At 44.0% G+C, this 288358-nt stretch overlaps 1 protein-coding gene and 1 long non-coding RNA gene across 3 annotated transcripts; one reads left to right on the forward strand and one right to left on the reverse strand.

Annotated features, from left to right (window-relative positions):
* Nucleotides 1-7025: 7025 nt before the first annotated feature.
* LOC137414536 (arylamine N-acetyltransferase, pineal gland isozyme NAT-3-like) lies at nucleotides 7026-234128 on the reverse strand. Of its 2 annotated transcripts, none has more exons than XM_078772445.1 (4): nucleotides 233935-234128; nucleotides 21113-21307; nucleotides 8510-8634; nucleotides 7026-7524 (listed from the first exon to the last, which is right to left on the reverse strand). In XM_078772445.1, the coding sequence occupies exons 2-4, from the start codon at nucleotides 21305-21307 to the stop codon at nucleotides 7269-7271; spliced, it is 576 nt and encodes a 191-aa protein (XP_078628571.1). In that variant the 5' UTR covers nucleotides 233935-234128; the 3' UTR covers nucleotides 7026-7268. The 2 variants fall into 2 exon arrangements, with proteins under 2 accessions (XP_078628571.1, XP_078628572.1); XM_078772446.1 differs by lacking the exon at nucleotides 233935-234128 and adding an exon at nucleotides 26415-26698.
* Nucleotides 234129-237559: 3431 nt separating this feature from the next.
* LOC144890959 (uncharacterized) lies at nucleotides 237560-239453 on the forward strand. Its single transcript, XR_013622612.1, has 2 exons — nucleotides 237560-238589; nucleotides 239407-239453. It is a non-coding gene; the product is annotated as an uncharacterized LOC144890959 (long non-coding RNA).
* The last annotated feature ends 48905 nt before the right edge of the window (nucleotides 239454-288358 follow it).

A 288358-nucleotide genomic window follows, 5' to 3' on the forward strand; every position in this document is an offset into this window, starting at 1 on the left:
CATTAAACACGAAAAAATGCACGGACACATGAAACATATAATGATCCTAATCAACTAGATGGTATTCATAGAATACTTACCCTGTGCAGTCAACTTGGTGTGAGCCAACTCTTCTATTTTTGAAAGTTTCTTTTTTTTTGATCCAATATGGCTGCCAGTCCACGTGAGCGATGACATCATAAATTTATATTCTCTAAATAATTGTTGCATAGATCATGCTCAATAAATTTCAAACTGATCAGACTAAGTGTTGTCCCTGTCAAATTATGACGTCATAATTATGGCACCAATGACGTCATCGATAACAGCACCTATTCCCCAATTGGAGTTCTTTACAAAGAGCCATGATTCAATTTTTTCCAAGCAGCGGTTTTGGAGATACAGAGGTGTAACGTTTTTCCAAGATGGCGTCCATACCACGTGACCCATGACGTCATAATTATGAATAAAAAATTATACAGGCAGCGGCGCTTCTATGGTAAAATTTAGTGTCAATCGGACCAACGGTTGCCGAGAAAATGAATTTTTATAATGCAGACACGTACAGCACACGGCACACGTACGGCACACGGCACACATAAGCAACTGAATGCTTAACCCTGTTTTTCGCTTTGCGAGTGCAGGGTAATTATGTGGCAGTCGTGGAGCCACTTTGTGCCCTACTGCACAAGAATGCTGACTTATCCTGGACTGATGCTGCACATACTCAATTTAAAAGGGTAAAACAATTATTTGCTAACAGCCCTGCACTTGCTTTGTTTGACCCTACTCTGACCACCATTGTGACCACAGACTCGTCTGATTATGGACTTGGAGCAGTGCTCACTCAACTTCATGAGGACTCTCCAGAGGAAACAGTTGCATTCACCTCACGAACGCTCACAGAATGTGAACACAAGTACTCTACAGTAGAGAAGGAAGCACTTGCCTGCATCTGGGCAAATGAGAAATGACGTACTTACCTGTGGGGTCGGAAATTTATCCTACATACAGATCACAGTCCACTGACCACACTACTGTCTTCAAAAGGTCTTGGTTGAGCTGGAATGACAATTGCACGTTGGTCTGCATGCTTACTGTCGTTAAACTATGAAATTGTATACAAACCTAGCCATCAAAATGTGACTGCAGATTGTTTATCTTGGTTACCACTCCCCATGACAGAGCCTTACCATGAACCGGATGTGGAAATGGTGGCTTTAGTGTCCGGTGATTTCTCTGCTGTACCTGTGGAACAATTCAAGGAAGCTTGTAATAGATGTCCTATTCTAAAGAAGGTGCTATGATATGTCTCCAGAGGATGGCCTTGCAATACAAAGGGCATTGACCCAAATGTACTTCCCTACTTTCGCATTCGGAATGAACTGGGTGTACATGAGGATTGCTTAATTCGTGGCACTCACCGTGTGATAGTGCCGACAGAACTTCAACCCAAGTTGATCCAGCTTGCCCATGATACGCATCAAGGAATTGTAAGAACTAAACAAAGGCTGTGTGACCTCTACTGGTGGCCAGGGATGGACTCCCTAGTAGAAGTTGCCATGAAGTCGTGTATTACTTGTCAAATGCATGATAAAACAGCTGTCATTCGGGTTCCACCTTTGCAACCAGTTCCTCTCGCTAATGCTGCATGGGAAAAGCTTGCCATCGATATTGTGGAACCACTTGATAACGGCCAAATGGACTGTCGCTATGCCATTACCTTAATTGATTACTTCAGCAAATGGCCAGAAGTAGCCTTTACGTCCCAAGTAACATCTGCTACAGTTATCAAGTTCCTGACTACCGTATTCAGTAATGAAGGAAAACCCGCAGGAACCTATCTCTGACAATGGATCTCAGTTTGTTTCAATTGAGTTTGAAACATTCCTGCAGGAAAGAAACATCAAGCACTGCCATAGTTCTATCTATTACCCACAAGCCAATGGAGAGATAGAACGCTTCAACTGAGCGCTTAAGGACTGTTTCCACACTGCAATCCTCGAAGGGAAGCCCCGGAAATAATTCATAACTGACTTCTTGCAAACGTATCGAGCTACAAGACATGCAACAACTCATCAGACTCCTGCTGAAATTCTACATTGACGTACACTGCACACCAAGTTGCACATTGGGGACCATCAAATCAGCGTACCTGCTGCAAGACTCGAGGAGGTGAGACGCTGCGTTCAACAGAAACAAGAGAGGTCTAAACAATACACAGACAAGCGCCGGGGAGCAACACCTTCCACCTTTCAGTGTGGTTCTTTCGTGCGAGTTCGGAAACCTGAACTTCACAAGAAAGGACAAACCAAGTTTACCCAAACTCTCAAGGTCATTTAACAGAGAGGTCCTGCTACCTACAGACTCGCTGATGGGAAAGTGTGGAATGCAATTCATCTCGTACATGCAATTCAGACCCCAAATTGACTTTCTGCTGAAAGTATGACAGGTTTTGAGGATTATGGTGCAAAATGTCTCCACAAGTCAAACCTGTCAAACAAATGTCTCCACAAGTTATTACCCCAGGTGTTCGTCGTGGGACCAGACATCGTCGAGCCCCTGAATGGACCAAGGACGTTGTCATGTGACCTGTTTACCTTCAATTACATGCTTACTATGTTTTTTGTTTTTCATTAGCAGTAGTTGTTATCTTCACGAAAAAAGGAATAATGGGATGGATATGTGGTATGGTGATTCAGTTTTCATTATATTTACCACAATTACATGCTTACTATGTTCTTTGTTTTTTTTTCATTATTAGTTGTTATCTGCACGAAAAAAGGAATATGTGGTATTGGGAGTTACATAAATATTAATGAATGCATGATGCACCGGAAAGGATGAGGCGTGACCAGTAGTGACGTGTACGAGGTGGGCGAGGGGTTGAAAAGGATACGTGTGGAAGTCTTTGTCAAGACTCCCAGGTGATAGTCAGAGTTTTGTATTATTTGTCAGAGTTTGGTATCTGGTATTATTTGTCAAGAGTAGGTGAATTATCACCAACCTTCTTCCTGAGATTTGTAAAGTAGTGTTTGAAGTCCTATAGAGGAAAGGCAACCCATTTAATGTAATCATTCAGTAACTGTTAATAACACTGTTCCTTTTACATGGAGTGATTCATAATGACTACTGTGTGGCTTGTGTGGTGATAGTGTTTGTAGTACTTGGTAATGGGAATAAGCTTAACATTGAAATCTGTACAATGGTGAAATACAATATTGTTGCGTTCCTGGCGATTAAAACCGTCCAAGGAAACTTATTGCCAAACAAGCTGTTACTCCGAGGCGTTCAGTTCAAAATATAGCGGAGAATATGCGAAAACAGACGAAGGATAAAAGAACTGAAAATAAATGTGTGATTATTTAGTGGGCACTTAGCTCAACTTGGCCAGGGTGTCTCGTCAAGAATCGTTTGTCCAGGCCCACCCCCTTCCCCTCGCCCCCCCTTCCCCTTTTTTTTTGTATACTGAATCGAGGCTCGTGAAAGAGCTAACATTTATTTCACAAACAAATCAACCAGACAAACAAAATATACAAAAAGAGGGAGCGGAAGACAAGATGGGGAGAGAAGGGGAAGCACACAACCACAACATTTGAGAGCAGGGAGAAGTGTGGGATGGAGACGGCTTGGGGGCAGGAGGCGTGGGAAGGGGAGGGGGGGGGAGGAGAGGTATAAAAAACAAGGGGGACCGAAATTAGCGGGGGTAGAAAAGATCAAGGTTTGGGATGGGGAAAGACAAGAGATGGTGGTGAACAGCTGTTCTAAAGACCTGGAGGGAGGAGTGGGATTGAATACAGTGAGGGAGTTTCTTCCAGAGGCAGGAGAAAAGAGGAATGAAAGAGTGAAGGTGAATAGAGGCTTGATTTTGGCAGTTTAACAATAAGAGGGTTGCAGGCAGATCTTGTGCGACCTGTAGGAATATTTGGGGGACAGAGCACAGACAGAGCTGGGGGAGCTAGGCTGGAGAGGAGTCGGTAGAAGACAGAAAGACCACCAACCTGCCTGCGGTGAGTGAGTGAAAGGCCCTCGGAGTTAGCTTCATTGCGGAAGATTCCAGTGATTCTGAAAGCTTTGGTTTCAACAGCGTTAAGCCGAGCTAGGTATGAGGAAGGAGCACCAGCCCAGAGGGGAGAACAGTATTCCATTGAGCTGCGGATAAAAGCCTTGTATGTGGTGAGGAGCTCAGGTGTGCCAAGGAAGGACTTCGCATGACGGATGATGCCAAGTCGGTGACTGGCTTTGGAGGCCAGCTTGGAAATGTGGTTTTCCCAGGAACGATCATGGCAGATAGTGAGACCCAAAAGCTTGAGTGACAGAACTTCTTGGAGAGGTTTGTTCAGAAAGTAGATGGGAGGGTTTTCCAGACTATCGTTTTGGAGAGACACAGTGAGAGTGTGAGATTTGTCAGGATTGTAAGACATGTTCCACTTGTTTGACCAGTCTGTGATTTTGTCCAGGTCTGTATAGAGTGAGGAGGCTGCAGACTGCCGATCTGAGGGATGAGGTATGGAGCGGCAGAGAGTGGAGTCATCAGCAAAGGGTCATCAACAGAGAGTCGGAGAGATCATTGATGAAGACCAGAAAAACCACAGGGTACAGAACACTGCCTTGGGGAACTCCAGCCTGAACAGGAAGGGCAGATGAGAGAAATCCATTCAGGGCCACATGTTGACTACGACCAGAGAGGAAGTCCGCAAGCCATGCGTGCATATTTCCATGGATACCCTAGGAGGATAGTTTGGCGAGCAGAGCGGGGTGCCAGACCGTATCGAAGGCACGTGATATGTCTAGGGAGACAGCTTTGATTTCCTGTTTGGCATTGCGGACCTCCACCCATTGTTGAGACAGCAGAAGCAGCATGTCCAGAGTAGAATGACATGGTCTGAATCCAAATTGATGATCCGAGATCAAGCCATTGGAGAAAAGGAAGGATTTGATGTCAGAAGCGATGATTGATTCCATGAAGTTGCTGATTATTGGGAGCAAGCTGATTGGTCTGTAGTTGCAAGGATCTGTTTTTGCACATTTTTTGTGTAAAGCGGTAATGTTGGCTGATTTCCAAGGCAGATGACCTTGAGCAAAAGAGAGGGTGAAGAGAACAGAGAGAGGGTGAGATCGAGCGGCAGAGCAGGTTTTGAGGTCCCGTGGGCCAATGACGTCTGGTCCAGTTGCAGAATCAGAGTCGAAGTTTGACAAAAACTTCTCTGCCTTGTCAGGAGAGAAGGACACAGAGTCCTGTATGCAGCTGCGCTCGATTGGGAAAGGTGGGTACAAAGAGAGATGGGTTCAGGACACAAGATTTTGAGGCAAACACAGACTTGAGCCATTCAGCTTTTTCATGTGCGGTGTCAGCTGTGTAGCCGTTTGAGGTAAGGAAGGGGATGGAAGGGGAAAAAACACCAGAAACAGATTTGACCTAATGCCACCAAGATTTGGAGGAGGGGGACAGGTTTGAGAGTTTAGTCTTGAGTGTGGAGAGGTATTGTTTCCTGGCTCTCCTGATGGTAGATACACATTTGCTCCGAGCTTTGTGAAAGGAACTGAGATTTCCTTCAGTTGGATTAGCCTTCCATGAGGTGAAGGCAAGTTGCTTCATGGCAACTGCCTCACCACAACCGTCAGTGTACCATGGACGGGAGGAAGGGTATGACAACTGAAGGTGAGATGGGATAAATCTGTGCATGAGAGAGTGCAGTTTACTTTGGAAGAATTCCCAGGAAGAATTGATGTCAGAGGCAGTAGAGATGGGAGACCAGTCCAGATGATTGATGGCTGCTTGAAGACCGTGCCAGTTGGCCTGAGTGAAATGCCAGACTCGTCGACGCTCTGAGAATGGCCAGAGAGATATCCACTTTAACAAGCTCATGCTCAGAAGAACCGATTGGAGCAGAAGAAGAGCAGCAGACATTTACAGGGAAGTTTGTCATAACCAAGTCTAGAAGAGAATATCCTCCATTGACTGAGATCTGGGTCAGGGAAATTGACAGATTGTGTCAGTCCCAGTGAGTTGCAAAAGTCCTTTACTGAGGTGCAATGGCTGGTGAGAGAGGTACCCACACCCAGCCAACTGGCATCATGATAGTTGAAGTCGCCACATATGAGGAAGAGAGGGTTGGGATGAGTGGATAGAAGTTGGTCCATGTTGTCAGACAGGGAGATGCAAATGGAGTCATCACTGAGAAATCCTCAGCCTTAAGGAAATCCTCAGCAAGGATTTATTTGAGGTTAAGGAAATCCTTAGGAGCTGTTGCTATGCCAGGCAACCAATCAGATTAGAGATAGAAAAATGTGCCCGAAAGCAAGAACACGAAATGAACACAAAATGTAATTTTAAATGGCACTTGTAATAGGTTACACCAGGAAGACGTGCTTGTGGATTGAGGAATAAAATGATTTTTGTGTAAAATTCATTCCATTCTCATTGAACATTTTATTACTTCCGCCACTGAAGATGGGTGGAGGTTACGGCCCGGTTGCATAAAGCATCCTAAAGGAAAAATTTGAGGATTTCCTTAACTTTTCCTTGAAAGACATCCTCAATTTGAGGATGGTTGCATATACGAATATTCCTCAACTTTTTCCTTAAATCCTTCCTTACAGTTAAGTGAGCACCTCACATCCTTGCGATTGACAGGACTCATTGAACAGCACGTCCCTTCGACTGTCCGACAACATTTTTCAACTGGACAAAGACAACCATCTATATGTAGGAATGTACAAATAATTGCTGCTGTTCCCTGTGCTTCAGCAATTGGATCTCATCTTTTGAGTAATCCAAAGGCAATATTATGTAAGCCCGTTCCGAATCCTGAGCAAGGGACTCAGCGTCTCACACCTCCGCATAATGGAGGCAACAGTTATCACGTAAAACGATCCTATACTTTGTCGACAAATGTGTGCGTACATTGTATTGAATCTGCTTTGACCATGTTAACTCTGTGGATGAATATTGATAATTCGTCCACAGATGATGCAACCTCCGATCCTTTTGGGTGCCTCCTGTATATGACAAGAGTGGACCGAAAAGCTTTGTTATGTCTCTCTTTTTATTGAAATGTTTGTTTAAGTTTTATACTATATAACATTTATATAATAACACAAAATAGAGTTGCCCTGTGGAAATAAAGTTGTCAATCCACATCCTATGGAAGCATTGTGATAACATACACAGCCCATTGCACATGCCTTTCTGGCTTCTACCTGAAAATAAATGTTTTTTCACATTAGGTATAACTATAAGGCATTGTGTCGGTACTTCCTTGCATATTTGGAATATTCTGATAGCTTTAACCTGTGGAAGCATTGTGATAACGTACACAGCCAGGTGTGGTAGTATCCAGGCCGGTGAAGTTGAGCTGCTCCATGAACCACGTTCCAGAATCCAAACGAAGTCGAAATGTCCCATTGACCTGAGCATCTATTATTCCATCCTCCAGGAATAGTGGTAGCCGGAAACTGCAGCCAATGCCAACATCAGCCAAGACCCGACGCCCAGATGATAAGGTCACCAAAGTCAACATATGATGTCCAGTTGGGCCATACCTGACAGGAGCACATTATCAGGGATCTCATTACCCAGCTCACAATTTAAAAAGCGAAACATTATTGGTTCACGAGTTATCAAACAGAGTGACCACTATATTCGTCATGGGTGTGCGTCTGTCTGTCTGTCTGTCCGCAGCATAACTACCCGATGATATCATCTGATCTTGATGAAACGTGGGTGGGAGGTTGATATCATGATCTAGTTGTGTCCTGCCTAGAGTGGGCGTATTGCGCCCATTGTGGGCGGAGCCACGCCCGAAAAAGATGTCTTTTTAGGGGGTAATCGATTTCAAGCCACATCTTCTCCGAGGGAGTTGGTGGAATCTCACAGGGGTCTCCATATTTGGTTAGGCCAATGGCATGTGTCTAGCCCCACGGAGCTCGATTTTTCATTTTCACCCCAAGGTCAAGGTCACAAGGTCACAAAATTTAGAAAAGTCGATTTTTGATGGTTTTATTACATTGTTCGCTTCCTGATAGGGTCAAATGTTGTACATGATCTTATATTATCACATACATCATGAAATACAAGTTTTCCAACAAATTTCAGAATCTTCGACATTTGACCTTTGAATGTCACAAAGGTCAAATTTTCAAAGTTGTCGGAATCGAACCGAATTTTCGTTATTGTGTAGCTAACTATCCTCATAACTGATTATACATTATTTTCTATCTCATTTCAAGGTCAGTAACCTTCGTTTTGACATTTCCAGGCCAGCACCACACACGATTACGTACAGCTGGCTCTTAAAGGCCTGCTCACGCAGCGCATTGGGGCCCTTTGTAAATAGGCATGTGCACCGCATGTCGGGGGCCGATACCTGCCACGTGGGCCCCCGACCCCCCAGTCCGGGCCTGTTTCGGTTATACTCCGTCCTTTGTCATTGAATACTGCTTGCTCGTGAACCATCGTCGTCTCCTGACTTGTATTTAGTTAATGATTATGTCACCGAGGATGTGAGGAATAGAGATGTTTGCTTACCGCTTTGTGGCCAGGTGATACACACTAGCTGATATGAGAGTAACACTAAACCCCATCTGTTCAAGAAGCCAAGCAAACAGGCCATTCAGTTCATAGCAGAATCCACCTCGGTGTCGCCGCACAACCTGTTGGCACAGCAGCACAGCGGCCAGGTTGTTGCTGGTTATCATGCACTCACAGACAATTTGGACAGTCACCCAAAACTTTTGGAGTAGGGGAGACAGCATATCAATTGTCCCTCTCCCCCACCCCTCCACCTAAACCACACACTTTTTGATCAAAAAACAAAAATTGTGTATACTCAAAAAGGATTATAAAACAGATTTGCATGCAATTGATTTAATACACGTCTTCGGGCGATGCACTTTGGTCGTTAGTTATCCAATCCCAACCAAACTATGGAGCTTAAACCAATTTTGAGTTAGTTTGTCAGAAAATAATAATAATAATAATAATAATAATAATAATAACATACTAAGAAGAATGACAAATGGGCACTTTGGGGTTTCATTTATTCTAGTTCAGAGATGATGTCCCAAAGTTTAATTTGTGTTATTGGATGGGGAATTCTTCGCAGATGACTGCTAGGTAGGTTATATGTTCATAAGTTTTAACTTGGTAGATTTATTTTGAGGATTTATGTTATATTGAGCCAATGGAGTGTCTGGGCCATCCATATATAAGAAGTCCACTGACATCTTAAGAAGTCTACCGACTTCTTGATACTGTATATAAAACTGAAAAACACGGGTGGACGGTAAACTCTCCTCGAGTTGAAGTCTTAGTTGACCCCTGTGAGAATGTCTATTAATTACATCCTGCTTGGACGTGAGGTACACTGTGATTACGTCTATTAATTAGGTGGAGGTGGAGCTCTTTAGCCTTGGTAGGCAGTTCACCTCGGAGAAGGAAACTCTGTTGCAAATCCCCCTGCTGCCTTGCAGAGTTTGTCTCTGTAGTGTAGACTCCAAAAACCACCTAAAACCCAAACACCCTTTAAGACCCCTGAAGAACTCCAAGACGCTAAGACCTTCTAAGACCCATTAGACCCTTTATAACCCCTAAGACACTCCAAGACCTTGAAGACCATTTCGACCCTTTTGACCATGAAGACCCATTAACCCTAAGTCCCATAAGACCCGACAGACCCGTTAGACATTTTGTCTAAGGGCCTTCTGCAATAACACTTCAGGATCACCAGTCATAATCAAAAGGCCCCCATTGATAAACCAACTCAGTACCAAGGTAAGAGGGTGCAAAATAGAATTAATTAATTAGATGTATCTCATTTTTTTTCATGTTCTGCTCAACTTGGTTAGTGGCAAAAGGAAAAGTCCCATGTGGAATAGAAAAAGTCTCACGTGGAATAGGAAAAGTCTCATGTGGAATAGGAAAAGTCACATGTGGCATAGAAAAAGCACCAGTGGAGTAGAAAAAGTCCCACATGGAATAGAAAAAGTCCCACGTGGCATAGAAAAAGTCCCACGTGGCATAGAAAAAGTCCCACGTGGCATAGAAAAAGTCCCACGTGGCATAGAAAAAGTCCCACGTGGCATAGGAAAGGTCGCACATGGCATAGAAAAAGTCCCACGTGGCAAAGGAAAAGTCCCACATTGCATAGAAAAAGCACCAGTGGAGTAGAAAAAGTCCCACATGGAATATAAAAAGTCCCACATGGCATAGAAAAAGTCCCACGTGGCATAGAAAAAGTCCCACGTGGCATAGAAAAAGTCCCACGTGGCATAGAAAAAGTCCCACGTGGCATAGATAAAGTCCCACGTGGCATAGATAAAGTCCCACGTGGCATAGGAAAAGTCCCACGTGGCATAGGAAAAGTCCCACATGGAATATAAAAAGTCCCACGTGGCATAGAAAAAGTCCCACGTGGCATAGAAAAGTCCCACGTGGCATAGGAAAAGTCCCACGTGGCATAGAAAAAGTCCCACATTGCATAGAAAAAGCACCAGTGGAGTAGAAAAAGTCCCACATGGAATATAAAATGTCCCACGTGGCATAGAAAAAGTCCCACGTGGCATAGAAAAAGTCCCACATGGAATAGAAAAAGTCCTACGTGGAATAGAAAAAGTCCCACGTGGCATAGAAAAAGTCCCAGGTGGCATAGTAAAAGTCCCATGTGGCATAGAAAAATTCCCACGTGTCAAACAAAAAGTCCCACGTGGCATAGAAAAAGCACCAGTGGAGTAGAAAAAGCCCCACATGGAATAGGAAAAGTCCCATGTGGAATAGAAAAAGTCCCACGTGGAATAGAAAAAGTCCCACGTGGAATAGAAAAAGTCCCACGTGGAATAGAAAAAGTCCCACTTGGAATAGAAAAAGTCCCACGTGGAATAGAAAAAGTCTCTCGAGGCAAAGACAAAACATATTCCATGACAACAATTTTACCCCCATTATTATCAAATGGGATTTTTTGTGATTTTATTATTTCCAAACCTCAGGAATTTTTCAACATATCATATTTAAACTTACACAGCTTATTTTTACTTATGTGTTGTGTTAATGGATAAAATCTGGTCGAAATTAGTCAAAGGTCAAGGTCAATGTCATCCAAAACATGTAAACACCGATTAGGCGGCAATTAGAAAATGTATCAACCACATTTGTGATGTACATTTCATCACGTAAAACACTTGATCGGTTCAAATTTTTCAAAATTACCAAATTGATGTTTCCATGTCAACTATTTTACTGTTTATTACCTCCGCCACCAAAGGTGGATGGAGGTTATGTTTTCACACCTGTCTGTATGTCTGTTGTCTGTTTGTTTGTTTGTTTGTAAACAAAATATCTCAAAAAGTTGTGGACGGTTTCGGACGAAATTTGGGAAATATGTAGCGAATGTCACAAGGGCGAAATGATTAGATTTTGATGAAGATCTGGATTCGGATCCGGCTACTAAAAAATTTAAGTGATTCTTCACCATTGGGAGACAGGGCCATAAACGATACGTAGCGGGATATCTCAAAACGTTGTGGACGGATTTTGACGAAACTTGGTGGACAGGTTTGGTGTCTGACAAGGACGATTCAATTAGATTTTGGTGAATATCTGAATATGGATTCGGATATGAGAATTATTTAATATTTTAAGTGATTCTTCACCATTGGGAGATCGGGCCAAAAACGATATGTAGCGGGATATCTCAAAACTTTATGTATGGATATGGACGAAACTTGTTGGACAGGTTGTGTGTCTGACAAGGAAGAATCGATTCAATTTTGGTGAAGATCCAGATCCGGATCCGGCTAGTAGAATTTTAAAGTGATTCTTCACCATTGAGTGATATGGCCAACAAGGTGCAGGTATGCTCTCACTATTGAGTGCCGTTCTAGTTTGTATTTTGCAAGTATCATGTCAGCAACGCCATCTTTCATTTTTATCTTTTTGTTTGTTTGTGAGCAGAATATCTCAAAAAGCTAAATTTGGTGGACAGGTCGGCTGTGTTACAAGGACGAATTGATTAACTTTTGGTGAAGATCTGGATCCGGATCCAGATACAACAACAACAACATGCATTTTAAGGCCATGTTCCCTGCTAGAGCGGGGGTTAGCCTTGCGGTCCCCATGACAATCTTCTCCATTTTGCCCTATTTTCTGCATCTCTCCTTGTTAACCCCCTTGCCCGCATTTCTTCTTCCACCATCTTTAGCCAAGTCTTTCTCGGTCTTCCCCGTCCTCTACTTCCTTCTACATTAACTTCCATCACTCTTCTCAACCAGTCACTTTCATCCTTCCTCAATACATGACCAAACCATCTCAACCTGTTCCTCTTCACAGCATCAATCACAGGCAATATTCCCATCATCTTTCACAATTCATCATTTGTCTTCCTCTCTCTCAACGATACTCCGCACATCCATCGAACCATTCGCATTTCCACCCTTTCCAGCCTTCGTTGATGCTCTACGTTCATTACCCATGTCTCGCTCCCATAAATCATAACACTTCTCACACATGCAGCATACACCTTTCCCTTCAGCTTCAGCGACACTCTCCTCCTCATCAGCACGCCACTCGGATCCAGATAGATGAATTTATAAAAGCGATTCTTCACCAGAGAGAAATTGGGTCAAATAAAGGATATATAGCACGATATCTCAAACGAGTGTGGACGCATTCGGATGAAACTTGGTGGACAGGTTGGATGTATGACAAGGAAGAATTCATTCATATTTGACGAAGATCAGGATTCAGATACAGACCCGATACTTTTTAAAGAAATAGGGATAAAAACGGTATATATTGTTGCGGATATGGCATTTGGCCTCCATATCCGCTTGTAAATATTCCCCTATTTCCCCAATACTCCCCAACTATCCCCAATCCCCCATTCCCTAGTCCCATTGTCTGTAAACAACACTCTGTAGAACCGACCTTCCCCTTTTTCCCCCATTAAATGTCGTGCCCAGGTCCACCGCATCTCACGTAGACAACTTTCGGACATCTTGCTAGTTATTCTTAGTCTATGTCAGTTAAGGACTCGTTTCCATTAATTCTGACTCTTCGTTGCACCAGAATGTGATCGTATGGCACCAGTAGTGAGTTTAGGACCTTCCCATACCTCCTCCCATCTTCTTCCCCAAACAACAACTACAACAACAACTACAACAACTACAACTACAACAACAGAGGAGAATGGGGGCGGCGCGGCGCGGGGGAGTGTGCGTCCTCACACCGGCTCGGTTAGCCGCCATTGACCATGCGCTCCGACGGGGTTACCACGAAGGGGCTGGCTGTCAGCTCCTCGTCAAGGGCGGAGCCTGGTAACCCCCCCGCACCCAATAAGAAGGGCGGACCGATTCCATCTGGGGCGGAGCTAACGAGCCGAGGGCGTGTCACTCCCCGCCGGATATACGCAGCGACTCACCGGACGTGACGTCAGATGCGCCCCCAGCTTGAGAAGACAAGTCACCACCTCCGAGCACTGAGTGAGACCTCCCGCATCTTTGGACTGGACCGGGTCGATTTTGCCCCTGAGCCAAGGTGCACCTTGAGCCATCGAAGACCTGCCCCTCCTTGCCATCAATCCCCGTGTGAGTCAGTTTTGTCCCGTTTGTCTGTCGTCTGTCGGGGCTAATATAAGAGTGTGTCTAAGTGCCTGCCTTTCTATGCTGTCCCTCTTGTCGTTGTAATCTGACCTTCCGCCCTAATATAACCTCCTCCGGAGGTCTTGAGAACCGTATCCCTGGTGTCGTGTCATTTTAATCCCAGCCGTTGTGTCCTTCTCCTTCATTGATTTAGCGTAGCGCGACTCGGCAACGTTCGAGTATAATCGGGTAACTTGTGCGGACACGGCGGCCATTCCGCTCGGCCCACCATAACATCAAAGTCGTGTCTGTAACAATTGGTGTCAGGAGTGGGATTCGGACCTGGGACTAAATTCATTTAGCCCAAATTTTGGAACACCAAGTGTACCATTAGGGTAACATTTTGGTGTTGGGAAGAAAAATTTGATCCGGAGCGCGTTTTACGCGCTCAAAAGTATAACGGCGAAATTTGATTTGTTTTACGGAAATAAAAACCCGAATTTTGAAAGTCGCGCTATGGCGGATCAAGACAGCTGGGTTCCGGTAGAGGAGAGTGAGGCAGGGTCGGTCCAGGACCAAATTGAGGGACGCGAGGAGAGCGAAGCAGCGAGGGTAGCAGACGCACAAAATAGCGTCGTTGCGCCCGACATTGCGGGGGCGCAAAATGGCGCCTCGCTGGTCGCGGCGCCCGCGACCGTGGCAGCGCCCCTGGTGGATTCGAACCTTTTCCTCCTGCAAATGAGGGCCCTTATGGAACAAATGGGTGAGCAATTGGGAGACCAAATTAGAGGTTTGAAAAGCAGTATGGGACAAATGGGGAACCGGATGGAGGCTCAGAATGAGCAAATGGGGGTAATGGGAAGCCAAATGGGGGTAATGAGGGACGAAGCGAGGGGTACCGGTGAGGGATTAGACAAGAAATTAGAGGGGTTAGACAATGGGATAGAAGGGGTGAAACATGGGTTAGGAAGTAGAATAGAGGGATTAGACAATAGATTAGGGGAAATACAGGAGGGGTTAATGGGGGTAGAAAACAGAATGGCCATTCAGGAGAATCAAATGGAAGGGATGAAAAAGGGGTTAGAGGGGTTAGAAAACAGTATGGAAGGCAAATTGAGGGACATGAGGGACCAAGCGGAAAGGGAAGTTAAACAAATGGGGCAGCAGATAGAGGGGGTCAGAATGGGGGTAGAAACCAAACTGGATGCTCACAGGGAGGAAATGGAGCAGATGAGGGTGGCATCTGGGCAGGAGATGCAAGTGATGGGAGAGGAGATCAGAAGAGGAGTGAGTGAGGAGGTCGGAGGAGTGCGCGAGGAGGTGAGGCACTGTAAGGAGCACATGGAGAAGGAGGTGAGAAAGGGGACTGTAAAGTTACAAGGGGGCATAGAGGACCTGACGCAGGAGGTGGAGCAGCTGACGGTGGGACAGACGGAGTTAGTGGAGCAGGTTCAAAGGAACACTGCGGTATTAGGAGGTTTAAAAGCGACACAGAAAGAACTAAAAGATGACTTGGTAGCGACGAAGAGGGAATGTCAGATGGTACGTGAGGGACTGACAACGAGGCTGGACGAGGTGATAGAGGTAATGGAGACGAAGGACCGGCAGGTGAGGACGCACATGGAAACGGTCAAGGTAGCCTTGGAGGACGAGCTTGAGGAGACGTACCGGGGAATAAAAGAGGTGAAGCAGAAATTAGAAGAAGTGGAAGAAGGGGTGAGCGAAATTAAGAAGCGACGGAGAGGGGATAAGAAAGAGATAAAAGAGGAGATAAAAGAATTGGTCCAAAGTCTGTGTTTGGATCGTGATGATGTGCTCATTAACCGGATGAGGGATTCGCAGGTGATGGAGGAGAAGCGAAGAGGAAGAGGACCCGGTGTAAGTGGTGACCAATATGGTCGTGCGTATGATGCGCCAGGGGATTTAAGAAGCTTGGGGGTCGAGATGGACCCGGGTGTTCGTGAGAGGCCGTTGGTGAAGTGTGCGACAGGTCTGGTGTGCGAAAAAGGAGGTGTGCGAGAAAGTCAGACTCTGGGGTGTGTGAGGAAAAAGTGCGTGCCAAGGAGTGAGGGTGCTGGCGAGAGTGAGTCGGTCGTAGCGCGTGTGCGAGGGAGCACATGGAAGCGCGGTGTGGTAAGTGTTACAGAGGGTGTGACGGGAGAGTGTGCGCGAGAAAGGTGTGTGACGGACAGGTGCATGGGGAAAGAGTGCGCTGTCAAAGGCAAGGAAGAATGCACACCTGTGGTGAGTGTTACAGAGGGTGTAACGGGAGAGTGTGCGCGGGGAAGGTGTGTGACGGACAGGTGCATGAGGAAAGAGTGCGCTGTCAAGAGTAAGGGTGAGTGCGCTGTCAAGAATGGAGGTGAGAGTAGTGAGAGTGACAAGGAGAGTGAGTTGGTTGTGACAGGTGAGCAAGGATGTACACCTGGGATGGAAGGATGCACACCTGGAATGGTAGAGCGTGAGTGGGAATGCACGCTGGAGTTGGTGGTGAGGCACGTGGTTGGGTGTGCGAATGAGAGCACACCTGTGATTGTCACAGAGGAGGTGACAGAGGAGGGGGCGCGAAGAGGTGTGTTGGTGAGGTGTGCGACCAACGAATGTGTGCCAAAGTGTTCGGTGGTCAGGTGTGTGACCAAGGCTGTGAGTGGAATGAGGGTACCTGGGTGTGTAAGGAAAGGTACGAGGAGCATGGGAACGGCTGGATGTGTGAGCAAGGAACGGGCTGCGGGGTGTAAGAATCCAGGTGAAGCATCGACGGTAACCAGGTTAGAGGTTAGGTCGACTTTTAGCCGAAGCGGGCCCTCGGTGCGTGCCGGGCCTCGCTTTGAACGGCCGCGTCCGGGCTCCACTAGGCGGAGCGGGCAGCTGGATAGGGAGGGTCGTCATGGCGACCACTTTTTGTTGAGGCAGTCCGGCAGGTCGAGATCGGGACATTGGATGGCTCCACGCCGAGATGGTGCGTGGGATCTCGGCCCGGGGAAGCCCCCGTCCCTGCACCGAGTGCCGGACGCATCCAGCCGCTGGCACAGAACAACCCGCATTCATGGCTTGGCTTTACGAAGCCGGGCTTTGGACAGGAATTGGCGCACCGAGAGGTATTAGTGAGTAGACGGGTGATGAGGATAGTGTTTTGGCCCCGAAATTAGGAAAAAGCAAAATTTGACGATTGGCAAAGGATTGGCAGTAATGATTGGCAGATGATGGGCAGTGATTGGCAAATTTTTGAATTGGCTGAAATTTGGTGTGCCAAATTGATAGTAGGGAACGCCCCATGTGGTGGGATGGCAACTCTGTCACCCTTCCCATAGTGGGGCAAATGCGCAATAGCTTATGGGGTGTATGGCAGTGCAAACTAGCCCGGGTGGGTTAGGTTATATTGTTAGGGATCTAGAAGAGATTGACATTAGGTGACGTTAAGTTTAGTTAGTGACTGATACCTGTAGTGGGGACGCAGGTAGATTAGTGTGGATGATAATGACGTGGGAGCGCAATAGTTTAAAGGGACGACTGGGAAGCGCGAGTTTCAGAAGGGAGTAGTTAGCTGAGATGATGCCGTGTGTGTGAGGATTGAACAGGTGTGATTGCACAGGTGTGCAACTGGACAGGTGTGTGGAGCAGTGTGTGAGTAATGAGTGTTGTGGATCAGCGCGAATGCGCTTGGGGAGAGAAGGGTGCAGGTGGCACCAGGAGTGAGAGCACAGGTGTGCAAGTACAGGTGTGTGGAGAGAGTTGGAGTGAGTGGTACAGAGTGGTGTGCATGGTGCGAAGGTGTGGATGGGGGAAGAGTGGACCCCTTTCACGAGTACCCGGGGCGGGTAGTGTAAGTGTTAGGTAGAGGGTATAGGTAAATTGTGGTTGGATATTGGCATTTGTGGTGCGGTTGCAGAATGGTATTGTGGATGGGTGCATTAGTGTTGTGGAAATGGCTGGGCGTGTAGCCTGTTAGTGTGTGTAGTTGGTTGGGCACTCCACCACTGTGAGGATGTCGGCCAGGTGAGGCCGCAGGTGGGCTCTGGGAGCCGTTAGTGTCAGTGGGGCCCGAGGATCCGGAGGACGGACCCGGGTAGCCCAGTGCCAGAGAGGGCACCGAGTGGGGAGAGCGCCAGAGGGCCTTCCCCAGGTAGTTAGGTTAGGGTAAGGAGCAGGTAAGCTCGGAGGCAACTGCAGTGGTGGAGGTGTGCAGGTGGGTAGACCCGCTGGGAGAGGTACACGCCACAGCCCAGAAATTGTGCGAGGGCACCGGGAGATGAATCGGGGGAGTGAGACCCCAAATTGAAAAGCACCACAGTTTGGCCAATGGGAATTGGTTTTTAGAACCCATAGTGTAAGAGGGCCAATGGTTTGGCCGGAGAAAGACCCCGGGTAGTGTAAAGTTGTTAAAGTCATTTAGGAAATAGTTAGGATTGATGAACCTGTCGCACCATACGCAGCCACTTACCTGTGGTGATGATGATGACTCCACACCTGTGTTTTCTTTGTTCTGTGCAGGAAATGAGAATTGCGGTGAGGATTTGTGAGACGCATCACGACGTGGATGAGACATTGGGGTGATTCCATCTCTCCCTCCCTAGGAGGGACTGATGATGAATTGGTGATGGCAAATTATGATGTTGAGTTGGAGATGGCAAATTTTGATGAGAGTTGAAAATGGCAAATTTGATTGGTTAGGAGGGAGAGAAGACGAATTTGGTATATGGGAGGAACGGGGAAGACAGTAGGGACGTTTGTTGATTGGTAAAGTAGATGTTTATGGGTAGTGTTGTGTTTTGTGGATACAGTAAGGGGTAAGGGAGGGGCCATGTAGGTTACCTGGTGGGGGGGGGGGGGGGAGCGTACGGTAGGAACGTACCTGTCTCACCTGGTTCCCATGTGCCCCGAGTGTGCATTACCTTGTGTTGCGTGCACTTTTGCGCCCTTACCACCTTACTCACTTGTCTGCTTCTTTTTTCTCCCACCTCCGAGGATCTGGCTTTGGGGCAGAGAGAGAGAGGAGAGAGAGGTGCTGGCTTCGCAGTTGTGGGCCTGCACTTTCGCTGCTTGCTGCCTGGATCGATACACCATATGGACCGCAATGTTTGTGGCCACCCACCATGGACCGCAGTTCTTATGCGGCCAAGCACCACCCGTGGATGGACCTATGGGTCAACGTGGCACCTATGCCATACAGGTGAACCACTTTTAGTTGACACCACTGAAGGCCACAATACAGAAATGGACGCGGTTGGCGCCTTTCTTTATTTTTGAAAGAAGCCAGAAGGCCAAGTGCACCACACGAAGAGCAAGAGACACCTGCAGGGTTAGGGGTTGTTGAATTTATTTTTATTCATTGAACAATGGTGACTGCACCGATTGGTGCTGGGGTGGTGCTTTTGGTGCTTGGATGGGGTGCTCTGCACATTATTAAAGGCCGTAAGGCCACAGAGCACTCGTGGGTTGGTGTATCGATGCTGGCATGCGTGCTCTCTCTATGCATAACATCTGCATGTGTTCCTCCAAAAACAGGTCCTGGATCGTAGTGTAAATATCAGCGTAGTCTTGTGTAAATAATGCTCCCTACCGGCTGTATATTTAGTTTGCGAATTCTTTCCGGATTCGGTTATCCTGTGGGTGTGTTTCTGTGAGGAGAAGGGTGCAACGTCGCAGGGGGACATATTTACTCATTTGTGAATATCTGTAAAACTGTCGCACTCAGGGTAGAGTTAATAGTAGAGGGAACTACATCTGAGTGCCACACTAAAATAGGTAAAAATTTATCGGGTCGGGCCGCCCCGAGGGTAGAGAAGGGTGCAATGTTGCGGATATGGCATTTGGCCTCCATATCCGCTTGTAAATATTCCCCTATTTCCCCAATACTCCCCAACTATCCCCAATCCCCCATTCCCTAGTCCCATTGTCTGTAAACAACACTCTGTAGAACCGACCTTCCCCTTTTTCCCCCATTAAATGTCGTGCCCAGGTCCACCACATCTCACGTAGACAACTTTCGGACATCTTGCTAGTTATTCTTAGTCTATGTCAGTTAAGGACTCGTTTCCATTAATTCTGACTCTTCGTTGCACCAGAATGTGATCGTATGGCACCAGTAGTGAGTTTAGGACCTTCCCATACCTCCTCCCATCTTCTTCCCCAAACAACAACTACAACAACAACTACAACAACTACAACTACAACAACAGAGGAGAATGGGGGCGGCGCGGCGCGGGGGAGTGTGCGTCCTCACACCGGCTCGGTTAGCCGCCATTGACCATGCGCTCCGACGGGGTTACCACGAAGGGGCTGGCTGTCAGCTCCTCGTCAAGGGCGGAGCCTGGTAACCCCCCCGCACCCAATAAGAAGGGCGGACCGATTCCATCTGGGGCGGAGCTAACGAGCCGAGGGCGTGTCACTCCCCGCCGGATATACGCAGCGACTCACCGGACATGACGTCAGATGCGCCCCCAGCTTGAGAAGACAAGTCACCACCTCCGAGCGCTGAGTGAGACCTCCCGCATCTTTGGACTGGACCGGGTCGATTTTGCCCCTGAGCCAAGGTGCACCTTGAGCCATCGAAGACCTGCCCCTCCTTGCCATCAATCCCCGTGTGAGTCAGTTTTGTCCCGTTTGTCTGTCGTCTGTCAGGGCTAATATAAGAGTGTGTCTAAGTGCCTGCCTTTCTATGCTGTCCCTCTTGTCGTTGTAATCTGACCTTCTGCCCTAATATAACCTCCTCCGGAGGTCTTGAGAACCGTATCCCTGGTGTCGTGTCATTTTAATCCCAGCCGTTGTGTCCTTCTCCTTCATTGATTTAGCGTAGCGCGACTCGGCAACGTTCGAGTATAATCGGGTAACTTGTGCGGACACGGCGGCCATTCCGCTCGGCCCACCATAACATCAAAGTCGTGTCTGTAACAATATTATAGCACGATATCTCAAAAGGTTGGCGGATGTGTTGGGTAGGTGACAAGAACAAGTCGATTAGGTTTTAGTTCAGGTTTAAATCCAGATCCGGTCCATCAGTGGGATACAAAACGTAAACCGTCCAGCCTGGTGGAGGTGTGCACTCTACCGAGTGGCTTTCTAGCTTGCTTTGTTTTTAATCCCTGTATGACTCTCTTATTTGAAATGTTGCTCAATATTTGGAATAGGATGTTTGTAAAGAAAGGCGAAATCATGAGTATTGTTTATTTTATTACAAATAGGAACAAGAGCGAGAATTGCTTTGCAAAACATGTCCCCTACCGTCTACCGATGTGATAGTTTCCGAGTGCAAAAAGGGCATAACTCTGAAAAATTGATGAAATGCCCTGAAACTCGAACTTGTTCTGTAAATTATCATAATAATGCCATGTACCACGTTTCAGTTGAATATGTTAAGGGGTATGGGGAAACATCTGAAAAACCACAGGTGGGACGGACGGGGGCAAACCTAGAGTCCCCTCCAGTGGAACCGGTAGGGGACTAATAAAGCAGCATTATACGTACATAACTCAGTATAAGAACTGATAACGCAGGTTGTCAGTCATGAACATGAACCTTGAGAAGCTTTCAAAGTCATTGACATTCCATAGCTTTTTACCTTGTCATAAACCAGGGGTAGGTCCAGCACAATCTCCTCTCCACAGTGAATGCTCAGGTTCTCAAAAGGCACCGAGGTCAGGTGAGCGACATGGAGCTGACGCAGACAATCAATGGTTGGCTCCTCACAAGGACCCTTGTAGTTTATGCGTTCCAGATAGGCCTTCACATCCAAATTGCCTGTATTCTTGGACATCTAAAACAAAAGCATAAAATGCAAAACAAATTGAGCTAAATGCTGCACAGTTTGTTATATGGTGTGTGGCAATGACCTTATCTCTAAATTCATGTGTTTCACAAAGTTCCCCTATTTCCGAAGACATAGGAATAAGCAGGTCATGCTCGCGGATTGTATAACATGTTTTTTGCGTACTTTCAGCTGCTTTATGCATGGCTGGTGAAAGATGGGTGTTATAAATGTGTCAAGCTAGCTGCTTGTGAATATTTTTTTGCGCCCCTGAAAAACCGCCAATTCGCCTGATTGCATGATGACGTGATGACAAACATTCAAACATGATGTCTGTCTGTCTATTTGCATGACAAGTCACAATTTTCAACCGATCTTCACGAAACTTCACCAAATAGTAGAGTTGGTAATAAGCAAGAAGCCTATTGTTTTTGGGGTCAAAAGGTCAATAGGTCAACATAGGCCAACGGTCACCAACTTTGTCGAATTTCTAAAATCCTCAATTTTCACCCAATTAACTTGGAATTTGAAGAGGATTTGCATATCTGGTCATTGAATTCATCCCCCAACTATTTTTAGGTCAACATAGGCCAAAAGTTCAACATAGGCCAGATTTTTAAAATCCTCAATTTTTATCAGATTAATTTGAAATTTGAAGAGAACTGGCATATCTGGTCACTGAATTCAACCACCAGGTATTTTTGAGGTTAACATATGCCAAAAGGTCAACATAGGCTAGATTTCTAAAATCCTCATTTTTTCTGACTAACTTGAAATTTTAAGAGGATTTGCATACCAGGTTACTGAATTCAACCACCAAGTATTTTTGAGGTCGTCATACGCCAACAACTTATTTTAGGGATTTTGCAAGTATCATGCAGTGCACAAGATATTTATTGTTTTCTTGTTTGTTTTACTTTCTAGTTCGTTTGTTTTTGTCCGGACGATACCTCAGCCATTCTTTGAGCCAGGGAGCTGAAAGTTGGGCACAATAGTGAGCACGTGCTTTGGCAAAACAGTATTTTTTGGTTTTTGGATTAATCAATTAATTGATTTTTTTTAATTTTTTTTTTTTTTTGGTATACTGCATCGAGGCTCGTGAAAGAGCTAACATTTACTTCACAAACAAATCAACCAGACAAACAAAATATATAAAAAGAGCGAGCGGAAGACAAGATGAGGAGAGAAGGGGAAGCACACAAACACAACATTTGAGAGCAGGGAGATGTGTGGGAGGGAGAGGGCTTGGGGGGAGGAGGCGTGGGAAGGGGGGGGGGGGGTGGGAGAAGTATAAAACACAAGGACACCAAGGACTTCCACGACAGAAGTTGGTATTTCAAAAAAGTGGAATTGGGGTGAAATTAGCGGGGGTAGAAAAGATCAAGGTTTTGGATGGGGGAAGATAAGAGATGGTGGTGAACAGCTGTTTTAAAGACCTGGAGGGTGGAGTGGGATTGAAGGGAGTGGGGGAGTTTGTTCCAGAGGCGGGAGAAAAGAGGAATGAAGGAGTGAAGGTGAGCAGAGAGTCTTGATTTTGGCAGTTTAACCATAAGAGGGTTGCAGGCAGATCTTGTGCGACCTGTAGGAATATTTGCGGGACAGAGCCCAGAGAGAGCTGGGGCGGCAAGGCCAGAGAAGAGTTGGTAGAAGACGGAAAGACCACCAACCTGCCTGCGGTGAGTGAGTGAGAGGCCTTGGAGTTAGCTTCATCGCGGGAGATTCCAATGATTCTGAATGCTTTGGTTTACACCAGCGTGAAGACGAGCTAGGTGTGAGGCAGGAGCACCAGCCCATAGGGGAGAGCAGTATTCCAGTGAGCTGCGGATGAAAGCTCCGCAGCTTCGATTAATTAATTAATTCGAATGAATCGATTAATCGACAAGATGGCGCTCATCCAATGTTAAGTGGTCCCCCTGTACTGTCTTTCCCTCGTGGTCCCGCTGTGCTGTCTTTCCCTCGTGGTCCCCCTGTGCTGTGTTTCCCTCGCGGTCCCCCTGTGCTGTCTTTCCCTCATGGTGCCCCTGTGCTGTCTTTCCCTCGCGGTCCCCCTGTGCTGTCTTTCCCTCGTGGTCCCCCTGTGCTGTCTTTCCCTCGCGGCCCCCCTGTGCTGTCTTTCCCTCGCAGTCCCCCTGTGCTGTCTTTCCCTCGCGGTCCCCCTGTGCTGTCTTTCCCTCATGGTCCCCCTGTGCTGTCTTTCCCTCGCGGTCCCCCTGTGCTGTCTTTCCCTCGTGGTACCCCTGTGCTGTCTTTCCCTCGCGGTCCCCCTGTCCTGTCTTTTCCTCGTGGTCCCCCTGTGCTGTCTTTCCCTCGTGGTCCCCCTGTGCTGTCTTTCCCTCATGGTCCCCCTGTGCTGTCTTTCCCTCGTGGTCCCCCTGTGCTGTCTTTCCCTCGTGGTCCCCTGTGCTGTCTTTCCCTCGCGGTCCCCCTGTGCTGTCTTTCCCTCACGGTCCCCCTGTGCTGTCTTTCCCTCACGGTCCCCCTGTGCTGTCTTTCCCTCACGGTCCCCCTGTGCTGTCTTTCCCTCGTGGTCCTCCTGTGCTGTCTTTCCCTCGTGGTCCCCCTGTACTGTCTTTCCCTCGTCGTCCCCCTGTGCTGTCTTTCCCTCGTGGTCCCTCTGTGCCGTCTTTCCCTCGCGGTCCCCCTGTATTGTCTTTCCCTCATGGTCCCCCTGTGCTGTCTTTCCCTCGCGGTCCCCCTGTACTGTCTTTCCCTCGTGGCCCCCCTGTACTGTCTTTCCCTCATGGTCCCCCTGTGCTGTCTTTCCCTCGCGGTCCCCCTGTACTGTCTTTCCCTCGTGGTCCCCCTGTACTGTCTTTCCCTCGTGGCCCCCCTGTGCTGTCTTTCCCTCGTGGTCCCCCTGTGCTGTCTTTCCTCGTGGTCCCCCTGTGCTGTCTTTCCCTCGCGGTCCCCCTGTGCTGTCTTTCCCTCGCGGTCCCCCTGTGCTGTCTTTCCCTCCTGGTCCCCCTGTGCTGTCTTTCCCTCGTGGTCCCCCTGTACTGTCTTTCCCTCGTGGTTCCCCTGTGCTGTCTTTCCCTCGTGGTCCCCCTGTACTGTCTTTCCCTCGTGGTTCCCCTGTGCTGTCTTTCCCTCGTGGTCCCCCTGTGCTGTCTTTCCCTCGTGGTCCCCCTGTGCTGTCTTTCCCTCATGGTCCCCCTGTGCTGTCTTTCCCTCGTGGTCCCCTTGTCCTGTCTTTCCCTCGTGGTCCCCTGTATTGTCTTTCCCTCGTGGTCCCCCTGTACTATCTTTCCATTGCGGTCCCCCTGTGCTGTCTTTCCCTCGCGGTCCCCCTGTGCTGTATTTCCGTCGTGGTTCCCCTGTGCTGTCTTTCCCTCGCGGTCCCCCTGTACTGTCTTTCCCTCGTGGTCCCCCTGTGCTGTCTTTCCCTCATGGTCCCCCTGTGCTGTCTTTCCCTTGCGGCCCCCTGTACTGTCTTTCCCTCATCGTCCCCCTGTACTGTCTTTCCCTCGTGGTCCCCCTGTGCTGTCTTTCCCTCGTGGTCCCCCTGTGCTGTCTTTCCCTCGCGGTCCCCCTGTACTGTCTTTCCCTCGTGGTCCCCCTGTACTGTCTTTCCCTCGTGATCCCCCTGTACTGTCTTTCCTTCACGGTCCCCCTGTGCTGTCTTTCCCTCGCGGTCCCCCTGTGCTGTCTTTCCCTCATGGTCCCCCTGTACTGTCTTTCCCTCGCAGTCCCCCTGTGCTGTCTTTCCCTCGTGGTCCCCCTGTACTGTCTTTCCCTCGTGGTCCCCCCGTGCTGTCTTTCCCTTGTGGTCCCCCTGTGCTGTCTTTCCCTCGCGGTCCCCCTGTACTGTCTTTCCCTCGCGGTCCCCCTGTGCTGTCTTTCCCTCGCGGTCCCCCTGTACTGTCTTTCCGTCGTGGTCCCACTGTGCTGTCTTTCCCTCGTGGTCCCCCTGTGCTGTCTTTCCCTCGTGGTCCCCCTGTGCTGTCTTTCCCTCGCGGTTGTCAGCTCTTTCACGAGCCTCGATTCAGTATACAAAAAAAAAAAAAATTACTTAATTGGCTAACCCCTGCTATAGCAGGGAAAATGGCCTTAACATGCCTGTTGTTGTGTTGTTGTAATTACTTAATTTTTATTGATTAATTAAGTACTTATTTATTTTGTTTCTCATCTGGGCAATATTACGTGCACCTTTTGAGGTCGGAAGGTGATATTTGGCCACAACAGTGACCAAGTGATTTGGCTATGAAAGTTTTTTTAATTCACTGATTAATCAATTAATCGATTAATTATTTATTGATTCATCAATTATTGATTAAATTTTTTTCAATTAATTAATTATTTAATTATTTTTAGAAAAATTTACAGCTTCGGATGAAACATTGGTTGCTTCTGTATGCTATGAGCCAATTGATTAACAAATTAATTATTTTACGATTATTATTTGTTTCTTTTAATTACGCAATTAATCAATCAATTATTGTGCACCTTTCCCTCCCAATACCGTCGCTATGTGCTGCACGGCGGCATGGTCCTGGCAATGCCTATTGAATGACTGAAGGATATGTTCTTCATTTATTTCGCATGGGGGTGGTGTACTTTGAATGTATCACTCCACTTGTTCCTTCTTCTTTCTAAATTTCTTCTTTCCTGTTGTATTCTTTTGCAAAAAGGTACAAACACTCATCTCTTAGTTGTCTCTCCTGGGTTCAAATACAGATCCAGCTATGAACTGTCATCCTGGTGTTTCACAAGCAGCGTGATTCATCAGTGTGTGTATGCCATCCCACGGATGGATGTTAATCCGGGTGTCCCATCTACCATCATTAGTTGGTGAATGTTAAAGATCCTACGGTGGCGTTCTCCAAGAAAGACGACTTATCACCGGCATCCTGAGCAAATTACAAATTCCTGCCATAACTGGTGGGATGGCAATGGCAAACAACCCAGCAGCAACGTTGCCAAGCTTGCCGGTTGCACAAAGCATCATCAAGGAAAGATTTGCGGATTTACTTCAATATTTCCTCCAGTTTCCCTTCAAGGACACCCTTCGTTTGAGGATGGTTGCATGTACGAATATTCGATAAAAATTTTTTCCTTAAGTTCAAGGGAGCACCTTTGAGCCCTGCATATACGAATAAGACCTAAACTAAACATCAACCTTTGTTTCCAAATGGCGCTGTACATGGGAATTGTGAAACACGCCCTGAATGGCGGCACCAGTGGCGGATGAATGCACTGGCCCGGGCCCAGAACTCGATGAGGTCCCTGGGAAAAGGCGGCAAGAGAGCCATGCAAATGCCAAATGTAGTCGTCACATGGCAAACCCATGCAGTTACATGGCAACAGTAATCCCTTATATAACCAGAAATTAGAGAAAACCTTCCCATCCTGTCGTGTTTCATAATACTTCGATCTGAGGCAAAGGGTGTGTCTCACCTTGCCAACAAAACATATCAACTTGTGAATGGTGATAAACACAGCGCGAAGGGAATGCTCCATCCCAAGGAAAAAGTCCCGTTTTCCCTGATATTTAACTGGACGAGACGATTGCAGAGTTAGGGGGGTTAGTATTAGTAGAGAAAGCAAATGGAACAAGAAAAAGAGCAATCGGAGATTGCAAACCCTCGCCAAGATGTATTTTCAGCGGTCTTTAAGGCTTTTTTTTTTCTTTTTTTCTTTTTTTTTTTGTATACTCAATCGAGGCTCGTGAAAGAGCTAACATTTATTTCACAAACAAATCAACCAGACAAACAAAATATACAAAATATACAAAATAAACACAAAACAAAAAAAACAAAATATACAAAAATATACAAAATATACAAAATATATACAAAAATATACAAATATACAAAAATATACAAAATATACAACATTTGAGAGCAGGGAGAAGTGTGGGAGGGAGAGGGCTTGGGGGCAGGAGGCGTGGGAGGGGGGGGGGGGGGGGGAGAGGAATCAAACACATGGGGACCAAAATTAGCGGGGGTAGAAAAGATCAAGGTTTTGGATGGGGGAGGATAAGAGATGGTGGTGAACAGCTGTTTTAAAGACCTGGAGGGTGGAGTGGGATTGAAGAGAGTGAGGGAGTTTGTTCCAGAGGCGGGAGAAAAGAGGAATGAAGGAGTGAAGGTGAGCAGAAAGTCTTGATTTTGGCAGTTTAACCATAAGAGGGTTGCAGGCAGATCTTGTGCGACCTGTAGGAATATTTGGGGGACAGAGCCCAGAGAGGGCTGGGGGGGCAAGGCCAGAGAGGAGTCGGTAGAAGTCGGAAAGACCACCAACTTGCCTGCGGTGAGTGAGTGAAAGGCCCTTGGAGTTAGCTTCATCGCGGGAGATTCCAATGATTCTGAACGCTTTGGTTTCAACAGCGTGAAGACGGGCTAGGTGTGAGGCAGGAGCACCAGACCAGAGGGGAGAGCAGTATTCCATAGAGCTGCGGATGAAAGCCTTGTATGTGGTGAGGAGCTCAGGTGTGCCAAGGAAGGACTTCACAAGACGGAGGATGCCCAGTCGGCGACTGACTTTGGAAGCCAGCTTTGAAATGTGGTTTTCCCAGGAAAGATCATGGCAAATAGTGAGACCCAAAAGCTTGAGTGACAGAACTTCTTGGAGAGGATTATTCAGAAAGTGGATGGGAGGGTTTTCCAGTCGGTCTTTTCGGAGAGACATCGTAAGAGTGTGAGATTTATCAGGATTGAAAGACATGTTCCATTTGTTTGCCCAGTCTGTGATTTTGTCCAGGTCTGCAGAGAGTGAGGAGGCTGCAGACTGCCGATCTGAGGGATGAGGAATGGAGCGACAGAGAGTAGAGTCGTCAGCAAAGAGATAGAGAGGATTTTCAAGAGAGTCAGAGAGATCATTGATGAAGACCAGAAAAAGCACAGGGCCCAGAACACTACCTTGGGGATCTCCAGCCTGAACAGGAAGAGGAGATGAGAGAAACCCATTCAGGGCCACACGTTGACGACGACCAGAGAGGAAGTCCGCCAGCCATGTGTGGAGATTTCCATGGATACCAAAGGAGGAGAGTTTCGTGAGCAGAGCAGGGTGCCAGACCGTATCGAAGGCACGTGAAATGTCAAGGGAGACAGCTCTAATTTCCTGTTTGGCGTTGAGGACCTCCATCCATTGTTGAGAAAGCAGAAGCAGCATGTCCAGAATAGAGTGACCAGGTCTGAAACCAAATTGATGATCAGAGATCAAGTCATTGGAGAAGAGGAAAGATTTCATATCTGAAGCAATGATGGATTCCATGACTTTGCTGATAATTGGGAGAAGGCTGATTGGTCTGTAGTTGCTGGGATCTGTTTTTGCACCTTTTTTGTGCAAAGCGGTGATGTTGGCTGATTTCCAAGCAGATGGCAGATGACCTTGAGCAAAAGAGAGGGTGAAGAGAACAGAAAGAGGGAGTGAAAGAGTGGAAGAACATGATTTTAGGACCCATGGGCTGATGCCGTCAGGACCAGTTGCAGAATCAGAGTCGAGGGTTGACAGAAACTTTTCCACCTTGTCAGGAGGAAAGGACACAGATTCCAGGAGCAGCTGGGTACGACTGGGTACGGTGGGTACAGAGAGGGATGGGTTTGGGACACAAGATTTAGAGGCAAACACAGAGTTGAGGCATTCAGCTTTTTCACGTGCGGAGTCAGCCGTTAAGCCGTTTGAGGTGAGGGAGGGGATGGAGGGGGAACAAACACCAGAAACAGATTTGACCAGACGCCACCAGGATTTGGAAGAGGGAGACAGACAAGAGAGTTCGGTCTTGAGAACGGTGAGATATTGTTTCCTGGCTCTCCTGAGGGTGGACACACACTTGTTTCGGGCTTTGTGAAAGGAAATGAGATTTCCTTCCGTTGGATTTGCTTTCCAGGAGACGAAAGCAAGTTGTTTCAGGGCAGCAGCCTCACCACAAGATTCCGTGTACCATGGACGGGAGGAAGGGTATGACAACTGAAGACGAGATGGGATAAATCTGTGCATGAGAGAGAGCAATTTACTTTGAAAGAATTCCCAGGATGAGTTGATGTCAGAGGCGGTAGAGATGGGAGATCAGTCCAGATGATTTATGGCTGCTTGAAGACCGTGCCAGTTGGCCTGAGTGAAATGCCAGACTCGTCGACGCTGAGGAGGCTCTCTGAGAATGGTCAGAGAGATGTCCACTTTGACAAGCACATGATCAGATGAGCCGATTGGAGCAGAAGAAGAGCAGCAGACATTTTCAGGGAAGTTTGTCATAACCAAATCCAGAAGAGAAGATGCTCCGTTGACTGAGATCCGGGTCGGGAAATTGACAGATTGTGTCAGTCCCAGTGAGTCGCAGAAGTCCTTTGCTGAAGAGCCATGGCTGGTGAGAGAGGTACCCACACCCAGCCAACTGGCATGGTGACAATTGAAATCACCACATATGAGGAAGAGAGAGTTGGGATGGGTAGATAGAAGTTGGTCCATATTATCAGACAGCGAGATGTAGATGGAGTCATCGCTGTTTGGTGGACGGTACAACACACATATGAACAAAAGGTGGGAGCGAAGGGGAAGCCGTAGCCAAAGGTATTCCTGGGGGTGAGGTGGAGAGAGGGCAGTGGAGGGCGAGTGAGGAAGAGAGTTTTTTATAAAGATAGCAACCCCACCTCCAGGACGAGGTTCAGTTCTATCATACCGGAGGAGGGAGTAACCTGGGAGAGATACCAAGGCATCAGAGCCATCATGAAGGAGGAAAGTTTCTGTTAAGCAGATCACATCTGGTTTGTCAGAAGCAACCTGTATGGAGAGATCAGTCAAGTTTGAGTGGAGGCCCCGGATGTTTGAGGTCCATACCGTTAATGAAGAGGAAGGGGGAGCATCGGGTCCAGAACAGGGGGGGGAGGGGTAGATGTGGAAGATGTGGAAGATGTGGAAGATGTGGAAGAGGAGGATGTGGAAGATGTGGAAGAGGAAGATGTGGAAGAGGAAGATGTGGAAGATGGGGTAGGGTAAGATGTGGAAGATGGGGTAGGGTAAGATGTGGAAGAGGAGGAAGAGGTAGGGAGAGCTGTTGAAGGTGTGTCAGAGATTTCAGAGATTTCAGAATAGCTTGGAGAAAGGGAAGAATGGGGCGGACAAAAGGTTTGATGGAGATTGGGTGAGGCACAGTGAGGGGTTGTTTGAGGAGGGGGAAGAGCGAGGCAGAAGGTTGGGGGAGATGAAGGTGAAAGTTGGAAGGGGGAAGAAGCAGGGAGGATGCTGTGAGGAGGGGTGAGAGGGGAGTCTAGGAGGGGAGGAGCGAGGGAGAGTCTCGGAGGGGAGGGGTGTGGGGGGAGTTTAGGAGGGAGGGGAGAAGGGGCAAGGGGGAAGATTTGAAAGGGATGGGTGATGGGGAAGATATGGAGGGGAGGGGCAAGGGGGAATATTTGAAAGAGATGGGTGATGGGGAAGATTTGGAGGGGAGGGGCAAGGGGGTGGATTTGGAGGGGAGGGGTGATGGGCAAGTTTTGAAGGGGAGGGATGATTGGGAAGTTTTGGAGGGAAGGGGTGATGGGGAAGATTTGGAGGGGAGGGGTGAGATTGGATTTTAGAAAGTTTACGATTCATGGGAAACGAACATTTTTTGCAAAATGAGTTTGAGACCTTCGAGTCAAAAATACGTGTGAGGACACTGAAGGAGGGGTGGAGTTCTGGATAGTTTAGGGAATGTAGAACGGAGGAACTGTAAGAGATGGTATTATATATATTTTTTGGAATGAATAGATTTGGTGAGCAAGACGAAAGCATCCTTTTGTAGGAAAAGAAGAAAAGGGTGTTATAATATATGAGAGAAAATAGTTGTTCAGGGGAGAGATTATACATTTCTAAGCGCGTGATCGCGTACGAAGAACGAACGAACACATAAGAACAACAAATAAACGAATAAGACCTCGGAAGGAAATATTTATTTTGGTTTTTTTTTTTTTTTTTTGAGTAGAGATATTAAACAAGGACGTACGGGGTGAACGACTGGGACGAAACAGAGAACGAAAATAATTGCAGCGGATTCGACGAATCGCTGAGAGAAAAACCAAACCACAAGGTCGGAGGCGGTACGTTAGCCGAAGCCTATGAGTACTACTACTAGGCCGCAGAATACTCGATACGCATTAACCGACGATTGTGTATACATGTACGAAAAATTAGCACCGTAAATTTTCCAAAAGATACGCTATAGGTACATACACCAAAAGATAGATACAGTCTCGACAAAAACACAATTGAGAAAAATCACTTAGCTTCGAAAGCGTGAGCGCATGGGACAGCTTCGAAAAGACGTGACCTTGCCATGATCTCCCACGGCGAGGACAAGCACGGAGGCTTTTGTGTTAAAACAAATATGGCAGACGAACCACGTGACCGATGACGTCATCATTATTTTTTTCTAAACTCATTTATTCCTTGATGATGCTCAAGAAATTTCATCTTGATCGGATGAAATTTTGTACTTGTCGAATTATGACATCATAATGGAGGCACCTATGACATCATCATTAACATGCATCATTAACATATTTTATTCCCCATGGAGAGTTCTTTTCAATGAGCCATTGTTCATTGTTCAGCCACTGTTCAGCACTTTTGGAGATATAGTGGTGCAAAGTTTTGCCGTTTTTCCAAGATGGCGGCCGACCACGTGACATATGACGGCATCATCAACATACTTTATTCCCCATGGAGAGTTCTTTACAATGAGCCATGTCTCATTTTTTTCTGTTCAGCACTTTTGGAGATATAGTGGCGCAACGTTTTGCAGTTTTTCCAAGATGGCGACCGAACCACGTGACTGATGATGTCATCATTTACATATTTTATTCCCCATGGAGAGTTCTTTACAATGAGCCATGTCTCAATTTTTTCTGTTCAGTACTTTCGGAGATATAGAGGTGCAAAGTGTTTCGGTTTTTCCAAGATGGCGACCGAACCACGTCACCGATGACGTCATCAATTGGGCACAGTCTATTCCAGGGCAAGACCAATAAGTGTGCAAAGTTTGGCGATTCTACGTGCAACGGTGTAGATGCAGTGCTGCAAACAGACAGACAGACAGACAGACAGATGAAAAATCGGTCAGAGACCGAGGACTTGCCGGAAAGTACTTTTTTATCGGCCATTTAGGACAAATATGACGGCTGAACCACGTGACCGATGACGTCATCATGAACATATTTTATTCCCCATGGAGAGTTCGTTGCAATGAGCCATGTCTCAATTTTTTCTGTTCAGTACTTTCGGAGATATGGAGGTGCAAAGTTTTTCCAAGATGGCGGCCGAACCACGTGACCTATGACGTCATCATTAATATGTTTTATTCCCAAAGGAGAGTTCTTTACAATGAGCCATGTCTCAACTTTTTCTGTTCAGCACTTTTGGAGATTTCGTGGTGCAAAGTTTTGCCGTTTTTCCAAGATGGCGGCCGACCACGTGACTGATGATGTCATCATTAACATATTTTATTCCCCATGGAGAGTTCTTTACAATGAGCCATGTCTCAATTTTTTCTGTTCAGTACTTTCGGAGATATAGAAGTGCAAAGTTTTTCGGTTTTTCCAAGATGGCGGCCGAACCACGTCACCGATGACGTCATCAATTGGGCACAGTCTATTCCAGGGCAAGACCAATATGTGTGCAAAGTTTGGTGATTCTCCGTGCAACGGTGTAGACGCAGTGCTGCAAACAGACAGACAAACAGACAGATGAAAAATCGGTCAGAGACCGAGGACTTGCCGGAATGTACTTTTTTATCGGCCATTTAGGACAAATATGGCGACCGAACCACGTGATAGATGACGTCATCATTAACATATATTATTCCCCATGGAGAGTTCTTTACAAAGAGCCATGTCTCAACTTTTTCTATTCAGCACTTTTGGAGATATGGAGGTGCTACGTTTTTCGGTTTTTCCAAGATGGCGGCCGAACCACGTGACCTCTGATGTCATCATTAACATATTTTATTCCCCATGGAGAGTTCTTTACAATGAGCCATGTCTCAATTTTTTATATTCAGCACTTTCAGAGATATGGAGGTGCAAAATTTTTCGGTTTTTCCAAGATGGCGGCCGAACCACGTGACATATGACGTCATCATTAACATATTTTATTCCCCATGGAGGGTTCTTTACAATGAGCCATGTTTCAATTTTTTCTGTTCAGCACTTTTGGAGATATAGTGGTGCAAAGTTTTGCCGTTTTTCCAAGATGGCGGCCGACCACATGACATATGACGTCATCATTAACATATTTTATTCCCCATGGAGAGTTCTTTACAATGAGCCATGTCTCAATTTTTTCTGTTCAGCACTTTTGGAGATATCATGGTGCAAAGTTTTGCCGTTTTTCCAAGATGGCGGCCGACCACGTGACTGATGACGTCATCATTCACATATTTTATTCCCCATGGAGAGTTCTTTACAATGAGCCATGTCTCAATTTTTTCTATTCAGTACTTTCAGAGATATGGAGGTGCAACGTTTTGCCGTTTTTCCAAGATGGCGGCCGACCACGTGACTGATGACGTCATCATTAACATCTTCTATTCCCCATGGAGAGTTCTTTACAATGAGCCATGTCTCAATTTTTTCTGTTCAGCACTTTTGGAGATTTCGTGGTGCAAAGTTTTGCCGTTTTTCCAAGATGGCGGCCGACCACGTGACTGATGATGTCATCATTAACATATTTTATTCCCCATGGAGAGTTCTTTACAATGAGCCATGTCTCAATTTTTCCTGTTCAGTACTTTCGGAGATATAGAAGTGCAAAGTTTTTCGGTTTTTCCAAGATGGCGGCCGAACCACGTCACCGATGACGTCATCAATTGGGCACAGTCTATTCCAGGGCAAGACCAATATGTGTGCAAAGTTTGGCGATTCTCCGTGCAACGGTGTAGACGCAGTGTTGCAAACAGACAGACAAACAGACAGACAGACAGACAAACAAACGAACAGATCAACATACTTGCCGGAATCTTTTCCGGCAAGTAATCAGAGACCGAGGACTTGCCGGAATTTACTTTTTTATCGGCCATTTCGGACAAATATGGTGGTCGAACCACGTGACCGATGACGTCATCATTAACATATTTTATTCCCCATGGAGAGTTCTTTACAATGAGCCATCTCTCAATTTTTTCCATTCTGCACTTTTGGAGATATAGTGGTGCAAAGTTTTCCCGTTTTTGCAAGATGGCGGCCGACCACGTGACATATGACGTCATCATTAACCTATTTTATTCCCCATGGAGAGTTCTTTACAATGAGCCATGTCTCAATTTTTTCTGTTCAGCACTTTTGGAGATATAGTGGTGCAAAGTTTTGCCGTTTTTCCAAGATGGCGGCCGACCACGTGACATATGACGTCATCATTAACCTATTTTGTTCCCCATGGAGAGTTCTTTACAATGAGCCATGTCTCAATTTTTTCTGTTCAGCACTTTTGGAGATATAGTGGCGCAACGTTTTGCCGTTTTTCCAAGATGGCGACCGAACCACGTGTCTGATGACGTCATCATTTACATATTTTATTCCCCATGGAGAGTTCTTTACAATGAGCCATGTCTCCATTTTTTCCATTCTGCACTTTTGGAGATATAGTGGTGAAAAGATTTCCCGTTTTTCCAAGATGGCGGCCGAACCACGTCACCGATGACGTCATCAATTGGGCACAGTCTATTCCAGGGCAAGACCAATATGTGTGCAAAGTTTGGCGATTCTACGTGCAACGGTGTAGACGCAGTGCTGCAAACAGACAGACAGACAGACAAACAGACAAACAGATGAAAAATCGGTCAGAGACCGAGGACTTGCCGGAATGTACTTTATCGGCCATTTCGGACAAATATGGCGGCCGAACCACGTGACCGATGACGTCATCATTAACATATATTATTCCCCATGGAGAGTTCTTTACAATGAGCCATGTCTCAATTTTTTCTGTTCAGCACTTTTGGAGATATAGTGGTGCAAAGTTTTGCCGTTTTTCCAAGATGGCGGCCGACCACGTGACCGATGATGTCATAATTAACATATTTTATTCCCCATGGAGAGTTCTTTGCAATGAGCCATACCTCAATTTTTTCTATTCAGGACTTTTGGAGATGTGGAGGTGCAGAGTTTTTCGGTTTTTCCAAGATGGCGGCCGAACCACGTGACCGATGACATCATCATTAACATATTTTATTCCCCATGGAGAGTTCTTTACAATGAGCCATGTCTCAATTTTTTCTATTCAGCACTTTCGGAGATATGGAGGTGCTAAGTTTTTCGGTTTTTCCAAGATGGCGGCCGACCACGTGACTGATGACATCATTAACATATTTTATTCCCCATGGAGAGTTCTTTACAATGAGCCATGCCTCAATTTTTCTATTCAGGACTTTTGGAGATGTGGAGGTGCAGAGTTTTTCGGTTTTTCCAAGATGGCGGCCGAACCACGTGACCAATGACATCATCATTAACATATTGTATTCCCCATGGAGAGTTCTGTACAATGAGCCATGCCTCAATTTTTCTATTCAGGACTTTTGGAGATGTGGAGGTGCAGAGTTTTTCGGTTTTTCCAAGATGGCGGCCGAACCACCTGACATATGACGTCATCATTAACAAATTTTATTCCCCATGGAGAGTTCTTTACAATGAGCCATGTCTCAATTTTTTCTGTTCAGCACTTTTGGAGATTTCGTGGTGCAAAGTTTTGCCGTTTTTCCAAGATGGCGGCCGACCACGTGACTGATGATGTCATCATTAACATATTTTATTCCCCATCGAGAGTTCTTCACAATGAGCCATGTCTCAATTTTTTCTGTTCAGCACTTTTGGAGATTTCGTGGTGCAAAGTTTTGCCGTTTTTCCAAGATGGCGGCCGACCACGTGACTGATGATGTCATCATTAACATATTTTATTCCCCATGGAGAGTTCTTTACAATGAGCCATGTCTCAATTTTTTCTGTTCAGTACTTTCGGAGATATAGAAGTGCAACGTTTTTCGGTTTTTCCAAGATGGCGGCCGAACCACGTCACCGATGACGTCATCTATTGGGCACAGTCTATTCCAGGGCAAGACCAATATGTGTGCAAAGTTTGGCGATTCTACGTGCAACGGTGTAGACGCAGTGCTGCAAAAAGCCAGACAGACAGATGAAAAATCGGTCAGAGACCGAGGACTTGCCGGAATATACTTTTTTATTGGCCATTTAGGACAAATATGGCGGCCGAACCACATGGCCGATGACGTCATCATTAACATATTTTATTCCCCATGGAGAGTTCTTTACAATGAGCCATGTCTCAATTTTTTCTGTTAAGCACTTTTGGAGATATAGTGGTGTAAAGTTTTGCCGTTTTTCCAAGATGGCGGCCGAACCACGTGACTGATGAGGTCATCATTAACATATTTTATTGCCCATGGAGAGTTCTTTACAATGAGCCATGTCTCAATTTTTTCTATTCAGCACTTTCGGAGATATGGAGGTGCAAAGTTTTTCGGATTTTCCAAGATGGCGGCCGAATCACGTGACCGATGACGTCATCATTAACATATTGTATTCTCCATGGAGAGTTCTTTGCAATGAGCCATGTCTCAATTTTTTCTATTCAGTACATTCAGAGATATGGATGTGCAAAGTTTTTCGGTTTTTCCAAGATGGCGGCCGAACCACGTGACTGATGACGTCATCATTAACATCTTTTATTCCACATGGAGAGTTCTTCACAATGAGCCATGTCTCCATTTTTTCTGTTCAGCACTTTTGGAGATATAGTGGTGCAACGTTTTTCGGTTTTCCCAAGATGGCGGCCGAACCACGTGACTGATGACGTCATCATTAACATATTTTATTCCCCATGGAGAGTTCTTTACAATGAGCCATGTCTCAATTTTTTCTGTTCAGGACTTTCGGAGATATGGAGGTGCAAAAATTTTCGGTTTTTCCAAGATGGCGGCCGAACCACGTGACTGATGACGTCATCATTAACATATTTTATTCCCCATGGAGAGTTCTTTACAATGAGCCATGTCTCAATTTTTTCTGTTCAGCACTTTGAGATATCGAGGTGCAAAATTTTTCGGTTTTTCCAAGATGGCGGCCGAACCACGTGAACGATGACGTCATCATTTGGGCACAGTATATTAGAGGGCAAGACAAATACGTGTGCAAAGTTTGGTGATTCTACGTGCAACGGTGTAGACGTAGTGCTGCAAACAGACAAACAGACAGACAGACAAACAGATGAAAAATCGGTCAGAGACCGAGGACTTGCCGGAATGTACTTTTTATCGGCCATTTAGAACAAATATGGCGGCCGAACCACGTGACCAATGATATCATCATTAACATATTTTATTCCCCATGGAGAGTTCTTTACAATGAGCCATGTCTCAATTTTTTCTGTTCAGCACTTTTGGAGATATAGTGGTGCAAAGTTTTGCCGTTTTTCCAAGATGGCGGCCGACCACGTGACATATGACATCATCATTAACATATTTTATTCCCCATGGAGAGTTCTTTACAATGAGCCATGTCTCAATTTTTTCTGTTCAGCACTTTTGGAGATATAGTGGTGCAAAGTTTTGCCGTTTTTCCAAAATGGCGGCCGACCACGTGACATATGACGTCATCATTAACATATTTTATTCCCCATGGAGAGTTCTTTACAATGAGCCATGTCTCAATTTTTTCTGTTCAGCACTTTTGGAGATATAGTGGTGCAAAGTTTTGCTGTTTTTCCAAGATGGCGGCCGACCACGTGACTGATGACGTCATCATTAACATATTTTATTCCCCATGGAGAGTTCTTTACAATGAGCCATGTCTCAATTTTTTCTGTTCAGTACTTTCGGAGATATAGAGGTGCAAAGTTTTTCGGTTTTTCCAAGATGGCGGCCGAACCACGTCACCGATGACGTCATCAATTGGGCACAGTCTATTCCAGGGCAAGACCAATATGTGTGCAAAGTTTGGCGATTCTACGTGCAACGGTGTAGACGCAGTGCTGCAAACAGACAGACAGACAGACAGACAGACAGACAGACAGACAAACAGACAGACAAACGAACAGATCAACATACTTGCCGGAAAATTTTTTCCGGCAAGTAACAAACAGATGAAAAATCGGTCAGAGACCGAGGACTTGCCGGAATGTACTTTATCGGCCATTTCGGACAAATATGGCGGCCGAACCACGTGACCGATGACGTCATCATTAACATATATTATTCCCCATGGAGAGTTCTTTACAATGAGCCATGTCTCAATTTTTTCTGTTCAGCACTTTTGGAGATATAGTGGTGCAAAGTTTTGCCGTTTTTCCAAGATGGCGGCCGACCACGTGACCGATGATGTCATAATTAACATATTTTATTCCCCATGGAGAGTTCTTTGCAATGAGCCATACCTCAATTTTTTCTATTCAGGACTTTTGGAGATGTGGAGGTGCAGAGTTTTTCGGTTTTTCCAAGATGGCGGCCGAACCACGTGACCGATGACATCATCATTAACATATTTTATTCCCCATGGAGAGTTCTTTACAATGAGCCATGTCTCAATTTTTTCTATTCAGCACTTTCGGAGATATGGAGGTGCTAAGTTTTTCGGTTTTTCCAAGATGGCGGCCGACCACGTGACTGATGACATCATTAACATATTTTATTCCCCATGGAGAGTTCTTTACAATGAGCCATGCCTCAATTTTTCTATTCAGGACTTTTGGAGATGTGGAGGTGCAGAGTTTTTCGGTTTTTCCAAGATGGCGGCCGAACCACGTGACCAATGACATCATCATTAACATATTGTATTCCCCATGGAGAGTTCTGTACAATGAGCCATGCCTCAATTTTTCTATTCAGGACTTTTGGAGATGTGGAGGTGCAGAGTTTTTCGGTTTTTCCAAGATGGCGGCCGAACCACCTGACATATGACGTCATCATTAACAAATTTTATTCCCCATGGAGAGTTCTTTACAATGAGCCATGTCTCAATTTTTTCTGTTCAGCACTTTTGGAGATTTCGTGGTGCAAAGTTTTGCCGTTTTTCCAAGATGGCGGCCGACCACGTGACTGATGATGTCATCATTAACATATTTTATTCCCCATCGAGAGTTCTTCACAATGAGCCATGTCTCAATTTTTTCTGTTCAGCACTTTTGGAGATTTCGTGGTGCAAAGTTTTGCCGTTTTTCCAAGATGGCGGCCGACCACGTGACTGATGATGTCATCATTAACATATTTTATTCCCCATGGAGAGTTCTTTACAATGAGCCATGTCTCAATTTTTTCTGTTCAGTACTTTCGGAGATATAGAAGTGCAACGTTTTTCGGTTTTTCCAAGATGGCGGCCGAACCACGTCACCGATGACGTCATCTATTGGGCACAGTCTATTCCAGGGCAAGACCAATATGTGTGCAAAGTTTGGCGATTCTACGTGCAACGGTGTAGACGCAGTGCTGCAAAAAGCCAGACAGACAGATGAAAAATCGGTCAGAGACCGAGGACTTGCCGGAATATACTTTTTTATTGGCCATTTAGGACAAATATGGCGGCCGAACCACATGGCCGATGACGTCATCATTAACATATTTTATTCCCCATGGAGAGTTCTTTACAATGAGCCATGTCTCAATTTTTTCTGTTAAGCACTTTTGGAGATATAGTGGTGTAAAGTTTTGCCGTTTTTCCAAGATGGCGGCCGAACCACGTGACTGATGAGGTCATCATTAACATATTTTATTGCCCATGGAGAGTTCTTTACAATGAGCCATGTCTCAATTTTTTCTATTCAGCACTTTCGGAGATATGGAGGTGCAAAGTTTTTCGGATTTTCCAAGATGGCGGCCGAATCACGTGACCGATGACGTCATCATTAACATATTGTATTCTCCATGGAGAGTTCTTTGCAATGAGCCATGTCTCAATTTTTTCTATTCAGTACATTCAGAGATATGGATGTGCAAAGTTTTTCGGTTTTTCCAAGATGGCGGCCGAACCACGTGACTGATGACGTCATCATTAACATCTTTTATTCCACATGGAGAGTTCTTCACAATGAGCCATGTCTCCATTTTTTCTGTTCAGCACTTTTGGAGATATAGTGGTGCAACGTTTTTCGGTTTTCCCAAGATGGCGGCCGAACCACGTGACTGATGACGTCATCATTAACATATTTTATTCCCCATGGAGAGTTCTTTACAATGAGCCATGTCTCAATTTTTTCTGTTCAGGACTTTCGGAGATATGGAGGTGCAAAAATTTTCGGTTTTTCCAAGATGGCGGCCGAACCACGTGACTGATGACGTCATCATTAACATATTTTATTCCCCATGGAGAGTTCTTTACAATGAGCCATGTCTCAATTTTTTCTGTTCAGCACTTTGAGATATCGAGGTGCAAAATTTTTCGGTTTTTCCAAGATGGCGGCCGAACCACGTGAACGATGACGTCATCATTTGGGCACAGTATATTAGAGGGCAAGACAAATACGTGTGCAAAGTTTGGTGATTCTACGTGCAACGGTGTAGACGTAGTGCTGCAAACAGACAAACAGACAGACAGACAAACAGATGAAAAATCGGTCAGAGACCGAGGACTTGCCGGAATGTACTTTTTATCGGCCATTTAGAACAAATATGGCGGCCGAACCACGTGACCAATGATATCATCATTAACATATTTTATTCCCCATGGAGAGTTCTTTACAATGAGCCATGTCTCAATTTTTTCTGTTCAGCACTTTTGGAGATATAGTGGTGCAAAGTTTTGCCGTTTTTCCAAGATGGCGGCCGACCACGTGACATATGACATCATCATTAACATATTTTATTCCCCATGGAGAGTTCTTTACAATGAGCCATGTCTCAATTTTTTCTGTTCAGCACTTTTGGAGATATAGTGGTGCAAAGTTTTGCCGTTTTTCCAAAATGGCGGCCGACCACGTGACATATGACGTCATCATTAACATATTTTATTCCCCATGGAGAGTTCTTTACAATGAGCCATGTCTCAATTTTTTCTGTTCAGCACTTTTGGAGATATAGTGGTGCAAAGTTTTGCTGTTTTTCCAAGATGGCGGCCGACCACGTGACTGATGACGTCATCATTAACATATTTTATTCCCCATGGAGAGTTCTTTACAATGAGCCATGTCTCAATTTTTTCTGTTCAGTACTTTCGGAGATATAGAGGTGCAAAGTTTTTCGGTTTTTCCAAGATGGCGGCCGAACCACGTCACCGATGACGTCATCAATTGGGCACAGTCTATTCCAGGGCAAGACCAATATGTGTGCAAAGTTTGGCGATTCTACGTGCAACGGTGTAGACGCAGTGCTGCAAACAGACAGACAGACAGACAGACAGACAGACAGACAGACAAACAGACAGACAAACGAACAGATCAACATACTTGCCGGAAAATTTTTTCCGGCAAGTAACAAACAGATGAAAAATCGGTCAGAGACCGAGGACTTGCCGGAATTTACTTTTTTATCGGCCATTTAGGACAAATATGGCGGCCGAACCACGTGACCGATGATGTCATCATGAACATATTTTATTCCCCATGGAGAGTTCTTTACAATGAGCCATGTCTCAATTTTTTATATTGAGCATTTTTGGAGATATGGAGGTGCAACGTTTTTCGGTTTTTCCAAGATGGCGGCCGAACCACGTTACCTATGACGTCATCATTAACATATTTTATTCCCCATGGAGAGTTCTTTACAATGAGTCACATCTCAATTTTTTCTATTCAGCACTTTGGGAGATATGGAGGTGGTAGGTTTTTCGGTTTTTCCAAGATGGCGGCCGAACTACGTAACTGATGACGTCATCATTAACATATTTTATTCCCCATCAAGAGTTCTTTACAATGAGCCATGTCTCAATTTTTTCTATTCAGTACTTTCAGAGATATGGAGGTGCAAAGTTTTTAGGTTTTTCCAAGATGGCGGCCGAACCACGTGACTGATGACGTCATCATTAACATATTTTATTCCCCATGGAGAGTTCTTTACAATGAGCCATGTCTCAATTTTTTCTGTTCAGCACTTTCGGAGATATAGAGTTGCAAACTTTTTCCAAGATGGCGGCCGAACCACGTGACCAATGACGTCATCACTAACATTTTATTCCCCATGGAGAGTTCTTTACAATGAGCTCAATTTTTTCTGTTCAGCACTTTTGGAGATATAGTGGTGCAAAATTTTGCCATTTTCCAAGATGGCGGCCGAACCACGTGACTGATGACGTCATCATTAACATATTTTATTACCCATGGAGAGTTCTTTACAATGAGCCATGTCTCAATTTTTTCTGTTCAGCACTTTTGGAGATATAGCGGTGCAAAGTTTTGCCGTTTTTCCAAGATGGCGGCCGACCACGTGACATATGACGTCATCATAAACATATTTTATTCCCCATGGAGAGTTCTTTACAATGAGCCATGTCTCAATTTTTTCTGTACAGTACTTTCGGAGATATAGAGGTGCAAAGTTTTTCGGTTTTTCCAAGATGGCGGCCGAACCACGTCACCGATGACGTCATCAATTGGGCACAGTCTATTCCAGGGCAAGACCAATATGTGTGCAAAGTTTGGCGATTCTCCGTGCAACGGTGTAGACGCAGTGCTGCAAACAGACAAACAGACAAACAGACAAACAGACAAACGAACAGATCAACATACTTGCCGGAAAATTTTTCCGGCAAGTAATGAAAAATCGGTCAGAGACCGAGGACTTGCCGGAATATACTTTTTTATTGGCCATTTAGGACAAATATGGCGGCCGAACCACATGGCCGATGACGTCATCATTAACATATTTTATTCCCCATGGAGAGTTCTTTACAATGAGCCATGTCTCAATTTTTTCTGTTAAGCACTTTTGGAGATATAGTGGTGTAAAGTTTTGCCGTTTTTCCAAGATGGCGGCCGAACCACGTGACTGATGAGGTCATCATTAACATATTTTATTGCCCATGGAGAGTTCTTTACAATGAGCCATGTCTCAATTTTTTCTATTCAGCACTTTCGGAGATATGGAGGTGCAAAGTTTTTCGGATTTTCCAAGATGGCGGCCGAATCACGTGACCGATGACGTCATCATTAACATATTGTATTCTCCATGGAGAGTTCTTTGCAATGAGCCATGTCTCAATTTTTTCTATTCAGTACATTCAGAGATATGGATGTGCAAAGTTTTTCGGTTTTTCCAAGATGGCGGCCGAACCACGTGACTGATGACGTCATCATTAACATCTTTTATTCCACATGGAGAGTTCTTCACAATGAGCCATGTCTCCATTTTTTCTGTTCAGCACTTTTGGAGATATAGTGGTGCAACGTTTTTCGGTTTTCCCAAGATGGCGGCCGAACCACGTGACTGATGACGTCATCATTAACATATTTTATTCCCCATGGAGAGTTCTTTACAATGAGCCATGTCTCAATTTTTTCTGTTCAGGACTTTCGGAGATATGGAGGTGCAAAAATTTTCGGTTTTTCAAAGATGGCGGCCGAACCACGTGACTGATGACGTCATCATTAACATATTTTATTCCCCATGGAGAGTTCTTTACAATGAGCCATGTCTCAATTTTTTCTGTTCAGCACTTTGAGATATCGAGGTGCAAAATTTTTCGGTTTTTCCAAGATGGCGGCCGAACCACGTGAACGATGACGTCATCATTTGGGCACAGTATATTAGAGGGCAAGACAAATACGTGTGCAAAGTTTGGTGATTCTACGTGCAACGGTGTAGACGTAGTGCTGCAAACAGACAAACAGACAGACAGACAAACAGATGAAAAATCGGTCAGAGACCGAGGACTTGCCGGAATGTACTTTTTATCGGCCATTTAGAACAAATATGGCGGCCGAACCACGTGACCAATGATATCATCATTAACATATTTTATTCCCCATGGAGAGTTCTTTACAATGAGCCATGTCTCAATTTTTTCTGTTCAGCACTTTTGGAGATATAGTGGTGCAAAGTTTTGCCGTTTTTCCAAGATGGCGGCCGACCACGTGACATATGACATCATCATTAACATATTTTATTCCCCATGGAGAGTTCTTTACAATGAGCCATGTCTCAATTTTTTCTGTTCAGCACTTTTGGAGATATAGTGGTGCAAAGTTTTGCCGTTTTTCCAAAATGGCGGCCGACCACGTGACATATGACGTCATCATTAACATATTTTATTCCCCATGGAGAGTTCTTTACAATGAGCCATGTCTCAATTTTTTCTGTTCAGCACTTTTGGAGATATGGTGGTGCAAAGTTTTGCTGTTTTTCCAAGATGGCGGCCGACCACGTGACTGATGACGTCATCATTAACATATTTTATTCCCCATGGAGAGTTCTTTACAATGAGCCATGTCTCAATTTTTTCTGTTCAGTACTTTCGGAGATATAGAGGTGCAAAGTTTTTCGGTTTTTCCAAGATGGCGGCCGAACCACGTCACCGATGACGTCATCAATTGGGCACAGTCTATTCCAGGGCAAGACCAATATGTGTGCAAAGTTTGGCGATTCTACGTGCAACGGTGTAGACGCAGTGCTGCAAACAGACAGACAAACAGACAAACAGACAAACAGACAAACAGACAAACAGACAGATGAAAAATCGGTCAGAGACCGAGGACTTGCCGGAATGTACTTTTTTATCGGCCATTTAGAACAAATATGGCGGCTGAACCACGTGATAGATGACGTCATTATTAACATATTTTATTCCCCATGGAGAGTTCTTTCCAATGGGCCATGTCTCAATTCTTTCTGTTCAGCACTTTTGGAGATATAGTGGTGCAAATTTTTGCCGTTTTTCCAAGATGGCGGCCGACCACGTGACATATGACGTCATCATTAACATATTTTATTCCCCACGGAGAGTTCTTTACAATGAGCCATGTCTCAATTTTTTCTGTTCAGCACTTTTGGAGATAGAGGTGCAACGTTTTTCGGATTTTCCAAGATGGCGGCCGAACCACGTGACCGATGACGTCATCATTAACATATTTTATTCCCCACGGAGAGTTCTTTCCAATGAGCCATGTCTCAATTTTTTCTATTCAGCACCTTCGGAGATATGGAAGTGCAAAGTTTTTCGGATTTTCCAAAATGGCGGCAGAACCACGTGACCGATGACGTCATCATTAACATATTTTATTCCCCCTGGAGAGTTCTTTCCAATGAGCCATGTCTCAATTTTTTCTGTTCAGCACTTTTGGAGCTATAGTGGTGCAAATTTGTGCCGTTTTTCCAAGATGGCGGCCGACCACGTGACATATGACGTCATCAGTAACATATTTTATTCCCCATGGAGAGTTCTTTACAATGAGCCATGTCTCAATTTTTTCTGTACAGTACTTTCGGAGATATAGAGGTGCCAAGTTTTTCGGTTTTTCCAAGATGGCGGCCGAACCACGTCACCGATGACGTCATCAATTGGGCACAGTCTATTCCAGGGCAAGACCAATATGTGTGCAAAGTTTGGCGATTCTCTGTGCAACGGTGTAGACGCAGTGCTGCAAACAGACAGACAAACAGATGAAAAATCGGTCAGAGACCGAGGACTTGCCGGAATGTACTTTTTTATCCGCCATTTAGGACAAATATGGCGGCCGAACCACGTGACCGATGACGTCATCATTAACATATTTTATTCCCCATGGAGAGTTCTTTACAATGAGGCATGTCTCAATTTTTTCTATTCAGCACTTTTGGACACATAGAGGTGCTAAGTTTTTCGGTTTTTCCAAGATGGCGGCCGAACCACGTTACATATGACGTCATCATTAACAAATTTTATTCCCCATGGAGAGTTCTTTACAATGAGCCATGTCTCAATTTTTTCTGTTCAGCACTTTTGGAGATATAGTGGTGCAAAGTTTTGCCGTTTTTCCAAGATGGCGGCCGACCACGTGACATATGACATCATCATTAACATATTTTATTCCCCATGGAGAGTTCTTTACAATGAGCCATGTCTCAATTTTTTCTGTTCAGTACTTTCGGAGATATAGAGGTGCAAAATTTTTTCGGTTTTTCCAAGATGGCCGCCGAACCACGTGACTGATGACGTCATCATTAACATATTTTATTCCCCATGGACAGTTCTTTACAATGAGCCATGTCTCAATTTTCTCTATTCAGCACTTTCGGAGATATGGAGGTGCAAATTTTTTCCAAGATGGCGGCCGAACCACGTGACCGATGACGTCATCATTTGGGCACAGTATATTAGAGGGCAAGACAAATAAGTGTGCAAAGTTTGGCTATTCTACGTATAGAAAGATTCTACATATAGAAAGTTTTCGGGTTTTTCCAAGATGGCGGCCGAACCACGTGACCAATGACGTCATCATTAACATATTTTATTCCCCATCTAGAGTTCTTTACAATGAGCCATGTCTCAATTTTTTCTGTTCAGTACTTTCGGAGATATAGAAGTACAAAGTTTTTCGGTTTTTCCAAGATGGCGGCCGAACCACGTCACGGATGACATCATCAATTGGGCACAGTCTATTCCAGGGCAAGACCAATATGTGTGCAAAGTTTGGCGATTCTACGTGCAACGGTGTAGACGCAGTGCTGCAAACAGACAGACAGACAAACAGACAGACAAACAGATGAAAAATCGGTCAGAGACCGAGGACTTGCCGGAATTTACTTTTTTATCGGCCATTTAGGACAAATATGGCGGCTGAACCACCTGACCGATGACATCATCATTAACATATTTTATTCCCCACGGAGAGTTCTTTACAATGAGCCATGTCTCAATTTTTTCTGTTCAGCACTTTTGGAGATAGAGGTGCAACGTTTTTCGGATTTTCCAAGATGGCGGCCGAACCACGTGACCGATGACGACATCATTAACATATTTTATTCCCCCTGGAGAGTTCTTTCCAATGAGCCATGTCTCAATTTTTTCTGTTCAGCACTTTTGGAGATAGAGGTGCAACGTTTTTCGGATTTTCCAAGATGGCGGCCGAACCACGTGACCGATGACGTCATCATTAACTTATTTTATTCCCCCTGGAGAGTTCTTTCCAATGAGCCATGTCTCAATTTTTTCTATTCAGCACTTTCGGAGATATGGAGGTGTATTTTTTTCCCGTTTTTCCAAGATGGCGGCCGCACCACGTGACCGATGACGTCATCATTAACATATTTTATTCCACATGGAGAGTTCTTGACAATGAGCCATGTCTCAATTTTTTCTATTCAGCACTTTCGGAGATATGGAGGTGCTAGGTTTTTCGGTTTTTCCAAGATGGCGGCCGACCACGCGACTGATGACGTCATCATTAACATATTTTATTCCCCATGGAGAGTTCTTTACAATGAGCCATGTCTCAATTTTTTCTGTTCAGCACTTTTGGAGATATAGTGGTGCAAAGTTTTGCCGTTTTTCCAAGATGGCGGCCGACCACGTGACATATGACGTCATCATTAACATATTTTATTCCCCATGGAGAGTTCTTTACAATGAGCCATGTCTCAATTTTTTCTGTTCAGCACTTTTGGAGATATAGTGGCGCAACGTTTTGCCGTTTTTCCAAGATGGCGACCGAACCACGTGACTGATGACGTCATCATTTACATATTTTATTCCCCATGGAGAGTTCTTTACAATGAGCCATGTCTCAATTTTTTCTGTTCAGTACTTTCGGAGATATAGAGGTGCAAGGTTTTTCAGTTTTTCCAAGATGGCGGCCGAACCACGTCACCGATGACGTCATGAATTGGGCACAGTCTATTCCAGGGCAAGACCAATATGTGTGCAAAGTTTGGCGATTCGCCGTGCAACGGTGTAGACGCAGTGCTGCAAACAGACAGACAGACAGACAGACAGACAGACAGACAGACAAACAGACAGACAAACGAACAGATCAACATACTTGCTGGAAAAATTTTTCCGGCAAGTAACAAACAGACAAACAGACAAACAGACAAACGAACAGATCAACATACTTGCCGGAAAATTTTTTCCGGCAAGTAACAAACAGATGAAAAATCGGTCAGAGACCGAGGACTTGCCGGAATTTACTTTTTTATCGGCCATTTAGGACAAATATGGCGGCCGAACCACGTGACCGATGATGTCATCATGAACATATTTTATTCCCCATGGAGAGTTCTTTACAATGAGCCATGTCTCAATTTTTTATATTGAGCATTTTTGGAGATATGGAGGTGCAACGTTTTTCGGTTTTTCCAAGATGGCGGCCGAACCACGTTACCTATGACGTCATCATTAACATATTTTATTCCCCATGGAGAGTTCTTTACAATGAGTCACATCTCAATTTTTTCTATTCAGCACTTTGGGAGATATGGAGGTGGTAGGTTTTTCGGTTTTTCCAAGATGGCGGCCGAACTACGTAACTGATGACGTCATCATTAACATATTTTATTCCCCATCAAGAGTTCTTTACAATGAGCCATGTCTCAATTTTTTCTATTCAGTACTTTCAGAGATATGGAGGTGCAAAGTTTTTAGGTTTTTCCAAGATGGCGGCCGAACCACGTGACTGATGACGTCATCATTAACATATTTTATTCCCCATGGAGAGTTCTTTACAATGAGCCATGTCTCAATTTTTTCTGTTCAGCACTTTCGGAGATATAGAGTTGCAAACTTTTTCCAAGATGGCGGCCGAACCACGTGACCAATGACGTCATCACTAACATTTTATTCCCCATGGAGAGTTCTTTACAATGAGCTCAATTTTTTCTGTTCAGCACTTTTGGAGATATAGTGGTGCAAAATTTTGCCATTTTCCAAGATGGCGGCCGAACCACGTGACTGATGACGTCATCATTAACATATTTTATTACCCATGGAGAGTTCTTTACAATGAGCCATGTCTCAATTTTTTCTGTTCAGCACTTTTGGAGATATAGCGGTGCAAAGTTTTGCCGTTTTTCCAAGATGGCGGCCGACCACGTGACATATGACGTCATCATAAACATATTTTATTCCCCATGGAGAGTTCTTTACAATGAGCCATGTCTCAATTTTTTCTGTACAGTACTTTCGGAGATATAGAGGTGCAAAGTTTTTCGGTTTTTCCAAGATGGCGGCCGAACCACGTCACCGATGACGTCATCAATTGGGCACAGTCTATTCCAGGGCAAGACCAATATGTGTGCAAAGTTTGGCGATTCTCCGTGCAACGGTGTAGACGCAGTGCTGCAAACAGACAAACAGACAAACAGACAAACAGACAAACGAACAGATCAACATACTTGCCGGAAAATTTTTCCGGCAAGTAACAAACGAACAGATCAACATACTTGCCGGAATCTTTTCCGGCAAGTAACAAACAGATGAAAAATCGGTCAGAGACCGAGGACTTGCCGGAATGTACTTTTTTATTGGCCATTGAGGACAAATATGGCGGCCGAACCACGTGACCGATGACGTCATCATTAACATATTTTATTCCCCATGGAGAGTTCTTTACAATGAGGCATGTCTCAATTTTTTCTATTCAGCACTTTTGGACACATAGAGGTGCTAAGTTTTTCGGTTTTTCCAAGATGGCGGCCGAACCACGTGACATATGACGTCATCATTAACAAATTTTATTCCCCATGGAGAGTTCTTTACAATGAGCCATGTCTCAATTTTTTCTGTTCAGCACTTTTGGAGATATAGTGGCGCAACGTTTTGCCGTTTTTCCAAGATGGCGACCGAACCACGTGACTGATGACGTCATCATTTACATATTTTATTCCCCATGGAGAGTTCTTTACAATGAGCCATGTCTCAATTTTTTCTGTTCAGCACTTTTGGAGATATAGTGGCGCAACGTTTTGCCGTTTTTCCAAGATGGCGACCGAACCACGTGACTGATGACGTCATCATTTACATATTTTATTCCCCATGGAGAGTTCTTTACAATGAGCCATGTCTCAATTTTTTCTGTTCAGCACTTTTGGAGATATAGTGGCGCAACGTTTTGCCGTTTTTCCAAGATGGCGACCGAACCACGTGACTGATGACGTCATCATTTACATATTTTATTCCCCATGGAGAGTTCTTTACAATGAGCCATTTCTCAATTTTTTCTGTTCAGTACTTTCGGAGATAAAGAGGTGCAAAGTTTTTCGGTTTTTCCAAGATGGCGGCCGAACCACGTCACCGATGACGTCATCAATTGGGCACAGTCTATTCCAAGGCAAGACCAATAAGTGTGCAAAGTTTGGCGATTCTACGTGCAACGGTGTAGACGCAGTGCTGCAAACAGACAGACAAACAGACAGACAGACAGACAGACAGACAAACAGACAAACGAACAGATCAACATACTTGCCGGAAAAAAATTTCCGGCAAGTAACGAACAGATCAACATACTTGCCGGAAAATTTTTTCCGGCAAGTAATGAAAAATCGGTCAGAGACCGAGGACTTGCCGGAATGTACTTTTTTATTGGCCATTGAGGACAAATATGGCGGCCGAACCACGTGACCGATGACGTCATCATTAACATATTTTATTCCCCATGGAGAGTTCTTTACAATGAGGCATGTCTCAATTTTTTCTATTCAGCACTTTTGGACACATAGAGGTGCTAAGTTTTTCGGTTTTTCCAAGATGGCGGCCGAACCACGTGACATATGACGTCATCATTAACAAATTTTATTCCCCATGGAGAGTTCTTTACAATGAGCCATGTCTCAATTTTTTCTGTTCAGCACTTTTGGAGATATAGTGGCGCAACGTTTTGCCGTTTTTCCAAGATGGCGACCGAACCACGTGACTGATGACGTCATCATTTACATATTTTATTCCCCATGGATAGTTCTTTACAATGAGCCATGTCTCAATTTTTTCTGTTCAGTACTTTCGGAGATATAGAGGTGCAAAGTTTTTCGGTTTTTCCAAGATGGCGGCCGACCACGTGACTGATGATGTCATCATTAACATATTTTATTCCCCATGGAGAGTTCTTTACAATGAGCCATGTCTCAATTTTTTCTGTTCAGTACTTTCGGAGATATAGAAGTGCAAAGTTTTTCCAAGATGGCGGCCGAACCACGTCACCGATGACGTCATCAATTGGGCACAGTCTATTCCAGGGCAAGACCAATATGTGTGCAAAGTTTGGCGATTCTCCGTGCAACGGTGTAGACGCAGTGCTGCAAACAGACAGACAGACAGATGAAAAATCGGTCAGAGACCGAGGACTTGCCGGAATGTACTTTTTATCGGCCATTTAGAACAAATATGGCGGCCAAACCACGTGACCGATGATATCATCATTAACATATTTTATTCCCCATGGAGAGTTCTTTACAATGAGCCATGTCTCAATTTTTTCTGTTCAGCACTTTTGGAGATATAGTGGTGCAAAGTTTTGCCGTTTTTCCAAGATGGCGGCCGACCACGTGACATATGACATCATCATTAACATATTTTATTCCCCATGGAGAGTTCTTTACAATGAGCCATGTCTCAATTTTTTCTGTTCAGCACTTTTGGAGATTTCGTGGTGCAAAGTTTTGCCGTTTTTCCAAGATGGCGGCCGACCACGTGACTGATGACGTCATCATTAACATATTTTATTCCCCATGGAGAGTTCTTTACAATGAGCTATGTCTCAATTTTTTCTGTTCAGCACTTTTGGAGATATAGTGGTGCAAAGTTTTGCCGTTTTTCCAAAATGCCGGCCGACCACGTGACATATGACGTCATCATTAACATATTTTATACCCCATGGAGAGTTCTTTACAATGAGCCATGTCTCAATTTTTTCTGTTCAGCACTTTTGGAGATATAGTGGTGCAAAGTTTTGCCGTTTTTCCAAGATGGCGGCCGACCACGTGACATATGACATCATCATTAACATATTTTATTCCCCATGGAGAGTTCTTTACAATGAGCTATGTCTCAATTTTTTCTGTTCAGCACTTTTGGAGATATAGTGGTGCAAAGTTTTGCCGTTTTTCCAAAATGCCGGCCGACCACGTGACATATGACGTCATCATTAACATATTTTATACCCCATGGAGAGTTCTTTACAATGAGCCATGTCTCAATTTTTTCTGTTCAGCACTTTTGGAGATATAGTGGTGCAAAGTTTTGCCGTTTTTCCAAGATGGCGGCCGACCACGTGACATATGACATCATCATTAACATATTTTATACCCCATGGAGAGTTCTTTACAATGAGCCATGTCTCAATTTTTTCTGTTCAGCACTTTTGGAGATATAGAAGTGCAAAGTTTTTCGGTTTTTCCAAGATGGCGGCCGAACCACGTCACCGATGACGTCATCAATTGGGCACAGTCTATTCCAGGGCAAGACCAATATGTGTGCAAAGTTTGGCGATTCTCCGTGCAACGGTGTAGACGCAGTGTTGCAAACAGACAGACAAACAGACAGACAGACAGATGAAAAATCGGTCAGAGACCGAGGACTTGCCGGAATGTACTTTTTTATTGGCCATTTAGGACAAATATGGCGGCCGAACCACGTGACCGATGATGTCATCATTAACATATTTTATTCCCCGTGGAGAGTTGTTTACAATGAGCCATGTCTCAATTTTTTCTATTCAGGACTTTTGGAGATGTGGAATTGCAACGTTTTTCGGTTTTTCCAAGATGGCGGCCGAACCACGTGACTGATGACATCATCATTAACATATTTCATTCCCCATGGAGAGTTCTTTACAATGGGCCATGTCTCAATTTTTTCTATTGAGCACTTTCGGAGATATGGAGGTGCAACGTTTTTCGGTTTTTCCAAGATGGCGGCCGACCACGTGACATATGACATCATCATTAACATATTTTATTCCCCATGGAGAGTTCTTCACAATGAGCCATGTCTCAATTTTTTCTGTTCAGCACTTTTGGAGCTTTCGTGGTACAAAGTTTTGCCGTTTTTCCAAGAAGGCGGCCGACCACGTGACTGATGACGTCATCATTAACATATTTTATTCCCCATGGAGAGTTCTTTACAATGAGCCATGTCTCAATTTTTTCTGTTCAGCACTTTTGGAGATATAGTGGTGCAAAGTTTTGCCGTTTTTCCAAGATGGCGGCCGACCACGTGACATATGACGTCATCATTAACATATTTTATTCCCCATGGAGAGTTCTTTACAATGAGCCATGTCTCAATTTTTTCTGTTCAGTACTTTCGGAGATATAGAGGTGCAAAGTTTTTCGGTTTTTCCAAGATGGCGGCCGAAGCACGTCACCGATGACGTCATCAATTGGGCACAGTCTATTCCAGGGCAAGACCAATATGTGTGTAAAGTTTGGCGATTCTACGTGCAACGGTGTAGACGCAGTACTGCAAACAGACAGACAGACAGACAAACAGACAAACAGACAAACAGACAAACAAACGAACAGATCAACATACTTGCCGGAAAATTTTTCCGGCAAGTAACAAACAGACAAACGAACAGCTCAACATACTTGCCGGAAAATTTTTTCCGGCAAGTAACAAACGAACAGATCAACATACTTGCCGGAATCTTTTCCGGCAAGTAATGAAAAATCGGTCAGAGACCGAGGACTTGCCGGAATGTACTTTTTAATCGGCCATTTAGGACAAATATGGCGGCCGAACCACGTGACCGATGATGTCATCATTAACATATTTTATTCCCCATGCAGAGTTCTTTACAATGAGCCATGTCTCAATTTTTTCTCTTCAGCACTTTCGGAGATATGGAGGTGCTAATTTTTTCGGTTTTTCCAAGATGGCGGCCGAACCACGTGACTAATGACGTCATCATTTGGGCACAATATATTAGAGGGCAAGACAAATACGTGTGCAAAGTTTGGCGATTCTACGTGCAACGGTGTAGACATAGTGCTGCAAACAGACAAACAGACAAATGAAAAATCGGTCAGAGACCGAGGACTTGCCGGGATGTACTTTTTTTCGGCCATTTAGGACAAATATGGCGGCCGAACCACGTGACTGATGACGTCATCATCAACATATTTTATTCCCTATGGAGAGTTCTTTACAATGAGCCATGTCTCAATTTTTTCTGTTCAGCACTTTTGGAGATATAGTGGTGCAAAGTTTTGCCGTTTTTCCAAGATGGCGGCCGACCACGTGACATATGACGTCATCATTAACAAATTTTATTCCCCATGGAGAGTTCTTTACAATGAGCCATGTCTCAATTTTTTTCTGTTCAGCACTTTTGGAGATATAGTGGTGCAAAGTTTTGCCGTTTTTCCAAGATGGCGGCCGACCACGTGACCGATGATGTCATCATTAACATATTTTATTCCCCATGGGGAGTTCTTTACAATGAGCCATGTCTCAATTTTTTCTGTTCAGCACTTTTGGAGATTTTGTGGCGCAACGTTTTGCCGTTTTTCCAAGATGGCGCCCGAACCACGTGACTGATGACGTCATCATTTACATATTTTATTCCCCATGGAGAGTTCTTTACAATGAGCCATGTCTCAATTTTTTCTGTACAGTACTTTTGGAGATATAGAGGTGCAAAGTTTTTCGGTTTTTCCAAGATGGCGGCCGAACCACGTGACCAATGACATCATCATTAACATATTGTATTCCCCATGGAGAGTTCTGTACAATGAGCCATGCCTCAATTTTTCTATTCAGGACTTTTGGAGATGTGGAGGTGCAGAGTTTTTCGGTTTTTCCAAGATGGCGGCCGAACCACCTGACATATGACGTCATCATTAACAAATTTTATTCCCCATGGAGAGTTCTTTACAATGAGCCATGTCTCAATTTTTTCTGTTCAGCACTTTTGGAGATTTCGTTGTGCAAAGTTTTGCCGTTTTTCCAAGATGGCGGCCGACCACGTGACTGATGATGTCATCATTAACATATTTTATTCCCCATCGAGAGTTCTTCACAATGAGCCATGTCTCAATTTTTTCTGTTCAGCACTTTTGGAGATTTCGTGGTGCAAAGTTTTGCCGTTTTTCCAAGATGGCGGCCGACCACGTGACTGATGATGTCATCATTAACATATTTTATTCCCCATGGAGAGTTCTTTACAATGAGCCATGTCTCAATTTTTTCTGTTCAGTACTTTCGGAGATATAGAAGTGCAACGTTTTTCGGTTTTTCCAAGATGGCGGCCGAACCACGTCACAGATGACGTCATCTATTGGGCACAGTCTATTCCAGGGCAAGACCAATATGTGTGCAAAGTTTGGCGATTCTACGTGCAACGGTGTAGACGCAGTGCTGCAAACAGACAGACAGACAGACAGACAGACAGACAGACAGACAAACAGACAGACAAACGAACAGATCAACATACTTGCCGGAAAATTTTTTCCGGCAAGTAACAAACAGATGAAAAATCGGTCAGAGACCGAGGACTTGCCGGAATTTACTTTTTTATCGGCCATTTAGGACAAATATGGCGGCCGAACCACGTGACCGATGATGTCATCATGAACATATTTTATTCCCCATGGAGAGTTCTTTACAATGAGCCATGTCTCAATTTTTTATATTGAGCATTTTTGGAGATATGGAGGTGCAACGTTTTTCGGTTTTTCCAAGATGGCGGCCGAACCACGTTACCTATGACGTCATCATTAACATATTTTATTCCCCATGGAGAGTTCTTTACAATGAGTCACATCTCAATTTTTTCTATTCAGCACTTTGGGAGATATGGAGGTGGTAGGTTTTTCGGTTTTTCCAAGATGGCGGCCGAACTACGTAACTGATGACGTCATCATTAACATATTTTATTCCCCATCAAGAGTTCTTTACAATGAGCCATGTCTCAATTTTTTCTATTCAGTACTTTCAGAGATATGGAGGTGCAAAGTTTTTAGGTTTTTCCAAGATGGCGGCCGAACCACGTGACTGATGACGTCATCATTAACATATTTTATTCCCCATGGAGAGTTCTTTACAATGAGCCATGTCTCAATTTTTTCTGTTCAGCACTTTCGGAGATATAGAGTTGCAAACTTTTTCCAAGATGGCGGCCGAACCACGTGACCAATGACGTCATCACTAACATTTTATTCCCCATGGAGAGTTCTTTACAATGAGCTCAATTTTTTCTGTTCAGCACTTTTGGAGATATAGTGGTGCAAAATTTTGCCATTTTCCAAGATGGCGGCCGAACCACGTGACTGATGACGTCATCATTAACATATTTTATTACCCATGGAGAGTTCTTTACAATGAGCCATGTCTCAATTTTTTCTGTTCAGCACTTTTGGAGATATAGCGGTGCAAAGTTTTGCCGTTTTTCCAAGATGGCGGCCGACCACGTGACATATGACGTCATCATAAACATATTTTATTCCCCATGGAGAGTTCTTTACAATGAGCCATGTCTCAATTTTTTCTGTACAGTACTTTCGGAGATATAGAGGTGCAAAGTTTTTCGGTTTTTCCAAGATGGCGGCCGAACCACGTCACCGATGACGTCATCAATTGGGCACAGTCGATTCCAGGGCAAGACCAATATGTGTGCAAAGTTTGGCGATTCTCCGTGCAACGGTGTAGACGCAGTGCTGCAAACAGACAAACAGACAAACAGACAAACAGACAAACGAACAGATCAACATACTTGCCGGAAAATTTTTCCGGCAAGTAATGAAAAATCGGTCAGAGACCGAGGACTTGCCGGAATATACTTTTTTATTGGCCATTTAGGACAAATATGGCGGCCGAACCACATGGCCGATGACGTCATCATTAACATATTTTATTCCCCATGGAGAGTTCTTTACAATGAGCCATGTCTCAATTTTTTCTGTTAAGCACTTTTGGAGATATAGTGGTGTAAAGTTTTGCCGTTTTTCCAAGATGGCGGCCGAACCACGTGACTGATGAGGTCATCATTAACATATTTTATTGCCCATGGAGAGTTCTTTACAATGAGCCATGTCTCAATTTTTTCTATTCAGCACTTTCGGAGATATGGAGGTGCAAAGTTTTTCGGATTTTCCAAGATGGCGGCCGAATCACGTGACCGATGACGTCATCATTAACATATTGTATTCTCCATGGAGAGTTCTTTGCAATGAGCCATGTCTCAATTTTTTCTATTCAGTACATTCAGAGATATGGATGTGCAAAGTTTTTCGGTTTTTCCAAGATGGCGGCCGAACCACGTGACTGATGACGTCATCATTAACATCTTTTATTCCACATGGAGAGTTCTTCACAATGAGCCATGTCTCCATTTTTTCTGTTCAGCACTTTTGGAGATATAGTGGTGCAACGTTTTTCGGTTTTCCCAAGATGGCGGCCGAACCACGTGACTGATGACGTCATCATTAACATATTTTATTCCCCATGGAGAGTTCTTTACAATGAGCCATGTCTCAATTTTTTCTGTTCAGGACTTTCGGAGATATGGAGGTGCAAAAATTTTCGGTTTTTCAAAGATGGCGGCCGAACCACGTGACTGATGACGTCATCATTAACATATTTTATTCCCCATGGAGAGTTCTTTACAATGAGCCATGTCTCAATTTTTTCTGTTCAGCACTTTGAGATATCGAGGTGCAAAATTTTTCGGTTTTTCCAAGATGGCGGCCGAACCACGTGAACGATGACGTCATCATTTGGGCACAGTATATTAGAGGGCAAGACAAATACGTGTGCAAAGTTTGGTGATTCTACGTGCAACGGTGTAGACGTAGTGCTGCAAACAGACAAACAGACAGACAGACAAACAGATGAAAAATCGGTCAGAGACCGAGGACTTGCCGGAATGTACTTTTTATCGGCCATTTAGAACAAATATGGCGGCCGAACCACGTGACCAATGATATCATCATTAACATATTTTATTCCCCATGGAGAGTTCTTTACAATGAGCCATGTCTCAATTTTTTCTGTTCAGCACTTTTGGAGATATAGTGGTGCAAAGTTTTGCCGTTTTTCCAAGATGGCGGCCGACCACGTGACATATGACATCATCATTAACATATTTTATTCCCCATGGAGAGTTCTTTACAATGAGCCATGTCTCAATTTTTTCTGTTCAGCACTTTTGGAGATATAGTGGTGCAAAGTTTTGCCGTTTTTCCAAAATGGCGGCCGACCACGTGACATATGACGTCATCATTAACATATTTTATTCCCCATGGAGAGTTCTTTACAATGAGCCATGTCTCAATTTTTTCTGTTCAGCACTTTTGGAGATATGGTGGTGCAAAGTTTTGCTGTTTTTCCAAGATGGCGGCCGACCACGTGACTGATGACGTCATCATTAACATATTTTATTCCCCATGGAGAGTTCTTTACAATGAGCCATGTCTCAATTTTTTCTGTTCAGTACTTTCGGAGATACAGAGGTGCAAAGTTTTTCGGTTTTTCCAAGATGGCGGCCGAACCACGTCACCGATGACGTCATCAATTGGGCACAGTCTATTCCAGGGCAAGACCAATATGTGTGCAAAGTTTGGCGATTCTACGTGCAACGGTGTAGACGCAGTGCTGCAAACAGACAGACAAACAGACAAACAGACAAACAGACAAACAGACAAACAGACAGATGAAAAATCGGTCAGAGACCGAGGACTTGCCGGAATGTACTTTTTTATCGGCCATTTAGAACAAATATGGCGGCTGAACCACGTGATAGATGACGTCATTATTAACATATTTTATTCCCCATGGAGAGTTCTTTCCAATGGGCCATGTCTCAATTCTTTCTGTTCAGCACTTTTGGAGATATAGTGGTGCAAATTTTTGCCGTTTTTCCAAGATGGCGGCCGACCACGTGACATATGACGTCATCATTAACATATTTTATTCCCCACGGAGAGTTCTTTACAATGAGCCATGTCTCAATTTTTTCTGTTCAGCACTTTTGGAGATAGAGGTGCAACGTTTTTCGGATTTTCCAAGATGGCGGCCGAACCACGTGACCGATGACGTCATCATTAACATATTTTATTCCCCACGGAGAGTTCTTTCCAATGAGCCATGTCTCAATTTTTTCTATTCAGCACCTTCGGAGATATGGAAGTGCAAAGTTTTTCGGATTTTCCAAAATGGCGGCAGAACCACGTGACCGATGACGTCATCATTAACATATTTTATTCCCCCTGGAGAGTTCTTTCCAATGAGCCATGTCTCAATTTTTTCTGTTCAGCACTTTTGGAGCTATAGTGGTGCAAATTTGTGCCGTTTTTCCAAGATGGCGGCCGACCACGTGACATATGACGTCATCAGTAACATATTTTATTCCCCATGGAGAGTTCTTTACAATGAGCCATGTCTCAATTTTTTCTGTACAGTACTTTCGGAGATATAGAGGTGCCAAGTTTTTCGGTTTTTCCAAGATGGCGGCCGAACCACGTCACCGATGACGTCATCAATTGGGCACAGTCTATTCCAGGGCAAGACCAATATGTGTGCAAAGTTTGGCGATTCTCTGTGCAACGGTGTAGACGCAGTGCTGCAAACAGACAGACAAACAGATGAAAAATCGGTCAGAGACCGAGGACTTGCCGGAATGTACTTTTTTATCCGCCATTTAGGACAAATATGGCGGCCGAACCACGTGACCGATGACGTCATCATTAACATATTTTATTCCCCATGGAGAGTTCTTTACAATGAGGCATGTCTCAATTTTTTCTATTCAGCACTTTTGGACACATAGAGGTGCTAAGTTTTTCGGTTTTTCCAAGATGGCGGCCGAACCACGTTACATATGACGTCATCATTAACAAATTTTATTCCCCATGGAGAGTTCTTTACAATGAGCCATGTCTCAATTTTTTCTGTTCAGCACTTTTGGAGATATAGTGGTGCAAAGTTTTGCCGTTTTTCCAAGATGGCGGCCGACCACGTGACATATGACATCATCATTAACATATTTTATTCCCCATGGAGAGTTCTTTACAATGAGCCATGTCTCAATTTTTTCTGTTCAGTACTTTCGGAGATATAGAGGTGCAAAATTTTTTCGGTTTTTCCAAGATGGCCGCCGAACCACGTGACTGATGACGTCATCATTAACATATTTTATTCCCCATGGACAGTTCTTTACAATGAGCCATGTCTCAATTTTCTCTATTCAGCACTTTCGGAGATATGGAGGTGCAAATTTTTTCCAAGATGGCGGCCGAACCACGTGACCGATGACGTCATCATTTGGGCACAGTATATTAGAGGGCAAGACAAATAAGTGTGCAAAGTTTGGCTATTCTACGTATAGAAAGATTCTACATATAGAAAGTTTTCGGGTTTTTCCAAGATGGCGGCCGAACCACGTGACCAATGACGTCATCATTAACATATTTTATTCCCCATCTAGAGTTCTTTACAATGAGCCATGTCTCAATTTTTTCTGTTCAGTACTTTCGGAGATATAGAAGTACAAAGTTTTTCGGTTTTTCCAAGATGGCGGCCGAACCACGTCACGGATGACATCATCAATTGGGCACAGTCTATTCCAGGGCAAGACCAATATGTGTGCAAAGTTTGGCGATTCTACGTGCAACGGTGTAGACGCAGTGCTGCAAACAGACAGACAGACAAACAGACAGACAAACAGATGAAAAATCGGTCAGAGACCGAGGACTTGCCGGAATTTACTTTTTTATCGGCCATTTAGGACAAATATGGCGGCTGAACCACCTGACCGATGACATCATCATTAACATATTTTATTCCCCACGGAGAGTTCTTTACAATGAGCCATGTCTCAATTTTTTCTGTTCAGCACTTTTGGAGATAGAGGTGCAACGTTTTTCGGATTTTCCAAGATGGCGGCCGAACCACGTGACCGATGACGACATCATTAACATATTTTATTCCCCCTGGAGAGTTCTTTCCAATGAGCCATGTCTCAATTTTTTCTGTTCAGCACTTTTGGAGATAGAGGTGCAACGTTTTTCGGATTTTCCAAGATGGCGGCCGAACCACGTGACCGATGACGTCATCATTAACTTATTTTATTCCCCCTGGAGAGTTCTTTCCAATGAGCCATGTCTCAATTTTTTCTATTCAGCACTTTCGGAGATATGGAGGTGTATTTTTTTCCCGTTTTTCCAAGATGGCGGCCGCACCACGTGACCGATGACGTCATCATTAACATATTTTATTCCACATGGAGAGTTCTTGACAATGAGCCATGTCTCAATTTTTTCTATTCAGCACTTTCGGAGATATGGAGGTGCTAGGTTTTTCGGTTTTTCCAAGATGGCGGCCGACCACGCGACTGATGACGTCATCATTAACATATTTTATTCCCCATGGAGAGTTCTTTACAATGAGCCATGTCTCAATTTTTTCTGTTCAGCACTTTTGGAGATATAGTGGTGCAAAGTTTTGCCGTTTTTCCAAGATGGCGGCCGACCACGTGACATATGACGTCATCATTAACATATTTTATTCCCCATGGAGAGTTCTTTACAATGAGCCATGTCTCAATTTTTTCTGTTCAGCACTTTTGGAGATATAGTGGCGCAACGTTTTGCCGTTTTTCCAAGATGGCGACCGAACCACGTGACTGATGACGTCATCATTTACATATTTTATTCCCCATGGAGAGTTCTTTACAATGAGCCATGTCTCAATTTTTTCTGTTCAGTACTTTCGGAGATATAGAGGTGCAAGGTTTTTCAGTTTTTCCAAGATGGCGGCCGAACCACGTCACCGATGACGTCATGAATTGGGCACAGTCTATTCCAGGGCAAGACCAATATGTGTGCAAAGTTTGGCGATTCGCCGTGCAACGGTGTAGACGCAGTGCTGCAAACAGACAGACAGACAGACAGACAGACAGACAGACAGACAAACAGACAGACAAACGAACAGATCAACATACTTGCTGGAAAAATTTTTCCGGCAAGTAACAAACAGACAAACAGACAAACAGACAAACGAACAGATCAACATACTTGCCGGAAAATTTTTTCCGGCAAGTAACAAACAGATGAAAAATCGGTCAGAGACCGAGGACTTGCCGGAATTTACTTTTTTATCGGCCATTTAGGACAAATATGGCGGCCGAACCACGTGACCGATGATGTCATCATGAACATATTTTATTCCCCATGGAGAGTTCTTTACAATGAGCCATGTCTCAATTTTTTATATTGAGCATTTTTGGAGATATGGAGGTGCAACGTTTTTCGGTTTTTCCAAGATGGCGGCCGAACCACGTTACCTATGACGTCATCATTAACATATTTTATTCCCCATGGAGAGTTCTTTACAATGAGTCACATCTCAATTTTTTCTATTCAGCACTTTGGGAGATATGGAGGTGGTAGGTTTTTCGGTTTTTCCAAGATGGCGGCCGAACTACGTAACTGATGACGTCATCATTAACATATTTTATTCCCCATCAAGAGTTCTTTACAATGAGCCATGTCTCAATTTTTTCTATTCAGTACTTTCAGAGATATGGAGGTGCAAAGTTTTTAGGTTTTTCCAAGATGGCGGCCGAACCACGTGACTGATGACGTCATCATTAACATATTTTATTCCCCATGGAGAGTTCTTTACAATGAGCCATGTCTCAATTTTTTCTGTTCAGCACTTTCGGAGATATAGAGTTGCAAACTTTTTCCAAGATGGCGGCCGAACCACGTGACCAATGACGTCATCACTAACATTTTATTCCCCATGGAGAGTTCTTTACAATGAGCTCAATTTTTTCTGTTCAGCACTTTTGGAGATATAGTGGTGCAAAATTTTGCCATTTTCCAAGATGGCGGCCGAACCACGTGACTGATGACGTCATCATTAACATATTTTATTACCCATGGAGAGTTCTTTACAATGAGCCATGTCTCAATTTTTTCTGTTCAGCACTTTTGGAGATATAGCGGTGCAAAGTTTTGCCGTTTTTCCAAGATGGCGGCCGACCACGTGACATATGACGTCATCATAAACATATTTTATTCCCCATGGAGAGTTCTTTACAATGAGCCATGTCTCAATTTTTTCTGTACAGTACTTTCGGAGATATAGAGGTGCAAAGTTTTTCGGTTTTTCCAAGATGGCGGCCGAACCACGTCACCGATGACGTCATCAATTGGGCACAGTCTATTCCAGGGCAAGACCAATATGTGTGCAAAGTTTGGCGATTCTCCGTGCAACGGTGTAGACGCAGTGCTGCAAACAGACAAACAGACAAACAGACAAACAGACAAACGAACAGATCAACATACTTGCCGGAAAATTTTTCCGGCAAGTAACAAACGAACAGATCAACATACTTGCCGGAATCTTTTCCGGCAAGTAACAAACAGATGAAAAATCGGTCAGAGACCGAGGACTTGCCGGAATGTACTTTTTTATTGGCCATTGAGGACAAATATGGCGGCCGAACCACGTGACCGATGACGTCATCATTAACATATTTTATTCCCCATGGAGAGTTCTTTACAATGAGGCATGTCTCAATTTTTTCTATTCAGCACTTTTGGACACATAGAGGTGCTAAGTTTTTCGGTTTTTCCAAGATGGCGGCCGAACCACGTGACATATGACGTCATCATTAACAAATTTTATTCCCCATGGAGAGTTCTTTACAATGAGCCATGTCTCAATTTTTTCTGTTCAGCACTTTTGGAGATATAGTGGCGCAACGTTTTGCCGTTTTTCCAAGATGGCGACCGAACCACGTGACTGATGACGTCATCATTTACATATTTTATTCCCCATGGAGAGTTCTTTACAATGAGCCATGTCTCAATTTTTTCTGTTCAGCACTTTTGGAGATATAGTGGCGCAACGTTTTGCCGTTTTTCCAAGATGGCGACCGAACCACGTGACTGATGACGTCATCATTTACATATTTTATTCCCCATGGAGAGTTCTTTACAATGAGCCATGTCTCAATTTTTTCTGTTCAGCACTTTTGGAGATATAGTGGCGCAACGTTTTGCCGTTTTTCCAAGATGGCGACCGAACCACGTGACTGATGACGTCATCATTTACATATTTTATTCCCCATGGAGAGTTCTTTACAATGAGCCATTTCTCAATTTTTTCTGTTCAGTACTTTCGGAGATAAAGAGGTGCAAAGTTTTTCGGTTTTTCCAAGATGGCGGCCGAACCACGTCACCGATGACGTCATCAATTGGGCACAGTCTATTCCAAGGCAAGACCAATAAGTGTGCAAAGTTTGGCGATTCTACGTGCAACGGTGTAGACGCAGTGCTGCAAACAGACAGACAAACAGACAGACAGACAGACAGACAGACAAACAGACAAACGAACAGATCAACATACTTGCCGGAAAAAAATTTCCGGCAAGTAACGAACAGATCAACATACTTGCCGGAAAATTTTTTCCGGCAAGTAATGAAAAATCGGTCAGAGACCGAGGACTTGCCGGAATGTACTTTTTTATTGGCCATTGAGGACAAATATGGCGGCCGAACCACGTGACCGATGACGTCATCATTAACATATTTTATTCCCCATGGAGAGTTCTTTACAATGAGGCATGTCTCAATTTTTTCTATTCAGCACTTTTGGACACATAGAGGTGCTAAGTTTTTCGGTTTTTCCAAGATGGCGGCCGAACCACGTGACATATGACGTCATCATTAACAAATTTTATTCCCCATGGAGAGTTCTTTACAATGAGCCATGTCTCAATTTTTTCTGTTCAGCACTTTTGGAGATATAGTGGCGCAACGTTTTGCCGTTTTTCCAAGATGGCGACCGAACCACGTGACTGATGACGTCATCATTTACATATTTTATTCCCCATGGATAGTTCTTTACAATGAGCCATGTCTCAATTTTTTCTGTTCAGTACTTTCGGAGATATAGAGGTGCAAAGTTTTTCGGTTTTTCCAAGATGGCGGCCGACCACGTGACTGATGATGTCATCATTAACATATTTTATTCCCCATGGAGAGTTCTTTACAATGAGCCATGTCTCAATTTTTTCTGTTCAGTACTTTCGGAGATATAGAAGTGCAAAGTTTTTCCAAGATGGCGGCCGAACCACGTCACCGATGACGTCATCAATTGGGCACAGTCTATTCCAGGGCAAGACCAATATGTGTGCAAAGTTTGGCGATTCTCCGTGCAACGGTGTAGACGCAGTGCTGCAAACAGACAAACAGACAGACAAACAGACAAACAGACAAACAAACGAACAGATCAACATACTTGCCGGAATCTTTTCCGGCAAGTAACGAACAGATCAACATACTTGCCAGAAAATTTTTCCGGCAAGTAACAAACAGACAAACGAACAGATCAACATACTTGCCGGAAAAAATTTTCCGGCAAGTAACAAACAGACAGACGACCACGTGACATATGACATCATCATTAACATATTTTATTCCCCATGGAGAGTTCTTTACAATGAGCCATGTCTCAATTTTTTCTGTTCAGCACTTTGAGATATCGAGGTGCAAAATTTTTCGGTTTTTCCAAGATGGCGGCCGAACCACGTGACCGATGACGTCATCATTTGGGCACAGTATATTAGAGGGCAAGACCATTATGTGTGCAAAGTTTGGCGATTCTCCGTGCAACGGTGTAGACGCAGTGCTGCAAACAGACAAACAGACAGACAAACAGACAAACAGACAAACAAATGAAAAATCGGTCAGAGACCGAGGACTTGCCGGAATGTACTCTTTTATCGGCCATTTAAGACAAATATGGCGTCCGAACCACGTGACCTATGATGTCATTATTAACATATTTTATTCCCCATGGAGAGTTCTTTACAATGAGCCATGTCTCAATTTTTTCTATTCAGCACTTTCAGAGATATGGAGGTGCACAATTTTTCGGTTTTTCCAAGATGGCGGCCGAACCACGTGACATATGACGTCATCATTAACATATTTTATTCCCCATTGAGAGTTCTTTGCAATGAGCCATGTCTCAATTTTTTCCATTCTGCACTTTTGGAGATATAGTGGTGCAAAGTTTTCCCATTTTTCCAAGATGGCGGCCGAACCACGTGACCGATGCCATCATCATTAACATATTTTATTCCCCATGGAGAGTTCTTTACAATGAGCCATGTCTCAATTTTTTCTGTTCAGCACTTTTGGAGATTTTGTGGTGCAAAGTTTTGCCGTTTTTCCAAGATGGCGGCCGACCACGTGACTGATGACGTCATCATTAACATATTTTATTCCCCATGGAGAGTTCTTTACAATGAGCCATGTCTCAATTATTTCTGTTCAGCACTTTTGGAGATATAGTGGTGCAAAGTTTTGCCGTTTTTCCAAGATGGCGGCCGACCACGTGACATATGACGTCATCATTAACATATTTTATTCCCCATGGAGAGTTCTTTCCAATGAGCCATGTCTCAATTTTTTCTGTTAAGCACTTTTGGAGATATAGTGGCGCAACGATTTGCCGTTTTTCCAAGATGGCGACCGAACCACGTGACTGATGACGTCATCATTTACATATTTTATTCCCCATGGAGAGTTCTTTACAATGAGCCATGTCTCAATTTTTTCTGTTCAGTACTTTCGGAGATATAGAGGTGCAAATTTATTCGGTTTTTCCAAGATGGCGGCCGAACCACGTCACCGATGACGTCATCATTGGGGCACAGTATATTAGAGGGCAAGACCATTATGTGTGCAAAGTTTGGCGATTCTCCGTGCAACGGTGTAGACGCAGTGCTGCAAACAGACAAACAGACAAACAGACAAACAGACAAACAGACAAACAAACGAACAGATCAACATACTTGCCGGAAAATTTTTCCGGCAAGTAACGAACAGATCAACATACTTGCCAGAAAATTTTTCCGGCAAGTAACAAACAGACAAACGAACAGATCAACATACTTGCCGGAAAAAATTTTCCGGCAAGTAACAAACAGACAGACGACCACGTGACATATGACATCATCATTAACATATTTTATTCCCCATGGAGAGTTCTTTACAATGAGCCACGTCTCAATTTTTTCTGTTCAGCACTTTTGGAGATGTGGAGGTGCAGAGTTTTTCGGTTTTTCCAAGATGGCGGCCGAACCACCTGACATATGACGTCATCATTAACAAATTTTATTCCCCATGGAGAGTTCTTTACAATGAGCCATGTCTCAATTTTTTCTGTTCAGCACTTTTGGAGATTTCGTGGTGCAAAGTTTTGCCGTTTTTCCAAGATGGCGGCCGACCACGTGACTGATGATGTCATCATTAACATATTTTATTCCCCATCGAGAGTTCTTCACAATGAGCCATGTCTCAATTTTTTCTGTTCAGCACTTTTGGAGATTTCGTGGTGCAAAGTTTTGCCGTTTTTCCAAGATGGCGGCCGACCACGTGACTGATGATGTCATCATTAACATATTTTATTCCCCATGGAGAGTTCTTTACAATGAGCCATGTCTCAATTTTTTCTGTTCAGTACTTTCGGAGATATAGAAGTGCAACGTTTTTCGGTTTTTCCAAGATGGCGGCCGAACCACGTCACCGATGACGTCATCAATTGGGCACAGTCTATTCCAGGGCAAGACCAATATGTGTGCAAAGTTTGGCGATTCTACGTGCAACGGTGTAGACGCAGTGCTGCAAACAGACAGACAGACAGATGAAAAATCGGTCAGAGACCGAGGACTTGCCGGAATGTACTTTTTATCGGCCATTTAGAACAAATATGGCGGCCAAACCACGTGACCGATGATATCATCATTAACATATTTTATTCCCCATGGAGAGTTCTTTACAATGAGCCATGTCTCAATTTTTTCTGTTCAGCACTTTTGGAGATATAGTGGTGCAAAGTTTTGCCGTTTTTCCAAGATGGCGGCCGACCACGTGACATATGACATCATCATTAACATATTTTATTCCCCATGGAGAGTTCTTTACAATGAGCCATGTCTCAATTTTTTCTGTTCAGCACTTTTGGAGATTTCGTGGTGCAAAGTTTTGCCGTTTTTCCAAGATGGCGGCCGACCACGTGACTGATGACGTCATCATTAACATATTTTATTCCCCATGGAGAGTTCTTTACAATGAGCTATGTCTCAATTTTTTCTGTTCAGCACTTTTGGAGATATAGTGGTGCAAAGTTTTGCCGTTTTTCCAAAATGCCGGCCGACCACGTGACATATGACGTCATCATTAACATATTTTATACCCCATGGAGAGTTCTTTACAATGAGCCATGTCTCAATTTTTTCTGTTCAGCACTTTTGGAGATATAGTGGTGCAAAGTTTTGCCGTTTTTCCAAGATGGCGGCCGACCACGTGACATATGACATCATCATTAACATATTTTATTCCCCATGGAGAGTTCTTTACAATGAGCTATGTCTCAATTTTTTCTGTTCAGCACTTTTGGAGATATAGTGGTGCAAAGTTTTGCCGTTTTTCCAAAATGCCGGCCGACCACGTGACATATGACGTCATCATTAACATATTTTATACCCCATGGAGAGTTCTTTACAATGAGCCATGTCTCAATTTTTTCTGTTCAGCACTTTTGGAGATATAGTGGTGCAAAGTTTTGCCGTTTTTCCAAGATGGCGGCCGACCACGTGACATATGACATCATCATTAACATATTTTATACCCCATGGAGAGTTCTTTACAATGAGCCATGTCTCAATTTTTTCTGTTCAGCACTTTTGGAGATATAGAAGTGCAAAGTTTTTCGGTTTTTCCAAGATGGCGGCCGAACCACGTCACCGATGACGTCATCAATTGGGCACAGTCTATTCCAGGGCAAGACCAATATGTGTGCAAAGTTTGGCGATTCTCCGTGCAACGGTGTAGACGCAGTGTTGCAAACAGACAGACAAACAGACAGACAGACAGATGAAAAATCGGTCAGAGACCGAGGACTTGCCGGAATGTACTTTTTTATTGGCCATTTAGGACAAATATGGCGGCCGAACCACGTGACCGATGATGTCATCATTAACATATTTTATTCCCCGTGGAGAGTTGTTTACAATGAGCCATGTCTCAATTTTTTCTATTCAGGACTTTTGGAGATGTGGAATTGCAACGTTTTTCGGTTTTTCCAAGATGGCGGCCGAACCACGTGACTGATGACATCATCATTAACATATTTCATTCCCCATGGAGAGTTCTTTACAATGGGCCATGTCTCAATTTTTTCTATTGAGCACTTTCGGAGATATGGAGGTGCAACGTTTTTCGGTTTTTCCAAGATGGCGGCCGACCACGTGACATATGACATCATCATTAACATATTTTATTCCCCATGGAGAGTTCTTCACAATGAGCCATGTCTCAATTTTTTCTGTTCAGCACTTTTGGAGCTTTCGTGGTACAAAGTTTTGCCGTTTTTCCAAGAAGGCGGCCGACCACGTGACTGATGACGTCATCATTAACATATTTTATTCCCCATGGAGAGTTCTTTACAATGAGCCATGTCTCAATTTTTTCTGTTCAGCACTTTTGGAGATATAGTGGTGCAAAGTTTTGCCGTTTTTCCAAGATGGCGGCCGACCACGTGACATATGACGTCATCATTAACATATTTTATTCCCCATGGAGAGTTCTTTACAATGAGCCATGTCTCAATTTTTTCTGTTCAGTACTTTCGGAGATATAGAGGTGCAAAGTTTTTCGGTTTTTCCAAGATGGCGGCCGAAGCACGTCACCGATGACGTCATCAATTGGGCACAGTCTATTCCAGGGCAAGACCAATATGTGTGTAAAGTTTGGCGATTCTACGTGCAACGGTGTAGACGCAGTACTGCAAACAGACAGACAGACAGACAAACAGACAAACAGACAAACAGACAAACAAACGAACAGATCAACATACTTGCCGGAAAATTTTTCCGGCAAGTAACAAACAGACAAACGAACAGCTCAACATACTTGCCGGAAAATTTTTTCCGGCAAGTAACAAACGAACAGATCAACATACTTGCCGGAATCTTTTCCGGCAAGTAATGAAAAATCGGTCAGAGACCGAGGACTTGCCGGAATGTACTTTTTAATCGGCCATTTAGGACAAATATGGCGGCCGAACCACGTGACCGATGATGTCATCATTAACATATTTTATTCCCCATGCAGAGTTCTTTACAATGAGCCATGTCTCAATTTTTTCTCTTCAGCACTTTCGGAGATATGGAGGTGCTAATTTTTTCGGTTTTTCCAAGATGGCGGCCGAACCACGTGACTAATGACGTCATCATTTGGGCACAATATATTAGAGGGCAAGACAAATACGTGTGCAAAGTTTGGCGATTCTACGTGCAACGGTGTAGACATAGTGCTGCAAACAGACAAACAGACAAATGAAAAATCGGTCAGAGACCGAGGACTTGCCGGGATGTACTTTTTTTCGGCCATTTAGGACAAATATGGCGGCCGAACCACGTGACTGATGACGTCATCATCAACATATTTTATTCCCTATGGAGAGTTCTTTACAATGAGCCATGTCTCAATTTTTTCTGTTCAGCACTTTTGGAGATATAGTGGTGCAAAGTTTTGCCGTTTTTCCAAGATGGCGGCCGACCACGTGACATATGACGTCATCATTAACAAATTTTATTCCCCATGGAGAGTTCTTTACAATGAGCCATGTCTCAATTTTTTTCTGTTCAGCACTTTTGGAGATATAGTGGTGCAAAGTTTTGCCGTTTTTCCAAGATGGCGGCCGACCACGTGACCGATGATGTCATCATTAACATATTTTATTCCCCATGGGGAGTTCTTTACAATGAGCCATGTCTCAATTTTTTCTGTTCAGCACTTTTGGAGATTTTGTGGCGCAACGTTTTGCCGTTTTTCCAAGATGGCGCCCGAACCACGTGACTGATGACGTCATCATTTACATATTTTATTCCCCATGGAGAGTTCTTTACAATGAGCCATGTCTCAATTTTTTCTGTACAGTACTTTTGGAGATATAGAGGTGCAAAGTTTTTCGGTTTTTCCAAGATGGCGGCCGAACCACGTGACCAATGACATCATCATTAACATATTGTATTCCCCATGGAGAGTTCTGTACAATGAGCCATGCCTCAATTTTTCTATTCAGGACTTTTGGAGATGTGGAGGTGCAGAGTTTTTCGGTTTTTCCAAGATGGCGGCCGAACCACCTGACATATGACGTCATCATTAACAAATTTTATTCCCCATGGAGAGTTCTTTACAATGAGCCATGTCTCAATTTTTTCTGTTCAGCACTTTTGGAGATTTCGTTGTGCAAAGTTTTGCCGTTTTTCCAAGATGGCGGCCGACCACGTGACTGATGATGTCATCATTAACATATTTTATTCCCCATCGAGAGTTCTTCACAATGAGCCATGTCTCAATTTTTTCTGTTCAGCACTTTTGGAGATTTCGTGGTGCAAAGTTTTGCCGTTTTTCCAAGATGGCGGCCGACCACGTGACTGATGATGTCATCATTAACATATTTTATTCCCCATGGAGAGTTCTTTACAATGAGCCATGTCTCAATTTTTTCTGTTCAGTACTTTCGGAGATATAGAAGTGCAACGTTTTTCGGTTTTTCCAAGATGGCGGCCGAACCACGTCACAGATGACGTCATCTATTGGGCACAGTCTATTCCAGGGCAAGACCAATATGTGTGCAAAGTTTGGCGATTCTACGTGCAACGGTGTAGACGCAGTGCTGCAAAAAGACAGACAGACAGATGAAAAATCGGTCAGAGACCGAGGACTTGCCGGAATATACTTTTTTATTGGCCATTTAGGACAAATATGGCGGCCAAACCACATGGCCGATGACGTCATCATTAACATATTTTATTCCCCATGGAGAGTTCTTTACAATGAGCCATGTCTCAATTTTTTCTGTTAAGCACTTTTGGAGATATAGTGGTGTAAAGTTTTGCCGTTTTTCCAAGATGGCGGCCGAACCACGTGACTGATGAGGTCATCATTAACATATTTTATTGCCCATGGAGAGTTCTTTACAATGAGCCATGTCTCAATTTTTTCTATTCAGCACTTTCGGAGATATGGAGGTGCAAAGTTTTTCGGATTTTCCAAGATGGCGGCCGAATCACGTGACCGATGACGTCATCATTAACATATTGTATTCTCCATGGAGAGTTCTTTGCAATGAGCCATGTCTCAATTTTTTCTATTCAGTACATTCAGAGATATGGATGTGCAAAGTTTTTCGGTTTTTCCAAGATGGCGGCCGAACCACGTGACTGATGACGTCATCATTAACATCTTTTATTCCACATGGAGAGTTCTTCACAATGAGCCATGTCTCCATTTTTTCTGTTCAGCACTTTTGGAGATATAGTGGTGCAACGTTTTTCGGTTTTCCCAAGATGGCGGCCGAACCACGTGACTGATGACGTCATCATTAACATATTTTATTCCCCATGGAGAGTTCTTTACAATGAGCCATGTCTCAATTTTTTCTGTTCAGGACTTTCGGAGATATGGAGGTGCAAAAATTTTCGGTTTTTCCAAGATGGCGGCCGAACCACGTGACTGATGACGTCATCATTAACATATTTTATTCCCCATGGAGAGTTCTTTACAATGAGCCATGTCTCAATTTTTTCTGTTCAGCACTTTGAGATATCGAGGTGCAAAATTTTTCGGTTTTTCCAAGATGGCGGCCGAACCACGTGACCGATGACGTCATCATTTGGGCACAGTATATTAGAGGGCAAGACCATTATGTGTGCAAAGTTTGGCGATTCTCCGTGCAACGGTGTAGACGCAGTGCTGCAAACAGACAAACAGACAGACAAACAGACAAACAGACAAATGAAAAATCGGTCAGAGACCGAGGACTTGCCGGAATGTACTTTTTTATTGGCCATTTAGGACAAATATGGCGGCCGAACCACGTGACCGATGACGTCATCATTAACATATTTTATTCCCCATGGAGAGTTCTTTTCAATGAGCCATGTCTCAATTTTTTCTATTCAGCACTTTCGGAGATGTGGAGGTTTCGGTTTTTCCAAGATGGCGGCCGAACCACGTGACATATGATGTCATCATTAACAAATTTTATTCCCCATGGAGAGGTCTTTACAATGAGCCATGTCTCAATTTTTTCCATTCTGCACTTTTGGAGATAAAGTGGTGCAAAGTTTTTGCCGTTTTTCCAAGATGGCTGCCGACCACGTGACATATGACATCATTAACATATTTTATTCCCCATGGAGAGTTTTTTTACAATGAGCCATGTCTCAATTTTTTCTGTTCAGCACTTTTGGAGATTTCGTTGTGCAAAGTTTTGCCGTTTTTCCAAGATGGCGGCCGACCACGTGACATATGACGTCATCATTAACATATTTTATTCCCCATGGAGAGTTCTTTACAATGAGCCATGTCTCAATTTTATCAATTCAGCACTTTCGGAGATGTTGAGGTGCAAAGTTTTCGGTTTTTCCAAGATGGCGGCCGAACCACGTGACCGATGACGTCATCATTAACATATTTTATTCCACATGGAGAGTTCTTGACAATGAGCCATGTCTCAATTTTTTCTATTCAGCACTTTCAGAGATATGGAGGTGGAAAGTTTTTCGTTTTTTCCAAGATGGCGGCCGAACCACGTGACTGATGACATCATCATTAACATGTTTTATTCCCCATGGAGAGTTCTTTCCAATGAGCCATGTCTCAATTTTTTCTATTCAGCACTTCCGGAGATATGGAGGTGCAAATTTTTTCGGTTTTTCCAAGATGGCGGCCGAAACACGTGACCGATGACGTCATAAATTGGGCACAGTCTATTCCAGGGCAAGACGAATATGTGTGCAAAGTTTGGCGATTCTCCGTGCAACGGTGTAGACGCAGTGCTGCAAACAGACAAACAGACAAACAGACAAACAGACAAACAGACAAACGAACAGATCAACATACTTGCCGGAAAATCTTTTCCGGCAAGTAATGAAAAATCGCTCAGAGACCGAAGACTTGCCAGAATGTACTTTTTTATCGGCCATTTAGGACAAATATGGCGGCCGAACCACGTGACCGATGACGTCATCATTAACATATTTTATTCCCCATGGAGAGTTCTTTTCAATGAGCCATGTCTCAATTTTTTCTATTCAGCACTTTCGGAGATGTGGAGGTTTCGGTTTTTCCAAGATGGCGGCCGAACCACGTGACATATGATGTCATCATTAACAAATTTTATTCCCCATGGAGAGGTCTTTACAATGAGCCATGTCTCAATTTTTTCCATTCTGCACTTTTGGAGATAAAGTGGTGCAAAGTTTTTGCCGTTTTTCCAAGATGGCTGCCGACCACGTGACATATGACATCATTAACATATTTTATTCCCCATGGAGAGTTTTTTTACAATGAGCCATGTCTCAATTTTTTCTGTTCAGCACTTTTGGAGATTTCGTTGTGCAAAGTTTTGCCGTTTTTCCAAGATGGCGGCCGACCACGTGACATATGACGTCATCATTAACATATTTTATTCCCCATGGAGAGTTCTTTACAATGAGCCATGTCTCAATTTTTTCAATTCAGCACTTTCGGAGATGTTGAGGTGCAAAGTTTTCGGTTTTTCCAAGATGGCGGCCGAACCACGTGACCGATGACGTCATCATTAACATATTTTATTCCACATGGAGAGTTCTTGACAATGAGCCATGTCTCAATTTTTTCTATTCAGCACTTTCAGAGATATGGAGGTGCAAAGTTTTTCGTTTGTTCCAAGATGGCGGCCGAACCACGTGACTGATGACATCATCATTAACATGTTTTATTCCCCATGGAGAGTTCTTTCCAATGAGCCATGTCTCAATTTTTTCTATTCAGCACTTCCGGAGATATGGAGGTGCAAATTTTTTCGGTTTTTCCAAGATGGCGGCCGAAACACGTGACCGATGACGTCATAAATTGGGCACAGTCTATTCCAGGGCAAGACCAATATGTGTGCAAAGTTTGGCGATTCTACGTGCAACGGTGTAGACGCAGTGCTGCAAACAGACAGACAAACAGACAAACAGACAAACAGACAAACAGACAGATGAAAAATCGGTCAGAGACCGAGGACTTGCCGGAATGTACTTTTTTATTGGCCATTTAGGACAAATATGGCGGCCGAACCACGTGACCGATGACGTCATCATTAACATATTTTATTCCCCATGGAGAGTTCTTTTCAATGAGCCATGTCTCAATTTTTTCTATTCAGCACTTTCGGAGATGTGGAGGTTTCGGTTTTTCCAAGATGGCGGCCGAACCACGTGACATATGATGTCATCATTAACATGTTTTATTCCCCATGGAGAGTTCTTTCCAATGAGCCATGTCTCAATTTTTTCTATTCAGCACTTCCGGAGATATGGAGGTGCAAATTTTTTCGGTTTTTCCAAGATGGCGGCCGAACCACGTCACCGATGACGTCATCAATTGGGCACAGTCTATTCCAGGGCAAGACCAATATGTGTGCAAAGTTTGGCGATTCTACGTGCAACGGTGTAGACGCAGTGCTGCAAACAGACAGACAAACAGACAAACAGACAAACAGACAAACAGACAGATGAAAAATCGGTCAGAGACCGAGGACTTGCCGGAATGTACTTTTTTATTGGCCATTTAGGACAAATATGGCGGCCGAACCACGTGACCGATGACGTCATCATTAACATATTTTATTCCCCATGGAGAGTTCTTTTCAATGAGCCATGTCTCAATTTTTTCTATTCAGCACTTTCGGAGATGTGGAGGTTTCGGTTTTTCCAAGATGGCGGCCGAACCACGTGACATATGATGTCATCATTAACAAATTTTATTCCCCATGGAGAGGTCTTTACAATGAGCCATGTCTCAATTTTTTCCATTCTGCACTTTTGGAGATAAAGTGGTGCAAAGTTTTTGCCGTTTTTCCAAGATGGCTGCCGACCACGTGACATATGACATCATTAACATATTTTATTCCCCATGGAGAGTTTTTTTACAATGAGCCATGTCTCAATTTTTTCTGTTCAGCACTTTTGGAGATTTCGTTGTGCAAAGTTTTGCCGTTTTTCCAAGATGGCGGCCGACCACGTGACATATGACGTCATCATTAACATATTTTATTCCCCATGGAGAGTTCTTTACAATGAGCCATGTCTCAATTTTATCAATTCAGCACTTTCGGAGATGTTGAGGTGCAAAGTTTTCGGTTTTTCCAAGATGGCGGCCGAACCACGTGACCGATGACGTCATCATTAACATATTTTATTCCACATGGAGAGTTCTTGACAATGAGCCATGTCTCAATTTTTTCTATTCAGCACTTTCAGAGATATGGAGGTGCAAAGTTTTTCGTTTTTTCCAAGATGGCGGCCGAACCACGTGACTGATGACATCATCATTAACATGTTTTATTCCCCATGGAGAGTTCTTTCCAATGAGCCATGTCTCAATTTTTTCTATTCAGCACTTCCGGAGATATGGAGGTGCAAATTTTTTCGGTTTTTCCAAGATGGCGGCCGAAACACGTGACCGATGACGTCATAAATTGGGCACAGTCTATTCCAGGGCAAGACGAATATGTGTGCAAAGTTTGGCGATTCTCCGTGCAACGGTGTAGACGCAGTGCTGCAAACAGACAAACAGACAAACAGACAAACAGACAAACAGACAAACGAACAGATCAACATACTTGCCGGAAAATCTTTTCCGGCAAGTAACAAACGAACAGATCAACATACTTGCCAGAAAAATTTTCCGGCAAGTAACAGACAGACGACCACGTGACATATGACATCATCATTAACATATTTTATTCCCCATGGAGAGTTCTTTACAATGAGCCACGTCTCAATTTTTTCTGTTCAGCACTTTTGGAGATGTGGAGGTGCAGAGTTTTTCGGTTTTTCCAAGATGGTGGCCGAACCACGTGACCAATGACATCATCATTAACATATTGTATTCCCCATGGAGAGTTCTGTACAATGAGCCATGCCTCAATTTTTCTATTCAGGACTTTTGGAGATGTGGAGGTGCAGAGTTTTTCGGTTTTTCCAAGATGGCGGCCGAACCACCTGACATATGACGTCATCATTAACAAATTTTATTCCCCATGGAGAGTTCTTTACAATGAGCCATGTCTCAATTTTTTCTGTTCAGCACTTTTGGAGATTTCGTGGTGCAAAGTTTTGCCGTTTTTCCAAGATGGCGGCCGACCACGTGACTGATGATGTCATCATTAACATATTTTATTCCCCATCGAGAGTTCTTCACAATGAGCCATGTCTCAATTTTTTCTGTTCAGCACTTTTGGAGATTTCGTGGTGCAAAGTTTTGCCGTTTTTCCAAGATGGCGGCCGACCACGTGACTGATGATGTCATCATTAACATATTTTATTCCCCATGGAGAGTTCTTTACAATGAGCCATGTCTCAATTTTTTCTGTTCAGTACTTTCGGAGATATAGAAGTGCAACGTTTTTCGGTTTTTCCAAGATGGCGGCCGAACAACGTCACCGATGACGTCATCAATTGGGCACAGTCTATTCCAGGGCAAGACCAATATGTGTGCAAAGTTTGGCGATTCTACGTGCAACGGTGTAGACGCAGTGCTGCAAACAGACAGACAGACAGACAAACAGACAAACGAACAGCTCAACATACTTGCCGGAAAATTTTTTCCGGCAAGTAACAAACGAACAGATCAACATACTTGCCGGAATCTTTTCCGGCAAGTAATGAAAAATCGGTCAGAGACCGAGGGCTTGCCGGAATGTACTTTTTAATCGGCCATTTAGGACAAATATGGCGGCCGAACCACGTGACCGATGATGTCATCATTAACATATTTTATTCCCCATGGGGAGTTCTTTACAATGAGCCATGTCTCAATTTTTTCTGTTCAGCACTTTTGGAGATTTTGTGGCGCAACGTTTTGCCGTTTTTCCAAGATGGCGCCCGAACCACGTGACTGATGACGTCATCATTTACATATTTTATTCCCCATGGAGAGTTCTTTACAATGAGCCATGTCTCAATTTTTTCTGTACAGTACTTTTGGAGATATAGAGGTGCAAAGTTTTTCGGTTTTTCCAAGATGGCGGCCGAACCACGTGACCAATGACATCATCATTAACATATTGTATTCCCCATGGAGAGTTCTGTACAATGAGCCATGCCTCAATTTTTCTATTCAGGACTTTTGGAGATGTGGAGGTGCAGAGTTTTTCGGTTTTTCCAAGATGGCGGCCGAACCACCTGACATATGACGTCATCATTAACAAATTTTATTCCCCATGGAGAGTTCTTTACAATGAGCCATGTCTCAATTTTTTCTGTTCAGCACTTTTGGAGATTTCGTTGTGCAAAGTTTTGCCGTTTTTCCAAGATGGCGGCCGACCACGTGACTGATGATGTCATCATTAACATATTTTATTCCCCATCGAGAGTTCTTCACAATGAGCCATGTCTCAATTTTTTCTGTTCAGCACTTTTGGAGATTTCGTGGTGCAAAGTTTTGCCGTTTTTCCAAGATGGCGGCCGACCACGTGACTGATGATGTCATCATTAACATATTTTATTCCCCATGGAGAGTTCTTTACAATGAGCCATGTCTCAATTTTTTCTGTTCAGTACTTTCGGAGATATAGAAGTGCAACGTTTTTCGGTTTTTCCAAGATGGCGGCCGAACCACGTCACAGATGACGTCATCTATTGGGCACAGTCTATTCCAGGGCAAGACCAATATGTGTGCAAAGTTTGGCGATTCTACGTGCAACGGTGTAGACGCAGTGCTGCAAAAAGACAGACAGACAGATGAAAAATCGGTCAGAGACCGAGGACTTGCCGGAATATACTTTTTTATTGGCCATTTAGGACAAATATGGCGGCCAAACCACATGGCCGATGACGTCATCATTAACATATTTTATTCCCCATGGAGAGTTCTTTACAATGAGCCATGTCTCAATTTTTTCTGTTAAGCACTTTTGGAGATATAGTGGTGTAAAGTTTTGCCGTTTTTCCAAGATGGCGGCCGAACCACGTGACTGATGAGGTCATCATTAACATATTTTATTGCCCATGGAGAGTTCTTTACAATGAGCCATGTCTCAATTTTTTCTATTCAGCACTTTCGGAGATATGGAGGTGCAAAGTTTTTCGGATTTTCCAAGATGGCGGCCGAATCACGTGACCGATGACGTCATCATTAACATATTGTATTCTCCATGGAGAGTTCTTTGCAATGAGCCATGTCTCAATTTTTTCTATTCAGTACATTCAGAGATATGGATGTGCAAAGTTTTTCGGTTTTTCCAAGATGGCGGCCGAACCACGTGACTGATGACGTCATCATTAACATCTTTTATTCCACATGGAGAGTTCTTCACAATGAGCCATGTCTCCATTTTTTCTGTTCAGCACTTTTGGAGATATAGTGGTGCAACGTTTTTCGGTTTTCCCAAGATGGCGGCCGAACCACGTGACTGATGACGTCATCATTAACATATTTTATTCCCCATGGAGAGTTCTTTACAATGAGCCATGTCTCAATTTTTTCTGTTCAGGACTTTCGGAGATATGGAGGTGCAAAAATTTTCGGTTTTTCCAAGATGGCGGCCGAACCACGTGACTGATGACGTCATCATTAACATATTTTATTCCCCATGGAGAGTTCTTTACAATGAGCCATGTCTCAATTTTTTCTGTTCAGCACTTTGAGATATCGAGGTGCAAAATTTTTCGGTTTTTCCAAGATGGCGGCCGAACCACGTGACCGATGACGTCATCATTTGGGCACAGTATATTAGAGGGCAAGACCATTATGTGTGCAAAGTTTGGCGATTCTCCGTGCAACGGTGTAGACGCAGTGCTGCAAACAGACAAACAGACAGACAAACAGACAAACAGACAAATGAAAAATCGGTCAGAGACCGAGGACTTGCCGGAATGTACTTTTTTATTGGCCATTTAGGACAAATATGGCGGCCGAACCACGTGACCGATGACGTCATCATTAACATATTTTATTCCCCATGGAGAGTTCTTTTCAATGAGCCATGTCTCAATTTTTTCTATTCAGCACTTTCGGAGATGTGGAGGTTTCGGTTTTTCCAAGATGGCGGCCGAACCACGTGACATATGATGTCATCATTAACAAATTTTATTCCCCATGGAGAGGTCTTTACAATGAGCCATGTCTCAATTTTTTCCATTCTGCACTTTTGGAGATAAAGTGGTGCAAAGTTTTTGCCGTTTTTCCAAGATGGCTGCCGACCACGTGACATATGACATCATTAACATATTTTATTCCCCATGGAGAGTTTTTTTACAATGAGCCATGTCTCAATTTTTTCTGTTCAGCACTTTTGGAGATTTCGTTGTGCAAAGTTTTGCCGTTTTTCCAAGATGGCGGCCGACCACGTGACATATGACGTCATCATTAACATATTTTATTCCCCATGGAGAGTTCTTTACAATGAGCCATGTCTCAATTTTATCAATTCAGCACTTTCGGAGATGTTGAGGTGCAAAGTTTTCGGTTTTTCCAAGATGGCGGCCGAACCACGTGACCGATGACGTCATCATTAACATATTTTATTCCACATGGAGAGTTCTTGACAATGAGCCATGTCTCAATTTTTTCTATTCAGCACTTTCAGAGATATGGAGGTGGAAAGTTTTTCGTTTTTTCCAAGATGGCGGCCGAACCACGTGACTGATGACATCATCATTAACATGTTTTATTCCCCATGGAGAGTTCTTTCCAATGAGCCATGTCTCAATTTTTTCTATTCAGCACTTCCGGAGATATGGAGGTGCAAATTTTTTCGGTTTTTCCAAGATGGCGGCCGAAACACGTGACCGATGACGTCATAAATTGGGCACAGTCTATTCCAGGGCAAGACGAATATGTGTGCAAAGTTTGGCGATTCTCCGTGCAACGGTGTAGACGCAGTGCTGCAAACAGACAAACAGACAAACAGACAAACAGACAAACAGACAAACGAACAGATCAACATACTTGCCGGAAAATCTTTTCCGGCAAGTAATGAAAAATCGCTCAGAGACCGAAGACTTGCCAGAATGTACTTTTTTATCGGCCATTTAGGACAAATATGGCGGCCGAACCACGTGACCGATGACGTCATCATTAACATATTTTATTCCCCATGGAGAGTTCTTTTCAATGAGCCATGTCTCAATTTTTTCTATTCAGCACTTTCGGAGATGTGGAGGTTTCGGTTTTTCCAAGATGGCGGCCGAACCACGTGACATATGATGTCATCATTAACAAATTTTATTCCCCATGGAGAGGTCTTTACAATGAGCCATGTCTCAATTTTTTCCATTCTGCACTTTTGGAGATAAAGTGGTGCAAAGTTTTTGCCGTTTTTCCAAGATGGCTGCCGACCACGTGACATATGACATCATTAACATATTTTATTCCCCATGGAGAGTTTTTTTACAATGAGCCATGTCTCAATTTTTTCTGTTCAGCACTTTTGGAGATTTCGTTGTGCAAAGTTTTGCCGTTTTTCCAAGATGGCGGCCGACCACGTGACATATGACGTCATCATTAACATATTTTATTCCCCATGGAGAGTTCTTTACAATGAGCCATGTCTCAATTTTTTCAATTCAGCACTTTCGGAGATGTTGAGGTGCAAAGTTTTCGGTTTTTCCAAGATGGCGGCCGAACCACGTGACCGATGACGTCATCATTAACATATTTTATTCCACATGGAGAGTTCTTGACAATGAGCCATGTCTCAATTTTTTCTATTCAGCACTTTCAGAGATATGGAGGTGCAAAGTTTTTCGTTTGTTCCAAGATGGCGGCCGAACCACGTGACTGATGACATCATCATTAACATGTTTTATTCCCCATGGAGAGTTCTTTCCAATGAGCCATGTCTCAATTTTTTCTATTCAGCACTTCCGGAGATATGGAGGTGCAAATTTTTTCGGTTTTTCCAAGATGGCGGCCGAAACACGTGACCGATGACGTCATAAATTGGGCACAGTCTATTCCAGGGCAAGACCAATATGTGTGCAAAGTTTGGCGATTCTACGTGCAACGGTGTAGACGCAGTGCTGCAAACAGACAGACAAACAGACAAACAGACAAACAGACAAACAGACAGATGAAAAATCGGTCAGAGACCGAGGACTTGCCGGAATGTACTTTTTTATTGGCCATTTAGGACAAATATGGCGGCCGAACCACGTGACCGATGACGTCATCATTAACATATTTTATTCCCCATGGAGAGTTCTTTTCAATGAGCCATGTCTCAATTTTTTCTATTCAGCACTTTCGGAGATGTGGAGGTTTCGGTTTTTCCAAGATGGCGGCCGAACCACGTGACATATGATGTCATCATTAACATGTTTTATTCCCCATGGAGAGTTCTTTCCAATGAGCCATGTCTCAATTTTTTCTATTCAGCACTTCCGGAGATATGGAGGTGCAAATTTTTTCGGTTTTTCCAAGATGGCGGCCGAACCACGTCACCGATGACGTCATCAATTGGGCACAGTCTATTCCAGGGCAAGACCAATATGTGTGCAAAGTTTGGCGATTCTACGTGCAACGGTGTAGACGCAGTGCTGCAAACAGACAGACAAACAGACAAACAGACAAACAGACAAACAGACAGATGAAAAATCGGTCAGAGACCGAGGACTTGCCGGAATGTACTTTTTTATTGGCCATTTAGGACAAATATGGCGGCCGAACCACGTGACCGATGACGTCATCATTAACATATTTTATTCCCCATGGAGAGTTCTTTTCAATGAGCCATGTCTCAATTTTTTCTATTCAGCACTTTCGGAGATGTGGAGGTTTCGGTTTTTCCAAGATGGCGGCCGAACCACGTGACATATGATGTCATCATTAACAAATTTTATTCCCCATGGAGAGGTCTTTACAATGAGCCATGTCTCAATTTTTTCCATTCTGCACTTTTGGAGATAAAGTGGTGCAAAGTTTTTGCCGTTTTTCCAAGATGGCTGCCGACCACGTGACATATGACATCATTAACATATTTTATTCCCCATGGAGAGTTTTTTTACAATGAGCCATGTCTCAATTTTTTCTGTTCAGCACTTTTGGAGATTTCGTTGTGCAAAGTTTTGCCGTTTTTCCAAGATGGCGGCCGACCACGTGACATATGACGTCATCATTAACATATTTTATTCCCCATGGAGAGTTCTTTACAATGAGCCATGTCTCAATTTTATCAATTCAGCACTTTCGGAGATGTTGAGGTGCAAAGTTTTCGGTTTTTCCAAGATGGCGGCCGAACCACGTGACCGATGACGTCATCATTAACATATTTTATTCCACATGGAGAGTTCTTGACAATGAGCCATGTCTCAATTTTTTCTATTCAGCACTTTCAGAGATATGGAGGTGCAAAGTTTTTCGTTTTTTCCAAGATGGCGGCCGAACCACGTGACTGATGACATCATCATTAACATGTTTTATTCCCCATGGAGAGTTCTTTCCAATGAGCCATGTCTCAATTTTTTCTATTCAGCACTTCCGGAGATATGGAGGTGCAAATTTTTTCGGTTTTTCCAAGATGGCGGCCGAAACACGTGACCGATGACGTCATAAATTGGGCACAGTCTATTCCAGGGCAAGACGAATATGTGTGCAAAGTTTGGCGATTCTCCGTGCAACGGTGTAGACGCAGTGCTGCAAACAGACAAACAGACAAACAGACAAACAGACAAACAGACAAACGAACAGATCAACATACTTGCCGGAAAATCTTTTCCGGCAAGTAACAAACGAACAGATCAACATACTTGCCAGAAAAATTTTCCGGCAAGTAACAGACAGACGACCACGTGACATATGACATCATCATTAACATATTTTATTCCCCATGGAGAGTTCTTTACAATGAGCCACGTCTCAATTTTTTCTGTTCAGCACTTTTGGAGATGTGGAGGTGCAGAGTTTTTCGGTTTTTCCAAGATGGTGGCCGAACCACGTGACCAATGACATCATCATTAACATATTGTATTCCCCATGGAGAGTTCTGTACAATGAGCCATGCCTCAATTTTTCTATTCAGGACTTTTGGAGATGTGGAGGTGCAGAGTTTTTCGGTTTTTCCAAGATGGCGGCCGAACCACCTGACATATGACGTCATCATTAACAAATTTTATTCCCCATGGAGAGTTCTTTACAATGAGCCATGTCTCAATTTTTTCTGTTCAGCACTTTTGGAGATTTCGTGGTGCAAAGTTTTGCCGTTTTTCCAAGATGGCGGCCGACCACGTGACTGATGATGTCATCATTAACATATTTTATTCCCCATCGAGAGTTCTTCACAATGAGCCATGTCTCAATTTTTTCTGTTCAGCACTTTTGGAGATTTCGTGGTGCAAAGTTTTGCCGTTTTTCCAAGATGGCGGCCGACCACGTGACTGATGATGTCATCATTAACATATTTTATTCCCCATGGAGAGTTCTTTACAATGAGCCATGTCTCAATTTTTTCTGTTCAGTACTTTCGGAGATATAGAAGTGCAACGTTTTTCGGTTTTTCCAAGATGGCGGCCGAACAACGTCACCGATGACGTCATCAATTGGGCACAGTCTATTCCAGGGCAAGACCAATATGTGTGCAAAGTTTGGCGATTCTACGTGCAACGGTGTAGACGCAGTGCTGCAAACAGACAGACAGACAGACAAACAGACAAACGAACAGCTCAACATACTTGCCGGAAAATTTTTTCCGGCAAGTAACAAACGAACAGATCAACATACTTGCCGGAATCTTTTCCGGCAAGTAATGAAAAATCGGTCAGAGACCGAGGACTTGCCGGAATGTACTTTTTAATCGGCCATTTAGGACAAATATGGCGGCCGAACCACGTGACCGATGATGTCATCATTAACATATTTTATTCCCCATGGAGAGTTCTTTACAATGAGCCATACCTCAATTTTTTCTATTCAGGACTTTTGGAGATGTGGAGGTGCAGAGTTTTTCGGTTTTTCCAAGATGGCGGCCGAACCACGTGACCGATGACATCATCATTAACATATTTTATTCCCCATGCAGAGTTCTTTACAATGAGCCATGTCTCAATTTTTTCTCTTCAGCACTTTCGGAGATATGGAGGTGCTAATTTTTTCGGTTTTTCCAAGATGGCGGCCGAACCACGTGACTAATGACGTCATCATTTGGGCACAATATATTAGAGGGCAAGACAAATACGTGTGCAAAGTTTGGCGATTCTACGTGCAACGGTGTAGACATAGTGCTGCAAACAGACAAACAGACAAATGAAAAATCGGTCAGAGACCGAGGACTTGCCGGGATGTACTTTTTTTCGGCCATTTAGGACAAATATGGCGGCCGAACCACGTGACTGATGACGTCATCATCAACATATTTTATTCCCTATGGAGAGTTCTTTACAATGAGCCATGTCTCAATTTTTTCTGTTCAGCACTTTTGGAGATATAGTGGTGCAAAGTTTTGCCGTTTTTCCAAGATGGCGGCCGACCACGTGACATATGACGTCATCATTAACAAATTTTATTCCCCATGGAGAGTTCTTTACAATGAGCCATGTCTCAATTTTTTTCTGTTCAGCACTTTTGGAGATATAGTGGTGCAAAGTTTTGCCGTTTTTCCAAGATGGCGGCCGACCACGTGACCGATGATGTCATCATTAACATATTTTATTCCCCATGGGGAGTTCTTTACAATGAGCCATGTCTCAATTTTTTCTGTTCAGCACTTTTGGAGATTTTGTGGCGCAACGTTTTGCCGTTTTTCCAAGATGGCGGCCGACCACGTGACTGATGATGTCATCATTAACATATTTTATTCCCCATGGAGAGTTCTTTACAATGAGCCATGTCTCAATTTTTTCTGTTCAGTACTTTCGGAGATATAGAAGTGCAACGTTTTTCGGTTTTTCCAAGATGGCGGCCGAACCACGTCACCGATGACGTCATCAATTGGGCACAGTCTATTCCAGGGCAAGACCAATATGTGTGCAAAGTTTGGCGATTCTACGTGCAACGGTGTAGACGCAGTGCTGCAAACAGACAAACAGACAGACAAACAGACAAACGAACAGCTCAACATACTTGCCGGAAAATTTTTTCCGGCAAGTAACAAACGAACAGATCAACATACTTGCCGGAATCTTTTCCGGCAAGTAATGAAAAATCGGTCAGAGACCGAGGACTTGCCGGAATGTACTTTTTAATCGGCCATTTAGGACAAATATGGCGGCCGAACCACGTGACCGATGATGTCATCATTAACATATTTTATTCCCCATGGAGAGTTCTTTACAATGAGCCATACCTCAATTTTTTCTATTCAGGACTTTTGGAGATGTGGAGGTGCAGAGTTTTTCGGTTTTTCCAAGATGGCGGCCGAACCACGTGACCGATGACATCATCATTAACATATTTTATTCACCATGCAGAGTTCTTTACAATGAGCCATGTCTCAATTTTTTCTCTTCAGCACTTTCGGAGATATGGAGGTGCTAATTTTTTCGGTTTTTCCAAGATGGCGGCCGAACCACGTGACTAATGACGTCATCATTTGGGCACAATATATTAGAGGGCAAGACAAATACGTGTGCAAAGTTTGGCGATTCTACGTGCAACGGTGTAGACATAGTGCTGCAAACAGACAAACAGACAAATGAAAAATCGGTCAGAGACCGAGGACTTGCCGGGATGTACTTTTTTTCGGCCATTTAGGACAAATATGGCGGCCGAACCACGTGACTGATGACGTCATCATCAACATATTTTATTCCCTATGGAGAGTTCTTTACAATGAGCCATGTCTCAATTTTTTCTGTTCAGCACTTTTGGAGATATAGTGGTGCAAAGTTTTGCCGTTTTTCCAAGATGGCGGCCGACCACGTGACATATGACGTCATCATTAACAAATTTTATTCCCCATGGAGAGTTCTTTACAATGAGCCATGTCTCAATTTTTTTCTGTTCAGCACTTTTGGAGATATAGTGGTGCAAAGTTTTGCCGTTTTTCCAAGATGGCGGCCGACCACGTGACCGATGATGTCATCATTAACATATTTTATTCCCCATGGGGAGTTCTTTACAATGAGCCATGTCTCAATTTTTTCTGTTCAGCACTTTTGGAGATTTTGTGGCGCAACGTTTTGCCGTTTTTCCAAGATGGCGCCCGAACCACGTGACTGATGACGTCATCATTTACATATTTTATTCCCCATGGAGAGTTCTTTACAATGAGCCATGTCTCAATTTTTTCTGTACAGTACTTTTGGAGATATAGAGGTGCAAAGTTTTTCGGTTTTTCCAAGATGGCGGCCGAACCACGTCACCGATGACGTCATCAATTGGGCACAGTCTATTCCAGGGCAAGACCAATATGTGTGCAAAGTTTGGCGATTCTCCGTGCAACGGTGTAGACGCAGTGCTGCAAACAGACAGATAGACAAACAGACAAACAGACAAACAGACAGATGAAAAATCGGTCAGAGACCGAGCACTTGCCGGAATTTATTTTTTTATCGGCCATTTAGGATAAATATGGCGGCCGAACCACATGGCCGATGACATATTTTATTCCCCATGGAGAGTTCTTTACAATGAGCCATGTCTCAATTTTTTCTGTTCAGCACTTTTGGAGATATAGTGGTGCAAAGTTTTGCCGTTTTTCCAAGATGGCGGCCGAACCACGTGACTGATGAGGTCATCATTAACATATTTTATTCCCCATGGAGAGTTCTTTACAATGAGCCATGTCTCAATTTTTTCTATTCAGCACTTTCGGAGATATGGAGGTGCAAAGTTTTTCGGATTTTCCAAGATGGCGGCCGAATCACGTGACCGATGACGTCATCATTAACATATTGTATTCTCCATGGAGAGTTCTTTGCAATGAGCCATGTCTCAATTTTTTCTATTCAGTACATTCAGATATGGATGTGCAAAGTTTTTCGGTTTTTCCAAGATGGCGGCCGAACCACGTGACTGATGACGTCATCATTAACATATTTTATTCCCCATGGAGTTCTTTACAATGAGCCATGTCTCAATTTTTTCTGTTCAGGACTTTCGGAGATATGGAGGTGCAAAAATTTTCGTTTTTTCCAAGATGGCGGCCGAACCACGTGACCGATGACGTCATCATTAACATATTTTATTCCCCATGGAGAGTTCTTTACAATGAGCCATGTCTCAATTTTTTCTGTTCAGCACTGAGATATCGAGGTGCAAAATTTTTCGGTTTTTCCAAGATGGCGGCCGAACCACGTGACCGATGACGTCATCATTTGGGCACAGTATATTAGAGGGCAAGACAAATACGTGTGCAAAGTTTGGTGATTCTACGTGCAACGGTGTAGACACAGTGCTGCAAACAGACAAACAGACAGATGAAAAATCGGTCAGAGACCGAGGACTTGCCGGAATGTACTTTTTTATCAGCCATTTAGAACAAATATGGCGGCTGAACCACGTGATAGATGACGTCATCATTAATATATTTTATTCCCCATGGAGAGTTCTTTACAATGAGCCATGTCTCAATTTTTTCCATTATGCACTTTTGGAGATATAGTGGTGCAAAGTTTTCCCGTTTTTCCAAGATGGCGGCCGAACCACGTGACCGATGGCATCATCATTAAGATATTTTATTCCCCATGGAGAGTTCTTTACAATGAGCCATGTCTCAATTTTTTCTATTCAGCACTTTCAGAGATATGGAGGTGCAAAATTTTTCGGTTTTTCCAAGATGGCGGCCGAACCACGTGACATATGACGTCATCATTAACATATTTTATTCCCCATGGAGTTCTTTACAATGAGCCATGTCTGATTTTTTCCTGTTCAGCACTTTCGGAGATATGGAGGTGCAAAGTTTTTCGGATTTTCCAAGATGGCGGCCGAATCACGTGACCGATGACATCATCATTAACATATTTTATTCCCCATGGAGAGTTCTTTACAATGAGCCATGTCTCAATTTTTTCTGTTCAGCACTTTTGGAGATATAGTGGTGCAAAGTTTTGCCGTTTTTCCAAGATGGCGGCCGACCACGTGACATATGACGTCATCATTAACATATTTTATTCCCCATGGAGAGTTCTTTACAATGAGCCATGTCTCAATTTTTTCTATTCAGCACTTTCGGAGATATGGAGGTGCTAAGTTTTTCGGTTTTTCCAAGATGGCGGCCGACCACGTGACTGATGACGTCATCATTAACATATTTTATTCCCCATGGAGAGTTCTTTACAATGAGCCATGTCTCAATTTTTTCTGTTCAGTACTTTCAGAGATATAGAGGTGCAAAGTTTTTCGGTTTTTCCAAGATGGCGGCCGAACCACGTCACCGATGACGTCATCAATTGGGCACAGTCTATTCCAGGGCAAGACCAATAAGTGTGCAAAGTTTGGCGATTCTACGTGCAACGGTGTAGACGCAGTGCTGCAAACAGACAGACAAACAGACAGACAGACAGACAGACAGACAAACAGACAAATGAAAAATCGGTCAGAGACCGAGGACTTGCCGGAATTTACTTTTTTATCGGCCATTTAGGACAAATATGGTGGCCGAACCACGTGACCGATGACGTCATCATTAACATATTTTATTCCCCATGGAGAGTTCTTCACAATGAGCCATGTCTCAATTTTTTCTGTTCAGCACTTTCGGAGATATCGAGGTGCAAAGTTTTTCCAAGATGGCGGCCGAACCACGTGACCGATGACGTCATCATTAACATATTTTATTCCCCATGGAGAGTTCTTTCCAATGAGCCATGTCTCAATTTTTTTCTATTCAGCACTTTTGGAGATATGGAGGTGCAAAGTTTTTCGGATTTTCCAAGATGGCAGCAGAACCACGTGACTGATGACGTCATCATTAACATATTTTATTCCCCCTGGAGAGTTCTTTCCAATGAGCCATGTATCAATTTTTTCTATTCAGCACTTCCGGAGAAATGGAGGTGCAAAGTTTTTCGGTTTTTCCAAGATGGCGGCCGAACCACGTCACCGATGACGTCATCAATTGGGCACAGTCTATTCCAGGGCAAGACCAATATGTGTGCAAAGTTTGGCGATTCTACGTGTAACGGTGTAGACGCAGTGCTGCAAACAGACAGACAAACAGACAAACAGACAGATGAAAAATCGGTCAGAGACCGAGGACTTGCCGGAATGTACTTTTTTATCGGCCATTTAGGACAAATATGGCGGCCGAACCACGTGACCGATGATATCATCATTAACATATTTTATTCCCCATGGAGTGATGATGGAGATGTTCCCAGCGTGATGGAGAGTTCTTTACAATGAGCCATGCCTCAATTTTTTCTATTCAGGACTTTTGGAGATGTGGAGGTGCAGAGTTTTTCGGTTTTTCCAAGATGGCGGCCGAACCACGTGACCGATGACATCATCATTAACATATTTTATTCCCCATGGAGAGTTCTTTACAATGAGCCATGTCTCAATTTTTTCTATTCAGCACTTTCGGAGATATGGAGGTGCTAGGTTTTTCGGTTTTTCCAAGATGGCGGCCGACCACGTGACTGATGACGTCATCATTAACATATTTTATTCCCCATGGAGAGTTCTTTACAATGAGCCATGTCTCAATTTTTTCTGTTCAGCACTTTTGGAGATATAGTGGTGCAAAGTTTTGCCGTTTTTCCAAGATGGCGGCCGACCACGTGACACATGACGTCATCATTAACATATTTTATTCCCCATGGAGAGTTCTTTACAATGGGCCATGTCTCAATTTTTTCTGTTCAGCACTTTTGGAGATATAGTGGCGCAACGTTTTGCCGTTTTTCCAAGATGGCGGCCGACCACGTGACATATGACGTCATCATTAACATATTTTATTCCCCATGGAGAGTTCTTTACAATGAGCCATGTCTCAATTTTGTCTGTTCAGTACTTTCGGAGATATAGAGGTGCAACATTTTTCGGTTTTTCCAAGATGGCGGCCGAACCACGTCACCGATGACGTCATCAATTGGGCACAGTCTATTCCAGGGCAAGACCAATATGTCTGCAAAGTTTGGCGATTCTACGTGCAACGGTGTAGACGCAGTGCTGCAAACAGACAGACAGACAAACAGACAGACAGACAAACAGATGAAAAATCGGTCAGAGACCGAGGACTTGCCGGAATGTACTTTTTTATCGGCCATTTAGGACAAATAGGGCGGCCGAACCACGTGACCGATGACGTCATAATTAACATATTTTATTCCCCATGGAGAGTTCTTTACAATGAGCCATACCTCAATTTTTTCTATTCAGGACTTTTGGAGATGTGGAGGTGCAGAGTTTTTCGGTTTTTCCAAGATGGCGGCCGAACCACGTGACCGATGACATCATCATTAACATATTTTGTTCCCCATGGAGAGTTCTTTACAATGAGCCATGTCTCAATTTTTTCTATTCAGCACTTTCGGAGATATGGAGGTGCTAAGTTTTTCGGTTTTTCCAAGATGGCGGCCGACCACGTGACTGATGACGTCATCATTAACATATTTTATGCCCCATGGAGAGTTCTTTACAATGAGCCATGTCTCAATTTTTTCTGTTCAGCACTTTTGGAGATATAGTGGTGCAAATTTTTGCCGTTTTTCCAAGATGGCGGCCGACCACGTGACATATGACGTCATCATTAACATATTTTATTCCCCATGGAGAGTTCTTTACAATGAGCCATGTCTCAATTTTTTCTGTTCAGTACTTTCGGAGATATAGAGGTGCAAATTTATTCGGTTTTTCCAAGATGGCGGCCGAACCACGTCACCGATGACGTCATCATTGAGGCACAGTATATTAGAGGGCAAGACCATTATGTGTGCAAAGTTTGGCGATTCTCCGTGCAACGGTGTAGACGCAGTGCTGCAAACAGACAAACAGACAGACAAACAGACAAACAGACAAACAGACAAATGAAAAATCGGTCAGAGACCGAGGACTTGCCGGAATGTACTCTTTTATCGGCCATTTAAGACAAATATGGCGTCCGAACCACGTGATAGATGACGTCATCATTAACATATATTATTCCCCATGGAGAGTTCTTCACAAAGAGCCATGTCTCAACTTTTTCTATTCAGCACTTTTGGAGATATGGAGGTGCTACGTTTTTCGGTTTTTCCAAGATGGCAGCCGAACCACGTGACCTATGATGTCATTATTAACATATTTTATTCCCCATGGAGAGTTCTTTACAATGAGCCATGTCTCAATTTTTTCTATTCAGCACTTTCAGAGATATGGAGGTGCACAATTTTTCGGTTTTTCCAAGATGGCGGCCGAACCACGTGACATATGACGTCATCATTAACATATTTTATTCCCCATTGAGAGTTCTTTACAATGAGCCATGTCTCAATTTTTTCCATTCTGCACTTTTGGAGATATAGTGGTGCAAAGTTTTCCCGTTTTTCCAAGATGGCGGCCGAACCACGTGACCGATGGCATCATCATTAACATATTTTATTCCCCATGGAGAGTTCTTTACAATGAGCCATGTCTCAATTTTTTCTATTCAGCACTTTCAGAGAAATGGAGGTGCAAAATTTTTCGGTTTTTCCAAGATGGCGGCCGAACCACGTGACATATGACGTCATCATTAACATATTTTATTCCCCATGGAGAGTTCTTTACAATGAGCAATGTCTCAATTTTTTCTGTTCAGCACTTTTGGAGATATAGTGGTGCAAATTTTTGCCGTTTTTCCAAGATGGCGGCCGACCACGTGACATATGACGTCATCATTAACATATTTTATTCCCCATGGAGCGTTCTTTACAATGAGCCATGTCTCAATTTTTTCTGTTCAGCACTTTTGGAGATATCATGGTGCAAAGTTTTGCCGTTTTTCCAAGATGGCGGCCGACCACGTGACTGATGACGTCATCATTAACAGATTTTATTCCCCATGGAGAGTTCTTTACAATGAGCCATGTCTCAATTTTTTCTGTTCAGGACTTTTGGAGATATGGAGGTGCAAAATTTTTCGGTTTTTCCAAGATGGCGGCCGAACCACGTGACCGATGACGTCATCATTTGGGCACAGTATATTAGAGGGCAAGACAAATACGTGTGCAAAGTTTGGTGATTCTACGTGCAACGGTGTAGACGTAGTGCTGCAAACAGACAAACAGACAAACAGACAAACAGACAAACAGACAAATGAAAAATCGGTCAGAGACCGAGGACTTGCCGGAATGTACTTTTTTATCGGCCATTTAGGACAAATATGGCGGCCGAACCATGTGACCGATGACGTCATCAACATATATTATTCCCCATGGAGAGTTCTTTACAATGAGTCATGTCTCAATTTTTTCTATTCAGCACTTTCGGAGATATGGAGGTGCTAGGTTTTTCCAAGATGGCGGCTAACCCACGTGACCGATGACGTCATTATTAACATATTTTATTCCCCATGGAGAGTTCTTTACAATGAGCCATGTCTCAATTTTTTCTGTTCAGCACTTTTGGAGATTTCATGGTGCAAAGTTTTGCCGTTTTCCCAAGATGGCGGCCGACCACGTGACTGATGACGTCATCATTAACATATTTTATTCCCCATGGAGAGTTCTTTACAATGAGCCATGTCTCAATTTTTTCTGTTCAGCACTTTTGGAGATATAGTGGTGCATAGTTTTGCCGTTTTTCCAAGATGGCGGCCGACCACGTGACATATGACGTCATCATTAACATATTTTATTCCCCATGGAGAGTTCTTTACAATGAGCCATGTCTCAATTTTTTCTGTTCAGCACTTTTGGAGATATAGTGGTGCAAAGTTTTGCCGTTTTTCCAAGATGGCGGCCGACCACGTGACATATGACGTCATCATTAACATATTTTATTCCCCATGGAGAGTTCTTTACAATGAGCCATGTCTCAATTTTTTCTGTTCAGTACTTTCAGAGATATAGAGGTGCAAAGTTTTTCGGTTTTTCCAAGATGGCGGCCGAACCACGTCACCGATGACGTCATCAATTGGGCACAGTCTATTCCAGGGCAAGACCAATATGTGTGCAAAGTTTGGCGATTCTACGTGCAACGGTGTAGACGCAGTGCTGCAAACAGACAGACAGACAAACAGACAAACAGACAGATGAAAAATCGGTCAGAGACCGAGGACTTGCCGGAATTTACTTTTTTATCGGCCATTTAGGACAAATATGGCGGCTGAACCACCTGACCGATGACATCATCATTAACATATTTTATTCCCCCTGGAGAGTTCTTTCCAATGAGCCACGTCTCAATTTTTTCTGTTCAGCACTTTTGGAGATAGAGGTGCAACGTTTTTCGGATTTTCCAAGATGGCGGCCGAACCACGTGACCGATGACGTCATCATTAACATATTTTATTCCCCCTGGAGAGTTCTTTCCAATGAGCCATGTCTCAATTTTTTCTATTCAGCACTTTCGGAGATATGGAGGTGATTTTTTTTCCCGTTTTTCCAAGATGGCGGCCGCACCACGTGACCGATGGCGTCATCATTAACATATTTTATTCCACATGGAGAGTTCTTGACAATGAGCCATGTCTCAATTTTTCCTATTCAGCACTTTCGGAGATATGGAGGTGCTAGGTTTTTCGGTTTTTCCAAGATGGCGGCCGACCACGCGACTGATGACGTCATCATTAACATATTTTATTCCCCATGGAGAGTTCTTTACAATGAGCCATGTCTCAATTTTTTCTGTTCAGCACTTTTGGAGATATAGTGGCGCAACGTTTTGCCGTTTTTCCAAGATGGCGACCGAACCACATGACTGATGACGTCATCATTTACATATTTTATTCCCCATGGAGAGTTCTTTACAATGAGCCATGTCTCAATTTTTTCTGTTCAGTACTTTCGGAGATATAGAGGTGCAAGGTTTTTCGGTTTTTCCAAGATGGCGGCCGAACCACGTCACCGATGACGTCATCAATTGGGCACAGTCTATTCCAGGGCAAGACGAATATGTGTGCAAAGTTTGGCGATTCTCCGTGCAACGGTGTAGACGCAGTGCTGCAAACAGACAGACAGACAGACAGACAGACAGACAGACAGACAAACAGACAGACAAACGAACAGATCAACATACTTGCCGGAAAAATTTTTCCGGCAAGTAATGAAAAATCGGTCAGAGACCGAGGACTTGCCGGAATGTACTTTTTATCGGCCATTTAGAACAAATATGGCGGCCGAACCACGTGACCAATGATATCATCATTAACATATTTTATTCCCCATGGAGAGTTCTTTACAATGAGCCATGTCTCAATTTTTTCTGTTCAGCACTTTTGGAGATATAGTGGTGCAAAGTTTTGCCGTTTTTCCAAGATGGCGGCCGACCACGTGACATATGACATCATCATTAACATATTTTATTCCCCATGGAGAGTTCTTTACAATGAGCCATGTCTCAATTTTTTCTGTTCAGCACTTTTGGAGATATAGTGGTGCAAAGTTTTGCCGTTTTTCCAAAATGGCGGCCGACCACGTGACATATGACGTCATCATTAACATATTTTATTCCCCATGGAGAGTTCTTTACAATGAGCCATGTCTCAATTTTTTCTGTTCAGCACTTTTGGAGATATAGTGGTGCAAAGTTTTGCTGTTTTTCCAAGATGGCGGCCGACCACGTGACTGATGACGTCATCATTAACATATTTTATTCCCCATGGAGAGTTCTTTACAATGAGCCATGTCTCAATTTTTTCTGTTCAGTACTTTCGGAGATATAGAGGTGCAAAGTTTTTCGGTTTTTCCAAGATGGCGGCCGAACCACGTCACCGATGACGTCATCAATTGGGCACAGTCTATTCCAGGGCAAGACCAATATGTGTGCAAAGTTTGGCGATTCTACGTGCAACGGTGTAGACGCAGTGCTGCAAACAGACAGACAAACAGACAAACAGACAAACAGACAAACAGACAAACAGACAGATGAAAAATCGGTCAGAGACCGAGGACTTGCCGGAATGTACTTTTTATCGGCCATTTAGAACAAATATGGCGGCGGAACCACGTGACCGATGATATCATCATTAACATATTTTATTCCCCATGGAGAGTTCTTTACAATGAGCCATGTCTCAATTTTTTCTATTCAGCACTTTCGGAGATATGGAGGTGCAACGTTTTTCGGTTTTTCCAAGATGGCGGCCGACCACGTGACATATGACGTCATCATTAACATATTTTATTCCCCATGGAGAGTTCTTACCAATGAGCCATGTCTCAATTTTTTCTGTTCAGCACTTCCGGAGATATGGAGGTGCAAAGTTTTTCGGTTTTTCCAAGATGGCGGCCGACCACGTGACATATGACGTCATCATTAACATATTTTATTCGCCATGGAGAGTTCTTTACAATGAGCCATGTCTCAATTTTTTCTGTTCAGCACTTTTGGAGATATCGTGGTGCAAAGTTTTGCCGTTTTTCCAAGATGGCGGCCGACCACGTGACTGATGACGTCATCATTAACATATTTTATTCCCCATGGAGAGTTCTTTACAATGAGCCATGTCTCAATTTTTTCTGTTCAGCACTTTCGGAGATATGGAGGTGCAAAGTTTTTCGGTTTTTCAAAGATGGCGGCCGAACCACGTGACTGATGACTTCATCAGTAACATATTTTATTCCCCATGGAGAGTTATTTACAATGAGCCATGTCTCAATTTTTTCTGTTCAGCACTTTCGGAGATATGGAGGTGTAAAGTTTTTCGGTTTTTCCAAGATGGCGGCCGAACCACGTCACCGATGACGTCATCATTTGGGCACAGTATATTAGAGGGCAAGACCAATATGTGTGCCAAGTTTGGCGATTCTACGTGCAACGGTGTAGACGTAGTGCTGCAAACAGACAAACAGACAGACAGACAGACAGACAGACAGACAAAAAATCGGTCAGAGACCGAGGACTTGCCGGAATGTACTTTTTTATCGGCCATTTAGGACAAATATGGCGGCCGAACCACGTGACCGATGATGTCATCATTAACATATTTTATTCCACGTGGAGAGTTGTTTACAATGAGCCATACCTCAATTTTTTCTATTCAGGACTTTTGGAGATGTGGAGGTGCAGAGTTTTTCGGTTTTTCCAAGATGGCGGCCGAACCACGTGACTGATGACATCATCATTAACATATTTTATTCCCCATGGAGAGTTCTTTACAATGGGCCATGTCTCAATTTTTTCTATTCAGCACTTTCGGAGATATGGAGGTGCATAGTTTTTCGGATTTTCCAAGATGGCGGCCGAATCACGTGACCGATGACGTCATCATTAACATATTGTATTCTCCATGGAGAGTTCTTTGCAATGAGCCATGTCTCAATTTTTTCTATTCAGTACATTCAGAGATATGGATGTGCAAAGTTTTTCGGTTTTTCCAAGATGGCGGCCGAACCACGTGACTGATGACGTCATCATTAACATATTTTATTCCCCATGGAGTTCTTTATAATGAGCCATGTCTGATTTTTTCCTGTTCAGCACTTTTGGAGATATAGTGGTGCAAAGTTTTGCCGTTTTTCCAAGATGGCGGCCGACCACGTGACGGATGACGTCATCATTAACATATTTTATTTCCCATGGAGAGTTCTTTACAATGAGCCATGTCTCAATTGTTTCTGTTCAGCACTTTTGGAGATATCGTGGTGCAAATTTTTGCCGTTTTTCCAAGATGGCGGCCGAACCACGTGACTGATGACGTCATCATTTACATATTTTATTCCCCATGGAGAGTTCTTTACAATGAGCCATGTCTCAATTTTTTCTGTTCAGTACTTTCGGAGATATAGAAGTGCAAAGTTTTTCGGTTTTTCCAAGATGGCGGCCGAACCACGTCACCGATGACGTCATCAATTGGGCACAGTCTATTCCAGGGCAAGACCAATATGTGTGCAAAGTTTGGCGATTCTACGTGCAACGGTGTAGACGCAGTGCTGCAAACAGACAGACAAACAGACAGACAGACAGACAGACAGACAAACAAACGAACAGATCAACATACTTGCCGGAAAATTTTTCCGGCAAGTAACAAACAGATGAAAAATCGGTCAGAGACCGAGGACTTGCCGGAATTTACTTTTTTATCGGCCATTTAGGACAAATATGGCGGCCGAACCACGTGACCGATGATGTCATCATGAACATATTTTATTCCCCATGGAGAGTTCTTTACAATGAGCCATGTCTCAATTTTTTATATTGAGCATTTTTGGAGATATGGAGGTGCAACGTTTTTCGGTTTTTCCAAGATGGCGGCCGAACCACGTTACCTATGACGTCATCATTAACATATTTTATTCCCCATGGAGAGTTCTTTACAATGAGTCACATCTCAATTTTTTCTATTCAGCACTTTGGGAGATATGGAGGTGGTAGGTTTTTCGGTTTTTCCAAGATGGCGGCCGAACCACGTGACCAATGATATCATCATTAACATATTTTATTCCCCATGGAGAGTTCTTTACAATGAGCCATGTCTCAATTTTTTCTGTTCAGCACTTTTGGAGATATAGTGGTGCAAAGTTTTGCCGTTTTTCCAAGATGGCGGCCGACCACGTGACATATGACATCATCATTAACATATTTTATTCCCCATGGAGAGTTCTTTACAATGAGCCATGTCTCAATTTTTTCTGTTCAGCACTTTTGGAGATATAGTGGTGCAAAGTTTTGCCGTTTTTCCAAAATGGCGGCCGACCACGTGACATATGACGTCATCATTAACATATTTTATTCCCCATGGAGAGTTCTTTACAATGAGCCATGTCTCAATTTTTTCTGTTCAGCACTTTTGGAGATATAGTGGTGCAAAGTTTTGCTGTTTTTCCAAGATGGCGGCCGACCACGTGACTGATGACGTCATCATTAACATATTTTATTCCCCATGGAGAGTTCTTTACAATGAGCCATGTCTCAATTTTTTCTGTTCAGTACTTTCGGAGATATAGAGGTGCAAAGTTTTTCGGTTTTTCCAAGATGGCGGCCGAACCACGTCACCGATGACGTCATCAATTGGGCACAGTCTATTCCAGGGCAAGACCAATATGTGTGCAAAGTTTGGCGATTCTACGTGCAACGGTGTAGACGCAGTGCTGCAAACAGACAGACAAACAGACAAACAGACAAACAGACAAACAGACAAACAGACAGATGAAAAATCGGTCAGAGACCGAGGACTTGCCGGAATGTACTTTTTATCGGCCATTTAGAACAAATATGGCGGCGGAACCACGTGACCGATGATATCATCATTAACATATTTTATTCCCCATGGAGAGTTCTTTACAATGAGCCATGTCTCAATTTTTTCTATTCAGCACTTTCGGAGATATGGAGGTGCAACGTTTTTCGGTTTTTCCAAGATGGCGGCCGACCACGTGACATATGACGTCATCATTAACATATTTTATTCCCCATGGAGAGTTCTTACCAATGAGCCATGTCTCAATTTTTTCTGTTCAGCACTTCCGGAGATATGGAGGTGCAAAGTTTTTCGGTTTTTCCAAGATGGCGGCCGACCACGTGACATATGACGTCATCATTAACATATTTTATTCGCCATGGAGAGTTCTTTACAATGAGCCATGTCTCAATTTTTTCTGTTCAGCACTTTTGGAGATATCGTGGTGCAAAGTTTTGCCGTTTTTCCAAGATGGCGGCCGACCACGTGACTGATGACGTCATCATTAACATATTTTATTCCCCATGGAGAGTTCTTTACAATGAGCCATGTCTCAATTTTTTCTGTTCAGCACTTTCGGAGATATGGAGGTGCAAAGTTTTTCGGTTTTTCAAAGATGGCGGCCGAACCACGTGACTGATGACTTCATCAGTAACATATTTTATTCCCCATGGAGAGTTATTTACAATGAGCCATGTCTCAATTTTTTCTGTTCAGCACTTTCGGAGATATGGAGGTGTAAAGTTTTTCGGTTTTTCCAAGATGGCGGCCGAACCACGTCACCGATGACGTCATCATTTGGGCACAGTATATTAGAGGGCAAGACCAATATGTGTGCCAAGTTTGGCGATTCTACGTGCAACGGTGTAGACGTAGTGCTGCAAACAGACAAACAGACAGACAGACAGACAGACAGACAGACAAAAAATCGGTCAGAGACCGAGGACTTGCCGGAATGTACTTTTTTATCGGCCATTTAGGACAAATATGGCGGCCGAACCACGTGACCGATGATGTCATCATTAACATATTTTATTCCACGTGGAGAGTTGTTTACAATGAGCCATACCTCAATTTTTTCTATTCAGGACTTTTGGAGATGTGGAGGTGCAGAGTTTTTCGGTTTTTCCAAGATGGCGGCCGAACCACGTGACTGATGACATCATCATTAACATATTTTATTCCCCATGGAGAGTTCTTTACAATGGGCCATGTCTCAATTTTTTCTATTCAGCACTTTCGGAGATATGGAGGTGCATAGTTTTTCGGATTTTCCAAGATGGCGGCCGAATCACGTGACCGATGACGTCATCATTAACATATTGTATTCTCCATGGAGAGTTCTTTGCAATGAGCCATGTCTCAATTTTTTCTATTCAGTACATTCAGAGATATGGATGTGCAAAGTTTTTCGGTTTTTCCAAGATGGCGGCCGAACCACGTGACTGATGACGTCATCATTAACATATTTTATTCCCCATGGAGTTCTTTATAATGAGCCATGTCTGATTTTTTCCTGTTCAGCACTTTTGGAGATATAGTGGTGCAAAGTTTTGCCGTTTTTCCAAGATGGCGGCCGACCACGTGACGGATGACGTCATCATTAACATATTTTATTTCCCATGGAGAGTTCTTTACAATGAGCCATGTCTCAATTGTTTCTGTTCAGCACTTTTGGAGATATCGTGGTGCAAATTTTTGCCGTTTTTCCAAGATGGCGGCCGAACCACGTGACTGATGACGTCATCATTTACATATTTTATTCCCCATGGAGAGTTCTTTACAATGAGCCATGTCTCAATTTTTTCTGTTCAGTACTTTCGGAGATATAGAAGTGCAAAGTTTTTCGGTTTTTCCAAGATGGCGGCCGAACCACGTCACCGATGACGTCATCAATTGGGCACAGTCTATTCCAGGGCAAGACCAATATGTGTGCAAAGTTTGGCGATTCTACGTGCAACGGTGTAGACGCAGTGCTGCAAACAGACAGACAAACAGACAGACAGACAGACAGACAGACAAACAAACGAACAGATCAACATACTTGCCGGAAAATTTTTCCGGCAAGTAACAAACAGATGAAAAATCGGTCAGAGACCGAGGACTTGCCGGAATTTACTTTTTTATCGGCCATTTAGGACAAATATGGCGGCCGAACCACGTGACCGATGATGTCATCATGAACATATTTTATTCCCCATGGAGAGTTCTTTACAATGAGCCATGTCTCAATTTTTTATATTGAGCATTTTTGGAGATATGGAGGTGCAACGTTTTTCGGTTTTTCCAAGATGGCGGCCGAACCACGTTACCTATGACGTCATCATTAACATATTTTATTCCCCATGGAGAGTTCTTTACAATGAGTCACATCTCAATTTTTTCTATTCAGCACTTTGGGAGATATGGAGGTGGTAGGTTTTTCGGTTTTTCCAAGATGGCGGCCGAACTACGTAACTGATGACGTCATCATTAACATATTTTATTCCCCATCAAGAGTTCTTTACAATGAGCCATGTCTCAATTTTTTCTATTCAGTACTTTCAGAGATATGGAGGTGCAAAGTTTTTAGGTTTTTCCAAGATGGCGGCCGAACCACGTGACTGATGACGTCATCATTAACATATTTTATTCCCCATGGAGAGTTCTTTACAATGAGCCATGTCTCAATTTTTTCTGTTCAGCACTTTCGGAGATATAGAGTTGCAAACTTTTTCCAAGATGGCGGCCGAACCACGTGACCAATGACGTCATCACTAACATTTTATTCCCCATGGAGAGTTCTTTACAATGAGCTCAATTTTTTCTGTTCAGAACTTTTGGAGATATAGTGGTGCAAAATTTTGCCATTTTCCAAGATGGCGGCCGAACCACGTGACTGATGACGTCATCATTAACATATTTTATTACCCATGGAGAGTTCTTTACAATGAGCCATGTCTCAATTTTTTCTGTTCAGCACTTTTGGAGATATAGCGGTGCAAAGTTTTGCCGTTTTTCCAAGATGGCGGCCGACCACGTGACATATGACGTCATCATAAACATATTTTATTCCCCATGGAGAGTTCTTTACAATGAGCCATGTCTCAATTTTTTCTGTACAGTACTTTCGGAGATATAGAGGTGCAAAGTTTTTCGGTTTTTCCAAGATGGCGGCCGAACCACGTCACCGATGACGTCATCAATTGGGCACAGTCTATTCCAGGGCAAGACCAATATGTGTGCAAAGTTTGGCGATTCTCCGTGCAACGGTGTAGACGCAGTGCTGCAAACAGACAAACAGACAAACAGACAAACAGACAAACGAACAGATCAACATACTTGCCGGAAAATTTTTCCGGCAAGTAACAAACGAACAGATCAACATACTTGCCGGAATCTTTTCCGGCAAGTAACAAACGAACAGATCAACATACTTGCCGGAATTTTTCCGGCAAGTAATGAAAAATCGGTCAGAGACCGAGGACTTGCCGGAATATACTTTTTTATTGGCCATTTAGGACAAATATGGCGGCCGAACCACATGGCCGATGACGTCATCATTAACATATTTTATTCCCCATGGAGAGTTCTTTATAATGAGCCATGTCTCAATTTTTTCTGTTCAGCACTTTCGGAGATATAGTGGTGCAAAGTTTTGCCGTTTTTCCAAGATGGCGGCCGCACCACGTGACCGATGACGTCATCATTAACATATTTTATTGCCCATGGAGAGTTCTTTACAATGAGCCATGTGTCAATTTTTTCTATTCAGCACTTTCGGAGATATGGAGGTGCAAAGTTTTTCGGATTTTCCAAGATGGCGGCCGAATCACGTGACCGATGACGTCATCATTAACATATTGTATTCTCCATGGAGAGTTCTTTGCAATGAGCCATGTCTCAATTTTTTCTATTCAGTACATTCAGAGATATGGATGTGCAAAGTTTTTCGGTTTTTCCAAGATGGCGGCCGAACCACGTGACTGATGACGTCATCATTAACATATTTTATTCCACATGGAGAGTTCTTCACAATGAGCCATGTCTCCATTTTTTCTGTTCAGCACTTTTGGAGATATAGTGGTGCAACGTTTTTCGGTTTTCCCAAGATGGCGGCCGAACCACGTGATTGATGACGTCATCATTAACATATTTTATTCCCCATGGAGAGTTCTTTACAATGAGCCATGTCTCAATTTTTTCTGTTCAGGACTTTCGGAGATATGGAGGTGCAAAAATTTTCGGTTTTTCCAAGATGGCGGCCGAACCACGTGACTGATGACGTCATCATTAACATATTTTATTCCCCATGGAGAGTTCTTTACAATGAGCCATGTCTCAATTTTTTCTGTTCAGCACTTTGAGATATCGAGGTGCAAAATTTTTCGGTTTTTCCAAGATGGCGGCCGAACCACGTGACCGATGACGTCATCATTTGGGCACAGTATATTAGAGGGCAAGACAAATACGTGTGCAAAGTTTGGTGATTCTACGTGCAACGGTGTAGACGTAGTGCTGCAAACAGACAAACAGACAGACAGACAAACAGACAAACGAACAGATCAACATACTTGCCGGAATCTTTTCCGGCAAGTAACAAACAGATGAAAAATCGGTCAGAGACCGAGGACTTGCCGGAATGTACTTTTTTATTGGCCATTGAGGACAAATATGGCGGCCGAACCACGTGACCGATGACGTCATCATTAACATATTTTATTCCCCATGGAGAGTTCTTTACAATGAGGCATGTCTCAATTTTTTCTATTCAGCACTTTTGGACACATAGAGGTGCTAAGTTTTTCGGTTTTTCCAAGATGGCGGCCGAACCACGTGACATATGACGTCATCATTAACAAATTTTATTCCCCATGGAGAGTTCTTTACAATGAGCCATGTCTCAATTTTTTCTGTTCAGCACTTTTGGAGATATAGTGGCGCAACGTTTTGCCGTTTTTCCAAGATGGCGACCGAACCACGTGACTGATGACGTCATCATTTACATATTTTATTCCCCATGGAGAGTTCTTTACAATGAGCCATGTCTCAATTTTTTCTGTTCAGCACTTTTGGAGATATAGTGGCGCAACGTTTTGCCGTTTTTCCAAGATGGCGACCGAACCACGTGACTGATGACGTCATCATTTACATATTTTATTCCCCATGGAGAGTTCTTTACAATGAGCCATGTCTCAATTTTTTCTGTTCAGCACTTTTGGAGATATAGTGGCGCAACGTTTTGCCGTTTTTCCAAGATGGCGACCGAACCACGTGACTGATGACGTCATCATTTACATATTTTATTCCCCATGGAGAGTTCTTTACAATGAGCCATTTCTCAATTTTTTCTGTTCAGTACTTTCGGAGATAAAGAGGTGCAAAGTTTTTCGGTTTTTCCAAGATGGCGGCCGAACCACGTCACCGATGACGTCATCAATTGGGCACAGTCTATTCCAAGGCAAGACCAATAAGTGTGCAAAGTTTGGCGATTCTACGTGCAACGGTGTAGACGCAGTGCTGCAAACAGACAGACAAACAGACAGACAGACAGACAGACAGACAAACAGACAAACGAACAGATCAACATACTTGCCGGAAAAAAATTTCCGGCAAGTAACGAACAGATCAACATACTTGCCGGAAAATTTTTTCCGGCTAGTAATGAAAAATCGGTCAGAGACCGAGGACTTGCCGGAATGTACTTTTTTATTGGCCATTGAGGACAAATATGGCGGCCGAACCACGTGACCGATGACGTCATCATTAACATATTTTATTCCCCATGGAGAGTTCTTTACAATGAGGCATGTCTCAATTTTTTCTATTCAGCACTTTTGGACACATAGAGGTGCTAAGTTTTTCGGTTTTTCCAAGATGGCGGCCGAACCACGTGACATATGACGTCATCATTAACAAATTTTATTCCCCATGGAGAGTTCTTTACAATGAGCCATGTCTCAATTTTTTCTGTTCAGCACTTTTGGAGATATAGTGGCGCAACGTTTTGCCGTTTTTCCAAGATGGCGACCGAACCACGTGACTGATGACGTCATCATTTACATATTTTATTCCCCATGGATAGTTCTTTACAATGAGCCATGTCTCAATTTTTTCTGTTCAGTACTTTCGGAGATATAGAGGTGCAAAGTTTTTCGGTTTTTCCAAGATGGCGGCCGACCACGTGACTGATGATGTCATCATTAACATATTTTATTCCCCATGGAGAGTTCTTTACAATGAGCCATGTCTCAATTTTTTCTGTTCAGTACTTTCGGAGATATAGAAGTGCAAAGTTTTTCGGTTTTTCCAAGATGGCGGCCGAACCACGTCACCGATGACGTCATAAATTGGGCACAGTCTATTCCAGGGCAAGACCAATATGTGTGCAAAGTTTGGCGATTCTCCGTGCAACGGTGTAGACGCAGTGCTGCAAACAGACAAACAGACAGATGAAAAATCGGTCAGAGACCGAGGACTTGCCGGAATGTACTTTTTTATCGGCCATTTAGGACAAATATGGCGGCCGAACCACGTGACCGATGATGTCATCATGAACATATTTTATTCCCCATGGAGAGTTCTTTACAATGAGTCACGTCTCAATTTTTTCTATTCAGCACTTTGGGAGATATGGAGGTGGTAGGTTTTTCGGTTTTTCCAAGATGGCGGCCGAACTACGTAACTGATGACGTCATCATTAACATATTTTATTCCCCATCAAGAGTTCTTTACAATGAGCCATGTCTCAATTTTTTCTATTCAGTACTTTCAGAGATATGGAGGTGCAAAGTTTTTAGGTTTTTCCAAGATGGCGGCCGAACCACGTGACTGATGACGTCATCATTAACATATTTTATTCCCCATGGAGAGTTCTTTACAATGAGCCATGTCTCAATTTTTTCTGTTCAGCACTTTCGGAGATATAGAGTTGCAAACTTTTTCCAAGATGGCGGCCGAACCACGTGACCAATGACGTCATCACTAACATTTTATTCCCCATGGAGAGTTCTTTACAATGAGCTCAATTTTTTCTGTTCAGCACTTTTGGAGATATAGTGGTGCAAAATTTTGCCATTTTCCAAGATGGCGGCCGAACCACGTGACTGATGACGTCATCATTAACATATTTTATTACCCATGGAGAGTTCTTTACAATGAGCCATGTCTCAATTTTTTCTGTTCAGCACTTTTGGAGATATAGCGGTGCAAAGTTTTGCCGTTTTTCCAAGATGGCGGCCGACCACGTGACATATGACGTCATCATTAACATATTTTATTCCCCATGGAGAGTTCTTTACAATGAGCCATACCTCAATTTTTTCTATTCAGGACTTTTGGAGATGTGGAGGTGCAGAGTTTTTCGGTTTTTCCAAGATGGCGGCCGAACCACGTGACCGATGACATCATCATTAACATATTTTGTTCCCCATGGAGAGTTCTTTACAATGAGCCATGTCTCAATTTTTTCTATTCAGCACTTTCGGAGATATGGAGGTGCTAAGTTTTTCGGTTTTTCCAAGATGGCGGCCGACCACGTGACTGATGACGTCATCATTAACATATTTTATGCCCCATGGAGAGTTCTTTACAATGAGCCATGTCTCAATTTTTTCTGTTCAGCACTTTTGGAGATATAGTGGTGCAAATTTTTGCCGTTTTTCCAAGATGGCGGCCGACCACGTGACATATGACGTCATCATTAACATATTTTATTCCCCATGGAGAGTTCTTTACAATGAGCCATGTCTCAATTTTTTCTGTTCAGTACTTTCGGAGATATAGAGGTGCAAATTTATTCGGTTTTTCCAAGATGGCGGCCGAACCACGTCACCGATGACGTCATCATTGAGGCACAGTATACTAGAGGGCAAGACCATTATGTGTGCAAAGTTTGGCGATTCTCCGTGCAACGGTGTAGACGCAGTGCTGCAAACAGACAAACAGACAAACAGACAAACAGACAAACAGACAAATGAAAAATCGGTCAGAGACCGAGGACTTGCCGGAATGTACTTTTTTATTGGCCATTTAGGACAAATATGGCGGCCGAACCACGTGACTGATGACGTCATCATTAACATATTTTATTCCCCATGGAGAGTTCTTTACAATGAGCCATGTCTCAATTTTTTCTGTTCAGCACTTTTGGAGATATAGTGGTGCAAAGTTTTGCCGTTTTTCCAAGATGGCGGCCGACCACGTGACTGATGTCATCATTAACATGTTTTATTCCCCATGGAGAGTTCTTTACAATGAGCCATGTCTCAATTTTTTCTGTTCAGTACTTTCGGAGATATAGTGGTGCAAAGTTTGCCCGTTTTTCCAAGATGGCGGCCGAACCACGTGACTGATGACGTCATCATTAACATATTTTGTTCCCCATGGAGAGTTCTTTACAATGAGCCATGTCTCAATTTTTTCTGTTCAGCACTTTTGGAGATATATTGGTGCAAAGTTTTGCCGTTTTTCCAAGATGGCGGCCGACCACGTGACTGATGACGTCATCATTAACATGTTTTATTCCCCATGGAGAGTTCTTCACAATGAGCCATGTCTCAATTTTTTCTGTTCAGCACTTTGAGATATCGAGGTGCAAAAATTTTCGGTTTTTCCAAGATGGCGGCCGAACCACGTGACTGATGACGTCATCATTTGGGCACAGTACATTAGAGGGCAAGACCAATATGTGTGCCAAGTTTGGCGATTCTACGTGCAACGGTGTAGACATAGTGCTGCAAACAGACAAACAGACAAACAGACAAACAGACAAATGAAAAATCGGTCAGAGACCGAGGACTTGCCGGAATGTACTTTTTTATCGGCCATTTAGGACAAATATGGTGGCCGAACCACGTGACCGATGACGTCATCATTAACATATTTTATTCCCCATGGAGAGTTCTTTACAATGAGCCATACCTCAATTTTTTCTATTCAGGACTTTTGGAGATGTGGAGGTGCAGAGTTTTTCGGTTTTTCCAAGATGACGGCCGAACCACGTGACCGATGACATCATCATTAACATATTTTATTCCCCATGGAGAGTTCTTTACAATGAGCCATGTCTCAATTTTTTCTATTCAGCACTTTCGGAGATATGGAGGTGCTAAGTTTTTCGGTTTTTCCAAGATGGCGGCCGACCACGTGACTGATGACGTCATCATTAACATATTTTATTCCCCATGGAGAGTTCTTTACAATGAGCCATGTCTCAATTTTTTCTATTCAGCACTTTCGGAGATATGGAGGTGCAAAGTTTTTCGGTTTTTCCAAGATGGCGGCCGACCACGTGACTGATGACGTCATCATTAACATATTTTATTCCCCATGGAGAGTTCTTCACAATGAGCCATGTCTCAATTTTTTCTGTTCAGCACTTTTGGAGTTATAGTGGCGCAACGTTTTGCCGTTTTTCCAAGATGGCGACCGAACCACGTGACTGATGACGTCATCATTTATATATTTTATTCCCCATGGAGAGTTCTTTACAATGAGTCATGTCTCAATTTTTTCTGTTCAGTACTTTCGGAGATATAGAGGTGCAAAGTTTTTCGGTTTTTCCAAGATGGCGGCCGAATCACGTCACCGATGACGTCATCAATTGGGCACAGTCTATTCCAGGGCAAGACCAATATGTGTGCAAAGTTTGGCGATTCTACGTGCAACGGTGTAGACGCAGTGCTGCAAACAGACAGACAAACAGACAGACAAACAGACAAACAGACAAACAGACAAACAGACAGACAAACAAACGAACAGATCAACATACTTGCCGGAAAAAATTTTCCGGCAAGTAACAAACAGACAAACGAAAAATCGGTCAGAGACCGAGGACTTGCCGGAATGTACTTTTTTATCGGCCATTTAGAACAAATATGGCGGCCGAACCACGTGATAGATGACAGCATCATTAACATATTTTATTCCCCATGGAGAGTTCTTTACAATGAGCCATGTCTCAATTTTTTCCATTCTGCACTTTTGGAGATATAGTGGTGCAAAGTTTTCCCGTTTTTCCAAGATGGCGGCCGAACCACGTGACCGATGGCATCATCATTAACATATTTTATTCCCCATGGAGAGTTCTTTACAATGAGCCATGTCTCAATATTTTCTATTCAGCACTTTCAGAGATATGGAGGTGCAAAAATTTTCGGTTTTTCCAAGATGGCGGCCGAACCACGTGACATATGACGTCATCATTAACATATTTTATTCCCCATGGAGAGTTCTTTACAATGAGCCATGTCTCAATTTTTTCTGTTCAGCACTTTTGGAGATATCGTGGTGCAAAGTTTTGCTGTTTTTCCAAGATGGCGGCCGACCACGTGACTGATGACGTCAACATTAACATATTTTATTCCCCATGGAGAGTTCTTTACAATGAGCCATGTCTCAATTTTTTCTATTCAGTACTTTCAGAGATATGGAGGTGCAAAGTTTTGCCGTTTTTCCAAGATGGCGGCCGAACCACGTGACCTATGACATCATCATTAACATTTTATTCCCCATGGAGAGTTCTTTACAATGAGCCATGTCTCAATTTTTTCTGTTCAGCACTTTTGGAGATATCGTGGTGCAAAGTTTTGCCGTTTTTCCAAGATGGCGGCCGGCCACCTGACTGATGACGTCATCATTCACATATTTTATTCCCCATGGAGAGTTCTTTACAATGAGCCATGTCTCAATTTTTTATATTCAGTACTTTCAGAGATATGGAGGTGCAAAGCTTTGCCGTTTTTCCAAGATGGCGGCCGACCACGTGACTGATGACGTCATCATTAACACATTTTATTCCCCATGGAGAGTTCTTCACAATGAGCCATGTCTCAATTTTTTCTGTTCAGTACTTTCGGAGATATAGCGGCGCAAATTTTTTCGGTTTTTCCAAGATGGCGGCCGAACCACGTGACTGATGACGTCATCATTAACATATTTTATTCAGCATGGAGTTCTTTACAATGAGCCATGTCTCAATTTTTTCTATTCAGTACTTTCGGAGATATGGAGGTGCAAAGTTTTTCGGTTTTTCCAAGATGGCGGCCGAACCACGTGACCGATGACGTCATAAATTGGGCACAGTCTATTCCAGGGCAAGACGAATATGTGTGCAAAGTTTGGCGATTCTCCGTGCAACGGTGTAGACACAGTGCTGCAAACAGACAGACAGACAAACAGACAAACAGACAGACAGACAAACGAACAGATCAACATACTTGCCGGAATCTTTTCCGGCAAGTAACAAACAGACAAACAGACAGATGAAAAATCGGTCAGAGACCGAGGACTTGCCGGAGTGTACTTTTTTATCGGCCATTTAGGACAAATATGGCGGCCGAACCACGTGACCGATGACGTCATCATTAACATATTTTATTCCCCATGGAGAGTTCTTTACAATGAGCCATACCTCAATTTTTTCTATTCAGGACTTTTGGAGATGTGGAGGTGCAGAGTTTTTCGGTTTTTCCAAGATGGCGGCCGAACCACGTGACGGATGACATCATCATTAACATATTTTATTCCCCATGTAGAGTTCTTTACAATGAGCCATGTCTCAATTTTTTCTATTCAGCACTTTCGGAGATATGGAGGTGCTAAGTTTTTCGGTTTTTCCAAGATGGCGGCCGACCACGTGACTGATGACGTCATCAGTAACATATTTTATTCCCCATGGAGAGTTATTTACAATGAGCCATGTCTCAATTGTTTCCATTCTGCACTTTTGGAGATATAGTGGTGCAAAGTGTTTGCCGTTTTTCCAAGATGGCGGCCGAACCACGTGACCGATGGCATCATCATTAACAGATTGTATTCCCCATGGAGAGTTCTTTCCAATGAGCCATGTCTCAATTTTTTCTATTCAGCACATTCAGAGATATGGAGGTGCAAAATTTTTCGGTTTTTCCAAGATGGCGGCCGAACCACGTGACATATGACGTCAACATTAACATATTTTATTCCCTATGGAGAGTTCTTTACAATGAGCCATGTCTCAATTTTTTCTGTTCAGCACTTTTGGAGATATAGTGGTGCAAAGTTTTGCCGTTTTTCCAAGATGGCGGCCGACCACGTGACATATGACGTCATCATTAACATATTTTATTCCCCTTGCAGAGTACTTTACATTGAGCCATGTCTCAATTTTTTCTGTTCAGCACTTTTGGAGATATAGTGGCGCAACGTTTTGCCGTTTTTCCAAGATGGCGACCGAACCACGTGACCAATGACGTCATCATTTACATATTTTATTCCCCATGGAGAGTTCTTTACAATGAGCCATGTCTCAATTTTTTCTGTTCAGTACTTTCGGAGATATAGAGGTGCAAAGTTTTTCGGTTTTTCCAAGATGGCGGCCGAACCACGTCACCGATGACGTCATCAATTGGGCACAGTCTATTCCAGGGCAAGACCAATAAGTGTGCAACGTGTGGCGATTCTACGTGCAACGGTGTAGACGCAGTGCTGCAAACAGACAGACAAACAGACAAACAGACAAACAGATGAAAAATCGGTCAGAGACCGAGGACTTGCCGGAATGTACTTTTTTATCGGCCATTTAGGACAAATATGGCGGCCGAACCACGTGACCGATGACGTCATCATTAACATATTTTATTCCCCATGGAGAGTTCTTTACAATGAGCCATGTCTCAATTTTTTCTGTTCAGCACTTTGAGATATCGAGGTGCAAAATTTTTCGGTTTTTCCAAGATGGCGGCCGAACCAGCTGACATATGACGTCATCATTAACAAATTTTATTCCCCATGGAGAGTTCTTTACAATGAGCCATGTCTCAATTTTTTCTGTTCAGTACTTTTGAAGATTTCGTGGTGCAAAGTTTTGCCGTTTTTCCAAGATGGCGACCGACCACGTGACTGATGATGTCATCATTAACATATTTTATTCCCCATGGAGAGTTCTTTACAATGAGCCATGTCTCAATTTTTTCTGTTCAGTACTTTTGAAGATTTCGTGGTGCAAAGTTTTGCCGTTTTTCCAAGATGGCGGCCGACCACGTGACTGATGATGTCATCATTAACATATTTTATTCCCCATGGAGAGTTCTTCACAATGAGCCATGTCTCAATTTTTTCTGTTCAGCACTTTTGAAGATTTCGTGGTGCAAAGTTTTGCCGTTTTTCCAAGATGGCGGCCGACCACGTGACTGATGATGTCATCATTAACATATTTTATTCCCCATGGAGAGTTCTTTACAATGAGCCATGTCTCAATTTTTTCTGTTCAGTACTTTCGGAGATATAGAAGTGCAAGGTTTTTCGGTTTTTCCAAGATGGCGGCCGAACCACGTCACCGATGACGTCATCAATTGGGCACAGTCTATTCCAGGGCAAGACCAATATGTGTGCAAAGTTTGGCGATTCTACGTGCAACGGTGTAGACGCAGTGCTGCAAACAGACAGACAAACAGACAGACAAACAGACAAACGAAAAATCGGTCAGAGACCGAGGACTTGCCGGAATGTACTTTTTTATCGGCCATTTAGAACAAATATGGCGGCCGAACCACGTGATAGATGACAGCATCATTAACATATTTTATTCCCCATGGAGAGTTCTTTACAATGAGCCATGTCTCAATTTTTTCCATTCTGCACTTTTGGAGATATAGTGGTGCAAAGTTTTCCCGTTTTTCCAAGATGGCGGCCGAACCACGTGACCGATGGCATCATCATTAACATATTTTATTCCCCATGGAGAGTTCTTTACAATGAGCCATGTCTCAATATTTTCTATTCAGCACTTTCAGAGATATGGAGGTGCAGAGTTTTTCGGTTTTTCCAAGATGACGGCCGAACCACGTGACCGATGACATCATCATTAACATATTTTATTCCCCATGGAGAGTTCTTTACAATGAGCCATGTCTCAATTTTTTCTATTCAGCACTTTCGGAGATATGGAGGTGCTAAGTTTTTCGGTTTTTCCAAGATGGCGGCCGACCACGTGACTGATGACGTCATCATTAACATATTTTATTCCCCATGGAGAGTTCTTTACAATGAGCCATGTCTCAATTTTTTCTATTCAGCACTTTCGGAGATATGGAGGTGCAAAGTTTTTCGGTTTTTCCAAGATGGCGGCCGACCACGTGACTGATGACGTCATCATTAACATATTTTATTCCCCATGGAGAGTTCTTCACAATGAGCCATGTCTCAATTTTTTCTGTTCAGCACTTTTGGAGTTATAGTGGCGCAACGTTTTGCCGTTTTTCCAAGATGGCGACCGAACCACGTGACTGATGACGTCATCATTTATATATTTTATTCCCCATGGAGAGTTCTTTACAATGAGTCATGTCTCAATTTTTTCTGTTCAGTACTTTCGGAGATATAGAGGTGCAAAATTTTTCGGTTTTTCCAAGATGGCGGCCGAATCACGTCACCGATGACGTCATCAATTGGGCACAGTCTATTCCAGGGCAAGACCAATATGTGTGCAAAGTTTGGCGATTCTACGTGCAACGGTGTAGACGCAGTGCTGCAAACAGACAGACAAACAGACAGACAAACAGACAAACAGACAAACAGACAAACAGACAGACAAACAAACGAACAGATCAACATACTTGCCGGAAAAAATTTTCCGGCAAGTAACAAACAGACAAACGAAAAATCGGTCAGAGACCGAGGACTTGCCGGAATGTACTTTTTTATCGGCCATTTAGAACAAATATGGCGGCCGAACCACGTGATAGATGACAGCATCATTAACATATTTTATTCCCCATGGAGAGTTCTTTACAATGAGCCATGTCTCAATTTTTTCCATTCTGCACTTTTGGAGATATAGTGGTGCAAAGTTTTCCCGTTTTTCCAAGATGGCGGCCGAACCACGTGACCGATGGCATCATCATTAACATATTTTATTCCCCATGGAGAGTTCTTTACAATGAGCCATGTCTCAATATTTTCTATTCAGCACTTTCAGAGATATGGAGGTGCAAAAATTTTCGGTTTTTCCAAGATGGCGGCCGAACCACGTGACATATGACGTCATCATTAACATATTTTATTCCCCATGGAGAGTTCTTTACAATGAGCCATGTCTCAATTTTTTCTGTTCAGCACTTTTGGAGATATCGTGGTGCAAAGTTTTGCTGTTTTTCCAAGATGGCGGCCGACCACGTGACTGATGACGTCAACATTAACATATTTTATTCCCCATGGAGAGTTCTTTACAATGAGCCATGTCTCAATTTTTTCTATTCAGTACTTTCAGAGATATGGAGGTGCAAAGTTTTGCCGTTTTTCCAAGATGGCGGCCGAACCACGTGACCTATGACATCATCATTAACATTTTATTCCCCATGGAGAGTTCTTTACAATGAGCCATGTCTCAATTTTTTCTGTTCAGCACTTTTGGAGATATCGTGGTGCAAAGTTTTGCCGTTTTTCCAAGATGGCGGCCGGCCACCTGACTGATGACGTCATCATTCACATATTTTATTCCCCATGGAGAGTTCTTTACAATGAGCCATGTCTCAATTTTTTATATTCAGTACTTTCAGAGATATGGAGGTGCAAAGCTTTGCCGTTTTTCCAAGATGGCGGCCGACCACGTGACTGATGACGTCATCATTAACACATTTTATTCCCCATGGAGAGTTCTTCACAATGAGCCATGTCTCAATTTTTTCTGTTCAGTACTTTCGGAGATATAGCGGCGCAAATTTTTTCGGTTTTTCCAAGATGGCGGCCGAACCACGTGACTGATGACGTCATCATTAACATATTTTATTCAGCATGGAGTTCTTTACAATGAGCCATGTCTCAATTTTTTCTATTCAGTACTTTCGGAGATATGGAGGTGCAAAGTTTTTCGGTTTTTCCAAGATGGCGGCCGAACCACGTGACCGATGACGTCATAAATTGGGCACAGTCTATTCCAGGGCAAGACGAATATGTGTGCAAAGTTTGGCGATTCTCCGTGCAACGGTGTAGACACAGTGCTGCAAACAGACAGACAGACAAACAGACAAACAGACAGACAGATGAAAAATCGGTCAGAGACCGAGGACTTGCCGGAATGTACTTTTTTATCGGCCATTTAGAACAAATATGGCGGCCGAACTATGTGATACATGACGTCATCATTAACATATTTTATTCCCCATGGAGAGTTCTTTACAATGAGCCATCTCTCAATTTTTTCCATTCTGCACTTTTGGAGATATAGTGGTGCAAAGTTTTCCCGTTTTTCCAAGATGGCGGCCGAACCACGTGACCGATGACGTCATCATTAACATTTTTTATTCCACATGGAGAGTTCTTTACAATGAGCCATGTCTCAATTTTTTCTATTCAGTACTTTCAGAGATGTGGAGGTGCAAAGTTTTGCCGTTTTTCCAAGATGGCGGCCAAACCACGTGACCGATGACGTCATCATTAACATATTTTATTCCCCATGGAGAGTTCTTCATAATGAGCCATGTCTCAATTTTTTCTGTACAGTACTTTCGGAGATATAGAGGTGCAAAGTTTTTCGGTTTTTCCAAGATGGCGGCCGAACCACGTCACCGATGACGTCATCAATTGGGCACAGTCTATTCCAGGGCAAGACCAATATGTGTGCAAAGTTTGGCGATTCTCCGTGCAACGGTGTAGACGCAGTGCTGCAAACAGACAGACAGACAGACAGACAAACAGACAAACGAACAGATCAACATACTTGCCGGAAAAATTTTTCCGGCAAGTAATGAAAAATCGGTCAGAGACCGAGGACTTGCCGGAATGTACTTTTTTATCGGCCATTTAGAACAAATATGGCGGCCGAACTATGTGATACATGACGTCATCATTAACATATTTTATTCCCCATGGAGAGTTCTTTACAATGAGCCATCTCTCAATTTTTTCCATTCTGCACTTTTGGAGATATAGTGGTGCAAAGTTTTCCCGTTTTTCCAAGATGGCGGCCGAACCACGTGACCGATGACGTCATCATTAACATTTTTTATTCCACATGGAGAGTTCTTTACAATGAGCCATGTCTCAATTTTTTCTATTCAGTACTTTCAGAGATGTGGAGGTGCAAAGTTTTGCCGTTTTTCCAAGATGGCGGCCAAACCACGTGACCGATGACGTCATCATTAACATATTTTATTCCCCATGGAGAGTTCTTCATAATGAGCCATGTCTCAATTTTTTCTGTACAGTACTTTCGGAGATATAGAGGTGCAAAGTTTTTCGGTTTTTCCAAGATGGCGGCCGAACCACGTCACTGATGACGTCATCAATTGGGCACAGTCTATTCCAGGGCAAGACCAATATGTGTGCAAAGTTTGGCGATTCTCCGTGCAACGGTGTAGACGCAGTGCTGCAAACAGACAGACAGACAGACAGATGAAAAATCGGTCAGAGACCGAGGACTTGCCGGAATGTACTTTTTTATCGGCCATTTAGAACAAATATGGCGGCTGAACCACGTGATAGATGACGTCATCATTAACATATTTTATTCCCCATGGAGAGTTCTTTACAATGAGCCATGTCTCAATTTTTTCCATTCTGCACTTTTGGAGATATGGAGGTGCAAAATATTTCGGTTTTTCCAAGATGGCGGCTGAACCACGTGACACATGACGTCATCATTAACTTATTTTATTCCCCATGGAGAGTTCTTTACAATGAGCCATGCCTCAATTTTTTCTGTTCAGCACTTTTGGAGATATAGTGGTGCAAAGTTTTGCCGTTTTTCCAAGATGGCGGCCGACCACGTGACATATGACATCATCATTAACATATTTTATTCCCCATGGAGAGTTCTTTACAATGAGCCATGTCTCAATTTTTTCTGTTCAGCACTTTTGGAGATTTCGTGGTGCAAAGTTTTGCCGTTTTTCCAAGATGGCGGCCGACCACGTGACATATGACGTCATCATTAACATATTTTATTCCCCATGGAGAGTTCTTTACAATGAGCCATGTCTCAATTTTTTCTGTTCAGCACTTTTGGAGATATAGTGGCGCAACGTTTTGCCGTTTTTCCAAGATGGCGACCGAACGACGTGACTGATGACGTCATCATTTAGATATTTTATTCCCCATGGAGAGTTCTTTACAATGAGCCATGTCTCAATTTTTTCTGTTCAGCACTTTCGGAGATATAGAGGTGCAAAGTTTTTCGGTTTTTCCAAGGTGGCGGCCGAACCACGTCACCGATGACGTCATCAATTGGGCACAGTCTATTCCAGGGCAAGACCAATATGTGTGCAAGGTTTGGCGATTCTACGTGCAACGGTGTAGACGCAGTGCTGCAAACAGACAGACAGACAAACAGACAGACAGACAAACAAACGAACAGATCAACATACTTCCCGGAATCTTTTCCGGCAAGTAACAAACGAACAGATCAACATACTTGCCGGAATCTTTTCCGGCAAGTAACAAACAGACAAACAGACAGATGAAAAATCGGTCAGAGACCGAGGACTTGCCGGAGTGTACTTTTTTATCGGCCATTTAGGACAAATATGGCGGCCGAACCACGTGACCGATGACGTCATCATTAACATATTTTATTCCCCATGGAGAGTTCTTTACAATGAGCCATACCTCAATTTTTTCTATTCAGGACTTTTGGAGATGTGGAGGTGCAGAGTTTTTCGGTTTTTCCAAGATGGCGGCCGAACCACGTGACGGATGACATCATCATTAACATATTTTATTCCCCATGTAGAGTTCTTTACAATGAGCCATGTCTCAATTTTTTCTATTCAGCACTTTCGGAGATATGGAGGTGCTAAGTTTTTCGGTTTTTCCAAGATGGCGGCCGACCACGTGACTGATGACGTCATCAGTAACATATTTTATTCCCCATGGAGAGTTATTTACAATGAGCCATGTCTCAATTGTTTCCATTCTGCACTTTTGGAGATATAGTGGTGCAAAGTGTTTGCCGTTTTTCCAAGATGGCGGCCGAACCACGTGACCGATGGCATCATCATTAACAGATTGTATTCCCCATGGAGAGTTCTTTCCAATGAGCCATGTCTCAATTTTTTCTATTCAGCACATTCAGAGATATGGAGGTGCAAAATTTTTCGGTTTTTCCAAGATGGCGGCCGAACCACGTGACATATGACGTCAACATTAACATATTTTATTCCCTATGGAGAGTTCTTTACAATGAGCCATGTCTCAATTTTTTCTGTTCAGCACTTTTGGAGATATAGTGGTGCAAAGTTTTGCCGTTTTTCCAAGATGGCGGCCGACCACGTGACATATGACGTCATCATTAACATATTTTATTCCCCTTGCAGAGTACTTTACATTGAGCCATGTCTCAATTTTTTCTGTTCAGCACTTTTGGAGATATAGTGGCGCAACGTTTTGCCGTTTTTCCAAGATGGCGACCGAACCACGTGACCAATGACGTCATCATTTACATATTTTATTCCCCATGGAGAGTTCTTTACAATGAGCCATGTCTCAATTTTTTCTGTTCAGTACTTTCGGAGATATAGAGGTGCAAAGTTTTTCGGTTTTTCCAAGATGGCGGCCGAACCACGTCACCGATGACGTCATCAATTGGGCACAGTCTATTCCAGGGCAAGACCAATAAGTGTGCAAAGTGTGGCGATTCTACGTGCAACGGTGTAGACGCAGTGCTGCAAACAGACAGACAAACAGACAAACAGACAAACAGATGAAAAATCGGTCAGAGACCGAGGACTTGCCGGAATGTACTTTTTTATCGGCCATTTAGGACAAATATGGCGGCCGAACCACGTGACCGATGACGTCATCATTAACATATTTTATTCCCCATGGAGAGTTCTTTACAATGAGCCATGTCTCAATTTTTTCTGTTCAGCACTTTGAGATATCGAGGTGCAAAATTTTTCGGTTTTTCCAAGATGGCGGCCGAACCACCTGACATATGACGTCATCATTAACAAATTTTATTCCCCATGGAGAGTTCTTTACAATGAGCCATGTCTCAATTTTTTCTGTTCAGTACTTTTGAAGATTTCGTGGTGCAAAGTTTTGCCGTTTTTCCAAGATGGCGACCGACCACGTGACTGATGATGTCATCATTAACATATTTTATTCCCCATGGAGAGTTCTTTACAATGAGCCATGTCTCAATTTTTTCTGTTCAGTACTTTTGAAGATTTCGTGGTGCAAAGTTTTGCCGTTTTTCCAAGATGGCGGCCGACCACGTGACTGATGATGTCATCATTAACATATTTTATTCCCCATGGAGAGTTCTTCACAATGAGCCATGTCTCAATTTTTTCTGTTCAGCACTTTTGAAGATTTCGTGGTGCAAAGTTTTGCCGTTTTTCCAAGATGGCGGCCGACCACGTGACTGATGATGTCATCATTAACATATTTTATTCCCCATGGAGAGTTCTTTACAATGAGCCATGTCTCAATTTTTTCTGTTCAGTACTTTCGGAGATATAGAAGTGCAAGGTTTTTCGGTTTTTCCAAGATGGCGGCCGAACCACGTCACCGATGACGTCATCAATTGGGCACAGTCTATTCCAGGGCAAGACCAATATGTGTGCAAAGTTTGGCGATTCTACGTGCAACGGTGTAGACGCAGTGCTGCAAACAGACAGACAAACAGACAGACAAACAGACAAACGAAAAATCGGTCAGAGACCGAGGACTTGCCGGAATGTACTTTTTTATCGGCCATTTAGAACAAATATGGCGGCCGAACCACGTGATAGATGACAGCATCATTAACATATTTTATTCCCCATGGAGAGTTCTTTACAATGAGCCATGTCTCAATTTTTTCCATTCTGCACTTTTGGAGATATAGTGGTGCAAAGTTTTCCCGTTTTTCCAAGATGGCGGCCGAACCACGTGACCGATGGCATCATCATTAACATATTTTATTCCCCATGGAGAGTTCTTTACAATGAGCCATGTCTCAATATTTTCTATTCAGCACTTTCAGAGATATGGAGGTGCAAAAATTTTCGGTTTTTCCAAGATGGCGGCCGAACCACGTGACATATGACGTCATCATTAACATATTTTATTCCCCATGGAGAGTTCTTTACAATGAGCCATGTCTCAATTTTTTCTGTTCAGCACTTTTGGAGATATCGTGGTGCAAAGTTTTGCTGTTTTTCCAAGATGGCGGCCGACCACGTGACTGATGACGTCAACATTAACATATTTTATTCCCCATGGAGAGTTCTTTACAATGAGCCATGTCTCAATTTTTTCTATTCAGTACTTTCAGAGATATGGAGGTGCAAAGTTTTGCCGTTTTTCCAAGATGGCGGCCGAACCACGTGACCTATGACATCATCATTAACATTTTATTCCCCATGGAGAGTTCTTTACAATGAGCCATGTCTCAATTTTTTCTGTTCAGCACTTTTGGAGATATCGTGGTGCAAAGTTTTGCCGTTTTTCCAAGATGGCGGCCGACCACCTGACTGATGACGTCATCATTCACATATTTTATTCCCCATGGAGAGTTCTTTACAATGAGCCATGTCTCAATTTTTTATATTCAGTACTTTCAGAGATATGGAGGTGCAAAGCTTTGCTGTTTTTCCAAGATGGCGGCCGACCACGTGACTGATGACGTCATCATTAACACATTTTATTCCCCATGGAGAGTTCTTCACAATGAGCCATGTCTCAATTTTTTCTGTTCAGTACTTTCGGAGATATAGCGGCGCAAATTTTTTCGGTTTTTCCAAGATGGCGGCCGAACCACGTGACTGATGACGTCATCATTAACATATTTTATTCAGCATGGAGTTCTTTACAATGAGCCATGTCTCAATTTTTTCTATTCAGTACTTTCGGAGATATGGAGGTGCAAAGTTTTTCGGTTTTTCCAAGATGGCGGCCGAACCACGTGACCGATGACGTCATAAATTGGGCACAGTCTATTCCAGGGCAAGACGAATATGTGTGCAAAGTTTGGCGATTCTCCGTGCAACGGTGTAGACACAGTGCTGCAAACAGACAGACAGACAAACAGACAAACAGACAGACAGACAAATGAAAAATCGGTCAGAGACCGAGGACTTGCCGGAATTTACTTTTTTATCGGCCATTTAGGACAAATATGGCGGCTGAACCACCTGACCGATGACATCATCATTAACATATTTTATTCCCCACGGAGAGTTCTTTACAATGAGCCATGTCTCAATTTTTTCTGTTCAGCACTTTTGGAGATAGAGGTGCAACGTTTTTCGGATTTTCCAAGATGGCGGCCGAACCACGTGACCGATGACGACATCATTAACATATTTTATTCCCCCTGGAGAGTTCTTTCCAATGAGCCATGTCTCAATTTTTTCTGTTCAGCACTTTTGGAGATAGAGGTGCAACGTTTTTCGGATTTTCCAAGATGGCGGCCGAACCACGTGACCGATGACGTCATCATTAACTTATTTTATTCCCCCTGGAGAGTTCTTTCCAATGAGCCATGTCTCAATTTTTTCTATTCAGCACTTTCGGAGATATGGAGGTGTATTTTTTTCCCGTTTTTCCAAGATGGCGGCCGCACCACGTGACCGATGACGTCATCATTAACATATTTTATTCCACATGGAGAGTTCTTGACAATGAGCCATGTCTCAATTTTTTCTATTCAGCACTTTCGGAGATATGGAGGTGCTAGGTTTTTCGGTTTTTCCAAGATGGCGGCCGACCACGCGACTGATGACGTCATCATTAACATATTTTATTCCCCATGGAGAGTTCTTTACAATGAGCCATGTCTCAATTTTTTCTGTTCAGCACTTTTGGAGATATAGTGGTGCAAAGTTTTGCCGTTTTTCCAAGATGGCGGCCGACCACGTGACATATGACGTCATCATTAACATATTTTATTCCCCATGGAGAGTTCTTTACAATGAGCCATGTCTCAATTTTTTCTGTTCAGCACTTTTGGAGATATAGTGGCGCAACGTTTTGCCGTTTTTCCAAGATGGCGACCGAACCACGTGACTGATGACGTCATCATTTACATATTTTATTCCCCATGGAGAGTTCTTTACAATGAGCCATGTCTCAATTTTTTCTGTTCAGTACTTTCGGAGATATAGAGGTGCAAGGTTTTTCAGTTTTTCCAAGATGGCGGCCGAACCACGTCACCGATGACGTCATCAATTGGGCACAGTCTATTCCAGGGCAAGACCAATATGTGTGCAAAGTTTGGCGATTCGCCGTGCAACGGTGTAGACGCAGTGCTGCAAACAGACAGACAGACAGACAGACAGACAGACAGACAGACAAACAGACAGACAAACGAACAGATCAACATACTTGCCGGAAAAATTTTTCCGGCAAGTAATGAAAAATCGGTCAGAGACCGAGGACTTGCCGGAATGTACTTTTTATCGGCCATTTAGAACAAATATGGCGGCCGAACCACGTGACCGATGATATCATCATTAACATATTTTATTCCCCATGGAGAGTTCTTTACAATGAGCCATGTCTCAATTTTTTCTGTTCAGCACTTCCGGAGATATGGAGGTGCAAAGTTTTTCGGTTTTTCCAAGATGGCGGCCGACCACGTGACATATGACGTAATCATTAACATATTTTATTCGCCATGGAGAGTTCTTTACAATGAGCCATGTCTCAATTTTTTCTGTTCAGCACTTTTGGAGATATCGTGGTGCAAAGTTTTGCCGTTTTTCAAAGATGGCGGCCGACCACGTGACTGATGACGTCGTCATTAACATATTTTATTCGCCATGGAGAGTTCTTTACAATGAGCCATGTCTCAATTTTTTCTCTTCAGCACTTTCGGAGATATGGAGGTGCAAAGTTTTTCGGTTTTTCCAAGATGGCGGCCGAACCACGTGACTGATGACGTCATCATTAACATATTTTATTCGCCATGGAGAGTTCTTTACAATGAGCCATGTCTCAATTTTTTCTGTTCAGCACTTTCGGAGATATAGAGGTGCAAAGTTTTTCCAAGATGGCGGCCGAACCACGTGACTGATGACGTCATCATTAACATATTTGATTCCCCATGGAGAGTTCTTTACAATGAGCCATGTCTCAATTTTTTCTATTCAGCACTTTCGGAGATGTGGAGGTGCAAATTTTTTCGGTTTTTCCAAGATGGCGGCCGAACCACGTGAACGATGACGTCATCATTAACATATTTTATTCTCCATGGAGTGTTCTTTACAATGAGCCATGTCTCAATTTTTTCTGTTCAGCACTTTTGGAGATATAGTGGTGCAAAGTTTTGCCGTTTTTCCAAGATGGCGGCCGACCACGTGACTGATGACGTCATCATTAAGATATTTTATTCCCCATGGAGAGTTCTTTACAATGAGCCATGTCTCAATTTTTTCTGTTCAGTACTTTTGGAGATATAGCGGTGCAATTTTTTTGCCGTTTTTCCAAGATGGCGGCCGAATCACGTGACCTATGACGTCATCATTAACATATTTCATTCCCCATGGAGAGTTCTTTACAATGAGCCATGTCTAAATTTTTTCTGTTCAGTACTTTTGGAGATATGGAGGTGCAATTTTTTTCGGTTTTTCCAAGATGGCAGCCGAACCACGTGACCGATGACGTCATCATTTGGGCACAGTATATTAGAGGGCAAGACCAATATGTGTGCCAAGTTTGGCGATTCTACGTGCAACGGTGTAGACGCAGTGCTGAAAACAGACAAACAGACAGACAAACAGACAGACAGACAAACAAACGAACAGATCAACATACTTGCCGGAATCTTTTCCGGCAAGTAATGAAAAATCGGTCAGAGACCGAGGACTTGCCGGAATGTACTTTTTTATCGGCCATTTAGGACAAATATGGCGGCCGAAACACGTGATCGATGATGTCATCATTAACATATTTTATTCCCCATGGAGAGTTCTTTACAACGAGCCATGTCTCAATTTTTTCTATTCAGCACTTTCAGATATGGAGGTGCAATTTTTTCCCAAGATGGCGGCCGAACCACGTGACATATGACGTCATCATTAACATATTTTATTCCCCATGGAGAGTTCTTTACAATGAGCCATGTCTCAATTTTTTCTGTTCAGCACTTTTGGAGATATAGTGGTGCAAAGTTTTGCCGTTTTTCCAAGATGGCGGCCGACCACGTGACATATGACGTCATCATTAACATATTTTATTCCCCATGGAGTTCTTTACAATGAGCCATGTCTCAATTTTTCTGTTCAGCACTTTTGGAGATATAGTAGTGCAAAGTTTTGCCGTTTTTCCAAGATGGCGGCCGACCACGTGACATATGACGTCATCATTAACATATTTTATTCCCCATGGAGAGTTCTTTACAATGAGCCATGTCTCAATTTTTTCTGTTCAGTACTTTCGGAGATATAGAGGTGCAAAGTTTTTCGGTTTTTCCAAGATGGCGGCCGAACCACGTCACCGATGACGTCATCAATTGGGCACAGTCTATTCCAGGGCAAGACCAATATGTGTGCAAAGTTTGGCGATTCTACGTGCAACAGTGTAGACGCAGTGCTGCAAACAGACAGACAGACAAACAGACAGACAAACAGACAGACAAACAGACAAACAAACGAACAGATCAACATACTTGCCGGAATCTTTTCCGGCAAGTAATGAAAAATCGGTCAGAGACCGAGGACTTGCCGGAATGTACTTTTTATCGGCCATTTTGGACAAATATGGCGGCCGAAACACGTGAACGATGACGTCATCATAAACATATTTTATTCCCCATGGAGAGTTCTTTTCAATGAGCCATGTCTCAATTTTTTCTATTCAGCACTTTCGGAGATATGGAGGTGCAAAGTTTTTCGGTTTTTCCAAGATGGCGGCCGACCACGTGACGGATGACGTCATCATTAACATATTTTATTCCCCATGGAGAGTTCTTTACAATGAGCCATGTCTCAATTTTTTCTGTTCAGCACTTTTGGAGATATAGTGGTGCAAATTTTTGCCGTTTTTCCAAGATGGCGGCCGACCACGTGACATATGACGTCATCATTAACATATTTTATTCCCCATGGAGAGTGCTTTACAATGAGCCATGTCTCAATTTTTTCTGTTCAGCACTTTTGGAGATATAGTAGTGCAAAGTTTTGCCGTTTTTCCAAGATGGCGACCGAACCACGTGACTGATGACGTCATTATTTACATATTTTATTCCCCATGGAGAGTTCTTTACAATGAGCCATACCTCAATTTTTTCTATTCAGGACTGTTGGAGATGTGGAGGTGCAGAGTTTTTCGGTTTTTCCAAGATGGCGGCCGAACCACATGACCGATGACATCATCATTAACATATTTTGTTCCCCATGGAGAGTTCTTTACAATGAGCCATGTCTCAATTTTTTCTATTCAGCACTTTCGGAGATATGGAGGTGCTAAGTTTTTCGGTTTTTCCAAGATGGCGGCGACCACGTGACTGATGACGTCATCATTAACATATTTTATTCCCCATGGAGAGTTCTTTACAATGAGCCATGTCTCAATTTTTTCTGTTCAGCACTTTTGGAGATTTCGTGGTGCAAAGTTTTGCCGTTTTTCCAAGATGGTGGCCGAACACCTGATTGATGATGTCATCATTAACATATTTTATTCCCCATGGAGAGTTCTTTACAATGAGCCATGTCTCAATTTTTTCTGTTCAGTACTTTCGGGCATATAGAAGTGCAAATTTTTTCGGTTTTTCCAAGATGGCGGCCGAACCACGTCACCGATGACGTCATCAATTGGGCACAGTCTATTCCAGGGCAAGACCAATATGTGTGCAAAGTTTGGCGATTCTCCGTGCAACGGTGTAGAGGCAGTGCTGCAAACAGACAAACAGACAGACAAACAGACAAATGAAAAATCGGTCAGAGACCGAGGACTTGCCGGAATTTACTTTTTCATTGGGGATTTAGGACAAATATGGCGGCCGAACCACGTGACCGATGACGTCATCATTAACATATTTTATTCCCCATGGACATTTCTTTCCAATGAGCCATGTCTCAATTTTTTCTATTCAGCACTTTTGGAGATATGGAGATGCGAATTTTTTCGGTTTTTCCAAGATGGCGGCCGAAGCACGTGACCTATGACGTCATCATTAACATATTTTATTCCCCATGGACCTTTCTTTCCAATGAGCCATGTCTCAATTTTTTCTGTTCAGCACTTTCGGAGATATAGAGGTGCAAAACTTTTCCAAGATGGCGGCCGAACCACGTGACCGATGACGTCATCATTAACATTTTTTATTCCACATGGAGAGTTCTTTACAATGAGCCATGTCTTAATTTTTTCTATTCAGTACTTTCAGAGACATGGAGGTGCAAAGTTTTGCCGTTTTTCCAAGATGGCGGCCAAACCACGTGGCCGATGACGTCATCATTAACATATTTTATTCCCCATGGAGAGTTCTTTCCAATGAGCCATGTCTCAATTTTTTCTGTTCAGCACTTTGAGATATCGAGGTGCAAAATTTTTCGGTTTTTCCAAGATGGCGGCCGAACCACGTGACCGATGACGTCATCATTTGGGCACAGTATATTAGAGGGCAAGACAAATACGTGTGCAAAGTTTGGCGATTCTACGTTCAACGGTGTAGACGTAGTGCTGCAAACAGACAAACAGACAAATGAAAAATCGGTCAGAGACCGAGGACTTGCCGGAATGTACTCTTTTATCGGCCATTTAAGACAAATATGGGTCCGAACCACGTGACCTATGATGTCATTATTAACATATTTTATTCCCCATGGAGAGTTCTTTACAATGAGCCATGTCTCAATTTTTTCTATTCAGCACTTTCAGAGATATGGAGGTGCACAATTTTTCGGTTTTTCCAAGATGGCGGCCGAACCACGTGACATATGACGTCATCATTAACATATTTTATTCCCCATTGAGAGTTCTTTGCAATGAGCCATGTCTCAATTTTTTCCATTCTGCACTTTTGGAGATATAGTGGTGCAAAGTTTTCCCATTTTTCCAAGATGGCGGCCGAACCACGTGACCGATGGCGTCATCATTAACATATTTTATTCCCCATGGAGAGTTCTTTACAATGAGCCATGTCTCAATTTTTTCTGTTCAGCACTTTTGGAGATTTTGTGGTGCAAAGTTTTGCCGTTTTTCCAAGATGGCGGCCGACCACGTGACTGATGACGTCATCATTAACATATTTTATTCCCCATGGAGAGTTCTTTACAATGAGCCATGTCTCAATTATTTCTGTTCAGCACTTTTGGAGATATAGTGGTGCAAAGTTTTGCCGTTTTTCCAAGATGGCGGCCGACCACGTGACATATGACGTCATCATTAACATATTTTATTCCCCATGGAGAGTTCTTTCCAATGAGCCATGTCTCAATTTTTTCTGTTCAGCACTTTTGGAGATATAGTGGCGCAACGATTTGCCGTTTTTCCAAGATGGCGACCGAACCACGTGACTGATGACGTCATCATTTACATATTTTATTCCCCATGGAGAGTTCTTTACAATGAGCCATGTCTCAATTTTTTCTGTTCAGTACTTTCGGAGATATAGAGGTGCAAATTTATTCGGTTTTTCCAAGATGGCGGCCGAACCACGTCACCGATGACGTCATCATTGGGGCACAGTATATTAGAGGGCAAGACCATTATGTGTGCAAAGTTTGGCGATTCTCCGTGCAACGGTGTAGACGCAGTGCTGCAAACAGACAAACAGACAGACAAACAGACAAACAGATGAAAAATCGGTCAGAGACCGAGGACTTGCCGGAATGTACTTTTTTATCGGCCATTTAGGACAAATATGGCGGCCGAACCACGTGACCGATGACGTCATCATTAACATATTTTATTCCCCATAGAGAGTTCTTTACAATGAGCCATGTCTCAATTTTTTTTCTATTCTGCACTTTTGGAGATATGGAGGTGTTAAGTTTTTCGGTTTTTCCAAGATGGCGGCCGAACCACGTGACCTATGACGTCATCATTTACATATTTTATTCCCCATGGAGAGTTCTTTACAATGAGCCATATCTCAATTTTTTCTATTCAGCACTTTTGGAGATATGGAGGTGCAAAGTTTTTCGGTTTTTCCAAGATGGCGGCCGAACCACGTGACATATGACGTCATCAGTAACATATTTTATTCCCCATGGAGAGTTCTTTACATTGAGCCACGTCCCAAGTTTTTCTATTCAGGTCTTTCGGAGATATGGAGGTGTAACGTTTTCCGGTTTTTCCAAGATGGCGGCCGACCACGTGACATGTGACGTAATCATTAACATATTTTATTCCCCATGGAGAGTTCTTTCCAATGAGCCATGTCTCAATTTTTTCTGTTCAGCACTTTTGGAGATATAGTGGCGCAACGTTTTGCCGTTTTTCCAAGATGGCAACCGAACCACGTGACTGATGACGTCATCATTTACATATTTTATTCCCCATGGAGAGTTCTTTCCAATGAGCCATGTCTCAATTTTTTCTGTTCAGCACTTTTGGAGATATAGTGGCGCAACGTTTTGCCGTTTTTCCAAGATGGCGACCGAACCACGTGACTGATGACGTCATTATTTACATATTTTATTCCGCATGGAGATTTCTTTACAATGAGCCATGTCTCAATTTTTTCTGTTCAGTACTTTCGGAGATATAGAGGTGCAAATTTATTCGGTTTTTCCAAGATGGCGGCCGAACCACGTCACCGATGACGTCATCATTGAGGCACAGTATATTAGAGGGCAAGACCATTATGTGTGCAAAGTTTGGCGATTCTCCGTGCAACGGTGTAGACGCAGTGCTGCAAACAGACAAACAGACAAACAGACAAACAGACAAATGAAAAATCGGTCAGAGACCGAGGACTTGCCGGAATGTACTCTTTTATCGGCCATTTAAGACAAATATGGCGTCCGAAGCACGTGATAGATGACGTCATCATTAACATATATTATTCCCCATGGAGAGTTCTTTACAATGAGCCATGTCTCAATTTTTTCTGTTCAGCACTTTTGGAGATTTTGTGGTGCAAAGTTTTGCCGTTTTTCCAAGATGGCGGCCGACCACGTGACTGATGACGTCATCATTAACATATTTTATTCCCCATGGAGAGTTCTTTACAATGAGCCATGTCTCAATTATTTCTGTTCAGCACTTTTGGAGATATAGTGGTGCAAAGTTTTGCCGTTTTTCCAAGATGGCGGCCGACCACGTGACATATGACGGCATCATTAACATATTTTATTCCCCATGGAGAGTTCTTTCCAATGAGCCATGTCTCAATTTTTTCTGTTCAGCACTTTTGGAGATATAGTGGCGCAACGTTTTGCCGTTTTTCCAAGATGGCGACCGAACCACGTGACTGATGACGTCATCATTTACATATTTTATTCCCCATGGAGAGTTCTTTCCAATGAGCCATGTCTCAATTTTTTCTGTTCAGCACTTTTGGAGATATAGTGGCGCAACCTTTTTGCCGTTTTTCCAAGATGGCGACCGAACCACGTGACTGATGACGTCATCATTTACATATTTTATTCCGCATGGAGAGTTCTTTCCAATGAGCCATGTCTCAATTTTTTCTGTTCAGTACTTTCGGAGATATAGAGGTGCAAATTTATTCGGTTTTTCCAAGATGGCGGCCGAACCACGTCACCGATGACGTCATCATTGAGGCACAGTATATTAGAGGGCAAGACCATTATGTGTGCAAAGTTTGGCGATTCTCCGTGCAACGGTGTAGACGCAGTGCTGCAAACAGACAAACAGACAGACAAACAGACAGACAGACAAACGAACAGATCAACATACTTGCCGGAAAATTTTTCCGGCAAGTAATGAAAAATCGGTCAGAGACCGAGGACTTGCCGGAATGTACTTTTTTATCGGCCATTTAGAACAAATATGGCGGCTGAACCACGTGATAGATGACGTCATCATTAACATATTTTATTCCCCATGGAGAGTTCTTTACAATGAGCCATGTCTCAATTTTTTCTATTCAGCACTTTCGGAGATATGGAGGTGCAAAGTTTTTCGGTTTTTCCAAGATGGCGGCCGACCACGTGACATATGACGTCATCATTAACATATATTATTCCCCATGGAGAGTTCTTACCAATGAGCTATGTCTCAATTTTTTCTGTTCAGCACTTCCGGAGATATGGAGGTGCAAAGTTTTTCGGTTTTTCCAAGATGGCGGCCGACCACGTGACATATGACGTCATCATTAACATATTTTATTCGCCATGGAGAGTTCTTTACAATGAGCCATGTCTCAATTTTTTGTGTTCAGCACTTTTGGAGATATCGTGGTGCAAAGTTTTGCCGTTTTTCCAAGATGGCGGCCGACCACGTGACTGATGACGTCATCATTAACATATTTTATTCCCCATGGAGAGTTCTTTACAATGAGCCATGTCTCAATTTTTTCTGTTCAGCACTTTCGGAGATATGGAGGTGCAAAGTTTTTCGGTTTTTCCAAGATGGCGGCCGAACCACGTGACTGATGACTTCATCAGTAACATATTTTATTCCCCATGGAGAGTTATTTACAATGAGCCATGTCTGAATTTTTTCTGTTCAGCACTTTCGGAGATATGGAGGTGTAAAGTTTTTCGGTTTTTCCAAGATGGCGGCCGAACCACGTCACCGATGACGTCATCATTTGGGCACAGTATATTAGAGGGCAAGACCAATATGTGTGCCAAGTTTGGCGATTCTACGTGCAACGGTGTAGACGTAGTGCTGCAAACAGACAAACAGACAGACAGACAGACAAACAAACGAACAGATCAACATACTTGCCGGAAAATTTTTCCGGCAAGTAATGAAAAATCGGTCAGAGACCGAGGACTTGCCGGAATGTACTTTTTTATCGGCCATTTAGGACAAATATGGCGGCCGAACCACGTGACCGATGACGTCATCATTAACATATTTTATTCCCCATGGAGAGTTCTTTACAATGAGCCATGTCTCAATTTTTTCTATTCGGCACTTTTGGAGATATGAGGTGCAAAGTTTTTCGGTTTTTCCAACATGGCGGCCGAACCACGTGACTGATGACATCATCATTAATATGTTTTAATTCCGCATGGAGAGTTCTTTACAATGAGCCATGTCTCAATTTTTTCTGTTCAGCACTTTTGGAGATATAGTGGTGCAAAGTTTTGCCGTTTTTCCAAGATGGCGGCCGACCACGTGACATATGACATCATCATTAACATATTTTATTCCCCATGTGGAGTTCTTTACAATGAGCCATGTCTCAATTTTTTCTATTCAGCACTTTTGGAGATATGAGGTGCAAAGTTTTTCGGTTTTTCCAACATGGCGGCCGAACCACGTGACTGATGACATCATCATTAATATGTTTTAATTCCGCATGGAGAGTTCTTTACAATGAGCCATGTCTCAATTTTTTCTGTTCAGCACTTTTGGAGATATAGTGGTGCAAAGTTTTGCCGTTTTTCCAAGATGGCGGCCGACCACGTGACATATGACATCATCATTAACATATTTTATTCCCCATGGAGAGTTCTTTACAATGAGCCATGTCTCAATTTTTTCTGTTCAGCACTTTTGGAGATATAGAGGTGCAAAGTTTTTCGGTTTTTCCAAGATGGCGGCCGAACCACGTCACCGATGACGTCATCATTTGGGCACAGTCTATTCCAGGGCAAGACCAATATGTGTGCAAAGTTTGGCGATTCTCCGTGCAACGGTGTAGACACAGTGCTGCAAACAGACAAACAGACAAACAGACAAACAGACAGATGAAAAATCGGTCAGAGACCGAGGACTTGCCGGAATGTACTTTTTATCGGCCATTTAGAACAAATATGGCGGCGGAACCACGTGACCGATGATATCATCATTAACATATTTTATTCCCCATGGAGAGTTCTTTACAATGAGCCATGTCTCAATTTTTTCTATTCAGCACTTTCGGAGATATGGAGGTGCAACGTTTTTCGGTTTTTCCAAGATGGCGGCCGACCACGTGACATATGACGTCATCATTAACATATTTTATTCCCCATGGAGAGTTCTTACCAATGAGCCATGTCTCAATTTTTTCTGTTCAGCACTTCCGGAGATATGGAGGTGCAAAGTTTTTCGGTTTTTCCAAGATGGCGGCCGACCACGTGACATATGACGTCATCATTAACATATTTTATTCGCCATGGAGAGTTCTTTACAATGAGCCATGTCTCAATTTTTTCTGTTCAGCACTTTTGGAGATATCGTGGTGCAAAGTTTTGCCGTTTTTCCAAGATGGCGGCCGACCACGTGACTGATGACGTCATCATTAACATATTTTATTCCCCATGGAGAGTTCTTTACAATGAGCCATGTCTCAATTTTTTCTGTTCAGCACTTTCGGAGATATGGAGGTGCAAAGTTTTTCGGTTTTTCAAAGATGGCGGCCGAACCACGTGACTGATGACTTCATCAGTAACATATTTTATTCCCCATGGAGAGTTATTTACAATGAGCCATGTCTCAATTTTTTCTGTTCAGCACTTTCGGAGATATGGAGGTGTAAAGTTTTTCGGTTTTTCCAAGATGGCGGCCGAACCACGTCACCGATGACGTCATCATTTGGGCACAGTATATTAGAGGGCAAGACCAATATGTGTGCCAAGTTTGGCGATTCTACGTGCAACGGTGTAGACGTAGTGCTGCAAACAGACAAACAGACAGACAGACAGACAGACAGACAGACAAAAAATCGGTCAGAGACCGAGGACTTGCCGGAATGTACTTTTTTATCGGCCATTTAGGACAAATATGGCGGCCGAACCACGTGACCGATGATGTCATCATTAACATATTTTATTCCACGTGGAGAGTTGTTTACAATGAGCCATACCTCAATTTTTTCTATTCAGGACTTTTGGAGATGTGGAGGTGCAGAGTTTTTCGGTTTTTCCAAGATGGCGGCCGAACCACGTGACTGATGACATCATCATTAACATATTTTATTCCCCATGGAGAGTTCTTTACAATGGGCCATGTCTCAATTTTTTCTATTCAGCACTTTCGGAGATATGGAGGTGCATAGTTTTTCGGATTTTCCAAGATGGCGGCCGAATCACGTGACCGATGACGTCATCATTAACATATTGTATTCTCCATGGAGAGTTCTTTGCAATGAGCCATGTCTCAATTTTTTCTATTCAGTACATTCAGAGATATGGATGTGCAAAGTTTTTCGGTTTTTCCAAGATGGCGGCCGAACCACGTGACTGATGACGTCATCATTAACATATTTTATTCCCCATGGAGTTCTTTATAATGAGCCATGTCTGATTTTTTCCTGTTCAGCACTTTTGGAGATATAGTGGTGCAAAGTTTTGCCGTTTTTCCAAGATGGCGGCCGACCACGTGACGGATGACGTCATCATTAACATATTTTATTTCCCATGGAGAGTTCTTTACAATGAGCCATGTCTCAATTGTTTCTGTTCAGCACTTTTGGAGATATCGTGGTGCAAATTTTTGCCGTTTTTCCAAGATGGCGGCCGAACCACGTGACTGATGACGTCATCATTTACATATTTTATTCCCCATGGAGAGTTCTTTACAATGAGCCATGTCTCAATTTTTTCTGTTCAGTACTTTCGGAGATATAGAAGTGCAAAGTTTTTCGGTTTTTCCAAGATGGCGGCCGAACCACGTCACCGATGACGTCATCAATTGGGCACAGTCTATTCCAGGGCAAGACCAATATGTGTGCAAAGTTTGGCGATTCTACGTGCAACGGTGTAGACGCAGTGCTGCAAACAGACAGACAAACAGACAGACAGACAGACAGACAGACAAACAAACGAACAGATCAACATACTTGCCGGAAAATTTTTCCGGCAAGTAACAAACGAACAGATCAACATACTTGCCGGAAAATTTTTCCGGCAAGTAACAAACAGATGAAAAATCGGTCAGAGACCGAGGACTTGCCGGAATGTACTTTTTTATCGGCCATTTAGGACAAATATGGCGGCCGAACCACGTGACCGATGACGTCATCATTAACATATTTTATTCCCCATGGAGAGTTCTTTACAATGAGCCATACCTCAATTTTTTCTCTTCAGGACTTTTGGAGATGTGGAGGTGCAGAGTTTTTCGGTTTTTCCAAGATGGCGGCCGAACCACGTGACCGATGACGTCATCATTTGGGCACAGTATATTAGAGGGCAAGACAAATACGTGTGCAAAGTTTGGTGATTCTACGTGCAACGGTGTAGACGTAGTGCTGCAAACAGACAAACAGACAAACAGACAAATAGACAAATGAAAAATCGGTCAGAGACCGAGGACTTGCCGGAATGTACTTTTTTATCGGCCATTTAGGACAAATATGGCGGCCGAACCACGTGACCGATGACGTCATCATTAACATATTTTATTCCCCATGGAGAGTTCTTTACAATGAGCCATACCTCAATTTTTTCTCTTCAGGACTTTTGGAGATGTGGAGGTGCAGAGTTTTTCGGTTTTTCCAAGATGGCGGCCGAACCACGTGACCGATGACATCATCATTAACATATTTTATTCCCCATGGAGAGTTCTTTACAATGAGCCATGTCTCAATTTTTTCTGTTCAGCACTTTTGGAGATATAGTGGTGCAAATTTTTGCCGTTTTTCCAAGATGGCGGCCGACCACGTGACATATGACGTCATCATTAACATATTTTATTCCCCATGGAGAGTTCTTTACAATGAGCCATGTCTCAATTTTTTCTGTTCAGCACTTTTGGAGATATAGTGGCGCAACGTTTTGCCGTTTTTCCAAGATGGCGCCCGAACCACGTGACTGATGACGTCATCATTTACATATTTTATTCCCCATGGAGAGTTCTTTACAATGAGCCATGTCTCAATTTTTTCTGTTCAGCACTTTTGGAGATATAGTGGTGCAAAGTTTTGCCGTTTTTCCAAGATGGCGGTCGAACCACGTGACCGATGACGTCATCATTAACATATTTTATTCCCCATGGTGAATTATTTACAATGAGCCATGTCTCGATTTTGTCTGTTAATTACTTTTGGAGATATAGAGGTGCAACGTTTTTCGGTTTTTCCAAGATGGCGGCCGAACCACGTGACCGATGACGTCATCATTTGGGCACAATATATTCGAGGGCAAGACAAATACGTGTGCAAAGTTTGGCGATTCTACGTGCAACGGTGTAGACGTAGTGCTGCAAACAGACAAACAGACAGACAAACAGACAAACAGACAGACAAATGAAAAATCGGTCAGAGACCGAGGACTTGCCGGAATGTACTTTTTTTATCGGCCATTTAGGACAAATAGGGCGGCCGAACCACGTGACCGATGACGTCATAATTAACATATTTTATTCCCCATGGAGAGATCTTTACAATGAGCCATGTCTCAATTCTTTCTGTTCAGAACTTTTGGAGATGTGGAGGTGCAGAGTTTTTCGGTTTTTCCAAGATGGCGGCCGAACCACGTGACCGATGACATCATCATTAACATATTTTGTTCCCCATGGAGAGTTCTTTACAATGAGCCATGTCTCAATTTTTTCTATTCAGCACTTTCGGAGATATGGAGGTGCTAAGTTTTTCGGTTTTTCCAAGATGGCGGCCGACCACGTGACTGATGACGTCATCATTAACATATTTTATTCCCCATGGAGAGTTCTTTACAATGAGCCATGTCTCAATTTTTTCTGTTCAGCACTTTTGGAGATATAGAGGTGCAAATTTATTCGGTTTTTCCAAGATGGCGGCCGAACCACGTCACCGATGACGTCATCATTGAGGCACAGTATATTAGAGGGCAAGACCATTATGTGTGCAAAGTTTGGCGATTCTCCGTGCAACGGTGTAGACGCAGTGCTGCAAACAGACAAACAGACAGACAAACAGACAGACAAACAGACAGACAGACAAACAAACGAACAGATCAACATACTTGCCGGAAAATTTTTCCGGCAAGTAATGAAAAATCGGTCAGAGACCGAGGACTTGCCGGAATGTACTCTTTTATCGGCCATTTAAGACAAATATGGCGTCCGAACCACGTGATAGATGACGTCATCATTAACATATATTATTCCCCATGGAGAGTTCTTCACAAAGAGCCATGTCTCAACTTTTTCTATTCAGCACTTTTGGAGATATGGAGGTGCTACGTTTTTCGGTTTTTCCAAGATGGCAGCCGAACCACGTGACCTATGATGTCATCATTAACATATTTTATTCCCCATGGAGAGTTCTTTACAATGAGCCATGTCTCAATTTTTTCTATTCAGCACTTTCAGAGATATGGAGGTGCACAATTTTTCGGTTTTTCCAAGATGGCGGCCGAACCACGTGACATATGACGTCATCATTAACATATTTTATTCCCCATTGAGAGTTCTTTACAATGAGCCATGTCTCAATTTTTTCCATTCTGCACTTTTGGAGATATAGTGGTGCAAAGTTTTCCCATTTTTCCAAGATGGCGGCCGAACCACGTGACCGATGGCGTCATCATTAACATATTTTATTCCCCATGGAGAGTTCTTTACAATGAGCCATGTCTCAATTTTTTCTGTTCAGCACTTTTGGAGATTTTGTGGTGCAAAGTTTTGCCGTTTTTCCAAGATGGCGGCCGACCACGTGACTGATGACGTCATCATTAACATATTTTATTCCCCATGGAGAGTTCTTTACAATGAGCCATGTCTCAATTATTCTGTTCAGCACTTTTGGAGATATAGTGGTGCAAAGTTTTGCCGTTTTTCCAAGATGGCGGCCGACCACGTGACATATGACGTCATCATTAACATATTTTATTCCCCATGGAGAGTTCTTTCCAATGAGCCATGTCTCAATTTTTTCTGTTCAGCACTTTTGGAGATATAGTGGCGCAACGATTTGCCGTTTTTCCAAGATGGCGACCGAACCACGTGACTGATGACGTCATCATTTACATATTTTATTCCCCATGGAGAGTTCTTTACAATGAGCCATGTCTCAATTTTTTCTGTTCAGCACTTTTGGAGATATAGTGGTGCAAATTTTTGCCGTTTTTCCAAGATGGCGGCCGACCACGTGACATATGACGTCATCATTAACATATTTTATTCCCCATGGAGAGTTCTTTACAATGAGCCATGTCTCAATTTTTTCTGTTCAGTACTTTCGGAGATATAGAGGTGCAAATTTATTCGGTTTTTCCAAGATGGCGGCCGAACCACGTCACTGATGACGTCATCATTGAGGCACAGTATATTAGAGGGCAAGACCATTATGTGTGCAAAGTTTGGCGATTCTCCGTGCAACGGTGTAGACGCAGTGCTGCAAACAGACAAACAGACAGACAAACAGACAGACAAACAGACAGACAGACAAATGAAAAATCGGTCAGAGACCGAGGACTTGCCGGAATGTACTCTTTTATCGGCCATTTAAGACAAATATGGCGTCCGAACCACGTGATAGATGACGTCATCATTAACATATATTATTCCCCATGGAGAGTTCTTCACAAAGAGCCATGTCTCAACTTTTTCTATTCAGCACTTTTGGAGATATGGAGGTGCTACGTTTTTCGGTTTTTCCAAGATGGCAGCCGAACCACGTGACCTATGATGTCATCATTAACATATTTTATTCCCCATGGAGAGTTCTTTACAATGAGCCATGTCTCAATTTTTTCTATTCAGCACTTTCAGAGATATGGAGGTGCACAATTTTTCGGTTTTTCCAAGATGGCGGCCGAACCACGTGACATATGACGTCATCATTAACATATTTTATTCCCCATTGAGAGTTCTTTACAATGAGCCATGTCTCAATTTTTTCCATTCTGCACTTTTGGAGATATAGTGGTGCAAAGTTTTCCCATTTTTCCAAGATGGCGGCCGAACCACGTGACCGATGGCGTCATCATTAACATATTTTATTCCCCATGGAGAGTTCTTTACAATGAGCCATGTCTCAATTTTTTCTGTTCAGCACTTTTGGAGATTTTGTGGTGCAAAGTTTTGCCGTTTTTCCAAGATGGCGGCCGACCACGTGACTGATGACGTCATCATTAACATATTTTATTCCCCATGGAGAGTTCTTTACAATGAGCCATGTCTCAATTATTCTGTTCAGCACTTTTGGAGATATAGTGGTGCAAAGTTTTGCCGTTTTTCCAAGATGGCGGCCGACCACGTGACATATGACGTCATCATTAACATATTTTATTCCCCATGGAGAGTTCTTTCCAATGAGCCATGTCTCAATTTTTTCTGTTCAGCACTTTTGGAGATATAGTGGCGCAACGATTTGCCGTTTTTCCAAGATGGCGACCGAACCACGTGACTGATGACGTCATCATTTACATATTTTATTCCCCATGGAGAGTTCTTTACAATGAGCCATGTCTCAATTTTTTCTGTTCAGCACTTTTGGAGATATAGTGGTGCAAATTTTTGCCGTTTTTCCAAGATGGCGGCCGACCACGTGACATATGACGTCATCATTAACATATTTTATTCCCCATGGAGAGTTCTTTACAATGAGCCATGTCTCAATTTTTTCTGTTCAGTACTTTCGGAGATATAGAGGTGCAAATTTATTCGGTTTTTCCAAGATGGCGGCCGAACCACGTCACTGATGACGTCATCATTGAGGCACAGTATATTAGAGGGCAAGACCATTATGTGTGCAAAGTTTGGCGATTCTCCGTGCAACGGTGTAGACGCAGTGCTGCAAACAGACAAACAGACAGACAAACAGACAGACAAACAGACAGACAGACAAACAAACGAACAGATCAACATACTTGCCGGAAAATTTTTCCGGCAAGTAACAAACGAACAGATCAACATACTTGCCGGAAAATTTTTCCGGCAAGTAACAAACGAACAGATCAACATACTTGCCGGAATCTTTTCCGGCAAGTAACAAACAGACAAACAGACAAATGAAAAATCGGTCAGAGACCGAGGACTTGCCGGAATGTACTCTTTTATCGGCCATTTAAGACAAATATGGCGTCCGAACCACGTGACCTATGATGTCATTATTAACATATTTTATTCCCCATGGAGAGTTCTTTACAATGAGCCATGTCTCAATTTTTTCTATTCAGCACTTTCAGAGATATGGAGGTGCACAATTTTTCGGTTTTTCCAAGATGGCGGCCGAACCACGTGACATATGACGTCATCATTAACATATTTTATTCCCCATTGAGAGTTCTTTGCAATGAGCCATGTCTCAATTTTTTCCATTCTGCACTTTTGGAGATATAGTGGTGCAAAGTTTTCCCATTTTTCCAAGATGGCGGCCGAACCACGTGACCGATGCCATCATCATTAACATATTTTATTCCCCATGGAGAGTTCTTTACAATGAGCCATGTCTCAATTTTTTCTGTTCAGCACTTTTGGAGATTTTGTGGTGCAAAGTTTTGCCGTTTTTCCAAGATGGCGGCCGACCACGTGACTGATGACGTCATCATTAACATATTTTATTCCCCATGGAGAGTTCTTTACAATGAGCCATGTCTCAATTATTTCTGTTCAGCACTTTTGGAGATATAGTGGTGCAAAGTTTTGCCGTTTTTCCAAGATGGCGGCCGACCACGTGACATATGACGTCATCATTAACATATTTTATTCCCCATGGAGAGTTCTTTCCAATGAGCCATGTCTCAATTTTTTCTGTTAAGCACTTTTGGAGATATAGTGGTGCAACGATTTGCCGTTTTTCCAAGATGGCGACCGAACCACGTGACTGATGACGTCATCATTTACATATTTTATTCCCCATGGAGAGTTCTTTACAATGAGCCATGTCTCAATTTTTTCTGTTCAGTACTTTCGGAGATATAGAGGTGCAAATTTATTCGGTTTTTCCAAGATGGCGGCCGAACCACGTCACCGATGACGTCATCATTGGGGCACAGTATATTAGAGGGCAAGACCATTATGTGTGCAAAGTTTGGCGATTCTCCGTGCAACGGTGTAGACGCAGTGCTGCAAACAGACAAACAGACAAACAGACAAACAGACAAACAGACAAATGAAAAATCGGTCAGAGACCGAGGACTTGCCGGAATGTACTTTTTTATCGGCCATTTAGGACAAATATGGCGGCCGAACCACGTGACCGATGACGTCATCATTAACATATTTTATTCCCCATGGAGAGTTCTTTACAATGAGCCATACCTCAATTTTTTCTATTCAGGACTTTTGGAGATGTGGAGGTGCAGAGTTTTTCGGTTTTTCCAAGATGGCGGCCGAACCACGTGACATATGACGTCATCAGTAACAAATTTTATTCCCCATGGAGAGTTCTTTACAATGAGCCATGTCTCAATTTTTTCTGTTCAGCACTTTCAGAGATATGGAGGTGCAATTTTTTTCCAAGATGGCGGCCGAACCACGTGACATATGACGTCATCATTAACATATTTTATTCCCCATGGAGAGTTCTTTACAATGAGCCATGTCTCAATTTTTTCTGTTCAGCACTTTTGGAGATATAGTGGTGCAAAGTTTTGCCGTTTTTCCAAGATGGCGGCCGACCACGTGACTGATGACGTCATCATTAACATATCTTATTCCCCATGGAGTTCTTTACAATGAGCCGTGTCTCAATTTTTTCTATTCAGCACATTCAGAGATATGGAGGTACAAAATTTTTCGGTTTTTCCAAGATGGCGGCCGACCACGTGACTGATGACGTCATCATTAACATATTTTATTCCCCATGGAGAGTTCTTTACAATGAGCCAAGTCTCAATTTTTTCTGTTCAGCACTTTTGGAGATATAGTGGCGCAACGTTTTTCGGTTTTTCCAAGATGGCGCCAGAACCACGTGACTGATGACGTCATCATTTACGTATTTTATTCCCCATGGAGAGTTCTTTACAACGAGCCATGTCTCAATTTTTTCTGTTCAGTACTTTCGGAGATATAGAGGTGCAAAGTTTTTCGGTTTTTCCAAGATGGCGGCCGAACCACGTCACCGATGACGTCATCAATTGGGCACAGTCTATTCCAGGGCAAGACCAATATGTGTGCAAAGTTTGGCGATTCTACGTGCAACGGTGTAGACGCAGTGCTGCAAACAGACAGACAGACAGACAGACAGACAGACAGACAAACAGACAGACAAACGAACAGATCAACATACTTGCCGGAAATTTTTCCGGCAAGTAATGAAAAATCGGTCAGAGACCGAGGACTTGCCGGAATGTACTTTTTTATCGGCCATTTAGAACAAATATGGCGGCCGAACTATGTGATACATGACGTCATCATTAACATATTTTATTCCCCATGGAGAGTTCTTTACAATGAGCCATACCTCAATTTTTTCTGTTCAGGACTTTTGGAGATGTGGAGGTGCAGAGTTTTTCGGTTTTTCCAAGATGGCGGCCGACCACGTGACTGATGACGTCATCATTAACATATTTTATTCCCCATGGAGAGTTCTTTACAATGAGCCATGTCTCAATTTTTTCTGTTCAGCACTTTTGGAGTTATAGTGGTGAAAATTTTTGACGTTTTTCCAAGATGGCGGCCGACCACGTGACATATGACGTCATCATTAACATATTTTATTCCCCATGGAGAGTTCTTTACAATGAGCCAAGTCTCAATTTTTTCTGTTCAGCACTTTTGGAGATATAGTGGCGCAACGTTTTTCGGTTTTTCCAAGATGGCGCCAGAACCACGTGACTGATGACGTCATCATTTACGTATTTTATTCCCCATGGAGAGTTCTTTACAACGAGCCATGTCTCAATTTTTTCTGTTCAGTACTTTCGGAGATATAGAGGTGCAAAGTTTTTCGGTTTTTCCAAGATGGCGGCCGAACCACGTCACCGATGACGTCATCAATTGGGCACAGTCTATTCCAGGGCAAGACCAATATGTGTGCAAAGTTTGGCGATTCTACGTGCAACGGTGTAGACGCAGTGCTGCAAACAGACAGACAGACAGACAGACAGACAGACAGACAGACAAACAGACAGACAAACGAACAGATCAACATACTTGCCGGAAAATTTTTTCCGGCAAGTAACAAACGAACAGATCAACATACTTGCCGGAAAATTTTTCCGGCAAGTAATGAAAAATCGGTCAGAGACCGAGGACTTGCCGGAATGTACTTTTTATCGGCCATTTAGAACAAATATGGCGGCCGAACCACGTGACCGATGATATCATCATTAACATATTTTATTCCCCACGGAGAGTTCTTTACAATGAGCCATGTCTCAATTTTTTCTGTTCAGCACTTTTGGAGATATAGTGGTGCAAAGTTTTGCCGTTTTTCCAAAATGGCGGCCGACCACGTGACATATGACGTCATCATTAACATATTTTATTCCCCATGGAGAGTTCTTTACAATGAGCCATGTCTCAATTTTTTCTGTTCAGCACTTTTTGAGATATAGTGGCGCAACGTTTTGCCGTTTTTCCAAGATGGCGACCGAACCACGTGACTGATGACGTCATCATTTACATATTTTATTCCCCATGGAGAGTTCTTTACAATGAGCCATGTCTCAATTTTTTCTGTTCAGCACTTTTGGAAATATAGTGGTGCAAAGTTTTGCCGTTTTTCCAAGATGGCGGCCGACCACGTGACATATGACATCATCATTAACATATTTTATTCCCCATGGAGAGTTCTTTACAATGAGCCATGTCTCAATTTTTTCTGTTCAGCACTTTTGGAGATATAGTGGTGCAAAGTTTTGCTGTTTTTCCAAGATGGCGGCCGACCACGTTACTGATGACGTCATCATTAACATATTTTATTCCCCATGGAGAGTTCTTTACAATGAGCCATGTCTCAATTTTTTCTGTTCAGTACTTTCGGAGATATAGAGGTGCAAAGTTTTTCGGTTTTTCCAAGATGGCGGCCGAACCACGTCACCGATGACGTCATCAATTGGGCACAGTCTATTCCAGGGCAAGACCAATATGTGTGCAAAGTTTGGCGATTCTACGTGCAACGGTGTAGACGCAGTGCTGCAAACAGACAGACAAACAGACAAACAGACAAACAGACAGATGAAAAATCGGTCAGAGACCGAGGACTTGCCGGAATGTACTTTTTTATTGGCCATTTAGGACAAATATGGCAGCCGAACCACGTGACCAATGACGTCATGATGAACATATTTGATTCCCCATGGAGAGTTCTTTACAATGAGCCATGTCTCAATTTTTTCTATTCAGCACTTTCGGGGATATGGAGGTGCAAAGTTTTTCGTTTTTTCCAAGATGGCGGCCGAACCACGTGACCGATGACGTCATCATTAACATATTTTATTCCCCATGGAGAGTTCTTTGCAATGAGCCATGTCTCAATTTTTTCTATTCAGCACTTTTGGAGATATAGTGGTGCAAAGTTTTGCCGTTTTTCCAAGATGGCGGCCGACCACGTGACTGATGACGTCATCATTAACATATTTTATTCCCCATGGAGAGTTCTTTACAATGAGCCATGTCTCAATATTTTCTGTTCAGCACTTTTGGAGATATAGTGGTGCAAAGTTTTGCCGTTTTTCCAAGATGGCGGCCGACCACGTGACATATGACATCATCATTAACATATTTTATTCCGCATGGAGAGTTCTTTACAATGAGCCATGTCTCAATTTTTTCTGTTCAGTACTTTCGGAGATATAGAGGTGCAAAGTTTTTCGGTTTTTCCAAGATGACGGCCGAACCACGTCACCGATGACGTCATCAATTGGGCACAGTCTATTCCAGGGCAAGACCAATATGTGTGCAAAGTTTGGCGATTCTACGTGCAACGGTGTGGACGCAGTGCTGCAAACAGACAGACAGACAAACAGACAGACAAACAAACGAACAGATCAACATACTTGCCGGAAAATTTTTCCGGCAAGTAACAAACGAACAGATCAACATACTTGCCGGAAAAAAATTTCCGGCAAGTAACGAACAGATCAACATACTTGCCGGAAAATTTTTTCCGGCAAGTAATGAAAAATCGGTCAGAGACCGAGGACTTGCCGGAATGTACTTTTTTATCCGCCATTTAGGACAAATATGGCGGCCGAACCACGTGACCGATGACGTCATCATTAACATATTTTATTCCCCATGGAGAGTTCTTTACAATGAGCCATGCCTCAATTTTTTCTATTCAGGACTTTTGGAGATGTGGAGGTGCAGAGTTTTTCGGTTTTTCCAAGATGGCGGCCGACCACGTGACATATGACATCATTAACATATTTTATTCCCCATGGAGAGTTTTTTACAATGAGCCATGTCTCAATTTTTTCTGTTCAGCACTTTTGGAGATTTCGTAGTGCAAAGTTTTGCCGTTTTTCCAAGATGGCGGCCGACCACGTGACTGATGACGTCATCATTAACATATTTTATTCCCCATGTGGAGTTCTTTACAATGAGCCATGTCTCAATTTTTTCTGTTCAGCACTTTTGGCGATATAGTGGTGCAAAGTTTTGCCGTTTTTCCAAGATGGCGGCCGACCACGTGACATATGACGTCATCATTAACATATTTTATTCCCCATGGAGAGTTCTTTACAATGAGCCATGTCTCAATTTTTTCTGTTCAGCACTTTTGGAGATATCGTGGCGCAACGTTTTGCCGTTTTTCCAAGATGGCGACCGAACCACGTGACTGATGACGTCATCATTTACATATTTTATTCCCCATGGAGAGTTCTTTACAATGAGCCATGTCTCAATTTTTTCTGTTCAGTACTTTCGGAGATATAGAGGTGCAAAGTTTTTCGGTTTTTCCAAGATGGCGGCCGAACCACGTCACCGATGACGTCATCAATTGGGCACAGTCTATTCCAGGGCAAGACCAATATGTGTGAAAAGTTTGGCGATTCTACGTGCAACGGTGTAGACGCAGTGCTGCAAACAGACAGACAGACAAACAGATGAAAAATCGGTCAGAGACCGAGGACTTGCCGGAATGTACTTTTTTATTGGCCATTTAGGACAAATATGGCGGCCGAACCACGTGACCGATGATGTCATCATTAACATATTTTATTCCCCGTGGAGAGTTGTTTACAATGAGCCATGTCTCAATTTTTTCTATTCAGGACTTTTGGAGATGTGGAATTGCAAAGTTTTTCGGTTTTTCCAAGATGGCGGGCTAACCACGTGACAGATGACGTCATCATTAACATATTTTATTCCACATGGAGAGTTCTTTACAATGAGCCATTTCTCAATTTTTTCTATTCAGCACTTTCGGAGATATGGAGGTGCGAGGTTTTTCGGTTTTTCCAAGATGGCGGCCGAACCACGTGACTGATGACATCATCATTAACATATTTCATTCCCCATGGAGAGTTCTTTACAATGGGCCATGTCTCAATTTTTTCTATTGAGCACTTTCGGAGATATGGAGGTGCAACGTTTTTCGGTTTTTCCAAGATGGCGGCCGACCACGTGACATATGACATCATCATTAACATATTTTATTCCCCATGGAGAGTTCTTTACAATGAGCCATGTCTCAATTTTTTCTGTTCAGCACTTTTGGAGATATAGTGGTACAAAGTTTTGCCGTTTTTCCAAGATGGCGGCCGACCACGTGACATATGACGTCATCATTAACATATTTTATTCCCCATGGAGAGTTCTTTACAATGAGCCATGTCTCAATTTTTTCTGTTCAGCACTTTTGGAGATATAGTGGCCCAACGTTTTGCCATTTTTCCAAGATGGCGGCCGACCACGTGACTGATGACGTCATCATTAACATATTTTATTCCCCATGGAGAGTTCTTTACAATGAGCCATGTCTCAATTTTTTCTGTTCAGTACTTTCGGAGATATAGAGGTGCAAAGTTTTTCGGTTTTTCCAAGATGGCGGCCGAACCACGTCACCGATGACGTCATCAATTGGGCACAGTCTATTCCAGGGCAAGACCAATATGTGTGCAAAGTTTGGCGATTCTACGTGCAACGGTGTAGACGCAGTGCTGCAAACAGACAGACAGACAGACAAACAGACAAACGAACAGCTCAACATACTTGCCGGAAAATTTTTTCCGGCAAGTAACAAACGAACAGATCAACATACTTGCCGGAATCTTTTCCGGCAAGTAATGAAAAATCGGTCAGAGACCGAGGACTTGCCGGAATGTACTTTTTAATCGGCCATTTAGGACAAATATGGCGGCCGAACCACGTGACCGATGATGTCATCATTAACATATTTTATTCCCCATGGAGAGTTCTTTACAATGAGCCATACCTCAATTTTTTCTATTCAGGACTTTTGGAGATGTGGAGGTGCAGAGTTTTTCGGTTTTTCCAAGATGGCGGCCGAACCACGTGACCGATGACATCATCATTAACATATTTTATTCCCCATGCAGAGTTCTTTACAATGAGCCATGTCTCAATTTTTTCTCTTCAGCACTTTCGGAGATATGGAGGTGCTAATTTTTTCGGTTTTTCCAAGATGGCGGCCGAACCACGTGACTAATGACGTCATCATTTGGGCACAATATATTAGAGGGCAAGACAAATACGTGTGCAAAGTTTGGCGATTCTACGTGCAACGGTGTAGACATAGTGCTGCAAACAGACAAACAGACAAATGAAAAATCGGTCAGAGACCGAGGACTTGCCGGGATGTACTTTTTTTCGGCCATTTAGGACAAATATGGCGGCCGAACCACGTGACTGATGACGTCATCATCAACATATTTTATTCCCTATGGAGAGTTCTTTACAATGAGCCATGTCTCAATTTTTTCTGTTCAGCACTTTTGGAGATATAGTGGTGCAAAGTTTTGCCGTTTTTCCAAGATGGCGGCCGACCACGTGACATATGACGTCATCATTAACAAATTTTATTCCGCATGGAGAGTTCTTTACAATGAGCCATGTCTCAATTTTTTTCTGTTCAGCACTTTTGGAGATATAGTGGTGCAAAGTTTTGCCGTTTTTCCAAGATGGCGGCCGACCACGTGACCGATGATGTCATCATTAACATATTTTATTCCCCATGGGGAGTTCTTTACAATGAGCCATGTCTCAATTTTTTCTGTTCAGCACTTTTGGAGATTTTGTGGCGCAACGTTTTGCCGTTTTTCCAAGATGGCGCCCGAACCACGTGACTGATGACGTCATCATTTACATATTTTATTCCCCATGGAGAGTTCTTTACAATGAGCCATGTCTCAATTTTTTCTGTACAGTACTTTTGGAGATATAGAGGTGCAAAGTTTTTCGGTTTTTCCAAGATGGCGGCCGAACCACGTCACCGATGACGTCATCAATTGGGCACAGTCTATTCCAGGGCAAGACCAATATGTGTGCAAAGTTTGGCGATTCTCCGTGCAACGGTGTAGACGCAGTGCTGCAAACAGACAGATAGACAAACAGATGAAAAATCGGTCAGAGACCGAGGACTTGCCGGAATTTACTTTTTTATCGGCCATTTAGGACAAATATGGCGGCCGAACCACGTGACCGATGATGTCATCATTAACATATTTTATTCCCCGTGGAGAGTTGTTTACAATGAGCCATGTCTCAATTTTTTCTATTCAGGACTTTTGGAGATGTGGCATTGCAAAGTTTTTCGGTTTTTCCAAGATGGCGGCCGAACCACGTGACTGATGACGTCATCATTAACATATTTGATTCCCCATGGAGAGTTCTTTACATTGAGCCATGTCTCAATTATTTCTATTCAGTACTTTCGGAGATATGGAGGTGCAAATTTTTCTGTTTTTCCAAGATGGCGGCCGAACCACGTGACTGATGACGTCATCATTAACATATTTTATTCCCCATGGAGAGTTCTTTACAATGAGCCATGTCTCAATTTTTTCTGTTCAGCACTTTGGGAGATAGAGAGGTGCAAAGTTTTTCCAAGATGGCGGCCGAACCACGTGACTGATGACGTCATCATTAACATATTTGATTCCCCATGGAGAGTTCTTTACAATGAGCCATGTCTCAATTTTTTCTATTCAGCACTTTCGGAGATGTGGAGGTGCAAAGTTTTTCGGTTTTTCCAAGATGGCGGCCGAACCACGTGACCGATGACGTCATCATTAACATATTTTATTCCCCATGGAGAGTTCTTTACAATGAGCCATGTCTCAATTTTTTCTGTTCAGCACTTTTGGAGATAGAGGTGCAACGTTTTTCGGATTTTCCAAGATGGCGGCCGACCACGTGACTGATGACGTCATCATTAACATATTTTATTCCCCATGGAGCGTTCTTTACAATGAGCCATGTCTCAATTTTTTCTGTTCAGCACTTTTGGAGATAGAGGTGCAACGTTTTTCGGATTTTCCAAGATGGCGGCCGAACCACGTGACCGATGACGTCATCATTAACATATTTTATTCCCCATGGAGAGTTCTTTCCAATGAGCCATGTCTCAATTTTTTCTGTTCAGCACTTTTGGAGATAGAGGTGCAACGTTTTTCGGATTTTCCAAGATGGCGGCCGAACCACGTGACCGATGACGTCATCATTAACATATTTTATTCCCCCTGGAGAGTTCTTTCCAATGAGCCATGTCTCAATTTTTTCTATTCAGCACTTTCGGAGATATGGAGGTGATTTTTTTTCCCGTTTTTCCAAGATGGCGGCCGCACCACGTGACCGATGACGTCATCATTAACATATTTTATTCCACATGGAGAGTTCTTGACAATGAGCCATGTCTCAATTTTTTCTATTCAGCACTTTCGGAGATATGGAGGTGCTAGGTTTTTCGGTTTTTCCAAGATGGCGGCCGACCACGCGACTGATGACGTCATCATTAACATATTTTATTCCCCATGGAGCGTTCTTTACAATGAGCCATGTCTCAATTTTTTCTGTTCAGCACTTTTGGAGATATCGTGGTGCAAAGTTTTGCCGTTTTTCCAAGATGGCGGCCGACCACGTGACTGATGACGTCATCATTAACATATTTTATTCCCCATGGAGAGTTCTTTACAATGAGCCATGTCTCAATTTTTTCTGTTCAGCACTTTTGGAGATATAGTGGTGCAAATTTTTGCCGTTTTTCCAAGATGGCGGCCGACCACGTGACATATGACGTCATCGTTAACATATTTTATTCCCCATGGAGAGTTCTTTACAATGAGCCATGTCTCAATTTTTTCTGTTCAGCACTTTTGGAGATATAGTGGTGCAAATTTTTGCCGTTTTTCCAAGATGGCGGCCGACCACGTGACATATGACGTCATCATTAACATATTTTATTCCCCATGGAGAGTTCTTTACAATGAGCCATGTCTCCATTTTTTCTGTTCAGTACTTTCGGAGATATAGAGGTGCAAAGTTTTTCGGTTTTTCCAAGATGGCGGCCGAACCACGTCACCGATGACGTCATCAATTGGGCACAGTCTATTCCAGGGCAAGACCAATATGTGTGCAAAGTTTGGCGATTCTCCGTGCAACGGTGTAGACGCAGTGCTGCAAACAGACAGACAAACAGACAAACAGACAGACAGACAAACAGATGAAAAATCGGTCAGAGACCGAGGACTTGCCGGAATGTACTTTTTTATCGGCCATTTAGGACAAATATGGCGGCCGAACCACGTGACCGATGACGTCATCATTAACATATTTTATTCCCCATGGAGAGTTCTTTACAATGAGCCATACCTCAATTTTTTCTATTCAGGACTTTTGGAGATGTGGAGGTGCAGAGTTTTTCGGTTTTTCCAAGATGGCGGCCGAACCACGTGACATATGACGTCATCAGTAACAAATTTTATTCCCCATGGAGAGTTCTTTACAATGAGCCATGTCTCAATTTTTTCTGTTCAGCACTTTCAGAGATATGGAGGTGCAATTTTTTTCCAAGATGGCGGCCGAACCACGTGACATATGACGTCATCATTAACATATTTTATTCCCCATGGAGAGTTCTTTACAATGAGCCATGTCTCAATTTTTTCTGTTCAGCACTTTTGGAGATATAGTGGTGCAAAGTTTTGCCGTTTTTCCAAGATGGCGGCCGACCACGTGACTGATGACGTCATCATTAACATATCTTATTCCCCATGGAGTTCTTTACAATGAGCCGTGTCTCAATTTTTTCTATTCAGCACATTCAGAGATATGGAGGTACAAAATTTTTCGGTTTTTCCAAGATGGCGGCCGACCACGTGACTGATGACGTCATCATTAACATATTTTATTCCCCATGGAGAGTTCTTTACAATGAGCCAAGTCTCAATTTTTTCTGTTCAGCACTTTTGGAGATATAGTGGCGCAACGTTTTTCGGTTTTTCCAAGATGGCGCCAGAACCACGTGACTGATGACGTCATCATTTACGTATTTTATTCCCCATGGAGAGTTCTTTACAACGAGCCATGTCTCAATTTTTTCTGTTCAGTACTTTCGGAGATATAGAGGTGCAAAGTTTTTCGGTTTTTCCAAGATGGCGGCCGAACCACGTCACCGATGACGTCATCAATTGGGCACAGTCTATTCCAGGGCAAGACCAATATGTGTGCAAAGTTTGGCGATTCTACGTGCAACGGTGTAGACGCAGTGCTGCAAACAGACAGACAGACAGACAGACAGACAGACAGACAAACAGACAGACAAACGAACAGATCAACATACTTGCCGGAAATTTTTCCGGCAAGTAATGAAAAATCGGTCAGAGACCGAGGACTTGCCGGAATGTACTTTTTTATCGGCCATTTAGAACAAATATGGCGGCCGAACTATGTGATACATGACGTCATCATTAACATATTTTATTCCCCATGGAGAGTTCTTTACAATGAGCCATACCTCAATTTTTTCTGTTCAGGACTTTTGGAGATGTGGAGGTGCAGAGTTTTTCGGTTTTTCCAAGATGGCGGCCGACCACGTGACTGATGACGTCATCATTAACATATTTTATTCCCCATGGAGAGTTCTTTACAATGAGCCATGTCTCAATTTTTTCTGTTCAGCACTTTTGGAGTTATAGTGGTGAAAATTTTTGACGTTTTTCCAAGATGGCGGCCGACCACGTGACATATGACGTCATCATTAACATATTTTATTCCCCATGGAGAGTTCTTTACAATGAGCCAAGTCTCAATTTTTTCTGTTCAGCACTTTTGGAGATATAGTGGCGCAACGTTTTTCGGTTTTTCCAAGATGGCGCCAGAACCACGTGACTGATGACGTCATCATTTACGTATTTTATTCCCCATGGAGAGTTCTTTACAACGAGCCATGTCTCAATTTTTTCTGTTCAGTACTTTCGGAGATATAGAGGTGCAAAGTTTTTCGGTTTTTCCAAGATGGCGGCCGAACCACGTCACCGATGACGTCATCAATTGGGCACAGTCTATTCCAGGGCAAGACCAATATGTGTGCAAAGTTTGGCGATTCTACGTGCAACGGTGTAGACGCAGTGCTGCAAACAGACAGACAGACAGACAGACAGACAGACAGACAGACAAACAGACAGACAAACGAACAGATCAACATACTTGCCGGAAAATTTTTTCCGGCAAGTAACAAACAGATGAAAAATCGGTCAGAGACCGAGGACTTGCCGGAATGTACTTTTTTATTGGCCATTGAGGACAAATATGGCGGCCGAACCACGTGACCGATGACGTCATCATTAACATATTTTATTCCCCATGGAGAGTTCTTTACAATGAGGCATGTCTCAATTTTTTCTATTCAGCACTTTTGGACACATAGAGGTGCTAAGTTTTTCGGTTTTTCCAAGATGGCGGCCGAACCACGTGACATATGACGTCATCATTAACAAATTTTATTCCCCATGGAGAGTTCTTTACAATGAGCCATGTCTCAATTTTTTCTGTTCAGCACTTTTGGAGATATAGTGGCGCAACGTTTTGCCGTTTTTCCAAGATGGCGACCGAACCACGTGACTGATGACGTCATCATTTACATATTTTATTCCCCATGGATAGTTCTTTACAATGAGCCATGTCTCAATTTTTTCTGTTCAGTACTTTCGGAGATATAGAGGTGCAAAGTTTTTCGGTTTTTCCAAGATGGCGGCCGACCACGTGACTGATGATGTCATCATTAACATATTTTATTCCCCATGGAGAGTTCTTTACAATGAGCCATGTCTCAATTTTTTCTGTTCAGTACTTTCGGAGATATAGAAGTGCAAAGTTTTTCGGTTTTTCCAAGATGGCGGCCGAACCACGTCACCGATGACGTCATCAATTGGGCACAGTCTATTCCAGGGCAAGACCAATATGTGTGCAAAGTTTGGCGATTCTCCGTGCAACGGTGTAGACGCAGTGCTGCAAACAGACAAACAGACAGACAAACAGACAAACAGATGAAAAATCGGTCAGAGACCGAGGACTTGCCGGAATGTACTTTTTTATCGGCCATTTAGGACAAATATGGCGGCCGAACCACGTGACCGATGACGTCATCATTAACATATTTTATTCCCCATGGAGAGTTCTTTACAATGAGCCATACCTCAATTTTTTCTATTCAGGACTTTTGGAGATGTGGAGGTGCAGAGTTTTTCGGTTTTTCCAAGATGGCGGCCGAACCACGTGACATATGACGTCATCAGTAACAAATTTTATTCCCCATGGAGAGTTCTTTACAATGAGCCATGTCTCAATTTTTTCTGTTCAGCACTTTCAGAGATATGGAGGTGCAATTTTTTTCCAAGATGGCGGCCGAACCACGTGACATATGACGTCATCATTAACATATTTTATTCCCCATGGAGAGTTCTTTACAATGAGCCATGTCTCAATTTTTTCTGTTCAGCACTTTTGGAGATATAGTGGTGCAAAGTTTTGCCGTTTTTCCAAGATGGCGGCCGACCACGTGACTGATGACGTCATCATTAACATATCTTATTCCCCATGGAGTTCTTTACAATGAGCCGTGTCTCAATTTTTTCTATTCAGCACATTCAGAGATATGGAGGTACAAAATTTTTCGGTTTTTCCAAGATGGCGGCCGACCACGTGACTGATGACGTCATCATTAACATATTTTATTCCCCATGGAGAGTTCTTTACAATGAGCCAAGTCTCAATTTTTTCTGTTCAGCACTTTTGGAGATATAGTGGCGCAACGTTTTTCGGTTTTTCCAAGATGGCGCCAGAACCACGTGACTGATGACGTCATCATTTACGTATTTTATTCCCCATGGAGAGTTCTTTACAACGAGCCATGTCTCAATTTTTTCTGTTCAGTACTTTCGGAGATATAGAGGTGCAAAGTTTTTCGGTTTTTCCAAGATGGCGGCCGAACCACGTCACCGATGACGTCATCAATTGGGCACAGTCTATTCCAGGGCAAGACCAATATGTGTGCAAAGTTTGGCGATTCTACGTGCAACGGTGTAGACGCAGTGCTGCAAACAGACAGACAGACAGACAGACAGACAGACAGACAAACAGACAGACAAACGAACAGATCAACATACTTGCCGGAAATTTTTCCGGCAAGTAATGAAAAATCGGTCAGAGACCGAGGACTTGCCGGAATGTACTTTTTTATCGGCCATTTAGGACAAATAGGGCGGCCGAACCACGTGACCGATGACGTCATAATTAACATATTTTATTCCCCATGGAGAGTTCTTTACAATGAGCCATACCTCAATTTTTTCTATTCAGGACTTTTGGAGATGTGGAGGTGCAGAGTTTTTCGGTTTTTCCAAGATGGCGGCCGAACCACGTGACCGATGACATCATCATTAACATATTTTGTTCCCCATGGAGAGTTCTTTACAATGAGCCATGTCTCAATTTTTTCTATTCAGCACTTTCGGAGATATGGAGGTGCTAAGTTTTTCGGTTTTTCCAAGATGGCGGCCGACCACGTGACTGATGACGTCATCATTAACATATTTTATGCCCCATGGAGAGTTCTTTACAATGAGCCATGTCTCAATTTTTTCTGTTCAGCACTTTTGGAGATATAGTGGTGCAAATTTTTGCCGTTTTTCCAAGATGGCGGCCGACCACGTGACATATGACGTCATCATTAACATATTTTATTCCCCATGGAGAGTTCTTTACAATGAGCCATGTCTCAATTTTTTCTGTTCAGTACTTTCGGAGATATAGAGGTGCAAATTTATTCGGTTTTTCCAAGATGGCGGCCGAACCACGTCACCGATGACGTCATCATTGAGGCACAGTATATTAGAGGGCAAGACCATTATGTGTGCAAAGTTTGGCGATTCTCCGTGCAACGGTGTAGACGCAGTGCTGCAAACAGACAAACAGACAGACAAACAGACAAACAGACAAACAGACAAACAAACGAACAGATCAACATACTTGCCGGAAAATTTTTCCGGCAAGTAATGAAAAATCGGTCAGAGACCGAGGACTTGCCGGAATGTACTTTTTTATCGGCCATTTAGGACAAATAGGGCGGCCGAACCACGTGACCGATGACGTCATAATTAACATATTTTATTCCCCATGGACAGTTCTTTACAATGAGCCATACCTCAATTTTTTCTATTCAGGACTTTTGGAGATGTGGAGGTGCAGAGTTTTTCGGTTTTTCCAAGATGGCGGCCGAACCACGTGACCGATGACATCATCATTAACATATTTTGTTCCCCATGGAGAGTTCTTTACAATGAGCCATGTCTCAATTTTTTCTATTCAGCACTTTCGGAGATATGGAGGTGCTAAGTTTTTCGGTTTTTCCAAGATGGCGGCCGACCACGTGACTGATGACGTCATCATTAACATATTTTATGCCCCATGGAGAGTTCTTTACAATGAGCCATGTCTCAATTTTTTCTGTTCAGCACTTTTGGAGATATAGTGGTGCAAATTTTTGCCGTTTTTCCAAGATGGCGGCCGACCACGTGACATATGACGTCATCATTAACATATTTTATTCCCCATGGAGAGTTCTTTACAATGAGCCATGTCTCAATTTTTTCTGTTCAGTACTTTCGGAGATATAGAGGTGCAAATTTATTCGGTTTTTCCAAGATGGCGGCCGAACCACGTCACCGATGACATCATCATTGAGGCACAGTATATTAGAGGGCAAGACCATTATGTGTGCAAAGTTTGGCGATTCTCCGTGCAACGGTGTAGACGCAGTGCTGCAAACAGACAAACAGACAGATGAAAAATCGGTCAGAGACCGAGGACTTGCCGCAATGTACATTTTTATCGGCCATTTAGGACAAATATGGTGGCCGAACCACGTGACCGTTGACGTCATCATAAACATTTATTCCCCATGGAGAGTTCTTTTCAATGAGCCATGTCTCAATTTTTTCAATTCAGCACTTTCGGAGATGTTGAGGTGCAAAGTTTTCGGTTTTTCCAAGATGGCGGCCGAACCACGTGACCGATGACGTCATCATTAACATATTTTATTCCCCATGGAGAGTTCTTTACAATGAGCCACGTTCCAATTTTTTCTATTCAGGACTTTCGGAGATATGGAGGTGTAAATTTTTCCGGTTTTTCCAAGATGGCGGCCGAACCACGTGACCAATGACGTAATCATTAACATATTTTATTCCCCATGGAGAGTTCTTTACAATGAGCCACGTTCCAATTTTTTCTATTCAGGACTTTCGGAGATATGGAGGTGCAAAGGTTTTCGGTTTTTCCAAGATGGCGGCCGAAACACCTGACCGATGACGTCATAAATTGGGCACAGTCTATTCCAGGGCAAGACGAATATGTGTGCAAAGTTTGGCGATTCTCCGTGCAACGGTGTAGACGCAGTGCTGCAAACAGACAGACAAACAGACAAACAGACAGACAGACAAACAGATGAAAAATCGGTCAGAGACCGAGGACTTGCCGGAATGTACTTTTTTATCGGCCATTTAGAACAAATATGGCGGCTGAACCACGTGATAGATGACGTCATCATTAACATATTTTATTCCCCATGGAGAGTTCTTTACAATGAGCCATGTCTCAATTTTTTCTGTTCAGGACTTTCGGAGATATGGAGGTGCAAAAAATTTCGGTTTTTCCAAGATGGCGGCCGAACCACGTGACTGATGACGTCATCATTAACATATTTTATTCCCCATGGAGAGTTCTTTACAATGAGCCATGTCTCAATTTTTTCTGTTCAGGACTCTCGGAGATATGGAGGTGCAAAAATGTTCGTTTTTTCCAAGATGGTGGCCGAACCACGTGACCGATGACGTCATCATTAACATATTTTATTCCCCATGGAGAGTTCTTTACAATGAGAAATGTCTCAATTTTTTCTGTTCAGCACTTTGAGATATCGAGGTGCAAAATTTTTCGGTTTTTCCAAGATGGCGGCCGAACCACGTGACCGATGACGTCATCATTAACATATTTTATTCCCCATGGAGAGTTCTTTCCAATGAGCCATGTCTCAATTTTTTCTGTACAGTACTTTCGGAGATATAGAGGTGCCAAGTTTTTCGGTTTTTCCAAGATGGCGGCCGAACCACGTCACCGATGACGTCATCAATTGGGCACAGTCTATTCCAGGGCAAGACCAATATGTGTGCAAAGTTTGGCGATTCTCCGTGCAACGGTGTAGACGCAGTGCTGCAAACAGACAAACAGACAAACAGATGAAAAATCGGTCAGAGACCGAGGACTTGCCGGAATTTACTTTTTTATCGGCCATTTAGGACAAATATGGCGGCCGAACCACGTGACCGATGATGTCATCATTAACATATTTTATTCCCCGTGGAGAGTTGTTTACAATGAGCCATGTCTCAATTTTTTCTATTCAGGACTTTTGGAGATGTGGCATTGCAAAGTTTTTCGGTTTTTCCAAGATGGCGGCCGAACCACGTGACTGATGACGTCATCATTAACATATTTGATTCCCCATGGAGAGTTCTTTACATTGAGCCATGTCTCAATTATTTCTATTCAGTACTTTCGGAGATATGGAGGTGCAAATTTTTCTGTTTTTCCAAGATGGCGGCCGAACCACGTGACTGATGACGTCATCATTAACATATTTTATTCCCCATGGAGAGTTCTTTACAATGAGCCATGTCTCAATTTTTTCTGTTCAGCACTTTGGGAGATATAGAGGTGCAAAGTTTTTCCAAGATGGCGGCCGAACCACGTGACTGATGACGTCATCATTAACATATTTGATTCCCCATGGAGAGTTCTTTACAATGAGCCATGTCTCAATTTTTTCTATTCAGCACTTTCGGAGATGTGGAGGTGCAAAGTTTTTCGGTTTTTCCAAGATGGCGGCCGAACCACGTGACCGATGACGTCATCATTAACATATTTTATTCCCCATGGAGAGTTCTTTACAATGAGCCATGTCTCAATTTTTTCTGTTCAGCACTTTTGGAGATAGAGGTGCAACGTTTTTCGGATTTTCCAAGATGGCGGCCGACCACGTGACTGATGACGTCATCATTAACATATTTTATTCCCCATGGAGCGTTCTTTACAATGAGCCATGTCTCAATTTTTTCTGTTCAGCACTTTTGGAGATAGAGGTGCAACGTTTTTCGGATTTTCCAAGATGGCGGCCGAACCACGTGACCGATGACGTCATCATTAACATATTTTATTCCCCATGGAGAGTTCTTTCCAATGAGCCATGTCTCAATTTTTTCTGTTCAGCACTTTTGGAGATAGAGGTGCAACGTTTTTCGGATTTTCCAAGATGGCGGCCGAACCACGTGACCGATGACGTCATCATTAACATATTTTATTCCCCCTGGAGAGTTCTTTCCAATGAGCCATGTCTCAATTTTTTCTATTCAGCACTTTCGGAGATATGGAGGTGATTTTTTTTCCCGTTTTTCCAAGATGGCGGCCGCACCACGTGACCGATGACGTCATCATTAACATATTTTATTCCACATGGAGAGTTCTTGACAATGAGCCATGTCTCAATTTTTTCTATTCAGCACTTTCGGAGATATGGAGGTGCTAGGTTTTTCGGTTTTTCCAAGATGGCGGCCGACCACGCGACTGATGACGTCATCATTAACATATTTTATTCCCCATGGAGCGTTCTTTACAATGAGCCATGTCTCAATTTTTTCTGTTCAGCACTTTTGGAGATATCGTGGTGCAAAGTTTTGCCGTTTTTCCAAGATGGCGGCCGACCACGTGACTGATGACGTCATCATTAACATATTTTATTCCCCATGGAGAGTTCTTTACAATGAGCCATGTCTCAATTTTTTCTGTTCAGCACTTTTGGAGATATAGTGGTGCAAATTTTTGCCGTTTTTCCAAGATGGCGGCCGACCACGTGACATATGACGTCATCGTTAACATATTTTATTCCCCATGGAGAGTTCTTTACAATGAGCCATGTCTCAATTTTTTCTGTTCAGCACTTTTGGAGATATAGTGGTGCAAATTTTTGCCGTTTTTCCAAGATGGCGGCCGACCACGTGACATATGACGTCATCATTAACATATTTTATTCCCCATGGAGAGTTCTTTACAATGAGCCATGTCTCCATTTTTTCTGTTCAGTACTTTCGGAGATATAGAGGTGCAAAGTTTTTCGGTTTTTCCAAGATGGCGGCCGAACCACGTCAACGATGACGTCATCAATTGGGCACAGTCTATTCCAGGGCAAGACCAATATGTGTGCAAAGTTTGGCGATTCTCCGTGCAACGGTGTAGACGCAGTGCTGCAAACAGACAGACAAACAGACAAACAGACAGACAGACAAACAGACAAACAAACGAACAGATCAACATACTTGCCGGAAAATTTTTTCCGGCAAGTAACAAACAAACGAACAGATCAACATACTTGCCGGAATCTTTTCCGGCAAGTAACAAACAGACAAACAAACGAACAGATCAACATACTTGCCGGAATCTTTTCCGGCAAGTAACAAACAGATGAAAAATCGGTCAGAGACCGAGGACTTGCCGGAATGTACTTTTTTATTGGCCATTTAGGACAAATATGGCGGCCGAACCACGTGACCGATGATGTCATCATTAACATATTTTATTCCCCGTGGAGAGTTGTTTACAATGAGCCATGTCTCAATTTTTTCTATTCAGGACTTTTGGAGATGTGGAATTGCAAAGTTTTTCGGTTTTTCCAAGATGGCGGGCTAACCACGTGACAGATGACGTCATCATTAACATATTTTATTCCACATGGAGAGTTCTTTACAATGAGCCATTTCTCAATTTTTTCTATTCAGCACTTTCGGAGATATGGAGGTGCGAGGTTTTTCGGTTTTTCCAAGATGGCGGCCGAACCACGTGACTGATGACATCATCATTAACATATTTCATTCCCCATGGAGAGTTCTTTACAATGGGCCATGTCTCAATTTTTTCTATTGAGCACTTTCGGAGATATGGAGGTGCAACGTTTTTCGGTTTTTCCAAGATGGCGGCCGACCACGTGACATATGACATCATCATTAACATATTTTATTCCCCATGGAGAGTTCTTTACAATGAGCCATGTCTCAATTTTTTCTGTTCAGCACTTTTGGAGATATAGTGGTACAAAGTTTTGCCGTTTTTCCAAGATGGCGGCCGACCACGTGACATATGACGTCATCATTAACATATTTTATTCCCCATGGAGAGTTCTTTACAATGAGCCATGTCTCAATTTTTTCTGTTCAGCACTTTTGGAGATATAGTGGCCCAACGTTTTGCCATTTTTCCAAGATGGCGGCCGACCACGTGACTGATGACGTCATCATTAACATATTTTATTCCCCATGGAGAGTTCTTTACAATGAGCCATGTCTCAATTTTTTCTGTTCAGTACTTTCGGAGATATAGAGGTGCAAAGTTTTTCGGTTTTTCCAAGATGGCGGCCGAACCACGTCACCGATGACGTCATCAATTGGGCACAGTCTATTCCAGGGCAAGACCAATATGTGTGCAAAGTTTGGCGATTCTACGTGCAACGGTGTAGACGCAGTGCTGCAAACAGACAGACAGACAGACAAACAGACAAACGAACAGCTCAACATACTTGCCGGAAAATTTTTTCCGGCAAGTAACAAACGAACAGATCAACATACTTGCCGGAATCTTTTCCGGCAAGTAATGAAAAATCGGTCAGAGACCGAGGACTTGCCGGAATGTACTTTTTAATCGGCCATTTAGGACAAATATGGCGGCCGAACCACGTGACCGATGATGTCATCATTAACATATTTTATTCCCCATGGAGAGTTCTTTACAATGAGCCATACCTCAATTTTTTCTATTCAGGACTTTTGGAGATGTGGAGGTGCAGAGTTTTTCGGTTTTTCCAAGATGGCGGCCGAACCACGTGACCGATGACATCATCATTAACATATTTTATTCCCCATGCAGAGTTCTTTACAATGAGCCATGTCTCAATTTTTTCTCTTCAGCACTTTCGGAGATATGGAGGTGCTAATTTTTTCGGTTTTTCCAAGATGGCGGCCGAACCACGTGACTAATGACGTCATCATTTGGGCACAATATATTAGAGGGCAAGACAAATACGTGTGCAAAGTTTGGCGATTCTACGTGCAACGGTGTAGACATAGTGCTGCAAACAGACAAACAGACAAATGAAAAATCGGTCAGAGACCGAGGACTTGCCGGGATGTACTTTTTTTCGGCCATTTAGGACAAATATGGCGGCCGAACCACGTGACTGATGACGTCATCATCAACATATTTTATTCCCTATGGAGAGTTCTTTACAATGAGCCATGTCTCAATTTTTTCTGTTCAGCACTTTTGGAGATATAGTGGTGCAAAGTTTTGCCGTTTTTCCAAGATGGCGGCCGACCACGTGACATATGACGTCATCATTAACAAATTTTATTCCCCATGGAGAGTTCTTTACAATGAGCCATGTCTCAATTTTTTTCTGTTCAGCACTTTTGGAGATATAGTGGTGCAAAGTTTTGCCGTTTTTCCAAGATGGCGGCCGACCACGTGACCGATGATGTCATCATTAACATATTTTATTCCCCATGGGGAGTTCTTTACAATGAGCCATGTCTCAATTTTTTCTGTTCAGCACTTTTGGAGATTTTGTGGCGCAACGTTTTGCCGTTTTTCCAAGATGGCGCCCGAACCACGTGACTGATGACGTCATCATTTACATATTTTATTCCCCATGGAGAGTTCTTTACAATGAGCCATGTCTCAATTTTTTCTGTACAGTACTTTTGGAGATATAGAGGTGCAAAGTTTTTCGGTTTTTCCAAGATGGCGGCCGAACCACGTCACCGATGACGTCATCAATTGGGCACAGTCTATTCCAGGGCAAGACCAATATGTGTGCAAAGTTTGGCGATTCTCCGTGCAACGGTGTAGACGCAGTGCTGCAAACAGACAGATAGACAAACAGATGAAAAATCGGTCAGAGACCGAGGACTTGCCGGAATTTACTTTTTTATCGGCCATTTAGGACAAATATGGCGGCCGAACCACGTGACCGATGATGTCATCATTAACATATTTTATTCCCCGTGGAGAGTTGTTTACAATGAGCCATGTCTCAATTTTTTCTATTCAGGACTTTTGGAGATGTGGCATTGCAAAGTTTTTCGGTTTTTCCAAGATGGCGGCCGAACCACGTGACTGATGACGTCATCATTAACATATTTGATTCCCCATGGAGAGTTCTTTACATTGAGCCATGTCTCAATTATTTCTATTCAGTACTTTCGGAGATATGGAGGTGCAAATTTTTCTGTTTTTCCAAGATGGCGGCCGAACCACGTGACTGATGACGTCATCATTAACATATTTTATTCCCCATGGAGAGTTCTTTACAATGAGCCATGTCTCAATTTTTTCTGTTCAGCACTTTGGGAGATATAGAGGTGCAAAGTTTTTCCAAGATGGCGGCCGAACCACGTGACTGATGACGTCATCATTAACATATTTGATTCCCCATGGAGAGTTCTTTACAATGAGCCATGTCTCAATTTTTTCTATTCAGCACTTTCGGAGATGTGGAGGTGCAAAGTTTTTCGGTTTTTCCAAGATGGCGGCCGAACCACGTGACCGATGACGTCATCATTAACATATTTTATTCCCCATGGAGAGTTCTTTACAATGAGCCATGTCTCAATTTTTTCTGTTCAGCACTTTTGGAGATAGAGGTGCAACGTTTTTCGGATTTTCCAAGATGGCGGCCGACCACGTGACTGATGACGTCATCATTAACATATTTTATTCCCCATGGAGCGTTCTTTACAATGAGCCATGTCTCAATTTTTTCTGTTCAGCACTTTTGGAGATAGAGGTGCAAAGTTTTTCGGATTTTCCAAGATGGCGGCCGAACCACGTGACCGATGACGTCATCATTAACATATTTTATTCCCCATGGAGAGTTCTTTCCAATGAGCCATGTCTCAATTTTTTCTGTTCAGCACTTTTGGAGATAGAGGTGCAACGTTTTTCGGATTTTCCAAGATGGCGGCCGAACCACGTGACCGATGACGTCATCATTAACATATTTTATTCCCCCTGGAGAGTTCTTTCCAATGAGCCATGTCTCAATTTTTTCTATTCAGCACTTTCGGAGATATGGAGGTGATTTTTTTTCCCGTTTTTCCAAGATGGCGGCCGCACCACGTGACCGATGACGTCATCATTAACATATTTTATTCCACATGGAGAGTTCTTGACAATGAGCCATGTCTCAATTTTTTCTATTCAGCACTTTCGGAGATATGGAGGTGCTAGGTTTTTCGGTTTTTCCAAGATGGCGGCCGACCACGCGACTGATGACGTCATCATTAACATATTTTATTCCCCATGGAGCGTTCTTTACAATGAGCCATGTCTCAATTTTTTCTGTTCAGCACTTTTGGAGATATCGTGGTGCAAAGTTTTGCCGTTTTTCCAAGATGGCGGCCGACCACGTGACTGATGACGTCATCATTAACATATTTTATTCCCCATGGAGAGTTCTTTACAATGAGCCATGTCTCAATTTTTTCTGTTCAGCACTTTTGGAGATATAGTGGTGCAAATTTTTGCCGTTTTTCCAAGATGGCGGCCGACCACGTGACATATGACGTCATCGTTAACATATTTTATTCCCCATGGAGAGTTCTTTACAATGAGCCATGTCTCAATTTTTTCTGTTCAGCACTTTTGGAGATATAGTGGTGCAAATTTTTGCCGTTTTTCCAAGATGGCGGCCGACCACGTGACATATGACGTCATCATTAACATATTTTATTCCCCATGGAGAGTTCTTTACAATGAGCCATGTCTCCATTTTTTCTGTTCAGTACTTTCGGAGATATAGAGGTGCAAAGTTTTTCGGTTTTTCCAAGATGGCGGCCGAACCACGTCACCGATGACGTCATCAATTGGGCACAGTCTATTCCAGGGCAAGACCAATATGTGTGCAAAGTTTGGCGATTCTCCGTGCAACGGTGTAGACGCAGTGCTGCAAACAGACAGACAAACAGACAAACAGACAGACAGACAAACAGACAAACAAACGAACAGATCAACATACTTGCCGGAAAAAATTTTCCGGCAAGTAACAAACAAACGAACAGATCAACATACTTGCCGGAATCTTTTCCGGCAAGTAACAAACAGACAAACAAACGAACAGATCAACATACTTGCCGGAATCTTTTCCGGCAAGTAACAAACAGATGAAAAATCGGTCAGAGACCGAGGACTTGCCGGAATGTACTTTTTTATTGGCCATTTAGGACAAATATGGCGGCCGAACCACGTGACCGATGATGTCATCATTAACATATTTTATTCCCCGTGGAGAGTTGTTTACAATGAGCCATGTCTCAATTTTTTCTATTCAGGACTTTTGGAGATGTGGAATTGCAAAGTTTTTCGGTTTTTCCAAGATGGCGGGCTAACCACGTGACAGATGACGTCATCATTAACATATTTTATTCCACATGGAGAGTTCTTTACAATGAGCCATTTCTCAATTTTTTCTATTCAGCACTTTCGGAGATATGGAGGTGCGAGGTTTTTCGGTTTTTCCAAGATGGCGGCCGAACCACGTGACTGATGACATCATCATTAACATATTTCATTCCCCATGGAGAGTTCTTTACAATGGGCCATGTCTCAATTTTTTCTATTGAGCACTTTCGGAGATATGGAGGTGCAACGTTTTTCGGTTTTTCCAAGATGGCGGCCGACCACGTGACATATGACATCATCATTAACATATTTTATTCCCCATGGAGAGTTCTTTACAATGAGCCATGTCTCAATTTTTTCTGTTCAGCACTTTTGGAGATATAGTGGTACAAAGTTTTGCCGTTTTTCCAAGATGGCGGCCGACCACGTGACATATGACGTCATCATTAACATATTTTATTCCCCATGGAGAGTTCTTTACAATGAGCCATGTCTCAATTTTTTCTGTTCAGCACTTTTGGAGATATAGTGGCCCAACGTTTTGCCATTTTTCCAAGATGGCGGCCGACCACGTGACTGATGACGTCATCATTAACATATTTTATTCCCCATGGAGAGTTCTTTACAATGAGCCATGTCTCAATTTTTTCTGTTCAGTACTTTCGGAGATATAGAGGTGCAAAGTTTTTCGGTTTTTCCAAGATGGCGGCCGAACCACGTCACCGATGACGTCATCAATTGGGCACAGTCTATTCCAGGGCAAGACCAATATGTGTGCAAAGTTTGGCGATTCTACGTGCAACGGTGTAGACGCAGTGCTGCAAACAGACAGACAGACAGACAAACAGACAAACGAACAGCTCAACATACTTGCCGGAAAATTTTTTCCGGCAAGTAACAAACGAACAGATCAACATACTTGCCGGAATCTTTTCCGGCAAGTAATGAAAAATCGGTCAGAGACCGAGGACTTGCCGGAATGTACTTTTTAATCGGCCATTTAGGACAAATATGGCGGCCGAACCACGTGACCGATGATGTCATCATTAACATATTTTATTCCCCATGGAGAGTTCTTTACAATGAGCCATACCTCAATTTTTTCTATTCAGGACTTTTGGAGATGTGGAGGTGCAGAGTTTTTCGGTTTTTCCAAGATGGCGGCCGAACCACGTGACCGATGACATCATCATTAACATATTTTATTCCCCATGCAGAGTTCTTTACAATGAGCCATGTCTCAATTTTTTCTCTTCAGCACTTTCGGAGATATGGAGGTGCTAATTTTTTCGGTTTTTCCAAGATGGCGGCCGAACCACGTGACTAATGACGTCATCATTTGGGCACAATATATTAGAGGGCAAGACAAATACGTGTGCAAAGTTTGGCGATTCTACGTGCAACGGTGTAGACATAGTGCTGCAAACAGACAAACAGACAAATGAAAAATCGGTCAGAGACCGAGGACTTGCCGGGATGTACTTTTTTTCGGCCATTTAGGACAAATATGGCGGCCGAACCACGTGACTGATGACGTCATCATCAACATATTTTATTCCCTATGGAGAGTTCTTTACAATGAGCCATGTCTCAATTTTTTCTGTTCAGCACTTTTGGAGATATAGTGGTGCAAAGTTTTGCCGTTTTTCCAAGATGGCGGCCGACCACGTGACATATGACGTCATCATTAACAAATTTTATTCCGCATGGAGAGTTCTTTACAATGAGCCATGTCTCAATTTTTTTCTGTTCAGCACTTTTGGAGATATAGTGGTGCAAAGTTTTGCCGTTTTTCCAAGATGGCGGCCGACCACGTGACCGATGATGTCATCATTAACATATTTTATTCCCCATGGGGAGTTCTTTACAATGAGCCATGTCTCAATTTTTTCTGTTCAGCACTTTTGGAGATTTTGTGGCGCAACGTTTTGCCGTTTTTCCAAGATGGCGCCCGAACCACGTGACTGATGACGTCATCATTTACATATTTTATTCCCCATGGAGAGTTCTTTACAATGAGCCATGTCTCAATTTTTTCTGTACAGTACTTTTGGAGATATAGAGGTGCAAAGTTTTTCGGTTTTTCCAAGATGGCGGCCGAACCACGTCACCGATGACGTCATCAATTGGGCACAGTCTATTCCAGGGCAAGACCAATATGTGTGCAAAGTTTGGCGATTCTCCGTGCAACGGTGTAGACGCAGTGCTGCAAACAGACAGATAGACAAACAGATGAAAAATCGGTCAGAGACCGAGGACTTGCCGGAATTTACTTTTTTATCGGCCATTTAGGACAAATATGGCGGCCGAACCACGTGACCGATGATGTCATCATTAACATATTTTATTCCCCGTGGAGAGTTGTTTACAATGAGCCATGTCTCAATTTTTTCTATTCAGGACTTTTGGAGATGTGGCATTGCAAAGTTTTTCGGTTTTTCCAAGATGGCGGCCGAACCACGTGACTGATGACGTCATCATTAACATATTTGATTCCCCATGGAGAGTTCTTTACATTGAGCCATGTCTCAATTATTTCTATTCAGTACTTTCGGAGATATGGAGGTGCAAATTTTTCTGTTTTTCCAAGATGGCGGCCGAACCACGTGACTGATGACGTCATCATTAACATATTTTATTCCCCATGGAGAGTTCTTTACAATGAGCCATGTCTCAATTTTTTCTGTTCAGCACTTTGGGAGATATAGAGGTGCAAAGTTTTTCCAAGATGGCGGCCGAACCACGTGACTGATGACGTCATCATTAACATATTTGATTCCCCATGGAGAGTTCTTTACAATGAGCCATGTCTCAATTTTTTCTATTCAGCACTTTCGGAGATGTGGAGGTGCAAAGTTTTTCGGTTTTTCCAAGATGGCGGCCGAACCACGTGACCGATGACGTCATCATTAACATATTTTATTCCCCATGGAGAGTTCTTTACAATGAGCCATGTCTCAATTTTTTCTGTTCAGCACTTTTGGAGATAGAGGTGCAACGTTTTTCGGATTTTCCAAGATGGCGGCCGACCACGTGACTGATGACGTCATCATTAACATATTTTATTCCCCATGGAGCGTTCTTTACAATGAGCCATGTCTCAATTTTTTCTGTTCAGCACTTTTGGAGATAGAGGTGCAACGTTTTTCGGATTTTCCAAGATGGCGGCCGAACCACGTGACCGATGACGTCATCATTAACATATTTTATTCCCCATGGAGAGTTCTTTCCAATGAGCCATGTCTCAATTTTTTCTGTTCAGCACTTTTGGAGATAGAGGTGCAACGTTTTTCGGATTTTCCAAGATGGCGGCCGAACCACGTGACCGATGACGTCATCATTAACATATTTTATTCCCCCTGGAGAGTTCTTTCCAATGAGCCATGTCTCAATTTTTTCTATTCAGCACTTTCGGAGATATGGAGGTGATTTTTTTTCCCGTTTTTCCAAGATGGCGGCCGCACCACGTGACCGATGACGTCATCATTAACATATTTTATTCCACATGGAGAGTTCTTGACAATGAGCCATGTCTCAATTTTTTCTATTCAGCACTTTCGGAGATATGGAGGTGCTAGGTTTTTCGGTTTTTCCAAGATGGCGGCCGACCACGCGACTGATGACGTCATCATTAACATATTTTATTCCCCATGGAGCGTTCTTTACAATGAGCCATGTCTCAATTTTTTCTGTTCAGCACTTTTGGAGATATCGTGGTGCAAAGTTTTGCCGTTTTTCCAAGATGGCGGCCGACCACGTGACTGATGACGTCATCATTAACATATTTTATTCCCCATGGAGAGTTCTTTACAATGAGCCATGTCTCAATTTTTTCTGTTCAGCACTTTTGGAGATATAGTGGTGCAAATTTTTGCCGTTTTTCCAAGATGGCGGCCGACCACGTGACATATGACGTCATCGTTAACATATTTTATTCCCCATGGAGAGTTCTTTACAATGAGCCATGTCTCAATTTTTTCTGTTCAGCACTTTTGGAGATATAGTGGTGCAAATTTTTGCCGTTTTTCCAAGATGGCGGCCGACCACGTGACATATGACGTCATCATTAACATATTTTATTCCCCATGGAGAGTTCTTTACAATGAGCCATGTCTCCATTTTTTCTGTTCAGTACTTTCGGAGATATAGAGGTGCAAAGTTTTTCGGTTTTTCCAAGATGGCGGCCGAACCACGTCACCGATGACGTCATCAATTGGGCACAGTCTATTCCAGGGCAAGACCAATATGTGTGCAAAGTTTGGCGATTCTCCGTGCAACGGTGTAGACGCAGTGCTGCAAACAGACAGACAAACAGACAAACAGACAGACAGACAAACAGATGAAAAATCGGTCAGAGACCGAGGACTTGCCGGAATGTACTTTTTTATCGGCCATTTAGGACAAATATGGCGGCCGAACCACGTGACCGATGACGTCATCATTAACATATTTTATTCCCCATGGAGAGTTCTTTACAATGAGCCATACCTCAATTTTTTCTATTCAGGACTTTTGGAGATGTGGAGGTGCAGAGTTTTTCGGTTTTTCCAAGATGGCGGCCGAACCACGTGACATATGACGTCATCAGTAACAAATTTTATTCCCCATGGAGAGTTCTTTACAATGAGCCATGTCTCAATTTTTTCTGTTCAGCACTTTCAGAGATATGGAGGTGCAATTTTTTTCCAAGATGGCGGCCGAACCACGTGACATATGACGTCATCATTAACATATTTTATTCCCCATGGAGAGTTCTTTACAATGAGCCATGTCTCAATTTTTTCTGTTCAGCACTTTTGGAGATATAGTGGTGCAAAGTTTTGCCGTTTTTCCAAGATGGCGGCCGACCACGTGACTGATGACGTCATCATTAACATATCTTATTCCCCATGGAGTTCTTTACAATGAGCCGTGTCTCAATTTTTTCTATTCAGCACATTCAGAGATATGGAGGTACAAAATTTTTCGGTTTTTCCAAGATGGCGGCCGACCACGTGACTGATGACGTCATCATTAACATATTTTATTCCCCATGGAGAGTTCTTTACAATGAGCCAAGTCTCAATTTTTTCTGTTCAGCACTTTTGGAGATATAGTGGCGCAACGTTTTTCGGTTTTTCCAAGATGGCGCCAGAACCACGTGACTGATGACGTCATCATTTACGTATTTTATTCCCCATGGAGAGTTCTTTACAACGAGCCATGTCTCAATTTTTTCTGTTCAGTACTTTCGGAGATATAGAGGTGCAAAGTTTTTCGGTTTTTCCAAGATGGCGGCCGAACCACGTCACCGATGACGTCATCAATTGGGCACAGTCTATTCCAGGGCAAGACCAATATGTGTGCAAAGTTTGGCGATTCTACGTGCAACGGTGTAGACGCAGTGCTGCAAACAGACAGACAGACAGACAGACAGACAGACAGACAAACAGACAGACAAACGAACAGATCAACATACTTGCCGGAAATTTTTCCGGCAAGTAATGAAAAATCGGTCAGAGACCGAGGACTTGCCGGAATGTACTTTTTTATCGGCCATTTAGAACAAATATGGCGGCCGAACTATGTGATACATGACGTCATCATTAACATATTTTATTCCCCATGGAGAGTTCTTTACAATGAGCCATACCTCAATTTTTTCTGTTCAGGACTTTTGGAGATGTGGAGGTGCAGAGTTTTTCGGTTTTTCCAAGATGGCGGCCGACCACGTGACTGATGACGTCATCATTAACATATTTTATTCCCCATGGAGAGTTCTTTACAATGAGCCATGTCTCAATTTTTTCTGTTCAGCACTTTTGGAGTTATAGTGGTGAAAATTTTTGACGTTTTTCCAAGATGGCGGCCGACCACGTGACATATGACGTCATCATTAACATATTTTATTCCCCATGGAGAGTTCTTTACAATGAGCCAAGTCTCAATTTTTTCTGTTCAGCACTTTTGGAGATATAGTGGCGCAACGTTTTTCGGTTTTTCCAAGATGGCGCCAGAACCACGTGACTGATGACGTCATCATTTACGTATTTTATTCCCCATGGAGAGTTCTTTACAACGAGCCATGTCTCAATTTTTTCTGTTCAGTACTTTCGGAGATATAGAGGTGCAAAGTTTTTCGGTTTTTCCAAGATGGCGGCCGAACCACGTCACCGATGACGTCATCAATTGGGCACAGTCTATTCCAGGGCAAGACCAATATGTGTGCAAAGTTTGGCGATTCTACGTGCAACGGTGTAGACGCAGTGCTGCAAACAGACAGACAGACAGACAGACAGACAGACAGACAGACAAACAGACAGACAAACGAACAGATCAACATACTTGCCGGAAAATTTTTTCCGGCAAGTAACAAATGAAAAATCGGTCAGAGACCGAGGACTTGCCGGAATGTACTTTTTTATCGGCCATTTAGGACAAATATGGCGGCCGAACCATGTGACCGATGACGTCATCATTAACATATTTTATTCCCCATGGAGAGTTCTTTACAATGAGCCATACCTCAATTTTTTCTATTCATGACTTTTGGAGATGTGGAGGTGCAGAGTTTTTCGGTTTTTCCAAGATGGCGGCCGACCACGTGACTGATGACGTCATCAATCACATATTTTATTCCCCATGGAGAGTTCTTTACAATGAGCCATGTCTCAATTTTTTCTATTCAGTACTTTCAGAGATATGGAGGTGCAAAGTTTTGCCGTTTTTCCAAGATGGCGGCCGATCACGTGACTGATGACGTCATCATTAACATATTTTATTCCCCATGGAGAGTTCTTCACAATGAGCCATGTCTCAATTTTTTCTGTTCAGTACTTTCGGAGATATAGCGGTGCAAATTATTTCGGTTTTTCCAAGATGGCCGCCGAAACACGTGACCGATGACGTCATAAATTGGGCACAGTCTATTCCAGGGCAAGACGAATATGTGTGCAAAGTTTGGCGATTTTCCGTGCAACGGTGTAGACGCAGTGCTGCAAACAGACAAACAGATGAAAAATCGGTCAGAGACCGAGGACTTGCCGGAATTTACTTTTTTATCGGCCATTTAGGACAAATATGGCGGCCGAACCACGTGACCGATGATGTCATCATTAACATATTTTATTCCCCGTGGAGAGTTGTTTACAATGAGCCATGTCTCAATTTTTTCTATTCAGGACTTTTGGAGATGTGGCATTGCAAAGTTTTTCGGTTTTCCAAGATGGCGGCCGAACCACGTGACTGATGACGTCATCATTAACATATTTGATTCCCCATGGAGAGTTCTTTACATTGAGCCATGTCTCAATTATTTCTATTCAGTACTTTCGGAGATATGGAGGTGCAAATTTTTCTGTTTTTCCAAGATGGCGGCCGAACCACGTGACTGATGACGTCATCATTAACATATTTTATTCCCCATGGAGAGTTCTTTACAATGAGCCATGTCTCAATTTTTTCTGTTCAGCACTTTGGGAGATATAGAGGTGCAAAGTTTTTCCAAGATGGCGGCCGAACCACGTGACTGATGACGTCATCATTAACATATTTGATTCCCCATGGAGAGTTCTTTACAATGAGCCATGTCTCAATTTTTTCTATTCAGCACTTTCGGAGATGTGGAGGTGCAAAGTTTTTCGGTTTTTCCAAGATGGCGGCCGAACCACGTGACCGATGACGTCATCATTAACATATTTTATTCCCCATGGAGAGTTCTTTACAATGAGCCATGTCTCAATTTTTTCTGTTCAGCACTTTTGGAGATAGAGGTGCAACGTTTTTCGGATTTTCCAAGATGGCGGCCGACCACGTGACTGATGACGTCATCATTAACATATTTTATTCCCCATGGAGCGTTCTTTACAATGAGCCATGTCTCAATTTTTTCTGTTCAGCACTTTTGGAGATAGAGGTGCAACGTTTTTCGGATTTTCCAAGATGGCGGCCGAACCACGTGACCGATGACGTCATCATTAACATATTTTATTCCCCATGGAGAGTTCTTTCCAATGAGCCATGTCTCAATTTTTTCTGTTCAGCACTTTTGGAGATAGAGGTGCAACGTTTTTCGGATTTTCCAAGATGGCGGCCGAACCACGTGACCGATGACGTCATCATTAACATATTTTATTCCCCATGGAGAGTTCTTTCCAATGAGCCATGTCTCAATTTTTTCTATTCAGCACTTTCGGAGATATGGAGGTGATTTTTTTCCCGTTTTTCCAAGATGGCGGCCGCACCACGTGACCGATGACGTCATCATTAACATATTTTATTCCACATGGAGAGTTCTTGACAATGAGCCATGTCTCAATTTTTTCTATTCAGCACTTTCGGAGATATGGAGGTGCTAGGTTTTTCGGTTTTTCCAAGATGGCGGCCGACCACGTGACTGATGACGTCATCATTAACATATTTTATTCCCCATGGAGCGTTCTTTACAATGAGCCATGTCTCAATTTTTTCTGTTCAGCACTTTTGGAGATATCGTGGTGCAAAGTTTTGCCGTTTTTCCAAGATGGCGGCCGACCACGTGACTGATGACGTCATCATTAACATATTTTATTCCCCATGGAGAGTTCTTTACAATGAGCCATGTCTCAATTTTTTCTGTTCAGCACTTTTGGAGATATAGTGGTGCAAATTTTTGCCGTTTTTCCAAGATGGCGGCCGACCACGTGACATATGACGTCATCGTTAACATATTTTATTCCCCATGGAGAGTTCTTTACAATGAGCCATGTCTCAATTTTTTCTGTTCAGCACTTTTGGAGATACAGTATAGTGGTGCAAATTTTTGCCGTTTTTCCAAGATGGCGGCCGACCACGTGACATATGACGTCATCATTAACATATTTTATTCCCCATGGAGAGTTCTTTACAATGAGCCATGTCTCCATTTTTTCTGTTCAGTACTTTCGGAGATATAGAGGTGCAAAGTTTTTCGGTTTTTCCAAGATGGCGGCCGAACCACGTCACCGATGACGTCATCAATTGGGCACAGTCTATTCCAGGGCAAGACCAATATGTGTTCAAAGTTTGGCGATTCTCCGTGCAACGGTGTAGACGCAGTGCTGCAAACAGACAGACAAACAGACAAACAGACAGACAGACAAACAGATGAAAAATCGGTCAGAGACCGAGGACTTGCCGGAATTTACTTTTTTATCGGCCATTTAGGACAAATATGGTGGCTGAACCACGTGACCGATGACGTCATCATTAACATATTTTATTCCCCGTGGAGAGTTCTTCACAATGAGCCATGTCTCAATTTTTTCTGTTCAGCACTTTCGGAGATATCGAGGTGCAAAGTTTTTCCAAGATGGCGGCCGAACCACGTGACCGATGACGTCATCATTAACATATTTTATTCCCCATGGAGAGTTCTTTACAATGAGCCATGTCTCAATTTTTTCTATTCAGGACTTTTGGAGATGTGGAGGTGCAGAATTTTTCGGTTTTTCCAAGATGGCGGCCGAACCACGTGACCGATGACATCATCATTAACATATTTTATTCCCCATGGAGAGTTCTTTACAATGAGCCATGTCTCAATTTTTTCTATTCAGCACTTTCGGAGATATGGAGGTGCTAAGTTTTTCGGTTTTTCCAAGATGGCGGCCGAAACACGTGATAGATGACGTCATCATTAACTTATTTTATTCCCCATGGAGAGTTCTTTTCAATGAGCCATGTCTCCATTTTTTCTATTCAGCACTTTCAAAGATATGGAGGTGCAATTTTTTTCCAAGATGGCGGCCGAACCACGTGACATATGACGTCATCATTAACAAATTTTATTCCCCATGGAGAGTTCTTTACAAAGAGCCATGTCTCAATTTTTTCTGTTCAGCACTTTTGGAGATATAGTGGTGCAAAGTTTTGCCGTTTTTCCAAGATGGCGGCCGACCACGTGACATATGACATCATCATTAACATATTTTATTCCCCATGGAGAGTTCTTTACAATGAGCCATGTCTCAATTTTTTCTGTTCAGCACTTTTGGAGATTTCGTGGTGCAAAGTTTTGCCGTTTTTCCAAGATGGCGGCCGACCACGTGACATATGACGTCATCATTAACATATTTTATTCTCCATGGAGAGTTCTTTACAATGAGCCATGTCTCAATTTTTTCTGTTCAGCACTTTTGGAGATATAGTGGCGCAACGTTTTGCCGTTTTTCCAAGATGGCGACCGAACCACGTGACTGATGACGTCATCATTTACATATTTTATTCCCCATAGAGAGTTCTTTACAATGAGCCATGTCTCAATTTTTTCTGTTCAGTACTTTCGGAGATATAGAAGTGCAAAGTTTTTCGGTTTTTCCAAGATGGCGGCCGAACCACGTCACCGATGACGTCATCAATTGGGCACAGTCTATTCCAGGGCAAGACCAATATGTGTGCAAAGTTTGGCGATTCTCCGTGCAACGGTGTAGACGCAGTGCTGCAAACAGACAGACAAACAGACAGACAAACAGACAAACAGACAGACAAACAAACGAACAGATCAACATACTTGCCGGAATCTTTTCCGGCAAGTAACAAACGAACAGATCAACATACTTGCCGGAAAATTTTTCCGGCAAGTAACAAATGAAAAATCGGTCAGAGACCGAGGACTTGCCGGAATGTACTTTTTATCGGCCATTTAGAACAAATATGGCGGCCGAACCACGTGACCAATGATATCATCATTAACATATTTTATTCCCCATGGAGAGTTCTTTACAATGAGCCATGTCTCAATTTTTTCTGTTCAGCACTTTTGGAGATATAGTGGTGCAAAGTTTTGCCGTTTTTCCAAGATGGCGGCCGACCACGTGACATATGACATCATCATTAACATATTTTATTCCCCATGGAGAGTTCTTTACAATGAGCCATGTCTCAATTTTTTCTGTTCAGCACTTTTGGAGATTTTGTGGTGCAAAGTTTTGCCGTTTTTCCAAGATGGCGGCCGACCACGTGACTGATGACGTCATCATTAACATATTTTATTCCCCATGGAGAGTTCTTTACAATGAGCCATGTCTCAATTTTTTCTGTTCAGCACTTTTGGAGATATAGTGGTGCAAAGTTTTGCCGTTTTTCCAAAATGGCGGCCGACCACGTGACATATGACGTCATCATTAACATATTTTATTCCCCATGGAGAGTTCTTTACAATGAGCCATGTCTCAATTTTTTCTGTTCAGCACTTTTGGAGATATAGTGGTGCAAAGTTTTGCTGTTTTTCCAAGATGGCGGCCGACCACGTGACTGATGACGTCATCATTAACATATTTTATTCCCCATGGAGAGTTCTTTACAATGAGCCATGTCTCAATTTTTTCTGTTCAGTACTTTCGGAGATATAGAGGTGCAAAGTTTTTCAGTTTTTCCAAGATGGCGGCCGAACCACGTCACCGATGACGTCATCAATTGGGCACAGTCTATTCCAGGGAAACACCAATATGTGTGCAAAGTTTGGCGATTCTACGTGCAACGGTGTAGACGCAGTGCTGCAAACAGACAGACAAACAGACAAACAGACAAACAGACAAACAGACAAATGAAAAATCGGTCAGAGACCGAGGACTTGCCGGAATTTACTTTTTTATCGGCCACTTAGGACAAATATGACGGCCGAACCACGTGACCGATGACGTCATCATTAACATATTTTATTCCCCATGGAGAGTTCTTTTCAATTAGCCATGTCTCAATTTTTTCTATTCAGCACTTTCGGAGATGTGGAGGTTTCGGTTTTTCCAAGATGGCGGCCGAACCACGTGACATATGATGTCATCATTAACAAATTTTATTCCCCATGGAGAGGTCTTTACAATGAGCCATGTCTCAATTTTTTCCATTCTGCCCTTTTGGAGATATAGTGGTGCAAAGTTTTTGCCGTTTTTCCAAGATGGCGGCCGAACCACGTGACCGATGGCATCATCATTAACATATTTTATTCCCCATGGAGAGGTCTTTACAATGAGCCATGTCTCAATTTTTTCTGTTCAGCACTTTTGGAGATATAGTGGTGCAAAGTTTTGCCGTTTTTCCAAGATGGCGGCCGACCACGTGACATATGACATCATTAACATATTTTATTCCCCATGGAGAGTTTTTTACAATGAGCCATGTCTCAATTTTTTCTGTTCAGCACTTTTGGAGATTTCGTAGTGCAAAGTTTTGCCGTTTTTCCAAGATGGCGGCCGACCACGTGACTGATGACGTCATCATTAACATATTTTATTCCCCATGGAGAGTTCTGCACAATGAGCCATGTCTCAATTTTTTCTGTTCAGTACTTTCGGAGATATAGCGGTGCAAATTTTTTCGGTTTTTCCAAGATGGCGGCCAAACCACGTGACCGATGACATCATCATTTGGGCACAGTATATTAGAGGGCAAGCCAAATACGTGTGCAAAGTTTGGCGATTCTACGTGCAACGGTGTGGACGTAGTGCTGCAAACAGACAAACAGACAAACAGACAAACAGACAGACAAACAGACAAACAAACGAACAGATCAACATACTTGCCGGAAAATTTTTCCGGCAAGTAACAAACGAACAGATCAACATACTTGCCGGAAAATTTTTCCGGCAAGTAACAAACGAACAGATCAACATACTTGCCGGAATCTTTTCCGGCAAGTAACAAACAGACAAACAGACAAACGAACAGATCAACATACTTGCCGGAAAATTTTTCCGGCAAGTAACAAACAGACAAACAAACGAACAGATCAACATACTTGCCGGAATCTTTTCCGGCAAGTAACGAACAGATCAACATACTTGCCGGAATCTTTTCCGGCAAGTAACAAACAAACGAACAGATCAACATACTTGCCAGAATCCTTTCCGGCAAGTAACAAACGAACAGATCAACATACTTGCCAGAATCTTTTCCAGCAAGGAACAAACCAACAGATCAACATACTTGCCGGAATCTTTTCCGGCAAGAAACAAACAGACAGACAAACCAACCGATCAACATACTTGCCAGAATCTTTTCCGGCAAGTAATGAAGTTTTGTACTAGTCGAATTACGACGTCATATTGGAGGCACTAATGACATCATCATTAACATATTTTATTCCCCATGGAGAATTCTTTACAATGAGCCATGTCTCAATTTTTTCTATTCAGCACTTTCGGGGATATAGAGGTGGAAAGTTTTTCGGTTTTTCCAAGATGGCAGCCGAACCACGTGACCGATGACGTCATCAATTGGGCACAGTCTATTCCAGGGCAAGACCAATATGTGTGCAAAGTTTGGCGATTCTACGTGCAATGGTGTAGACGCAGTGCTGCAAACAGACAGACAAACAGACAAACAGACAAACAGACAAACAGATGAAAAATCGGTCAGAGACCGAGGACTTGCCGGAATTTACTTTTTTATCGGCCATTTAGGACAAATATGGCGGCTGAACCACCTGACCGATGACATCATCATTAACATATTTTATTCCCCCTGGAGAGTTCTTTCCAATGAGCCATGTCTCAATTTTTTCTGTTCAGCACTTTTGGAGATAGAGGTGCAACGTTTTTCGGATTTTCCAAGATGGCGGCCGAACCACGTGACCGATGACGTCATCATTAACATATTTTATTCCCCCTGGAGAGTTCTTTCCAATGAGCCATGTCTCAATTTTTTCTATTCAGCACTTTCGGAGATATGGAGGTGATTTTTTTTCCCGTTTTTCCAAGATGGCGGCCGCACCACGTGACCGATGACGTCATCATTAACATATTTTATTCCACATGGAGAGTTCTTGACAATGAGCCATGTCTCAATTTTTTCTATTCAGCACTTTCGGAGATATGGAGGTGCTAGGTTTTTCGGTTTTTCCAAGATGGCGGCCGACCACGCGACTGATGACGTCATCATTAACATATTTTATTCCCCATGGAGCGTTCTTTACAATGAGCCATGTCTCAATTTTTTCTGTTCAGCACTTTTGGAGATATCGTGGTGCAAAGTTTTGCCGTTTTTCCAAGATGGCGGCCGACCACGTGACTGATGACGTCATCATTAACATATTTTATTCCCCATGGAGAGTTCTTTACAATGAGCCATGTCTCAATTTTTTCTGTTCAGCACTTTTGGAGATATAGTGGTGCAAATTTTTGCCGTTTTTCCAAGATGGCGGCCGACCACGTGACATATGACGTCATCGTTAACATATTTTATTCCCCATGGAGAGTTCTTTACAATGAGCCATGTCTCAATTTTTTCTGTTCAGCACTTTTGGAGATATAGTGGTGCAAATTTTTGCCGTTTTTCCAAGATGGCGGCCGACCACGTGACATATGACGTCATCATTAACATATTTTATTCCCCATGGAGAGTTCTTTACAATGAGCCATGTCTCCATTTTTTCTGTTCAGTACTTTCGGAGATATAGAGGTGCAAAGTTTTTCGGTTTTTCCAAGATGGCGGCCGAACCACGTCACCGATGACGTCATCAATTGGGCACAGTCTATTCCAGGGCAAGACCAATATGTGTGCAAAGTTTGGCGATTCTCCGTGCAACGGTGTAGACGCAGTGCTGCAAACAGACAGACAAACAGACAAACAGACAGACAGACAAACAGACAAACAAACGAACAGATCAACATACTTGCCGGAAAAATTTTTCCGGCAAGTAATGAAAAATCGGTCAGAGACCGAGGACTTGCCGGAATGTACTTTTTTATCGGCCATTTAGGACAAATATGGCGGCCGAACCACGTGATAGATGACGTCATCATTAACATATATTATTCCCCATGGAGAGTTCTTTACAAAGAGCCATGTCTCAACTTTTTCTATTCAGCACTTTTTGAGATATGGAGGTGCTAGGTTTTTCGGTTTTTCCAAGATGGCGGCCGAACCACGTGACCTCTGATGTCATCATTAACATATTTTATTCCCCATGGAGAGTTCTTTACAATGAGCCATGTCTCAATTTTTTATATTCAGCACTTTCAGAGATATGGAGGTGCAAAAATTTTCGGTTTTTCCAAGATGGCGGCCGAACCACGTGACATATGACGTCATCATTAACATATTTTATTCCCCATGGAGAGTTCTTTACAATGAGCCATGTTTCAATTTTTTCTGTTCAGCACTTTTGGAGATATCGTGGTGCAAAGTTTTACCGTTTTCCCAAGATGGCGGCCGACCACGTGACTGATGACGTCATCATTCACATATTTTATTCCCCATGGAGAGTTCTTTACAATGAGCCATGTCTCAATTTTTTCTATTCAGTACTTTCAGAGATATGGAGGTGCAAAGTGTTGCCGTTTTTCCAAGATGGCGGCCGACCACGTGACTGATGACGTCATCATTAACATCTTCTATTCCCCATGGAGAGTTCTTTACAATGAGCCATGTCTCAATTTTTTCTGTTCAGCACTTTTGGAGATTTCGTGGTGCAAAGTTTTGCCGTTTTTCCAAGATGGCGGCCGACCACGTGACTGATGATGTCATCATTAACATATTTTATTCCCCATGGAGAGTTCTTCACAATGAGCCATGTCTCAATTTTTTCTGTACAGTACTTTCGGAGATATAGAGGTGCAAAATTTTTCGGTTTTTCCAAGATGGTGGCCGAACCACGTCACCGATGACGTCATCAATTGGGCACAGTCTATTCCAGGGCAAGACCAATATGTGTGCAAAGTTTGGCGATTCTCTGTGCAACGGTGTAGACGCAGTGCTGCAAACAGACAGACAGACAGACAGACAAACAGACAAACGAACAGATCAACATACTTGCCGGAAAATTTTTTCCGGCAAGTAACAAACAGACAAACGAACAGATCAACATACTTGCCGGAAAATTTTTCCGGCAAGTAACAAACGAACAGATCAACATACTTGCCGGAAAATTTTTTCCGGCAAGTAACAAACGAACAGATCAACATACTTGCCGGAATCTTTTCCGGCAAGTAACAAACGAACAGATCAACATACTTGCCGGAATCTTTTCCGGCAAGTAATGAAAAATCGGTCAGAGACCGAGGACTTGCCGGAATGTACTTTTTATTGGCCATTTAGAACAAATATGGCGGCCGAAAATACCGTCTACAAAGCGGAAAATATGGCGGTCTCAATGAGCCATGTCATGTCAACATGAGCAATGTCATGTCAATGTTCAATGAGTGTCAAAGTTTTTCGGTTTTTCCAAGATGGCGGCCGAACCACGTGACCGATGACGTCATCAGTAACATATTTTATTCCCCATGGAGAGTTATTTACAATGAGCCATGTCTCAATTTTTTCTGTTCAGCACTTTCGGAGATATGGAGGTGTAAAGTTTTTCGGTTTTTCCAAGATGGCGGCCGAACCACGTGACTGATGACGTCATCATTAACATATTTTATTCCCCATGGAGAGTTCTCTACAATGAGCCATGTCTCAATTATGTCTATTCAGCACTTTCGGAGATATGGAGGTGCAAAGTTTTTCGGTTTTTCCAAGATGGCGGCCGAACCACGTGACCGATGACGTCATCAGTAACATATTTTATTCCCCATGGAGAGTTATTTACAATGAGCCATGTCTCAATTTTTTCTGTTCAGTACTTTCGGAGATATAGAGGTGCAAAGTTTTTCGGTTTTTCCAAGATGGCGGCCGAACCACGTCACCGATGACGTCATAAATTGGGCACAGTCTATTCCAGGGCAAGACCAATATGTGTGCAAAGTTTGGCGATTCTACGTGCAACGGTGTAGACGCAGTGCTGCAAACAGACAGACAGACAGACAAACAGACAGACAAACAGACAAATGAAAAATCGGTCAGAGACCGAGGACTTGCCGGAATGTACTTTTTATCGGCCATTTAGAACAAATATGGCGGCCGAACCACGTGACCAATGATATCATCATTAACATATTTTATTCCCCATGGAGAGTTCTTTACAATGAGCCATGTCTCAATTTTTTCTGTTCAGCACTTTTGGAGATATAGTGGTGCAAAGTTTTGCCGTTTTTCCAAGATGGCGGCCGACCACGTGACATATGACATCATCATTAACATATTTTATTCCCCATGGAGAGTTCTTTACAATGAGCCATGTCTCAATTTTTTCTGTTCAGCACTTTTGGAGATTTTGTGGTGCAAAGTTTTGCCGTTTTTCCAAGATGGCGGCCGACCACGTGACTGATGACGTCATCATTAACATATTTTATTCCCCATGGAGAGTTCTTTACAATGAGCCATGTCTCAATTTTTTCTGTTCAGCACTTTTGGAGATATAGTGGTGCAAAGTTTTGCCGTTTTTCCAAAATGGCGGCCGACCACGTGACATATGACGTCATCATTAACATATTTTATTCCCCATGGAGAGTTCTTTACAATGAGCCATGTCTCAATTTTTTCTGTTCAGCACTTTTGGAGATATAGTGGTGCAAAGTTTTGCTGTTTTTCCAAGATGGCGGCCGACCACGTGACTGATGACGTCATCATTTACATATTTTATTCCCCATGGAGAGTTCTTTACAATGAGCCATGCCTCAATTTTTTCTGTTCAGTACTTTCGGAGATATGGAGGTGCAAAATTTTTCGGTTTTTCCAAGATGGCTGCCGAACCACGTGACTGATGACGTCATCATGAACATGTTTTATTCCCCATGGAGAGTTCTTCACAATGAGCCATGTCTCAATTTTTTCTGTTCAGCACTGAGATATCGAGGTGCAAAATTTTTCGGTTTTTCCAAGATGGCGGCCGAACCACGTGACCCATGACGTCATCCTTTGGGCACAGTATATTAGAGGGCAAGACCAATATGTGTGCAAAGTTTTGGCTATTCTACGTGCAACGGTGTAGACGTAGTGCTGCAAACAGACAAACAGACAAACAGACAAACAGACAGACAAACAAACGAACAGATCAACATACTTGCCGGAATCTTTTCCGGCAAGTAATAAACAGACAGATGAAAAATCGGTCAGAGACCGAGGACTTGCCGGAATGTACTTTTTTATCGGCCATTTAGGACAAATATGGCGGCCGAACCACGTGACCGATGACGTCATCATTAACATATTTTATTCCCCATGGAGAGTTCTTTGCAATGAGCCATGCCTCAATTTTTTCTATTCAGGACTTTTGGAGATGTGGAGGTGCAGAGTTTTTCGGTTTTTCCAAGATGGCGGCCGAACCACGTGACCGATGACATCATCATTAACATATTTTATTCCCCATGGAGAGTTCTTTACAATGAGCCATGTCTCAATTTTTTCTATTCAGCACTTTCGGAGATATGGAGGTGCTAAGTTTTTCGGTTTTTCCAAGATGGCGGCCGACCACGTGACTGATGACGTCATCATTAACATATTTTATTCCCCATGGAGAGTTCTTTACAATGAGCCATGTCTCAATTTTTTCTGTTCAGCACTTTTGGAGATATAGTGGTGCAAATTTTTGCCGTTTTTCCAAGATGGCGGCCGACCACGTGACCGATGACATCATCATTAACATATTTTATTCCCCATGGAGAGTTCTTTACAATGAGCCATGTCTCAATTTTTTCTATTCAGCACTTTTGGAGATATAGTGGTGCATAGTTTTTCGGTTTTTCCAAGATGGCGCCCGAACCACGTGACTGATGACGTCATCATTAACATATTTTATTCCCCATGGAGAGTTCTTTACAATGAGCCATGTCTCAATTTTTTCTGTTCAGTACTTTCGGAGATATAGAGGTGCAAAGTTTTTCGGTTTTTCCAAGATGGCGGCCGAAACACGTCACCGATGACGTCATCAATTGGGCACAGTCTATTCCAGGGCAAGACCAATATGTGTGCAAAGTTTGGCGATTCTACGTGCAACGGTGTAGACGCAGTGCTGCAAACAGACAGACAAACAGACAAACAGACAGACAAATGAAAAATCGGTCAGAGACCGAGGACTTGCCGGAATGTACTTTTTTATCGGCCATTTAGGACAAATATGGAGGCCGAACCACGTGACCGATGACGTCATCATTAACATATTTTATTCCCCATGGAGAGTTCTTTACAATGAGCCATGCCTCAATTTTTCTATTCAGGACTTTTGGAGATGTGGAGGTGCAGAGTTTTTCGGTTTTTCCAAGATGGCGGCCGAACCACGTGACCAATGACATCATCATTAACATATTGTATTCCCCATGGAGAGTTCTTTACAATGAGCCATGTCTCAATTTTTTCTGTTCAGCACTTTTGGAGATATAGTGGTGCAAAGTTTGGCCGTTTTTCCAAGATGGCGACCGACCACGTGACCGATGGCATCATCATTAACATATTTTATTCCCCATGGAGAGTTCTTTACAATGAGCCATGTCTCAATTTTTTCTATTCAGCACATTCAGAGATATGGAGGTGCAAAATTTTTCGGTTTTTCCAAGATGGCGGCCGAACCACCTGACATATGACGTCATCATTAACAAATTTTATTCCCCATGGAGAGTTCTTTACAATGAGCCATGTCTCAATTTTTTCTGTTCAGCACTTTTGGAGATTTCGTGGTGCAAAGTTTTGCCGTTTTTCCAAGATGGCGGCCGAACCACGTGACCAATGATATCATCATTAACATATTTTATTCCCCATGGAGAGTTCTTTACAATGAGCCATGTCTCAATTTTTTCTGTTCAGCACTTTTGGAGATATAGTGGTGCAAAGTTTTGCCGTTTTTCCAAGATGGCGGCCGACCACGTGACATATGACATCATCATTAACATATTTTATTCCCCATGGAGAGTTCTTTACAATGAGCCATGTCTCAATTTTTTCTGTTCAGCACTTTTGGAGATTTCGTGGTGCAAAGTTTTGCCGTTTTTCCAAGATGGCGGCCGACCACGTGACTGATGACGTCATCATTAACATATTTTATTCCCCATGGAGAGTTCTTTACAATGAGCCATGTCTCAATTTTTTCTGTTCAGCACTTTTGGAGATATAGTGGTGCAAAGTTTTGCCGTTTTTCCAAAATGGCGGCCGACCACGTGACATATGACGTCATCATTAACATATTTTATTCCCCATGGAGAGTTCTTTACAATGAGCCATGTCTCAATTTTTTCTGTTCAGCACTTTTGGAGATATAGTGGTGCAAAGTTTTGCTGTTTTTCCAAGATGGCGGCCGACCACGTGACTGATGACGTCATCATTAACATATTTTATTCCCCATGGAGAGTTCTTTACAATGAGCCATGTCTCAATTTTTTCTGTTCAGTACTTTCGGAGATATAGAGGTGCAAAGTTTTTCGGTTTTTCCAAGATGGCGGCCGAACCACGTCACCGATGACGTCATCAATTGGGCACAGTCTATTCCAGGGCAAGACCAATATGTGTGCAAAGTTTGGCGATTCTACGTGCAATGGTGTAGACGCAGTGCTGCAAACAGACAGACAAACAGACAAACAGACAAACAGATGAAAAATCGGTCAGAGACCGAGGACTTGCCGGAATTTACTTTTTTATCGGCCATTTAGGACAAATATGGTGGCTGAACCACGTGACCGATGACGTCATCATTAACATATTTTATTCCCCGTGGAGAGTTCTTCACAATGAGCCATGTCTCAATTTTTTCTGTTCAGCACTTTCGGAGATATCGAGGTGCAAAGTTTTTCCAAGATGGCGGCCGAACCACGTGACCGATGACGTCATCATTAACATATTTTATTCCCCATGGAGAGTTCTTTACAATGAGCCATGTCTCAATTTTTTCTATTCAGGACTTTTGGAGATGTGGAGGTGCAGAATTTTTCGGTTTTTCCAAGATGGCGGCCGAACCACGTGACCGATGACATCATCATTAACATATTTTATTCCCCATGGAGAGTTCTTTACAATGAGCCATGTCTCAATTTTTTCTATTCAGCACTTTCGGAGATATGGAGGTGCTAAGTTTTTCGGTTTTTCCAAGATGGCGGCCGAAACACGTGATAGATGACGTCATCATTAACTTATTTTATTCCCCATGGAGAGTTCTTTTCAATGAGCCATGTCTCCATTTTTTCTATTCAGCACTTTCAAAGATATGGAGGTGCAATTTTTTTCCAAGATGGCGGCCGAACCACGTGACATATGACGTCATCATTAACAAATTTTATTCCCCATGGAGAGTTCTTTACAAAGAGCCATGTCTCAATTTTTTCTGTTCAGCACTTTTGGAGATATAGTGGTGCAAAGTTTTGCCGTTTTTCCAAGATGGCGGCCGACCACGTGACATATGACATCATCATTAACATATTTTATTCCCCATGGAGAGTTCTTTACAATGAGCCATGTCTCAATTTTTTCTGTTCAGCACTTTTGGAGATTTCGTGGTGCAAAGTTTTGCCGTTTTTCCAAGATGGCGGCCGACCACGTGACATATGACGTCATCATTAACATATTTTATTCTCCATGGAGAGTTCTTTACAATGAGCCATGTCTCAATTTTTTCTGTTCAGCACTTTTGGAGATATAGTGGCGCAACGTTTTGCCGTTTTTCCAAGATGGCGACCGAACCACGTGACTGATGACGTCATCATTTACATATTTTATTCCCCATAGAGAGTTCTTTACAATGAGCCATGTCTCAATTTTTTCTGTTCAGTACTTTCGGAGATATAGAAGTGCAAAGTTTTTCGGTTTTTCCAAGATGGCGGCCGAACCACGTCACCGATGACGTCATCAATTGGGCACAGTCTATTCCAGGGCAAGACCAATATGTGTGCAAAGTTTGGCGATTCTCCGTGCAACGGTGTAGACGCAGTGCTGCAAACAGACAGACAAACAGACAGACAAACAGACAAACAGACAGACAAACAAACGAACAGATCAACATACTTGCCGGAATCTTTTCCGGCAAGTAACAAACAAACGAACAGATCAACATACTTGCCGGAATCTTTTCCGGCAAGTAACAAACGAACAGATCAACATACTTGCCGGAAAAATTTTTCCGGCAAGTAACAAACAGACAAACAGACAGATGAAAAATCGGTCAGAGACCGAGGACTTGCCGGAATTTACTTTTTTATCGGCCATTTAGGACAAATATGGTGGCTGAACCACGTGACCGATGACGTCATCATTAACATATTTTATTCCCCATGGAGAGTTCTTCACAATGAGCCATGTCTCAATTTTTTCTGTTCAGCACTTTCGGAGATATTGAGGTGCAAAGTTTTTCCAAGATGGCGGCCGAACCACGTGACCGATGACGTCATCATTAACATATTTTATTCCCCATGGAGAGTTCTTTCCAATGAGCCATGTCTCAATTTTTTCTATTCAGCACTTTCGGAGATATGGAGGTGCAAAGTTTTTCGGATTTTCCAAGATGGCGGCAGAACCACGTGACAGATGACGTCATCATTAACATATTTTATTCCCCATGGAGAGTTCTTTACAATGAGCCATGTCTCAATTTTTTCTGTTCAGTACTTTCGGAGATATAGAGGTGCAAAGTTTTTCGGTTTTTCCAAGATGGCGGCCGAACCACGTCACCGATGACGTCATCAATTGGGCACAGTCTATTCCAGGGCAAGAACAATATGTGTGCAAAGTTTGGCGATTCCACGTGCAACGGTGTAGACGCAGTGCTGCAAACAGACAGACAGACAAACAGACAAACAGACAGACAGACAGACAAACGAACAGATCAACATACTTGCCGGAAAATTTTTTCCGGCAAGTAACAAACAGACAAATCAGAGACCGAGGACTTGCCGGAATGTACTTTTTTGTCGGCCATTTAGGACAAATATGGCGGCCGAAACACGTGATAGATGACGTCATCATTAACTTATTTTATTCCCCATGGAGAGTTCTTTACAATGAGCCATGTCTCAATTTTTTCTGTTCAGCACTTTTGGAGATATAGTGGTGCAAAGTTTTGCCGTTTTTCCAAGATGGCGGCCGACCACGTGACATATGACATCATCATTAACATATTTTATTCCCCATGGAGAGTTCTTTACAATGAGCCATGTCTCAATTTTTTCTGTTCAGCACTTTTGGAGATTTCGTGGTGCAAAGTTTTGCCGTTTTTCCAAGATGGCGGCCGACCACGTGACTGATGACGTCATCATTAACATATTTTATTCCCCATGGAGAGTTCTTTACAATGAGCCATGTCTCAATTTTTTCTGTTCAGCACTTTTGGAGATATAGTGGTGCAAATTTTTGCCGTTTTTCCAAGATGGCGGCCGACCACGTGACATATGACGTCATCGTTAACATATTTTATTCCCCATGGAGAGTTCTTTACAATGAGCCATGTCTCAATTTTTTCTGTTCAGCACTTTTGGAGATATAGTGGTGCAAATTTTTGCCGTTTTTCCAAGATGGCGACCGACCACGTGACATATGACGTCATCATTAACATATTTTATTCCCCATGGAGAGTTCTTTACAATGAGCCATGTCTCCATTTTTTCTGTTCAGTACTTTCGGAGATATAGAGGTGCAAAGTTTTTCGGTTTTTCCAAGATGGCGGCCGAACCACGTCACCGATGACGTCATCAATTGGGCACAGTCTATTCAAGGGCAAGACCAATATGTGTGCAAAGTTTGGCGATTCTCCGTGCAACGGTGTAGACGCAGTGCTGCAAACAGACAGACAAACAGACAAACAGACAGACAGATGAAAAATCGGTCAGAGACCGAGGACTTGCCGCAATGTACATTTTTATCGGCCATTTAGGACAAATATGGTGGCCGAACCACGTGACCGTTGACGTCATCATAAACATTTATTCCCCATGGAGAGTTCTTTTCAATGAGCCATGTCTCAATTTTTTCAATTCAGCACTTTCGGAGATGTTGAGGTGCAAAGTTTTCGGTTTTTCCAAGATGGCGGCCGAACCACGTGACCGATGACGTCATCATTAACATATTTTATTCCCCATGGAGAGTTCTTTACAATGAGCCACGTTCCAATTTTTTCTATTCAGGACTTTCGGAGATATGGAGGTGTAAATTTTTCCGGTTTTTCCAAGATGGCGGCCGAACCACGTGACCAATGACGTAATCATTAACATATTTTATTCCCCATGGAGAGTTCTTTACAATGAGCCACGTTCCAATTTTTTCTATTCAGGACTTTCGGAGATATGGAGGTGCAAAGGTTTTCGGTTTTTCCAAGATGGCGGCCGAAACACCTGACCGATGACGTCATAAATTGGGCACAGTCTATTCCAGGGCAAGACGAATATGTGTGCAAAGTTTGGCGATTCTCCGTGCAACGGTGTAGACGCAGTGCTGCAAACAGACAGACAAACAGACAAACAGACAGACAGACAAACAGACAAACAAACGAACAGATCAACATACTTGCCGGAAATTTTTCCGGCAAGTAACAAACAGACAAACAAACGAACAGATCAACATACTTGCCGGAATCTTTTCCGGCAAGTAATGAAAAATCGGTCAGAGACCGAGCACTTGCCGGAATTTATTTTTTTATCGGCCATTTAGGATAAATATGGCGGCCGAACCACATGGCCGATGACATATTTTATTCCCCATGGAGAGTTCTTTACAATGAGCCATGTCTCAATTTTTTCTGTTCAGCACTTTTGGAGATATAGTGGTGCAAAGTTTTGCCGTTTTTCCAAGATGGCGGCCGAACCACGTGACTGATGAGGTCATCATTAACATATTTTATTCCCCATGGAGAGTTCTTTACAATGAGCCATGTCTCAATTTTTTCTATTCAGCACTTTCGGAGATATGGAGGTGCAAAGTTTTTCGGATTTTCCAAGATGGCGGCCGAATCACGTGACCGATGACGTCATCATTAACATATTGTATTCTCCATGGAGAGTTCTTTGCAATGAGCCATGTCTCAATTTTTTCTATTCAGTACATTCAGATATGGATGTGCAAAGTTTTTCGGTTTTTCCAAGATGGCGGCCGAACCACGTGACTGATGACGTCATCATTAACATATTTTATTCCCCATGGAGTTCTTTACAATGAGCCATGTCTCAATTTTTTCTGTTCAGGACTTTCGGAGATATGGAGGTGCAAAAATTTTCGTTTTTTCCAAGATGGCGGCCGAACCACGTGACCGATGACGTCATCATTAACATATTTTATTCCCCATGGAGAGTTCTTTACAATGAGCCATGTCTCAATTTTTTCTGTTCAGCACTGAGATATCGAGGTGCAAAATTTTTCGGTTTTTCCAAGATGGCGGCCGAACCACGTGACTGATGACGTCATCATTAACATATTTTATTCCCCATGGAGAGTTCTTTACAATGAGCCATGTCTCAATTTTTTCTATTCAGTACATTCAGATATGGATGTGCAAAGTTTTTCGGTTTTTCCAAGATGGCGGCCGAACCACGTGACTGATGACGTCATCATTAACATATTTTATTCCCCATGGAGTTCTTTACAATGAGCCATGCCTCAATTTTTTCTATTCAGGACTTTTGGAGATGTGGAGGTGCAGAGTTTTTCGGTTTTTCCAAGATGGCGGCCGACCACGTGACATATGACATCATTAACATATTTTATTCCCCATGGAGAGTTTTTTACAATGAGCCATGTCTCAATTTTTTCTGTTCAGCACTTTTGGAGATTTCGTAGTGCAAAGTTTTGCCGTTTTTCCAAGATGGCGGCCGACCACGTGACTGATGACGTCATCATTAACATATTTTATTCCCCATGGAGAGTTCTTTACAATGAGCCATGTCTCAATTTTTTCTGTTCAGCACTTTTGGAGATATCGTGGCGCAACGTTTTGCCGTTTTTCCAAGATGGCGACCGAACCACGTGACTGATGACGTCATCATTTACATATTTTATTCCGCATGGAGAGTTCTTTACAATGAGCCATGTCTCAATTTTTTCTGTTCAGTACTTTCGGAGATATAGAGGTGCAACGTTTTTCGGTTTTTCCAAGATGGCGGCCGACCACGTGACTGATGACATCATCATTAACATATTTTATTCCCCATGGAGAGTTCTTTACAATGAGCCATGTCTCAATTTTTTCTGTTCAGCACTTTTGGAGATATAGTGGTACAAAGTTTTGCCGTTTTTCCAAGATGGCGGCCGACCACGTGACATATGACGTCATCATTAACATATTTTATTCCCCATGGAGAGTTCTTTACAATGAGCCATGTCTCAATTTTTTCTGTTCAGCACTTTTGGAGATATAGTGGCCCAACGTTTTGCCATTTTTCCAAGATGGCGGCCGACCACGTGACTGATGACGTCATCATTAACATATTTTATTCCCCATGGAGAGTTCTTTACAATGAGCCATGTCTCAATTTTTTCTGTTCAGTACTTTCGGAGATATAGAAGTGCAAAGTTTTTCGGTTTTTCCAAGATGGCGGCCGAACCACGTCACCGATGACGTCATCAATTGGGCACAGTCTATTCCAGGGCAAGACCAATATGTGTGCAAAGTTTGGCGATTCTCCGTGCAACGGTGTAGACGCAGTGCTGCAAACAGACAAACAGACAGACAAACAGACAAACAGACAAACAAACGAACAGATCAACATACTTGCCGGAATCTTTTCCGGCAAGTAACAAACAGATGAAAAATCGGTCAGAGACCGAGGACTTGCCGGAATGTACTTTTTTATTGGCCATTTAGGACAAATATGGCGGCCGAACCACGTGACCGATGATGTCATCATTAACATATTTTATTCCCCGTGGAGAGTTGTTTACAATGAGCCATGTCTCAATTTTTTCTATTCAGGACTTTTGGAGATGTGGAATTGCAAAGTTTTTCGGTTTTTCCAAGATGGCGGGCTAACCACGTGACAGATGACGTCATCATTAACATATTTTATTCCACATGGAGAGTTCTTTACAATGAGCCATTTCTCAATTTTTTCTATTCAGCACTTTCGGAGATATGGAGGTGCGAGGTTTTTCGGTTTTTCCAAGATGGCGGCCGAACCACGTGACTGATGACATCATCATTAACATATTTCATTCCCCATGGAGAGTTCTTTACAATGGGCCATGTCTCAATTTTTTCTATTGAGCACTTTCGGAGATATGGAGGTGCAACGTTTTTCGGTTTTTCCAAGATGGCGGCCGACCACGTGACATATGACATCATCATTAACATATTTTATTCCCCATGGAGAGTTCTTTACAATGAGCCATGTCTCAATTTTTTCTGTTCAGCACTTTTGGAGATATAGTGGTACAAAGTTTTGCCGTTTTTCCAAGATGGCGGCCGACCACGTGACATATGACGTCATCATTAACATATTTTATTCCCCATGGAGAGTTCTTTACAATGAGCCATGTCTCAATTTTTTCTGTTCAGCACTTTTGGAGATATAGTGGCCCAACGTTTTGCCATTTTTCCAAGATGGCGGCCGACCACGTGACTGATGACGTCATCATTAACATATTTTATTCCCCATGGAGAGTTCTTTACAATGAGCCATGTCTCAATTTTTTCTGTTCAGTACTTTCGGAGATATAGAGGTGCAAAGTTTTTCGGTTTTTCCAAGATGGCGGCCGAACCACGTCACCGATGACGTCATCAATTGGGCACAGTCTATTCCAGGGCAAGACCAATATGTGTGCAAAGTTTGGCGATTCTACGTGCAACGGTGTAGACGCAGTGCTGCAAACAGACAGACAAACAGACAAACAGACAAACAGACAAACAGACAGACAAACAAACGAACAGTTCAACATACTTGCCGGAATCTTTTCCGGCAAGTAACAAACGAACAGATCAACATACTTGCCGGAATCTTTTCCGGCAAGTAACAAACGAACAGATCAACATACTTGCCGGAAAATTTTTTCCGGCAAGTAACAAACGAACAGATCAACATACTTGCCGGAATTTTTTCCGGCAAGTAACAAACGAACAGATCAACATACTTGCCGGAATCTTTTCCGGCAAGTAACAAATGAAAAATCGGTCAGAGACCGAGGACTTGCCGGAATGTACTTTTTTATCCGCCATTTAGGACAAATATGGCGGCCGAACCACGTTACCGATGACGTCATCATTAACATATTTTATTCCCCATGGAGAGTTCTTTACAATGAGCCATGCCTCAATTTTTTCTATTCAGGACTTTTGGAGATGTGGAGGTGCAGAGTTTTTCGGTTTTTCCAAGATGGCGGCCGACCACGTGACATATGACATCATTAACATATTTTATTCCCCATGGAGAGTTTTTTACAATGAGCCATGTCTCAATTTTTTCTGTTCAGCACTTTTGGAGATTTCGTAGTGCAAAGTTTTGCCGTTTTTCCAAGATGGCGGCCGACCACGTGACTGATGACGTCATCATTAACATATTTTATTCCCCATGGAGAGTTCTTTACAATGAGCCATGTCTCAATTTTTTCTGTTCAGCACTTTTGGAGATATCGTGGCGCAACGTTTTGCCGTTTTTCCAAGATGGCGACCGAACCACGTGACTGATGACGTCATCATTTACATATTTTATTCCGCATGGAGAGTTCTTTACAATGAGCCATGTCTCAATTTTTTCTGTTCAGTACTTTCGGAGATATAGAGGTGCAACGTTTTTCGGTTTTTCCAAGATGGCGGCCGAACCACGTCACCGATGACGTCATCAATTGGGCACAGTCTATTCCAGGGCAAGACCAATATGTGTGCAAAGTTTGGCGATTCTACGTGCAACGGTGTAGACGCAGTGCTGCAAACAGACAGACAGACAAACAGACAGACAGACAGACAGACAGACAAACAAACGAACAGATCAACATACTTGCCGGAATCTTTTCCGGCAAGTAACAAACGAACAGATCAACATACTTGCCGGAATCTTTTCCGGCAAGTAACGAACAGATCAACATACTTGCCGGAAATTTTTCCGGCAAGTAATGAAAAATCGGTCAGAGACCGAGGACTTGCCGGAATTTACTTTTTTATCGGCCATTTAGGACAAATATGGCGGCTGAACCACCTGACCGATGACATCATCATTAACATATTTTATTCCCCATGGAGAGTTCTTTCCAATGAGCCATGTCTCAATTTTTTCTATTCAGCACCTTCGGAGATATGGAGGTGCAAAGTTTTTCGGATTTTCCAAGATGGCGGCAGAACCACGTGACCGATGACGTCATCATTAACATGTTTTAGTCCCCATGGAGAGTTCTTTACAATGAGCCATGTCTCAATTTTTTCTATTCAGTACTTTCGGAGATATGGAGGTGCAAATTTTAATGTTTTTCCAAGATGGCGGCGGAACCACATGACTGATGATGTCATCATTAACATATTTTATTCCCCATGGAGAGTTCTTTACAATGAGCCATGTCTCAATTTTTTCTGTTCAGCACTTTCGGAGATATAGAGGTGCAAATTTTTTCCAAGATGGCGGCCGAACCACGTGACCAATGACGTCATCAATTGGGCACAGTCTATTCCAGGGCAAGACCAATATGTGTGCAAAGTTTGGCAATTCTACGTGCAACGGTGTAGACGCAGTGCTGCAAACAGACAGACAAACAGACAGACAGACAGACAGACAAACAAATGAAAAATCGGTCAGAGACCGAGGACTTGCCGGAATGTACTTTTTTATCGGCCATTTAGGACAAATAGGGTGGCCGAACCACGTGACCGATGACGTCATCATTAACATATTTTATTCCCCATGGAGAGTTCTTTACAATGAGCCATACCTCAATTTTTTCTATTCAGGACTTTTGGAGATGTGGAGGTGCAGAGTTTTTCGGTTTTTCCAAGATGGCGGCCGAACCACGTGACCGATGACATCATCATTAACATATTTTGTTCCCCATGGAGAGTTCTTTACAATGAGCCATGTCTCAATTTTTTCTATTCAGCACTTTCGGAGATATGGAGGTGCTAAGTTTTTCGGTTTTTCCAAGATGGCGGCCGACCACGTGACTGATGACGTCATCATTAACATATTTTATTCCCCATGGAGAGTTCTTTACAATGACCCATGTCTCAATTTTTTCTGTTCAGCACTTTTGGAGATATAGTGGTGCAAATTTTTGCCGTTTTTCCAAGATGGCGGCCGACCACGTGACATATGACGTCATCATTAACATATTTTATTCCCCATGGAGAGTTCTTTACAATGAGCCATGTCTCAATTTTTTCTGTTCAGTACTTTCGGAGATATAGAGGTGCAAATTTATTCGGTTTTTCCAAGATGGCGGCCGAACCACGTCACCGATGACGTCATTATTGAGGCACAGTATATTAGAGGGCAAGACCATTATGTGTGCAAAGTTTGGCGATTCTCCGTGCAACGGTGTAGACGCAGTGCTGCAAACAGACAAACAGACAGACAAACAGACAAACAAACGAACAGATCAACATACTTGCCGGAAAATTTTTCCGGCAAGTAACGAACAGATCAACATACTTGCCGGAATCTTTTTCCGGCAAGTAACAAACGAACAGATCAACATACTTGCAGGAATCTTTTCCGGCAAGTAACAAACAGACAGACAGACAGATGAAAAATCGGTCAGAGACCGAGGACTTGCCGGAAAGTACTTTTTTATCGGCCATTTCGGACAAATATGGTGGTCGAACCACGTGACCGATGACGTCATCATTAACATATTTTATTCCCCATGGAGAGTTCTTTACAATGAGCCATCTCTCAATTTTTTCCATTCTGCACTTTTGGAGATATAGTGGTGCAAAGTTTTCCCGTTTTTCCAAGATGGCGGCCGACCACGTGACATATGACGTCATCATTAACCTATTTTATTCCCCATGGAGAGTTCTTTACAATGAGCCATGTCTCAATTTTTTCTGTTCAGCACTTTTGGAGATATAGTGGTGCAAAGTTTTGCCGTTTTTCCAAGATGGCGGCCGACCACGTGACATATGACGTCATCATTAACGTATTTTGTTCCCCATGGAGAGTTCTTTACAATGAGCCATGTCTCAATTTTTTCTGTTCAGCACTTTTGGAGATATAGTGGCGCAACGTTTTGCCGTTTTTCCAAGATGGCGACCGAACCACGTGTCTGATGACGTCATCATTTACATATTTTATTCCCCATGGAGAGTTCTTTACAATGAGCCATGTCTCCATTTTTTCCATTCTGCACTTTTGGAGATATAGTGGTGAAAAGATTTCCCGTTTTTCCAAGATGGCGGCCGAACCACGTCACCGATGACGTCATCAATTGGGCACAGTCTATTCCAGGGCAAGACCAATATGTGTGCAAAGTTTGGCGATTCTACGTGCAACGGTGTAGACGCAGTGCTGCAAACAGACAGACAGACAGACAAACAGACAAACAGATGAAAAATCGGTCAGAGACCGAGGACTTGCCGGAATGTACTCTTTTATCGGCCATTTAAGACAAATATGGCGTCCGAACCACGTGATAGATGACGTCATCATTAACATATATTATTCCCCATGGAGAGTTCTTCACAAAGAGCCATGTCTCAACTTTTTCTATTCAGCACTTTTGGAGATATGGAGGTGCTACGTTTTTCGGTTTTTCCAAGATGGCAGCCGAACCACGTGACCTATGATGTCATCATTAACATATTTTATTCCCCATGGAGAGTTCTTTACAATGAGCCATGTCTCAATTTTTTATATTCAGCACTTTCAGAGATATGGAGGTGCACAATTTTTCGGTTTTTCCAAGATGGCGGCCGAACCACGTGACATATGACATCATCATTAACATATTTTATTCCCCATTGAGAGTTCTTTACAATGAGCCATGTCTCAATTTTTTCCATTCTGCACTTTTGGAGATATAGTGGTGCAAAGTTTTCCCATTTTTCCAAGATGGCGGCCGAACCACGTGACCGATGGCGTCATCATTAACATATTTTATTCCCCATGGAGTGTTCTTTACAATGAGCCATGTCTCAATTTTTTCTGTTCAGTACTTTCGGAGATATAGAGGTGCAAAGTTTTTTGGTTTTTCCAAGATGGCGGCCGACCACGTGACTGATGACGTCATCATTAACATATTTTATTCCCCATGGAGAGTTCTTTACAATGAGCCATGTCTCAATTTTTTCTGTTCAGCACTTTTGGAGATATAGTGGTGCAAAGTTTTGCCGTTTTTCCAAGATGGCGGCCGACCACGTGACCGATGGCATCATCATTAACCTATTTTATTCCCCATGGAGAGTTCTTTACAATGAGCCATGTCTCAATTTTTTCTATTCAGCACATTCAGAGATATGGAGGTGCAAAATTTTTCGGTTTTTCCAACATGGCGGCCGAACCACCTGACATATGACGTCATCATTAACAAATTTTCTTCACCATGGAGAGTTCTTTACAATGAGCCATGTCTCAATTTTTTCTGTTCAGCACTTTTGGAGATATAGTGGTGCAAAGTTTTGCCGTTTTTCCAAGATGGCGGCCGACCACGTGACATATGATGTCATCATTAACATATTTTATTCCCCATGGAGAGTTCTTTACAATGAGCCATGTCTCAATTTTTTCTGTTCAGCACTTTTGGAGATATAGTGGCGCAACGTTTTGCCATTTTTCCAAGATGGTGACCGAACCACGTGACTGATGACGTCATCATTTACATATTTTATTCCCCATGGAGAGTTCTTTACAATGAGCCATGTCTCAATTTTTTCTGTTCAGTACTTTCGGAGATATAGAGGTGCAAAGATTTTCGGTTTTTCCAAGATGGCGGCCGAACCACGTCACCGATGACGTCATCAATTGGGCACAGTCTATTCCAGGGCAAGACCAATATGTGTGCAAAGTTTGGCGATTCTACGTGCAACGGTGTAGACGCAGTGCTGCAAACAGACAGACAGACAGACAGACAGACAGACAAATGAAAAATCGGTCAGAGACCGAGGACTTGCCGGAATGTACTTTTTTATCGGCCATTTAGGACAAATATGGCGGCCAAACCACGTGACCGATGAAGTCATCATTACTTGTTTTCTAAACTAATTTATTCCTTGATGATGCTCAAGAAATTTCATCTTGATCGGATGAAGTTTTGTACTTGGCGAATTATGACGTCACAATGGAGGAACCTATGACATCATCATTAACATATTTTATTCCCCATGGAGAGTTCTTTACAATGAGTCATGTCTCAATTTTTTCTATTCAGGACGTTTGGAGATGTGGAGGTGCAGAGTTTTTCGGTTTTTCCAAGATGGCGGCCGAACCACGTGACTGATGACGTCATCATTAACATATTTTATTCCCCATGGAGAGTTCTTTACAATGAGCCATGTCTCAATTTTTTCTGTTCAGCACTTTTGGAGATATAGTGGTGCAAAGTTTTGCCGTTTTTCCAAGATGGCGGCCGACCACGTGACATATGACATCATCGTTAACATATTTTATTCCCCATGGAGAGTTCTTTACAATGAGCCATGTCTCAATTTTTTCTGTTCAGGACTTTTGGAGATTTCGTGGTGCAAAGTTTTGCCGTTTTTCCAAGATGGCGGCCGACCACGTGACTGATGACGTCATCATTAACATATTTTATTCCCCATGGAGAGTTCTTTACAATGAGCCATGTCTCAATTTTTTCTGTTCAGCACTTTTGGAGATATAGTGGTGCAAAGTTTTGCCGTTTTTCCAAGATGGCGGCCAACCACGTGACATATGACGTCATCATTAACATATTTTATTCCCCATGGAGAGTTCTTTACAATGAGCCATGTCTCAATTTTTTCTGTTCAGCACGTTTGGAGATATAGTGGCGCAACGTTTTGCCGTTTTTCCAAGATGGCGACCGAACCACGTGACTGATGACGTCATCATTTACATATTTTATTCCCCATGGAGAGTTCTTTACAATGAGCCATGTCTCAATTTTTTCTGTTCAGTACTTTCGGAGATATAGAGGTGCAAAGTTTTTCGGTTTTTCCAAGATGGCGGCCGAACCACGTCACCGATGACGTCATCAATTGGGCACAGTCTATTCCAGGGCAAGACCAATATGTGTGCAAAGTTTGGCGATTCTACGTGCAACGGTGTAGACGCAGTGCTGCAAACAGACAGACAAACAGACAGACAGACAGACAGACAGACAAACAAACGAACAGATCAACATACTTGCCGGAAAATTTTTCCGGCAAGTAATGAAAAATCGGTCAGAGACCAAGGACTTGCCGGAAAGTACTTTTTTATCGGCCATTTAGGACAAATATGACGGCCGAACCACGTGACCGATGACGTCATCATGAACATATTTTATTCCCCATGGAGAGTTCGTTGCAATGAGCCATGTCTCAATTTTTTCTGTTCAGTACTTTCAGAGATATGGAGGTGCAAAGTTTTTCCAAGATGGCGGCCGAACCACGTGACCTATGACGTCATCATTAATATGTTTTATTCCCAAAGGAGAGTTCTTTACAATGAGCCATGTCTCAACTTTTTCTGTTCAGCACTTTTGGAGATTTCGTGGTGCAAAGTTTTGCCGTTTTTCCAAGATGGCGGCCGACCACGTGACTGATGATGTCATCATTAACATATTTTATTCCCCATGGAGAGTTCTTTACAATGAGCCATGTCTCAATTTTTTCTGTTCAGTACTTTCGGAGATATAGAGGTGCAAAGTTTTTTGGTTTTTCCAAGATGGCGGCCGAACCACGTCACCGATGACGTCATCAATTGGGCACAGTCTATTTCAGGGCAAGACCAATATGTGTGCAAAGTTGGCGATTCTACGTGCAACGGTGTAGACGCAGTGCTGCAAACAGACAGAGAGACAAACAGACAGACAGACAGACAGACAAATGAAAAATCGGTCAGAGACCGAGGACTTGCCGGAATGTACTTTTTTATCGGCCATTTAGGACAAATATGGCGACCGAACCACGTGATAGATGACGTCATCATTAACATATATTATTCCCCATGGAGAGTTCTTTACAAAGAGCCATGTCTCAACTTTTTCTATTCAGCACTTTTGGAGATATGGAGGTGCTACGTTTTTCTGTTTTTTCCAAGATGGCGGCCGAACCACGTGACCTCTGATGTCATCATTAACATATTTTATTCCCCATGGAGAGTTCTTTACAATGAGCCATGTCTCAATTTTTTATATTCAGCACTTTCAGAGATATGGAGGTGCAAAATTTTTCGGTTTTTCCAAGATGGCGGCCGAACAACGTGACATATGACGTCATCATTAACATATTTTATTCCCCATGGAGAGTTCTTTACAATGAGCCATGTTTCAATTTTTTCTGTTCAGCACTTTTGGAGATATAGTGGTGCAAAGTTTTGCCGTTTTTCCAAGATGGCGGCCGACCACATGACATATGACGTCATCATTAACATATTTTATTCCCCATGGAGAGTTCTTTACAATGAGCCATGTCTCAATTTTTTCTGTTCAGCACTTTTGGAGATATCGTGGTGCAAAGTTTTGCCGTTTTTCCAAGATGGCGGCCGACCACGTGACATATGACGTCATCATTCACATATTTTATTCCCCATGGAGAGTTCTTTACAAAGAGCCATGTCTCAATTTTTTCTATTCAGTACTTTCGGAGATATGGAGGTGCAAATTTTAATGTTTTTCCAAGATGGCGGCGGAACCACATGACTGATGATGTCATCATTAACATATTTTATTCCCCATGGAGAGTTCTTTACAATGAGCCATGTCTCAATTTTTTCTGTTCAGCACTTTCGGAGATATAGAGGTGCAAATTTTTTCCAAGATGGCGGCCGAACCACGTGACCAATGACGTCATCAATTGGGCACAGTCTATTCCAGGGCAAGACCAATATGTGTGCAAAGTTTGGCAATTCTACGTGCAACGGTGTAGACGCAGTGCTGCAAACAGACAGACAAACAGACAGACAGACAGACAGACAAACAAATGAAAAATCGGTCAGAGACCGAGGACTTGCCGGAATGTACTTTTTTATCGGCCATTTAGGACAAATAGGGTGGCCGAACCACGTGACCGATGACGTCATCATTAACATATTTTATTCCCCATGGAGAGTTCTTTACAATGAGCCATACCTCAATTTTTTCTATTCAGGACTTTTGGAGATGTGGAGGTGCAGAGTTTTTCGGTTTTTCCAAGATGGCGGCCGAACCACGTGACCGATGACATCATCATTAACATATTTTGTTCCCCATGGAGAGTTCTTTACAATGAGCCATGTCTCAATTTTTTCTATTCAGCACTTTCGGAGATATGGAGGTGCTAAGTTTTTCGGTTTTTCCAAGATGGCGGCCGACCACGTGACTGATGACGTCATCATTAACATATTTTATTCCCCATGGAGAGTTCTTTACAATGAGCCATGTCTCAATTTTTTCTGTTCAGCACTTTTGGAGATATAGTGGTGCAAATTTTTGCCGTTTTTCCAAGATGGCGGCCGACCACGTGACATATGACGTCATCATTAACATATTTTATTCCCCATGGAGAGTTCTTTACAATGAGCCATGTCTCAATTTTTTCTGTTCAGTACTTTCGGAGATATAGAGGTGCAAATTTATTCGGTTTTTCCAAGATGGCGGCCGAACCACGTCACCGATGACGTCATTATTGAGGCACAGTATTTTAGAGGGCAAGACCATTATGTGTGCAAAGTTTGGCGATTCTCCGTGCAACGGTGTAGACGCAGTGCTGCAAACAGACAAACAGACAGACAAACAGACAAACAAACGAACAGATCAACATACTTGCCGGAAAATTTTTCCGGCAAGTAACGAACAGATCAACATACTTGCCGGAATCTTTTTCCGGCAAGTAACAAACGAACAGATCAACATACTTGCAGGAATCTTTTCCGGCAAGTAACAAACAGACAGACAGACAGATGAAAAATCGGTCAGAGACCGAGGACTTGCCGGAAAGTACTTTTTTATCGGCCATTTCGGACAAATATGGTGGTCGAACCACGTGACCGATGACGTCATCATTAACATATTTTATTCCCCATGGAGAGTTCTTTACAATGAGCCATCTCTCAATTTTTTCCATTCTGCACTTTTGGAGATATAGTGGTGCAAAGTTTTCCCGTTTTTCCAAGATGGCGGCCGACCACGTGACATATGACGTCATCATTAACCTATTTTATTCCCCATGGAGAGTTCTTTACAATGAGCCATGTCTCAATTTTTTCTGTTCAGCACTTTTGGAGATATAGTGGTGCAAAGTTTTGCCGTTTTTCCAAGATGGCGGCCGACCACGTGACATATGACGTCATCATTAACCTATTTTGTTCCCCATGGAGAGTTCTTTACAATGAGCCATGTCTCAATTTTTTCTGTTCAGCACTTTTGGAGATATAGTGGCGCAACGTTTTGCCGTTTTTCCAAGATGGCGACCGAACCACGTGTCTGATGACGTCATCATTTACATATTTTATTCCCCATGGAGAGTTCTTTACAATGAGCCATGTCTCCATTTTTTCCATTCTGCACTTTTGGAGATATAGTGGTGAAAAGATTTTTTTTTTTTTTTTTTTTTTTTTTTTTTTTTTTTTTTTTTTTTTTTTTTTTTTTTTTTTTTTTTTTTTTGTATACAAGATCGAGGCTCGTGAAAGAGCGAACATTTATCACACAGAAAGACAAACAGACACATAAAACAAATAACATCGGGAGCGGTAGACAAGATGGGGAGAGAGGGGGAAGGACACAAACACAACATTTGAGAGCAGGGACCGAGAGACATGGAGACATCGAGAGATCTGTGGGAGGGAGAGGGCTTTGGGGGGGGAGGCATGTGAAGGGGGGGGAGGCATGTGAAGGGGGGGAGGCATGTGAAGGGGGGGAGGCATGTGAAGGGGGGGGGGTGGGAGAGGTATAAACATATGGACACTGCCAGGATTTCCAGGAAATAAGTTGGAATTTCAAACAAGGTGGATCTGGGGTGAATTAGTGGGGGTAGAAAAGATCAAGGTTATGGATGGGGGAAGATAAGAGATGGTGGTGAACAGCTGTTTTAAAGACCTGGAGGGAGGAGAGGGATTGAAGGGAGTGTGGGAGTTTGTTCCACAGGCGGGAGAAAAGAGGAATGAAAGAGTGAAGGTGAGCAGAGAGCCGAGATTTCGGCAGTTTAACCATCAGAGGGTTGCTGGCAGATCTTGTGCGACCTGTAGGAATATTTGGGGGACAGAGCACAGAGAGAGCTGGGGGAGCAAGGCCGGAGAGGAGTCGGTAGAAGACAGAAAGACCACCTACCTGCCTGCGGTGAGTGAGTGAAAGGCCCTCAGAGATAGCTTCATCGCGGGAGATTCCAATGATTTTGAAAGCTTTGGATTCAACAGCGTGAAGCCGAGCCAGGTGTGAGGCAGGAGCACCAGCCCATAGGGGAGAACAGTATTCCATTGAGCTGCGGATGAAAGCCTTGTATGTGGTGAGGAGCTCAGGTGTGCCGAGGAAGGACTTCGCACGACGGAGGATGCCCAGTCGGCGACTGGCTTTGGAGGCCAGCTTGGAAATGTGGTTTTCCCAAGAAAGATCATGGCAGATAGTGAGACCCAAAAGCTTGAGTGACAGAACTTCTTGGAGAGGATTGTTGAGAAAGTAGATGGGAGGGTTGTCCAGTCGATCTTTTCGGAGAGACATAGTAAGAGAGTGAGATTTGGCAGGATTGAAAGACATGTTCCACTTGTTTGACCAGTCTGTGATTTTGTCCAGGTCTTCAGAGAGTGAGGAGGCTGCAGACTGCCGATCTGAGGGAAGAGGAATGGAGCGGCAGAGAGTGGAGTCATCAGCAAAGAGATAGAGAGGATTTTCCAGAGAGTCAGAGAGATCATTGATAAAGACCAGAAAAAGCACAGGGCCCAGCACACTTCCTTGGGGAACTCCAGCCTGAACAGGAAGGGGAGATGAGAGAAATCCATTCAGGGCCACACGTTGACTACGACCAGAGAGGAAGTCCGCAAGCCATGCATGGAGATTTCCATGGATACCATAGGAGGAGAGTTTGGTGAGCAGAGCTGGGTGCCAGACCGTATCAAAGGCCCTTGATATGTCAAGGGAGACAGCTCTGATTTCCTGTTTGGCATTGAGGACCTCCATCCATTGTTGAGACAGCAGAAGCAGCATGTCCAGAGTAGAGTGACCTGGTCTGAAACCAAATTGATGATCAGAGATCAAGCCATTGGAGAAGAGGAAAGATTTCATATCCGAAGCAATGATGGATTCCATGACTTTGCTGATAATTGGGAGCAGGCTGATTGGTCTGTAGTTGCAAGGATCTGTTTTTGCACCTTTTTTGTGTAAAGCGGTAATGTTAGCTGATTTCCAGGATGCTGGCAGATGACCTTGAGCAAAAGATAGGGTGAAAAGAACAGAGAGAGGGTGAGATAGAGCGGCAGAGCAGGATTTTAGGACCCGTGGGCTGATGCCGTCTGGTCCAGTTGCAGAATCAGAGTCGAGGTTTGACAAAAACTCCTCCACCTTGTCAGGAGAGAAGGACACAGAGTCCAGGAGCAGTTGGGTTCGACTGGGAAAGGTGGGAACAGAGAGAGATGGGTTTGGGACTAAGGATTTCGAGGCGAACACAGAGTTGAGGCATTCGGCTTTGTCACGTGCGATGTCAACTGTGTGGCCATTTGAGGTAAGGGAGGGGATGGAGGGGGAACAAACACCAGAAACGGATTTGACCAGACGCCACCAGGATTTGGAGGAAGGAGACAGGTTTGAGAGTTCATTCTTGAGTGAGGAGAGATAGTGCTTCCTGGCACTCCTGAGGGTAGACACACACTTGTTCCGAGCTTGGTGGAAGGAACTGAGATTTCCTTCAGTTGGATTAGCCTTCCAAGAGGCAAAGGCAAGTTGTTTCAGGGCAACTGCCTCACCACAAGATTCAGTGTACCATGGACGGGAGGAAGGGTAAGACAATTGAAGGAGAGATGGGATAAATCTGTGCATGAGAGAGATCAGTTTGCTTTGGAAGAATTCCCAGGAAGAATTGATGTCAGAGGCAGTGGAGATGGGAGACCAATCCAGACGATTGATGGCTGCTTGAAGACCGTCCCAGTCGGCCTGAGTGAAATGCCAGACTCGTCGACGCTGAGGAGGCTCTCTGAGAATGGCCAGAGAGATGTCCACTTTGACAAGCACATGATCAGAAGAACCGATTGGAGCAGAAGAAGAGCAGCAGACATTAGCAGGGAAGTTTGTCATAACCAAGTCTAGAAGAGAAGATACTCCATTGGCTGAGATCCGGGTCGGGAAATTGACAGATTGTGTCAATCCCAGTGAGTCACAGAAGTCCTTTGCAGAGGTGCCATGACTAGTGAGAGAGGAACCCACACCCAACCAGGTGGCATGATGACAGTTGAAGTCACCACATATGAGGAAGAGAGAGTTGGGATGAGTGGATAGAAGTTGGTCCATGTTGTCAGACAGTGAAATGTAGATGGAGTCATCACTGTTTGGGGGACGGTACAGAACACATATGAACAAAAGGTGGGAGCGGAGAGGAAGCCGTAACCAGAGGTACTCCTGCGGGTGAGGAGGAATGAGAGCAGTGCAAGGAGAGTGAGGAAGAGAGTTTTTGACAAAGATAGCCACCCCACCACCAGGCCGAGGCTCAGGTCTATCATACCGGAGGAGGGAGTAACCAGGAAGAGATATTAAGGAATCAGAGACATCTTGAAGGAGGAAAGTCTCTGTTAAGCAGATCAAGTCTGGATTGTCAGAAGCAACCTGTATGGAGAGATCAGTCAGGTTTGAGCGAAGGCCCCGGATGTTTGAGGTCCATACCGTTAATGAAGAGAGAGGGGGAGCATCGGGTACAGGACAGGGGAGGGGAGGAGTAGGGTAAGATGAAGGATGAGAGGGGGAGGTAGGGAGAGCAGTTGATAGTGTTTCAGATGTTGCAGAAGAGTTCCAAGAAAGGGAAGGATGAGGAGGATGAAAGGTTTGCTGGTGAAGGGATGCGGCACAGTGAGGGGTTGTTTGAGGGGGGGCAGAGGAAAGTAGAAGGTTTGGGGGGGTGGAGGTATGAGATAGAAGGGAGACGAAGTGGGGAGGAGGCAGCTTGGAGGAGGAGGGGGGAGGAGAGAGAATTGGAGAGGAATGGTATGGGGGGAGAATTGAAAGGGAGGGATTGGGGGGGAATTTTGAAGGGGAGGAGTGAGGGGGGAGTTTAGGAGGGGAGGGGCAAGGGGGGAGTTTTGGAGGGGAGGGGCAAGGGGGGAGGTTTGGAGGGAAGGGGAAAGGGGGGAGATCAGGAGTGGAGGGGCAAGGGGGGAGATTAGGAGGGGAGGGGCAAAGGGGAAGTTTAGGAGGGGAAGGGCAAGGGGGGAGTTTAAGAGTGGAGGGGCAAGGGGGAAGTTTCGGAGTGTAGGTGCAAGGGGGGGGATTTGGATGGGAGGGGCAAGAGGGGAGTTTAGAAAGTGGATGATTAATGAAAGACGAACATTGATAACAAATTGGGTTTGTTGTGATCTTCAAGTTAGCAATCCGGTTCAGGATGATGGAGGAGGGATGGAATGAATGTGAATTTAGACCATGTAGTGAGGGAGACGTATAAGATATTGAATTTCTTTTTTTTGAAGTGGAATGAGTTGGAGAGGAACTTGAGAAAAGCCTTTTAAATAGGAAGAAAAACAGTTTTCCCGTTTTTCCAAGATGGCGGCCGAACCACGTCACCGATGACGTCATCAATTGGGCACAGTCTATTCCAGGGCAAGACCAATATGTGTGCAAAGTTTGGCGATTCTACGTGCAACGGTGTAGACGCAGTGCTGCAAACAGACAGACAGACAGACAAACAGACAAACAGATGAAAAATCGGTCAGAGACCGAGGACTTGCCGGAATGTACTCTTTTATCGGCCATTTAAGACAAATATGGCGTCCGAACCACGTGATAGATGACGTCATCATTAACATATATTATTCCCCATGGAGAGTTCTTCACAAAGAGCCATGTCTCAACTTTTTCTATTCAGCACTTTTGGAGATATGGAGGTGCTACGTTTTTCGGTTTTTCCAAGATGGCAGCCGAACCACGTGACCTATGATGTCATCATTAACATATTTTATTCCCCATGGAGAGTTCTTTACAATGAGCCATGTCTCAATTTTTTATATTCAGCACTTTCAGAGATATGGAGGTGCACAATTTTTCGGTTTTTCCAAGATGGCGGCCGAACCACGTGACATATGACATCATCATTAACATATTTTATTCCCCATTGAGAGTTCTTTACAATGAGCCATGTCTCAATTTTTTCCATTCTGCACTTTTGGAGATATAGTGGTGCAAAGTTTTCCCATTTTTCCAAGATGGCGGCCGAACCACGTGACCGATGGCGTCATCATTAACATATTTTATTCCCCATGGAGTGTTCTTTACAATGAGCCATGTCTCAATTTTTTCTGTTCAGTACTTTCGGAGATATAGAGGTGCAAAGTTTTTTGGTTTTTCCAAGATGGCGGCCGACCACGTGACTGATGACGTCATCATTAACATATTTTATTCCCCATGGAGAGTTCTTTACAATGAGCCATGTCTCAATTTTTTCTGTTCAGCACTTTTGGAGATATAGTGGTGCAAAGTTTTGCCGTTTTTCCAAGATGGCGGCCGACCACGTGACCGATGGCATCATCATTAACATATTTTATTCCCCATGGAGAGTTCTTTACAATGAGCCATGTCTCAATTTTTTCTATTCAGCACATTCAGAGATATGGAGGTGCAAAATTTTTCGGTTTTTCCAACATGGCGGCCGAACCACCTGACATATGACGTCATCATTAACAAATTTTCTTCACCATGGAGAGTTCTTTACAATGAGCCATGTCTCAATTTTTTCTGTTCAGCACTTTTGGAGATATAGTGGTGCAAAGTTTTGCCGTTTTTCCAAGATGGCGGCCGACCACGTGACATATGATGTCATCATTAACATATTTTATTCCCCATGGAGAGTTCTTTACAATGAGCCATGTCTCAATTTTTTCTGTTCAGCACTTTTGGAGATATAGTGGCGCAACGTTTTGCCATTTTTCCAAGATGGTGACCGAACCACGTGACTGATGACGTCATCATTTACATATTTTATTCCCCATGGAGAGTTCTTTACAATGAGCCATGTCTCAATTTTTTCTGTTCAGTACTTTCGGAGATATAGAGGTGCAAAGATTTTCGGTTTTTCCAAGATGGCGGCCGAACCACGTCACCGATGACGTCATCAATTGGGCACAGTCTATTCCAGGGCAAGACCAATATGTGTGCAAAGTTTGGCGATTCTACGTGCAACGGTGTAGACGCAGTGCTGCAAACAGACAGACAGACAGACAGACAGACAGACAAATGAAAAATCGGTCAGAGACCAAGGACTTGCCGGAAAGTACTTTTTTATCGGCCATTTAGGACAAATATGACGGCCGAACCACGTGACCGATGACGTCATCATGAACATATTTTATTCCCCATGGAGAGTTCGTTGCAATGAGCCATGTCTCAATTTTTTCTGTTCAGTACTTTCAGAGATATGGAGGTGCAAAGTTTTTCCAAGATGGCGGCCGAACCACGTGACCTATGACGTCATCATTAATATGTTTTATTCCCAAAGGAGAGTTCTTTACAATGAGCCATGTCTCAACTTTTTCTGTTCAGCACTTTTGGAGATTTCGTGGTGCAAAGTTTTGCCGTTTTTCCAAGATGGCGGCCGACCACGTGACTGATGATGTCATCATTAACATATTTTATTCCCCATGGAGAGTTCTTTACAATGAGCCATGTCTCAATTTTTTCTGTTCAGTACTTTCGGAGATATAGAGGTGCAAAGTTTTTTGGTTTTTCCAAGATGGCGGCCGAACCACGTCACCGATGACGTCATCAATTGGGCACAGTCTATTTCAGGGCAAGACCAATATGTGTGCAAAGTTGGCGATTCTACGTGCAACGGTGTAGACGCAGTGCTGCAAACAGACAGAGAGACAAACAGACAGACAGACAGACAGACAAATGAAAAATCGGTCAGAGACCGAGGACTTGCCGGAATGTACTTTTTTATCGGCCATTTAGGACAAATATGGCGACCGAACCACGTGATAGATGACGTCATCATTAACATATATTATTCCCCATGGAGAGTTCTTTACAAAGAGCCATGTCTCAACTTTTTCTATTCAGCACTTTTGGAGATATGGAGGTGCTACGTTTTTCTGTTTTTTCCAAGATGGCGGCCGAACCACGTGACCTCTGATGTCATCATTAACATATTTTATTCCCCATGGAGAGTTCTTTACAATGAGCCATGTCTCAATTTTTTATATTCAGCACTTTCAGAGATATGGAGGTGCAAAATTTTTCGGTTTTTCCAAGATGGCGGCCGAACAACGTGACATATGACGTCATCATTAACATATTTTATTCCCCATGGAGAGTTCTTTACAATGAGCCATGTTTCAATTTTTTCTGTTCAGCACTTTTGGAGATATAGTGGTGCAAAGTTTTGCCGTTTTTCCAAGATGGCGGCCGACCACATGACATATGACGTCATCATTAACATATTTTATTCCCCATGGAGAGTTCTTTACAATGAGCCATGTCTCAATTTTTTCTGTTCAGCACTTTTGGAGATATCGTGGTGCAAAGTTTTGCCGTTTTTCCAAGATGGCGGCCGACCACGTGACTGATGACGTCATCATTCACATATTTTATTCCCCATGGAGAGTTCTTTACAATGAGCCATGTCTCAATTTTTTCTATTCAGTACTTTCAGAGATATGGAGGTGCAAAGTTTTGCCGTTTTTCCAAGATGGCGGACGACCACGTGACTGATGACGTCATCATTAACATCTTCTATTCCCCATGGAGAGTTCTTTACAATGAGCCATGTCTCAATTTTTTCTGTTCAGCACTTTTGGAGATTTCGTGGTGCAAAGTTTTGCCGTTTTTCCAAGATGGCGGCCGACCACGTGACTGATGATGTCATCATTAACATATTTTATTCCCCATGGAGAGTTCTTTACAATGAGCCATGTCTCAATTTTTCCTGTTCAGTACTTTCGGAGATATAGAAGTGCAAAGTTTTTCGGTTTTTCCAAGATGGCGGCCGAACCACGTCACCGATGACGTCATCAATTGGGCACAGTCTATTCCAGGGCAAGACCAATATGTGTGCAAAGTTTGGCGATTCTCCGTGCAACGGTGTAGACGCAGTGTTGCAAACAGACAGACAAACAGACAGACAGACAGACAAATGAAAAATCGGTCAGAGACCGAGGACTTGCCGGAACGTACTTTTTTATCGGCCATTTAGGACAAATATGGCGGCCGAACCACGTGACCGATGATGTCATCATTAACATATTTTATTCCACGTGGAGAGTTGTTTACAATGAGCCATACCTCAATTTTTTCTATTCAGGACTTTTGGAGATGTGGAGGTGCAGACTTTTTCGGTTTTTCCAAGATGGCGGCCGAACCACGTGACTGATGACATCATCATTAACATATTTTATTCCCCATGGAGAGTTCTTTACAATGGGCCATGTCTCAATTTTTTCTATTCAGCACTTTCGGAGATATGGAGGTGCATAGTTTTTCGGTTTTTCCAAGATGGCGGCCGAACCACGTGACTGATGACGTCATCATTAACATATTTTATTCCACATGGAGAGTTCTTCACAATGAGCCATGTCTCCATTTTTTCTGCTCAGCACTTTTGGAGATATAGTGGTGCAAAGTTTTTCGGTTTTCCCAAGATGGCGGCCGAACCACGTGACTGATGACGTCATCATTAACATATTTTATTCCCCATGGAGAGTTCTTTACAATGAGCCATGTCTCAATTTTTTCTGTTCAGGACTTTCGGAGATATGGAGGTGCAAAAATTTTCGGTTTTCCCAAGATGGCGGCCGAACCACGTGACTGCTGACGTCATCATTAACATATTTTATTCCCCATGAAGAGTTCTTTACAATGAGCCATGTCTCAATTTTTTCTGTCAGCACTTTGAGATATCGAGGTGCAAAAATTTTCGGTTTTTCCAAGATGGCGGCCGAACCACGTGACTGATGACGTCATCATTAACATATTTTATTCCCCATGGAGAGTTCTTTACAATGAGCCATGTCTCAATTTTTTCTGTTCAGCACTTTTGGAGATATAGTGGCGCAACGTTTTGCCGTTTTTCCAAGATGGCGACCGAACCACGTGTCTGATGACGTCATCATTTACATATTTTATTCCCCATGGAGAGTTCTTTACAATGAGCCATGTCTCAATTTTTTCTGTTCAGTACTTTCGGAGATATAGAGGTGTAAAGTTTTTCGGTTTTTCCAAGATGGCGGCCGAACCACGTCACCGATGACGTCATCAATTGGGCACAGTCTATTCCAGGGCAAGACCAATATGTGTGCAAAGTTTGGCGATTCTACGTGCAACGGTGTAGACGCAGTGCTGCAAACAGACAGACAAACAGACAGACAAACAGACAAACAGACAGACAAACAAACGAACAGATCAACATACTTGCCGGAATCTTTTCCGGCAAGTAACGAACAGATCAACATACTTGCCGGAATCTTTTCCGGCAAGTAACAAACGAACAGATCAACATACTTGCCGGAATCTTTTCCGGCAAGTAATCAGAGACCGAGGACTTGCCGGAATTTACTTTTTTATCGGCCATTTCGGACAAATATGGTGGTCGAACCACGTGACCGATGACGTCATCATTAACATATTTTATTCCCCATGGAGAGTTCTTTACAATGAGCCATCTCTCAATTTTTTCCATTCTGCACTTTTGGAGATATAGTGGTGCAAAGTTTTCCCGTTTTTCCAAGATGGCGGCCGACCACGTGACATATGACGTCATCATTAACCTATTTTATTCCCCATGGAGAGTTCTTTACAATGAGCCATGTCTCAATTTTTTCTGTTCAGCACTTTTGGAGATATAGTGGTGCAAAGTTTTGCCGTTTTTCCAAGATGGCGGCCGACCACGTGACATATGACGTCATCATTAACCTATTTTGTTCCCCATGGAGAGTTCTTTACAATGAGCCATGTCTCCATTTTTTCCATTCTGCACTTTTGGAGATATAGTGGTGAAAAGATTTCCCGTTTTTCCAAGATGGCGGCCGAACCACGTCACCGATGACGTCATCAATTGGGCACAGTCTATTCCAGGGCAAGACCAATATGTGTGCAAAGTTTGGCGATTCTACGTGCAACGGTGTAGACGCAGTGCTGCAAACAGACAGACAGACAGACAAACAGACAAACAGATGAAAAATCGGTCAGAGACCGAGGACTTGCCGGAATGTACTCTTTTATCGGCCATTTAAGACAAATATGGCGTCCGAACCACGTGATAGATGACGTCATCATTAACATATATTATTCCCCATGGAGAGTTCTTCACAAAGAGCCATGTCTCAACTTTTTCTATTCAGCACTTTTGGAGATATGGAGGTGCTACGTTTTTCGGTTTTTCCAAGATGGCAGCCGAACCACGTGACCTATGATGTCATCATTAACATATTTTATTCCCCATGGAGAGTTCTTTACAATGAGCCATGTCTCAATTTTTTATATTCAGCACTTTCAGAGATATGGAGGTGCACAATTTTTCGGTTTTTCCAAGATGGCGGCCGAACCACGTGACATATGACATCATCATTAACATATTTTATTCCCCATTGAGAGTTCTTTACAATGAGCCATGTCTCAATTTTTTCCATTCTGCACTTTTGGAGATATAGTGGTGCAAAGTTTTCCCATTTTTCCAAGATGGCGGCCGAACCACGTGACCGATGGCGTCATCATTAACATATTTTATTCCCCATGGAGAGTTCTTTACAATGAGCCATGTCTCAATTTTTTCTGTTCAGCACTTTTGGAGATATCGTGGTGCAAAGTTTTGCCGTTTTTCCAAGATGGCGGCCGACCACGTGACTGATGACGTCATCATTCACATATTTTATTCCCCATGGAGAGTTCTTTACAATGAGCCATGTCTCAATTTTTTCTATTCAGTACTTTCAGAGATATGGAGGTGCAAAGTTTTGCCGTTTTTCCAAGATGGCGGACGACCACGTGACTGATGACGTCATCATTAACATCTTCTATTCCCCATGGAGAGTTCTTTACAATGAGCCATGTCTCAATTTTTTCTGTTCAGCACTTTTGGAGATTTCGTGGTGCAAAGTTTTGCCGTTTTTCCAAGATGGCGGCCGACCACGTGACTGATGATGTCATCATTAACATATTTTATTCCCCATGGAGAGTTCTTTACAATGAGCCATGTCTCAATTTTTCCTGTTCAGTACTTTCGGAGATATAGAAGTGCAAAGTTTTTCGGTTTTTCCAAGATGGCGGCCGAACCACGTCACCGATGACGTCATCAATTGGGCACAGTCTATTCCAGGGCAAGACCAATATGTGTGCAAAGTTTGGCGATTCTCCGTGCAACGGTGTAGACGCAGTGTTGCAAACAGACAGACAAACAGACAGACAGACAGACAAATGAAAAATCGGTCAGAGACCGAGGACTTGCCGGAACGTACTTTTTTATCGGCCATTTAGGACAAATATGGCGGCCGAACCACGTGACCGATGATGTCATCATTAACATATTTTATTCCACGTGGAGAGTTGTTTACAATGAGCCATACCTCAATTTTTTCTATTCAGGACTTTTGGAGATGTGGAGGTGCAGACTTTTTCGGTTTTTCCAAGATGGCGGCCGAACCACGTGACTGATGACATCATCATTAACATATTTTATTCCCCATGGAGAGTTCTTTACAATGGGCCATGTCTCAATTTTTTCTATTCAGCACTTTCGGAGATATGGAGGTGCATAGTTTTTCGGTTTTTCCAAGATGGCGGCCGAACCACGTGACTGATGACGTCATCATTAACATATTTTATTCCACATGGAGAGTTCTTCACAATGAGCCATGTCTCCATTTTTTCTGCTCAGCACTTTTGGAGATATAGTGGTGCAAAGTTTTTCGGTTTTCCCAAGATGGCGGCCGAACCACGTGACTGATGACGTCATCATTAACATATTTTATTCCCCATGGAGAGTTCTTTACAATGAGCCATGTCTCAATTTTTTCTGTTCAGGACTTTCGGAGATATGGAGGTGCAAAAATTTTCGGTTTTCCCAAGATGGCGGCCGAACCACGTGACTGATGACGTCATCATTAACATATTTTATTCCCCATGGAGAGTTCTTTACAATGAGCCATGTCTCAATTTTTTCTGTTCAGCACTTTTGGAGATATAGTGGCGCAACGTTTTGCCGTTTTTCCAAGATGGCGACCGAACCACGTGTCTGATGACGTCATCATTTACATATTTTATTCCCCATGGAGAGTTCTTTACAATGAGCCATGTCTCAATTTTTTCTGTTCAGTACTTTCGGAGATATAGAGGTGTAAAGTTTTTCGGTTTTTCCAAGATGGCGGCCGAATCACGTCACCGATGACGTCATCAATTGGGCACAGTCTATTCCAGGGCAAGACCAATATGTGTGCAAAGTTTGGCGATTCTACGTGCAACGGTGTAGACGCAGTGCTGCAAACAGACAGACAAACAGACAGACAAACAGACAAACAGACAGACAAACAAACGAACAGATCAACATACTTGCCGGAATCTTTTCCGGCAAGTAACGAACAGATCAACATACTTGCCGGAATCTTTTCCGGCAAGTAACAAACGAACAGATCAACATACTTGCCGGAATCTTTTCCGGCAAGTAATCAGAGACCGAGGACTTGCCGGAATTTACTTTTTTATCGGCCATTTCGGACAAATATGGTGGTCGAACCACGTGACCGATGACGTCATCATTAACATATTTTATTCCCCATGGAGAGTTCTTTACAATGAGCCATCTCTCAATTTTTTCCATTCTGCACTTTTGGAGATATAGTGGTGCAAAGTTTTCCCGTTTTTCCAAGATGGCGGCCGACCACGTGACATATGACGTCATCATTAACCTATTTTATTCCCCATGGAGAGTTCTTTACAATGAGCCATGTCTCAATTTTTTCTGTTCAGCACTTTTGGAGATATAGTGGTGCAAAGTTTTGCCGTTTTTCCAAGATGGCGGCCGACCACGTGACATATGACGTCATCATTAACCTATTTTGTTCCCCATGGAGAGTTCTTTACAATGAGCCATGTCTCCATTTTTTCCATTCTGCACTTTTGGAGATATAGTGGTGAAAAGATTTCCCGTTTTTCCAAGATGGCGGCCGAACCACGTCACCGATGACGTCATCAATTGGGCACAGTCTATTCCAGGGCAAGACCAATATGTGTGCAAAGTTTGGCGATTCTACGTGCAACGGTGTAGACGCAGTGCTGCAAACAGACAGACAGACAGACAAACAGACAAACAGATGAAAAATCGGTCAGAGACCGAGGACTTGCCGGAATGTACTCTTTTATCGGCCATTTAAGACAAATATGGCGTCCGAACCACGTGATAGATGACGTCATCATTAACATATATTATTCCCCATGGAGAGTTCTTCACAAAGAGCCATGTCTCAACTTTTTCTATTCAGCACTTTTGGAGATATGGAGGTGCTACGTTTTTCGGTTTTTCCAAGATGGCAGCCGAACCACGTGACCTATGATGTCATCATTAACATATTTTATTCCCCATGGAGAGTTCTTTACAATGAGCCATGTCTCAATTTTTTATATTCAGCACTTTCAGAGATATGGAGGTGCACAATTTTTCGGTTTTTCCAAGATGGCGGCCGAACCACGTGACATATGACATCATCATTAACATATTTTATTCCCCATTGAGAGTTCTTTACAATGAGCCATGTCTCAATTTTTTCCATTCTGCACTTTTGGAGATATAGTGGTGCAAAGTTTTCCCATTTTTCCAAGATGGCGGCCGAACCACGTGACCGATGGCGTCATCATTAACATATTTTATTCCCCATGGAGAGTTCTTTACAATGAGCCATGTCTCAATTTTTTCTGTTGAGCACTTTTGGAGATTTTGTGGTGCAAAGTTTTGCCGTTTTTCCAAGATGGCGGCCGACCACGTGACTGATGACGTCATCATTAACATATTTTATTCCCCATGGAGAGTTCTTTACAATGAGCCATGTCTCAATTATTTCTGTTCAGCACTTTTGGAGATATAGTGGTGCAAAGTTTTGCCGTTTTTCCAAGATGGCGGCCGACCACGTGACATATGACGTCATCATTAACATATTTTATTCCCCATGGAGAGTTCTTTCCAATGAGCCATGTCTCAATTTTTTCTGTTCAGTACTTTCGGAGATATAGAGGTGCAAATTTATTCGGTTTTTCCAAGATGGCGGCCGAACCACGTCACCGATGACGTCATCATTGGGGCACAGTATATTCGAGGGCAAGACCATTATGTGTGCAAAGTTTGGCGATTCTCCGTGCAACGGTGTAGACGCAGTGCTGCAAACAGACAAACAGACAGACAAACAGACAGACAGATGAAAAATCGGTCAGAGACCGAGGACTTGCCGGAATTTACTTTTTTATCGGCCATTTAGGACAAATATGGCGGCCGAACCACGTGACCGATGATGTCATCATTAACATATTTTATTCCCCGTGGAGAGTTGTTTACAATGAGCCATGTCTCAATTTTTTCTATTCAGGACTTTTGGAGATGTGGCATTGCAAAGTTTTTCGGTTTTTCCAAGATGGCGGCCGAACCACGTGACTGATGACGTCATCATTAACATATTTGATTCCCCATGGAGAGTTCTTTACAATGAGCCATGTCTCAATTATTTCTATTCAGTACTTTCGGAGATATGGAGGTGCAAATTTTTCTGTTTTTCCAAGATGGCGGCCGAACCACGTGACTGATGACGTCTCATTAACATATTTTATTCCCCATGGAGAGTTCTTTACAATGAGCCATGTCTCAATTTTTCTGTTCAGCACTTTCGGAGATATAGAGGTGCAAAGTTTTTCCAAGATGGCGGCCGACCACGTGACATATGACGTCATCATTAACATATTTTATTCCCCACGGAGAGTTCTTTACAATGAGCCATGTCTCAATTTTTTCTGTTCAGCACTTTTGGAGATATAGTGGCGCAACGTTTTGCCGTTTTTCCAAGATGGCGACCGAACCACGTGACTGATGACGTCATCATTTACATATTTTATTCCCCATGGAGAGTTCTTTACAATGAGCCATGTCTCAATTTTTTCTGTTCAGTACTTTCGGAGATATAGAGGTGCAACGTTTTTCGGTTTTTCCAAGATGGCGGCCGAACCACGTCACCGATGACGTCATCAATTGGGCACAGTCTATTCCAGGGCAAGACCAATATGTGTGCAAAGTTTGGCGATTCTACGTGCAACGGTGTAGACGCAGTGCTGCAAACAGACAGACAGACAGACAGACAGACAGACAAATGAAAAATCGGTCAGAGACCGAGGACTTGCCGGGATGTCCTTTTTTTCGGCCATTTAGGACAAATATGGCGGCCGAACCACGTGACTGATGACGTCATCACCAACATATTTTATTCCCTATGGAGAGTTCTTTACAATGAGCCATGTCTCAATTTTTTCTATTCAGCACTTTCAGAGATATGGATGTGCAACATTTTTCGGTTGTTCCAAAATGGCGGCCGAACCATGTGACATATGACGTCGTCATGAACATATTTTATTCCCCTTGGAGAGTTCTTTACAATGAGGCATGTCTCAATTTTTTGAGTTCAGCACTTTCGGAGATATGGAGGTGCAAAGTTTTGCCGTTTTTCCAGGATGGCGGACGAACCACCTGACCGATGACGTCATCATTTACATATTTTATTCCCCCTGGAGAGTTCTTTACAATGAGCCATGTCTCAATTTTTTCTATTTAGCACTTTCAGAGATATGGATGTGCAAATTTTTTCGGTTTTTCCAAAATGGCGGCCGAACCACGTGACATATGACGTGGTCATGAACATATTTGATTCCGCATGAAGAGTTCTTTACAATGAGCCATGTCTCAATTTTTTCTCTTCAGCACTTTTGGAGATCTAGTGGTGCAAAGTTTTGCCGTTTTTCCAAGATGGCGGCCGACCACGTGACATATGACATCATCATTAACATATTTTTTTCCCCATGGAGAGTTCTTTACAATGAGCCATGCGTCAATTTTTCCTGTTGAGCCCTTTCGGAGATATGGAGGTGCAAAGTTTTTCCAAGATGGCGGCCGAACCACGTGACCGATGACGTCATCAATTGGGCACAGTCTATTCCAGGGCAAGACCAATATGTGTGCAAAGTTTGGCGATTCTACGTGCAACGGTGTAGACACAGTGCTGCAAACAGACAGAGAAACAGACAAACAGACAAATGAAAAATCGGTCAGACACCGAGGACTTGCCGGAATGTACTTTTTTATTGGCCATTGAGGACAAATATGGCGGCCGAACCACGTGCCCGATGACGTCATCATTAACATATTTTATTCCCCATGGAGAGTTCTTTACAATGAGCCATGTCTCAATTTTTTCCGTTCAGCACTTTTAGAGATTTCGTGGTGCAAAGTTTTGCCGTTTTTCCAAGATGGCGGCCGACCACGTGACTGATGACGTCACCATTAACATATTTTATTCCCCATGGAGAGTTCTTTACAATGAGCCATGTCTCAATTTTTTCTGTTCAGCACTTTTGGAGATATAGTGGTGCAAAGTTTTGCCGTTTTTCCAAGATGGCGGCCGACCACGTGACATATGACGTCATCATTAACATATTTTATTCCCCATGGAGAGTTCTTTACAATGAGCCATGTCTCAATTTTTTCTGTTCAGCACTTTTGGAGATATAGTGGCGCAACGTTTTGCCGTTTTTCCAAGATGGCGACCGAACCACATGACTGATGACGTCATCATTTACATATTTTATTCCCCATGGAGAGTTCTTTACAATGAGCCATGTCTCGATTTTTTCTGTTCAGTACTTTCGGAGATATAGAGGTGCAAAGGTTTTCGGTTTTTCCAAGATGGCGGCCGAACCACGTCACCGATGACGTCATCAATTGGGCACAGTCTATTCCAGGGCAAGACCAATATGTGTGCAAAGTTTGGCGATTCTACGTGCAACGGTGTAGACGCAGTGCTGCAAACAGACAGACAGACAGACAGACAAACAGACAAACGAACAGATCAACATACTTGCCGGAAAAATTTTTTCCGGCAAGTAACGAACAGATCAACATACTTGCCGGAATCTTTTCCGGCAAGTAACAAACGAACAGATCAACATACTTGCCGGAATCTTTTCCGGCAAGTAACAAACAAATGAAAAATCGGTCAGAGACCGAGGACTTGCCGCAATGTACTTTTTATCGGCCATTTAGAACAAATATGGCGGCCGAACCACGTGACCGATGGCATCATCATTAACATATTTTATTCCCCATGGAGAGTTCTTCACAATGAGCTATGTCTCAATTTTTTCCATTCTGCACTTTCGGAGATATGGAGGTGCAAAATTTTTCGGTTTTTCCAAGATAGCGGCCGAACCACGTGACTGATGGCATCATCATTAACATATTTTATTCCCCATGGAGAGTTCTTCACAATGAGCTATGTCTCAATTTTTTCCATTCTGCACTTTTGGAGATATAGTGGTGCAAAGTTTTTGCCGTTTTCCCAAGATGGCGGCCGAACCACGTGACCGATGATATCATCAGTAACATATTTTATTCCCCATGGAGAGTTCTTTACAATGAGCCATGTCAATTTTTTCTGTTCAGCACTTTTGGAGATATAGTGCTGCAAAGTTTTGCCGTTTTTCCAAGATGGCGGCCGACCACGTGACATATGACGTCATCATTAACATATTTTATTCCCCATGGAGTTCTTTCCAATGATCCATGTCTCTATTTTTTCTGTTCAGCACTTTCGGAGATATGGAGGTGCAAACTTTTTCGGTTTTTCCAAGATGGCGGCCGAACCACCTGACCGATGACGTCATCATTAACATATTTTATTCCGCATGGAGAGTTCTTGACAATGAGCCATGTCTCAATTTTTTCCATTCTGCACTTTTGGAGATATAGAGTTGCAAAGTTTTTGCCGTTTTTCCAAGATGGCGGCCGAACCACGTGACCGATGGCATCATCATTAACATATTTTATTCCCCATGGAGAGTTCTTTACAATGAGCCATGTCCCAATTTTTTCTATTCAGCACATTCAGAGATATGGAGGTGTTACGTTTTTCGGTTTTTCCAAGATGGCGGCCGAACCATGTGACCTATGATGTCATCATTAACATATTTTATTCCCCATGGAGAGTTCTTTACAATGAGCCATGTCTCAATGTTTTCTATTCAGTACTTTCAGAGATATGGAGGTGCACATTTTTCGGTTTTTCCAAGATGGCGGCCGAACCACGTGACATATGACGTCATCATTACCATATTTTATTCCCCATGGAGAGTTCTTTACAATGAGCCATGTCTCAATTTTTTCTGTTCAGCACTTTTGGAGATATAGTGGTGCAAAGTTTTGCCGTTTTTCCAAGATGGCGCCCGACCACGTGACTGATGACGTCATCATTAACATATTTTATTCCCCATGGAGAGTTCTTTACAATGAGCCATGTCTCAATTTTTTCTGTTCAGCACTTTTGGAGATATAGTGGTGCAAAGTTTTGCCGTTTTTCCAAGATGGCGGCCGACCACGTGACTGATGACGTCATCATTAACATGTTTTATTCCCCATGGAGAGTTCTTCACAATGAGCCATGTCTCAATTTTTTCTGTTCAGCACAGATATCGAGGTGCAAAATTTTTCGGTTTTTCCAAGATGGCGGCCGAACCACGTGACTGATGACGTCATCATTTGGGCGCAGTATATTAGAGGGCAAGACCAATATGTGTGCCAAGTTTGGCGATTATACGTGCAACGGTGTAGACGTAGTGCTGCAAACAGACAAACAGACAGACAGATGAAAAATCGGTCAGAGACCGAGGACTTGCCGCAATGTACATTTTTATCGGCCATTTAGGACAAATATGGTGGCCGAACCACGTGACCGTTGACGTCATCATAAACATTTATTCCCCATGGAGAGTTCTTTTCAATGAGCCATGTCTCAATTTTTTCAATTCAGCACTTTCGGAGATGTTGAGGTGCAAAGTTTTCGGTTTTTCCAAGATGGCGGCCGAACCACGTGACCGATGACGTCATCATTAACATATTTTATTCCCCATGGAGAGTTCTTTACAATGAGCCACGTTCCAATTTTTTCTATTCAGGACTTTCGGAGATATGGAGGTGTAAATTTTTCCGGTTTTTCCAAGATGGCGGCCGAACCACGTGACCAATGACGTAATCATTAACATATTTTATTCCCCATGGAGAGTTCTTTACAATGAGCCACGTTCCAATTTTTTCTATTCAGGACTTTCGGAGATATGGAGGTGCAAAGGTTTTCGGTTTTTCCAAGATGGCGGCCGAAACACCTGACCGATGACGTCATAAATTGGGCACAGTCTATTCCAGGGCAAGACGAATATGTGTGCAAAGTTTGGCGATTCTCCGTGCAACGGTGTAGACGCAGTGCTGCAAACAGACAGACAAACAGACAAACAGACAGACAGACAAACAGACAAACAAACGAACAGATCAACATACTTGCCGGAAATTTTTCCGGCAAGTAACAAACAAACGAACAGATCAACATACTTGCCGGAATCTATTCCGGCAAGTAACGAACAGATCAACATACTTGCCGGAATCTTTTCCGGCAAGTAACAAATGAAAAATCGGTCAGAGACCGAGGACTTGCCGGAATGTACTTTTTTATCGGCCATTTAGAACAAATATGGCGGCCGAACTATGTGATACATGACGTCATCATTAACATATTTTATTCCCCATGGAGAGTTCTTTACAATGAGCCATACCTCAATTTTTTCTGTTCAGGACTTTTGGAGATGTGGAGGTGCAGAGTTTTTCGGTTTTTCCAAGATGGCGGCCGACCACGTGACTGATGACGTCATCATTAACATATTTTATTCCCCATGGAGAGTTCTTTACAATGAGCCATGTCTCAATTTTTTCTGTTCAGCACTTTTGGAGTTATAGTGGTGAAATTTTTTGCCGTTTTTCCAAGATGGCGGCCGACCACGTGACATATGACGTCATCATTAACATATTTTATTCCCCATGGAGAGTTCTTTACAATGAGCCAAGTCTCAATTTTTTCTGTTCAGCACTTTTGGAGATATAGTGGCGCAACGTTTTTCGGTTTTTCCAAGATGGCGCCAGAACCACGTGACTGATGACGTCATCATTTACGTATTTTATTCCCCATGGAGAGTTCTTTACAACGAGCCATGTCTCAATTTTTTCTGTTCAGTACTTTCGGAGATATAGAGGTGCAAAGTTTTTCGGTTTTTCCAAGATGGCGGCCGAACCACGTCACCGATGACGTCATCAATTGGGCACAGTCTATTCCAGGGCAAGACCAATATGTGTGCAAAGTTTGGCGATTCTACGTGCAACGGTGTAGACGCAGTGCTGCAAACAGACAGACAGACAGACAGACAGACAGACAAACAGACAAACAGACAGACAAACGAACAGATCAACATACTTGCCGGAAAAATTTTTCCGGCAAGTAATGAAAAATCGGTCAGAGACCGAGGACTTGCCGGAATGTACTTTTTTATCGGCCATTTAGGACAAATATGGCGGCCGAACCACGTGACTGATGATGTCATCATTAACATATTTTATTCCCCATGGAGAGTTCTTTACAATGAGCCATGTCTCAATTTTTTCTATTCAGCACATTCAGAGATATGGAGGTGCAAAATTTTTCGGTTTTTCCAAGATGGCGGCCGAACCACGTGACATATGACGTCATCATTAACAAATTTTATTCCCCATGGAGAGTTCTTTACAATGAGCCATGTCTCAATTTTCTCTGTTCAGCACTTTTGGAGATATAGTGGTGCAAAGTTTTGCCGTTTTTCCAAGATGGCGGCCGACCACGTGACATATGACATCATCATTAACATATTTTATTCCCCATGGAGAGTTCTTTACAATGAGCCATGTCTCAATTTTTTCTGTTCAGCACTTTTGGAGATTTCGTGGTGCAAAGTTTTGCCGTTTTTCCAAGATGGCGGCCGACCACGTGACTGATGACGTCATCATTAACATATTTTATTCCCCATGGAGAGTTCTTTACAATGAGCCATGTCTCAATTTTTTCTGTTCAGCACTTTTGGAGATATAGTGGTGCAACGTTTTGCCGTTTTTCCAAGATGGCGACCGAACCACGTGACTGATGACGTCATCATTAACATATTTTATTACCCATGGAGAGTTCTTTACATTGAGCCACGTCCCAAGTTTTTCTATTCAGGACTTTCGGAAATATGGAGGTGTAACGTTTTCCGGTGTTTCCAAGATGGCGGCCGAACCACGTGACATATGACCTCATCATTAACATATTTTATTCCCCATGGAGAGTTCTTTACAATGAGCCATGTCTCAATTTTTTCTGTTCAGCACTTTTGGAGATATAGTGGTGCAAAATTTTGCCGTTTTTCCAAGATGGCGGCCGACCACGTGACATATGACATCATCATTAACCTATTTTATTCCCCATGGAGAGTTCTTTACAATGAGCCATGTCTCAATTTTTTCTGTTCAGCACTTTTGGAGATTTCGTGCTGCAAAGTTTTGCCGTTTTTCCAAGATGGCGGCCGACCACGTGACATATGACGTCATCATTAACATATTTTATTCTGCATGGAGAGTTCTTTACAATGAGCCATGTCTCAATTTTTTCTGTTCAGCACTTTTGGAGATTTTGTGGTGCAAAGTTTTGCCGTTTTTCCAAGATGGCGGCCGACCACGTGACTGATGATGTCATCATTAACATATTTTATTCCCCATGGAGAGTTCTTTACAATGAGCCATGTCTCAATTTTTTCTGTTCAGTACTTTCGGAGATATAGAAGTGCAAATTTTTTCGGTTTTTCCAAGATGGCGGCCGAACCACGTCACCGATGACGTCATCAATTGGGCACAGTCTATTCCAGGGCAAGACCAATATGTGTGCAAAGTTTGGCGATTCTCCGTGTAACGGTGTAGACGCAGTGCTGCAAACAGACAGACAGACAAACAGACAGATGAAAAATCGGTCAGAAACCTAGGACTTGCCGGAATGTCCTTTTTTATCGGCCATTTAGGACAAATATGGCGGCCGAACCACGTGACCGATGAGGTCATCATTAACATATTTTATTCCCCATGGAGAGTTCTTTACAATGAGCCATGTCTCAATTTTTTCCATTCTGCACTTTTGGAGATATAGTGGTGCAAAGTTTTCCCGTTTTTCCAAGATGGCGGCCGAACCACGTGACCGATGGTATCATCATTAACATATTTTATTCCCCATGGAGATTTCTTTACAATGAGCCATGTCTCAATTTTTTCTATTCAGCACTTTTGGAGATATAGAGGTGCAAAGTTTTTCCAAGATGGCGGCCGAACCACGTGACCGATGACGTCATCATTTGGGCACATTATATTAGAGGGCAAGACAAATACGTGTGCAAAGTTTGGTGATTCTACGTGCAACGGTGTAGACGTAGTGCTGCAAACAGACAAACAGACAAATGAAAAATCGGTCAGAGACCGAGGACTTGCCGGAATGTACTTTTTTATCGGCCATTTTGGACAAATATTGCGGCCGAACCACGTGACCGATGACGTCATCATTATTTGTTTTCTAAACTAATTTATTCCTTGATGATGCTCAAGAAATTTCATCTGGATCGGATGAAGTTTTGTACTTGTCGAATTATGACGTCATAATGGAGGCACCGATGACATCATCATTAACATATTTTATTCCCCATGGAGAGTTCTTTACAATTTTTTTTTTTTTTTTTTGTATGCAAGATCGAGGCTCGTGAAAGAGCTAAATGAAAATGAAATGAACTATGTCTCAATTTTTTCTATTCAGCACTTTTGAAGATATAGAGGTGCAAAGTTTTTCGGTTTTTCCAAGATGGCGGCCGAACCACGTGACCGATGACGTCATCAATTGGGCACAGTCTATTCCAGGGCAAGACAAATATGTGTGTAAAGTTTGGTGATTCTACGTGCAACGGTGTAGACGTAGTGCTGCGCACAGACAGACAGACAGACAAACCAACCGATCAACATACTTGCCGGAATCTTTTCAGGCAAGTAACAAACGAACAGATCAACATACTTGCCGGAATCTTTTCCGGCAAGTAACAAACAAACGAACAGATCAACATACTTGCCGGAATCTTTTCCGGCAAGTAACAAGAAGGCAGAAACACCCAGTTCTGGCAGGAAGCTGACTGCAAGATCTCCTGACAATGTGAATGCGGTGAGGTGCCACACCTTTTATTCAACTATTTGCCATTGGCATGTTTAACCTGCAAGACAAGTATAATGTACACTCACGTGAAAAAGTAAGTACACCCCATGTAACATTTTGACTTTTTCAACATATTTCAACATACAGCTATTTGATCTTCATTTCAACAATATTGATAGATAAAGGTGATATAATATAACAAATATCATAAAACATTTACATTTTGTAGTCCATTGTATAATTTAAATGAACATAAATGCAAATTTTGCATGTGGAAAAGTAAGTACACCTCCACGGCCTACATTTATCACTACTTCAAATACCTAAAATTAGAATCAGGTGTGTAGTAAGTTCAGGAATCTCCTTTAATCAAGTGGTTTATTAGAGACGATACCAAGCTCTCACAGAGCACACGGCCATCATGACGAGCCGCCATCAACCACTGAAGCCACGCCCCCAGACGTCACTACGCAGTACGTAGTACCAATCACAACATCTCCCTTTCATTGAAATTATTGTTTGTATGCAACAAAACACTACTAAACTAAATCAAAATAATAAAAACAATCAGACATAACTTGCACCACACAGATGGGATCTGGGGTTACTGTTATAACTCTTATCCAAAATGTAATTACTGTTCAGTATGATTAGCGAAAACAGAGAAAACACAGAATCATTCCAATCAACGGATTGTCTCTGCACCAACATTACAAGGGCTGATTTCTGATGGTCGTTATTCACTATCACGATATCTCAATGGTTTTCGAATCACACGGCCTGATCTGTTCGAGTACGGAGAGTTGTCCGGTCTTGTTGTCTCGGCCTTGTTGTCCGGCCTTGTTGTCTCAGCACTCTCGTCATCCTTGGAGCTGGAGCAGCAGTTAGTTTCCATTGCTGAAGCGTCGTTGTTGAAATGTACGTGTCGAGCAGTTGGTAGACTTTGATGTGTTGGTTGGGCCGGTTCGTCCTTCCACTTGGCGCCACAATCGGGTGGATGAAGTTCACGCAAGTGTGCCCTGGTTCTTCGAAGACGCGTCCCGTTAGGCATCTGTACTATATACGAGCGGGGTTCATTACAGCGAGCCACAACTTTCCCGGGGTACCATTGGTGCGTGTCCTTGTTCAGAATCCGAACCCGATGTCCAATAGCCAATTCAGGTAATTGCGGCCCAGCCGTTCTGTTGTATTGCTTCGCCATCCGGTCTCCACGTTCCTTCAATCGTTCCTGAATTTCCTGATGCCTTTGTTGTGCAGGAACCAACAGACGACTTGGTAGGTTGGTGCGTTTGGGCCGGTTAAACAGCATTTTGCTTGGACTTGGGAGGTGGGAATCTACAGGTGTGCACCTCAGGTGTTGTAATGCAATATCTATGTCACTCCCTGATCTAATACACTTTTTGATCATGTTCTTCACTGTTTGAACTTGTCTCTCAACCAATCCATTACTGCGTGGATACCTTGGCGATGTTGTCGTGTGTTTTACATTCCATTTGGTACACATATCACGGTACGGCTTACCCACATAATGAGGTCCATTGTCTGATATGATCTCCAGAGGTGGGCGGAACATACTGAAACATTCAGATGTGGCCTTGGCTACTGCACTGCTCGTCGTGTATTCCATTCTCTTCACAACTGGGTACTTGGTGTAATAATCCGTCACCAAGAGGTAGGTCTGCCCATGTAGCTCACACATATCACTGGCTACCTTTGTCCATGGTACCGCTGGTATCTCATGAGCTATCATAGCCTCACGCCTTTGTTCTGGTTGGTTCTCTTGACATGCCTTACATGTTCTGACAGCTCTCTCAATGTCCAGATATATACTTGGCCAGTAAACACATTCGCGTGCTAGACGTTTTGTCTTTTCGATCCCCATGTGTGCCTCATGGAGCTGGTCGAGGATATCCTTCCGTAGCTGCTCTGGAATTAGTACCTGTCGACCTTTGAAGGGAACACCGTCACAAATACCAATTTCATCGTGGTATGGCCAGTACGGACGTAGGTCTACAGGCAGCTCTGTAATCCTAGCAGGCCACCCTCGATGAACAACCTGCTGCAATGCTCGAAAGGTTCTATCAGCCTTTCCACACTCTCTGAGTTGGTCCTGTTTCCTTGAGCTGAAATCAATGAGGTCAAAGCGATGATGATCATCCACATCATCAAGCTCAATACCATCTACACGTGTGTCCAACTGCAGTTCCTGATTGTTCTCTGGGTTCGGTAGCCTTGACAGCGTGTCTGATAGCATCATCTCACGGCCGGCCTTATACTCCAGATCAAAATCGTAGCCTTGGATTTTCACAAGAAGGCGCTGAAGCCGTGGAGGGGCGCTTGTAAGCGGTTTGCTGATGATCATGACCAATGGTTTGTGGTCTGTGTATACCTTGAAGCATTTCCCAAACACATAAGTGTGGAACTTCTGTATGCCAGCAACAAGGGCCAGGGTTTCTCTCTCGTTCAATGTTTGAATATGCAGACTGAGTGGGTGTCAGAGTACGTGACGCAAAAGCAACAGGCTTGTCATCCTGCAAAAGGCATGCACCCAGTCCCTTCTGTGACGCATCTACTTCCAAAACTGTCTCCTTGCCATGATGATAGTATGTTAGACAGGCGCCTGCATCAACACTCTGTTTCAGTTGCTCAAATGCAAACTGATGGTCTTCCTGCCACATGAATGGCACTCCATTCTTCAGTAAATCTCGGAGGGGTGCCACTTTATCCGCAAAGTGGGGAATATGTGGTGACAGATAGTTCATCAGTCCAATGAATCGGCTCAAGTCTTCCTTATCCTGCGGTGAAGGCATCTTCCGGATGTCGCAGATCTTCCCAGGATCAGGTGAGATTCCTTGTTTGCTGCAGATCGAGCCGAATAAGTTGATACGGTCGGTCTTGATGATACATTTCAAAGAGGTGAAAACCAGACCCTCTCTTCGTGCTACTTTCATCAGGTTCAGAAGATTACGATCATGCTCCTCTTCAGTTCGTCCTGATACTGCCACATCATCGGAAATACCAATACAGCCTGGTGCTTGCTCGAGTATGCGGTCCATGGCTTGCTGGAACAGATCCTGGCTGACACATAACCCAAAAGGCAATCTCTTGAAGCACCAGCGCCCAAAAGGTGGGTGGAATGTGGTCAAATCCTGGCTTTCCTCATCCAGATGCACAGCCCAATAGCCAGCCCGAGCATCTAATTTTGAGAATATCGTGGCATCAGCAAATTCTGGGTTCAGCTCGTCTAGTGTCGGTATGTGAACATCTCTTCAGCCAAGAGTTCAGGCGTTTCGGATCAAGACATACTCTTAAGCTCCCATCTTTCTTTACACTATTACAGATGGAAGAGCACCAATCCGTATGATAGTCCACTTTCCTGATGATACCCTGTTTTTCCATTTTCATTTGTTCCTCCTTCAACTTCCCTTTGATATGAACACTACACTTCCTTGGTGCGTCAATTGATGCCTTTGCATCAGGCTTTAGATGAAGCCTCACTTTTCCTTTAAAATTCCCAATGCAGTCAAACCTGTCCGGGAACAGCCTTTTCAAATCATCCATGGAATTCACCTTGTAGGCCTGTTCCTCATGGCGCATTGGTTTCGGAATCCTTGATGCTGGAGGTGCAGCCTTCAGCAATGTCCTCCGTTGCCCAGCAATGCTGTTTATGGTGACGAAGTTGAGCCGTTCACACGCTGGTAGTCCAAGTACTGCAGGTCCAGGTACTTCAACCACATAGAACCTGTTCTTGAACCAATCTGAGTCTTAATATCGACACAAGAGCTTTAGGATTCTGTGCCACTTAATCTCACTGCCATTGTAAGCAGTGAGCTTGGTCCCATCAAGTGGAGTCAGTTTTGACATCCATTTGTTTCCATACATGTCCTTCACAATACGCGTTGGCAAAGTATTCCCTGACGCACCTGTATCTACTTTCAACTGCAGTTTGTATACACCTTTCATGTCAGGGCATACAATGTTCAACAATGTGTACACTTCATCCCTCATCTCCTTCATACACAGTGCGGATACCCTGATCACGTGAAACGGCTTGGTGTGTTCATATGCGTCAGTGTCACTTTCGTAACTGTCTTCATTGCCTTCAGTACAATACCCCGACACTTCATTCACCGAGGTCCCATTATTGTTACTTCCCCGAAGCATACCTCTCAACTTGCTTCTGCTGACTCGACGGCCTCTTCCACCCATTGCAGGATGGCGGCTCCACTCATATCCATCAGCATATCTCGTGCTTCGTTTGGGATTTTCACAACAACGGGCCCAGTGTCCCAGTTCACCACAATACTCAAGACTCCAATGACAGGAAACATGTTTACAAAAGATCAAGACTTTATTAACTAATAATTCACTTGTTTCAATATAATAAAGAACTACAATACAATAACGAATTTGGTAATTCAAGTCGTTGGTTCTTCTTTGGTCGGTCTTCTGCGCTGTCCTCGTTCCGTACTCGTTCGTTCCGTTTGGGCAGAGATTCTGATGACAAGTGCTCTCGACTCAAAGTTTATCCTCGTTTATATCGGCACACTCGAGTTAATCCTCCGTGCGCTAAATCTTAATCCCTTCTCCGCAGAAATGTTACTCAGTCATCCCGCTAGCCTTACGGAGCCGGTTCGCTCCCCCCCCCCCCTGCTGGGAGTCACATTTGCCTCACAATAGGAGGGTGCTCTAGCCCGGGGCTGTGACCAGGTGAACAAGAGATTACCACGTTCGTGCACATTCCTGACATTCATTTACGAAATCGTCTATCTGCTTCGTTACCAGTCCCAATCAATGAGTTACCAGTCCCAATCAATGAGTTAGGTACCAATTGGTTGGTTATTGATTGGTTAGTTGTTAGTTAGTAGTTAGGTTAGTTAGTAGTTAGGTTAGTAGTTAGGTTAGTTGTTATTGGTTAGTTACCAATCCCAATCAATCAATGAGTCCCAATCAATGAGTCCGCGCTCAGTCACTACCCCTTTAGACTGAAATGAACCCCCCCCCAACCCACCCCCCCCCCGGCACAACCTCAACCTACACCGTTCGACGTACCTCCATAAACCTCCTCCATTTCCAAAGTGAGCCTTTCAAGGCAACCTGGGCCACTTTGTCACAGATCCTCCTTCTTTCTGTCCCACACACTCCAAGCCGAGCATGAAATACAGAAAAGGAATTGCCAATATACCCTCTCCCTGCAAAAAATGTTCTATAGAGATTCCAATAAAATGTTTCTATAGAAGTCTTATAGACATCCTATAGAACAGTCGAAGAGAGTTTCTATCGAACTCTAGGACCGTTTCTAAAGAACAACTTTCCTATAGAACATGTTTTCTATGGAATCCTGAAGAGCACGTTCTATACAATCTTATAGAGCGGTTTCTATAGAATCCTATAGAATCGTTCTTTAGAATCCTATAGACCTGTTTCAATAGAACCCTATAGAATGGCTTCTATAGAAAGGCACAAAATCCTATAGAAATTAATTTTATAAGACTTCTATAGAAACATTTTTATGGAATCTCGAAAGAACATTTTTTGCAGGGTAAATACAGTACATCACAATAGACATGCTGCACTGTAGAAATACAGTACATCACAATAATAGACATGCTGCACTGTAGAAATACAGTACATCACAATAATAGACATGCTGCACTGTATAAATACAGTACATCACAATAGTAGACATGCTGCACTGTAGAAATAGTACATTACAATAGACATGCTGCACTGTAGAAATAGTACATTACAATAAACATGCTGCACTGTAGAAATAGTACATTACAATAGACATGCTGCACTGTAGAAATAGTACATTACAATAGACATGCTGCACTGTAGAAATAGAGTATATCACAATAATATACATGCTGCACTGTGGAAATGCAGTACATCACAATAATATACATGCTGCACTGTCGAAATACAGTACATCACAATAATATACATGCTGCACTGTGGAAATACAGTACATCACAATAATAGACATGCTGCACTTTAGCCCAAAAGGACTCACTGCACGTCACACGCCTGGAACACTCGTTTCACTTTTCAGGCAACCATTCGTCGAGGTCCAAGGTTCTTCAGCTCCGCTGCCGAAGGTGGATGGATGGAGGTTGTGTTTTCACCCCTGTCTGTTTGCCTGTTACTTGCAAAATCGAATATTTTTCCAAGTATATTGGTTTGTCTTGTGGGTTATTCTGAACGTGTGTCTCTGTATGTCAATCGCCTTCAGGTCACAATTTTAAACCGATCTTTAAGAAAGTTCAGCAAATGGTAGAGTTGATAATCAGGAAAAAGCCGATTGAATTTGAGGTCAAAAGGACAAAAGCTCAACATAGAACAAGGTCAACAACTTAGGTGAAATCATCATGTTTTTTTGTTTTTTTCCAAAACGGCAGAAAAAAATTTCCAATTTTTTTTTCCAATTTCCGCGTTTTCCCAATACGCCATTTCTGTCTGTCTGATGAATTTTTGACGCCAATACATTCCGTCCATACTTATCCAATCTCAACCAAACTTGACAGGATGATCAAGGGTTACACAATGAAGGTTGTAGCGCATTCATTTGCCCCCCTCCCAAAGGGGGTTTTCTCCACCGAGCGGGTTTTCTCCACCGTTGCCGTCAATGGGTTGCGTGTTGAGGTGTATAGCCGTATTAAGTTAGCTTTATCGTGGCGTTTTTCCAAGGCCGCTTCAAATAACAAAACTAACGACAATAGCGTAATATTAATGCTATTACAAAACCATATTAATACCAATAATATCCCACCTCCCCAAGAGGTTTTTCCTCCTTGAACAAACATTTGTTATGGCCTAAAGCACACAAAGCCAAGCCTTCAATCACACTGTCTTTATTTATGGATTATTACACGAAAAATCTCTTCCTACACATATAACAAAGAAGGGAGAAGAGAGGGAAAAACCAGAGTATACTGGTCCAAGAGTAGGCCGGTCCAAGAGTAGGCAGGTCCAAGAGTAGGCAGGTCCAAGAGTAGGCAGGTCCAAGAGTAGGCAGGTCCAAGAGTAGGCAGGTCCAAGAGTAGGCCGGTCCAAGAGTAGGCAGGTCCAAGAGTAGGCCGGTCCAAGAGTAGGCCCCCAAGGCAGGCCCAGTGGGAGGACCCAGGGCAGGCCCAGCATGAGAGGGTAGGAGTAGGCAGGTCCACGAGTAGGCCTAAGGCAGGCCCAACAGTAGGCCCCAGTGCAGGCCCAGCGGTAGGCCCCAATGCAGGCCCAGCACGAGAGGGTAGGAGTAGGCAGGTCCACGAGTAGGCCCCAAGGCAGGCCCAGCAGTAGGCCCCAGTGCAGGCCCAGCAGTAGGCCCCAGTGCAGGCCCAGCGTTAGGCCCCAATGCAGGCCCAGCACGAGAGGGTAGGAGTAGGCAGGTCCACGAGTAGGCCCCAAGGCAGGCCCAGCGTTAGGCCCCAGTGCAGGCCAAGCACTCCTCGCTGTTAAACGTTGATTGGTCTTCCTTGGTGAGAAAATGCTTTGTCTCGATCAGCTCGACCTCATTTGATTCAAAGAAATCAACAATTGCAAACTTCCGTTGCCCCATTGTAGGTCACTATAGGTGGGTGGATCAAAATACAAAACTAACAAAAAGATAAAACCTGATTCGTCGACAGAAAATAACCCGCCGTGAAAGTTGAATGAAAACGCTGTGAGATGGAGCTGTATATAGTTGGGCTCAAAACGCTGAATCAGTGGGAAATGATGTCCACTTTTTTTTGAAGACGGATGCTAGGGTAAAATTTGACGCTGAGTACGAGCGTGCCGACCGATTAAAAAAAAAATGTGCCCAAAGTGCCCATTTTGGACCTTAATGGTGCCCAAAACCGGTTTTGGGGCATTTGGGCCAAGTTTATGTACAGGACATTTTTTTTTCTTCATAAAAAGGTTGATTTAGACCTATGATATATGTGTTATGAATTTAAACTCATGAAATAGCCCAGGGCCCGTTAATTGGCCAAAAAGGGCCCATTGGCCCATTATGTGTAAATAGGCATGAGTGCAGGTGTTCATCCAATTTAATAGCTTTAGAAAGAAAAATTTGGACCATATCTCTTACCCTGTGTACATGAAGTGGGCCTTGCTTGAAAAACAGATATTCAGATTGTGGGCCAGGTGCCCATATTGGGCAATGGGGCCCATTTGAATATAAAATGGGTTTATAATTTAAGTTTTGATCTTCAAAGTGAGCCAGATTACAAGTGAATTAGAACAATGAACGTTCTGTAATTCTACTCCATCCCCATCATACTCAAATGGGTGGGCCAAAGTGCCCACTTAAGTGGGCCAAAGTGCCACCAAAGGACCTAAAAAGGGCCCATGTTATAACTCCATGTAATCAACGGGTTTTCTCCGGACAAAGACTGAATACAAGGTTTGGAAGGGTATCGATTTCATTAAATCTTGTCTGAAGTGGGAAAATGATTGTTTTATACCATTAACAGACCATACATTTTCATTTTATTGATGTGCCTTAATTTAAAATATGATTTTATGGCATTCATGTAAAGGCTTAAATGTTCTTAAAAGTGCCCATATAAACACAATGTTTAATTTACTTGAGCTTTCATATTTAATGTTTCTTTAGTATTGACTGAATATCAATGATTAACATGCGAGACACATATTCTAAACATATTAACAGAATGATAGAAATACTTTTCATGATTATCCGCTGGCCTATTGTCACATGATTGAAAGGGGCCTCCGCGAGTCTTTTCCGGCAAGTCACAAACAGGGGCGAAAATATAACCTCCATCCACCTTTGTGTGTGTGTGCGTGTGTGCGTTACGACGTGCGTGTGCGTTACGACGTGCGTGTGCGTTACGACGTGCATGTGAGTTACTACGTGCGTGTGTGTTACTACGTGCGTGTGTGTTACTACGTGCGTGTGTGTTACTACGTGCGTGTGTGTTACTATGTGTGTGTGTGTATGTATGTGTGTGTGTGTGTGTGTCTGTGTGTGTGTGTGTGTGTGTGTGTGTGTGTGTGTGTGTGTGTGTGTGTGTGTGTGTGTGTGTGTGTGTGTGTGTGTGTGTGTGTGTTACTGAAACTGAACGAAACTGTCAGCTGAAGGAGCAAGTTATGTCATTGTCTCACACGAATGGTTTATAAATTGCAGAAGCATAGTTTGGTACTTCGTAAGCAGTTTGTGAGTGTAACTTCCATGGGATAGGGTGCTACTCCATGCTTCAGACTCCACTGTATTTGCGATATATTTTTCAATTCACTCGAGATTATGGACCCAGATTGCGTGTTTCATATTCCCGTCAGCAAGTGATTCATTGTTACCCGGTAACGTGGGCTACTTTTGCTAATATAAACATAGGAGCAACACCTGTGAGGCGCACCTGCAAGAACAAACAGTACACTGCAGTGGCTAAAGGTATTTTAAACCAATTTCAATGGTTTCTAGGCGACAGGGCAACATGTACAATCATACTAACAGCGATGCGAGTTAGCGATGCGAGTTAGCGATGAAGCTAACTCCGAGGGCCTTTCACTTACTCACCGCAGGCAGGTTGGTGGTCTTTCTGTCTTCTACCGACTCCTCTCTGGCCTTGCCCCCCCCAGCTCTCTCTGGGCTCTGTCCCGCAAATATTCCTACAGGTCGCACAAGATCTGCCTGCAACCCTCTTATGGTTAAACTGCCAAAATCAAGACTCTCCGCTCACCTTCACTCCTTCATTCCTCTTTTCTCCCGCCTCTGGAACAAACTCCCCCACTCCCTTCAATCCCACTCCTCCCTCCAGGTCTTTAAAACAGCTGTTCACCACAATTTCTTATCTTCCCCCATCCAAAACCTTGATCTTTTCTACCCCCTCTAATTTCACTCCAGATCCATTTTTCTGAAATACAAACTTCCTTCCTGGAAGTCCTTGCAGTGTCCTTGTGTTTTATACTTCTCCCACCCATCCCCCCCTACCCACGCCACCTCCCCCCAAGCCCTCTCCCTCCCACAGATCTCCCCATGTCCCTGCTCTCAAGTGTTGTGTTTGTGTGCTTCCCCTTCTCTCCCCATCTTGTATACCCCTCCCCTTATTATATGTTTTGTGTGTCTGTTTGATTTGTTTGTGTGATAAATGTTAGCTCTCTCATGAGCCGCGATCCTGTAAACAAAAAACCCCCCCAAAAAAACCATAATCATAAGACTTTAATCAAACACACAAAAATATACCTATTTTGAGGGGCACCTCCCCCACCCCCCACCCCGTGTACCTCATCAAACCCCAATTTTTCCAATGCCTTGAACAAACTTTGGTGCAACACTGGTGATTAAGGTTGTGGTCAAGATTCATCAGAATTGCATGTGCAGTTTCTGAGAAGAAATCAAATACCGATTTGGGGGGGAAACCCCTCCCCCCCTCCCCCCCTCCCCCCACCCCCATAGATCCCATCTGAGCATCTGATGTCTGGATCCAAAGAGGCATCTGATCATCTGAAATTTATTATAGATTTTTTTTAATGCCGTGAACAAACGTCGGTACAATACACCACGGGTGAGGAAGGTTGTGGTTATATTAAGTTTCATCGGAATTGCGTGTTTAGTTTCTGAGAAGAAAGCAACCACCGATTTTGGGGGCCAACTTCGTTCCAGGTGAGCTTAAAAGTAGAAGTAACTGCATATTTACGTTTTGGGCAATGAAGTGCGAAGAGGCATGAGCGGACCAACAACTGTCAATCAGGCTGATGGGAGCGGGGTCGCCACACCCATTTGACTTCATTTGATTTAGAATGGTAGATCGTCTATAATGTAGACACAGTACTGTACCATTACAATGTAATTCCACCTGGACTAAGGTAATCACTGCTTACCCCCTACAAATGTAACAGTATATATATATATATATATATACTAGCTTGGCTCGGCTCGCTGCGCTCGCCTCACCACGCGTCGGTACTGAGGAACGGGCTTATTTTAGCTGAGGCTAATGACTGTAGCCAACCAACATACCAACATACCAACCAACATACCAACCAACATACCAACCAACATACCAACCAACATACCAACCAACATACCAACCAACATACCAACCAACATACCAACCAACATACCAACATACCAAGCAACATACCAACCAACATACCAACCAACATACCAATGACTGTAGCCAACCAACATACCAACATACCAACCAACATACCAACATACCAACCAACATACCAACATACCAACCAACATACCAATGACTGTAGCCAACCAACATACCAACCAACATACCAACCAACATACCAATCACAGCCAACATACCAGTTGCTGTGTTGTCATGATTTTCACCAATCATAATACAAACAATTACTTTGCACAAATGTATTTGTTGTGTTTGTGATATTACATTTTTATAGGCAATTTGGGTTGAAGATTTAGGTTGAATGTTTTTTTTTCAAGAAAGAACCCCTCAGCTCACACATCGGGGAGGGGTAGGTGCAGACTGGAAGTTTGGGATGATTACACCTCACCACCACGTAATTCAAAACACCTCACAGCCATAAAACACGTAATAAAAACACCTCACCACCACGTAATTCAAAACACCTCACCACCAAGTAATTTAAAACACCTCACCACCACGTAATTCAAAACACCTCACCACCACATAATTCAAAACACCTCACCACTAAGTAATTCAAAACACCTCACCACCACGTAATTCAAAACACCTCACAGCCATAAAACACGAAATAAAAACACCTCACCACCACGAAATTGAAAACACCTCAGCCATAAAACACGTAATAAAAACACCTCACAGCCATAAAACACGAAGTAAAAACACCTCACCACCACAAAATTGAAAACACCTCACAGCCATAAACCACGTAATAAAAACACCTCACAGCCATAAAACACGAAATAAAAACACCTCACCACCACGAAATTAAAAACACCTCACAGCCATAAAACACGAAATAAAAACACCTCACCACCACGAAATTAAAAACACCTCACCACCACGTCATTTAAAAACACCTCACCACCAAGTAATTCAAAACACCTCACCACCACGTAATTCAAAACAACTCACAACAACAACAACAACAACAACATGCATTTTAAGGCCATTTTCCCTGCTAGAGCGGGGGTTAATCTCACCACATAATTTGAGGTGTTGGTCAAAACACCTCATCACCACATAATTCAAAACACCTCACCACCATGTAATTATAAATACCTCACCACCACGTAATTCAAAACACCTTACCACCATGTGATTTAAAAAGACCTCACCACCATGTGATTTAAAAATACCTCACCAACACGTCATTTAAAAACACCTCACCACCACATAATTAAAAACACCTCACCACCACGTAATTATAAATACCTCACCACCACGTAATTCAAAACACCTTACCACCATGTGATTTAAAAATACCTCACCACCACGTCATTTAAAAACACCTCACCACAGCACCAAAAACACCACCTCAGCCTGGTGTTGGCTTAGTGGTTATGGTGCTGGCTTGGGATCCTAGGATCCTGGGTTCGAATCCCGGTCGATCACTGAATTAACGCCAGGGGGGTTGACTCAGCCTGTCATCCTTCCGAGGTCGGCAAATTGAGTACCAGCTTGCTGGGATGAGTGATCCTGGTGTGTACCCCGGTTTAGAATAGGTACACCGTATCCCTGCGCATCGTAAGAGCGTGACCAAGGGTTGGCGTCAGGAAGGGCATCCGGCCATAAAAACATTGCCTCAAACAGGGATCCATGATTGTCATGGGGCCCGCAAGGCGAACCCCCGCTCCAGCGGGGAAAATGGCCTCAAAACGACCATTCATTCATTCATTCACCACCACATAATTAAAAACACCTCACCACCACGTAATTATAAATACCTCACCACCACGTAATTATAAATACCTCACCACCACGTAATTCAAAACACCTCACCACCATGTGATTTAAAAACACCTCACCACCACGTAATTCAAAACACCTCACCACCATGTGATTCAAAACCACCACAACGTTATTAAAACCAGTTCACAACCACAGAAACAAAAGTTTGAGGGAGTCGTTAAGTGAGAACACAGACTGCGCAGATGTGTAGATATATAGATAAATGATTGTACCCGAGTTGCCGTTTTGTCATGGTTTAAACCAATCATAATTCAAACAATTATTTTGCACAAATGTATTTGTAATATACGTGATATCACATTTTATAAACAATTGAAGTTGAAAACTTAAGTTGGAAAAAAAAAATTCTCCAAAAAATTCCAAAAAAGAAAAACAAAATTGGAAAAATTTTCTAAAAAAAAATACCCTTAGGACATACCGACGGGAGAGATATGTGCATACCAGAAGTTTGGTACGATTTCAGAAAAGTTTGAGAAAGTAGTTCAGTGACAACACAACACAAGACAACACAGGACAACACAGGACAGGACAGGACAGGACAGGACAGACGCTGCACAGATATATATATACACTCAACAAAATTATAAACGCAACATCCGACATTTTGAAATAATTTATGAATGCTACGGTTCTATTGATAAATCCGTTACGGATTCGTCCGTGAAGTGGACTCTTCTCCAGCGTCCCAAGTACTCTTCTCCAGCATCCCAAGGGCCATGGAAAATGAGCGTTCGCCCACTGTAGTCGGTTCCGACGGCAAACATCTGTCAGGTCAAGACCCTGGTGAGGACGACGGGCGTGGAGATTGATTTCTCTGAGACGATTTCTACGGTCTGTTCTGTGATTCGTCGGTTATTCAGACCAAACGTCTCTTGTGCTGTCTGTGAAGCTGGTCGCAGACGATCACGCAGGTGGAGGAGCCGGATGTACCGATCCTTAGCCGGTGTGGTAACACGTGGTCTGCGGGCAAGTGGTTGATTGGCTGTCGCGCCAAACTGTCTGAAACGGCGCCGCAAGCGGTTGATGGTGGAGAAATGCACATTACACTGTGCAGCAACAGCTCTGACGGATATCCCAGCATTCAGCATGCCAATGGTGCGATCCCTCATGAATTGTGGCATCTGTTGCATTGTGACGTCTGACAAATGTTGTCATTGTAGTGAAATCGTATTCGTACTGAACCCGGGGTGATGCTCGCTGCTCGTTGACACCGCTAGGGGCGTGACTATAAGACCCGCTGCTGCGGACGGTGCTCCGAGACTTCTCCTGTGACACGTTACATCTGGTAGACTCGCTAACGGTACACCTGCATAGAATATCCAGCTTGCTTGCATTGAATGTTACTAGGACGTGCCCGTACGTGGGTGCCCGTTCCTTGCCAAAATAAAAATAAAAAATGTCTTCGCCCATGCATGCATGGGCGTGCCCATGGGCCCATGGGCGTGCCCGTAAGTGCGTGATGTGACCGTACAATGAATGTATCGTCCCGACGCCGCAGCTCGGATGGCGCTGCAGTTAATCGGGCCTGTATCGGCAGAGTTATTATAAACGTGTACTACAATCGATCGTACCTTACAGCGTCTGCTCGCCACGTTCAGCATCAGTACGTCGTCACTATGACTATCCGTAAGTCCGGAAGTGACGTCCTCATTTGACTGTCCGGAAGGTCGCATATCGCAGTTACGATGAATCGCAAATTAGTTTTAATTAGTTTTAAAACATAGTTTAACGCCAACATAGCGCCAACATAGTTTGCCAACGTGAAATAAATGAATACGCTCTCAAATGTGCCGTCCGAGGCAGAGTCTGTTCGCCACGTTCGGCACACGTGATAGCTCGCTGCTCTCTGATTGGTTGAATCGTTTTTTGGACATAGCTCGGTAACTACTTCTCCGATTAATATGAAACCTTGAAAAGGCACATCCTCAGGTCCCCAGCAATATACCTGACAAGTTTCAAGTATATCGGACCCGTGGTTGTCGAGAAACAGCGGTCACAGACACACACACATACACACATACACACACACATACACACAGAGATTACTGGAATTATAGATAGATGAATGGTCCCATGTGATGTCACATCGTATACTTATTGTATTTTCTACTTTACAGGATGATGTTATGATCTAAATGCAATTAAACCAACCCGTTGGACTAAAGTTGTGTGGACCTGATTGGTTTTTCACAACACTTAATTGCATTTAAGATCTACCGACATGGCTGGCAACAAGACGCTGACGGTGTCCGTATTCTGCGCCGACCCGCAAGCCCCGGATGGTGGCTTGCAACTGAAGCACTGGCTCAGAACATTGGAGAATCTTTTTGATGAGCCTGAGACCGCGCCGACGGCTGCCGCGAAGCTAGCAACACTACATTCAAAAATCGACTACCGGGTGTACAACTCTATCGCTCAATGCGCGACGTATGACCTCTCCATCGCGGAGCTCAAATGGCTGTACATAAAGGAAAAAAGCCCGGTGTATGCACGATATTTGTTGCAAACGCGACGTCAGCAACCCAACGAGGCGATGGACCACTACGCCCAGGAGCTCCGGCAGCTCTTGCTGGACAGTGTCAGGGAGCCACGGACTCCCGCGCAGGCTCAGGATGATCGTCTTTTAGATGCCTTCATTGCAGGGGTCTCCTCCCAGGAACTAAGGCTCAAGCTCTTAGAGAAGACCGACCTGACCTTCGCTACGGCACTCGAGCAAGGGACAGTATACACTGAAGCGCGGATGCAATCGAACACCTATGATCGCACGCGCCTCTTGGCGGGCACCACACTACACGCCCGGCCAGAGAGTGCTACCGCCGAGGACGCGGATCCGCTCGCTGAACTCCGGGATGCTCCGGAGGAAGACCCAGCCCTGACGGCTGCTGTTACGACCAGACCCAAGGCCTTACGCGGGGCCGCATGCTTTTTCTGTGGGGGGCCACGCCATGCCCGGGTCGTGTGTCCGGCACGAGACGCTTTATGCCATTTGTGCTCGCAAAAGGGACATTACGCGAAAGTGTGCAGGAAAACGGCACGCGGCTCGCGGCTCATTGACTTGCGCGGTCGCGGTCGCGCGGGCGCGGCGACCTTGAATGGGCTCATTGCGGAGCCCGCAAGCCGAGCCCGAAACCCGGTGCCTTACCCGACTTCGAAGGGGAGGGCCCCTCTCTGCGGGCCCCTGGGCGCTCAGACGTCCTTGGCGGGCGTCACCGGACAGCCACCACCGTCTCATCCTCCATCGGGCACGAAGTACGTGTCCTTGACCAAACTCCGGGCCACGCAAGGGGCTTTGAAGCCTCGCCAAGCCCCAGTGGAACGTTCTCCTCGTGTCGTCCACGAGCTAACGGCGGCCCACGCCCCGACAAAGGCGATTTCAAATACTACGGAGGCCTTTTGCTGCCAAAAATGTCAAAAGGCGATTTCGAATACTACGGAGGCCTTTTTCTGCCAAAAGTGTCAAAAGGCGATTTCAAATACTACGGAGGCCTTTTCCCGTCAGAATTGTCAGATTTTGAATCGCGAAACACCGGAATGCTTGGGAAAGCCCTCTGATGGCGTTAATGGATTCCCCATGGTCAACGCAGACTCCGGCCACGACCGCAAAACTGCTGCTGGCGTAGGATCCACCCGCGAGGCTGGTCCGACCCATTCGGGGGGCTCAGTCCCGCTCCCAGCAGCCTCGTCTGGCCTGGCTCAAGCCCTTATTCCCCTAATGGTCGAAGGCCATTGTGTTCGGGCCTTGGTGGATACAGGGTCTACGGATAGTTTTATCGACCAGCGACTTGTGCTCAGGCATGGATGGCGGATCTGGAGGTCTACGAGACGGATCTTCATGGCTTCCCAGGGGCTTCGACTCAGCACGAAGGGGGAATGCCGATTGAAACTCGTGCTAAAGGGACGGGTTTTCCCTGATGTACACCTTATGGTTTTACCCGCATTATGTGCTGATATTCTGTTAGGACACGATTTTCTTAAGCTGCATGGACGTCTGGTAATGGAGTTTGGTGGGCCTGACATGCTTGTTGTGGGGGCGGACGACGCGCTTGCGGTGTGCGCTCTAGCGCAAATGGACGTCCAGCCGCTTTCGCTGTTCCCCAATCTAACCTCCGACTGCACCCCTGTCGCGGTGAAATCACGGCGCTACTCTCGCGCAGACATGCAATTCATTGCGGACGAAACGGCTCAGCTCTTGAAAGACGGCATCATAGAACCTAGTAGGTCGCCGTGGCACGCCCAGGTCTTGGTGGTGCGCAGCGAGGCCCATCGCAGACGCATGGTAATCGACTATTCCCAAACGATAAACCGCTTTACACAGCTGGATGCCTACCCCCTTCCGGGGATGGACGCGCTAGTGCAACAGGTGTCCCAGTATTCGGTCTATAGCACTCTCGATCTCCGTAGTGCGTACCACCAGATCCCTATCTCTAGGGCGGATCGTATCTATACCGCATTTGAGTCGGGGCAGTGGTTGTACCAATTTACGCGATTGCCTTTTGGGGTAACGAACGGGGTCACTTGTTTCCAGAGGGCCATGGATGACCTCGTTGCGCGGGAGCACTTAACCGATGTTTTCGTCTACCTCGATAATCTTACGGTTTGTGGATATGACCAAGGGCACCATGATGCTAATCTGAAGCGCTTCCTTGAGGTCGCGCAGCGGTATCACTTAACTATGAACGAGGATAAGTGCCAATACTCCCTACGCACGATAGATCATCTGGGGTACACCGTGACCCATGGCTCTGTCGCCCCGGATAAGGAGCGTCTGCGACCTTTGCTCGACATGGCCCCTCCCTGTGATCGGGCGTCCCTGAAGCACGACCTTGGGCTGTTCGCCCATTACTCCAAATGGGTGCAAAGTTTCTCCGCGAAACTTCGCCCCCTCGTGGCCTGCGACACCTTCCCCCTGAGTCCGGCCGCATTGGCGGCCTTTGAAGGCCTTAAGGCCGACATCGCCCGAGCTGCCGTGGCGACAATCGACGAGAGCGGCTCGTTCGTCCTCGAAAGTGACGCCTCGGATCAGGCCATCGTGGCGACCCTCTCCCAAGGGGGGCGTCCCGTGGCTTTCTTTTCACGGACTCTTACCACCGCTGAGCGGAGACACTCGTCCGTTGAAAAGGAAGCGTATGCGATCGTCGAGTCTATTCGGCGATGGCGCCCGTACTTACTCGGGCGGAGCTTCCAAATCATCACGGACCAGCAAAGCGTTGCGTTCATGTACGACACCTTACACGCCCAGCGCATTAAGAACGAGAAAATCACTCGCTGGCGTATCGAACTCGCCGACTTCTGTTACACCATCAAATATCGCCCGGGGATGGATAACCAGGCCGCCGATGCCTTATCACGACCGGCTACATGTGCGGGTATCACCTCTTTGGAGGGCCTACGGGTGCTGCATGCCACTGCGGGCCATCCCGGCGTAACGCGTTTCGCTCATTTTGTGCGGTGTGGGAATCTCCCATACTCGATTGACGATATCCGCCGTATCTGTCGCGACTGCGCTATCTGCGCGGACATCAAACCGCGTTTCTATAACCCTCCCATGGGGACTCTGGTGAAGGCTACACGCCCGTGGGAACGCTTGGCGATGGATTTCAAGGGCCCATTGCCGGTGTCGAGCGGCTCTCGCTAGCTGCTCACTATTGTTGATGAGTACTCGCGATTCCCCTTTGCTTATACGTGCGCGGACATGACTGCTGCCACGGTGATGCGATGCTTACAGAACTTGTTCTCCATGTTCGGTTACCCGGCCTATGTCCATACCGACTGGGGTGCGGTATTCTTGTCTCAGGAGGTGCGCGGCTATCTGCTCCAAAATAACATTGCTTCTAGTTACACCACGCCGTACAGACCCCAGGCTAATGGGCAGATCGAACGCTTCAACGGGATTATCTGGAGGGCCGTCATGCTCAACCTCCGGACCCTCGGCCGGGGCCTCGATAAATGGGCTTGGTAGCTACCTGCGGCGTTGAACTCGATCAGGGCTCTCCTGAGTACGGCAACCAACCAAACTCCCCACGAGCGACTTTTCCACCACCCCAGGAGCTCGGGGTGTATACGGTCTTTGCCCAGTTGGCTCGCTGGGCCCGGGCCGGCCTACCTTAAACGGGCGGTTCGCGTGAGCAAGTACGACCCCCTAGTGGACAAAGTGCAGATTCTCCAGGCTAATCCTGAGCATGCTCGTGTGATGACGACTGATGGCCGTGAGACTACTGTCTCCGTCCGTCACCTTGCCCCTTGCGGGGTCGCCGACCTAAGTAGGGAATCGGACGAACCGATCGAACCCATCTATGAGACTATGGCCTCTCCCGACGCTCCCATCGCCGAAAGTCTACCGACCCTCCCCTCGCCGAGACTACCTGGGCCCGACGACTTGGAGTTACCCCCTTCGTCACCCGACCCTGTTGGCGCTTCTGACGCCGGGGACACAGGGATACGTGATGCCGTACCCGGGGAATTTCGGACGCGTGCTGGCAGAGAAATTCGCCGCCCGGCCCGATACGGTTGGGTCGACTGATGTTCCACCCTGTTAGTGCTGACGCTCACTCGCTTCTAGCCGCACTGCCGTATAATTCTGACGGGGGGAGAATGTAGTGAAATCGTATTTGTACTGAACCCGGGGTGATGCTCGCTGCTCGTTGACACCGCTAGGGGCGTGACTATAAGACCCGCTGCTGCGGACGGTGCTCCGAGACTTCTCCTGTGACACGTTACATCTGGTAGACTCGCTAACGGTACGCCTGCATAGAATATCCAGCTTGCTTGCATTGAATGTTACTAGGGCATGCCCGTACTATATATATATCTAAAATTATATCCCCCCCCCCTCTATTTACATGAAATGGTTTGGTCCATTCGCAAAGCCAAAGCGAACGGCTTGCGAGTACGGTGACAATCCCCCCCCCCCCCTATTTACATGAAATGGTTTGGTCCATTCGCAAAGCCAAAGCGAACGGCTTGCGAGTACGGTGACAATCCCCCCCCCTCTATTTACATGAAATGGTTTGGTCCAAAGCGAACGGCTTGCGGAGTTTGGTAAAGAAATCGCCATAGTTCGGTAACTACTTCTCCGATTAATATGAAACCTTGAAAAGGCACATCCTCGGGTCCCCAGCAATATACCTGGCAAGTTTCAAGTATATCGGACCCGTGGTTGTCGAGAAACAGCGGTCACAGACAAACACACAGACACACAGACATACAGAGATTACTGGAATTATAGATAGATGAATGGTCCCATGTGATGTCACATCGTATACTTATTGTATTTTCTACTTTACAGGATGATGTTATGATCTAAATGCAATTAAACCAACCCGTTGGACTAAAGTTGTGTGGACCTGATTGGTTTTTCACAACAGTCATTTTTTGGTGGCCTTTTATTGTCCCCAGTACAAGGAGTGTCTGAGTAATGCTCACGCTCTTTGAAACGTGACAGTTCATGCCACACCCGTCTGGTGGGAGCAATATCTCATAACGGGAGTGCCACAACATTGAAAACGTTTAAACACCCTTATGCACTCAAATTCAAGACTCGTCAACCTTTTGTACATACAGAAAAATAGAGGTGACATTTTACTGTAACGTTCATAAATTATTTCAAAATGTCGGATGTTGCGTTTATAATTTTGTTCAGTGTATATATATATATATATATATATATATATAAGTTCAAAACACAGCTGGTCACAAGTGTGTCTCACTGACCGGGTCCTCAGCATCATCCCGTTTCGGCCCTTCAACCTAGATACGGTCAGCTAAGGTGGGCCAGCAGGGGAACGTACGCCTCCACATGCAGCAGCTCCACCCGGATGCATACACACCACCACCCCCAGCCAGTGAGAACACAGACTACAGCAACAAAACTGCCTCCACTCCCAGAATCAACAGCCCCTCATCCACTCACTCACACACCAAAAAAACGAAAAAAACAACAACTGACCACCACTCTTACAACATGCACCACTAAAACTAAACCACACCCACTCCTGCCACACACACACACACACACACACACACACACACACACACACACACACACACACACTCCTGCAACACACACACACACACTCCTGCAACACACACACACACGCACACACACACACACCATTCACACATCTCCATTTCTCTTCCGCGCTCAGTCACTACCCCTTTAGACTGAAATGAACCCCCCCCCAACCCCCCCCCCCCCCCGGCACAACCTCAACCTACACCGTTCGACGTACCTCCATAAACCTCCTCCATTTCCAAAGTGAGCCTTTCAAGGCAACCTGGGCCAGTTTGTCACAGATCCTCCTTCTTTCTGTCCCACACACTCCAAGCCGAGCATGAAATACAGAAAAGGAATTGCCAATATACCCTCTCCCTGCAAAAAATGTTCTATAGAGATTCCAATAAAATGTTTCTATAGAAGTCTTATAGACATCCTATAGAACAGTCGAAGAGAGTTTCTATCGAACTCTAGGACCGTTTCTAAAGAACAACTTTCCTATAGAACATGTTTTCTATGGAATCTTGAAGAGCACGTTCTATACAATCTTATAGAGCGGTTTCTATAGAATCCTATAGAATCGTTCTTTAGAATCCTATAGACCTGTTTCAATAGAACCCTATAGAATGGCTTCTATAGAAAGGCACAAAATCCTATAGAAATTAATTTTATAAGACTTCTATAGAAACATTTTTATGGAATCTCGAAAGAACATTTTTTGCAGGGTAAATACAGTACATCACAATAGACATGCTGCACTGTAGAAATACAGTACATCACAATAATAGACATGCTGCACTGTAGAAATAGAGTACATCACAATAATAGACATGCTGCACTGTAGAAATACAGTACATCACAATAGTAGACATGCTGCACTGTAGAAATACAGTACATCACAATAGTAGACATGCTGCACTGTAGAAATAGAGTACATCACAATAAACATGCTGCACTTCAGCCCAAAAGGACTCACTGCACGTCACACGCCTGGAACACTCGTTTCACTTTTCAGGCAACCATTCGTCGAGGTCCAAGGTTCTTTAGCTCCGCTGCTGAAGGTGGATGGATGGAGGTTGTGTTTTCACCCCTGTCTGTTTGCCTGTTACTTGCAAAATCGAATATTTTTCCAAGTATATTGGTTTGTCTTGTGGGTTATTCTGAACGTGTGTCTCTGTATGTCAATCGCCTTCAGGTCACAATTTTAAACCGATCTTTAAGAAAGTTCAGCAAATGGTAGAGTTGATAATCAGGAAAAAGCCGATTGAATTTGAGGTCAAAAGGACAAAAGCTCAACATAGAACAAGGTCAACAACTTAGGTGAAATCATCATGTTTTTTTGTTTTTTTCCAAAACGGCAGAAAAAAATTTCCAATTTTTTTTTCCAATTTCCGCGTTTTCCCAATACGCCATTTCTGTCTGTCTGATGAATTTTTGACGCCAATACATTCCGTCCATACTTATCCAATCTCAACCAAACTTGACAGGATGATCAAGGGTTACACAATGAAGGTTGTAGCGCATTCATTTGCCCCCCTCCCCAAGGGGGTTTTCTCCACCGAGCGGGTTTTCTCCACCGTTGCCGTCAATGGGTTGCGTGTTGAGGTGTATAGCCATATTAAGTTAGCTTTATCGTGGCGTTTTTCCAAGGCCGCTTCAAATAACAAAACTAACGACAATAGCGTAATATTAATGCTATTACAAAACCATATTAATACCAATAATATCCCACCTCCCCAAGAGGTTTTTCCTCCTTGAACAAACATTTGTTATGGCCTAAAGCACACAAAGCCAAGCCTTCAATCACACTGTCTTTATTTATGGATTATTACACGAAAAATCTCTTCCTACACATATAACAAAGAAGGGAGAAGAGAGGGAAAAACCAGAGTATGCTGGTCCAAGAGTAGGCCGGTCCAAGAGTAGGCAGGTCCAAGAGTATGCAGGTCCAAGAGTAGGCCCGTCCAAGAGTAGGCCGGTCCAAGAGTAGGCAGGTCCAAGAGTAGGCCGGTCCAAGAGTAGGCAGGTCCAAGAGTAGGCAGGTCCAAGAGTAGGCAGGTCCTAGAGTAGGCCGGTCCAAGAGTGGGCAGGTCCAAGAGTAGGCCGGTCCAAGAGTAGGCAGGTCCAAGAGTAGGCAGGTCCAAGAGTAGGCAGGTCCTAGAGTAGGCCGGTTCAAGAGTAGGCAGGTCCAAGAGTAGGCCGGTCCAAGAGTAGGCAGGTCCAAGAGTAGGCCGGTCCAAGAGTAGGCCCCCAAGGCAGGTCCAGCGGGAGGACCCAGGGCAGGCCCAGCATGAGAGGGTAGGAGTAGGCAGGTCCACGAGTAGGCCTAAGGCAGGCCCAACAGTAGGCCCCAGTGCAGGCCCAGCGGTAGGCCCCAATGCAGGCCCAGCACGAGAGGGTAGGAGTAGGCAGGTCCACGAGTAGGCCCCAAGGCAGGCCCAGCAGTAGGCCCCAGTGCAGGCCCAGCAGTAGGCCCCAGTGCAGGCCCAGCGTTAGGCCCCAATGCAGGCCCAGCACGAGAGGGTAGGAGTAGGCAGGTCCACGAGTAGGCCCCAAGGCAGGCCCAGCGTTAGGCCCCAGTGCAGGCCAAGCACTCCTCGCTGTTAAACGTTGATTGGTCTTCCTTGGTGAGAAAATGCTTTGTCTCGATCAGCTCGACCTCATTTGATTCAAAGAAATCAACAATTGCAAACTTCCGTTGCCCCATTGTAGGTCACTATAGGTGGGTGGATCAAAATACAAAACTAACAAAAAGATAAAACCTGATTCGTCGACAGAAAATAACCCGCCGTGAAAGTTGAATGAAAACGCTGTGAGATGGAGCTGTATATAGTTGGGCTCAAAACGCTGAATCAGTGGGAAATGATGTCCACTTTTTTTTGAAGACGGATGCGAGGGGAAAATTTGACGCTGAGTACGAGCGTGCCGACCGATTAAAAAAAGAAATGTGCCCAAAGTGCCCATTTTGGACCTTAATGGTGCCCAAAACCGGTTTTGGGGCATTTGGGCCAAGTTTATGTACAGGACATTTTTTTTTCTTCATAAAAAGGTTGATTTAGACCTATGATATATGTGTTATGAATTTAAACTCATGAAATAGCCCAGGGCCCGTTAATTGGCCAAAAAGGGCCCATTGGCCCATTATGTGTAAATAGGCATGAGTGCAGGTGTTCATCCAATTTAATAGCTTTAGAAAGAAAAATTTGGACCATATCTCTTACCCTGTGTACATGAAGTGGGCCTTGCTTGAAAAACAGATATTCAGATTGTGGGCCAGGTGCCCATATTGGGCAATGGGGCCCATTTGAATATAAAATGGGTTTATAATTTAAGTTTTGATCTTCAAAGTGAGCCAGATTACAAGTGAATTAGAACAATGAACGTTCTGTAATTCTACTCCATCCCCATCATACTCAAATGGGTGGGCCAAAGTGCCCACTTAAGTGGGCCAAAGTGCCACCAAAGGACCTAAAAAGGGCCCATGTTATAACTCCATGTAATCAACGGGTTTTCTCCGGACAAAGACTGAATACAAGGTTTGGAAGGGTATCGATTTCATTAAATCTTGTCTGAAGTGGGAAAATGATTGTTTTATACCATTAACAGACCATACATTTTCATTTTATTGATGTGCCTTAATTTAAAATATGATTTTATGGCATTCATGTAAAGGCTTAAATGTTCTTAAAAGTGCCCATATAAACACAATGTTTAATTTACTTGAGCTTTCATATTTAATGTTTCTTTAGTATTGACTGAATATCAATGATTAACATGCGAGACACATATTCTAAACATATTAACAGAATGATAGAAATACTTTTCATGATTATCCGCTGGCCTATTGTCACATGATTGAAAGGGGCCTCCGCGAGTCTTTTCCGGCAAGTCACAAACAGGGGCGAAAATATAACCTCCATCCACCTTTGTGTGTGTGTGCGTGTGTGCGTTACGACGTGCGTGTGCGTTACGACGTGCATGTGAGTTACTACGTGCGTGTGTGCGTTACGACGTGCATGTGAGTTACTACGTGCGTGTGTGTTACTACGTGCGTGTGTGTGTGTGTGTGTGTGTGTGTGTGTGTGTATGTGTGTGTGTGTGTGTGTGTGTGTGTGTGTGTGTGTGTGTGTGTGTGTGTGTGTGTGTGTGTGTGTGTGTGTGTGTGTGTGTTACTGAAACTGAACGAAACTGTCAGCTGAAGGAGCAAGTTATGTCATTGTCTCACACGAATGGTTTATAAATTGCAGAAGCATAGTTTGGTACTTCGTAAGCAGTTTGTGAGTGTAACTTCCATGGGATAGGGTGCTACTCCATGCTTCAGACTCCACTGTATTTGCGATATATTTTTCAATTCACTCGAGATTATGGACCCAGATTGCGTGTTTCATATTCCCGTCAGGAAGTGATTCATTGTTACCCGGTAACGTGGGCTACTTTTGCTAATATAAACATAGGAGCAACACCTGTGATGATTCATCAGAATTGCATGTGCAGTTTCTGAGAAGAAATCAAATACCGATTTGGGGGGGGAAACCCCTCCCCCCCTCCCCCCACCCCCATAGATCCCATCTGAGCATCTGATGTCTGGATCCAAAGAGGCATCTGATCATCTGAAATTTATTATAGATTTTTTTTAATGCCGTGAACAAACGTCGGTACAATACACCACGGGTGAGGAAGGTTGTGGTTATATTAAGTTTCATCGGAATTGCGTGTTTAGTTTCTGAGAAGAAAGCAACCACCGATTTTGGGGGCCAACTTCGTTCCAGGTGAGCTTAAAAGTAGAAGTAACTGCATATTTACGTTTTGGGCAATGAAGTGCGAAGAGGCATGAGCGGACCAACAACTGTCAATCAGGCTGATGGGAGCGGGGTCGCCACACCCATTTGACTTCATTTGATTTAGAATGGTAGATCGTCTACAATGTAGACACAGTACTGTACCATTACAATGTAATTCCACCTGGACTAAGGTAATCACTGCTTACCCCCTACAAATGTAACAGTATACAACACAACACAACAACATGCATTTTAAGGCCATGTTCCCTGCTAGAGCGGGGGTTAGCCTTGCGGTCCCCATGACAATCTTCTCCATTTTGCCCTATTTTCTGCATCTCTCCTTGTTAACCCCCTTGCCCGCATTTCTTCTTCCACCATCTTTAGCCAAGTCTTTCTCGGTCTTCCCCATCCTCTACTTCCTTCTACATTAACTTCCATCACTCTTCTCAACCAGTCACTTTCATCCTTCCTCAATACATGACCAAACCATCTCAACCTGTTCCTCTTCACAGCATCAATCACAGGCAATATTCCCATCATCTTTCGCAATTCATCATTTGTCTTCCTCTCTCTCAACGATACTCCGCACATCCATCGAACCATTCGCATTTCCACCCTTTCCAGCCTTCGTTGCTGCTCTACGTTCATTACCCATGTCTCGCTCCCATAAATCATAACACTTCTCACACATGCAGCATACACCTTTCCCTTCAGCTTCAGCGACACTCTCCTCCTCATCAGCACGCCACTCAGTTCCCGAAACTTCTTCCATGCACATCTCACTCGAGCAACCGTTGCCGAGTCTGATCCACCTTCTCCATTCAGCATGTCTCCGAGGTAGCAAAATGTTTTCACACCTTCCAGCTTCACGCCGTCTCCAAGATCCAACTCAACATTTCCTCCATCTGCAGCTCCCTCTGTGCACACCTTACATTTGAATGTAGCTGCCACACTGGTTAATGACCCTCTCAGACCACTACATTTTTGATGAACCCACTCAGCACACATTGTACATTGAATGGAGTTCACTCCGACACCCTTCCTACACACAGCACACGGCCACTTCCCAGTTCTTTCCACCTCACCACATGCTTTACCACTTGCCATCACCTTTGTCTTTCCGATATTCACCTTCAGACCTTTTGTCTCCATACATTCCTTCCACTTGTTCATCTTTTCCTTCAGTCCATCCATACTTTCCGCAATCAACACCAGATCATCTGCATACAACAACTCCCACGGTAAACCCTCCTTTACGGTCTGAGCCAGCACCTCCATCACAGCTACAATTAGTAGTGGACTTAGTACCGACCCCTGATGCACTCCCACCTTCACCTCAAACTCACCACTGTTCCCGTCCTTCGTCCTTACAGCTGTGCGTGCTCTTTTGTACATTGCCATCACTACTCTGATCAACCATTCCTCCACTCCTAACTTCCTCAATGCCCATGTCAATACTTTGCGTGGAACCCTATCGAATGCTTTCTCCAGATCAACAAACCCAAAAAACAACTTCTTCCTCTTATCCATGTACTTCTCCTGCAACTGCCTCACAATGAAAAGCGCATCTGTCGTTCCTCTTCCTGGCATAAATCCAAACTGCATTTCGTCGATCTTCACTTTCTTCCTTATCCTCCTCTCCAACACCCTTTCCAATACCTTCATTCCATGCTCCAATAACTTTATCGCTCGGTACGAGCCACACTCCAGAGGGTCACCTTTCCCCTTGTATAGAGGGACGAGGGTACTCAGTTCCCAATCCACTGGAATGCGGCCTTCTTTCACCACCAAATTACAGATCTCTGTCATTCTCTTCACACCCCAACTTCCTGCTGCCTTCAACATATCTCCCACAACTCCCGTCGGCCCTCCCGCTTTTCCACTCTTCATTGCTTTTATCGCTTCCTCAACTTCCTTCTCAGTTATCTTCTCTGCCGGTCCTAAAACTGGGTTACTCTCTATGTTGCCATCCCATTCATTCTCTGTATTCAACAGCATTTCCATATATCTTTTCCATCTTCCTTTAATTCCATCTGGGTCGACAACGATTTGTCCCACTTCATCCTTCAAGCAACTCACCCCCATCACATCACACCTCTCTTTCGCTATCTGCTTTGCAATCCTGAATACTGCTTTCTGACCCTCTTCCGAATCCAAGCGTTCTCCGAACATTTTCCTACATGCCTCCTGCGCCTTTGCTACCTCTTTCTTTGCAGCCTTCCTGGCTGCCTTATAACTTTCATGCTCTGCTGTTTCTGCTCCCGTACCCTTCGCCTTCTGCCACTCTTTGAACTTCTTCCTCTTCTCGTCAATCCTCTTTCCAACCTCAACATCCCACCACCATGTTTCCGAGTGCCTCGGTGGTCCTTTTGTCCATCCACATACCTCACCAACGGCTCCCAACAGACTAGCTTTCATTGACATCCAACCACTTTCAAGCTCAACCACATCATCCTCTACCCTACTCAGCCTCTCTTTTAATGCCTCCCTTACTGTCACCTCTTTCAACCTCCACACCTTCATTCTCGGTTGGTACTTCACCCGCCGAGCTCTCCTCGCACCTTTCACCCTTATGTCACAGACAACCAAGTGGTGCTGTGAAACAGCCTCCTCCCCTGGGATCACCTTTGTGTCCCGGAGGTGCCCCCTATCTCGCCGACGCACCATCAGGTAGTCAACGGTTGTCGTCGACCCACCTGACGTGTATGTAACAAGCTTATTGTCCTCTTTCTGGGACTGAGTATTACAAATCAACAAATCAGCTCCATCAGCAAACTCCAAAATCCTTTCACCTTCTCCATTTCTCACACCATATCCATAACCCCCATGAACTCCCTCAAAACCATCCACACTCCTTCCCACATGTCCATTCAGGTCTCCTCCCACCACAACAACTTCCTCATCTTTCACGTTTTCCATCAGCTTCTCTATCGCACACCAGAACTTGTCCTTCTCTTCATCGCTTCGACCAACCTGCGGAGCATATCCCGAGATGACGTTCACCAAGAGCTTTCCAATCATCATTTTCACCATCATCAACCTATCACTCACTCTAGTCACACTTACCACACTGTCTACAAACTCCTCAGAAAACAGGACACCAACACCATTCACGCCCTCCGGGCACCCTTGCCACACAAACTTGTATTTCTGTCCCTGCCTACCCTTCACCATTCTCACACCACTTCCCTTCCATCTCGTCTCTTGCACACAACATATGTCCACTCTTCTTCTGACCAATACTTCCACCACTTCTCCTGATCTCCCTGTCATTGTCCCCACATTCCATGTCCCAAACCTCAGAAACCGATCTCCACTTCGGGCTGCACCCTGCCCATATGTACTTGTGATTGTCATGGTTTTCTTTTTGAGGCAATGTTTTTATGGCCGGATGCCCTTCCTGACGCCAACCCTCTTAGTCGTCTCTTACGACACGCAGGGATACGGTGTACCTATTCTGACCAGGGTACACACTGGGAAACGTTTAAAACATGTAAATTCTGGGGGGGGGGGGGGAGGCGTCAGCATCACGGCTGCGGTTTAAACATATTCCAACAATATCCAAACAGAACGATGAAAAAAAACAATCCGGGAAAAGTCTCCAAGCGAGAACGTCGATTTGAGAAAGAAGGAGCAGAGGCGGCAGAAAACGAGATACAGGGGGCGGGGCACAAGCCGAGACGAGGAGGAGAGCGAACAAGCACGTGTCCGGGAGGAGAGAAAGAATCAACATAGAATTATTTGTCTAGGGAGGTGAGGTGAGGGGGAGAAAATAAAATAAAAGAAACAAGCAATACAGCGAAGGAAATAACCCAAAACCGACAAAACACCGATGGGGGAAGGGAAGCCCCAAGTCACCAGGCCACGCACGAGGTACGACTCAGAAAACGATTAACTACACACAAGTTTGCACGAACCACAAACCAACACCAACGAGAAACACACAATAACACGTACACAGCAAAAGAACCAGTGGAAATTTGACAAAGACAAGAATGGGAAAACACTCAAACTTCGATGCCGTGGAGAGCTCGAAGCACGCCTCACTCGCCCGAGGAACCGGAAGTCACGTAACAGTATATAACAGTATATATATAACAGTATATATGTAACAGTATATATATATTGTGAGAAACCACCGGTGAAACCACCTGTTCTCACCCAGATTTGGTGCCCCGCCCACCGCGTGACGTGGCCTCCTTGGAGCCTCACGCGATCGGGAGGCGATTCGGCACGTGATTGGTGGAGAGTTGAGAGAGCGCGGTCGCGATCTTGTGAAAGGGACGCGGCTCGAAGGCTCCGAGTGGGAAATCTCAAAAGGGCTTTCCTTGAATCCTCACGACAGCCGAGTTGGGCTGGTCGATTACAGTTCGGTATTTTACGAGCGAGTAACTCCGGAAGAGAACGAGTGATTCCCGGATCTCGTAGATTGGAACCGCGAGTGATTGCCTGCTTCGTGTTGGAGCTGCTGGCCGACCGTTCCTGCCGGCCTTGTGCGGTGAATTCCATCCTGTTACCCTCCGAGTCCCGGAGATCGTCTATTGGAGCCGCGAGTGATCTTACCTGCGTCCTGTTTGGAGCGTCTGTTGCCGACAGTTCCTGCAGGCTTTGTGCAGTTTATTCCATTTTGTTACCTTTCATGGTTTTGTGATCGAGCCAATAAAGCATCGTGCCTTACCCCTAGAAGGCCGATTAAAACACAATTGTGTTTATTGAGTTCTCTCTGTCCACTCCGTGGACTACTTGAAGCCCGGACATTAACGTCCGTATTCCGTGCTGGGAACCATTTCACAGCCGGGATCGCGACAATATATATATATACTAGCTCGCCTCACCAAGCATCGGTACTGAGGAACGGGCTTATTTTAGCTGAGGCTAATGACTGTACCTGAGTTGCTGTGTTGTCATGATTTACACCAATCATAATACAAACAATTACTTTGCACAAATGTATTTGTTGCGTTTGTGATATTACATTTTTATAGGCAATTTAGGTTGAAGATTTAGGTTGAATGTTTTTTTTTCAAGAAAGAACCCCTCAGCTCACACATCGGGGAGGGGTAGGTGCAGACTGGAAGTTTGGGACGATTACACCTCACCACCACGTAATTCAAAACACCTCACCACCAAGTAATTTAAAAACACCTCACCACCACGTAATTCAAAACACCTCACCACCAAGTAATTCAAAACACCTCACCACCAAGTAATTCAAAACACCTCACCACCACGTAATTCAAAACACCTCACCACCACATAATTCAAAACACCTCACCACTAAGTAATTCAAAACACCTCACCACCACGTAATTCAAAACACCTCACAGCCATAAAACACGTTATGAAAACACCTCACCACCACGAAATTGAAAACACCTCACCACCACGAAATTGAAAACACCTCACCACCACGTAATTCAAAACACCTCAACACCACGTAATTCAAAACACCTCACCACCACATAATTCAAAACACCTCACCACTAAGTAATTCAAAACACCTCACCACCACGTAATTCAAAACACCTCACAGCCATAAAACACGTTATGAAAACACCTCACCACCACGAAATTGAAAACACCTCACCACCACGAAATTGAAAACGCCTCACAGCCATTAAACACGTAATAAAAACACCTCACCACCATGAAATTGAAAACACCTCACCACCAAGTAATTTAAAACACCTCACCACCACGAAATTGAAAACACCTCACAGCCATAAAACATGTCATAAAAACACCTCACAGCCATAAAACATGTCATAAAAACACCTTCCAGCCATAAAACACGAAATAAAAACACCTCACCACCATGAAATTGAAAACACCTCACAGCCATAAAACACGAAATAAAAACACCTCACCACCACGAAATTAAAAACACCTCAGCCATAAAACACGTAATAAAAACACCTCACCACCACGAAAATAAAAACACCTCACCACCACGTCATTTAAAAACACCTCACCACCAAGTAATTCAAAACACCTCACCACCACGTAATTCAAAACAACTCACAACAACAACAACAACAACAACAACATGCATTTTAAGGCCATTTTCCCTGCTAGAGCGGGGGTTAACCTCACCACATAATTTGAGGTGTTAGTCAAAACACCTCATCACCACATAATTCAAAACACCTCACCACCATGTAATTATAAATACCTCACCACCACGTAATTCAAAACACCTTACCACCATGTGATTTAAAAAGACCTCACCACCATGTGATTTAAAAATACCTCACCAACACGTCATTTAAAAACAACTCACCACCACATAATTAAAAACACCTCACCACCACATAATTATAAATACCTCACCACCACGTAATTCAAAACACCTTACAACCATGTGATTTAAAAATACCTCACCACCACGTCATTTAAAAACACCTCACCACAGCACCAAAAACACCTCACCTCAGCCTGGTGTTGGCTTAGCGGTTATGGTGCTGGTTTGGGATCCTAGGATCCTGGGTTCGAATCCCGGTCGATCGCTGAATTAACGCCAGGGGGGTTGACTCAGCCTGTTCATCCTTCCGAGGTCGGCAAATTGAGTACCAGCTTGCTGGGATGAGTGATCCCGGTGTGTACCCCGGTTTAGAATAGGTGCACCGTATCCCTGCGCATCGTAAGAGGTGACCAAGGGTTGATGGTGGAGAAATGCACATTACACTGTGCAGCAACAGCTCTGACGGATATCCCAGCATTCAGCATGCCAATGGCGCGATCCCTCATGAATTGCGACATCTGTTGCATTGTGACGTCTGACAAATCTTGTCATTTTTGGGTGGCCTTTTATTGACCCCAGTACAAGGAGTGTCTGAGTAATGCTCACGCTCTTTGAAACGCGACAGTTCATGCCACACCCGTCTGGTGGGAGCAATATCTCATAACGGGAGTGCCACAACATTGAAAACGTTTAAACACCCTTATGCACTCAAATTCAAGACTCGTCAACCTTTTGTACATACAGAAAAATAGAGGTGACATTTTACTGTAACGTTCATAAATTATTTCAAAATGTCGGATGTTGCGTTTATAATTTTGTTCAGTGTATATATATATATATATATATATATAAGTTCAAAACACAGCTGGTCACAAGTGTGTCTCACTGACCGGGTCCTCAGCATCATCCCGTTTCGGCCCTTCAACCTAGATACGGTCAGCTAAGGTGGGCCAGCAGGGGAACGTACGCCTCCACATGCAGCAGCTCCACCCGGATGCATACACACCACCACCACCAGCCAGTGAGAACACAGACTACAGCAACAAAACTGCCTCCACTCCCAGAATCAACAGCCCCTCATCCACTCACTCACACACCAAAAAAACGAAAAAAACAACAACTGACCACCACTCTTACAACATGCACCACTAAAACTAAACCACACCCACTCCTGCCACACACACACACACACACCCACACACACACACACTCCTGCAACACACACACACACACACACACACACACACTCCTGCAACACACACACACACACACACACACTCCTGCAACACACACACACACACACACACACACCATTCACACATCTCCATTTCTCTTCCGCGCTCAGTCACTACCCCTTTAGACTGAAATGAACCCCCCCCCCCCCCCCCCCCGGCACAATCTCAACCTACACCGTTCGACGTACCTCCATAAACCTCCTCCATTTCCAAAGTGAGCCTTTCAAGGCAACCTGGGCCACTTTGTCACAGATCCTCCTTCTTTCTGTCCCACACACTCCAAGCCGAGCATGAAATACAGAAAAGGAATTGCCAATATACCCTCTCCCTGCAAAAAATGTTCTATAGAGATTCCAATAAAATGTTTCTATAGAAGTCTTATAGACATCCTATAGAACAGTCGAAGAGAGTTTCTATCGAACTCCAGGACCGTTTCTAAAGAACAACTTTCCTATAGAACATGTTTTCTATGGAATCCTGAAGAGCACGTTCGATACAATCTTATAGAGCGGTTTCTATAGAATCCTATAGAATCGTTCTTTAGAATCCTATAGACCTGTTTCAATAGAACCCTATAGAATGGCTTCTATAGAAAGGCACAAAATCCTATAGAAATTAATTTTATAAGACTTCTATAGAAACATTTTTATGGAATCTCGAAAGAACATTTTTTGCAGGGTAAATACAGTACATCACAATAGACATGCTGCACTGTAGAAATACAGTACATCACAATAGACATGCTGCACTGTAGAAATACAGTACATCACAATAATAGACATGCTGCACTGTAGAAATACAGTACATCACAATAGACATGCTGCACTGTAGAAATACAGTACATCACAATAATAGACATGCTGCACTGTAGAAATACAGTACATCACAATAGACATGCTGCACTCACTGAACTATAACACTACGTGGAACGGACAGTCTGCGAACACACACACAAAAGGCCCATAGGCAGTGAGTTTTACATGAAGCCACGGGATCGCAATGCATTATGGGATTTAGTCACGCAAAAAGCGTATTGCTTTTGTATCGCTGTGATTGAACGACGTACACATCTTGCAAGATTTATATAGAGATTTCTTTCATAATTGCACATTTGTTCTTAGTTGTTTCACTTCGGTGACATGATACTAGAGTAAAACAGAATGCCATCCTGTTCTGCAATCAACTGCACGAATCGAGATGTTCGTGAAAATCGCGAGAAAGGGTTGACATTTCACAGGTAAGGAAACGCCAATTTTTTTCCATTTTTTTCCCTTGTCACCCTTTTGTCACTTACATGTAATCACTTTTTTTTTCAGGTTTCCACGATGCAACCCAGATCGGTTGAGGCAATGGCTGATAAACATGCGGAGGGACAGATGGATGCCAACAGCCAGGTCTGTGCTATGCTCCAAGCACTTCACAGCACAAAGCTTCCACACGTTTGGACTGCGTGTAAAGCTCCGTGATTCTGCTGTGCCAACAATATTTGACCTCCCTCGTCATCTCCAAAAGGTATGTTGTATTCACATCTGTACATTTAAATCCAAGTTGCTCTGAGTGTACACTGTTCTATTATTAATAATTATATCAAACTTAGACTAAGAAATACAGGTAGAGTACATTGTGACATGTACAGTATATATGTCACATGTGATTCCATCTTTGATATTGTGTGTCTTGATCAGGTTTTGAGGTACTAAGACAATCCTTCACATCAGAAATAATTGATGCAATTGGTGAGGTGTAAAACAAAATTAAATTTCATAATGAATTTTAGTAACACTTTGGAATAAAGCCATTGTTTAAGGGATGACAATTTTCACCAAAAGAGGCACCTGTCATTAGACGGCTGCAATAAAATAGTTTTAAAGAATTTATCTTTATATCTGATGACATTGTCTATTTGATTGTCTTAGTCTCTTAGACAACTAATGTATTGAAAGAGATCACATTTTGGGAACATTTATGTTACCTGCTAATGCACACTGGCAGAAATTCTGATTTTGTTTGTGTGCACACAAATGGGCAACCAATGTAAGACCTTCTGGTACTTTGTGATTAAAATACTAATTTATGAAATTTACTAGTTCCTATAGTGATTACAGCAATTTTAATTATTAGCTTCTGCAATGTACATCACTGTTTGCATGGAATTACCCTTTGAAATTTTGTTTTTTGTTTTTTGTTTCAGAAAGTGAACAACCGGAAATGCCCAGCAGTCCGCATTTCTACACCACCTTTAAGGGAACCAGATCTTCATTCTTGCCCATTGCCACAGCAAAATGCCCCTGTTGACCCGCTGGCTGAGCACAATTATGCTACAATGGACTCTCCGAGGAAATTGAAGCACAAGTTAGATAAGTCCATAGAGAGACTGGAAATATGTCAAAAGAAAATGAAAGTAGTGCATCAACGAACACGCCGTTTTAAGCGGAAGGTAGAGACCCTGAGAGGTGTCATCAATGAGCTACGGAATGAAAACCTGATTTCCACCAATTGCGCGGACTTGCTTGATGGCACCATTGATGGCATACCTAAAGATTTGATGACAAGAATCGTTGAATGCAAAAAGGGAAAGGGATCATCTGCTTATCCTGAGGAGCTGAAGTCCTTTGCACTCACACTACAATTCTACTCGGCAAAGGCTTATGAATATGTCAGAAAAACTTTTGACTTGAGCATACCCCACCCACGCCAACTTCGGAGATGGTACAGTAGGATTGATGGTGATCCAGGTTTCACGAAACAGGCATTCTCCTCACTAGCAGGAAAAGTGACCAGAAACAGAGAAACTGGAAAGGAGACTATCATCGCCTTGATGCTGAAATGTTGAAATGGGATTGAAAATGTTGTTGAAATGAAAACTCTGCCATATGCTGAAACTACTTCGCAATTCATTTGCAGATGGTGGGATTTTTAGAACGCAGGATGGTCAAAGTGTGAAATGGACATACATTGAAGAGCTTCACAAACTTCAAGGATCTGAAGGACTCCGACTTGGGAACAAGGTAAAAAATGCCCACATTCAGTGGAGAACGCAGAAAATGAAAGTGAACCTGGCAGCACAAATATTCAGTGCCAGTGTTGCTGATGCTCTGCAATATTGCGAAGAAAAACTTCAACTTCCACAATTCCAGGGCTGCAGTGCAACTATAGAGTTTCTTCGGCATGTTGATTCAGCCTTCGATGCTTTAAACAGCAGAAATCCGTTTGGAAGGGGGCTGAAAGCACCATTGAAAGGGGACAACCATGCATCCATTCAACAACGATTGCATGATGCTGAAGTCTTCCTTCTCGGTCTCAAAGATGGATCTGGTAGGAAAATGTGTGAAGGACCAAGAAAGACTGGTTTTGTTGGCTTCGTTGTTAGCATCAGAAGCATTTTAAACATGTATCAAGAACTTGTCGCACCAACCGATGCCCCACTCAAATACCTACTAACGTATAAATTCTCTCAGGATCACATTGAATTGTTCTTTTCCGCCCTCAGAGCACGTGGAGGATTCAACAACAACCCCACTGCAAGACAGTTCAAAGCTGCATACAAACGCCTGTTGATGAGACATCACATAAAAAATGGCACTGGGAACTGTATTCTTCGTGATGACACAGCCATTCTTCACACTGAGAGCGTCAATGATGTCACAACTATGAACATTACTCGAAAGTATGATCTCATTCCCAGACAACCCAGCAAGACAGATCATGACTACAGTGACATGCCACATATTGAGCCCTTATCAGAATATAAGGATGCGGCTGTCAACTACATCAGTGGATACATTGTGAAATCTCTTAGGCTGCATATGGACTGTATGGAATGTGCCAATGCAATGTCATCTTCTGATGGCAATGCTCATGACTTTGTCACCATGAAAGATCGCGGGAGGCTGCAGAGGCCATCAGCTAGCGTAGTATCTGTATGTAGAGAAACAGAGAAATGTTTCCAGCGACTTCTAAGAATAACTCAAGGAAAGCTTCCTCAAGGCCGTGGAGTGACATCTGCTATCTCTTCCTCAGTTCTGGAGAACACAAGCCACATGAACTTATTTCCTCAGTTGCACCGTCACCAGTTTGATACTACAATTGACAACAACCACATTCACAGCCTGATCAAGAAAATTGCATCACGGTATGGACAGATCAAGCTCTACCACTTAGGAAGGGTAAAAACAGATGCTGCTACCGGGCCCAAAGTAAGGAAGCTCCTAGCCAAAACAATTTTGTTTCGTCATCAGTAGACATGGACTTTATATTATGTAGAAAATGATAATAAATTGGATTTTTTTATTTATTAGCATACAACATCCAGATATTTCAAAGACATGTATGATCTTAATGATAGTGAAAATTATTGTCACTGGTAATTTTTTTAATAGTATGAAGCTTTGACACTTGACTGTGTACAGTAATTTGCCTTGTTATTTGTATAACTACAGTTGAAAGTTCTTGCCTCACTCTCATCAGCTCATTTCTGAAATGCAACATATTTGTTACTGTATACACTGTACAGAAAATGTTCATGTACCTATCATGGACATTTATGCATGTTTACTCACTATTATATCTATGTATGTGTACATGTATGAAGTATATGATGCAATTTAAGCGCTTTGTTGTGCTACACTTCCTTTAATTTTTTTTGACATGTTTATTGTAATTTGCTTTGTGTGTGAATTATGGACAGTATGCCACAAAATTACCTAAACTCGACCTTGATAGCCATGTTTTGCCTTGTATTTTGTGCAAGTACAGTGTACATTACAGTATTAGTCATGTGTGTAACATTGATAATCATGGATTCAATATTTTTAGTACGTTCTTGCGATGAAAATAATGGCAAAATTTATCTTGGAAAACTTACACCTACCCACAAAGGCTATGGGGGCATTCATTTTTCTGGGTGCATACGATAGGGGGCGCCATACATGTCGGTGGCTTCAGCGGATCACGGGCACCGTCCGTTCCACGTAGTGTTATAGTTCAGTGGCTGCACTGTAGAAATACAGTACATCACAATAGACATGCTGCACTGTAGAAATACAGTACATCACAATAATAGACATGCTGCACTGTAGAAATACAGTACATCACAATAGACATGCTGCACTGTAGAAATACAGTACATCACAATAGACATGCTGCACTGTAGAAATACAGTACATCACAATAATAGACATGCTGCACTGTATAAATACAGTACATCACAATAGACATGCTGCACTGTAGAAATACAGTACATCACAGTAATAGACATGCTGCACTGTAGAAATACAGTACATCACAATAGACATGCTGCACTGTAGAAATACAGTACATCACAATAATAGACATGCTGCACTGTAGAAATACAGTACATCACAATAATAGACATGCTGCACTTTAGCCCAAAAGGACTCACTGCACGTCACACGCCTGGAACACTCGTTTCACTTTTCAGGCAACCATTCGTCGAGGTCCAAGGTTCTTTAGCTCCGCTGCCGAAGGTGGATGGATGGAGGTTGTGTTTTCACCCCTGTCTGTTTGCCTGTTACTTGCAAAATCGAATATTTTTCCAAGTATATTGGTTTGTCTTGTGGGTTATTCTGAACGTGTGTCTCTGTATGTCAATCGCCTTCAGGTCACAATTTTAAACCGATCTTTAAGAAAGTTCAGCAAATGGTAGAGTTGATAATCAGGAAAAAGCCGATTGAATTTGAGGTCAAAAGGACAAAAGCTCAACATAGAACAAGGTCAACAACTTAGGTGAAATCATCATGTTTTTTTGTTTTTTTCCAAAACGGCAGAAAAAAATTTCCAATTTTTTTTTCCAATTTCCGCGTTTTCCCAACACGCCATTTCTGTCTGTCTGATGATTTTTTGACGCCAATACATTCCGTCCATACTTATCCAATCTCAACCAAACTTGACAGGATGATCAAGGGTTACACAATGAAGGTTGTAGCGCATTCATTTGCCCCCCTCCCCAAGGGGGTTTTCTCCACCGAGCGGGTTTTCTCCACCATTGCCGTCAATGGGTTGCGTGTTGAGGTGTATAGCCGTATTAAGTTAGCTTTATCGTGGCGTTTTTCCAAGGCCGCTTCAAAAAACAAAACTAACGACAATAGCGTAATATTAATGCTATTACAAAACCATATTAATACCAATAATATCCCACCTCCCCAAGAGGTTTTTCCTCCTTGAACAAACATTTGTTATGGCCTAAAGCACACAAAGCCAAGCCTTCAATCACACTGTCTTTATTTATGGATTATTACACGAAAAATCTCTTCCTACACATATAACAAAGAAGGGAGAAGAGAGGGAAAAACCAGAGTATGCTGGTCCAAGAGTAGGCCGGTCCAAGAGTAGGCAGGTCCAAGAGTAGGCAGGTCCAAGAGTAGGCAGGTCCAAGAGTAGGCCGGTCCAAGTGTAGGCCGGTCCAAGAGTAGGCCGGTCCAAGAGTAGGCCGGTCCAAGAGTAGGCCGGTCCAAGAGTAGGCCGGTCCAAGAGTAGGCCGGTCCAAGAGTAGGCAGGTCCAAGAGTAGGCAGGTTCAAGAGTAGGCAGGTCCAAGAGTAGGCAGGTCCAAGAGTAGGCAGGTCCTAGAGTAGGCCGGTCCAAGAGTAGGCAGGTCCAAGAGTAGGCCGGTCCAAGAGTAGGCAGGTCCAAGAGTAGGCCGGTCCAAGAGTAGGCCCCCAAGGCAGGCCCAGCGGGAGGACCCAGGGCAGGCCCAGCATGAGAGGGTAGGAGTAGGCAGGTCCACGAGTAGGCCTAAGGCAGGCCCAACAGTAGGCCCCAGTGCAGGCCCAGCGGTAGGCCCCAATGCAGGCCCAGCACGAGAGGGTAGGAGTAGGCAGGTCCACGAGTAGGCCCCAACGCAGGCCCAGCAGTAGGCCCCAGTGCAGGCCCAGCAGTAGGCCCCAGTGCAGGCCCAGCGTTAGGCCCCAATGCAGGCCCAGCACGAGAGGGTAGGAGTAGGCAGGTCCACGAGTAGGCCCCAAGGCAGGCCCAGCGTTAGGCCCCAGTGCAGGCCAAGCACTCCTCGCTGTTAAACGTTGATTGGTCTTCCTTGGTGAGAAAATGCTTTGTCTCGATCAGCTCGACCTCATTTGATTCAAAGAAATCAACAATTGCAAACTTCCGTTGCCCCATTGTAGGTCACTATAGGTGGGTGGATCAAAATACAAAACTAACAAAAAGATAAAACCTGATTCGTCGACAGAAAATAACCCGCCGTGAAAGTTGAATGAAAACGCTGTGAGATGGAGCTGTATATAGTTGGGCTCAAAACGCTGAATCAGTGGGAAATGATGTCCACTTTTTTTTGAAGACGGATGCTAGGGTAAAATTTGACGCTGAGTACGAGGGTGCCGACCGATTAAAAAAAAAATGTGCCCAAAGTGCCCATTTTGGACCTTAATGGTGCCCAAAACCGGTTTTGGGGCATTTGGGCCAAGTTTATGTACAGGACATTTTTTTTTCTTCATAAAAAGGTTGATTTAGACCTATGATATATGTGTTATGAATTTAAACTCATGAAATAGCCCAGGGCCCGTTAATTGGCCAAAAAGGGCCCATTGGCCCATTATGTGTAAATAGGCATGAGTGCAGGTGTTCATCCAATTTAATAGCTTTAGAAAGAAAAATTTGGACCATATCTCTTACCCTGTGTACATGAAGTGGGCCTTGCTTGAAAAACAGATATTCAGATTGTGGGCCAGGTGCCCATATTGGGCAATGGGGCCCATTTGAATATAAAATGGGTTTATAATTTAAGTTTTGATCTTCAAAGTGAGCCAGATTACAAGTGAATTAGAACAATGAACGTTCTGTAATTCTACTCCATCCCCATCATACTCAAATGGGTGGGCCAAAGTGCCCACTTAAGTGGGCCAAAGTGCCACCAAAGGACCTAAAAAGGGCCCATGTTATAACTCCATGTAATCAACGGTTTTTCTCCGGACAAAGATTGAATACAAGGTTTGGAAGGGTATCGATTTCATTAAATCTTGTCTGAAGTGGGAAAATGATTGTTTTATACCATTAACAGACCATACATTTTCATTTTATTGATGTGCCTTAATTAAAAATATGATTTTATGGCATTCATGTAAAGGCTTAAATGTTCTTAAAAGTGCCCATATAAACACAATGTTTAATTTACTTGAGCTTTCATATTTAATGTTTCTTTAGTATTGACTGAATATCAATGATTAACATGCGAGACACATATTCTAAACATATTAACAGAATGATAGAAATACTTTTCATGATTATCCGCTGGCCTATTGTCACATGATTGAAAGGGGCCTCCGCGAGCGCTGCGCGTCTAATGCGGATTCCGAGGTCAAACATCATCAACGGAATGTGGCTGCAGACACAATGTGCGAGGAGTGGTCAAGGAGTATCAGACGCATGACGAAGTCCTTCAAAGGAATATAATATAAGGTAAATGTATGGATGGGAAAATTAATCAGTTATCACTGATTGAGTCTTTCCTTTATTTCACTCATAATTGCTCATCCTCTAATTTATTATTCACCTTGATTTTTTTTTTTTTTTTTTGTATACAGAGTCGAGGCTCGTGAAAGAGCTAACATTTATCAAACAAACAAATCAAACAAACAAACAAACAAAGTATATAAAAAGGGGAGCGGTCGACAAGATGGGGAGAGAAGGAGAGGAAGCACACAAACACAACATTTGAGAGCAGGGACATCGGGAGATGTGTGGGAGGGAGAGGGCCTGGGGGGAGACAGGATAGGTATAAAACGTAAGGACACCAAGGACTTCCAGGAAAGAAGACAAAAGTCACCTCAAAAAAGTGGATTTGGGGTGAAATTAGTGGGGGTAGAAAAGATCAAGGTTTTGGATTGGGGAAGATAAGAGATGGTGGTGAACAGCCGTTTTAAAGACCTGGGGGGAGGAGTGGGATTGAAGAGAGTGAGGGAGTTTGTTCCAGAGGTGAGAGAAAAGAGGAATTAAGGAGTGAAGGTGAGCAGAAAGTCTTGATTTTGGCAGTTTAACCATAAGACGGTTGCAGGCAGATCTTGTGCGACCTGTAGGAATATTTGGGGGACAGAGCCCAAAGAGAGCTGGGGGAGCAAGGCTGGAGAGGAGTCGGTAGAAGACGGAAAGACCACCAACCTGCCTGCGGTGAGTGAGTGAAAGGCCCTCGGAGATAGCGTCATCGCGGGAGATTCCAATGATTCTGAACGCTTTGGTTTCAACAGCGTGAAGACGAGCTAGGTGTGAGGCAGGAGCACCAGCCCAGAGGGGAGAGCAGTATTCCATTGAGCTGCGGATAAAAGCCTTGTATGTGGTGAGGAGCTCAGGTGTGCCAAGGAAGGACTTCGCACGACGGAGGATGCCCAGTCGGCGACTGGCTTTGGAGGCCAGCTTGGAAATGTGGTTTTCCCAGGAAAGATCATGGCAGATAGTGAGACCCAAAAGCTTGAGTGACAGAACTTCTTGGAGAGGATTATTCAGAAAGTGGATGGGAGGGTTGTCCAGTCGGTCTTTTCGGAGAGACATCGTAAGAGTGTGAGATTTGTCAGGATTGAAAGACATGTTCCACTTGTTTGACCAGTCTGTGATTTTGTCCAGGTCTGCAGAGAGTGAGGAGGCTGCAGACTGGCGATCTGAGGGATGAGGAATGGAGCGGCAGAGAGTGGAGTCATCAGCAAAGAGATAGAGAGGATTTTCAAGCGAGTCAGAGAGATCATTGATGAAGACCAGAAAAAGCACAGGGCCCAGAACACTGCCTTGGGGAACTCCAGCCTGAACAGGAAGAGGAGATGAGAGAAACCCATTCAGGGCCACACGTTGACTACGACTAGAGAGGAAGTCCGCCAGCCATGCGTGGAGATTTCCATGGATACCAAAGGAGGAGAGTTTGGTGAGCAGAGCGGGGTGCAGATTTATTCATGAACTGAGTTTTCTTCATGTTTCTGCTGGGATGTTTAGTAAAAGTCCCTTTCAAAGTGACAATGATTTGAAAGTGGAGGCCTACATTCAAGCAGATGTTTGATACTCGTCTATAACAGTAATTCGATTTGTATAGGTAGAATTAACAAGTTGATTCCAAAGACATTCTATGTTTTTGTGCAAATATATATGGAATTCTTTCCTATCTCACAAAACTTTGCCGACAGCAAGCATGCTGTTGATGATAATGGTGAACTGTTGTTGCAATATAATTGTGCTCTGATGAAAAAAAAGAGCCTCGCATGAGACGATTAGATTTAAAATAACAACAACAACATGCATTTTAAGGCCATTTTCCCTGCTATAGCGGGGGTTAGCCTTGCGGTCCCAGGTTAGCCCCATACAATCTTCTCCATTTTGCCCTATTTTCTGCATCTCTCCTTGTTAACCCCCTTGCCCGCATTTCTTCTTCCACCATCTTTAGCCAAGTCTTTCTCGGTCTTCCCCGTCCTCTACTTCCTTCTACATTAATTTCCATCATTATTCTCAACCAGTCACTTTCATCCTTCCTCAACACATGACCAAACCATCTCAACCTGTTCCTCTTCACAGCATCAATCACAGGCAATATTCCCATCATCTTTCGCAATTCATCATTTGTCTTCCTCTCTCTCAACGACACTCCGCACATCCATCGAACCATTCGCATTTCCACCCTTTCCAGCCATCGTTGCTGCTCTACGTTCATTACCCATGTCTCGCTCCCATAAATCATAACACTTCTCACACATGCAGCATACACCTTTCCCTTCAGCTTCAGCGACACTCTCCTCCTCATCAGCACGCCACTCAGTTCCCGAAACTTCTTCCATGCACATCTCACTCGAGCAACCGTTGCCGAGTCTGATCCACCTTCTCCATTCAGCATGTCACCGAGGTAGCAAAATGTTTTCACACCTTCCAGCTTCACGCCGTCTCCAAGATCCAACTCAACATTTCCTCCATCTGCAGCTCCCTCTGTGCACACCTTACATTTGAATATAGCTGCCACACTGGTAAATGACCCTCTCAGACCACTACATTTTTGATGAACCCACTCAGCGCACATTGCACATTGAATGGAGTTCACTCCGACACCCTTCCTGCACACAGCACACGGCCACTTCCCAGTTCTTTCCACCTCACCACATGCTTTACCACTTGCCATCACCTTCGTCTTTCCGATATTCACCTTCAGACCTTTTGTCTCCATACATTCCTTCCACTTGTTCATCTTTACCTTCAGTCCATCCATACTTTCCGCAATCAACACCAGATCATCTGCATACAACAACTCCCACGGTAAACCCTCCTTTACGTTCTGAGCCAGCACCTCCATCACAGCTACAAATAGTCGTGGACTTAGTACCGACCCCTGATGCACTCACACCTTCACCTCAAACTCACCACTGTTCCCGTCCTTCGTCCTTACAGCTGTGCGCGCTCTTTTGTACATTGCCATCACTACTCTGATCAACCATTCCTCCACTCCTAACTTCCTCAATGCCCATGTCTATACTTTGCGTGGAACCCTATCGAATGCTTTCTCCAGATCAACAAACCCAAAAAGCAACTTCTTCCTCTTCTCCATGTACTTCTCCTGCAACTGCCTCACAATGAAAAGCGCGTCTGTCGTTCCTCTTCCTGGCATAAATCCAAACTGCATTTCGTCGATCTTCACTTTCTTCCTTATCCTCCTCTCCAACACCCTTTCCAATACCTTCATTCCATGCTCCAATAACTTTATCGCTCGGTACGAGCCACACTCCAGAGGGTCACCTTTTCCCTTGTATAGAGGGACGAGGGTACTCAGTTCCCAATCCACTGGAATGCGACCTTCTTTCACCACCAGATTACAGATCTCTGTCATTCTCTTCACACCCCAACTTCCTGCTGCCTTCAACATATCTCCCACAACTCCTGTCGGCCGTCCCGCTTTTCCACTCTTCATTGCTTTTATCGCTTCCTCAACTTCCTTCTCAGTTATCTTCTCTGCCGGTCCTAAAACTGGGTTACTCTCTATGTTGCCATCCCATTCAATCTCTGTATTCAACAGCATTTCCATATATCTTTTCCATATTCCTTTAATTCCATCTGGGTCGACAACGATTTGTCCCACTTCATCCTTCAAGCAACTCACCCCCATCACATCACACCTCTCTTTCGCTATGTGCTTTGCAATCCTGAATACTGCTTTCTGACCCTCTTCCGAATCCAAGCGTTCTCCGAACATTTTCCTACATGCCTCCTGCGCCTTTGCTACCTCTTTCTTTGCAGCCTTCCTGGCTGCCTTATAACTTTCATGCTCTGCTGTTTCTGCTCCCGTACCCTTCGCCTTCTGCCACTCCTTGAACTTCTTCCTCTTCTCGTCAATCCTCTTTCCAACTTCATCATCCCACCACCATGTTTCCGAGTGCCTCGGTGGTCTTTTGTCCATCCACATACCTCACCAACGGCTCCCAACAGACTAGCTTTCATTGACATCCAACGACTTTCAAGCTCAACCACATCATCCTCTACCCTACTCAGCCTCTCTTTTAATGCCTCCCTTACTGTCACCTCTTTCAACCTCCACACCTTCATTCTCGGTTGGTACTTCACCCGCCGAGCTCTCCTCGCACCTTTCACCCTTATGTCGCAGACAACCAAGTGGTGCTGTGAAACAGCCTCCTCCCCCGGGATCACCTTTGTGTCCCGGAGGTGCCCCTATCTCGCCTACGCACCATCAGGTAGTCAACGGTTGTCGTCGACCCACCTGACGTGTATGTAACAAGCTTATTATCCTCTTTCTGGAACTGAGTATTACAAATCAACAAATCAGCTCCATCAGCAAACTCCAAAATCCTTTCACCTTCTCCATTTCTCACACCATATCCGTAACCCCCATGAACTCCCTCAAAACCATCCATACTCCTTCCCACATGTCCATTCAGGTCTCCTCCCACCACAACAACTTCCTCATCTTTCACGTTTTCCATCAGCTTCTCTATCGCACACCAGAACTTGTCCTTCTCTTCATCGCTTCGACCAACCTGCGGAGCATATCCCGAGATGACGTTCACCAAGAGCTTTCCAATCATCATTTTCACAATCATCAACCTATCACTCACTCTAGTCACACTCACCACACTGTCTACAAACTCCTCAGAAAACAGTACACCAACACCATTCACGCCCTCCGGGCACCCTTGCCACACAAACTTGTATTTCTGTCCCTGCCTACCCTTCACCATTCTCACACCACTTCCCTTCCATCTCATCTCCTGCACACAACATATGTCCACTCTTCTTCTGACCAATACTTCCACCACTTCTCCTGATCTCCCTGTCATTGTCCCTACATTCCATGTCCCAAACCTCAGAAACCGATCTCCACTTCGGGCTGCACCCTGCCCATATGTAGTTGTAATTGTCATGGTTCTCTTTTTGAGGCAATGTTTTTATGGCCGGATGCCCTTCCTGACGCCAACCCTCTTAGTCGTCTCTTATGACACGAGGGATACGGTGTACCTTTTCTGACCAGGGTACACACTGGGAAACGTTTAAAACATGGAAATTCTGGGGGGGGGGGGGGGGCGTCAGCATCACGGCTGCGGTTTAAACATATTCCAACTAGACCGTGCGCCGTCGGTCAGAATTCTTAACTTTCGTGACCCACATCGAGTAACTAATCAATGTTGAAATATTATTGTCCAAAAACATGTTTAAAAGCATACCATATAACTCGGCAATCTCAGAACTCCACCATTATTTTAAAAAGTGGAAAAAAACCTCAATAATTTCGACAAGGACCTCGCTAAAATTATCCAGTCATAGTTGTCCTTTCATAAACGCATCGGACTATCCCATAAGCAACAGCCAATCAGATAACGCGTTTCAAAGAAGCGACTCTAGCAAACATGGCGACGCTCATGTCGTCTTCGGATGCTGATGCCAGTGGTGCATCTGCCGATGATTCAGAAGGGACATCATCTGGATTTTGCTGTATGCACGTCATTGCAACGCACAGCAGGGTTATTCCTCTTGCTGAGAAATCCTTCAAAAAATTCAAAGAATGTGCTAATCTCTGGAAGGAAATCGAAAACACGCCCGAAAGTAAAGTAGCACACAATGCAGACCGCTATGGCTGGGACTGTGTATCAGCGGCAGAGGCACCGGCAAAACAGCCGCGGCATGTCGACGATGATGATGAAAGAAGTGGGAGGTAAGTACCTAGATCTTGACTAACTTTTTGTTAGATCTAACTTTAATTCTAGTAATAGGGTAGTCTAGATATAAGTTCAGACTCTAACTTAAGTCTAGAATTTAGAAAGCTTTCCGTGGCTCGGACTGTTGAAATTTGAAAATCTCCGTGATCAGGTGATTCGGACAGACGGGAAATCAGACAGACGGGAAATTTCACCTCTACACTGTTCTTGAGATGAATAAATTATATATTTTCTACATACTTCCTCACCTTTAGGACGATGCTCATAGTAATAGATATTTAAAAAAATTAATTTACCTGTATTTTTTCTAACCTCAGGAGAAAACGAGGCACTCCAGGATATCATGCTGAATGCTACCGCCATTTTTGCAATATTACTGAGATCAACCAGGCCATTCGGAGGAATAAAAGGCAAAAAGGTAAAATATACCAACTTTACTTTTGTTTTCTCATCTACAAAAAAAAAAAAAAAAATTTGCAATTGTGTTTTAAGTGGAAAACCAAGAACCAAATCCTATTGAAAATAGTTATACTCACGTAAAAGGGTAATTATGAGTTGATATTGTAATTTCCAAAATCAAGTTTATTGCCTTTCATTGATCGACCTATCTTGGCTTAGTAATTTTGTAACCAAAAATCATTTACCTAAATTTGCTTAATTTTTTGATAGATATTTCTAATTTATAATTCAATAGGTTATATCAATTGTAATTGATTATTTCACAAATTAGTACAGGAAAAAAAAAATTCCAGCATCAAGATGGCCATGGATTTTCTCAGACTGCATGCGACCAAACAATAGAACAAACCGGTAATCGGGACACAAAGACCAAAGGTGGAATGATTGGTTTCACTACACAGAAAGGAGCCGTCTCGCGATGGATTCTCTCTCAACGAGAACGGGCTGCCATATCAAAGAAGTGTGGAGAGATGGCAGGTAAAGACGAAATAACACAGGGTCGGAAAGAATTGCAGCCGTCTCGCATCAAGAGAGATGAAGAAGATATTTGCAGAGTGATGAGTGTGATTGATGCAATAATCAATCCCTTCGATGGGTCTCATGATCACCTACTGCATCTTGCATCTGGGGTGGTTGCATCAAAAGATGTTGCTGAATGCTACATCAAGGCATGGGAGAAAGGTGATGAAGAACTTGTAACATACTGCAAAGAGAGACTGCAAGGCACCCAAGATATATTTGCTCCAATAAAGAAATCAAAGACAAAGACTTTCAAGTCAATGAACAAGGTAGTTCACACCAAAGCGCAAGGTAAACAAGTATCACTGCAGGCAGACAGAAATCTTTTCCAGCGACTTCTTATCATTGCAAATGTCAGGAAACTAGACATTGAAAACATGCTTACCTTCAACTTGGGCCCTCTCCCACTTTCTCTAGCACACCAAGATGGTTCACTGAACAAGACAACGAAATCATCTTTACTACACTATATTGAATCCCAAGTTCAGCCAACTCCAGTCACGGAGATCCCCTCAGGAAGCATCTGGATTATAGATGCTATGGCCATGATGCAAGAACTTCAGCAGACGAGTATACCATCTACATTTGGTCAACTGGCTGATCATGTCTTGAAACAACTTCTTGATCTTGCAAGGAGCGTAAGAAGTGAATCTATACACTTTGTGGTAGACACATACAGAAACATGAGCATCAAAAATGCTGAGAGGGGACAAAGAGGATCAAGTGGAAGTCTGATGACAAAAATCTATGGGGAAGACCAACGGGTGCCTCAGCAGTGGAAAAAGTTTCTTGCTGGCAGTGAAAACAAGGCAGAACTAATACGATTTTTCTTTAAAACTTGGAGCAGCAGACCAAGTTCTGTCCTCAAGGAGGTCCACATTTTTGTGACTCATGATGAAGAATGTCATGAACTGGAAGATGACCATGGAGTGCTGGTTGTGAATGAAGTGCAAAGCTTGAGATGCAACCATGAAGAAGCGGACACTCGCTTGTTGCTTCATGCCCAGTATGCAGCCACAAATTATCCTGGTACTTCATCAGAAAGTGCCTCTAATCCAGTTGTGATGAAGAGCCCGGATACTGATGTCTTTATCATAGGAGTAGCGAGAGCAAAAGAGATAGGAAGTGAGTTGTTATTCCATACAGGAAGGGGCAACAACAGGAGGACTCTGAGCTTGTCTGCCATAAATACCTACCTCGGGGAAGATGTTTGCAATGCACTTATTTCATTCCATTGTTTCACTGGATGTGACTCTGTTAGCAGTTTCCATGGCAAGCCCAAAGCAAAAGCATACAAGTTAATGGCAGAGAGTGCACAGTTCAAGGCCACATTCCAACAGTTAGGGAGATCATTCACAGTGAGCGAGGATGTTTTTTCTGGACTTGAGAGATTTGTTTGCCAGTTGTATGGACAAGAATGCGACAGTGTTAATAAAGCACGGCACAACATGTTCCTCATGCTGATTAAGTCAGAAGCTCGTCTTCCACCAACACAGGACTCACTGAGACAGCACATAAAGAGAGCAAATTACCAGGCTGCAGTACATCATCTCTGTCTGGAGCAGACCCCAGACATTCCAAGCCCACATGGACATGGATGGAAAGTGGAAGATGGAGGTCTAGATGTTGTCTGGGGTGAACAACCCCCTGCTCCAAGCAGTTTGCTTGAACTGACGTACTGCACTTGCAAAAAGACAAACTGCCAGATGCCAACTGGTAAAAACAAGGGAAGATGTTCTTGCCGGCAGCATAATGTACCATGTACTAATCTGTGCAAGTGCACTGATTGCCAAAATCCAGTGGCTGGAGAATCTTTAGATGAAGACTCCGACACAGAAGATGAAGATGTGTAGTGTTCACAACTTCACACTGTTAACCTGCTGCTGTAGCTTCATTCCATTTAGCTACTCTGTTGTGACACAGATATACGTGTAAGTTCTGGATGAGAGGGTAGCAGAGAAGCCTGTTATTTGGCCCCCAGATTGGACTCAGACATTGTGAATATTATAATAGGGCTGTATTTCCATGAGTCAACAGTCTGATTATTATCTTTTGGGTTACATTAGGCCAATAGCTATGAATAATTTGAAAACTGTTTATTTTAAAAAAAATGTTGTTTTGCTACAGCCCTAAAGTGTGCCAACATAATCTAATATGACATAATCTAATCATAATATGACAGAGAGATGAGAGAGTGGGGTGGGATGAATTGGGCTCATTTGCAAAGATATATTTCGTTGAAGTGCCAATAATTACTTTGAAAATAAAAGATGTATGTGTATGGCCGTACACCTTCCCGCCTGGCCGTACACCAGCTCGGCGGTGGATGCCTGGAGGTCCTCTTTGGGAGCCGTGCGGAGGCCCAAAAGGACCCACGGGAGCCGGTCGGCCCAGCCGTCGTCCTGGAGGCCGGCCATGAGTGCGGCCTTCATGGAGCGGTGGAACCGCTCGCACAACCCGTTGGCCTGGGGTGGTAGCCCGTGGTGCGGTGCAGGGTAACGCCCAACGTGCGGGCGACCGCGCCCCATAGTTCGGACGTGAACTGTGGGCCGCGGTCCGACGAGATGTCCGCTGGTGCGCCGAAACGCGTGACCCAGGTGGCGATGAACGCCTGGGCCACGTCGGCGGTGGTGGTGGAGGCGAGGGGCACGGCCTCCGGCCACCTGGTGGTCCTGTCCACCATGGTAAGCAGGTGGGTGAACCCCTGCGATGGGGGAAGGCGACCCACCAGGTCCACGTGGACGTGGTCGAACCGTCGCTCGGGCACGGTGAAGGGAGCTAGCGGAGCCTGGGTATGACGGTGGACCTTGGCCCGCTGGCAGGGTGTGCAGGTGTTGGCCCAGTCGCGGACGTCCTGTCGCAGCCCATGCCAGACGAAACGTGCCGCCACCAGCCTCTGGGACGCCTTCCGGCCCGGGTGAGAGAGGCCGTGGAGCGAAGCAAAAATGCGACGCCGCCAGGTGACCGGCACAACGGGGCGAGGTCGGCCTTGGGAGATGTCGCACAGCAGGACCGTGTCCGCGAAGGGGACGTCAGCCAAGCGGAGGCCCGTGTCCACCACCCGGAGCGCCTGCACCGTGCCGTCGGTGGCCTAGTCTGTTGCCATTAGGGCGAAATCGACGCCGACGTGGCCGGCGTTGGCGCCGGCTCGAGAAAGGCAGTCGGCCACGGCGTTGTCCTTCCCGGCGACGTGCTGGATGTCCGTGGTGTACTCCGACACGGCGGAGAGGTGGCGCTGCTGGCGGGCCGACCACGGCTCCGTGACCTTGGCCATGGCGAAAACCAATGGCTTGTGGTCGACAAAAGCCGTGACCGGGCGGCCCTCCAGGAGGTGGCGAAAATGGTGGACGGCCAGGTACAGCCCGAGGAGCTCGCGGTCGAAGGTGCTGTACTTCAACTCGTTGGGCAGGAGTTGCCGGCTGAAGAACGTGAGCGGCTGCCAGGCCCCGTTTACCCATTGTTCATGGACCGCGCCCACGGCGTAGTCGGAGGCGTCCGTGGTGAGGGCGATGGGAGCCTGGGGTACCGGGTGGGCCAGCAGCGTGGCGTTGGCGAGGGCCCGTTTTGCGCCGGTAAAAGCAGCGTCCATGTCCGTGGACCAGACAACGTCGCATTTCGCCGGCTAGCCGCGGAGGGCGGCGTACAAGGGCCGCATGAGTTGCGCAGCTCGGGGCACGAAGCGGTGATAAAAGTTCACCATCCCGAGGAACTCCTGCAGCGCCTTGACGGAGCGGGGGCGCGGGAAAGCGGCGATGGTCCGGGTGATGCGGTGGCCCAAAAAGTCGATCGTCGCCGCACCAAAGTGACATTTGGCCGGGTTGATGATCAATCCGTGCTCGCTGAGGCGGCCGAACAGCGTCCGGAGGTGGGGGAGGTGCTCGGCTCTGGACGTGCTGGCGACGAGGATGTCGTCCAGGTAGGTGTAGAGGAACGGCAAGTCATGCAGCACGCCATCCATCAGGCGCTGGAACGCCTGTGCCTCGTTTTTGAGGCCGAAGGGCATCCGGAGGAATTCAAAGAGGCCGAAAGGTGTAATAACGGCCGTCTTCGGGATGTCGGCCGGGCGGACGGGCACCTGGTGGTACCCCCGAATCAGGTCCACTTTTGAAAAAATGGTCCGCCCCGCCAACCGGGCAGAAAAATCCTGGACGTGCGGGACGGGGTACCTGTCGGGGATAGTGGCGTCGTTAAGGCGGCGGTAGTCGCCGCATGGCCGCCATCCGCCCCCCGGCTTCGGGACGATGTGCAGCGGCGAGGCCCAGGCGCTGTCGGAGCGCCGCACGATGCCGAGGCGCTCCAGCGCGGCGAACTCGGCCTTGGCGACGGCGAGTTTGGCGGGATAGAGACGGCGAGCCCGGGCGTACACCGGCGGGCCCGTAGTGGGGATGTGATGCTCGATGCCGTGACGCACCGCGATGGCCGAAAACTTCGGTCGCGTGAGGGCCGGGAACTCCGCGAGGAGACGTGCGAAGTCGTCTGCCAATGGGAGGGCGCAGGAAAACTCGGTGGGCGCGGAACGGCTCAAAGCGCATGCCAGGGAGCTGAAAGTTTCGGCGTTGACGAGACGCCGGCGTTTCACGTCGACCAGCAGCCCGTGGGCGCACAGAAAATCGGCCCCGAGCAAAGCCATGGGGACGTCTGCCGTCACGAACTCCCAGTGAAAGAGCTGGCTGCCGAAGCGGAGGGCGACGGTGTGTGGGCCGAAGGTGCGGATGGCGGAGCCGTTGGCCGCGATTAAGGAGGGGCCGCAAACGGCGGCCCGCCTGTCCTCCGCCGAAGCGGGAATGACGCTCAGCTGGGCGCCGGTGTCGCAGAGAAAGCGCCGCCCCGACGCTTGGTCCGTGATGAATAGCAGGTTTCCGGAACGGCCGGTGTTCATTGCTGGTAGGGAACGCCGGCCCGCCCGTTTCCCGACTTGCCGAACGTGCACGGGGGTCGACATGATCGGGCCTGCTGCCCGATCCTGGCGTGGAAATAACACAAGGCCGGGTCCGGCGGGGGCTCCGGTCGACGCGTCGGGACCGGGCAATGCGGCGTCGCCGCTGCCAGTCGCGCCGGCCCGGCGGCCTCCGGGAAGGAAACTGCGTCGCGGGCGCCTTGCGGGTGGGCGGGAAGGCTCCCGGCCGCCACCCCGACGAGCTGGCTCACCGCTCCGGCGAGCTGGCTTGCCAAATCGATCTTGTCGGCCTCCTTGGCGAGGTCGCGGGGGTTCACGGTGGTCGTACCTGCCAGGGCGACCCGTACCTGGGCTGGGAGCTGGCGAAGAAAAAGCTCCCGAAACAGGAAATCCGAGGGGTGCTCGCCGAGCAACGCGAGCATGTAGTCCATGCGTTCGGACGGGCGCGTATCGCCGAGCTCAGGAAGGTCGAGCAGGACTCGTGCGCGCTCAGCCGGGGGAGAGGGCGAAAGCGCCCAGAAGAAGTGCCTTGATGGCGTCGTACTTGCCGTCAGCGGGCGGGTTCTGGAGGAAGCTCAGGCAGCGGGCGGCGGTCACGGAGCCAAGCGCGGCGACCACGTAATGGTATCGCGTGGCATCCTCCGTTATGCTACGCAGGGCGAACTGGGAGTCCGCCTGCGCGAACCAGACGGCGGCATGCGCTTCCCAGAAGGTGGGCAATTTGAGTAACGGGCAAGACACAAACTCGTCCGAGAAGATGTTTATTGTAAAAACCAACTCGGGAACTCTATAAAGCCCGTTTATCGGGCTGCATATATATCAAAACCAGAAAGCACAACCGAAACCGAAAGCCACGCCTCTCAGGCGAGGCGCGCTTTGGTGGTCACGTGACCGACAGGTGCAAAGGATTATAACCGCACGCGCGGCATGCTTTGGTGGTCACGTGACCGGCCACCCCGGCGCCGTGGTTTGCCCACCGGTTACGTCACCGGCTGGAGCAAGGAGATTCTGTTGCTGGTCTCGCTTGGGGGACCCATGGGTCGCTACATATATATATATATATATATATATATATATATATATATATATATATATATATATATATATATATATATATACATATATTGTTGCGGATATGAGGATGGCATTTTTTTGATTGTGTGTATTGTTGTGGTAAATTGTGGTGATGAACATTGTTTGGATATGGCCCCTCCTGCCTCCGGAGTTGTGAAAAGATAAAAAGGGCATCTCGGTAGTTAAGTCCATAAAGCATACACATCAGCCAATCATAGAATACCCCTGTTCGATAGCTTATATCTTATTATGTGTTTTAGAGTAAGGCCTTGTCTTCCATTAGAATGACACTCCATTGCACCGAATCAATAGAGAATAGCTCCCCTTCAATAATTCCATTTCCCAGCCAAACTCTCCATCTGTGGGTAAAGCAGTTCACAAGCATGAGGTGCACGCCCTCTCAATTCACTGCTATAGTGAATATGTGCTCCGTGCTCTGTTTGAACACCAGAGGGGCGGGGTCGCCAGGGAGAGGCAAGCCCAGGGCGCGCCACGAAGGGCGGGGCTGTGCAGCCCCATGCCCAAATAAGGAAACAAGCCCATGGCTTGCCACGAGGGGCATGCCGTCGGCGCAATGCCCAAATAAGGAGACAAGCCCGTGGGATTACCATACAAGGTCACGAAACAGAGCACGGGGGAGAGGGCGGTACGGAAACCGAAGAGGGCATGTCAGACCCGCGCTAACGGTATGCGAGAAGGGTGCCAAGATCGCAGATGAGCTGGAGAGAAGTGAGAGAAAGGCTGAGCTGAGCTGGGTGGTGAGATCGCAGATGAGCTGGAGAGAAGTGAGAAAAAGGCTGAGCTGAGCTGCGTGGTGAGACCCACGCTGAAAGGGAAGTGAGAGGAAGAAAAATACGAGCTGAGCTGCGTGGAGAGGTACACGAAAAGAAAGGGTCCAAGAGAAAGCCGAGGAGCTTTTACGAAACAAGCTACACGAGAGATACAGCAGAGGAGTGCAGCCCCGTTTCAACCAGCCGCGTGAAGCCCTGACGGTGTGCGCTGTAAAGCGGATTACAAGGATCTGCCGGCTCCCCGCTTCCCGCCCGGAGTGGACCTGCTTGCTGTGCCCTGTGATCCCACCTGCTCATCCTTTCCAGCCATTCCTGCCTGCAAGTTCCCCATGTTGCCTACGTGAGTTTGTTTTGTTCGTGCTGTCCTGGGTAGTAACTAAGTCTGTATAAGTTAGTAATTTTCACTGTGTCACCTGCATTTTCATGTCCGCTGTAAATACCCGTGACTGCTCTTTTTGCTTATGTGTGTAAATAATAATAAACCCCGTTACTCTTCTGTACGTCTTCTTCTTCCTCTTTGCATTCGTCGTCTTAGTCTTTTCCCGATTGAATAGCGGTGGCGCGATACGGCCAACGTTTGGGTGAATCGGGTTTAGTCGGGGAACAACTGTTCGGTCGCGGAGCCTCCGCTCGGCAAACATACCATCCTTAACCGCGTACCGTAACAATATATATATATATATATATATATATTTATATATATATATATATATATATATATATATATATATATATATATATATATACATATATATATATATATATATATATTGTTGTGGATATGAGGATTGTGTTTTTTTTATTGTGTTTTTATTGTATAGTAAATTGTTGTTAAAATATCGCCCTCCTTGCTCCAGTGTTGTATAAAGATCAAAGGGCGTTCCCGTAGTTAGTTCCATAAAGCATACATGAAGGACACCATAATATCCCTGTTCAGTAGTTTATTTCCTTATTATGTGTATTAGGGTAAGGCCTTGTCTTCCATTCAGATGACACTCCATTGCACCAAGTGAAATAAGATAGATCCCCTTTCATTCCTATTCCCAAAACCTCCATTTCCAACTGCGTCATTGCCAAGCCTCAATTGCCAACTACATCCCCTCCAAGCCTCAATTACCAACTGCACTGGGCAGTTTGTCAGGTTTGCTACAGCTGTGGGTTGTTGATTTCGCCCCAAAACCGCCATTAAGCATGTGCTCAGCTCGGGGAAGAAGGGCGTGCCCGCCCATCGTCATCAAGGGCGGAGCCAGAGGCCCGTGCCGACCAATCAGGGCCGAGGCGAGCTGACCGATGGGCGTGTCCTGAAGGCCGACGGCTTGATCGCCTAAGGCGCTATAAAAGCTTGCGCGCAAGAGCCGAGTGGTGGTTGGACCAAGCAAGAGAGAAAGAAGGTGGTTGGACCAAGCAAGAGAGAAAGGAGTGGTTGGACCGAGAGACGTGCGAAGAAAAGAAAGTCAAGAAAGAGAGAGGTTCAGAGAGGCGCGTCAGAACGTTGGTTGGTGGTTGGTGGCGGGAAGAGAGTTGGTTACACAAGAGAGTGGGAGAAGTAAAGAGAAGTGAGGCGGAGTGAGGCGGAGTGAAGCCAAGAAAGACAGCAAGCCTTGTGAGGGTTGAGTTGAGGAGGAGCACAAAAAGGGACACCAAGAGTTTGCGTCCACGCCACCGAGGTTTTCCCGCCAAGAACGCGAGGAGTCGGAGCTGTCACCTCCAGCCCTGCCGTTTGCACGGACCTGACCCTTCCTCCCCCTCCAGCTATCTACCTCCTGCCATTCCTATCATCACCCCCCGTGTAAGTGTGTTCGTAGTCTGTCTTTTGTCTTGTCCCTGGGTATAAGTAAGCTTGTATAAGTTAATATTTGCACTGTGTCTCTGAGTTCTTCTGTAAATTATTTTATTATCCTTCCTTCTTCCTAGGTTATTTTTGTGTGTAAATAATAAATCCTGTTACTCTTCTGTACGTCTTCTTCTTCTTCCTCTGTACATTCGGTCACTTTAGAGGTTTCCAAATTGAATACCTGTGGCGCGATTTCGGCCAACGTCCAGGAATCGGGTTAGTCGGGGTAACTGTTCGGCCGCGGCGCCATCCGCTCGGCAAAACACCATCTTATCCGCGGTCCGTAACAATTGGTAGTCAGGAGTTGGGATTCGAACCTGGGACTAAATTTATTTAGCCCAAATTTTGGGACACCAATTGTGCTATTGGCCGTAACAATTGGTGTCGGGAGTGTTGGATTCGGACCTGAAGCGCTTAGCGTGCTCAAATTACGAGTGGCCCAAAATTGTATTTTATAAAAATCCTAAATTTGAAAGTCGCGCCATGGACAATCAAGGCGATCGGATGCCGGTGGGAGAGATAGACGGGGTAGAATCGACCCAGGACCTCGGGGAAATGTATGTGGAGGAAAGGGAGGAGGAGAACAATGGCAATGTGGTTGAGGGGGTTTCAGGCGTGTAAAATGGCGCCCCCGCGCACGAGGCTTCAGGCGCGCAAAATGGCACCTCACACATGGCTACGGCGGCCGCACCCGCTGTACAAGTGGGAGGGATGGCCCAAATGCAGGCCCTCATGGAGCAATTTATGGCGCAAATGCAGGCGTCCCTCAACCTGCAGAGGGACGAGACGAGGGCACAGAGTGAGCAATTGGAAGCAATGAGGGACGAAGCGAGGGGTACCGGTGAACGGTTAGACAATAATTTTAAGGGGTTAGACAATAATTTTAAGGGGTTGGACAGTAAATTTGATGCGTTAGACAACGGGATAAAAGAGGTGAAAAATGGGTTAACGGGGGTGGAAAATAGAATGGCTGCCCAGGAGAATCAGATAGAGGGGGTGAAAAATGGGTTAAGGGGGTTAGAAAACACAATGGATGACAAATTGCGGGAAGTAGGGGAGCAATCCGCCCGGGAAATCAAACGGATGGGGAACCAGATAGAGGAGGTGAAAATCGGGTTGGAAGGTAAATTGGATGCTCAGAGGGATGAATTGGGACAGATGAGGGTGGCATCAACAAAAGAGATGGAGGAGATGAAGGAGGAGATATGACGAGGTGTAAGCGAGGAGGTCTCAGGAGTACGCGAGGAGGTAAAGCGAGGTGAGAAGCGTATGGAGAAAGAGGTGAGGAATAATACGGCTAGGTTACAGGGGGGCATAGAGGGTCTGACGAAGGGAGTAGAACAGCTGACAGTGGGACAAAAGGAACTAGTGGACCAAGTGGAAAAGAACACTGCAATAATCGGGGGGTTAGAAGCGACACAAAAAGACATCAAGAATGAATTAATAGCGACACAGAAGGAATGTCAGATGGTACATGAGGGGTTGACGAAGAGGTTGGAAGAAGTGACAGAAGTAATGGAGACGAAGGACCGGGAGGTGAGGACGCACATAGAAACGGTTAAGGTGGCGTTAGAGGAAGAGATAGAGGGGGCGCACCGGGAGATGAAGGAGGTAAAGGAAAAATTAGAGGAGGTGGAAGAAGGGTGAGTGAAATTAAGAAGAGATGGAGGGAAACTAAGAGAGAAATACAGGAGGAGGTGATGGAATATGTACAAGGTCGGTGCTCAAATCGTGATGGTGTGCTCGCTAACCAAATAAAGAGTTTGCAGGTGGCGAAGGAGGTGCGGAGACGAGGTGCCAAGGTGAGTGGCGATATATTCGGAAATGTATATGGTGTGAGGGAAGCTTCAGTCGGCTTGGGGGTTGATTTGGAACCGGGTGTTCGTGAGAGGCCGTTGGTGAAGTGTGCGACAGGTACGGAGTGCGAAGGAGGAGGTGTGCGAGAATGTCCGACTCTGGGGTGTGTGAGGAAAAAGTGTGCGCCGAGGAGTGAGTGTGCTGTCGAGAGTGAGTTGGTCGTAGCGTGTGTGCGAGGGGGCACATGGAAGCGCGGAGTGGGGAGTGCTACAGAGGATGTAACGAGAGAGTGTACACCTGTGGTGAGTGTTACGGAGGAAGTAACGGGAGAGTGTGCGCAAAAGGATGCGCGAGAAAGGTGTGTAACGGACGGGTGCATGAGGAAAGAGAGCGCTGTCAAAAGTAAGGGTGAGTGTGCGACCGAGTGTGGAGGTGAGAGTAGTGAGAGTGACATGGAGCGTGAGTTGGTTGTGGCAGGTGAGAGAGGATGTATACCTGGAATGGAAGGAAGCACACCTGGAATGGTAGAGCGTGTGTGGGAATGCACACTGGAATTGGTAGTGAGGCATGTGGTTGGGTGTGCAAGTGAGAGCACACCTGTGGTTGTCACAGAGGAGGTGACCGAGGAGGGGGCGCGAAGAGGTGTGTTGGTGAGGTGTGCGAACGACGAGTGTGTGCAAAGGTGTGCGGTGGTCAGGTGTGTGACCAAGTCTGTGAGCGAAAGAACGAGTGCAATAACGAAGTACGCGGGGTGTACGGGCGGCGTTGGAGCACCGAGCTCGGTGAGGGTGAAAGGGGTAGCGTATGCATGTGAGCATGCAGGTGAAGCATGGACGGTAACCGGGTTAGCGGTTAGAGCGACGTTTAGCCGAATCGGGCCCTCAGTGCACGCTGGGCAGCTTTGCGTGCCGCGAGGACCAGTGGGGATCCGAACCATGGCGGTTTCGAAAGAACCGCCGTACGCGATCCACGCTGGGCCTCGCTCGGAACGGCCACGTCCGTGCTCCACTAGGCGGAGCGGGCAGCCCAATAGGAAGGGTCGTCATGGCGACCCCTTTTTGTTGAGGCGTTCCGGCAGGTCGAGGTCGGGCCATTGGACGGCTCTGTGCCGAGATGGTGCGTGGGATCTCGGCCCGGGTAAGCCCCCGTCCTTGCACCGAATGTCGGACGCATCCAGCCGCCGGCACCAAGCAACCCGCATTCATTGCTCGGCTTTGCGAAGCCGAGCTTTAGAGATGAATTGGCGCACCGAGAGGCACTAGTGAGTAGACTGTGATGATGAGGATAGTGTTTTGGCCCCAAAATTAGAAAAAACAAAATTTGATGATTGGCAAAGGATTGGTAGAGTGATTGGTAATGGTAGAGTGATTGGTAATGATTGGAAAATTTTGGATTTGCAGGAATTGGATGAACAAAATTGGTAGTGGAAGATACCCGATGTGATGGAATGGCAACTCTGCCATCTCTCACAGCGGGGGCAAAGGAGCACTAGTTATGGGGTTTATGGCAGTGAAAACTAGCCCGGGAGGGTTAGGATATAACAATAGGGATCTAGAGAAGATGACCTTAGGTAACGTTAAGATTAGGTAGTGACAATGATACCTGTAGTGGGGACGCAGGTAGATTAGTGTGGATGATAATGACGTGGTATGTGCTTAGTTTAAAGGGAAGACGGGGAGCACTAAGTTAGCAGGGCAACAGTTAGATGAGATGATGCCGAATGTTTGAGGATCGAAAGTGTATTGAGCGTGGAGGTGCATGGAGCAGTGAGTAAGGAATGATTGTGATTGCACAGGTGTGCAACTGAACAGGTGTGTGGAGCAGTGTATGAGTGAGAGAAGGTGATTGTGCGGTGTGTTGACCAAATGGTCCACGAAGGAAGGATGGTGCAGGTGGCACCAGGTGTGATTGCACAGGTGTGCAACAACAGGTGTATGAAAAAACAGGTGTATGGAATAAATGGTATGGAGTATATGGAGTATTGGAATGGATGGTCGTGGAGTGAGTATGGTGGAAACTGTGGAGTGGAGTGGATGGTGCGCAAGTGTGGATGGGGGAAAGGAGGATGGACCCCCATCACGAATACCCGGGGAGGGTAGTGTAAGTGTTAGGTAGAGGGTACAGGTAAATTGTGGTTGGATATTGGCATCTGTGGTGCGTGGTGAAAGAATGGTGTTTGGATGGGTGCATTAGTGTTGTGGAAATGGCTGGGCGTGTAGCCTGTTAGTGTGTATAGTTGGTTGGACACTGCACCACTGTGAGGATGTCGGCCAGGTGAGGCCGCAGGTGGGCTCTGGGAGCCGGTAGAGTTGTTGTGGATGGGGCCCAAGGATCCGGAGGACGGACCCGGGTAGCCCAGTGCCAGAGGGCACCAAGGGGTGACAGAGCCAGGAGGGGCCTTCCCCAGTTAGTTAGGTTAGGGTGAGGAGCTAGGTAAGCTCGGGTGGCAACTACAGTGGTGGAGGTGTGCAGGTGGGTAGACCTGCTGGGAGAGCTACACGACTCAGCCCGGAAATTGTGCAAGGGCACCGGGAGATGAATCGGGGGAGTGAGACCCCAAATTGAGAAGCACCACAGTTTGATCAATGGGAATTGGTTTTTAGAACCCATAGTGTAAGTTGGCCAATGGATTGGCAGGGAAAGACCCCGGGTAGTGTAAAGTGTATTAAAGTCATTTAGAATATAGTTAGGATTAGGAATCTCCTCGCACCATCTACATCCACTCACCTGAGGTGACGATGGTACTCCACACCATGCCAGGTTGTTTTTATTATTTTTATGATGCAAGTGTTTGAAATGTGAGACGCATCATGACATGGGTGTGACATTGTGTTGTTGTTCCATCTCTCCCTCCTTATGAGGATTGATGATGAATTGGTGATGGCAAATTTGGTTAGAGGGATTGTGGAGACGAATTTGGTGTAGGGGAAATATGGGGAAGACGCGACATTAGCGACGAATTTGTATAGGTGTAGATTTTGTAAATATGGGGTAAGGGCAAGGGTAGAGTAGGTGACAAGGGGGGGGGGGGGGTGACGTACGGTATAGACGGGCTTTCTCACTTCGCTCTCCGTACGCACTTCGCCTTGCATTGCCTTGTTTGATGTGTACCCTTGTGACCTTGCCCCTCGCTCATCTGTCTTTTCCCCCTTTTGTCTCTCACATGAGGACCTGTGCGCCACTGGGCGCCGAGGGGAGCGTGCGTGAGTCCGCCATTGTGCGCCCGGAACTCCCAGAACCAGCTGTCTGCATGGATGCACCACCTTATGGACCACATGTCTGTGGCTGAGCACCACTTATGGACCCCATGGGTTGGGGCATGGCCCCTCTGCTGGAACTGGCCATGAAGGCCCGAGATCTTGCTGGCGGACCTTGGCCACAGGGCACCGATGCCCCACAGGTGAACCACACTAGTCGGCCCTGTGGGCCATAAATAAATAAAAATGGACACGTTGGGTGCAAGTTTTATTAGTGCAAATAGGCCGCCAGCAAAAAAGATGACAACAACAGGAAAGCAAATAGCCAGCAGAGGGAGCCGAAGAGCAAGAGACCACCAGCAGGGTTAGGGGTTGTTTGGTTATTTTTATTATTGAACAGTGAGGACTGTGCACCGATTGGTGCTTGAGGGTGTGTTGGTGCGTTTTTGGTGCTTTCATGGTACGTCGATGCAGAGCAGACTGTCCTCCCCCCCCCCCCCCCCCCAGAAAGAACAATCACAGGTCCTGGGTTAGTTTTGTAAATAAAGTAACGTCAATTGTAAATAATGCTCCCCACCGTCAATGTATAGTTTGAAGACCATTCCGCAATTCGGTTAGCTGTGGGCGTGAATCTGTTAGGCAGGGTGCAATGGAGCAGCGGGACATATTTATTTATGTTTTAAAACTGTCGCACTCAGGGCCAGGTTAAAAGTAGAGGGAACTACACCTACGTGCCACACTAAAAGTTAAGGTAAGAGGCCCGGGGCGTGCCTAAGAGGAGGAGGGTGCAGTGTTGTGGATATGAGGATTGTGTTTTTTTTATTGTGTTTTTATTGTATAGTAAATTGTTGTTAAAATATCGCCCTCCTTGCTTCAGTGTTGTATAAAGATCAAAGGGCGTTCCCGTAGTTAGTTCCATAAAGCATACATGAAGGACACCATAATATCCCTGTTCAGTAGTTTGTTTCTTTATTATGTGTATTAGGGTAAGGCCTTGTCTTCCATTAAGATGACACTCCATTGCACCAAGTGAAATAAGATAGATCCCCTTTCATTCCTATTCCCAAAACCTCCATTTCCAACTGCGTCATTGCCAAGCCTCAATTGCCAACTACAACCCCTCCAAGCCTCAATTACCAACTGCACTGGGCAGTTTGTCAGGTTTGCTACAGCTGTGGGTTGTTGATTTCGCCCCAAAACCGCCATTAAGCATGTGCTCAGCTCGGGGAAGAAGGGCGTGACCGCCCATTGTCATCAAGGGCGGAGCCAGAGGGCCGTGCCGACCAATCAGGGCCGAGGCGAGCTGACCGATGGGCGTGTCCTGAAGGCCGGCGGCTTGTTCGCCTGAGGCGCTATAAAAGCGTGCGTGCAAGAGCCGAGTGGTGGTTGGACCAATGGACCAAGCAAGAGAGAAAGAAGGTGGTTGGACCAAGCAAGAGAGAAAGGAGTGGTTGGACCGAGAGACGTGCGAAGAAAAGAAAGTCAAGAAAGAGAGCGGTTCAGAGAGGCACGTCAGAACGTTGGTTGGTGGTTGGTGGCGGGAAGAGAGTTGGTTACACAAGAGAGTGGGAGAAGTAAAGAGAAGTGAGGCGGAGTGAAGCCAAGAAAGACAGCAAGCCTTGTGAGGGTTGAGTTGAGGAGGAGCACAAAAAGGGACACCAAGAGTTTGCATCGACGCCACCGAGGTTTTCCCGCCAAGAACGCGAGGAGTCGGAGCTGTCACCTCCAGCCCTGCCGTTTGCACGGACCTGACCCTTCCTCCCCCTCCAGCCATCCACCTCCTGCCATTCCTATCATCACCCCCCATGTAAGTGTGTTTGTAGTCTGTCTTTTGTCTTGTCCCTGGGTATAAGTAAGCTTGTATAAGTTAATATTTGCACTGTCTGTGAGTTCTTCTGCAAATTATTTTATTATCCTTCCTGCTTCCTTGGTTATTTTTGTGTGTAAATAATAAATCCTGTTACTCTTCTGTACGTCTTCTTCTTCTTCCTCTTTACATTCGGTCGCTTTAGAGGTTTCCAAATTGAATACCTGTGGTGCGATTTCGGCCAACGTCCAGGAATCGGGTTAGTCGGGGTAACTGTTCGGCCGCGGCAC

The sequence above is a fragment of the Myxine glutinosa genome, chromosome 2 (genome assembly GCF_964187855.1).
Source record: "Myxine glutinosa chromosome 2, kmMyxGlut1.1, whole genome shotgun sequence".
Taxonomy (NCBI): domain Eukaryota; kingdom Metazoa; phylum Chordata; class Myxini; order Myxiniformes; family Myxinidae; genus Myxine; species Myxine glutinosa.

Bases quoted from the DNA above. Each gene is read 5' to 3' on its own strand.
- LOC137414536 (XM_078772445.1), bottom strand. From the start codon at position 21,307: ATGTCCAAGAATACAGGCAATTTGGATGTGAAGGCCTATCTGGAACGC. The intron at 8,635-21,112 runs GTAAAAAGCTAT...CTGTGCCAACAG, and splicing joins TACCCCTGGTTTATGACAAG to GTTGTGCGGCGACACCGAGG. The intron at 7,525-8,509 runs GTAAGCAAACAT...TGCTCCTGTCAG, and splicing joins TATCACCTGGCCACAAAGCG to GTATGGCCCAACTGGACATC.